General features: G+C 47.7%; 4 protein-coding genes, 2 long non-coding RNA genes and 1 pseudogene across 6 annotated transcripts; 2 read left to right on the forward strand and 5 right to left on the reverse strand.

Moving 5' to 3' along the window:
- Positions 1-12,015: 12,015 nt before the first annotated feature.
- ATP6V0E1 (ATPase H+ transporting V0 subunit e1) lies at positions 12,016-41,946 on the reverse strand. The gene is made up of 4 exons (XM_032334903.1): positions 41,758-41,946; positions 35,880-35,927; positions 19,632-19,761; positions 12,016-12,509 (listed from the first exon to the last, which is right to left on the reverse strand). The coding sequence occupies exons 1-3, from the start codon at positions 41,859-41,861 to the stop codon at positions 19,668-19,670; spliced, it is 246 nt and encodes an 81-aa protein (XP_032190794.1). The 5' UTR covers positions 41,862-41,946; the 3' UTR covers positions 12,016-12,509; positions 19,632-19,667.
- Positions 13,543-18,622, forward strand: LOC116585509. Its single transcript, XR_004283672.1, has 3 exons — positions 13,543-13,760; positions 14,002-14,247; positions 18,293-18,622. It is a non-coding gene; the product is annotated as an uncharacterized LOC116585509 (long non-coding RNA).
- Positions 41,947-50,139: 8,193 nt separating the features above from the next.
- RPL26L1 (ribosomal protein L26 like 1) lies at positions 50,140-58,153 on the reverse strand. The gene is given in 6 exon segments (XM_032334902.1): positions 50,140-50,452; positions 50,454-50,506; positions 51,184-51,324; positions 57,981-58,047; positions 58,049-58,075; positions 58,077-58,153. Coding segments are annotated over 6 exon segments (426 nt in total). The 5' UTR covers positions 58,145-58,153; the 3' UTR covers positions 50,140-50,382.
- A 6,652-nt stretch (positions 58,154-64,805) lies between these two features.
- Positions 64,806-170,144, reverse strand: ERGIC1 (endoplasmic reticulum-golgi intermediate compartment 1). Its single transcript, XM_032334901.1, has 10 exons — positions 169,751-170,144; positions 120,028-120,089; positions 113,265-113,337; positions 101,788-101,882; positions 97,881-98,005; positions 90,575-90,679; positions 86,020-86,080; positions 81,039-81,139; positions 78,348-78,470; positions 64,806-67,268 (listed from the first exon to the last, which is right to left on the reverse strand). Exons 1-10 carry the CDS (start codon positions 169,768-169,770, stop codon positions 67,161-67,163), a joined length of 873 nt encoding a protein of 290 aa, XP_032190792.1. The 5' UTR covers positions 169,771-170,144; the 3' UTR covers positions 64,806-67,160.
- On the reverse strand, positions 167,028-169,743 carry LOC116585508. Its single transcript, XR_004283671.1, has 2 exons — positions 169,364-169,743; positions 167,028-167,183 (listed from the first exon to the last, which is right to left on the reverse strand). It is a non-coding gene; the product is annotated as an uncharacterized LOC116585508 (long non-coding RNA).
- Positions 170,145-183,996: 13,852 nt separating the features above from the next.
- Positions 183,997-185,182, reverse strand: LOC116585630 (annotated as a pseudogene).
- Positions 185,183-221,469: 36,287 nt separating this feature from the next.
- DUSP1 (dual specificity phosphatase 1) lies at positions 221,470-224,575 on the forward strand. Its single transcript, XM_032336998.1, has 4 exons — positions 221,470-222,096; positions 222,386-222,531; positions 222,872-223,091; positions 223,531-224,575. The coding sequence occupies exons 1-4, from the start codon at positions 221,730-221,732 to the stop codon at positions 223,899-223,901; spliced, it is 1,104 nt and encodes a 367-aa protein (XP_032192889.1). The 5' UTR covers positions 221,470-221,729; the 3' UTR covers positions 223,902-224,575.
- The last annotated feature ends 51,879 nt before the right edge of the window (positions 224,576-276,454 follow it).

Raw genomic sequence — 276,454 nt, forward strand, 5'->3', positions numbered from 1 at the left:
TGACCTTGCCTTCAGTCATTCGTTCATTCAACTAGTATTTATTGCGTACGTAAGCCCGAGAAACGGGGATCGATCAGATTGCGTACACCTTTAAGAGAAAGAATACCTGTACACTACTGTACAAACAGAATGCTACCAGAAGCGCCTAGCAAACCTTCATAACACATGTGCCCGAGGTTTCCTTGTACTCCCTAATCCTGTTAATAATAGCGACCTTCTGCTACCGAACGTGTACTATGTAGTGGGCTCATCATCTCATTTAGTTAATCCTACAGGTACATTCAATGGTAATATGCCGATTTTTGCAGATGGGGAAATTAAGGCTCATAGGGATTACTCGCTCCGGGTCAGGAAGCTAGTAAATGAACCATCCGGGCCCAGAACCCAGGTCTGTTGCCACAGCCTGTGCTCCCAGCCTGCTCTTTATACTTCTTAAAGGCACAGAATTTATCTTTTGAGCACAGAACAGAAATAATGACTTTAGTAAGCATGAAGAAAGTTGGATTAGAGCACAGAAATGCTTGGCCAGATTCCCTAAGGATGCCAGTTTTCTCAAAGGAGTGACTGCCTTAGAAATTGTTGCTCTCCTTTGCACGATCTACTGAATTAGTATAGTGTTAATGTCAAAACCATGGACTTTGGAATTAGAACACTTCTAAAGATCATAGGTTTCAAGAGGGCAGAGATTAGCCCTGCTGTTTCTCTTCTGCCTTTTATGCCTGCCACATAGGCAATCATTAAATACTGGTCAAATAACAGCCTGGATATGAGTCTTTGCTCTACCGCGTGTTAACCAGCACAAATTATTTAACTTCCGTAAGGCTCCTCTGTAACTCACTCATGGGGTTGATTTGAGAATCGAGTGGAAATTTTCATATAAAGCACTTATCACAGTGTGTCGCATATAGTGGGCATTTAATGAATGGTAGTATTATTAGATTGTTTCAAAGACATCATTTAGAAGACATACTGTAAGCTAAATAGCAAGTAAGGATAATTCTAGACTTTACCAGTTTAACTGCCACTAAAATACTACTTAGGTAAACAGTATTAATAGGTGGTTATATGTAGATACCTAAGGGGAAAATAAAGTAATTCCCACCTCTGCATCCTTCAAAATTCCTTAGGGTCTCAGCACCCAGTGAAGGAGTATTTTCCCTACTGCACAGGAAGTAGCAAGATTATCATTATTTTCTTTGTTAAGTCTAACATACCACATTCTAATTTTCCATATCGACTGGAGTTTAAAATTGAAACACCAAAAGAAAAACTGGCTTGGGAAGTTTGAGCCAGTGTCCTCTTACTCGTTCATATTCGATTCTTGCATTAAATCCCCATGGGATACCATACCAACGATCCTCTCTCATAATACCTTGTTTGGAAAAACTCCAGCGGGCGGCTAGCTCTTCAACTGTTCCACTGCCCTTTCGACGGTCATTTTCATACTTCTGCTGGGCAACAGTCCGCTTGGGTCAAGGAGCAGCTGATATCTTCTAACACGTGGCTCTGCCATTGAAGGAGCTTACTAGTGAATTATGTTGGATTCCCGCCTTTGCATCTTCCCTTGTCTCAGAAAGGACAGTGTTATCTAATGGAGACCTTCCCATCATGGTTAATGACCATATTCTGCTCTGAAGTGAATAAATCACTGACTACTAACTCATTTGTGTTTCTCTGGGTTTTATTCTGCCAGATTGTGCCAAAGTCAAAACTGGCAGGAAACTGGGACTGTGGAATAGCACTGGCTTGAGGTACAGGAGCTCTTCTTGTTCTAGCCACAAAGTAGTAACCAACTGCCATCACCTCTTCCAAAGTGCTTAACCTTGCTTCTGCAGAATCAAAAGGCTGAACCAAAAAATGTGCTACACAAACATGACACAATGGGGGAAACAAAGCAATAGTTAGGATTCCACTGAACTCTTAAAAATAAATTATTTATTTTTTGATTGAGTAACATATACACAGCACAAAATTCAAAAGGTACAAAAAGATATTCAGCGAATATTAAATCTCTCTCCCACTCCTGTTCCCTGGCCATTCATTTCCCCCTCTTCGAAGCAACCAGAAACATCCATGCTCTATGTATCCTCCCAGTGGTCTTTTCTGATATGCTGACATTTCATACCCTTTAAACCCTGAGGTATTCAAAACGTAGTTCTTGGACCCAACACTTCAATTTGAGCTCTACTTACTATGAGATCCAGGATGAGGGGTCAAACCTTGCAGGGTTCCACTTTCTTCCCTTTCTTCACCATGAGAAATCTGGACTTGAAGTGGATGTTCTCCCCAACCTTCTAACTTTTAACATTGAGTTCTCCTGAAAATTAAGAGTTGCCACAAGTCCTAACTTTCCTTACAACCTAAAGTTTGCAGTTCTTCATTAGAGCACAGACTGAGCCCTGTCTGCTGATTATGTACACATCTAAATGAGTGTTAACCTTTTGAGTCTAAGTGTTTTCTTTCTGCACCCCTCTGGACCTGTGTGATACCTTAACATTTCACAGCTTCAGAAGTGAGATTAATTAACTCAAAGATGAAAGATCTCCAGGAAAAGCTGTGTCCTTCTCACACTTTTAAAAACTGATTTTCTTCCTGAGGAGACTGGGGCATTGCAGAGGGTGAATCTAAAAGATACTGATGGTTGGCAATTGGCACCCATCCCTCATTCACCTTTCCTAGAAAATATTCTTTGGGGGAAGAAGAATTCAGTTTTCCCCCTTGCCTTAACCTCTCAATGGGATGGAGTATTCTTTATGTAACAGCTCTGAGCTTTGGTTTCTTACTTCTGGAAAGCACCAAGTTCAGCCCCAAGGTGGTTCTCTAGTCTATCCATTACTTATTTACCCCGATTCCTTACTCCCCACAGGCAGAACTAGATAACTGCTGTGGTCCCAATCCTCCTAGTCCTCCATGACTCAAGATCCCACATCTTTTATTTTTTTAAAAAAGATTTTTATTTATTCGACAGAGAAAAGAGAGAGAGAGAGAGAGAGAGAGAGAGATCGATCACAAGTAGGTAGAGAGAGAGGGGAAGCAGGCTCCCCGCTGAGTAGAGAGCCTGATGTGGGACTCAATCCCAGGACCCTGAGATCATGACCTGAGCCGAAGGCAGAGGGTTAACCCACTGAGCTGCCCAGGCACCCTGACCCCACATCTTTTATGAAGTCTATTTCTACCATGTCTATAACTACCCTCATTAATATCCTTTCCTCTACAACCCAACTGAGCACGTAAAGAACCTGTTGCTTTGTACTGTTCATATCATGTGTGTTATTATGTCCTCAGTTAAATCAAGTGGTATACCACTACTACATCCTTGAATTATGGAGAATGCAAACCATGTCACTAGATAGCATAATCAAGCTTGTGTTTCGTGATGGATTAGGGGAAGAGAAGAGAGAGAAATAAATTGACATCTGAGGAGTGTCTAACGTGTACATGAAGACACAGTCCTCACCCTGGAGGAACTCAGAACCTGAAGGAGAGTGACATGGAAAGCTTACAGTATAACAGAGTTTGTAAAGAGGGGAGGCCCTGTTGCAGGGGTTAACAACACGATATCTAAGTGTTTCCGGACCCTTTCTTGCTAACTTATTTGGGCAAGATACTAAGTTGACTGTTCTTGATTTCTGTCGTGCATCAGATTGATTCTGAATATCAAATGCAGAACCTGATGAATGATAGTGCTCAAGTGTTGCCCCCCTCACCGCCCCTCACTGACCTTCCAGGGAGGAATGTGACCAGAAGCTTCTTAGAAGAGAAGCAGCAGCAAAGGGAAAGTAACATGGCAAGAGAAGGCAGCCAACAACTCAGACTGCTTTGTGACTCCATTATCTTCCAAGGCAGCATTCCTATCAAAATTGTTTTGTCTGTTTCGCTATGAGTGAAAACTTCTAGGACAACTAGTAGCTTCTGTGAGGTTTTGTTTTCTGGCTTGGTTTTGTTTTTTGTCAGCACTGAGCTGAACATACACTGTTAGTATCAGCAACTCTTAACTGATAGCAAGCCAGGAAGCCAGGGAGTGAGAACAATCTAGCACTTGTTGTAGGAAATATTCCCAAAGGACAGGTACAATAAGACATTCTTGTTGGTGAGGCCCAAAGTAGGCCGATAACAGCAAGTGGAGGAAAAGATCGATAAGCAGCAGGAACCAAGACCTGTAGTTATGATAACAGTTTGTTGAACTATACAGATGGAGACATACTCCGAGAGCACAAATCCAGTGTAAAACTACAAAGCTGGATATCCACATCTAGGAAGTGAATAGTCCAGAGGGGTTGCTAAGAGAGAGAAGTAATAATAAAAAGTTCAGAGAACAAAGAGTGAAGTTGGCGGGTGTGGAGGGGGTCCTTGTATCCACGGTTTTTGTTTTTCCCACAAATTCACGATGTCATCAATTTCCCTCGCGCGACAGCGAAACCAGGAATAGTGGCCGCCAGTGTTGAATTTTCCTCCTGTCTTCACAGGGCTCAGCCCCAGAGTGAGAGGTGTAAAAGAAATAGTTGTCATACTCTGCACCTGTTTTCACACACCAGTCGGCAGTGAGACATAAAGCATGGTAACAAACCCGAATGCCAAGGGCAGATAATATCTTGTTAGGAAGAGCAGTCCCAGGAGGAAGTCATACACCTCAGCCCCCATGCCTCAGTGCCCACCTTGCCTCCTGTGGGGCTACCTGCCTTTTTATTCAGAGGCTCAGGGCACCTTGTCAACCCAGGAGGCACACCTATCACTCAGGTGAAAGTTAGAAGGATTATGGCTGCAGGAGTCCTGGTAAGCCAGCCACAAAGCTTCACTGGTGCCCCTACAACCAGTCGGCTCAGCAAGAGGGGGCTTCCTGCCCACTTATCCAAGCATCTCTTCCCAGCTTGGCAGAAGAGGAAGTCGCCTTTGGGAAAATTGGGAGTAAGGGTGGAACCTGAAGTGAGATTAGGACAAAGGGGCAGTTCTCCTGTTCTAAGGAAGGAAGTGTTAACAGGTTTAGGCTCCTATAAACACCATGGGAGAAAACACTAGGTGGTGGTCTTTTCTCCTCCCTGGGGGTGGGGACACAGAGAAGTAGGGACTAGTAGAAAGGAGAGAGATGCACAATACTGCTCTTTGGCCTGTCCTGCCCCAATTATAGTCTGGTGAAGGGTAAAGTCCTTTGGGTCTGGCACACGGCTAGTAGTGGGTACGGGTCACTCACTGCTGATACTGTTGGTTTAGGTAAACTCTACATCCAGTGCAGGGCTCAAACCCACGACCCCGAGATCGAGAGCCAGCCAGACACCCCTATTGTTAGTATGATTATTAACAATGGTTCTGAGCTTTTCTAGGGGTCTGATGAAAGCCATATACTTGCTCCCCAGGAGAACACCCACAAGTATACACGTACCTAATTTCCCAGATGCTTTCAGGGGATAACCTCTGGGTGAAATTGGATTAAGTCACATAACCTCAGCATCTCCAACTGTAAAATAGGACTGTGTCCCCCTTATTCATAAGATGATGTATGTTAGAAAACTGGAACAGGGTGGTGCTGGCTGCTGTTCAAGCCATGGCGTTTATCTTAGATCTCTAGACTCTTCTTTCTTTGCCCACCACTGAAGAGTGGGTGCTCCTAAGGTCTCCAGCCTAGATTAGATCTCTTCTCACTCTACACACTCTTCTTGGCCCCCTTATCTGCTAATCTCCATGCTAGTGCTCCATACCCCCATGCCCAGCCTGGTTTTCCTGCCCAACTTCCAGACCCACATAACAATGGCCCATTGGGTATCTGCTCGTGCCTACCTTGGGTACCTGCAAATTCTCCTTGTTCACAGCTGAACTCATCACTGCCCCCATCTCAGTGAAAGGCTCCAAGGTCCACCTGGCTGGGAACCTACTTGTAGTCCTTGACTCCTTCCTGTCCCTTACAACCTCCTTCCCTCCCAACATCCATCCAATCCCCTTTATGTACTGACATGTGCTAGCCCCCGATACACTTCTTCTCTAACTCCACTTCATTCCTATCACCATAATCAAGGCTACTTCTCCCTCTGAGACTCTCATGACAGCTTCATCAGTTGTTGACTTAGCTCTTAATCATCCTCTGGGTTTACCCTTAAGGGTTATTTCCTTCAAGAAGCCTTTCCCCACCATCAGTGTTTCTAGTGCTCTTACCCAGCACCGTACGTTCAAGGCACGGCACCTTGCTCAAGGTTGCTCCCCAGCTATCATGACTATCATGGGCTCCTCCCACCAGGAGCTCCTGGGAGTCAGTTGTCTGTCCCCACTAAACTCTAAACTCCAGGAGCTCAGGGCTGAGTCTCTTCTGCTTCCCATGATCTCAAGCAGCTAACATCAAGACAAAGAACAAGAGCTGAAAATACCTGTTGAATGTTGTTGAAAAGCGTTTGTGGCTTGGTAAAGTCACACTTAGCTTCTCAACTCACGCTTCCTCAAATACATCGCCTACTTTTACAAAACATCTGCTCTGCTTGTTCTGTTTTGGAGTGGCAACCCACAGTGTAGTACCATACTTTGGACAGTGTAAAGAAACTATAGAAACCATGTCAAAATCCTGAGAACAACTCAGGTCAAAGCCTCCCTTGATTCATGTGGGTAACAGTGTGTTACTGAGCACCCTTAGCTACTAGAATATTCCTGTTTTGGAGCTGGCCGGGGGGGGGGGGGGGGGGGGCAGGTGAGAGTTGGTGAAAACAGAGCCAATGCATTTCACAAGGAGGGGGTTTTAACTGAAGCAGTGACACAGCCTGAATGAAAAGACTTGCTTGGAGCAGTTGGGAGGGAAAGAACAGTGGGGCTTATTCTAACCCATGTGAGACCCCAGAACATTAATAACCCAGGCTTCCACTTTTCTATGTGGGCAGAATTAAAATCAATTCTCCCTTTTCATTCACCATGCTGACACTGTGAGCACCTATACAAAAGTGGGCCAGAGTTTTATAAGCCGAATGCTCTGTACTCTGTCCTGCACAACTGCTATGTGAACTTGCTGATTTTCACTGATTCAGAATAGCTTCAGTGTTTTAATAAATCTAGCTGACTTCATTTCCCCTCACCCTGAATTACTTTTTTTTTTTTTAAGATTTTGTTTATTTATTTGACAGAGAGTAACAGAACACAAGCAGGGGGAGCAGCAGTGGGAGGGAGAAGCAGAGGTAAAGGGAGGAGGAGGCTCCCCGCTGAGCAGGGAGCCCAATGGGGGACTCGATCCCAGGGTCCCGGGATCATGACCAGACCTGAAGGCAGATGTCCAATGACCAAGCCACCCAGGCATACCTGAATTACTCTTAAAAAAACAAAACAAAACAACAGGGGCGCCTGCGTGGCTCAGTGGGTTAAAGCCTCTGCCTTTGGCTCAGGTCATGGTCTCAGGGTCCTGGCATCGAGCCCCGCATCAGGCTCGCTGCTCAGCGGGGAGCCTGCTTCCCCCTCTCTCTCTGCCTGCCTCTCTGCCTACTTGTGATCTCTGTCTGTCAAATGAATAAAATCTTAAAAACAAAAAACAAAAAAAACCCAAATCCGTGTGTGTGTATGTAGTGTGTGTTATAGTGTTTAAATGAAGTATTAACACTATTCTGACAATGGTCCCCCTTCAAAACACTTTTTCCCCCTGATTATAAAAGTAATACACACTCTCTGTGGAAAATATATGAAGTTGTGAAAGAAATAAACATTATCAACATTTTGGTCTATTTCTCACTAGGCTTTTTGTTATATATGTAAGTTTAAAATCCTGTCTTTTTTCCCTGAATATTATTTTTTTATTAAAGTAATTTTTATCATTGCTCTTTTTATTCAAGTATTACCTTTTCTTTGGAGAAAATCCTAAAAAGGAAAAAGAAAATTTGAATCATTTGCAGTTCCCATCCAGAGGCAATGTTTATCTTTTCAATCTCATTTCTCAACATACATTGCAGAAAGAAATAAATAATTAAATGCACCATGACATTCCTTCAGTTGGATGCAGTGTGACTTCTTTACGCATCTCCTTACGTTTGTTGGGCATTAAGTTTGCTTTCCATTAATTGTGCTACAATAAATATCCTTTATGGTGGTTATTTTATACTGTGCTTTTTTTCTTTGAAAATTAACGATTTCCTACAATTAATTCCATCCCCTCAACTTTTGAGAGAAAGTTGAAATAAAGGAGCAGGGAAAAAAGTAATACCTAACTTTTGCCTCAAGTCCCATCTTCATTTCAAATATATTTGTTCTTCAAACAGAAGAGAGTACTTGCATAGAAGGATGGGCCAGTGAAACCATTGTAAAATGCCTAGATATATATTTTAAGATAAAATTTAAATATAGTTAGCAAAGGAGCAATTAACTCTTCAAATTTTTGGAAGATGAAGCCCAGGGACAGATTTTCCAGGAGTCCAAACAACAATTAAAATCATTTCTTGCAGTGCTTGGGTGGCTCAGTGGGTTGAGCACTGGCTCTTGGTTTCGGCTCAGGTCATGATCTCAGGGTCATGATCTCTGTGCAGCTGTCCTGGGGCTCTGCACACACTCAGCGGGGAGTCTGCTTGAGTTTCTCTCTCTGACCCTCTCTCTCTGCCCTTCCCTCCAGTCACGCCCACACTCTCTAAAACAAACTAATCTTTTTAAAAAAACCCATTTCTTAATTTTAACACTTACACATTGTTAAAAAAAAAAAAAACTGGCCAGAAGAAATGAGCAAAACAAAACAAAAAACCAAAAAACCACCAAAAACCACTACTTCCGAAGCAATGCCAGATAAGATAAACTATTGCTGGGTCAGTGATGAGGGTAGAGACATCATACTATGTTTAAAGAAAGCAACAAAAACATCGTTCAAAAGAACAATGACCCTCAGACTACATCTTAAATCATGCCAGAAATACTCACGTTCTGGTAGAAGAGCTTGTAGGACTCACATAGAACCTGGAAGGGCAGGAAGGATGTGGTCTAGACACTTACACTAGGATTGTTTCTGAGAGATCCATCTCCCTGCTCAGAGCTCAGGCCTGGAGCCCGGTGTGTGTCCTTGATTATTATGTAACCCAAGTACCAATGACTAATCAAAAGGGAAACCGTATGTAAATAAATAAATAAATAAATAAAATCAGTTGGCTGCCCCTCTTAGGGGGCCTGTCTTTATAAAAAATGTCATCAGGGGATCCTAGCGGTTTTGTCATTTCTTTGGAAAATACTTTGTGTTTTATTAAAAGTTACAAATCATCTTCACCAACAACATGTCACTTGGTAACAAGCTTGTATAGCAGAAAAGGCAGGTGTTATCTCTACTTTGTAGATTAAAAAAAAACTGAAGCTCAGAAATTAAATGATTTGCTCAAAGTTAATATGCCCAAGAGACAGAGCGAGACTGCAAACCTGCAGCCTCTCCTAGCCTAATGATCATGCCAGAGTCCACATTGCACTCATCCGGATAGGCTCTGGAGGAGTAGGACATTTCCAATATCCTTTTAAAGGGCTGGACGGGGCTCCTTCCAAGCTGGGGTCCCAGCGATCACTGGAGCAAGAGAACTGTCAAACAAAATGTGCTCTGCAGCGGTGGGCTGTGATGTAACAACACAGGTCAATTACTAGGAACAAGGTGGGGAGAAAACATGTAACGGAGTTTACTTATTACTTGTATTTAATATTCTTTTTTTTTTTTTAAAGATTTTATTTATTTATTTGACAGAGATCACAAGCAGGCAGAGAGGCAGGCAGAGAGAGAGAGGAGGAAACAGGCTCCCCGCTGAGCAGAGAGCCTAATGCGGGGCTTGATCCCAGAACCCTGGGATCATGACCTGAGCCGAAGGCAGAGGCTTTAACCCACTGAGCCACCCAGGTGCCCCTAATATTCTTAAGAATGTCATAAATGAGCAAACAAGCCCAAGGGTTAAATGAGTTCCTGGACAAAGGGAACTTAGCAAATTTCCCCTCACAAAAAATGAGTTGATCTCCTCATTCCCTCATTTCAATAGCCATAAAGCTAGGTGGTGACAGTCACAGTACCTGGCTGTTAGGGGCTTGTGATCAATCTTTCTGCGAAGTCTTTGATCTCCAACTTGGCTAGGAAACGAGGTTTTTTCTTCATAGGCTTTATGCTGAGGCCATTAGGGTCCTCACTAGCTGTAGGTCCCACTAGGGTTTGGAGAGAAACCTCCAGGTTCAGGCCTGAGCTGCAATTAGGGCCTTTTACTTCCCTAGAAGGCTTACTGAGCAGGTCCCCCTCTGGGGGACGATCAAAACCTCCCTGGCACAGAATCAGCCCCTTCAGTGCTCACATCCTTGTGTTTCTCACTGTTACTAATGCAGCCAACACACTGATCTTCCTGACTTGTGTCTGTAGGAACTGGATCCCACCAAGTGGCAAGTCCAAATGCAAAAAACCAATGTAATCCAGTTGACTTCCCAAAATGTCTAATTGAGAGCAAATGGGAAGTACAAAAATGGATCAATACAAAGTGACAGAGTAAGGCAGGACTCAGGGACTCAGATCAGCTAGGGTCATGACCACAGCTTTCAACTATGCCATTAAATTGGAACTGTGCCAAACCATGATCAGGAACACCGGCTTCCATCACTGCCACGGGCACGCCACAGCTAAGCCCCACAGTGCTGAAACAATGCAGATTCTCTATCAGCTAATGCCATATGCTGAACTCAAGACAGGCGAAAGCAACACTCAAAGGAAGCGCTGTTACATTAGAGACATCACAAGGCTCAGCTTCAAAACCATGGTGCAACGCCAGAAAGCAGTGTAGTGGCATTGGAAGGCTTTAGGCTGACCGCTAGTGCTAATGGAAGGCAGGACCAGACTTGAAGAATCTGGGTAGATAGTTGCAATGGAGTCACACTTCCCCCATGGTTAGGGTTCAGAAACTGCAGCATCCTTTTCTGTACCCATAGTAACCACCAGCATTGCTTTCTTCAATGACAAATAATAATGTCAAGTGAACTGCTTTGAAGGGCGACAGCCTGGCAGAAGTCTTCCCTAAAACCCGAAAGCCAAAGTTGGCTGCAAGTTTGGGAAAGGCAGGGTAGCAAGTAAGAAGGGCTCTAGCGGGGAAATTAAGAAACATGGATCCCACTCCCTGGTCTGCATCTGACCAGCTGCACTGAACTAGGAACGCAATCTCTCTCTCTGGGCTCAGATTCCTTATCTAGAAACTACGGGGTTAGCTCGTGTTTGCCACTAATGTCCCTCCAGTGCCAGATCTTCAGTGTTTGATGTATTCCATGAAATTAGCTAAAGAAACCCTTTTGCTGGAAATGTAAAGTATAGAGTTGCCTCTCAAAATTTGAAGTTCAAAATCAAAGTAAAGAATGAAAAGAAAGAAATGAAAGCAGGACAGCCATCTCAACTTGAAACTCTTCTGTTACAAGAACAGCAAAGCAACGCGTTCAGACCGTTTGGGAGGAATAGAAAAGCACAAACTGCAAAACAGGAAATCCATTCTTGGCTTGGCCGGCAGTCAAAAAGCCATGGGCTGGTGAAAATTTAGACCCATTTAAATTTTTAATTTCTTAAAGCTAATAAAGTCCCCAAATTAGTGAATTATTCAGATGGCTGCTACGAAAACACAGAATTACTGCCCCATCCCAGGCTTTTTAATCCGTCCTGATTTCTCCAGTCCTATCTGTGAGGGTGTGATGGTACGAGGAAGGCCACTTCCACCTGTGCCTCTGCTGGATACGGACCCTTTCACTGTTCACCATCATAACCACTGTTTTATGGACAACAGGCTAGCACGGCCTCAGATTACAGGTCAATGTAGACCAACCTTACCTCTCCAGATTGTGTATCAGCTCTTGAACTTGCAGGGACCACAATTCCCACACCTTTGATTCCTCCAGTGCCTTGGCTACAGCAAGCACTCAAATGATTACTAATGACTAAGAAAAGCACTCACCAGTCTCTTCAGGTATATCAGACTACATGACCAGGTTTATATTTCCAACCTCAGTTTGAACAACAAAATCATTTTTTAAAAAAAAGGCATCAAGAGATAAAAGCTTACAAAAATGAACTTAATAAACACCGAAACCAGATTTCCACAGAAAGCAGAAAAATAATTTATTCCAGTAGATGGCAGAAATAAGAAAGTCATCCTGAAAATATACTTTGGTATAATTCTGTTAGAACAAATATTGCCTCTGAACATGCTCTCTGCTTTCCTACTGACTGCCCCACTGGATCCTGTCTTGTGACAGTTAAACACTTCGCTGAGTCCCTTGCTGTGACCATGCAGGAGTCATCTTCAAATTCACAGGTTCCCAGGAGAAAGCAATGTATTTCCCAGAAGAACAGCACCTTCTAGCTCAGAAGAGTGCATGAACGCTGTAGAGAGTCAGCACAGTTTAGGTTTAAGTAGGCACATAATTTGTCGAAATGTAAAAAAGGTAACAGGAAAAAATACTGCATTGTAGAGTAAGATATTCAAATGTGGTGTGAGTATTTAAGGCAGCTGATGGCCGAAAGAGGCGAGTCAAAGGTGGTCTGGGTTTGGAGTTGACTTTGCATCTAGAGGAATTCTCTTCGTGACCTGCAAAACAAAGCCGTTCTAGTAACTGATCCTGATGCCATCCTTTAAGAGGGCAAAAGGTTAGTAACATCAAGGAAAGTCAATCAGGCCAATAATTTAAATATATATATAGGTGGTCAATAAATACTTGACTGAAAAGTGAGCTCAAGTATGTCTCAGTTTGGGCAGGTGTTGCAGGGCTGTGACAACAGGTCTGATTACCAAAGACATTACTGAACGGAGAATCGTGAGTCACAGTTTGTGTTATGGAAAGGAGGGAGTGGACTCAGACTGATCCTACTGGAACCTACTGAGTTCACTTCAAGAATCTGTATTTGCCCCTATCCTCTTACAGCTAGCAAACATTGAAAATAGGAATCTTCACACATCAAACTGACAGCACTGGTCGCATAGACTTCTTTATATAAAACTCATTTTAAAGAACTGGATGGGGTGCCTGGGTGGCTCACAGTCAGTTAAGCGTCAGCCTTTGGCTCAGGTCATAATCCCAGGGTCCTGGGATCCAGCCCTACATCAGGCTCCAAGCTCAGCAGGGAGTTTGCTTCTCCTTCCCCCTTTTCCTGCCACGCCCCCCGCTTGTGCTCTCTCTAGCTGTTAAATAATAAATAAATAAATAAATAAATAAATCTTTTAAGAAGAAAAAATAAAGGACTATAAACGAAGCCACATATGCTACTTTCAAAATTAAAAGCCAATAAAGAGAATATAAAAATCCAGTAAACAGTGGCTTTCAAAAAAATTTCTACACAAAACCTGAGTTGGCAGAAAAGAAAACAAGCCGGTTACACAGCTCCTGGGTGGCTCAGTAGGTTAAGTGTCTGCCTTTAGCTTGGGTCATGATCCCGGGGCACACAGATGGAGCCTTGCATCAGGTTCCCTGCTCAGCGGGGAGTCTGCTTCTCCCTCTGCCCCTTCCCTATTGCTCATGCTCTCTCTCTCAAATAAATAAAATCTAAAAAAAAAAAAAAAAAAAGACAACGATGACAAGGTGTTTATGACACACAATTTGCCAGAATGTTGAGGGTTAGGTGCAGGTGGGCAAGGAGCTACTTAAATTGGGAAGAGATATGGTTTATAGGCAGGCATGTCTGACAAGACTGAAGGTCAAATAGTATGTAGGAGATCCGATGGGCCTTTGAGTTTTTCCCAATCAGTTAGCACAACCGGGAAATCCACAGGGCAGTGTCGTAAAATGATGGGTTTGCCAAGGCCTGGGGTCCATAATGCCCCAAAACAAACACAAGACGGGTGGTAAGTCTTACTGGAACCAGCTGGGGCGGTCCAATCATCCTCAATATGGAAAGCACCAGACTGCTGGACCCACTAAAATACATTCGACTCGAGATACAATCAGAAAACTGTTTTTACAATGTACTAAGAAAATAACCACATTGGGCCAGGGAGGGGCAATTACCAGAGCTACTGGTTTCTTGTGGCCTCATGGGCTCATAAAACCTTTAATCTAATGATCATTTCCTTTTCTCCTCCTTAGGCCAGCAGAACCATCCATCTGCACAGACCTGAGTTCCAGGCAGATGATAAATCTAACTTGAGAATACTGAAGCTGTGAATACAGATGTTTTTTGTGTTAATTTTTTTATGATACACACAGATCAGACCTCCTCATAGTTTAGACCTCTTTGGACACAGAAAGGAAAACTAAGTCTTCACCTTTGGAAAACCACAAAGAATCAGAAAAATTTTCACTTAAGCTCAGTGATACCAGTTTGAGATAAATGTGAGTCAGTGTTATGTTAAATGGCATGGACCTGTAGTTTGATGTGGGAGTGAATTAAAGAAGCTCATATTCTAATTGTCTCTCTCGACATGAAATAGCCGTTTGGGGGTGGGTGAAGAGGAACTCAACCAAAGGGTCCATGTTCTCATTTTATAAAATAAGGAAATCGTTAAGGCTACTTTCAGATACAATGGGAGAATGAAGACAACATAAAAATATTAAGGGCAGAACGAGCAAATCTGTTCAGGGGAGGATGAGTGAATATATTTTTTTAATCAAAGAAAAGGTTTCATTTTTATCTGTATTTTTACATTTTAGATAAATTCACAAAACAATTCCTTCTTTATAATTCTGTGTAAGATACATGTTTATTATACATTAACTACAAGAAACATTTAAGCAAATGAAAGGTCTGTGTATTTAACAAGTCAAGGCAATGCACAAATGAAAGCCAAAACTGGAGAGCTAAATACATCTACAGAGAAAGGAAATCACTTTGAAACAAGAGGCCAGTAAAGAAAGTACAAGGATTTGCAAGCTGTACACTCAGAAAAAACGTCAGAAAGAATTGACAGAATGGATGAATGAAGGCGAGAGAGCAAAGAGAAGGTCTGCAGAGCAAAGAGAATGTCTGCAGAAGAGTGTGTTTACTTATCTGCCTTCTAAATTAATAGGGCAGCGAGAGACAGGAAAGGCTAAGCAAAATTCATTAGGTCAAGAACATGGAAATGGCAGGGCTGGAACTAATAGGTCTCTGAGCAAAGTAGTCAAAGAAAGGCTGCAAAAGTGGTTTGAAGACAACTAGGAAGGACTTGACCGCCAACTTAGGAAGCTGGACATAACCTGCAGGTTAGTAGTTCTTACCTTCTGTGGCTCACGGGGACTTGGGCGAACCCAACAAAAGCTGTGCTTCCTACATGTTACAGAACATCCCAAGGGTCAGGACCCACAAACTCAGGGACTTCAAGTTTGAAAACAAAAACAACAACCCCGTAGCAGCCTATAGAGAACTACCGAAAGCTTCTGGGGCAAGCAATGGTCTCTTTTAGGAAGTGCTGCATCAAGAAGACAAATAAGGTGGTGTTTTGTAGACATGGTGACTGCAGAAAGGGGGGCCTGATGAAGAGCCACTGTAATAACCCGGAGCCACAATGATCTGGCTTAGAACTTTGGGTGCCCAAAGGAGGAACAGGGAGGAGGAGCAGACTTAACAGCCATTAACAGGATCCACTGGATTCAAGGAAGAGGAGAAAGAGGTGATTGAACAGGTTCTGACTCTAAGTGACAGCAAAATCTGTAACCTCAGGAATTGAAACAGATATGACAGTTTGAAGTGGCAGCAGCATATCCGGTCAGAGAGAGCAGAGTAAAAGATACACTTTTTAACCACAAAACACCTTACACCGTTTACTTTTCACAAATACGGTTTCATTTCAGCCTCTCAACAGATCCCAAACCTCTTCAGAGCCCACGCCTTCCCCCAAATCCCCACTCGGTACCATGGACCTCATGAACACTCAACTATTTTTGGAATGCATAGAAAAACAGTTCCCTCTGGCCAGAGGCCTAATTACCAATACACTTTATTCCTCTCCTGTTCAGACTCTGTAATAAAATAGAATGTCTGCCCTTTCGGACAAGAGTAAGCCATATAAACTTATCTACAATACATCATGTATTACAATGATGTGGTAAACCACCTAACTTAAAGGCTGCTGGGGCAGAAGCCAAATCCACTCCAAGGAGTTTTTACACTAGCATCGCACATCCCCAAGGCTGCAGGAAAATGGGCCGTGACAAAAACAGCAATCTTAATGTGACAGTTCCGGAAGCATCTTAGGAATCTAGGAGAGGCAGACAAGGCTAGCAGGGGCAGAGAGGGAATGAGCGCTGTTCTTAGAAGTACCCGCAAGATTTCCAGCCAATAAACCTAATGTGCTATAACTCTGCCTATCATCACCAACACATGAAAGAAAATTGTGGCGATTAAAGTAGCAAAAGATGAGCTAGGTGCTTACCTGGGCTATTGACATCAATTCAATTCCATCCATACAAAATTATTCTAAAGCTTTCATGACTGTTCCTCATTTTCCTCTGCTGAATAACACGTCTGGCCTATGCCGCCTCCTTTCCAATATCTGGCCTCTATCATGCACAAAATCAAGAGCTTTTCCTTACCAGGGGAAGACAGGCCTAGATCTGGTTTCTGGACTCCTTTATCATCCCACTGTTGTATCAAAGCACGAAGTTCAAAAGGGAATTGAGCTCAGCCTTTTGATTTACCACAAAGAAAAGTCAAGTCTTGTCACAGGAGTTGTCTGCTTCTATGTTAGGCAGAGATTAGATCTCTTCATTCGATAACTCCAAGGCCTACAGTTATGGTACTACCATAATCATGACCTCAAATGCAGAATAAATGTGACAGGACGTTCCTAGTCAGGGTCCTCCTGGTTATGCTCTCCTGCCTCCTGGCATCTGCTTGTAAAGGAACCATTTAATACAAGGGTTTCGAGCAGCCCTGGTTTGTACTGGGAGCCAGAATGCAAACAAGGAATTTGTCACGTTAACTTGAGATTGAAAATGGACAAATGGAACCTTCAGATCCACACAAGCACTGTTCCTCGGACCCAAAGGGCCCAATTCTCTTTTATTACAAGGGAAGGAAATGAGGCTCCGAGAAATTAAGTGAAAGGCAATGCTGAAAGCAGATCCAACTGAGGCCTGAAGTTCTCTGCCTGAAACCCCAATCAACATCCTGACCTAATATCCACTGTAATTAAAAGGAAGGATAACAAACAGGAGAACTTGATGAAAAAAAGACAGGTTAAAAAAAAAATCTTATAAATCAGAAAATACTATATATATATATATATATTACCCTTTGGGCAATGACAGAACTCAAAGAGGAAAAAACAAAAACAAAAACAAACTTGATTACTTACCTATCAGACTGGCAAAAATCCAGGCTGTGAGGAAACAGGCACTCTCATATATTGTTGGTAGAAATGTAAAAATGGTATAATCTCTATAGAAGGGATGTGGTAATAGCTAGAAAAAGCATTTATACCTTTAAACCTGATTCAATTTTCACGGAATCTAATCCAAATGTCATACGTTTTGGATGATACTGTACCTTTATCAATAACAACAAAAGACTAGAAACAATCCCAAAGTACATCAATGGCTATAAAAAAAGAATTGAGGAATATCTCTATACAGTGATAAAAGCAATCTCTAAGATGTATTTTTCAGTGAAAAAAACCCAAGGTACAGAATAGCATATATAATATGATATCTCTTCTGTAATAGCTGTGTGTAGGAGATATAAATATTCATGTCTATATATATACACATATAGATTTTTATGTATGTTTGTATGTATGTATGTATGTATATATTTGCTTATCTTGGCAAAATGAAACACAGGAAGGGCAGACCTCTCTGTTTAAAATTTTGACTTTAGAATAGGTTTTACATATTCAAAAGCAGTAGCAAATAAAAAAATTACTATGAATTGAACACAAAATAAAACAATTTGATTATATATCAAATTGATAATTATGAGAGGAAATAATTATTTCAAGTGCCCTCAGAAAACAACATCTTTTTCTTTATTTGTTTTAAGGACAAATAAAGCAACAAAGAAATCCTAAACTGCACTCGATAAACTTAGAGTTAGTAGCTATTCTGGTGTTATTTTGAAACTGTATGTATTGCAGGATAATGAAAATAAGTAAATTACTTATAAGCCAAAATTTTCAGCATATGTGAATGATATTCAAGTATAAAACCAAAGAAGTAAAAACCATGAAATGTTAAATTGGAATTGGAAGTACTAACATGAGGGGCACCTGGGTGGCTCAGTCAGTTAAGCATCTGCCTTCAGCTCCCTCATCAGGCTCTCTGCTCAGCTGGGAGCCTGCTTTTCCCTCTCCCTCTGCCTGCCACTCCCCCTGCTTGTGCTCTTGCCCTGTCAAATAAATACATAAAACCTTAAAAAAAAAAAAAAGGTACTAACATGAACTCATGATTTTTTTCTTCTTAGACAAACATACTTCCTGGCTCTGTCCACTGTAAAGGCTTAAGCAACAACACCCCAGAGAAATGGATGCACCTGACAATCAGATCTTGGTTTTTAAATCCATTTCCCACTGAAAGGAACCAACTAGGCTTGAGGGCCGATTAGTAAACCAGGGATCTTTTCAGTGGGAAATTTAGAAAGCAATCTGAGGAACAGCTGACTCCAAATCCAGGACAGGAAACACGCATCTGGGACCTCTTTACGTTGCCAGTGAGTAAGGAAACTACCAAAAACTAACACCAAAGGACACAGAAGCCAGTCTAGACAGGCTTCCACAGGCCAAAGAAAGAACAACCTATATTAAAAGGGTAATAAATGTAACTGATTAAAATTCAAAAGGGAAGAAAAGAAAACCTCTCTGGATACCCTGGAAGTAACTTGGGCACTAACATCTTACCCTGAAATTTCTGAAAAGAACTAAATATGTTTATTACTTTTCATGTATGATCTATATTTCAAGGTTACTGAATAGCCCTAGAATGAGGGTAAATTCATCTTTATAGAAACATCTCATCCAATCAAATGTAGATGTAACAGTGGCACTACAAAATCACCATTTAGTACTTTCTACACAAATGTTTACTTCAGGCTAAGATCATCAGTGGATAAAATCCCCAGATAAAAGGTTGGCAGAGTACTTTGCCATCAGAGGGACGAGGCTGTTGTTACCTGAAGCCACTGATCATCGTAGCATCATGGAAGACAGGAGAGTCAGACACCATGTGTCTCTTGATACAAGTTCATGGTACCACCTAAGAAACACTCCTGCCAAAAAAGCGGAACCAGGATCTAGGCAAGCAGTGAGGGCTGACTTCCATTTATCAAAATAATGAAGAGGAACAAACTAAACGGCAGGTTTTCTGACTCTTGGCCAGTGAATAAATCTTTCTACTATACCACTCCTCACTTCTCTGATCTGAACCAAATAAAACTTACAATTTAAACTCCAGCTTTCAAAGAGCACCCGTCTCTCTATTCAAAGCATTCAGAAATGCCCTTAATTTAAAACTGTCAGCAACTTTAAGAATCCTACAATATAACATATAAGTAAGATGCTCCTGCATTTTAAAGACTACACGCAAACTTTACTTAAATGGCTGGGTAACAGCAGAATTGAAAAGACTCTTATGAATAAGTCTTTTGGTAAGGGGAATGGCCTAAGTCCCAAATTTATTTCTGTTCTTCACCGGCTGCCCTTGCCAAGTGTTAAAATGGCTGTAGTTTTCTGAGGAAAAGTCAAGGCAACCTCTAGCTGCCAGAGTGACAGACAACACTGATGTGAAAGGTCAAGGGTATTAGTCACCTCAATGATGGAGCACTGGCGAGCAGGTCTTCCTCCTTAAGGCCAATGATACTTGAGGTACCAGATGGTTTCATTTTTCAACTGTGGTCCAAAGAGAGGGTTGAGTTGGGCCAGAATTGCAATCAGCCAACTAAAAGAACGATGGAGGGGAGGAAAAGCAACAACAGAAAGTGGTGAACTCATGTTGGAACAGGACCATTTTCAATTAGGATGAAAATGAATGCTTTAGTAAAATTTAAATCTCTTCTGCTCAGACCAAACCTTCCAAACACTAAGTTCATAAAACATGTGGTACTAGTGGGAGCACATCTTACACCCCACGTCTCAAAGAGCACACCCCGCCTTCATTTCAAGACACAGTGACAAAGCAGCGAGACTTCACCATAGTTGTCTTTTCTCTCATTATCTTAATTCCACGTAGCCAAGGTTTCCCGCATTCCAGTAACATCTCTACCTCAGAATATCTTTACCTAATTTCAATTTAGCATCATCACAACTTCCAAGCTTAGGAAGAATGGGTGTTACTTTATCCATTCTCCAAATGCTAAGACCCACAATCCATAGGACACACCCATTTTTACTGAGAGAGCCAAGGTTAAATTTCAGCCCACCATCTTTCAATGAGGCTGTAACACTTGAGCTCCCCTTCTCTAATCACCATCACCACTAAAATATGTAACACATCTTTTGGCCCCAGTGGAGCTGAACCAAATGGGTATTTAATTCCCCCAGCTTACTTGAGAAACCAAGCAACAACGCATTCCTCTGTACTATATAGATTCATTATGGAGGAAGTACAGTGGTGTTACATACTACCTCAAGGTTAAAAGTGAAGAAGGTACACAAATTGCCTTTAAAATTTTCTTCTACAACTTGCAAAGTTCTGAATAAATGTTTTTTTTTTAATTTTTTTAAACGATTTTATTTATTGATTAGAGAGAAGGAGAGAGAGAGAGCACAGGCAGACAGAATGGCAGGCAGAGGCAGAGGGAGAAGCAGGCTCCCCACCGAGCAAGGAGCCCGATGTGGGACTCGATCCCAGGATGCTGGGATCATGACCTGAGCCGAAGGCAGCTGCTCAACCAACTGAGCCACCCAGGCATCCCCTGAATAAATGGTTTTATGTCTGATCCAGGGATACTTATATCCAGTGAAGCTTGAGAATCACTGAGCTAAGACAAAAGGAGGATAATACAAAAATATCTCACTATTCAAACCACCCCATGTCTTACTTATTAAACAAATATTTAATGAGCACCTACTAGGTTCCAGGCCCCAGTGATACAGAGGAGAAAATGAAGTGTCACTACCTTCACAAAGCTAACATAACGTAATGTCAGGAAGGAAATGAAGTAGGATGAAGGACTAGAGAGTGATGACGGTAGTCAGGGAAGGCCTCTCCAAGGAGGTAACATTTGAGCAGGGACCAGAATAAAGCAGAATACACGCTGACTTTCATTCCTCTGTAATATATATGAAGTGATTGGAGAATGTATCTCATTTTGCAGGGGGAGGGTATGGTAAACAAGCCCAGCCTCCATCGACTGATCAGGGAGAGGAGACTGTAGTAATATAATCTGATGCAGCTATCCTCTCTGCACCACTGCTTTCCAAGGAAAAGGGAGAGAGAATTGGTACAGGAGTCTCCTGAAATTTTAGCACTTTAAATTCCCTTATATGAGGGGAACCAGCCAAACCTAGCCAGGCTGTTGCCCGGTTACATCTCTTTTCTTCCAGTTGCTGTCATCTTTAGAACTCTTCCAGTCTAAGGATCAAAAAGCCGATTCTGATCACCAATGACCAGACTGCTGGAGAACCTGCCAGTACCCTGCCCGAGGCTTGCACTGACAGAAACAAACCTATCCGCCTTCCCGCCCCACCCCAGAGAAGGGGGTTTTGTGACAGGAAACATGACACCTGAGGAAATCAGGCCAAAACAGATACCCTGGGCTGATTCACTTTATAAACCAAAAGCTAATTCAGATGAGATGCTCTGATCTGACCTCAGAACGAGAATATTAAACACAAACAGAATACCGAGACTTGTAGTTGAGGTCACATCTATCTGACACTGTGAAACAAAGAAAGAGGATAGCACAGGCAGACACACTGAAAAGCTCTGTGACTGCAGTGAACACTAATGGTGCGGAGCTAAGAGTCATGGAAAATTCCACACAGACCCAGGACTTCCCCAATCCCAGCAGGCAATAGAGGCTGACTGTAAAAACAGTCGTTCATCCTTTCATAAGAGACTGAAATAACTGGCCAACGCTTACAAGTACTAGATAAAAATTATGCTAGAAGCTAAACTGATCTTTTTTTTTCATTGAAAAATGTACAGAATGGGATAAAAGCACCATCTCCAGCACTTTGTATCATGTTGTATAGCAGGGCTTCTCAATCCTGGTTGTTCACTATAAACACCCAGGGAGCTTTAAAAAATACAGATGCTATCCTTCACATATAATCCTTCTTTTAATTCTCCCACAATACAATTAAGGAAACCGAGGCAGGGACAGGTTGAATGGCTGGCCTGTGGTCATAATACTAAGTAAGAGGTAGGAGCTCCTGAACCAGCAATCAGTTGAGACTAACGTTCCCCCTACAAAAGTTATCTTCTGAAATATTTTTTCACGGACAACAGTTCAGAAGGCATCCATTTAGCTAAACCTAATCTGTCGGGAGTTAAGAAAACAAAGAATACATCTGCTGATTGTTGATGAAGTCCATCATAAACCTCTGTTACCTGAGGTAAATAAAAAAATATCCTAAATCAAGAACAAAGACCACTTTGCTTGTTCCGATCAGGATTCAGAAACTTTCTAAAATTGAATTTTACATACTACTCTTTAATGTTTCAAATCAAGCAAAACATCTCACTTCAAAACCAAACCAAACCAACAGACGACAGTTCACGAAAATTCCTTGGGAAAAAGCCCAGGTCAGTTCACTTGTAATTTCATGGAGGAATTTTCCCCCTCTCACCAGCTGAACTCTCTGCCTGCCCTTCTGACTACCGCCTGACTTAAAATTTCCCTTTAAAGCTGATAAACACGGTGGAAAACTGGAAGGAGAAAAAAAATCCACTCTGAATTGATGGAAGTGGGTGGAGGAAGCGATCCTATTCCAGTGAATCTATTACTTCATGTGTCCAAGGAAAGAGAACTAAGTGTACCCTTCACACTTGCCCAAACTGTTCCACATGTCTCCATAACCTGAAGGCCAGCCGAATAACCAACCATCTGAAGTTATTCAAACTACTGAGGCAGCTATGGTGTGGTAACATATTTCAGAGAACTGCAGGGCTAGAAGGGACCAGAGGTCAAGTCCATGTTCCTCATTTTAATGAGGAAGAAACTAAGAGCTAGGGAGCTTAATACCTCACAGTGAATCAGAGATAAAGCTGGAAGAGGAACCCAGAACTCCTGAGTCCCACTACATCAGGCAGCTCCCACAGCATATAAAGGGCAAAACAAATCCAGCAGCCCCGGAGCTCCTAATTAATTCCACAACCACTTACCAGTGCAAAGATTAACTGGTTAAGGGGCCAACCCTCGAGGGGCTCATGAGCTTGTGAGAGACAAGGCAAGGTTAGCAGCAGATTGTGCTTTAAATACCATATGCACGGGAGCATTCATGCTACAAATACTCCCTGCTCACTTACCATGAGCTCAGCTCTTGCTTATTAGAATTCTCCAAACACAAAATATGCCCTCCCCACTGAAAAGGCTATATCCAGACCTCTCAAATCTTGCCTTTTTTTTTTTTTTTTTTGGTTCCACACTTGGATATGAGAGCAGGGAACAAAGGAATGGTTACTTCTTCCTGATGCACAGATCAAGTGCGTAACTGCTAGGCTTCCCTGTTGGAATGGGTTAAGTCCAGCTAGGACTTCTCTTCTGATCCACTGCCCCTGCAGCGAGGACCAGGATAGGAATAACCTCTATCAGTGGGCTCCTGAAGAAAGAGCAGAGATGCAGGAGAGCAACTTGCCTTATCTCCACTGAGATGACCTCAGTCATATCCCTTCACCCTAATCAAACAACACCAATTCTTGCAAGGGCAGCAATGTTACTAGACATGATTAAAAAATACAGGCTTTATCAATGGATGAATGGATGGATTAATAAAGAGATTATAGTAAATATCTACAATGGAATATTATTCAGCTAGAAAAAAGAATGTGGATCTTGCTAGTTGGGACATGAATGGGCATTATGCTAAGTGAAGTAAGTCAGAGAAAGATAAATACTGTATGATCTCTCTTATATGTTTTTTATCTAAAAAAACAAGCTCATAGGTAACAGAAAACAGATTGGTGGTTGCCAGAGGTGGGATGTAATGGATGGGCGAGATGAATAAATTATGTATTTTTGTTTTAGTTTAAATGAATTAAATTTTAAAAATGAAAGCTTTTGTTATTATTGTAAGAGAGGCAGGAAAAAAAATATGAGATGCAATATTAGACAAGAATGCATTTTAATTCCAGCTACCCGAATATTAGTGGAGTGACTCCAGGCAAGTGACCTTATAAACTGAGCCTCAGCTTTCCCTCTTGTAAAAGGAAGACAATAACCTCTGTTTCAAGATGTTAAGAATTAAACAGGTAATACATGAAACTAGCTGACAACTGATGTTCAATAAATACTAGTTATTCCTTCTTCTCTGACGCACCCAGAGACTGAAATACAACCTATTTACTTTACAAAGGAGTTTCTCATGTAACAATGAGTCATCTCATCTCCACCCTCTCTCCACCCCCAGCCCTCTGTGATTGGCAGAATTCTAAGATATTCCCCCAAGATTCCCATCCCCTCGTATACACACCCTGTCTAACCCCAGGACAGTGAGTATGATGGGACAATCTCCCAAGATTAGACTGTGTTAGACTGTACTGCTGGCTTTAAGGAAAATTACCCTGAGTGGACCTGACCTAATCGGGTGAACTCTTAAAAGAGATGGGGGGCTCTCCCTGATGAAAGACCTTAGGAGTGTATGTATCACTTAAGCATTTAACGCCAATCAGCTCTGAACACAGCCTTTAATATATGTTCTGGAATAAGCAACTGAATTCCTTTCTCTCCTTTACAGTGAACACAACATTCAACTTTCTCAGTAGAGGGAGCTGGAGGGACACGGCGGGCGTGGGCTGGAAGACGATGGAATTGATGTGTGCCTATTCCGTGGAGCCTGCAGAGACTCGGGCCTGGAATACAGTCATGCTTTGAGCTGGCAGTCTCAGTCTGGAAAGAACCTTTCTGCAGTCCTCCTGACAGGGAAACCAGAGCCCTTGTATGGCCTGGATGCTCTGCAGGCCTCCCACTTGCACTGACACAGGGAATCGCACCCACGCCACAGCCTGCCCGCTCTCTTGCCCGTACTTCCGAGGGTGGCCTACTGTTTGCCCACCAACTCCAGACCCACTCCAGCCTGGCCGAACCAATGAAATTCTCTGCTATCTAGTGGGCGGAACCACAGTTTCTCCAACAAGGCCTGATTCCCTTCCAAGTTTGTCTTTCCTTGGATACTCTCCCTCAGCCCTAGATAACCACACAGAATTTCCTCCTATCTTACAGTATCTCCTATCTTTCTTCGTAGTGAACAGGAATCATGTTAAACTTCTCCTGTTTAACATACTGTGTGGTTTCTGTCTTGTAATTGGACCCAGATTACTACGGGATGAGAAAGATTTGACACAAAGGAGATGCTCTATTGTTGGCTTTGAAGATGCAAGGGCCACATGGGAAAGAATGTGACCTCTAGGAGCTGAGAGCAGTCACCAACTAATAGTCAGCAAGGAAAACAGACCTTAGTCCAACAACCAATTCAAAGGAACTGAATTCTGCCATAGCCACAGGAGCTTAGAAAAGGGCCCCAACCTTCAGGTGAGAAGGCACCAACTATATTAACCTTATCCCAACACTATCTCTATGAGGGCCCTTTCACAACCACAGGAATATGCCCCATTTTTGCCAGCTCTACACTTGGAATATCATTTCTTTTCTCCATACTTTTTATACCAGGCCTTCCAGTTCGAAGTCTGTAATAATGCCCTTATCTCCCAAATTATAAAGGAAAAGAGCAAAAAGTCAAAGTAAGAAAAGTACACTTTTCCATATAGCAGATGATGATATATGCTGGGCCAGGTACCTGGATTTCTCTCCCACTATCAACAGTCAAGATACCCAGCTATTTTTAACATATCCATGACAGACATGTAAGCAGTCCTCAGACCAAAAAACTGAGTGAAGGCAAGTACCCAGAAAGAAAAACAAAGTGATTATAGGCTGCTTTCCACACCTTCACAGCACAGACTAAACCACATGAACTTGAGCTTTTACTTTCAGATTTCCCAGGGACACAGCAGACAAAGCCGAGGGCCCACTTAAGGTAGGGAATCTAATACAAGTTTCACATCCCATCCCCACAATGCTCAGTGCCAAGGGGCTGTATCTCAAGGTATGGATAAATGAGATAGAATCCCTGAAAAAGAATGACAGGAAAACCAACCGTCTCAAATATAAGCAACAAGAAGGAAGGAGAAGAACACTGCCACTGACAATTAACCTTAATGAAAGTCTGTAACTCAAATTCATTCTATGTGGTTTAAAAAAAAAAAAAATCATGTAACAAAGAATTTTACTTAATTTGATTCCACACTGGTGATGGCCTTTGGCACTTGGCAGAAGCAATGTTAATCTTTTTTCTGGAGAAGCCCACTTTCATAGCAGGCCTCAAAAAAGTCATACACATGGAATTATAGGGAAAATGAAAAGACAGCAATGAAATATTGTTAAATGCATGTGGTACCATGAATGAGAGGGACCAAAGAGAGCAAAGAGCTGATACAGAACTGCACGTACTTCAGATACTAGAATGATCTGACACGGATGACAGATAAGCTGTCTACTATGTTTCATGAACTAAAATTGTAAAATGTACAGGGAGAATGAGGAAGGAGAGAGGGAAATCAAAACTGTAAAAGCACAAAAAGAACACCCACAGAAATGAAAAATATAAACCTGAAAACAAAAAAAGGCAAGTGGTGAAGTTCTGCTCTGGTAAAGCAAAGTAGCTTATATAATACTCATCCGGAAGACAGTGATTATAAACTCTGAACAAGATATGAAAAATAACTATTTGATGGTACAAGAGAATACCCAAAAGCAGGACGAAACTGCACAGGATTCAATCCTTCAGGAAATCACACCAGGGCACCTGAGTGGCTCAATTTGTTAAGCGTCTGACTCTTGATTTCAACTCAGGTCATGATCTCAGGGTCATGAGACTGAGCCCGGCGTGGGGCTCCACTGCTGAAAATTCTCTCCCCCATCTCCCCTGTCCCACTGCTTGTGCAAGATTGCACGCGTGCACTCTCAGAAAGAAGGAAAGAAAAAGAAAAAGAGAGAGAAAAGGAGAAAGAAAGAAAGCTACACCAATACCTTTATACAGCATTTCTCCTGAAAACACTGTCCAGTCCCATGTGTGGGGCAAGATAATTGAAACTCAAGCAAAAAGCTGCAGTCTTCCTGGCTTAGGTATCGAAAGATGAAGTTCAGAGGTACCAGAAATGCTAAAAAACATTTCTATTTCTTAGAAATAAAAAAGGGAAATCTCAAAAAAGGAAGGTACCACAAAGGGGACCCCCAAAGTCTGTATAAATTTCTCTTAACCCTTGGCTGATCCCTCAACTGTATATGCTCTAGGAAAATGCCAAGGACTGTGAAAAGCACCCAGAAGTCTGAAAGAATGGAGGGGAAATTTCAGCTGCTGCTTACCACCAGAAGAAAGAGTATTTAGAGTCTGAAGTTATAAGGACTTGGTAAACACCTCAGATTTCCCAAAAAATCCCAGAACCAGAAGGGGCACACTTTAATGGAGAATTCATTCTAATCTAGGGGTAAAAGTGATACAGATCTGTCCCAACAAAGTATAAAACCAACTCTCCATAAGTTTAAGGTGATCAATGAATAATTTAACTGTTACAAGAAAATTTAACCATTCGCAGAGGAGTAAGTAGAATCCAGGGTCCCTGTCATTTACCACATCCAATATTTAGTAAACTACAGTCATGCTCCCCCAAAACAAGAAACATAAGTAATAATCAAGAACAAAAGAATCAAGAGAATTCCACACCATTCCAAAATAATACAGATATTGTCATTAAAAGACAATGAAGGCACCTGGGTGGCTCAGTTGGTTAAGCTACTGCCTTTGGCTCAGGTCACGATCTCGGAGTCCGAGGATCAAGGCCCGCATCAGCCTCCCAGCTCGGCGCTTCTCCCTCTGACCTCCCCTCTCATGCTCTCTCTCACTCCCTCTCTCTCTCTCTCAAATAAATAAAAATAAAATCTTAAAAAAAAAAAAAGATAATGATTTTATAGCAGCTATTATAAATATGCTTAAAGCCTAAAAGAAAACTAGCTGTAAGAATGACCGAATCAGGAATGTCAGAACATAAATTAAAACTACAAAAAAGAACCAAATGGAGAGTCTAGAACTAAAAAGTAAAATATATAAACTAAAACTCTGGATAGGGCTTACCAGCAGACTGGAAATAGCAGAAGAAATAGTCAGTGGACCTAAAGACAGATCAATAACTATCTAATCTGAAGAAATAAGAGGAAAAAAAATTGGAAAAAAAAATCAAACATAGGTGCAACTGGAGTCTCAGGAGAAAAAGAATACAGCAGAAAGAAACAGAAGACGCAGATGCTGAAACTGATGGAAAAATAACTTACAGATTCATATAGCTCAGCAAACTCCAATCAGAATAATCTTAAAACTACACCTACAGGGCGCCTGGGTGGCTCAGCTGGTTAAGCAACTGCCTTCCACTTAGGTCATGATCCTGGAGTCCCAGGATTGAGCCAGCAGGAAGCCTGCTTCTCCCTCTCCCACTCCCCTCTCATGCACGCTCTCTTTCTCTCTCTCTCTCTCTCTCACAAGTAAATAAGTAAAATCTTTAAAAAAAAAAAAAAGACACCTACACACATCATAGTCAAATTGCTAAAACCAAAGATAAAGAGAAAAAAATCTTGATAACATCCAGAGGAAAAAGAATGCATAAGAAGGAACGATTATTCATATTACAGCTGAGTTCTCAGCAGACACAATGGAGGCCATAAAATGAAAGAGCTTCTTTAAAGTCATCTAAAAGGGGAAAAAAACATCCTGTCAATCCTGTCAAAATTCTATATCCAGAACAACTATCCTTCAAAAAATGAGCATGAAAAAAAGACATTTTCAGGTACATAAAAGATGAGTGAATTTGTTATCAGCATACCTGTCCTACAGCATATACTACAGGAAGTTCTTTAGACGAAAGGGATATCGGATAAAAACTCAGACTAAGGGGATGTCAGAATCTCAAATCTACAAAAATAAGGAACTCTACAAAGGATAAACATGTGGGTAAACAGAGAAGACTTCTTTTAATTTCTTTATAAAAACATGATTCTTTCAAGTAAAAACTGTAACACTACAATGTTTTGGAACATACATCGATGCAAAATATATCATGACCATAGTACAAATGATGTGGAGTAAATAGAATCATATTGTTGCCAACTTGTATTTTATCTGAAGTGGTTCCGTGTCAACTCTAAGTACTCTATGAAAAGTTAACAATGAATATTGTAATCTCTAGAGCAACACTAAAAAGTATAGCAAAAAAGCCCTTAGCAAAATTAAAACAGAATACTGAAAATATTCCATTAATGTAAAATAAAGCATAAAAGCAGGGCAAATGATGTAATAAGCACTAGGTGTTATGTAAGTCTGACGAATCACTGAACTCTACCTCTGAAATGAATAGTACACCATAGGTTATTTAATTGAATTTAAAGAAAAAAATAAGGTATAAAGAACAGAGGAGCAAAAAACTAGATGAAACAAACAGAAAACAATTAACAAAACAATGAACCCAAACCTTGCTATGTCAATAAATACTGGAATTGTATATGAAGTATCCAATTAAAAGGCAAAGGCTGTCAGAATGGACGAAAAAGACTGAGCTATACGCTGTCTGCAAATAGGCATAAAGATAGATATAATGAGGATAAGAAAGGTGGTATGATTATCAATATCAGACAAAGTAAAAAATCAAGTCAAGTAATATTACTAAGGATAAACAGGGATACTTTATAATGATAAAAATGTCAATTCATTGGGAAGAGAAAACAGAAATGTTCATGCTCCTAATAATATAGCTTCAAAACATATAAAACAAACATGGAAAGAATTTTTTAAAAATCCACAATAGCTGATGATTTTAACACCTTCTTTTAGTAATCACTAAAAGTGACCCAAAAACTCAATAAAGATATAGAACATCTGAACTATCATGACCTCACAGTTACACTCAACAACTGCAAAATATACAATCTTCTGAAGTGCCCTTGAAATGATCATCATGATAAACCATTATGCTGGGCTATAAGACAAGTCCCAGTTGCAAAAAAGACTGGAATCTTAAGGAGTCTATCTTCTGTGGAAAAGCCCCAAATATTTAAAAATTAATGAAGAATACAGTGTCATCAAAATTTGTAGGCTGTGGCTAAAGCAATGCTTAGAAGGAATTTTACTGCATTAACATTTTAAAAAGAACAAAGGTTTAGGGGCACCTGGGTGGCTCAGTGGGTTAAGCCTCTGCCTTTCGGCTCAGGTCATGACTTCAGGGTCCTGGGATCGTGCCCCATATCGGGCTCTCCGCTCAGCAGGGAGCCTGCTTCCTCCTCTCTCTCTGCCTGTCTCTTTGCCTACTTGTGACCTCTGTCAAATAAATAAATAAAATCTTTAAAAAAAAAAAAGAACAAAGGTTTAAAATCATTTATCTAAGTCTCCACTGTAAGAAGTCAGAAAAAGGAGGGGGGCCTGGGTGGCTCAGTGGGTTAAAGCCTCTGCCTTTGGCTCAGGTCATGGTCTCAGTGTCCTGGGATCGAGCCCCGCATTGGGCTCTCTGCTCAGTGGGGAGCCTGCTTCCCCCTCTCTCTCTGACTGCCTCTGCCTATTTGTGATCTCTGCCTGTCAAATAAATAAATAAAATCTTAAAAAAAAAAGTTAGAAAAAGAGCATTCAGGAGGAGGAAGGAAATAAAAATAAAATCTAAATGAATGGAAATATATACCATGTTCAGCATCAGAGGACTCAGTATTGTTAAAATGTCAGTTCTCTCCAAACTGATCTATAGATTCCACACAATGCCAACTACAATCAACAGGCTTTTTTTTAGTATAGAAACTGACAGGATGATCCTAAAAATGTATATGGCTATTTGGGAATAGCCAAATTATCTTAAAAGAGAAACATGAAGGACTTCAACTTTTTGACATCAATACGAAACTAAGTATTTATGGACGTATTCTAAAATGAATAAGCAAATTACAGATATATAATATCATCAATGACGCCAACAATACAAATGAGACATTATGTACTCCCTGATTAAAGTATCTATACCATTTATGAAGCAGACTTAACCAAAAAATTGAACCTGAATGTGATCTATCTCCTAGATGACTACCAACTTACAGGAAATACAGAACAAAGAATATGTTAAATAATACCATGGTGTGTGCAACTAACAAGGATCACTCTCTGAAGAAACCAGTTTTTTCCTACTAAATGTGCAAAAAAAAGAGAGAGAGAAAGAGAGAAATGGAGAAGAAACTGATAAAGAGAGACTTGGGAGGCACATCTACTAGCTGCAATGTGTGGTCTTTATAAGCATCTTCATTCAAATATACTGTAAAATAAGTAACGGGACAATGAGGGCAATTTAAATATATTTGATGATGTAAAGGAATTAAACTTTTCCTGTCTGTGATAATGTATTGTAGTTACACATCGGAAAAGAATGATCATCTTTTAGACATATATATTGAAATAATTAGAGATAAGCTCAAAATAATCTAGGGTAGAGTAGGAAAGTGTGCAGAGATAAACAGGGCTGGCCATGAGTTGATAATTTTTGAAGGTGAGTGACAAGGGGACAAATTTTTGTAAAGAGCATATAGCAGGTTTTAAAAGTTCAAAAGCAAAGTTAAAAAAAAAAAAAAAGCTATAATAAAGAGCATCCCTGAAACTGACCAGCTTGTGGCTACTTGGTTAGAAAGCAAAGTGGAACATCTTGGGAAGTGATCATGTCTTGTGCCCAAACTGGCTCTAGACCCAGGACCAAAGCAAGGCTGGGCTTAGCTATAGATCTGCACATTCTTGGACAAGTGGGGCCAAGTTCCTATAGGCTGTGTAGTTCTTTGTTCAATGGGCAGCTAGGGGGCTGGAGAGATGAATGAGGAAGACGTCTGGGATCACAGAACAGGGGCCTGTGGTAATAAGTAGATGAGGGAACCACTTCGGGAAGTGACTGAGGCTTGTCTGGCTTTGTTTACAGTCTGTCTCTCCTCACTAAAGAGGGCAGGGGACTACGTCTGTCTTATTTATTCACTGCTATATATCCAGTGCTTGGCACAAAGTAGGCTCTAAATAAATATGTTGAGTGAATGAACTCTAGTAAGGCTCAATAAAATACACGCTACAAAAGCCTCGTAAGCAAACTGCTCCTAAGTTACTCATACTTCTCTGAATTAAAATAATTTATTTTAACCAACGAATGATAGTATTACTTTGTATTTTCCTTGTTTTCTGTTCCAAGTTTTCATACACAGCATCTAAATTTAAAATTCACAAAACCATACTACAATGTAATCAGGCCACATACATTTAGCCTAAAAGAGCCAAGGATTCCTGCCTTTTGGTCATTATTTCCTCTTCTGTATCACAACTAGTCAAGTGCTAAAGATAAAATATGTTTTCCAAGAAGCAACTGTACCTCACAACACTGCACTAAATTTCTAATTTACCCTGAAGATGTAAGTTTTCCAACTCTGGGTAAATTGCATCATAATTCAACATTAAAAACTAACCTAAGACCAAAACAAAGTATGGAACAGTAACTAACAGGATTGTATGGTTAAGGAACAAAAGTGACCTTGTGCTTCAAAGAAGGAACCAGATGTATAACATTCAGACATTCCTCTGCTGAACTGTTAGCACAAACTGGTTGGACTGGCATAAATCCTGATTTTTTCCAGAGCTCAAACAAGTTACGCCCCATGAATCTAATCTTAAACCAGAACAAACTGGACAAAGAAAAAAACTGCCATAAACTGAAGGCAATCTAAAAGGCCATGAATATATTTCAAAATGTAATTTTGCTCAGGAAATACAGTTTGGGTGTGATTTCTTTCTTTCTTCTTTTTTTTTTTAATATTTTTTTTCTTCTTTTTTTTTAATTTTTAATTTTTTATAAACATATATTTTTATCCCCAGGGTACAGGTCTGTAAATTGCCAGGTTTACACACTTCACAGCACGCACCAAAGCACATACCCTCCCCAATGTCCATAACCCCACCCCCCTCCCCCCAGCAACCCTCAGTTTGTTTTGTGAGATTAAGAGTCACTTATGGTTTGTCTCCCTCCCAATGCCATCTTGTTTCATTTATTCTTCTCCTACCCACTTAAGCCCCCATGTTGCATCACCACTTCCTCATAGGGTGTGATTTATTTCAAGAGGTATTTTCAAAAAAATAATACTTACTAACGCCAAACAGTGAAGTTTTGTTTGAATTTCAAATCTATGACAAAGGGACAGAATTTCATCCCTTTGTGGAAAGAAGTCTTTGGGATCTGAATTCAATTTAATCCACCCATGTTCCAGGCGGACTTTTTGCTAAATAGGATATATGATCAGGTTTCATGAAAAAGAAACAAAAGAAAAAAAACCAACTTCATAAAGTCTATACTACACAGCACATTTCCCCATATGACGGCCTCCAGAAACATTTAATGTTGGTACACTGTGTGCTATCCTTATTAATACACTGATGACAGTACTAATCCACTGACAACAGAGAAGTCACCAGCATGTCTGGGACAAAGAAAAAAAATCTAGACAGTGAGAGGTAAAGGCTCACAGATACGTCTCAACTGAGTCACTAAGACTCAGAGGTATAATTTCTAGCCATGTCCAGTTATTCATTTTACACCTGAAAATGAAAATAAGCAGCATGGGACTAACTGGAAAGGTTTCTTGTTTGTCTTAAAGAAAGTATTACAAAAATTAAGCAAATTTCAAAGATAGTGGAGGACCAGAAAGTCACAAAATGTTTCTGCCCCATCTTCTTAATCTCCAGTCATTCTTCTATGTGGTAATTTTCCATTTTTAAGACCCTACCACCAACCTTGCTTATCAGGCAGAAGAGAGCTTCAAAGAAATCAAAACAAAGGCCTTTTCGATAACAGGATCACTCCTTGGCTCCTGGACTGAAAAAGAGCTCCCTTCTTGGGATTTCTACAGGAGATTCAGTGGAACAGACTGAAGCTCAATCACCCTTATTAAAATGCAAAATTCTTGGGGTGCCTGGGTAGCTAGCTCAGTGGGTTAAAGCCTCTGCTTTCAGCTCAGGTCATGGTCTCAGCGTCCTGGGATCACGCCCCGTGTGCTTCCCCCTCTCTGCCTGCCTCTCTGCCTACTTGTGATCTCTCTCTCTCTCTGTTAAATAAGTAAATAAAATATTTTTTAAAAATGTGAAATTCTTGATGATGTATGTACTTCTCCTTTACTCTGTAAAGCTAAACACAGCTAGCAGAATTCTCTCCATATGCTACCTCTCTGATTTCCACTCTGGAAGCTGAGCTGTATCACCTGAAAAAGTTACCCTTCTAACTAGAAAAAACAGAGTAAACAAGCCAACTACAGAAAGTCTTATTATTATTATCATCTAAGCCCTAGTGTTGAGGCAGTCAAACACCACCATCATCATTTAGCAAAATTTCTACAATGCCTTATGATTCAGCTTTAAACACTTCAAGCTACCTAAAATTCACGGTGATAACTTTTTGACAGAGGCAGATTTTGATCTATGCCAACAACTAGAATTTTGTCCCCACAAACCTCTTTGAAAAATCTTAGTGCAAAAGCTCTAGGATATAAGAAATTCAGATTCACAGTCACAAAGCGCCATGGCCTTTCATCACATGATTAAAACTGCTGTTTCCTAGGTCATGTGGGCACTAAACAAAAGCTTGGCCAACACCAACCCTTTCCATATAAAGAGGTCTTGGGAAGCTACACAGCTCTCTTTAAGAAAAAAGAACCACTGGTTCTAAACTCTAAAAGGAAATTCATAAAAAGATGAAATTTTATGGTATGCAAAATAGATCTCAACTAAAAAAAAAAAAAAAAGAAAAGAAACCTTAAGACCTTTGAGTACTTTTTTTTTTTTTTTAAGATTTTATTTATTTATTTGACAGAGATCACAAGTAGGCCGAGAGACAGGCAGAGAGAGAGGGAGGAAGCAGGCTCCCTGCCAAGCAGAGAGCCCGATGCAGGGCTCTATCCCAGGACCCTGGGATCATGACCTGAGCCAAAGGCAGAGGCTTTAACCCACTGAGCCACCCAGGCCCCCAAAGCCTTTGAGTACTTTGAAGTGGCCATCCTATCCACAAACTGATTAATACTCAGTTTATTTCTGGGGCTTGACTTGCTCCATTCTTCAGGAAAGGGGAGAATGTAGATAAGAACTGGAAACCTTTACAATAGTTCAAGTCCACTTCTGCCATTTTTAACAATCAAAAGGATTAAGAATGGTTTTCCAAAAACATATGTTGATGAATTAACTTATATATCTTAAAATCGTTTTCAACCAACAGTCTGAACGAACTGTATCATCTATTTAAATGTGTGAATTATCATACACTGATATAGCATATGATTGTTAAAAAATTGTCTTTGCTTACTGCAATTCTAGCTCAACTTCTATTCATCCAAAAACCGAAAGTCATAATAAAGAATGGCTTTACTGGCTTCATAGTGCTATTTAAATGAAATGAGTATGCCTAAATTCTTCACAATAGTAAAATATAAAAGTAGTACAAGGGGAATTTCCAGCTAATTATAAGGTTTAAATTTGTGCCAAATAATTTACACATGTATTGCCAGAATAACAGAGCATCTGTACAGTTTTTATGTAAATGTACTGAACAGAGAGAAAGTGTGCTCTTTTCCATCTTAGGATACTATTTCTAGATGTTACATAAAGGACAAGCTCCCATGATACAAAACTGTAAAGTTTCACAACAGTCATGTTCCATGAATTTATTTTTCAATCACACACATTATAAATACCAAGAGTAATTTCCTATCATCTTGGGGAAAAAACGACTTACAAGAGAAACATACTTACAAGAGATAGCAGCAAACTGAACAGGTTACCAGCATGGTGATGATAACTCTAAAACAAAACAAAACAAAACCATCATTAGATAACCAGAAAACCAGAAAGACACTGTCGATGGTTTAAGCCTCCTTCCCAAATTACAAACTGGCAAGGTCTATGCACCAAGAAAAGGGAACTGTTCAAACACCAAATAACGACTGCACTCAGTAAAAGTTTAAGCAAGTAATTAAGGTTTGTATTTGAAGGGATCTGTACTGAGGCCTCAGCTTAGATGGCCAATCCAAACCCATCTACAAATGAACAGAGAAGGCTGCAGTGACAGTTTTGACATCCAAGAAACTACCTATCTGGGTAGTTTTCTCTGCAGTGAAATGACACAATACTTGTAAAAACTTAACTTTCTAGGAGCACCTGGCTCAGTTGGGAAAACATGTGATCTTGATCTTAGGGTCATGATTCAAGCTCCACGTTGGGAAAAGAGATTACTAAAAATAAACAAACTTTAAAAAAAAAAATGCCAGAACTGCATAGGCTTAAAATGAAAACAAGATGATTCTTAAAATATATATATATATATTTTATAAATAAATAACATATATTGTAAGTAATATATATTATATATTTATATATTATGTATTCATGTTTTTATATTTATATGTAAATTTATATTTATATATCTTTATAATATATAAATATATGTATCTATATATCTTTTCTTTTTTTTTTTAAGATTTATTTATTTATTTATTTGATAGACAGAGAGCACAAGTAGGCAGAGAGGCAGGCAGAGAGAGAGGGGGAAGCAGGCCCCCCGCTGAGCAGAGAGCCCGATGCGGGGCTCGATCCCAGGACCCCGAGATCATGACCTGAGCTGAAGGCAGAGGCTTAAACCGCTGAGCCACCCAGGCGCCCCTATATATCTTTTCAATGTTGACCTCTTCCCATCTCTATTCCTGTCTGAAAAATAGTTAAACCTGGATCTCTGATCAGCTGAATTTCCACATTTAAAAAACTGAATTCATGGTATCCTGTTCCCATTTCTCTTTCTGAAGGCTCCTCTTCCCAATATCCTACACCCCAGAAGAAGCTGTCATTTCCACCCACCCAACCCACTCCTCAAATCTGTCATCATTTTGTTCATGCCTCCTCTGCATCCTGAATCACAAAATGCTAGCAGATTCACAACTTTCTTCCTTCCCTTTCATTCTACCACACTCATCACAGAGTCATCTTTCTAAAATATTCTTTCATCACATCACTCTTCAGGTGAACAACTTTCAATGCTCTCCATCCTTCACAGGAGTAATTTCCAAAGAAGGGGTCTCCACACCCCACAGAGTAAGCAAGACTATCTCCTCAAATACAAGTAGCAAATATCAGAATTCCTATTTATATTTATTTTCAATTCATGCTTTAGGAGTTCTGTGTGTGCACATGTACTTTCTGTGGTCAATACTGGCACATCCACTCATTCATTCAGCAGATTTTCAATGGAGTGTCCAGTATGTACCAGGCTCTGGGGAAAAAGGAGTCAACAAAATGGATGAAAACCCCTGCCCTGGCGAAGTTTACATGATCGTGGGGGAAGACAGACAACAAACAAGATGAACATTAAACAACTGTTTACATAGGTACCATTAGTATGCCAGGTGGTCAGTAAGTGCTAATGGAGAAAAACAGAGCAGGAAAGAAGGGTAAGGGTATACAGGGTTTGGAGGCTGTGCTTGCAATTTTATTTTTTTAAAGATTTTATTTATTCATTTATTTGACAGAGAGAGAGAGAGAGGGAGAGAGATCATATGTAGACAGAGCAGCAGGCAGAGAGGGGGGGGGGGGAGCAGGCTCCCTGCCGAGCAGAGAGCCCTCCCTATGTGGGGCTCGACCCCAGGACCCGGAGATCATGACCCGAGCCGAAGGTGCCCCAGTGTGCTTGCAATTTTGAAGAGGGCAGTCAGGAAAAGGCCTGCTGAGGACGTGGCAAGAGAGTCCAGACCTGAAGGTGAGGGAGTGTTCCAGACGAGGGAAGAGCAAATGCAAAGGTGCTATGGTACCAGGAGTTAAAAGAGGTCAGAAAGAGGACAGAGGCCCATGTTGCTGAGAAGAGTGAGGGGAGAGAGGTCAGCAAAAGGGAGAATATAGACAAGAACTAGAAACACCATTAAAATGGTTTAACTGTAGTTTGGCCATTTCTGACACTCATGAGGATTAAGGGCAGTGTCTTGGTAGCCTCTAAAGGAAAAGGGAAGCTATTTGGAGGGATCTGAGCACAGGACTGACAAAATCTGATTCAGATTTTATGAGAACCTACCTCTCTGCAGAGCAGAAACAAACTGGGGGAAGAGAGGCAAAGGGAAAAGTTGAGAAACCAGTTTGCGGTGGGGGGAACTGCAATAATCCACCAACCAGGCTGGTAGCAGCAGAAGTAGTGAGAACTGGTCAGATTCTGGATATGCTGTGAAGGCACACGCTTTGAAATACCTAACTTATACATTATGCTTTTAATACATGAATGAGTATGCCCCGGAATTTGTGCTACAAAATGTTGACAGCCACGTAACAAAAATGTTTGATTTCTGAAGAGCTACACAGTCAGGACCAGCTTCTCACTCATCCTCACCACTGTCCACTTTCGGACAGAAACCTTCCACTCCCAAAAGCAGGAGGCCTCAATGTCCCCCCAAACACATCAAGTTTACTCCTCTCCATTCCAAGCTTTTGCTCATTTTCCTTCATTCCTCTGCCTCAACCTGGAATCCCTGTGTCTTCTGTCTTCCGCAAAGACCATCTCAGAGACCTCAAACTGCTGAGGCTCTACTGTGTTACCGGCTTACTACTTTTCTATCAAAAGCTCCTCATTAAAACATCACCTCCAGCCTGGCTGGCCAAGTCGAAAGAGCGCAGGACTCTTGATCTCCAGGGTCCTGAGTTCAAGACCCATACTAGAGACAGAGATTACTTAAATTAAACCTAAACAAAAATAAATAAAATATCCTCTCCAAATATGCCGTTTAGTGGTTGCATGCTGAAGTGTCTGAGATGAAGAAGTGTCATCATAATAAATGCAATTCACTTTCAATTTAGGAAAATTTTATGTGTGTGTTTACACACATACACACACATTCAGAGATACAAAGCAAATATGAGTATGTTAACAATTATTGTATCTCAGCGGTGGAATACAACATTACTACTCTTTCTGCCTTTCCGTAGGCTTGAAAAAAATCGGAGCTCACTGAACTCCCTGTGAGCTAGCTCCACCCCTTCTCCACATCTACCCGCTAAAGGAGCCACCGTGAAAAAAGGGAGGGTTTTAGAGCACCTGTTTAGGAAATCATGAAAAACACGAACGGTCTGATTCCAAACACCAACTTCTTTTTATTTGACCCATTTTATGTTGCAGAAAAAAATGAGAGCAAGGAGTTTCCTTTAAGTTACAGAGATTTTTCTGCATTCTGCTGTGAGTGTGACGTGGGAGTAGAAGGCTAGCTGAGGACAAAGCTTGGGCTGACACCCAGCAGCCTTCCCGCTCCGCCCCCCCAGTGGGTGGGATTTGTGTGACGTTCTTCCAGGAAGCTCCCCAAGATCTTCAAAGTAATGCCTTGCTGGGGTGGGGGTTGGGGGGGGGGGAAGAACCACCTTAACTAGACAATGGCAAGGCACCAGGTACCTGGCGGTCATCTTTAGCATATGAAAGTTCTTTTGAAATCACCCTTATCCTTATCTCCCCTGATTTTCTAGTATATAATCTGCCACCCCTCATAACCTTCAGGCAGCAGTTTTTCCAGCCCACCAGTCTGGTCCCCGCGCTCTCCTTTTTACACAGATGATGTCTCAACTATTCTTTCTTGGCCATCCGTTCCAGACCCCACCGAATCTCACCTATATTCCAAAACCACATCACGTGGGTCTTTCAGGGAAAAGGATTTAATATCAAAGTCTCTCTTCTTCCCTTGCCACATAGTACTTTTACCTCCTTAGTGAAGATGTTTTTAATCTTTCAAATCACAAATGCTCTGATTAAAAATTCACCTACCCTTGAAGCTCCTTCGTGTATTAAAAAATCGTCACGTAGGCTTTCAGGAGTTAAAGGGGAACTACTACGAATTCAAGACTACTATTTCCTTCCATCTTACAATGAGGAAATGGGAACACTGAAAAGTTAACTGTCCAAGGTCATAAGGATCATCCAGCTAGGAGCAGTGTTTCTCAAAGTGTAATACAGTAACTCCTAGTGGACACTTTGTGTTTTAAGAACTGCTCAATCCTGCCAAGAGCAGGAAATAGAAGGATTGGGGTGGAGGCTGTGAATTAGACTCAGATAAGGTATCAGTAGCAGGTCAAACCTGAACCATGACACTAGAGCTGGAAACTGAGTAGTCCATGTACTATTGGATACATTTCATTACCCTGGATAACAGCAGTGGCACCAAGCCCCAACAGGGCTGGGCATGATGGGTCCCAAATGGGGGTCTTTTAAGAAAGGAGTGGTCAATGTTACAAGCATATTAATAAACGCTTTTCTGAGTATTTGGACTGGAAAGACACACAGTAGGGTAATGAAATAGTTGAAGACAAAAACACAACAAACTCTTTTGTTGTTCTCTAACTCCAGTAAGAGAAACAAGACTAAGAAATTAAATTTGGTTAACACAAATTGTTTTAATAACCCTAAAATTCCAACACTCTGCATCATCTATTATAGTCTGGAGAGATGATCCTCCATAACTGATGTTTTGGGGGGAAGTGAAGGAGGGAGAGGAAACCCAATACAACCAAATGATAGAAATTTGTCTACCATTTTTCTTTTTTAAACACACTGTGATTTACTTTCAAGTTAGAGAGGAGTACCAAGTCTACCACAAGTTTATTGCAGACAGCAAAAGGAGTTTGGGTCACAAAATATTAAGGAAGTAACAGCATTTTCTTTCCCTTAATAAAGGCTGTAGAATTATCAATTATCCACTCAACAGGTATTTACTGACTGCCTGCTATGCATGCAAAGCACTGGAAAGCCATCAATTTGTTTCAAAGAATAAAGCAAAAGATGGTGCTTTAGCCAAGCTCTGACTTCAGGCCAAGTTTCATTCCAAATATCTTGGGCTAAATGACTAAAAGGTAAAAGAGGAACCAGAAAGAGGGTGTTCCAAAGCTCCTTTGAAGACAAGGCTCTATCTCATGCTACCAAAAAAAAAAAAAATAAATAAATTTACTTACAAAATAGAAAAAGCTCTATTTAACAAAAAAGTCCAAGGGAAAAGTCTTAGTCAATCATTCTGAGAAGTTGGTACACTCGCGCAGGAGCGCCCTCCAAAAGGTATGACGCAGGGATTTCTAAACAATACCTCCTGCTCTTTGGTCACTAATCTCGCTTTAGATCAGGCCCTCATCACCTGGGGCCCACTAGAGGCAAGGCCTAGGCTCCACGCTGCTACACAAGCTTGTGTCCTGTGCAAGACGGCGACAACATGTGAGGCAAAGAGAGCAATCTGTTTTATTTGATCCTTTAAAATACAGGCCTCATCTGAGTGGAGGGCAGGGCTAAAGGGGCGAAAGTCGTCCAGGGGCAAACCACAACTTCTCCCGGAGTCGGTATAAACCCATTTCTGATGCACCCTCCCCAGACAGGCCCCGTGACGAGAAAAAAAAAATCTCCCGTAACCCCGTCCCAAGGAGGGTTCGTCGGGAGTCACCCTCCTCACCCTCGGATCAGGGAACCCTGAAGCTGCCGCGGTAAGAAGTCGGGGAACTGCAGGAGTTCAGGCCTGACTCTGGAGTCTGGGGCGGCCCCGCAAGGTCTGCGACCGGTGCAGGTCGCCCCCCTCCCCCGCTCGGCCCGGCCGGTCCCCACTGCGCGTTCCTCCCAAGGCGGACCTGGCGTACTTACCCCCGGTTGGGACCCTTAGGGATAAACCAGGGCACGCAGAAGCCGACGAAGCCCCAGAACACGCTCATCACGATGAGAGGCACAGTGAGGCCGTTATACGCCATGGTTGCCGCCGGAGCTACCAGCCCCTGCCCAGCCGCCTCACTTTGGTCCCACCCGGAAGTGTCAACACCAGGCCGCGTGACCAGCGCGCGCAAAGACCCGCCTCCCGCGCCCCACGTGACCCGCGCGCAAGACCCAGCCCCTTCGCCCCTCCAGAAATCCCGTGTACTTTACGTATGGACCATAGTTTCTGAGCAATATGCATGTGTCCTTCGAGTTACCTCCTGATTTTTTTCTTCCTTAAGCAGAATGAATTCCTGGATTAAATGGGAAGTTGGACCAATAACCTTAAACACCTGTACCAATTCTTCAAACAGAATTCCAAACTGTCACCTGGCCAGTAATATAGGAAACTAGATGGTTATCTTTGTGTTCATACTGCTCCCCCAAAGCAGCCTAAGCAGAAAGTCTACTGTCTTTAAGTTCCAGTGCGAGCGCTGCCTTCTCCAAGACCTAGTTCATTATGTTAGTGTGTCTCTTGTGGCCGTTCACCTTAACCAACCCTCCGCTGGAGGCAAACTCCTTGACGACGGGCACTGTTTAACTGGTCCATGCTCCTCAGAAGTCCTTATATATAGAATGTGCTCAATAAACACCTGTAACCGAAATGCGTAATTAAGAAAGGGCAAGGTCAGCCCCGAACTAAGAGGAAAAAGTCTACTCCTTTCTCTTAGTTTTTTCTTTTTTCTTTTTTTTTTTAAAGATTTTGTTTTTTTATTTATTTGACAGACAGAGATCACAAGTAGGCAGAGAGGCAGGCAGAGAGAGAGGAGGAAGCAGGCTCCCTGCCAAGTAGAGAGCCCGATGTGGGGCTTGATCCCAGGACTCTGGGATCATGACCTGAGCCGAAGGCAGAGGCTTTAACCCACTGAGCCACTCAGGCGCCCCTCTCTTAGTTTTTTCTTAATTTGTTTTCAATTGTGGTAAAAAATTATCATGGCCATCTTAGCCATGAAGTGTAAAGGCCTGTAGCTTTAAGTACATTCACATTGTTGTGTACCCAATCTCCAGAACGTTTTCATACCCATGAAACAACTCCCTATTCTCCCTTCCCCTAGCCCTTGGCAATCCTAACCCTACCTTCTGTCAAGTTTGACTACTCTAGACACCGGATATAAGTGGAATCATACAATATTTTTCTTTTTGTGACTGCCTTGATTCACTTAGCATAATATCCTCAGGCTTGATCCATGTTGTAGCATGTGTCAGCATTTCTTTCCTTCTTAAGGTTGAATAACATTCTACTGTATGTGTATGCCATATTTTGTTTCTACATTCCCATCTGAAGATGGATATTTGAGTTGCTTCCATTTATAGCTTTAGCTATTATAGATTTTTTCCTATCTCTTAAATATAGGCAAATATTTACTTTTAAGTAACCCCAATAAGTCTAGTCTTTGCATCACCTTCTTCGCATCTTCTTTAAAAACCAGGTGTTGGGGAGCACAGGGATGTGGTCATTCATACATCAGTTTTGTGTAAATCTGTTTCATCCTCTCTGAAATGAGAAAGTTCCCTATCTTGGTATTATAGTTGTGGGCTAGTACTGGCCAACAGCTCCCTCTATCAGTCAATCTATTTTATCACACATTCCAAATAAAAACTGGTGTCCAAGGCCAGGACCTAAGATTCAGTAACCCACCAAATGAAGAAATATTCTCTGCTTTCAAGGCACTTAAAGTCCACTTCAGGAGGGGCGCCTGGGTGGCTCAGTGGGTTAAAACCTTTGCCTTCGACTCAGGTCATGATCCCAGGGTCCTGGGATCGAGCCCCGAGTTGGGCTCTCTGCTCAGCAGGGAGCCTGCTTGAGGCCTCCTCTCTCTCTGCTTGCCTCTCTGCCTACCTGTGATCTCTGTCAAATAAATAAAATCTTAAAAAAAAAAAAAAAAGTCCACTTCAGGAAATGTCAGTATGCTCAAGGACTCCAGAGGAGTCCCTGGGACTCTCCCAGCAGGTCTGTAAGGGCCTCTCTGTTCTAACTACCAATCTGTGTAAAGCTGTATTTTCTTCCTATGCTTTCCCTGATCTGTGGCAACAGATTGAATGCAGAAGCATTATTATGAATTCATTTGTCTTAACCATAAGAGACTCTTAATCTCACAAAACAAACTGAGGGTTGCCGGGAAGAGGGGGGTGGGGTTATGGACACTGGGGAAGGTATGTGCTATGAAGTGTATAAACCTGGCGATTCACAGACCTGTACCCTTGGGGCTAATAATATATTATATGTTAAAAAAAACATAAAAAATTAAGAAAAAAGAATCAATTTATCTTCTATTAAGCCAGACATTAAGGAATTTTGCAAAAATGTAGCAGAATGTCATTCTTCCCACTACATTTTTAAATTTGGACATGGAAAAGAGTTATTTTCCATAAAAAAATGTTATTTCTGTTAACGTATATAGGTGCATTTTTAAAAAATGAATCTAAAATAAATGTTAAATTGTTCTAATTTATAATATGGTAAATTATATGATCAATATAACCCATATAAAAGTAAGATTTTGGGTCTACAATAATTTTTAAATGTGTGAACAGGTGTTGAGACCAAAAATACTGATATCAACTCCTAGAGGAAAAACCTCCAGGGCAACCCCAAAAGGATAAAGTAATTAAGAACTGACTGAAATGATACAGCACAACCCCACCAATCCACTCTTTCCTAAGTCCAGCCCTATAAATAAAAACAGGCATGCAGAGTCACAAAAGCCATGGAGTCCTAAAGCTCCTTTCCAAGCTGACCTGGAAGCCTGGAAGTTACTAGAGAAGCTGAAAGCTCCAGCATGCTTTACAGCTCATTTGTTCAGCACGTATGTATAGAACATGCCCTATAGCTGACCACCATTCATTTCTTGAGTGGCTGCTATATGCCACAGAACCATGTGCTTTGATTTACCTCTCATTCAATATTCATACCACCTATTACGATCTTAGTAAATCCATTTTACATATTAGGAAAGAGAGGCTCAGGTTTGTAACTTGCCCAAAGTCTGTTTTAAGTAATAGAACTGGGATCTAAATATAGGTCTTCGGGCACCTGGGTGGCTCAGTTGGTTAAGCATCTGCCTTTCAACTCAGGTCATGATCTCAGGGTCCTGGGATTGAGTCCCACATCAGGCTCCCTGCTCAGCAGGGAGTCTGCTTCTCCCTCTCCTCCTACCCCCTGCTCTTGCGCTTGCACGCATATGGTCTCTCAAATAAAATCTCTTGAAAAAGTAATAAATGTAGGTCTTCATGGCTCCTGTTCTTCCCACTAAGCCATACTGCCAATTTCAGACAGCAAGCCAACCAAAAAACCCTAAATTATACACAACTTAACAAGACAGAGACATCTAATTCAGAAGATGAGACCTCTGAAAGCCTATTCTAGAACTAGCTGCTCTCCTGCTTGGGGTAGGCTACGATGGTTGACTTAGCTATTTCTCGAGGCCAAAGAATATTTTACTTAATATATCTGCATATTTATATTGTAATTATGGTGTTCAAGCCATAACTCAACTTTGTATTACAAAGCTGTTTACATTTGGATGACCTGCCTTTCTCACGAAGACTTCTTCATGGATCAGACTTTTAGTAAGCACCCAATCATACATGAATAGAATATTTCTGGAAGGATACAAAAGGAACTGGAAACAGTGACTGCTTCTGGGCAGAGCTCAGTAACCAAGAATCACAGTAACAAGGAAACCTACTTTTCACTGTGTAACTTTTTACCTTACCATATGTAAGTATTACTTCTTTAAAAAAAAAAAAAACCTAAACTAATTTAACAGAACAATGAACAAAAACACAACTCACCAGATGGGAAGTACTCAAAGTCCATAGTATCAGCAGAGTATGGTAGACTCTTGGTTAGCAGGGTTCTGCCCAATTCCAATATATTCAATTACTTGCCTGCCCAACTACACTGAGAGCTCTGTCCCTGCATATCTCATGCCTGAGTGCAGTACGAAAGCAGACATTCAGAAGCAGTTATCTGAAGTGTAAAAGTCTGGAGCTTTCCAAAATAGCACAGAGAACTCACTCAAGTGAGTGGACATCTGCAAACTCAATGAAAAGGTTAGTAGGAAACTGCTTAATTCAAAGTCATTCTGGGAAACATGCTAAAATCCTTGGGCCTGAACCCTGATAGACCAACCCACCCATCTGGCATTCTCCAGTCCCTATTTCTTGCTGCAGCCTAAACACAATACTACTGCCCTTAAATCGTCCCCGTCATTCAACAACTAGTATTTGAAGAGCCTGGCTGGCTCAGTTGGTAGAGCATGTGACTCTTGATCTCAGGGTCATGAGTTTGAGCCCCACGTTGGGTGTAGCGATTACTTAAAAGTAAAATCTTAAAAACATACACACATAAAACCCCCAAAAGGCCGAGAATCAGGGTTTATCTTAACTCCTGAGAAAAACTTTCCCCTCTGCTCTTGCAGACAAACTCCCTGCCAATCTCCTTTAAAAGACAGTAGTTAAAATTTGCCAAGCTCTGTGCTTCACATGCAGTATCTAAAGTATTAAATCAAGTCTGACAACTCTATGAAGTAGGCACTCTTTTTATTTCCATCTTCTAAATGACATAACTGAGGGCCAGAGGTTAAGCGATTTGTCCGAGGCCATGCAGCCAGGAACTGACAGAGCTGGGATTAGAACTATTGTATGATGTTGTGCTCCTGCCCTTGACCACACATTGTGACTAACCCGGCTCAGTTTGTGTAGTCGGGTAGGTTCTATGAGGGCTGTGAGGGCTGGTGGTGGGGATTACAGCTCTCAAATCTCTTATCTATCATTTGTACTGAACAAGCCCAGTCTGACTCCCAGGAAACATAATAATTTAAGTTTATTGATGAGAATAATGGGGCCCAGACCAGGCTCTCAGAATGTCATCCTTACTATAAATTTAATGTAGTATGAAACTCAACTTTCATGCAACTTCTGGGATACTAAATTATGTGTTGCGAATCAAGAGAAAACTCAAAATTAGAAAAAACAAACTACAGACCTGTTTACCTACTCACTAGACTGCTAAAGATAACACGCACCTACCCTACATGCTGCGTGTACATATAAATATATATATAAATATATATATAATTATATATATATATTAAATATATATATATATATATATATTTTTTTTTTTTGAGACAGAGACAGAAACAGAGCGAGGGGCGAGAGGGACAGAGAGAAAGGGAGAGAGAGAATTCCAAACAGGCTCTGCACCCAGAGTGAGCCCAACGCGTGTTCCATCTCAAGACTCTGAGGTCATAACTGGAGGCAAAATTAAGAATAAGATGCTTGGGGAACCTGGGTGGCTCAATAGGTTAAAGCTTCTGCCTTCAGCTCAGGTCATGATCCCAGGGTCCTAGGATCAAGCCCCGCATAGGGCTCTCTGCTCATCAGGGAGCCTGCTTCCCTCTCTCTCTCTGCCTACCTCTCTGCCTGCTTGTGATCTCTGTCAAATAAATAAAATAAAATAAATAAAAATAAATAAATTAATTAAAAAATAAATAAAATCTTAAAAAAAAGAATAAGATGCTTAACCAACTGAGTCACTCACCTACTTTACTCCCCTACTTTACATATATCTTAATCCACAATTTCCCAAAGTTAACTGGTTGTAAGCCTCACATAAGAGACACGTCAGAAATATACACGCACTCGAGATTCAAAGAGGTATCTCTCCAGAATTACTGCGTCAAGCAATCACCACCAATCCACGGGGCGGAGACTAATGTTAGCAAGCATCAGAGTGACTCCCAAAGTCAGGAGAGTCTGATGGACCATTACATTAGTTTTTATATTTGGTAGGCATTTTCACCAAGAGAGGCATTTTTAACCTTCTTACCTAGATAGGAAAACAAGCTCATTAAAAATGCCCCCAAACCAAAGCAGAATTTGAATCCAGATCCCTCTGGCTTCAGAGCCAAGAGAGTATCTTTCTGCCTACTCTTAGTATATGTGCTCCCAAAGCGAGCACTCATTCTGCCTACTCTTACATCAATGCCCCCAAATCAGAGAAAGCATATTGAACTTTGTGGTTTATGATTCCATTGATTTTTTGTGTGTGTGAAAAAATTATTACTTCTTTCAGTGCAAAATGCATGTCAGAATTGATAATTCCAGTAAACAATAGCAATATTAGCATTTGTAGTCCTCAGAAAGAGCTGATTTGATCCTGCCATTTTCCATGAGACAGCAAGGCAGCACAGGTATTAACTGTTTGATTTACTTGTGGGAGAATGGAAGCTCAGAGGAAGTTAACTTGTGCAAAGACTATGACTATCCTGTGGCAGAGATGGTGACAATGCTTTTCTAAGCAGCCCTACTGCTGCAAATATATAGGTTCTTCTTGCTGCCCACAGATGTCCAGCCTCTTGCCAGACTCCAGAACAGGGCTGAAAGGGTAAAAGAAGAACACCAGAGATAGATGGCTAAAGTGGGATTTGGGTGGTCTTTGATGCAGTCAGGCTGGGGTTCAAATCTTGACTCTATCTCTTGTGTTCTCTGGGATCTGGACAATTAATCTAAACTCCTTTTTCTTCATCGGGCAAAATGGGAAATAACAGATTCAATCAACATTTACTAAGAAACTCCAATGTGTCAGGCCACTAGAGAGCCATAAAAGCCATTTTATAATTTTATGCATTTTTATCATTTATGAATTTTGATCAATAATTTATCACTGAAGCAAGGGAGGATTTTATTTACTTTTTTTTTTTTTTTTTGCTTTGAGTAGCTTCCAAGCCCAGTGTGGAGCCCACTGTGGGGCTTGAACTCACAACCTTGAGTCTGAGACCTGAGCTGAGATCAAGAATCAGGCACTTACCCGAATGAGCCACCCAGGTGCCCCAGGGGAGGATTTTGGATGTGGGTCTGGAGCTAAATCCTGAACGGTAACTAGAAGTTACGTAAGCAGAAAGAGTTAGCAGTCCCCAGAAAAACAAAAAGTCATTTAAGGCCCAGCTATTTTCCATGACCTATGCCTAACTGGCTCTAGCTCTAGCATGCTTCTTGCAGAACTTCCTAGGAGGTGTCAGAATTACAGAGAAAAACAAAACCTCAACAGTTAAGGATTTTAAGGGAACAAAGAGAATGCAAAAATAGATTCTAGTTAAGCCAGGAAATGGCCTAACCATATCAGAAATAATAAATCAGGGGCAAAACTCCCAGGGCTGTTTCAAAGGTAAGCAAGGCCCTTCATTCCTTCCCTCAGATAAGGAGCCCAAGACCCAAACCAGTTTATACTGGCTCTCAGAGCTTGCCCCATAGCCCTTCCCCTTGCCCAACAGTTACCTCTGCTTCATTATAATGTTAAAATCCCCACCCAAGGAGAACGTCATTAATATAACATACAATGTTTACATAGGCATGTTTCCTTAAGACATGTGCACAACCTTATGCCCACGTCTACGTATAACGAAGAAACTCCCCTTTCTGAATATTCATTGTAACCCTAAGAAAAAACAAACAAACAAAACTATTCATCCCTACTTGGGGAGTCATGGACTTGGAAACTACTCCCTGTGATCTTATTTGCTGCACATAAACTTTCCTTTGTATAACAACACCTGGTGTAGTCTCTCTAACTCCCTAAGGAGCGAACTCACGTTAGGGTGGTTGCAGTTCGATCTGGAGTCTAAAACTCAATATGCCAAGTGGGGGCCTGGCAAGTTGGGGACACGAATGGTGCAGACTGGATGGGGAGCAGCCAGCCTCTGAGCTCCACGCAATGGATACTGTATCAGATCAGGGCCCCATGTAACTGGATGAAACATCTGGATTTCTCTGTGAAATCCCTGAAATTTTAAATGTTGGCAACAGACCTAGTAAAATTATGAAAACAGAAGGACAAACATAATCTGCCTGTGAACCAAATCTTGCTGGACTCCAGGCTGTCGTCAGTTTCCTTAGCCAGCTCCAGGTGAGAGGAAGGATGTTTCAGTCATTTGGAAATGCACTTGCAAAGTCAAGACCTTTGGAAGGGTAACCTGGTCAGGGAGCTGCATGCCACTTGGTTGGGCTGGAGCACAAGGGAGAGGCAAGGGCCCAGGGAGTAATCCATCAGACTTGAGACAGGTGTGCAGAGCAGCACCAGCCACTCAGTGAGGTCTTGTACGTGCCAGTTGACATCATGACTACCTCCGAGTGGGACAAACTACTGAATTAGGGACCAGAGCTCTGGTCCACCCCATCAGCATGAGGGTCCCAGCATGAGGAGAGAGCCATCCTACCACTGCTATTCTGCTGCTCAGTACATTAAACATAGGAAAGAATGGCAACAAGGGATTTATAGTTAGATGAATTTTATCTATAAAACAATGCAAATTCCCCTTGGAATCGGGAAACCTTTTCAACTGTTATTCATAAAAATTATTAATCAAAACAGCAAAAGCGGATTTACAAAGCTACATTATCAACAGCAAAACATGAAGAAGAGGAAATGTTTGGCAGACATCTTGAAAAGTTTCAAAGGAACACACACCAGGCTAAAGGTCTACAGGTAAACCATGCTTGCACAACAGGTTATGTTCACTCCTGCATTTTCTCAATAAGTTCTTCCTTATATTTGCCTTTCTCTTTTCCGACCTGTCGAGATTGTGCGTTCGAGAATTTTTTTCCAATCTTTGTCCAGCTTTAGCCTGGTGATAACCACCTGTTTTAGAGTAAGAAAACAGATCTTTTATTTTTTTTTTTTAAGGAAAGAATTTATAATTATTTTCTACCAAACAGCTTTTCCAAACAATAGCAGTTTGGGTTCCTTCTGCTACCCACCCTCCTACCACTAACTCCTAAGAGAGCCAGTTAGATAGTTTAGTGATATCAAATATTGTTTAGGCTGGGAAAATTATACTACCAACATGTTTCTCATTCGTCTATCACCCTTTGGTCAGCAAAATATGTTGTTTTTTAAACTTCTGCATTCTGACCAGCTACTGTATCATAGATCATAAGAATAAGAAAGACCCTCACCACTCGGCCCCTACCTCAAAGTGTGGAGGAGAAAGACCGTATAATACAGTGCATGAAATAGGAGTAAATAGGAGTACAAATGAAGAACAGCGATTCCACCAGGTGGGCGTGAGGGCCACAGGAACAGATGGTCGCTCTTCTCCCCCTGGACATCACCTGGTAGCAAAGTGATGCCCACAATACCTGGAACCCTCTTGCAACCTGCTCGAACACAGAGCCTTCACCAAGGATGACAAAACAGACAAGAAAAGAATCTGGGTCCTTGAAGGTATCACTAGGCCAAAGAACAGATCAAGCCTGCCTGACTTCCCTCTAGAAGCAGCTACAGAGCCGCTACCACTGCCCGGTCCCAGGCCATACCTTGCTCGGGTGAATGCCCACATGGACAGTTGTACCATTAGCTTTCTCATGCTGCACCTGCTCGATGTAGATGACATACTTCTTTCTGTACACCTGGACTACCTTGCCAATTTGCTGACCTTTGTAGTGTCCTCGAACCACCTAAAAGAAAACACAAAAGAGAATTCCTCCCCATTCTAACATGTGAATATCACCATGAAGAAACTAATTATCAGGAATACACAGACTAACATGTAACTTCTTGCACAAAAGCAGATTAACCCTAGCAGTCAAAAGTCAGCTATTTTTTGGCTATAAATCTGGTCTGTATTGTTCTAAGTCAGGTGAAAATTCTTCACCTGAATTTCTTTCTTATCTGAAACAAAAAATTCCTTGAACTAGAATAGCCACCACAGAACTAGTCCTGAGAGTAAAAAAGTATAACCACTGCACACCCAAAACTAACAGTCTTATATAACAATTCTACCTCAGTTAAATAAAAGGAAGTAAAATTTAAGAAAAAATATAATCATTCTCAAGGGATTAAATGGAGGATGGTTAAAGATACTCTACTGAGACTCTCCTGCAACCATTTAAAATCTGTGCTTTCGAAAAATAACTTATGACCTAGGAAAATGCTCATGATAGGACCTTTAGGGAAAAAAAAAAAAAAGAAAACAAAGCTTTATATGAAATACAGTGTGAATGTTGTATGCATATGTTTCAGGTATATGGCATATAACACAATGGAATGGAAATGTATCTTAAGTGTCAATAATGGTTGCCAGGAAGTAGGATTATGAATGACTTTTAAAGAAATGTATCATTCTTCCAAATCTCAAGATTTTCTTTTCAGTGTGGGGCTTGAGCTCACAACCTTGCAATCAAGACCTCAGCTGAGATCAAGAGTCAGATACTCAACTGACTGAGCTACCCAGGTGTCCCCAAATTTCAAGATTTCTATAATTAACACAAATATTTTACAGTCAGAAAAAAATTAAAATGTTAAATTTAAATCTCTTGGGCTCTTCTCACACACTAAAAATCTTACTCTCACTCCAACACTATTCAAGACCAACTAGAATATGGTTTCTCTGAAGGCACAAGCCTATTCAACAGGAGCCATAATAGAGTTGATGCTGATTTTAAGAAACATAAAGGAAATACCACATATAAAACGCTAGACTATCTCAACACTCCTAAAATGTCTATTTAGATTATTCAGCTTACTTACTAAGGTGATTTTCAGGTTAAAGAGAGAATAGCCATGCGTCACTGAAAATCCACCACTCTATATGACCAGAGACTCTCACATGGAAAAGTGTGTGAAAAAGTCCCTCTTGACCAACATCATCAAGACTGAAGAAAGAGATTAATAAATTAAGCCCAAAGGAACACCCTGATTAAAGAGAACTGGACAAACACTAGACCCAGCGAGGAGAGGGCTAGGACAAAACTAACCCCGCTGGCCTGGAAAGGGGAAGGAGAAGAGGCAAAGACGGTATCCAGAGTCTGGCTGAGCAACTGGATGGATGAATATGCCTTTCCCAGAGGCATGGAACATGGAGGAAGAAACATTTTATTTTTAATTTTTTTAAGATTTTATTTACTTATTTGACAGAGATCACAGGTAGGCAGAGGCAGGCGGGGGGGGGGAAGCAGGTTCGCTTTTGAACAGACAGCCCGATGTGGGGCTCGATCCCATGACCCTGAGATTGTGACCTGGGCTGAAGGCAGAGGCTTAACCCACTGAGCCACCCAGGCGCCCCAGGAAGAAACATTTTAGGAGAAAACAGTATAGTTGGGACCATGCAAAAAGTGAAGGAGCTTCATAGGCCAGAGTTTGAAGTGTATCGTGATATTCTAATGCAGAATTCCAATCACAGCTGGAAGACCAAATGGGTCCGCAATGAAGACCTGGGAGTCCTCCGAAGATGGCAACTCAGAGCCTAATTTTGTTCAGGGAGCTTGTGGTATGAGGGCAGACTGTAGAAATCTGAGGAAAGCCAACATTTTGGAAAGGCTTATGAGGAAGACTGAAGTGGCCACAGAAAATGGGTAACTGGGGGAATGTAGGGTACTACAGCCAAGGAAAGAATGTCAAGGAATGGTCATCTAGAGGAAGGATAAAGGAACAAATGTGACAGGCTGGTCACTGGTGATCATGGCTAGTGTGCTTCCAGTGGAACAGAGGGATGGAAGCTATTTACGTAAAGATAATGAATTCACCAGAGATAGGTCACTGAGGTCAGGCAACAAAAAAGAGAAATTCTCTGGCTTCATCTTAATGTAATGGGTAACAAGCAGTTAACCAATAAACAGGCAAATATGTAATCACTAACTGGAGTAGGGCACACAGAAACTTATTGGATCCTAACTATGGTGATGGCAACATGGCTTTTCATCTGCCAAAACTCACCTGTGCACTTTACTATATGTAAATCATGACTCAGTTTTATTTATTTTTCACTTGTGGAATCATTTAATAATTCACTGACGTTGTACAGAAGTACAATAATAAGAGCTAAGGGGAATGTTGGAGTGACTGAAGTTAACAGGTACAAAATCATGATTACATAAAGTTTCAGACTACAGAAGGGGGTGGGGGTGGAGATCACAAGTGTTGTAAAGAGAAAGGTATTCATTTGGTTCCGAAATGGAAAGGAGTGGCTCTGGGACAGACATACATTGTGCACGGGTGACCATAAGATCTGCAAAACTGCCCTGCTAGCTAGAGAGATCATTTAGTCGTCTGGGACAGGAACGAAAAGGCTTCCATCATTTGATAGCAAATGGAGGCTACTACAGATTTCTAAAGACAGTAATCTGTAAGAAATTGAGAAGCTAGAGACAAGGACTCTTGAAATAATCCGGATACAGAATAACCGGAGCTACAAATGAATGTAAAGATGACAGGCTGCATTAAAAAGCAGTCACTCCTGGGCACAGGATGATGAAGAAGGAGATGGGTTAGAGAAGGTTAAGCATACCATCTTGGAGGAAGCATGGGAAGGAGGGAGCTGCCAAGCACAAGGCAAAGCAGGGCCAAGCTGAAGTGTCCTTGCAAAGAAGATAATGAGTTCTAAAAAAACCAACCCCAAAAATAAGAGAACTGGCAAGAAGGAGCAGGAATTCAAACCAAATTGAATGTCCTGATCTAAAGGTGCACAGGTCAAAATAAATGCCACAATTACAAGGGGTGGGGGAGTAGTGTGCTGCAGAGAAAGAAGAACTAAGTGAGAGTAAAGGTTCACCAGCAAAAAGTGAAGGAGCTTCATAGGCCAGAGAACCGGCAAGCCCTCATCAAGGAGGACCTTGATATGGCCTTAATATAGAAGCCAGAAAGGACAGACATCTGGTGTGTGTCTCCTTGGCTGTCAGTCTTGGCTCCTCTGAGCTTATCCTGAACTCGCCTAGAATCCTCAAGAGTTCCCAAAGGCAGAAAAGTCATGTTCCTCTCATGAGCCCAGCTTTCAATCAGTGTCTACAGAGAATAGGTTTTAAAATTCTAACCTTGAGAGCTAGGGCAGAGATGCTATCCAACCTTGTTGAGATGCGGTGGGCAGTTTACATTATCTCAAAAGGCAGCTGGGACTTCAATCATTTTGCTTCAGTTTCACGAACAGAGTGGTGGAGTCAAAGCGCTGAGCTGGCTGAAGGTTGAAAGTATTTCCAGCTGTGATGCCCTGACTTGGCACGCCTGTTCTGGTACCACACCTGGATCCTGGACTCAGGGAGCAGGGTGAGTGCAGACAGGTGCTGGCACAGGCGGATGTCGGGGTACATGGGTGGGAGGAAGACGAGCTCCAGCAGCTAAAGGTGGACCCAGTATGCCTCAGTTTAAAAAGAAATAAAATCAAATTGTATTCACTGCCAGGAAGCAAATATATGTAGAAGGTATAATGATACCATGTTGATTAATGTATCTGGGAAGGCTTTTCTGGGCAACTGACATATAACATTTGAAAATGAGAAGTCAGGTAAAGGGGAGAAGGAAGAGCACTCCAGGCAAAGGGAGCCTTCTGGGCAAAGACCCTGAGGGAGGAAAGATCAAAGCATATTTAAGGACCTGAAAAGGCCAGTGTGTCTGAAGAACAGAGCATATGGAGGCATAACAGGCTGAAACGAGGCTGGGCAAGCAGACCAGGACTGGGACACACGAGGCCTTGCTGTCAATGATTTTAGATTTATAATAAGCAGTCAAGCACCAATGATAGGTTCTAAGCAGAATCTAATTTGCAAAAAATGCCCCTCTGTGAAGAATACCTGACCAGGGTAAGAGTGAAAGCTGGAGTGTCTTGAACTAAAACTGGAAATGTAAAGAAATGGTCAGAATTAAGACTTATTTTAGAGACAGAATCAACAAAATTAAGTAAGAGATTAGACGTGGGTTAGGAAGAGAGAGACATTAGGGAGAACTGAAAGGTTTATGACACAGGCAAGTGAAAAAGTGTTGCCTATTGAAATGTGAAAGATGGGAGAAAAAGCAGATTAGAGACAGTGTTCCAGTCAAGAGTACTTCCAGACTGAAAGCTTGAGACGACTATGAGGTTTGCATACGTAGTTAGATCTGCAGGCCTGTGCTCTGGACAGTAGTTTGGGCTGGGATATAAAAAAGGGACTTGTTAGCACAGGGCAGACGTTTAGATCTTGGAATAGATATTATCACCCAGGGAGGCAATGTATGCAAGATGAGATGTTAGACCACGTGCACACCCTGACAAACTCCAGCATTCAGAGATCAGAGGAGACGAGCAAGGGAATCTGAGAAGTCAAAAGTAAACTGAGCCTGAACGGTCACGGAAACCAAAAAGTCAGACTATTTCAAGAAGGCAGTGCTACCTATGCCAAATGCTGCTGAAAAAGTCAAGCATGAGACCAAGATGTGTCCACTGTATTTATTTATTTTTTTTTTTAAAGATTTTATCTATGTATCCGACAGAAAGAGATCACAAGCAGGCAGAGAGAAGAGGAAGCAGGCTCCCCGCCGAGCAGAGAGCCCGACGTGGGGCTGATCCCAGGACCCTGGGACCACTACCCGAGCTGAAGTCAGAGGCCCCAACCCACTGAGCCACCCAGGCGTCCGGGTCCACTGGATTTAGTCACAAATAGGTTACTGGTGATCTCAGCCGAAAGCAGCCTTCTATTAGGTAGTGAGATACAGATCAGGCTGGAGAGGGTCTAGGCATAAATGGGGAGGTGAGGAAGTGTAGGCAAGTGTTTTGAGTAAACTTTTGAGTAGGGCAGCTACTACTCTGTAGTAGTAGCTGGAAGGAAATGGGAGGCCTGGAAGAGAATCTAAACTTTCCAGTTTTCTTGCAAAATCAAGAATCTGACAATAGGGAGCCTGCATTTCCCATGGTAGCGGTGGGCTGAAGGTACACGACAATTTTCTTTAAATGAGGCATGAGCTTTCCAGTTGCTCTTTTCTTGCCATCAGCCAACATCTCTTTTTTAATGTGCCTACCTAGCCCTTCTAGGCATTTGCAATTCCCCCATTCTAGAACACGTCTGATGGGAAGGACCCAGAAGAGAAGTTACTGTTGAACATACCTCTCAACTATTCTTCCCACTCTATTCCTGTCATTCCCTCAGGCCAAATTATCCCCTGGTTTCAAGCTTCTCCTCAAAATGTTCCTCGAAGCTTTAAAGCGTCCCAGTGCCCTGGAAGATACCCCAAATCCCGTAGCCTTACCCCCATTTCATTCTCTAAAACAATGGTTCTCAATTAGGGGAAAGGGACGGGTGAATTTGGTCCCCAGGGACATTTGGCAACACCTGGAAATGTTTTTGTTTGTCACAAATGTGAGGAGGTACTACCGGCATCTAGTGGGGAGAGGTCAGGGATGCAGCTAAACATCCTACCATGCACAGGAAAGCTCCCCACAACAGAGAACTATCCTATCCAAGATGTCAACAGTGCTGAAGCTGGGAATCCCTGCTCTAAAATGTTGAGCTCCATGCGACAGGTGCCTAGTCAGTCCTGCTTACTGCTAGTGTCTAGAACAGTGCCTGGTCCCTTCAATACTACTTCAAGGAGTTAATCTACCCCCTCAATCAGTCATCCCTCGCTCTCTCTTTCTTACCACACATCCGAAGCTCTAGGAAGAACAAGACAGCTTCACTTTCTCACAAGGATTGTTCTCTTTCATAAGTTCATGCCTCCGACTTGCTGCTTCCCTAGTCTCTCTGCCAAATCCAGTACCACCCAACGCCCAGCCCCTGCTAAACCCAATACTACAGAAACATTCCTCGTTATCATGGCACTTTCTCCCGGAGAATCTGGTTCCCAAGAGCCACCCTGAGCAATGCCTGGGAAACTTGCAGCCAGGGGACTAAATCTAAAAGCAAAGTTTTGCTTGACTAGTATACAACTTTTCTTAAACAGTCATTATTATGGGGGCACCTGGGTGGCTCAGTGGGTTAAAGCCTCTGCCTTTGGCTCAGGTCATGATCCCAGGGTCCTGGGATCAAGCCCCGAGATTGGGCTCTCTGCTCAGCAGGGAGCCTGCTTCCTTTCCTCTCTCTGCCTGCTTGTGATCTGTCAAATAAATAAAGAAAATCTTAAAAAAAAAAAAAAAACCAAACCAGTCATTATTATTAAGGGATTGCATCTGAAAGCTCTACGTTAAGCCGGGTAGGCACATTGGTGGCTGTAGGCTCCATCTCCAGTCCGATACATCTGCCGGGTAACATTAATTGCCACGGTCCTGAGGGCATGAAAGTCTACAACTTCCCTACGTCCTAGGGCACATGACATTCTTAGGCGGCACCAGAGCGACACGCAGCTGGGTAACGAGAGCCTGAGGGAGACCAACCTGGACGTCGTCGTCCTTGCGGATGGGCATGGAGCGAACGTTGTACTTCTGCCTCAGCTCCTTGGAGTGGGGAAGACATGATCTTCCTGCGCACGCGAGGGCGCATTGAAGTGGCGTTTGCGGTTTTTGCTGCGGTCCAAGGTAACCAAGGGGTTGAACTTCATGCTGACCGTCTGCAAAGAGAGGCGTGGGAAGGAGGAGGAGGGTGCTCAGTTGGGTACCAGGGCCTGCTCTCCATCCAAGACACTCCTCCCCATCGCTGCACAGGGACTCTGCGGGAGGTGGCCTCGGGTGGAGGTGACTGAAGGAGGAGAATCGGGGAAGCGAAGGGTCTGGGTGTTACAGAGTAAGGCAAGCTTGGGGAGTGCCCGCCTGACCAGAGGGGCCATAGGAAGAGGGCGGCACTGGGACCTCGAGGCTGACTGTGGGAGGAAGATTCGAGCAGGACAAGAATGCCGGGTCAGAAGTCACGCAAAGAGATCCTTCCAGAACGTGGGGGAAGGATCCACAGGGCGGAGAGCTTCTCTCTCGGACAAAACACCACCCTCTACTCACCTTTAGCGCCCGTTAGGTTCGGGCCCTGAACGCGCAAGGCCGGAAGTGAGGGCTTCCTTGCCGCGCAAGAGAAGAAAGGAAGCGGAGCCCCCTTCCCGTCGGAGCGAGACTGGGTGGCGCCCCCTGCGACTTGGGGTGGGATCGCAGCGCCCCATTCCAAGGGGGCCAGTTCGGGGCTGTGGGGCTTCCGGGGTCCCGCTAGGACCCACGAAGAGTTGGCTCCGCTGGGGAGAAGAGGCATACTTCTCTAGGGCCTGCATTAGAGACCTAGTAGTGTCTCAAAAATAGACTCACTAGAGTCTCTTTCTTATTCCAAACTCTTTCTTTGCCTCTTCTTACCCTCCCTTGAGGTGATTTAGCTGTGAAATGTTAGTTGTTGGATGCTTTGGGCATTCATGATGATCCAAACGCAGTCCGCTGACTTGCTCCTTCAAAATCAGAGAAGCTTGTTCAAAATGCAAATTTTTGTGATCCATCACAGTCCTTTGAAACCAGGCAGTGATAGGTCCAGGTTTTAAAGCAAGCAGTCCCCTCCTCCCGCCCACCCAAAGATTTTGAGGTGCAACAATGTTTGGAGATTGTGAGAACCAACAGCCTGGTCTTGCAAAACTTTCCCCCAGTTTTTTAGTCCTTCTGGGTGATGGAGGGAAAAGGTTGGGGTTCCAAGCCAAGAAAGAATTCTTGAGATGTCTTTAGTGCAAAAAGGTGATTTTATTAAAGCACAAGGACAGAACCCATGGACAGAAAGAGCTGCACTGGAGTCCTGAGGAATGGCCGATTATAAACTTTCAAGCTTGGAGGGGGTCAGGGGTAGCATAAGTCTCTAAAGAATTTTGGAAGCGGGACACCTGTGTGGCTCAGTGGGTTAAAGCCTCTGCCTTTGGCTCAGGTCATTATCCCAGGGTCCTGGGATGGAGCACCGCATCAGGCTCTCTGCTCAGCAGGGATCCTGCTTCTCCTCCCTCTCTGCCGGCTTCTCTGCCTACTTGTGATCTCTGTCTGTCAAATAAATAAATAAAATCTTTAAAAAATTTTTTTTTTGGAAGCAAGGTTACCAGGACCTTGAGGGGCCTAGATATTATGGGGGAAAGGTCATTTTTTGACTAATAAAACCTTAGTCATGAGACCCTTCAGCTGTATATAATGGGCCTTATGCTTGGGGAATGATAACCAACACGCGTCTTGTGGGGGAGAGGGGTAGAGATAAAGGAAGTTTCCAAAGCAATTTTTATATGTTGAAGTAGACTTACAGGATCCTGGGGGTAGGGCTAAGGTTGCCTTTTGCCCTCAGCAAAGTATTAACATCGAGGCAATTGAGTCCCTAGAGAAATGTCACTCTGCCTGTTTAAAGACTTGCCGGTGGGCTGTGAGTAGTAAGGAAATCTAATAATTTTTCTTCTGCCTTTGTTTCCCACATTACTGGGGAGGGGTTGTAGAATCAGACCTGGACCCAAGTGCCTCTTCATGTGGCTGGATGTTGGGGAGATGCCTCCATGTTTCTGAGCCTCAGTTTTCTCATCTGTAAAATGGGGATGATCTTAGCAGGTGACTCATACAGTTGTTATGAGGGTTAAATGAGTTAGTCCATTGGGAGTGTTTAGAATTCACTTACAGTAAGCCGTTATTCCTAATGAAAGAAGAGGGGCTTGCTCCAGGACAGCCCTACATTGGGGCCTCACATCCATGAGTCCTCACTTTCAGACCTTGGCTATTAAGTCCCAGTGACACAAACTGTAAGCTTTCTGTTTGATGTAAACACATTCCGCGTACCTTGCGGGGGGAACCCTCCCCCCAGACTCTGAAGCAGGATCTCACCTGCAGGCTAGTGCGGCCCTGCCCTGACCTCCCAAGTCTGCCCTGCACTCCTGAGTCTGCCCTACCCTCCCGAGTCTGCCCTGCCCTACCCTGCCCTCCCGAGTCTGCCCTGCCCTGCCCTACCCTGCCCTCCCGAGTCTGCCGTGCCCTACCCTGCCCTCCGGAGTCTGCCCTGCCTTGCCCTGCTCTGCCCTCCCCTCCAGAATCTGCCCTCCGGAGTCTGCGCTCTCTGGCGGGTGCCCTTCGCTTGCCCGTCGCGCCCCGCCCAGTGGTATCCGGACTCCGCCTTCCCCCACGGGAAGACCGCCCCCAGGGGCGGCCCCCGCCCCACGTACTAAAAAGGCTAATTAGGCTACTGGAAATGAAAGGTCTTGCTGTGGGGGTGACTCCCAGTGTGGGATCGACTCATTTATCGATAGAATTGATTCATTCATTCAGTTCACATGTATCGAGCTCCTACTTTGTGGCACATAGCAGACAGAACGTTTTGTGGTGCTCAGTTAACGGAGGGACACCCTGAAATTCAGAGAAGAGCTTGTCTTGCCAGACTCGGGCAGGTCCCCTGCTCTCCGTTTATTAGTGTCTTCAGGAATATGGTGATACACTTGTTAAACACCAGCATTTACTCATACTCATGATGAACCCGGGCATCTGCCATGGTCCCTGAACCTGCTGGGTCCTATTTTAGGTCTCATTCCAGACCGCCCCCCACCCCAACCCTCCACCCCGCTCGCGCACGCGCGCAGTGTTGGAAACTTCTGGCTCTCAGACTTAGGGACAATGGCCAACACTTCGGCTGTTTGGAGAAGCTATGGCAGCAGGGTAAGCGGTGTGAAACTTATTGAGGCAATAGCAATTGAAAGGCCGTCAGGCTCCCAGAGTGAGGAGGTTGGGGGGTAGGCGAGAAGCCTAAGAAAAGAGGATCTTAAATGCCTTCACCACAAAAAAAGAAATGGCAATTGTGGAGGTGATGGAACTAAGCCACTACGGTAGTCATTTTGGAATACCTGAGTCTATCAGCTCAACTTTGTACACATTAAACTCCCAGTATTATAGGTCACCATGAGGACAGACCGTTACAACCCAGGATAATCAAGTTATGTTTATGATCTCCCAGGGCAGGAGTTGTTTGTTTGTTTGTTTGTTTTTTAAGATTTTATTTATTTGACAGAGAGAGAGAGAGAGATCACAAGTAGGCAGAGAAACAGGCAGAGACAGAGAGGAAAGCAGGCTTCCGGCTGAGCAGAAAGCTCGATGCGGAGCTCGATCATGACACCAGCAGAAGGAAGAGACTTAACCCCCTGAGCCACCTAGGCACCCCACAGGGAGGTGTTTCTTTACACCCCTCACCCCACACTCAGTAAAATGAAGACAGGTGCAATGACATAACCAGTTAAGATCTTGAGAGCCACTCTAATGAGGCTTGGTGGGATAGGCTACTATCTTGCCTCATGTCCACCCTTAGAAGCATGCACAGCAACTGGTACAGAACTCAGAGGCCGAGGACAGTGCTAGCACAGAGGAAATGCCTGGGGAATATTTTTGTGTCTGAGGCAGAATGTGGTATAGTGGGGAAATATGTGAGCCCTGATTCTCGTTGCCTGGGTTTGGATCTCCATCACTTCCTGGCTGGGTAGCTTTGGGTAAGATATTTAGCCTCTTGGTTACTCACTTACCTCATCAGAAAAATGGTACTAATAGTATTTACCTCATTGGTTTGGTGCCAGGATTAAATGAATCCCTAGCATGATATCTGGCACAAAGTAAGCACTTAATAAATGGTAGAAATTACTGAATAGTAATGGCTAATCTTACTTGGCTGAGCACTTAATGTCAGGCCTTGTGCTAAGTTTTACAAATGTCACATTATTTAGTCTGGTAAACAATCCTCTGAATTGTTCATTTTACTGGTTCAAAAAAAAAAAAAAAACAGATTCTGTGGGGCGCCTGGGTGGCTCAGTCAGTTAAATGTCCCACTCTTAATTTTGGCTCAGGTCATGATTTCAGGGTCATGAGACTGAGCCCCAACTCAAGCTCCCTGCTCAGCAGGGAGTCTGCTCCATGATTCTCTCTCTCTCTCCCTTTGTCCCTACCTACACCCATGTCCACACTCTTGCATGCTCTCAAGTAAATAAATCTTTAAGGAAAAAGAAAAAAAAAAAAACAGGTTCTGAATGATTTTGTTTTTAATTTTTTTTTTTTTTTTTTTTTTTTTTTTTAAGTAGGCTCCACATCCAGTATGGGGCTTGAACTCATCACCCTGAGATCAAGAGTCGCATGCTCTACTGACTGAGCCAGCCAAGCGCCACAAATAGGTTCTGAATGAGACGGGAGCAGAGGATGAACACAATCCACCATTAGATACTCAATATGCTTATTGTTATCTTGCAGCCAATAAAGATAACGATGAGACCCATAGTCAATTGATATAGGATGAGGTCTATTGTGCTGAAGAGTAAACTAATAATAACATAATAATAATAATTATAATAGCACGATCCCGTTTTGTTTATGGAAGGATATTGCTACAATGTTAATGATCACCTCTGATTAGTGGAATCAGGGCCCACTTTAATTTTTCCTTTTTTCCCTTTTTTGCTCTTTTCCGATTTTCCTCCAATGGGGCCATAAGCATGTATTATTTGTGTAATTAAAATGTTTTAGGGCCTTACATTTTTAAGAGGATCCCCAAATGTTCGATTTAACTTCCCTTGCAGGCTTATTAAAAAGGAAGAAAACAAAAACAAAAGTACCCTCACCACTTTCAATTTCCCCTTTTTTGTGGGGTGGGGGTCAGTTCCCCTCTTTGGAGGTGGATAAGATGCTCTTGGGGACTGAGGCAGAACCATACAGTTCTTCATAACCCTGGGGTGAGGTGGACATGAATTTGAATTCCAACTTTACCACCTGCTGGCTGTGTGATGGAGAAAAGTTACTCAATCTGTTTTGTCCTTTGTACAAAGGAGGGAATACCCACCGGGAGGGTAGGATGGCTGTGAGGGCTGGGAAAGACGAGGCCTGAACATTCACTCCTTGCCTGGCGTGTGGAGAATGCCCAGCCTTTGGTAGCTACTTCTACAAGAGTGAAGATAATAATAACTTATTTTGGTCAGAATCAAGTGCATGACCTCATCACTACATGACTGGCCCAAGACAACTGCTGGGGAGGGAAAAAGCTCTTGGGGGAATGTTCTCCTTCGCGCAGTCCCCTCTCACATTCCTGGACCACGGCAGCTACCTCCTGGAGCCGCTAATGAGCCAATTTCTTAAGAAGGGATTAGGACCAGCGGTGGCCTGTCTCACTGAGAAAATGTGTCTCTTTGTTTCTGGCAAGAATCAAAAACGAGTCTGTGACATATAGTAATAAAAACGAATGACAGCTGTCCCTTATAAGCGCCATTGCTACATCCCACTTCTTCCCAAGCTTCACACCTGCTCTGTGGTGCCTCCTCCCTATCCCCCCACCAAGCAGCATGGGCTGCAGGACTTGAGGTGCTCTCTTCCCTGATACATCTCTGTAACTTCCCCTCCTGTGTGACTGCAACCCCTCCCCACTGCCTGACCTAGCACAGTCCCTGACCTCTGACCACAGCCTCTATGAGTCTGTGCTATAATCCCTGATTGAGAAATCCTCTTACACAAAAACATCATAATCTGCTCCTGCTTAGACAACTGAAAGAATTGGTTTAGCAGAGAAATCATAAAAATGACACATATCTTAAACGTTTTATGTCCACTTAAAAACATTCACCCATCTTTTGACCCTTTGAGGCAAGGGTTTATCATTGAGAAACTGTCGGAGTTCATCTTCACTTTCCTTGCATAAACCCTCGTCCTTACATAAATCAACCCAAGAGTTCCAGTTTTTGGTGACTTTAACGTGGAGTGAGAACTGAGACCTTTTCCACGTGAATGTGGAATCCTCAAGGACATCCCCCCCTGCACCACCCCCTGCCCCTGCTCCAAGTCTTTTCAGCTCATATCTAATTCGGGAGCATTGTGGGGAAGGGGTGGCAACTCACCATTATCAGGTCTCTGCAAAGTATGCAATTGTTGGACCAAAATCCTTCATTTTTCAATCCCATCTCACTGGTTAGCTAAGTCACAGCGCTACAGCATAAAGCACAGCTGGCATAAGCAGGTTTGGGAACACAGGCTTGACTACCAGTAGGCATATTATTCTTGACCTCTAGCTCTGAAGGTCACAGTAACTCTAGTATTGGGATGCTAAGGAGAGAATGGGGAGAATCAGTGAAGAGTTTCTTGCAGACCGGTTCACTCTCACATTCGCCCCTGATGAATGACCCGCATTTGTGCTGTTCCAGGCAAGGGCCTTGAAGGACTGGACTGCAAGATGGTAAATAGCTCTGTACATTCTCCCTCTCATAGCTGATGGTGGTCTCCCTTTGCTGAGCTGAAGGCTGAACAAGGAATGCCAGATCCTTGGAAATCGAGAAGAGTTTATGAAATACTTTTTATTTACCCAGCCCTTGGTTCAAATCTGTGGGAAAACATGTCAGCCCTGTTCTCAAAGAGAGTAGATCCTATTTCAGAATACCTATATGAAACAATTACCATTTTTGAAGATTTGCTACGTAACCCTTTTCTGCATATATGAACTCGTTCTGAGCCAGTAGGAGTTACTTGCACATATTATAGATTTGATTTTGACAACAGCCCTGTGAGACTGTTTTATTATGCTCCCCATTTTCACCTGAGAAAGAAAGGGGCACTGAGTGGCAAGGACCTGGCCTGGGCCCACACAGCTAGAAGCTGGCAGATCCAGGCATATTCTGTAGGGATTCAATAAAGGAAGGGCTGGCTCTAAGATGTCTTGACTTTCTGATCATCCTCACAGATCATTTCCACATTTCTCAAATTTTCTCCTCTAAAATTAAATTCCCTTCTGACTATGATCCCAGCCTCGAGGCCAGCTAGCCTCAATCAAGTAGAAAGAAATACGCAGCAATACTTCTGAAAATCAGCCTTTTAATCTATTTGAGCCCAAGGAAGGGGGGGGAAAGAACTAAACCATTTTTCCCCCTTGAGATTGTTTATAAGAATAACGGGTCAGAGGTGTCTCTTCCATAGGAAACTGACATCCCCCATGTCCTCAAGAGTTTGTTTTTGTTTTTCGTTTTTTTTTTTTTTGAAAAAGCATAAAAGTAGAATTTCAACTCATGTGCATGCCATACATTTCCCTGCCCCACCCTGCCCACCCCTGTACAGGTGCAGGCATCCACACACCGAAGAGACTCCTTTCAGTAACTGGGGAACAGAATATGGAAAAGAAAAAAATAAAATAAAATCCATCCAAGTGGCCACAGATACCAGAGACAACCAAATGCAGTTTACACTCACATCAGTCAACTTGTATGCAGACTGGGACACTTTTCTAATTGCAATCCAGAGCCAAAAATCACAAATGGCAGAGACTTGAGCTATCCATATAGATAATTTAAAAACTTCTACCAGACACTCCCCTTAATTACAAAAGTATGCAAACAATCTTGATATAAATGGAAAAGAGGCAGGCGGCTCTCTCCCTGGGACACAAGGGCATACCTAAAATTCCCTGGGTGGAATTCACGCCTGGACCATGGCCGCTCCCTTTCAGGACTAAAGAGGGGAAGGATGGGGGTGAGCAGCAGGGGAGGAACCCAGCTCAGGAGCAAGTGAGGGAGACCATGGAGCTGCCCTAGGGACCAGAAACATGTTGTGTTGGTGGGTGGCCCCTGATGGGGGAACTCAATGGCGAGCAGGCCACAAGGGAGCTACAGAGAAGTCCAAACACTGTGCACCCCTCGGGAATCTGGAAGATAGCCATCCAAAGACAGGAGAAGGACTGGTCTGCTTTGCTCCCCCCAACCAAAAGCCTTGCCAGTTGATGGCAACCGTGTGGCAGATGGTGAGACGTGATTATCTTAGGGCTACAGAGAAGGATGCCTTCTGTCTGGATATAAGTGCACGAACCATGTCTGGTGTTCAAAGGATACTCCCCAGTTAAAACCAGCCCCTCCACCAAGAGATGCTCTTCACACAGCACAGGGGCTGAGGCACATTGGTGGGGTGGTGGTGCAGAGAAACAAGGGGAAGAGGAAGGGGGACTCGCCACCGCCCAGTTTCCAATGGGCAGATCCGAGTCTCTACCGCTGCTACCCAACAACTGGGCATCTGCTTCTCAGAAGAAAAAGAAATGGGTGGGGGTGAGGGACTTGAGCCTGGGCTCTGGGATGGGCAAGAAGGGATAGAGCCAAAGCGAGGGTTCTATCTCTGGTGCCACATCTCAGGGGCTCATCTGGGAAGTACCATCCTTTTTTGAAGGTGCCGAGTGCAGGCACCTTTGGGCAGCGTGACCCAAAGCAGAGAGCCCTGATCTCTGGGCTAGTTGCCCAGGGGAGAAACCAAGGGATTGGTGCATCCAAATGGTGGGAGCTTCAAGATTGTCAAAGCCTGGCCGAGAGCTGGTCAACATGGATTCTGGGCTGTTCCCCTAAGAAGGAAGGGACTGCAGACCTCCTGGGAGTGGTCCCCAATATCCCCGAACCCACCCTGCCTGACTCTGGTCTTGGGGCTTCCCAGGAAGGGTACCTCCCTGGGGCACCACAACTTCAGGCAGTGTAATTCACCTAAAATTAAAGATGGGGAAAAGAGGTAGCTGCAAAACCGTGAGCCACCCCCTACCTCCTCCAACCCCCACTTTGGGATGCAGCCAGATCCTGGGCCAGATAAGAGGGCAGGAGGAGACAGGGCGCCGGAAGCAGGGCTGGCGGTCTCCCTGGGTCCTTGGCCATGGGGCCGGGTGGGTCGTCAATGCATCTTGCCCAGCTGGATCTTCTTCCAGGCCTCCGAGGCTGTGAAGATACAGGAGTCCAGAATGCCAGCCACAGTGAAGGTCCCACCGATGATGGCACAGATCTGAAAGAGGGGGGAGGAGTTCAGAGGTCAGAGCTGGATGGAGTGCCAGGCCAGCCCTCTCCCAGATCACGAGATGATGAGCTTGACAAGTACAGACACTCTGCCCCATAACTAATGGGGTCAAGAATATACTCAGGCCTCAAAAACAAACAAACAAAAAAACCAAAACCCCACTTACTGGTGGGTGAATTCACTAATAATAAAAATAATTATTATCAGCTCCTTTAAATCCCTTATTAACCCAAATGAGGAAGGGATTATTAGACCCATTTCATAGATGAGGAAACAGGGGTTTCATTAGGTAAGTTCACACAGGAAGCAGCAGAGCTGTGACTTGAACTCATTATGTCTTCACCCTGGAGTCTGTGGTCTTAATGTCCACTCTAAACTTAGCAGATTTTTACAATCCCACTTGCAGACGAAGGAGTGGAGGTTCAGAAAGGCAGTGGCACTGGCCCAAGGTCACATAGCCAGGAAGTGGCAATCCTGGGACTTGAACCCAGATCTGACAGGGCCAGGCCTGTGACAGAGATCTGGGAGGGGCTGAAGAGGCAGCACCGGCCTGGAGGGACTGGAGCGAGAAATAAACCTCTCACTCCCAAGCATGCACTGTAGCAGGGGGCTGGGTAGTAACCAAATGACCATACCGACAAATGCAAACTTACAACCAAGGCAAGCGCTACAGAGCATGGGGGGCCTCATGCTACCAGAGAGCTCATGTTAGGGCAGACCTTCTTATGGCTCTATTTGCTTTGGGGACCAGAAAATTCATGGCCACAGGAGGGCTGTCCTGTGCCCGAGGTACTTAGATGAGCATACTTCATGCCTCCGCCCAGGAGATGCCAGGAAGAGCCTTTCCCTCTTGTCGTGACAACCCCAATGTCTCCAGACGCTGTCACATGTCCCCTGGAGGTGAAAACCGCCCCCCAGTGAAGAACTGCTGGAGAAGGGGGGATGACGAGGAATGTCACCTATGGCATGTCTGTAGCTTATGACTTCCTGCATGACAAAACAGCCCACACAGCACTTTCTCTGTGCCAGGCAGGGCTGGAGGGCTTCATCCCTCCTACCTCCCTCCTGAATCCCCAGGCCAACCCTCGCAAGCCCTACTCTTCTATGTATGTGACAGCCAAGGCTACTGAGGCCCAGGGACATTGGATTGTTTGGTCCAATGCCACAGTAATTAGTGGTCGAACTGAAAGTTCAAAACTCCGGAGTCTGCACTCTTAGCACGACACACTGCCGCTTCTCAGGCACGAAGCTCCTTCACCAAACCAAATGACTAACTTTGCTGTGAAGCTGTCAGGACTCCACTTGTGACACATCGAAGTAAGGCTACATTTCACTCAAAATATTCTGGCCTATCTATCAGTTGCTTTCTGGTTCCATAAAAGAATCGAAGTAGAGACGATGGCAGATCAAAGAAGCTGACAAGGCAACTTTAAATTTATTCTCCCTCTTGAGCGCATATGTGATGCAATCCACAAGAACCACATGACCCACGCCCCATGTGCCATGCCTCAAGCATGCATCTGGGGGGCCCAGACACGGAAATCACTTTTCCAAGGTCACACAGCAAGTGCATGGCAGAGTGACATCTGTCCGCCTCCAGGGCTCTCACCCTTTCCCCCCTACCCTATTTGAGGAGCACTTCAAGGACCACAGGCCTCAGAGGAAGCCCAGCGGATCAGTCCCGGAGGGCTCCCGAGACCGCCGTGGGGGCGCCATGGGGTGGCCGGCCAGCCATGGACACTCGACCCCTGGATGACTCTGAGAGATGGCCATGCCTTCTCTCCGGTGCCAAGCAGAGGAGGCCAGGAGACACCGCGGAGTGAGAGGGAAGTGCCAATCGATCCCGTGCTTATTTTTAAAATGATATTTCTACGAGATGAGTTAAGCAGAGGACTGTGAGGGCCATGACAGACGGAGTGGGTCTGCATGGACGGGCTACAGTGGAGCAGCTGGCACTCCAGTAATAACAGCCCAAGAAACCGGAGCAGCCCCCCAGGGAGCAGAGAGGATGGGGGGCGCTGGGGGGATTATTATGAAGTGTTTTCAGCAGGCACGGCCTCTCCCTGCCAGCCTCAGAGCATGACGCAGGGGCACTTTTCAAGGAAGATGACGGCAGGGCAGCTGGTTTATTTCCGTAGAGTGGGTCAGGTGATAGGAGATTTTACACCGCAGAATGCTTTTAGAGCTTGGATCAGAGAAGAGGAAATGGTGACTTAAGTGCAATGAAGCAAATAATAAAAACAACAACAAAAAACCCCACACACGTAGACATGCACACTCCACCCCCTATAACCGCACACACACACTTGGGAACCCGAGGGTGCCAATGATTCACAAACACCTGGCGCCTGGTCTGAAGCCTCCTTCCCCTTGGGCCAGCCAGGGGCCAGAGGAGAAGACACACGCATTGAGGTACCCAAGAAACGCACCACTGCAGGGAGGCTGGGGCTCTGGTGCACACAAGCCACCAACCAACAGACCCCACCCGAGTGAGTGTTAGCCTGAGCCTGGCGAGGCCCCGCAGAAGCTTCATATGCATCTCCCAGTACAGCCCAGCTCAGCAGCACAACTCCCATTATCTGACATCTGTTGAAGGTGCTGCTCCCCAGTCAGATGAGGAGGGGGATTTCTGGTACATCCCCTTGTGGAGCGAGGCACCTCAAAGGCTGAAAGAAACCTAGCTACCTGCTTGATGCTGCTATGGCCCCTTGCTTTCCTTATTCTGCCGTTAGCCAGCTCAGGCCTTCCTGACATGCTCCTATTCGCAGGTGGTGACGGGTGTGAGGTGAGGCAGCGGTCATGAGGAGAGGGGTCCAGGGGTACTCTCAAGCTGTAGTGTTGACATGGAATCCTGGATTCTGACATGGCGGGGGAGGACCACACAAACCCAGACCCCAAGAGGTGACTACATCCAGACTGTCCAAGGCACTGCCCGTCATGGCCGCCTTGGGTCCCGAGAAGGCCACAGTTCCTACGTCTAGAACACAGAGAAATACCTGAAGCCACGAGGCTGCACCAGCTAGGGTGTCTGTCTTTGGACATAGGCCATACGGTGGTGAGGGCAAGATAACAGGCTTCACCACATCTGTAGAGCAGATCTCAACAACATCTAAGGAAAGGGCTGCTGAGAGGCATGATGGCGGCCCTGCGCCTTGCTGACCTGCAGGGATGTGCCAACATGAATAGAAATGAGTAAAAGTGAAGACAAAGCCAATTGTATACCTTCTCACTGGAGCAGGGGGCCCTGAGCACGGGGAGGATGAGGTGAGTGCTGGAGGGTCTGCCGTGGTGGCAGAAAATTCTCAGCCTTGGGAAGGCGAGTCGTGGCTATTCCTCACCTACTCTAGCTGGGGAGAGCCTTCCCGGGCCTCAGCTTTTCCCATCTACGACACAGGGAAAACACCCCTAGCCCTGCCATCTGTCCTACTGCAGGAAATACCTCTGGAGCTCCCAGCATTTAGTAGGTGCTCAGTAAAGAATACCTAGTCTAATCTTGCCGTTGACCAGAAGGCTCTGACCTTGTCGCTAAGATCTGAGATATTCTGAAGATCTGAGATCCATTCTAAGAAGAACAATGGGTCAAATACCACCTAGTTCCCAGAGCCAGCCTCTGGGTCTCAATTTTCCTTTTTCTACTTGGCTCTTTGAGTTGAGAACAAGCCGATTTCTAGAAAGACAGGACAGCAAAGGTGTACCAGGCACCACACACAGATTCTTTGCAGTGGCCCAGGTCTCAAGCACCTGCAAAGGCCCATTCTACAGATGGGGTAGCTGAGACTTCCAACAAGATATTTCCTCAGCTAAGTACCAAGAAGTGTTTGTGATGAAGCATATCTCTTGGGGGCAGAGTACCTAGGCCAGAGGTTGTTTCCATTCTTTCGCCAGTCAGGGAGCTCTCCAATCTCCCAAAGACTCTACCTCAACCCCAAACACCAAGAAGATATCAGAAGTTCCAAAGGCGGATACAAAGGGTCTTCTGACTGGGATCCCTCCCTTCATGGGCCCTTATGTCAGCCTTACTTCCCCATACCTCCGTTTCCTTACTTTTAAAAATGGGAAGGCTAATTCTCAGCCCTCACTGCTGTCAGATTGAACGAGCGAGTCACACACACAATGGTGAATGCCTCTTCCCTCGCTCCCTCACCCTTGCCATGGTTTTGTACGCCGACCAGGCCCTGAAGCAGGGGGACAACCTCAGGGGAGGGCAGTGAAGGAGCAGGGCCACCGAGTCAGGAAGGGCTGCCACAGCCAGCACACGTAACCCTACTCTAGCCAGTAGACCTAGCTCCGGAAATGGAAGCAAGGACAATTCGATATCCAGGCCCCGGTGAGTCTGGGAGGAGCGCGTTACTTTGCTTTCATCAGAAGTCATCAATAATGCCCCTTTGTTCTCTGGCAGAGACTTCCTGTGGTTCTACCAGCTTCCCAACCTCCTACTCTGGCTAGAATGAAGTCAGCTTGTCTACCTTGCAAAGAAGGTGCGTGCATGTGTGTGTGTGTGTGTGCGTGTGTGTGTGTGTGTGTATGTCTATGTGTGTGTTTCCCTTACATTTTAATTATGGTTCTTAATTCCTTATAATACGGAAAGGACGTGTTCCACCCGCAGTGGCTGGAGAGCTGAATCCCTCTGTTGTTCCACCAACATGAATGCTTTCCCAGTCCATCACCCCTCCCCCCATTTACTTTTCCACACCGGGCAGTGGAGAAGCATGACACACAACCCCACGCCCCCAACATGGGGGTGGGGGTGGAGACTGTGGGCTCCAGAGGAAACATTCCTGTGGTCAGATCCCAGCCCTGCCACCACGACCAGGAAAGCCAGGTCACCCCTCCGAGCCTCAGTTTCTCTCATCTGTAAAATGGGGCTCCCCCTGTGAGGGCCAAGATGACCTCTTATATGGCTACCTGCTGTACCACAAGTGCCTGGGAACTATTCATTTACCGTCCTTAATCCAGGCAGCAATGCTTGAAAAGCTTATGGAAAAGGCACAGGCTGAGGAAATAAATAATGAATCCGGAGTCCCATCAGATGCCGGTGGCGGCAGACAGACTGGAGCCGCGGATGAGAACACCGAGGCTGTGGCTTCACAGGGGTGGGGGCTGTTGTGGAAGGGAAGCTGATGATGACTGGGCCCTGGAAAGGTGGGGGAGGAGAGGGCGTGGTGCCAGTCCCCCCCACTCCCACCGTCTGGGACAGGAGCCTGGTGGGAGAACTGAGTCCCCTCCCCACCACTCCTTCAAGGGCTGCCGCTTCAAGACACCCACTCCCCTCCCCCAAGCCCACCCCAGTTGAGCCCCTTCTATGTGTCAGGCCTGAGCTGGCACTTTCTTCTGCCTTCTCATTCCATCTGTGCAAGTACTAAGGAAATGGAGCAACCCCCATTTCTCAGATGGGGAAGCAGAGGCTCAGAGGGGGGCAGGCTTGTTCAAGGTCACACAGCTACCAAATAGGAGAGGGTGAGGAGAATCCAGGTCTGGAAAGCTGCAAAGGGCCTGCTTTTTTCTGTTAGCCCCCCACCAGCTTCTCCCCCAACCCGAAGGCTCCCTTTAGTTCCTATCTCCATGTACAGATGGCTTCTTTGTATTTACTTTCTCAATTCTGTTAGGTTTTACAAAGCAAACGTCCTGAAGTAAGAGGACCCCATGGACAAAGTTTAAGAAGTAAGAAGCCGTGTGGCTGTAAAAGTACGTATAGTTTGTAAAAAGGACCTCGCTCCATTCCCATACTCCTTCCATGTCTCAGAATCTGTCTTTGAAAAGCAAGCACCGGGAACGTCAATTACAACAGAGAGATCTGTGTGCTGACCCAGCAGGAGCGATCTGTCCCTGGCACATGACCTTCTAGAAGATCTAGCTCTGTTCAAACGTCTGGAAAGACTGGAACCGAAGTTTTTTACACATTCCAACCCTGAGCAACTGAGCTGCTAATGTGGGCTCCATGTTGCCACTCATGTAACATAAACTATTGTGGAATGGGGATGGGCCAAGGTACACACCCCTCTATCCTTCTGCTCAGTATCTGATGCCCACTTATCATCTACCTGCTCTGCCCCTGGTCTGGAGACCAGAGACGACCAAGGCCCTCCCCATCTTCCTGGAGCTCATGGTCCAGGTAAGAGAGACACACCAAGGGAAGTCTGAGTGGGCGAGATTAGGGTCCGGCTACAAAGCTGGTCTCTTCTCTACTCACACAGTCTTACTGGGCAAAACCTCCCCCATTTTTACGTTTGTCTCTTCTCAATTGTTTTTACTGTCCCCCCCATACCCCTCTTCCCACCCGAGTACCTGATGCCTTTTGTCTATGGCCAATCCTTGCAGGTACCTAAATAGATGAGTGAACGGTAATCAGATCTGGGCAGGAAAATTTGCAAATGACCTGGTCTTAGATGGACAGATGATGTGGGCTAGTTTGTTGTTGCGGTGTTTTGTTTTCTTACGGTATGTGTGTGATGGTGACTTGATAAAATGCTCACAATGCTCACAGTTTATGCTCACAATGTTGCCTTGTTTCCTGCTGTTACATGTCCTCCTGATTCCCAGCAGGGGGTCACTGTATCAAATCATCCTGGTGTCCTACCAAGGACTCCATGGTTTCTTGGGACTCTGTTGCTGGGACATCTTCAACGGCCTTTGTTTTGGAGGATGGAGGCTCCCAAGCTATGTGGTGGTGGTGGGTTGGGGGATGTGACAGAAGCAGGTTCTGGGGTTAAGTCCCAGCCTCACCATTTACCAGCTGTGTGACCTTGGATGAGTTTCTTTACCTCTCTGGGCCTCAGTAAATTCATACATAAAACAGGACTGATACCATCTACCTTGGAGGATTCCTGGGAAAGTTAAAGGAGATAATTTTAAGATTACTCAGTACATAGTAGATGCTTAGTAAGTGTAGCTATACGATCACTTCTTCAAGTAGCTGTCTCTTCTATATTTCTACCTCCAGGCTAGAAATGCTGGATGCTGAGGACACACAGGGGCATCAGACTTGGAGCTCTTCATAATCAGGCCTAGCAGTTATAAAGTGCAATTTAAAGTTCGGGGCATTATTTCACTGTCAAGGAACACCTGGTGGGCAGGGAATATTTCAAATTCAGCTATCCCTGCTGCTCAATGGGAGCATGCCATTCCCAGCTGATACTTTTGGGGGTGGGGGGGCAGCAAAAACATGGCCAAACTGGCCCAGTGTGGTACTTTTTGACTTCTGGCTGTTCCTCCCTCATAGAATAAAACACACGAGGAGAGTGATGTGACACTTCTGAAGTCATCCAATCTGTCACCACAAGCCACTTGAAGGCAATCCCAAAAGGGGGGCTTGGGCAAGTGGCAGGGGCAGGGGACAAATGTGTGTGTGTGTGTGGGAGGGCACTTTGAAGGGGATCACTTGCATGTTGTTAAACACCATCTGTTTATTCCTTTAGTGATGGAATTTTCTGGAATAGCACAGAACGGAAGTCTGAGCAACACGCCCCGGGTGCCCAGAGAGAGAAGCCCTGTACAGCCTGGTGGGAGACTTCCAGGAGAAGGGAACCTCCTCTGTTCAGACCTAGAATGTCCTGGTCCTGTGCAGATCAGGAGACCCTAGGGGGGCAACCTCGAATGATCCAGGGACTTGATAGGTACAGATGCGTCAGGGAGGCCCCACTCGCCTCTCCCCTCCACACGCACACCCTGTTGAAAGGCACCCCACCTCATTCCAGCCCACCCACAGCTGCCCCTGCCGCCCTGCAGCCGCCACATGACGACATCCTGGCCTCTGGCCTAAGCCCTCTCTTAAGCAGCCCCCGTGAGGAGCTATTTGCAGAGGCCCCCATTTGGGGCTTGGGGGCTTTGCACACAAGTGTTTGATTTTAAAAAGAGAGAAAGAGAAGTCACAGCAGGTGCCTCCACTTCCACCCCGGCCCTGCCCCGCCCTGCCAGGGTTCCCGGGGCTCTTTGTGCGTGTGTGTGTGTGTGTGTGCATGTGAGCATCACCCCCACATCTGCCGCCTCATGACAAGAGTCTTTGAAGCTCCACAATGACGCCATCTGCCAGGGACAGCCGGCTGGCTCACTTGGGGCTGACCCCCACAGTTGCCACGGCAACCGTGATGGTGGTGCAGGGCCTCCGGAAAAACCACCAGGCTCATGACATCGGGAGGTGCCCTCAGCATGGCCCCTGCTTGAATGAAGGTGGATGGGGCAGAGATGGAGGCACGGCCGATGGCCAGTGGCAAGAGGAGAAGGAAATGGAGTCATGGAGGCATCTGGCCTCTGGGTTACAAAGGACAGGCTCTTCCCCTGTGACCTCTTGGGACCTCTGGCTCTCAGAAGTCCACCGCCATCAAAAGAGGCCCCGTGGCCTTCACAAAATATGTTATTGGGCACCTCTGCGCATAGTGTTCCCTGTGCTAAGACCCTCTCTGCTTCACTCATCAGTCTAGAAAAACGTCTCTACATCCTTCAAGCCCCATCTCTGGGTTTCCTTTCTCCAATTCTGCCAAACCAAAGGGAGTTGTCGCTACCACAGTGCCCAGTGCGCAGCCCCAAGAGAGCCCCTGCTGGATGGGACTTCAGTTCTCTGTGTGCTCAATCCTCTTCCCCAGCAGCCGGGAGCAGTTGAAGGACGGAGAGAAAGTCAAGTTCGGCTATCTCTGGTGCCCAGCATAGGGCCTGGCCTGTGGTAAATTCTCGCAGAAGTTCAGTAAATAAATGAAGTTGCTTCATTTCTCAGCCACTTGCTGGGGGTTTTCACACTCAGAGCCTCAGCTATGTGGCAAATAGGTGCAAATAAGAAAGGGACATGAAGATCCTTCTCAACCCCACGGTGAGACACAGGCAAAGGGGTTCCTCTGCCAGTGCCAATGCCACAGACCGCAGGGCCTCTGAGAAGCAGACCACACATGGACAAACACACCTACTTGTGTCTTAGCTTCTTACTCTGGGTGTGCAGTAGGAGCATGGGGTAAACAAACAAACAAGCAGAAAACCCCAAAACATTTCAGGTGGTACCCTGTAGGGCCTTGGGTAAAATTACTTGCTCATAAGTTCCCCGGCTTTTGGGTCAAGGGGCTTGTACATCTCCTGCCCCAGAGGCTGACCCAGTCTACCTGCATCCCAGACAGTGGGTGCAGTCCCCTTGCTGTGTCCTCCCGATCTCCACTGTGGTGGCCCTGTCATTTCTGCCAGTCTGGTAGGGCCAAATTGGGTCTTGCATTTTGAAGATTTTATTTATTTATTTGAGAGAGAGAGAGTGAGAAAGAGCATGAGAAGGGAGAAGGTCAGAGGGAGAAGCAGACTCTCCATGAAGCTGGGAGTCCAACGCAGGACTCAATCCCAGGACTCTGGGATTATTACTCGAGCTGAAGGCAGTCGCTTAACCAACTGAGCCACACAGGTGCCCCGGGTCTTGCATTTTGAATCAAATTCCTCTAAGATCTAGGGAACTCTGGCATCTTTTCATGGCCAGGATGGTCTGTTCTGTGAATGAATGATCAAGTTCTCAACCATCTTTCTTTTTGGTCGCTTAACTTTTTCTTACGGGCTTGTCGGAATTGTCCCCATATAAATTCTAAAGATTATTCCTTTCTTGTATGTGGGACAAGTACATTTTCCCAATCTGTGTCACGTGTCTTAGCTTTATGGTAGGTGTCCTCTGTTGACTGGAAGTTTCCAATTTGGAGTCAGAGAGCAGCCTAAGTCTGTTGTGAGGCTCAAATCAGTACTAGGGTTCTGACACCCTTTGCACCCACATGGCGTTCTTTTGGCAAAGAGTTTCCCTTTGATAATGTCCTTTGAGTCCCATGAGGCCTAGGAGACGGGGAGTTGAGGGCCAGTTACTGGTACATAGTGGATCATAAGATGGAGACATTGCAGACATCTGAACTTTTTGCCTCTTAATATCCAGCCCTCTCTTTCTTAGAAACTGACCCCTGATTTTTCCCTTAGGGAGGCCCATCCCCTCACAATCTTTGTCCTCATGATCGAACTAGGGCTGGCCAGCTGGGGGTACTCCTTTCATTCTCTGGGCCACAAGGTTGTAAGGGGAGCTGCGTGAAGCCAATGACAGTACTATCTCATCCAGGACTCAGGTCAAATTACTGAGGAAGAGACACTTTCTATTAGGAAATTCTATTTGAAAATGAAGCCAGTTTAGAGGAAAACAAGACTATAAAAAAAAAAAAAGGTCTATTCTGGACAACATTTATGCCTGGATCTAGCCATGCCTGAAGCTTAAATACATCAAGCCAACTGGATGTGGGGTTCTGTCTTTACTGTAACAGAGCTGTGACTAATACAATTCTAGTGAGAGCCAGGAATGAAAGATCCAGGAGTAGACCCCTGATCTTGAATCATTATTAAGACTATGAAGAGGTAAAAAGCATAAGGGCCTTTAGGCCTCAGTTTCCAAATCTGTGAGGTAGAGATAATCTCCCCATCTCTTCCACCTCGGCTGACTCTGGCTTACAAAACATCTCTGGGCCTCTTGGCTGAAGCAGGGTGCCATGAGCCTGCTGTTCTGCCTCCAAGGACATTTTTAATGGAACGCCAGGAAATAGCATCCTTGATAGAAACACTCAGCATCAAAGAAAAATGACATCAGCTTGAAGCTGCCCCATAGAAAAATCAGACTTGATGGAGACAATGCCAAAAAGAAAAAAAAAAAAAAAAAAAGGAAAAAGAAAAATAAAAAAATCAAAGAATAAAAGAAAAGAGAACAAGCAGGCAGGAGAGAAAGGAGAAACCTGACAGTACCAGCAGCTACAGTCGGAAAATAGACATGGGGGAAAAATGAGTTAAATCTTCACTGTAAAATTTCCACAGAAAAGGATAAACCCTGCTAAACCTAATAAGCTATATAAACATCTACTTAACAAATCAAATGAATCTAGTGACATTCCCCTTTGGAAACTATTTTCTTGATGACACACCATTGTTATTGACATGATTCTGATAACATTTCTCCACATCCTAGGGATCATAACCTTCTGTGAACAGCCTGTGCTCCTAACCCTGTGGACTGCCTCCCCTTCCTCCAAGAACCAGGAGGGGTGCAAGGAGAAGGGGTGCAGGGCAGGGGCCCCACCGACTTACCGTGGTGATGAACCTGTACAGAGGTTGCCTTCTCTCCGTGTACTTGACCGTGATGGGGCTAAGGTCATAGCGGAACCAGATGGCAGGGATGATCCGTCCTGTGTGGCTGTAGGCTACGTACTCCTGGGATGGAGGAGGGGAAAAGGGGGACATGAGAACCAGACATACAAACCATGGTTCCTGGTGGGTGGGAGATGGACTGCAGAGGGTCCTTTGGAGACCCCAGGAGGGAGCCTTCTCTCTCTTGCCTGGAGCTGGACCCGCCCCCCAACACCATGCCTTTCACTCCTTCCCCTGGAGGCTCTGCTATAGGCATCTGGATGGGCAGCCTTGCCAGGGACATTTCCAATCCTTTGGGTGGTTGAACACTGACCACATGACTTGGAGGCAGCACCAGAATCGGAGAGCAGAGAGGTGAAAAGGACAGGTGTGATCTGAGATCCTCTGGAGTAAAAACGCATTTGCCCCTCTAACTCCTGGCCATGCAAAATCCATTCACTTACTCATTGACTGTTGGCTAAGCACCTCTCGTGGGTGCTGGCTACTGGGGACCCCAAGGGGAGGAAGCTCTGCCCTATCCCCAGAGTGGGGGGGCGGGTCACAGTCCGGGGAAGGAAGCAGATGTAGAAGACCATCCACAATACTGCCACACTGTCCATGCCCCAGAAGCCTGGGGTGCTGGGGGGGATGGCGACGAATGACCAACTCTCCCCAGGCCAGCTGGAAGGCTTATGAGGAGGGGGCATTCGACACCACACACCTGAAGGGTGGACATCCCCCTGAAGCGTGTGTGTGTGTGGGGGGGGGGGGAGTGTGTGTGTAAGAGAGATGAGTATGAGGCCATGTGGGGAGAGGGCCTCTTCAAAGAAGGAACACCCAGAACTGGAAAGAGAGAAGGACCCTACCACCAGGCTTCCTGAGATGGCCCTTGGCTGGGTGAGATGAAAGGATGCTTAACGAGCTGAATTAACATGTGTCCTCTCTGGTCTGGGCATTTGCTGGAAACCTCTGGGCTATTCTCATTCACCCACAATAACTGTAGATCAGACTAAACCATAGGCGTGCCTCCGCCATCCCAAATGTTAGGGCCCGTGCTCTGAGGCTTCCCCAGGGATGACCCAAGACCTTCCCGCCCTGATGGACCACCGCTGGCTCTGACAGGCCCGGCCCACTCTTCTCCAGGGCAGGCTGGGGCCAAGGCCACAGAGAGAGCTGAGCAAGCCGTTCTGGCTGCTGGGTCTTTGCCAAAGCCTCAGGGGAAGGAGCCTTGGGCAAAACAGGATCAGCTTTCTCCGGGGGGAGCTGATGAGGCAGGGTGACTGTCTGGGTCAAAGCCCAGAGCGGAGGGATAGAAGATAATGAGAAATAGCAGTAGTAAGTCCCATTTACCCAAAGCCTCCTTTGTGGACAAAGCAGTTTTCCAAAACATTGCCCGCCTGAATAGCGATCTTACGAGGTGGGTACCATCCCTTTTACAAATGAGTAAACAGAGGCACAGAGTGGTTATGAGACTTGTCCCGAGCCACACAGCTAGCAAGTGACTGAGCCGGGTCCGCACCAGCAGTCTGCTCCGGCCCCACCCTTTCTGCTCAGACCGCATCCATATCCCAGCTCTTAGATGCCGTCAGCACCTGACAGTTACAATGAGATGCCCTTCAGGAGACAGTGAGTGAAAGAAACAGAACTCCCTTTGGAAAGTTACACTAGAGCATCAGTCAGCAGAGGCTGAGCCAGGCAGAAGGACCTCAAGCTACCCAAGAGAGAGCAGCTCTCAGCCCAACAGATTTGACTGACTCTGTTCAGGCTGAATGGGTGATGGGAGCAAGAGGCCAGGCTCTGGAGGCAGAGGAGAACCCAGTTCTAACCCTCACTAGGTCACTTTGTAGCTCTATGACCACCTCTCAGGGTCAAGACAGTGTCATTGTCCCCAAATCTGTAAAATGGGGACTAGGACGGTCCCAGTCAGAGCTGTCATGACTGAAAAAGACGGTAGAGTTAGAGAGCTTAGCGGAGTAGCCAGCCCATAGTAACTGCTCAATAAATGGTAGCTATCACTCCATTACTATTTTTAATTGTGCTAAACAACATACTGGCTATAAGGGGTTTGGGCAGCCCTAGAAGAGGAGGAAAAGGACAGTCCTGATGATCAAGGGATCCACTGGGGGTGCCTCAACTAACGTGTTGCAAGCATGCCTGTCCATTGGCAGGGTCATGTCCCAGGAAGCTAGAGGTTGTCTCAGCTTGAAATAACTCTTAGTCATCCCATTCAGCGGGCACTCATCGTCCTCTGCTTCCCATCAACGCCTACCCGCTTCTCCATTACTTTGAGTTTTGGGGTCCTAGGATGTTTCTGTTAGGCAATGGCCATCTGGTGATTCTGGATAACGGGCTTATGCCCGGGGAGCCAGAAGGTCTGTAGTGTTGACCAATCAGGGTCCTGAGTCTGAAGGACTGGGGCCAGTTGCAAGACTCTTTCTCAACAGATCACACCCCATCTCCTGGTTAGATTTCCTCCCCTTAACTCTGACACTGGCCTCTCATCTCTAGCCAGGACAGAGCCTGGCCTGAGCAGTACGCTGGGAAAGGCTCCTGGAAAGGGAACTGGTGGGAATTTCGCTCAGATACAGGTCACTTCTGCTTACGGCCAGCAGAGGGCGCAATTGCACACAGCTGGACCCAAGGACGACCTACCTTGTTGGCCACTGTGTACTGGTAAGAGTACCGTTGCTTGCCACTCTTGTCCTCGTAAACTGTGGGCACGATCTTCAAGATGTAGTCATGGGATGCGAGAGCTGCAGGAAGGACACAGCGGGATGAAGCAGGGGGACAGGCACTGCCCGGCTGGCAATTCTATTGTCATTTCAACCCTAAATCTGTTCAGCATTGTTGGGGGTGCCGTTTCCAAATTTTCATCACCAAACAACCCCTCTTCATTTCTCTCTTTGGATACCAGGAATTGAGAGACTCCGTCTATCAGGATCTTTATTCCTCCACTGTACAGGATATTAAAATTCTGGAAATGACCCCAATGTCCAGCAATAGAGCAAACGTTAAAGAATTGGTACTGCGACAAGCCGCTGTCCAAGAGGTATTGTTAAGGGAAAAGAACCAAGTTACAAACGGAATGAATAACATGTTTACATGTCCTGGGAGCAGGGAAGACTCACTCTCTCTAGACGCATGAATATACAGAATTTCCTGGAAAGATACCCAAGAAACTATTAGCAGTTGTATCCTCTGGGGAAGAAGGCAGGATTTTGGTAAATATCACATTTCATGGTGCACCCTTGGTCCTGTATGAACATTGTTGCTTTTGAAACAAGCTGGGTTTGAGTTTTAAAAAGAGAGATGGGGTGCATGATTGCCTCAGTCAGAACGTGCAACTCCTGATCTCAAGGTTGTAAAGTTCAAGCCCCACGTTGAGTGCCTAGCTTACTTAAAAAAAATATATATATATATATATAAATATATATATATATATATATTTTTTTTTTTAAGAAAAAAGAGCCCATGAAGCAGAGGAACTACATTTATGAAGAACTGTTCATAATTTCTTTTCAAATTTCTGTTAAAAAAAACTATTCAAATTTCTTTCCTCATCTTCAATTAAATGGGAGATCAGTTTTCCCTCCACCTGGCCCTGTCATATCGCACTGTAATTCTTGCCCACACTGCTGTAGGGCGGATGGGGTGGGAGGGGTGACACTGCAGCGGGCAGGGACCGAGCCCTACTCATCTCTTCTCCCAGAAGCCTGCAGAGGGCCTGGCGTAGAGGAGAAAGTAGCAAGTGCTTATGGAATGAACGAACGGAAGGAAGGACGGCTGGTCCGGGGCATGAATGGAAGAACAGATGAATCAGCTTCTGATAAGCACGAGGTAACCAGAACCAAACAGGAGGCTGACAGAACGCTGGCCCGAAGCTGCCCAACAGCATCCAGGAGAGGTACAAATTCCCTTGGCTCATGCTTCTGGGATGCTAAGAGAAGCTCAAGGATCCCCTCAGTTACTGCCTTCTAGAATGTCAGCTCAGGGATCATGGAGCTAAAACCACACGGAAATTTAGTCTTTTGTGTTCTAGTCCCGATCTATGGGCTATATTAGTTCTGCGTCCTTGGACTTGCTCACTGTAAGAGATTAGGGGAAGTGGATGACACTCACAGCCTCTTCCTGCTAATACTGCCTCTAGGTAAGGAAAAGGCTGCTTCCTGAACTGTCTTGAGACCGGACTCCTCTGAAAAACCTCAGTAAAGCCCTGTGGCCTCAGGGAGAAGTCCACGAAGAACCTGCAGTGGGCCCCAGGGGTCAGGAGCAGGGGAGTCACCCAGGATTTAAAAGGCAGACACCTGGGTCTCACCCCTGCTGAATGGTTCCAGAATGGGACTCAGAATCTGCATTTTAAAGCCGGAGTCCAAAGATCATACTTGAGATACTGTGCTCCAAATGCCCATTGCTCTAGGTTAAATACTTGAGAGAACGAAAGAGTGAAAGCCTTATGAAAATCACACCTGTAATAGTTCTGTCAAAATTTGTACAAATACAGATGATCCTAAAGAGAAAAAAAATAGAAACCACCCACAAATCCACCATCCACAGAAAACCATGGATTCACATTTTTGTGTATAAACTGCTAAGCTTATATTTATACATATATTTATATTTTCCTAAAATGGCATCATACTGTACCCTTTTCTAAGAGCTAAACACCACAGATATCATTAAGACACAGAAAGCAGTAAGCTCCACTCCGTTTTAGTTGCTCCAATATCCCCTAGTATGGTGCCTGGCACACAGTAGGTGCTCAATAAACGTCAGTTGCCTGAATGCCTGCGAAGTTCTGACCCATCTGCACATATCCCACAGCGCCGCCACGTAAATGGACTCAACTCACCCCCCGTGGCTAGACACTGACGCTGTTCGTCATTTTCACTGCTATAAACAATGACCTAATGAACATGATTTTCCTAAATCTTTGCACACTCTCTTAATTATTTCCTTAGGTTACTCTCCTATGAGTAGAAAGGATGACTCAAAGGCAATGACCATTTTTAAGGCCTTTGACACAATTTGCCAAATGCCCACTAGGGACACCACACCTAATTCCACCCATGTGGATTGCTTTGTCTATGGGCCCCTCCAGGGGGCTGCTGACTCCGACCTGATCCAGGGAGGCCCACGTACATTTTGCGCAGGCAGCCTCCCACCCTCCCTCCTAACATCTTATTACGGAAAAATTCAAACACAAACAAACTGGGGAATCCTATAACACACCCCATTCCCCAGTTTCAACAATTAACAATACAGGGGCACCTGGGTGGCTCAGTGGGTTAAAGCCTCTGCCTTCAGGTCATGATCCCAGGGTCCTGGGATCGAGCCCCACATGGGGCTCTCTGCTCCGCAGGGAGCCTGCCTCCCCCTGTGATTTCTGTCTGTCAAATAAATAAATAAAATCTTTTAAGAATATGTTTACAAAAACAAAAAACAAAAATCAATTAACAATACAGGGTTGATTTTGCTTCATCCCTACCCCATCTTTCACCCTACCCTGTTTTATCTGGAAGCAAATCCCAGACATCACATCAATTTATCCACAAATATTTTACTTATGTCTCTATAAAAGATAAAGGCTCTTAAAAAACAAAAACACAACAACCTCAATGTCCTCATCGCCAAGGCTAAAACATCCACAATCCCTCCTCAGTATCTCCAGAGAGAGTGGTCTGTTGGAAGAAAAATCGGTTACTAGAAGTGGGAGTTCCTTTACATAAGGTGGCCAAGAAGGGCCTCTCAGAGGTGGTAGCATTTGAGCTGAGACCTACATGACAAGAAGCAGCCCTCAAGGGGAAGGTCTGGGAGCAGAGGAGGCAGCAAAGGCAAAAAGGCCCAGCAGGGAGGCCAAGCTGGAGGGTTGAGGGAATGAAAGCCAGCCCTACCCCTGGCTGCCTATTGTTTGATCTAATGCATTTTCTTTCCATGGAAGCCAGCCTGAGATTGCTCTCGTCACTAGCCCTGGAGCAGGCAGGGTTTTCTGCCCAAACCCTCTACTGGCTGACACAGTCTGGGTCCTTCCGAGCTCAGTTCTATGTCAATATCCACACCAACTGCGAGCAGATGTGGACACTGCCATGGGACAACATTCTGCCCTTCCATAGACTATACCGACAGGTACACCAACATCAACATGGGAAGGATCATCTCCCTTGGTCAGAATCAGACATTTGCATGAAGACAAGGAGGCCTCGTTGTATGCTCCTATGCTGCCTGCTGGAGCTGACACGAAGGGGCCTGCACCCAGTGGGGAAGCAACGGAACAATATAAAGCAGATACCGTAAGTATCACAGGCATTGCCGTGATGGTAAAAAACAAGGAACAGACATTTTCCCCGAGGAAACAATGCCTTAATAAAGCACGGCAGAACTGCTGGGTGGGCAGCCGTGCCTCCGTCACCACAGGAGACACTCTGAAAAAACACGGTCACGCACAAATGCCAAGGACAAAAATCAGAAGGGAAACGGCCGTCTACTGGCTTTGAGACGGATGACTTTTGCTGATGGGCGAGGGTTCACAGGGACATAGAGAAATGAAGTGTGATTTGTTAAGGGTGAGGGATTGGTCATGGGAGATGTTTTCTTTTGCTTGAATTTCTGACCATCAGAGAGCAGAATGCATTTTAAGAAACTATGAGAAACGCCTTCTGGATAAAAAAGGTGAGTTCAGGTGAGGAAGTAAGGAAAGTCAAGGTCACCTGTCCTGCAGGATCCAGGGGGTGAATCCATTTAAGCAGACAGGTCTCTTGGGCCCATTCTGTGCATGCTTCCAAGGTCCCGTGTGTATGCACACATGTGTGCATAGGTGTGCGAAAGTTCATTGGATCAGGCGACAGGTGTGTGCATAGGTGTGGCAGTGTGTAAAGACACCAAGCCCTCTTTCGTAGGGGCCGAGGTGCCAGAGAACTAAGTGGGTGGAGGGCTCAGGGAGGGGGCATTTATGAGGGGGAGGGGCTCGAGCAGGAGGAAAGTGTGGGGTTGGGTGGGTAGCCAGGTGGTCAGACCCGACTGGGTCACTCTCAGTCAGCCCTGTTCTCCTGGTGCCACTGGAGCCAGGATGAATCCCAGCAATGCCACGACTCCCTGTGGGATCTTAGGTGATCATCTCAACTAAAATCAATTACGCAGCAGTAATAATAACAATAACAGTGATGGGGTGCCTGGGTGGCTCAGTGGGTTAAAGCCTCTGCCTTTGGCTCAGGTCATGATCCCGGGGTCCTGGGATCGAGCCCCACCATCAGGGGCTCTCCCTGCTGAGCAGAGAGCCTGCTTTCCTTCCTCTCTCTGCCTGCCTCTCTGCCTACTTGTGATCTCTCTCTGTCAAATAAAAATAAATAAATAAATAAAAACACATTTCTCTAAAAAAATAAAAAATAAAAAAATAATGATGATAATAGCTGGTACTCACTGAGCTCTTACGAGGTGCCTAGGATTGTCACATTCCTTTCCCCAGGGAGGGTGGGAACAAGTCACTTTTCTGCCCTTGTCTGTCAGACAGGGCTCACTCTACCTCCCTCACAGACCAGCTGTGGGAATGGAGCATTCACAGCCCGGCTTACACTGAGTACTTGCTGCACGTTCCCTTCTCCCCTTTTCCCTGTTCCCACTTGGGATACGGGATACATACGGTTGGAGGTGAGTCTGTCTGCTCCCCCGAGGGCATTGAAAGCTCCATGCACATTCTGGACCTGTGGAGAAGCACAGTGAGGGGAATGATTCCAGGAAATCACCTCTTCTGGGCCTGATTCTGGCTGCTCGGGACGGCCAGGTGCAACCTGGTGTAGGGACTTTACTCAGCGTGGTCTGTCTCACAGAGAAGTTGTAGAAGGCAAGATACAGACAAACATGGGCCTGGCACATAGCAGGCACTAGCTTGCTTCCCATCGTGGGCCCCTGTAATATACCACTTTAGCCTGCACATTTCTAGTCATCTCACTTAGTGCCCCTAATGAGGTACTGCTGAGCCCATTTTACAGAAGAGCAGACCAAGGCTTGGAGAAATGCTGAAGCATGTCCAGTGTCACACAGCTGATAAATGGCAGAGCCAAAATCCAAATTCGGGTATCCGACCTCAAGCCTGAGTTCTTTCCATTAAGCCACTTTGGAAAGCCTAGGTCCTAGCACACACCTCCTGAGATCCCCTAGAGCCTTCTGAGGACCCAGGGCTACTGGCCTCCTACTGAATTTGCCACAGAGAACATTCAGCAGCTTTCCTCATGGCAGCTGGCCCTACTGTGTCTTCCTGGCAGGGTCTGATGTAAAGTGGGGCTGAAGGCCATATTCTGCCTCTTCTCTGAGGATGAGCAGAAACCATGTCAGCTGCAGGGACATCTACATCTAAAGCAGGGCAAGGCACGCCAGGTACATGAGGCATGCCACCGTGGGCATGGTTAATAGGAGCTGCCAAGCTAGTCATCCTGGAGGGCTTCCTGGAAGAAGTGACACACTAAGATCTGCAGGAAAGTAGGAAGTTAATCAGGCAAGCAGCATCTGTGAAGCATGAGCCGGAGACTGAGGAATAAACAGAGGCCTGCGTGGCCCCAGGGGAAGGGGGTGAGGTAGGTGGGGAACAGGCCTCTTCAGGAAGGGTGAGAAGCAGTTGGGTGACCTGATCCTTGATCCTGATCCCAGGTGGCTGATGTTTACTGAGCACTTAACAAGCCCAAAGAAAGGTGAAGTTTGTCCACTGCTGCCTTAGGGAAGGAAAATTGGAACCAAGAGGAAGGTGGCTATGGGAGATGAGAGCTAGAATGTTCCCTCCCATAGTCAGGTGTCATGGTTTTATCTCACATTCATTTGTTTGATCATTTGATTAACTTCTGTTTTCCCCTCTAGACTGAGGTTGGACACCGACACTCATAACCTGCAGGACAGGTGTTCAAGAGATATTTGCTGAATGGATGAGTAGCTGGAACATTAACTCGGTTTTTTGCATTTAAAGAATCCTATTTTGCCCATAATCATGACCAAGCAGAAGGCTGTCAGTGTCTTGTTCTGCCAGTGGCACATAGCAACATAAGACTGTCCCCTCTCCTACGCACATCTGTCCCCGTCCCTTCTCCCTGCTGCCCTGCCTCTGTCTGGGCCCCATCTCCCCCAGCCTTGGCTGCAGCCCTTCCCTCAGCCCCAGTCTGGCCTCACAGCCCGTCTTCACCACGGCAGGTGGGCGCTTTAAAACACCAACCTGCCCCCATCAGCCCCACCTGCCTGAATCTAACACAGGTCTCTTGCCCCCCATAAAACACTGCTCCCTGCTCCCCTTCTGGGACATTTCTGCATTCTCTCCAACTCTGAGGAGCACTCACTTGCCAGGCCTTGTTACAGAACATCATTCTGATGCTATAGACATCTGCTGACCCATTTTTTTCTTAAAGTAACCTTGAGCATCTTTTTTATGAAAATGACCAGCTGGGTGTGTCAGAGAATGGAAGGTGTGTGAGGTGCCCTGTGCCTGTGAGACTTCCCTGTGAGCCTAGCCAAATCCTTCTCACCCTTCAGGGGTTGGCTTACATGTCACCTGCAAGGTCACCCTCCTTTGGGAAGCTCTCCCTGACTTCCCAGGCTAGGAGGAAACTTGTCCCTGCTCCCATATTACTGCCCAGAATCCTGCGCCTCTCTTGTCCTTAACCCTCCTCGTCCTATATTATCCTGCTATTTATTTGATCTCTTCCCTTGAAAGCCAGAACCATGTATTGTTACATGATGGGTATCATGTAACTCCAGGGCCTGGAGCAGAGCAGATATTTCAAGAGCGTCTGATGAATCCATGACTGCAGGAGGCACAGTAATAGAAGACCTGGGGTCAGACGTACCCAGTTTCTTATAAGCTGTGTGACCTTGGACAAGTTGCTGAATCCCTCTGAAACCCAGTTTCCTCATCAGGAACAAATGCCATCCAGCACCCTTAAGGATTAAACATGGGGCATCTGTAATGTTGCCCTCTAGGTAAGAAAGAGCAGGCTTCTGGCGTCCAGAGTCCTCAGAACAAGGAAGGACTATGGTGTGGTACAAAGACTTGGTTTGAATTCTGGCCGTGCAGAGCTGAGGGACGCTGGACAATCTTCCCCTGTGCACACCGGAATTCATGGTGACTTTTTCCCAGGGCTGCGTAAGGATTTGCTGAGCCTGTGGGCCTAAAGGCAGCTAGGGGACTGCCCAGTGCTCAGTCTATGGAGGGTCCGCTGTCTACCACCTGCCCGTGATTTGTCAGCTCCTGTCCCACTGGGGGTGGTGACCACCCACTTTCTGTGTTCTCCAAGGCTGCACGAGCCCCTCAAAGGCTGGCGGCATGCTCTGTCTCACAGGGCCTGGTGCAGAGTTAGGGTACAGAGAGCAACAACAGTGGGTTATAGCTCATTTCCTTCACTGCTTTCTCTGTGCCTGGTCCTGATCTAAGGGCTGTATGCGCAGGAATTCATTTTATCTTCACTACAATCCTCGGTGGCAGGTATTTGTTATTGTCCCCATTTTACAGATACGGTAACTGAGGCTCAGCAGGACTAAATCATTTGTTCAAGGTCACACAACTAGTATGCAGTGGAGCCAGGACTTGGATCAGGAAAGGCGGGCTGGGGAGCCAACACACGCCGACCCCCCCAGGTGGAGCCCTGGGGCCACGTGAGTGCTGAACCCTGTGTGTAGGGAGTGCACAGTCGGGGGGCAGGCCGTGGTTCACCGAGTGTGTGGGCAGGGAGACTGGCTCATGGCACCCAGGGTGGGCAGGTTCTCTGTCCCTAAGCCCTGTCTCCAAGAGGAAGAGCTCTGTGGCCTCCAAAGGGACTGGAGAGGTGATGACTGGCCCCTCAGGCCGGGCACAAGGTGCCTGCAGGGAAAGCCGCAGAGGCAATGTGCAGTGGAGAGAGAAGGTATGAGAGGCAGTGTGGCCTCCGGAGGGCACCCCGGGGGAGGAGGCACCAGCAGTGTGGCCTGAAGCCAGACTCGTAATTCAAACTCAGACACTGCAACAGACTGTACCCTCCCCATGCCCCAACTTCCTCACCTGTAAAATGGAGACAATAAAGGACCCACCTCTAGGGTCGCTGAGAGAGTGAAGGGGGTTCTTGTGTATGAAGAACAGTGCTTGGCAGGTCCACTGAGTGGGGCAGTGCGGGCACGAGTGTGTATGTGAGATGTTCCAACACGGGTGAGCCTGTGCACGTCTCTGGGTGCTATATGTGTGCTGAATCTGTGCAAGAGTCTGAGTGTGTGTACATTTGGTGTATGTGTTTGGGATGGATCTTAGGGTATACATGTGAGCACGTGTGTGTCAGGGAGTACCTCTGAGCGTGAAAAGTGTGTGCATGAATCTCAGCAGATGTGCGTGCACAGAAATGGCATAATGCTGTGAGTGCTGGGCTTGTGGGCCAGTGTGAGCCCCAGGTGCACACCACCATCCCTGGGGGACCCCACCCTCCAACATCCTTAACCAGGAACCAGTATTCTCATCGAGCAAGGCTTGGTGGCAGGCCCTGGGGTCCTGATCCCAGCACTGTGGCTGGAGCAGTTCCCTCTCTGCTCTGAGCCTCCATTCCAGAATCTATCTTCAGGACCATGGGAGTAGTAGAAAGGAGAGAACAGTCGAACTCCCCTGCCTGCAGCTGGAGGAGAGCGGGTGGCTTGTGCTGGGCTCCCGTACACGGCTGCCACAGGTAGGAAGCTGCTGGGCTGGGCCTGCTGGAGGCGGCCCTCTCAATCCCCACCGAGGACTGTCAGAGGCTTCCTTCACCATGGTGCCTCTACTTGGTAGGCTTGGGCACTGGGCTAGAGGGTGGATGGGGCTGTAGAGGGACACAGGCTGGACTCTGGCATTAGACAGATCTACTGGTGGACCCCACACAAGTGGCTTCTTTGGGCCCAGCTCCACAGCTGTAAGACATGGTGCCCCCTCATACCTTGTATGGCCACACTGGCACAGAGAAAGTGCTACCACATGAGTACCGGCTCATGAAAAGTATGTCCCTTTCCCCAGGCTCCAGGTCTCAACCCAAGGGTCCAAGCACATGGTACTGTCAAAATAGTAGGCCCATGCTCCGAAGGAACAATATACAAGAGCTGTTTGACAGAGACTCCGAGGGGGTGACCCATCTAGATGTTACCTTTGCACCCAGAGAGAAGAGAAGGTTCCAGGTGACAGTCCCTGGACACCCGCCCACAGCCACACCACCAGTGTGTGCCCTGCTCACCTGTAGTGTATCCCCAAACGAGAGCTTGTGGATGACATGGGTCATGTCCGGGTTCTGTGGCTGAGCCGTGGCACTGTGTGTAGACACGTGGAAGTTGCCTGGGACCTGGGGGAGAGATGTGAATTTCAGGAGTCTCGATGGCTGCCCCAGAGATAGGGGGCGGGTCTCCCCCGCTGGAGTCAGACAGATCTGGTTTGGGATGGGATCCCAGCATGGTCTGAACCATGGCACTTTATAAGAGTTACTGCTCTTCTCTGAGCCTCAGGTGGCTCGTCTGTAGAATGGGGGCAGGAACAGAAACTACCCAAGGGGGCTGCCGGGATTAGGGGGTAAGAGAACACAGCTGGGCACCTGGTGCAGGCCAGGGCTCAAAATGGCAGCTGCCCACTGGCCACTCCATGGCTGTTGGCTTCATGGTGGGTTGAACCCGCAGCCCCATGGACCAAATAAAGCTTCTCAAAATGCAAGTCAACACTACTACTCCCCCATATTTGCCCCACCGCCCCAGACTAGGGGATCCTTGAAGGCAGGACGGTAGTGGCCTCCTTTCTTCCCTGGGCCTTGATGTCCTGGCACAGCCCAGGAGAGGGACTGATGTCCTGTGACAATCCTGTGGATTCTCTTTCAAAGGATTTCTTTCAAAGGGCCCCTCCTCTACCAAGCTGCTCAGGCCAAACCCTTGGTGTCATTTTGGCCCCCTTTCTCTCACACCTGACCTGCCCACCAAGAAAGGCTGTCCGCTCCACACTCACGATGTCTAGTTCCTGCCCTTCTCAGGTCCCCACTGCTTCCCTAGACCAGACAGTGGGTGCAGCCTCCCCAGTGGGCTCCCAGCGTGAGCCCTTGGCACCCCCAGACCTTTTGCTAACAGCAGCCAGGGGGTCCTTTTGAACCCTACATCTGATTGTGTCACTCCTCTGCTCACATCTTTCTCTGCGTACTCCCCCTGGCTGTGCTAGCCTCCCTATGGCACTAGGAACTGTGCCAGTGTGGTCCCACCTTGGTTCCTTGTGCCTGCGACCCCTTCCTGGAACCCTCTTTGACACGGCTCTCCCTGGCCTCCCTCAGGCCTCTGCTCAGGGAGCCTCCCCAACACCCGTCCTCAAAACCCTTGGTCTGCAAAAGCACTCAGCAGCTCCTGCCACCCGATCTCTATCTTGTTCTCTTCTGTTTCCTCACAGGAGAACGCTGGCTCCATGCCGGTGGGGAGCTGTATCTGATTTGATGTGCACTCCCTGACCCTGGCAGATGCTCACAGAATAGGTACTGGATGAATGAACAAACTATGAATGGCACGAATTCTTAAACTAGCATTTTTTATTTTGACATTTGACTTCTGGTAATTCCCATTTTACAGAAAAAAAAACTGAGGCTCAGAGCAGTGAAGAGGGCGTGTCAAGAGCTGTGGTTTGAACTCACAGCTGTTGGACTCCAGACTCGGCACACTGAAGCAGGACAGGACTCTCCCTCCCACCATGTACCTTGGCAGCCCTGGGGTGATGGCCACATGCAGCCATTCCTTGGGACATGCTAGGTTTGGGAAAATGGCCCAGACAAAAGCCTGGAACAGAAAATGAGACTGCACAACCCACCCTGGACCAGAGGGATGTACAGACTGTGGGGACCATGGGGAGGGCTCCCAATTCAGTTGGGAGTGTTCAGAGCGCGCATCTCAGCAGAAAGGACACTCCTGTGCTAATGAGTCCGCATTACTGGGGAACAGCTGGAAAAGTATGTAGGCAGATGGAACAGCATGAACAAGTATAGAGGTCAGAAACTGCCCAACCCAGTCGGTGCGCATCTGTAAGGAACTAGAAGAGTTTGGTACTACTGAACCCGGCACAAGAGAACAGCCCGCAGCGGGTGGTAGCATCAGGATACAAAGAGGGAGAAGGTGGTAGCATCAGGAAACGTTAGAGGGAGAAGGGGCTGCTCAGCAAAGGCCCCAGCGCCATGCTGAATATTATTTTATCCCAGTTCAACAAAGGTTTGGTAAGCTATATTAGAGGAAGGAATATGCATTCTAGCTTCTGGCTTAGCAGCAGTGCATCAAAACCTGCTTATTTTGTAAGCATGCCTGTTTTAAACACAAAGCTGTAGGCTTCTAGAGATCCTCCTGTCTTCACGAGGGCCTGAGCTTTGTGACTGACCTGGAAGGTACCAGGCTGGCAGGGCATGGCTGGCCTCAGCTCACAGGTGAGGCTGCAGTAGGGTTTGGGATGTGGGCTTCAGGAGCAGTGACCCATGGTAGAGTAGCAGCTGGGTTCTATACTCCAGTCCAGCCCACCCCCGAGCTGGGGTGCCTTGGGCAAGGACAGTAACCTCCCCATGCCTCAGTTTCCCCACTGGCCAAATGGAGATGATGACCACAAAGGGTTACAGAGAGAACTAAAGGAGGGGAGGAGCGCAAAGCCAATGGTAACTGCTATTGGTTCGGATTCTTAGAATGAACATGTTCATCATCAGAACAAGGACCCAAGAACAGAAGGAGAGCGTGGGGAGACCAGGGAGAGCATGGGGAAAAGCCCACTGTATCTCAGAACTATTTCTTAACTTCATTTTTACTTATATAAGTAATTAACTATACACATTTGTATTATAAAAAATTCACAGGGGCGCCTGGGTGGCTCAGCCAGTTAAGCATCTGCCTTCAGCTCAGTTCATGATCTCAGGGTCCTGGGATCGAGTCCCACGTTGGGCTCCCTGCTCAGTGGGGAGTCTGCTCTCCCTGTGCCGGCACCTCCCCCTGCTTGTGCTCGATCTCTCTCTCTCCCTCTGACAAATAAACAAAATCTTAAAAATTCGCATGATCAAGTGAGGATTATAGTCTCCCTTGCCTATCACCTCCTGAAGTAAGAAACCTACAGCGTCAGGCATGGGTCCTTTGGCATTTTCCCATGCAGTGACATGGGGCTGCCGGCAGGCAGAGTTCAGAATGGGGTTTGGAGCTTGGGCCTGAGGCTCCCAGAGTTAAGTGAGGCCGGGAGGCTGGCTCCGGCGCATCTGCCACCCGCTGCCTCGCTGCGAGGCTGTGACTCAGTGACCCGCTCCCCCTCTGCAAGGAACCCATCACAGGTGGCTGACTCATGCCCACACACGCTGGGCTGAAGAAAGAAAAGACGACGCTTTTAGAGCCTGTGACTTAGGAACCTACGTCAGTGTCTCTGATAGATTTTAGAAACCTATAGATGGAGCCAGGCCCCAAACCCAGGCCCCTCCTGCCCTCCTCCTGGGGGCTGGTTGATTCAGCAAGGAGTCTGGGCTGCTGGGGGCTGCCAGTGCAGCTTGGAACATGTGACCTTGGACGTCTGACTGCTGGCCGACTTCCTGATGGACAGATAAGAAGGCCATGGGGCAAGTGCAAGCTGGATGCTGGAAGATAAAGGGGTGAGCGCCAGCTGTGAACCTCGCCCGTCATCAGGGCACACTGGCGGCTGGCTTTCTTGTCGAGCACCCTTTGTCTGAGCACTCCTAGGAGGCATGCACCCGGAACAAGGGAGAGTGGGGGGTTTCCACTCCTTGTAAGGGGACAAGGACAGAGGGTAACCTCAGCTGTGACCTGGAGTGAATGGACATAGTCGTCATAGCTCAAAATGCTGGCACAGCCCAAGATGCTGGCATGACCAAGATGCTGCAAAGGAGAAGCAACAAAGGGACAGGGGACACAGGGGGAGAGCAGGGGCCTGGTACCAGGCTGCCTGGGTTCAAATTCTACTTAATTCTTTGTCCTCAGAGCTGTTACAAGGACTAAATAGGCTAATCTGGGAAAGTGCCAGGTAGGAACCCAATAGGGAACAGCCATAAGGCAAGGGCTGGGGTGGCACTTTCCTAGAATCCCCGGCCCACCCTGACCAGAGAAGAGCCATTTCTTGAAGAACATCCATGCACATTTTTATGAGCACACTTGTTCCCAGGTGACAGTGGGCACCAGCTGGTGAAATCACGGATGCTCCCGCTGACGGAAGACAAGGCAGGCCAGGGAAGGGGCACCGACGGGTGTCTCTGTTTCTAAGGTGTTAAGTGCTTTGTATTTTAATTTGCTCGTGTCTTACAACCTGTGAGGGCAGTACTAGTATCCCCATTTTACAGAGGAGGACACTGAGGCTCAAAGAGGCTCAACTGCCCAGCGTCATTCAATCTGTGAGCCCTGTAGCCAGGGCTCTCGACCCCGGGTCTGTCTGACCACAAAAAGCAAGCCCCACTTCACCCAGAGCCAGCCGGGGGCCCCACCACAGCCTGTCTGAGGTTGACTGCAGCCATGGGCACGACTGCCAAGCGGAGGAGGGTATGGTGCTGGGCTAGCTCCTGGGTGGTTGTCCTGCTTCTCTTGTGTCCACCCCAGGCTGGGGGCCAAAAGGGTCCCTTCTTTGCTCATTGCTGGGGGCACAAATATTTGTTTTAGCCGGGTGATCATACCCCCGAGAGGAGGCCCCCACAATTGGGAGCTGTGTGTACATCTGCTCATCTTCAACCATCACCTTTCAGACAGGCCTTCCCTTTGCCCCTATCTCAGTGGGGTTCCTCTCTCTCTCCCCACCAGAGCATCCCTTCATCTCCCTGCTCCTCAACACTGGAGTGGACCAGACATCAGTCCTCAAACCACACTGGCCTCAAGACGTTGGGTTTCTGGGGCGCCTGGGTGGCTTGGTTGTTAAACGGCGGCCTTCAGCTCAGGTCATGATCCCAGGGTCCTGGGATCGAGCTCCGCATGAGGGTGCTCTGCTCAGGGGGGAGCCTTCTCCCTCTCCCTCTCTTACTCCCCCTGTGTGGGCTTTCTTGCTCTGCCTCTCTTTCTCAAAATAAATAAAATCTTAAAAAAAAAAAAAAAAAAAAAGACCTCGGGTGCTTATTCTTCAGGGCCACGGACCCTTTGCCAACATCTTCTCTTCACTGATGACTCCCACATTCACATTCCAGCTCAGAGCAATCTCCTGAACCACACCTCCCATCCCAAATAAAATATATCCGAAACTCAACAACCGCTTCCCAGCCCTACCACCCATAGAATCCATGCGTGCCCAAGCCTCTGTATCTAGAAAATGGGACCTCCTGGCTGTCCAGACAAAAACTAAGAAGTGGTTCTGATTCCACTCTTGCCCTCACCACCCACATCCAACTGATCAGTAAGTCTTGTTAACTCCACGTCCCTAATCAGACCACTTCTCTCCAACTCCGCTGCACAACCATGGACCGTGACCTCTGCTCTTGGCCCCCTTCACTGTGCTCCCCCCACAGCTGTCAGGGTGAGCTTTCGGAAGTTTCGCTGTCCAACAGAGCTTTCTCTGATGATAAAGATGGTATATAGCACTAATACGGTAACCACTAGTCTCTCTATTAATAAAGTCCTTGAAATGGGACTAGTGAGACCGATAGACAGAATTTTTCACTTTATTTAATTTTAATGAATTTAAATTTAAATACCCCACCCAGCTAATGGCTACCATATTGGATAGCATAGTTCTAAGCCATAAATCTGATCACATTGCTTTCCTGCTTACAACTCTCCCATGGCTTCCCCTCACCATCACCATAAAATCCAAGTCAGGGAGCACAGCGTGGACCCTGTGACTTCATTTAACCCCTAAAATGTGGTATAAGTAACCTTCTCTGCTTTCACACTACAGGGAGCCCTGCGTTCTCGTGGAAAAAGGCCACTCTGCCAGAAAGAACACACACACGGAGGCCATGCGGACAGGAGAGGCCCTGAGACTACGTGGGGAGAGACAGTGCCAGTAACACCAGTGTTCCAGCCCAGCCCAGCTTTGTAGCCACTGGGCAGGAACTTTGGAAAGGGAGGGCACCTGCCCTGTCTAAAGGGGAAGCTGCCCCTTGGATCCAGATGGAAGTTGCCAATGGGATGTAGGCCCAGTGTGGCTAGAGCCTCCAACTTTGAAAAGGCAGAAGTCTGGACTCCCAATCTTTAGATACTGGCTCTGACGTGTCTGAACGCTGGAGAGGACAAACATAGCTTGTCTTTGGGCTGGGTGTGGCCAGGGAGTTCGCAACGTCTGATTCAAATGTCAGGAACCAGAGACAGGCTCTTCCGACAGAGGCTATAAGAGGGCAAGCAGAAGCCAGGAGCTGCCAGTGGCTCAGTCTGGCTGGGACTGGGAAGGGGAACTATGGAACATGGGACAGAGCTGTGTGATCTTGGGCAAGACACTCAGCCTCTCTGGGTCCTGTCTCAGTTTCCTCATCTGTAACATGAAGCTACCTCACAGGGTTATCGAGAGGCCCCCCTATGATGATACGTAAGAGGAGCTGGAAAGGGAGCAGCGCGTGTGGGACAACCTCTGCCAGTTCCCGCTGGGCTTCCCCGGCACGCCCACAGGCACTTGCTCACATCCTTGACTCAGGATCTCAAGTTCCTGGTTCTAGCAATAAAACAACAGTAATGCCTGAGTGGTCCTTCGGGGCCTACCAGGTACTTTCAAACCACGCCACTTTCCCCGCTCCCCTGCTTCCTTCCTGATCACAGCACCTACCACCCACCCACTGAAATGCTTCTACGTTTGTATATTGCCTGTCTCGCTCCACCAGCGCGGGAATTCCAGTCCGTTCTACCTATTCTGGGCAGCCCCAGAGCCGAAAGCCTACCCTAGAACACAGAAGATGTCCCATAAATGTTTTTTGAATCAATGTGTAATAGCTCATTTCATCCTCATACAAACTTTGTGAACCAGGTGGTAGGATTCTATTATTACCATCATCACATCCTCTCTCTAAAGATGGCTAAGATGGGCGCAGTGAGGGGCGCCTGGGTGGTTCAGCTGGTTAAGCGTCTGGCTTCGGCTCAGGTTGTAATCCCATGGTCCTGGGATCGAGTCCCACATCAGGCTCCTTGCTCAGCGGGGAGCCTGCTTCTCCCCTGCCTGCTGTTTCCCCCTGCTTGTGCTTGCTCTCTATCTCTCTCTTGCCTGCTCTCTCTGTGTCAAATAAATAAATAAAATCTTTAAAAGAAAAAGGTGGGTGCGGTGACTTGGAGGGTACTGGTTGGCCAAGAGGGGAAGTGCTGGGACACACACTCACCATGTCCTTCTCACCATGTACTGCCTTCCCTGTTGGGAAGAAGAGTAGCCTCTTCCTGAACCAGCGGCCAGGGGCTCCATGCCTCGGGGAAAGCTGGAACCCCCACCCAGATTCTCAGCAGGAAACGCCTGGGACCCTGATGCTTGTTAGGCTCTGCCTGGGGGACGGGACGGTGGGGAGGGCAAGGGAGTGCACATCTCTACCATCTGGTTGCTGGGAGGAAGGGGACCGAAGGGACAGGGAGCGGGTCAAAGGGGCCCATGCAGGATCTCCATACCTTGTTGATGCTGAACTGCCCCTCAAAGCGGCAGCCGGCCCCGTTGTTCAGCGGGATCTTCATGGAGTTGTCAATGTGCCCCACCTCATGCCTGCCCATCTCATCTTGTATGTCCAGCCCGACCACTGCAGGGGGTAAGGGGAGGAGAGAGTCACAAATGCCCATAGCAGTGGGGGTGGGGCCAGCCCTCTCCTCCCTGGATGCCCATCCCCCATCTACTCCTTGGACATGGAGGGGGGTGGGGCAAGCCATCTAGGCGTTCACAGTCTGGGGCCCAGAGCTGCAGAGAGGAAGGCTGCTGACAGAGGAGGAGGAGAAGGGTGATAGCTGGACTAAAAGGGAACAAGCACGCAAGGATCCATCCCTGACAGTGCCTGAGGCTGCGGAGGAAGAGGGGAAGAGCTGGGGGAGGGAGCACATAATAGGGCAGGGGATGGAGGACCACAGGCTGCAGGGGTGACTACTCTGCTAAATGCAAGGCTACAGAGAGAAGCAGAGGGTAGAGGTTCAAAGGCTGTCTGAATCCTGGCCTGCCTTTTACCCGCTATGCAACCCTGGCCAAGGCACATAACCCTGATGCCTGTTTCTCTGGAAAATGGGGGTGATAATGACCCTCCTTGGAGAATCACACAAATCGAATGATGAATGGCGGCACCTAATGGGTTTCAGTCTCTGGATTCGTTGGGCAAACAGGTCCCGGCAGTCATTCATTGGCTTCACTCATCATCCATTCACTCACACCTCCTTTTACCCAGTGTCTATTCTCGAAGGCCCTGCCCTCCTGGAGCTCGGGCGCTTTTCCGCGTTCTTCAGTACACCGAATGGGAAACCTGGGGCCCAGCAGTTCTGGTCCTTGCCTCCAGTGTGACTCAGCTTCCCAATCTGTAAAACGGGCAGGCCCACGCCAACTGCATTCCCTGAGATGGTCTACGTGGCATGGGTTTGTAAACCACGAAAACGCAGAAAATTCCCTGGAAGAAGCACTTGAAAGGAGGCTGCAACCTAGAGGAAGAGCGGCTGGAAGCAATTTTATGTGAGCCAAGCCTAAAAGGGAAAAATGGGAACGACTGTATTCCTCAGTGGAGATGGGGAAGAGAGTGAGGGCCCATCCGTAGAAGGAAATGTGATGTAGTCACTAAAAATGACGCTCCTGGGCCTGTAGTACGTGGGAAATGCTGACTCCATAATGTTTGATTTAAAAGAAATGGAAACAGGTCCCTGTTTGACTCAGCAGCTCCACCTTTAGGAGCCCGTACTCCAGACGCACACATGTCCAGGACGTGTGTGCAAAGGCTGCTCTGGGCAACTTTATTTGAAATTTTGACCACTGGAGGCAGCCCAGCTGCTGTCAACAAGTGGTCGACGGAAGAACCCCTTCTGGAATGCTGGGCAGCAGGTACACGGACCGGGTATCTACACATGGGGCGAGGCAGCTCAGAGCAGGCCAGTGACTAAGAACTTCGGCTCTGGGGCTGCCATTTTCTGTGATTCCTGGCTCTGCCCCTCCCCAGCTCTGGGACCTTAAGCAAGTCACCTAACCTTCCTGTGTCTCAGCTTCCTCCTCTACCCTAGGATTAAAAAAATTAAAAACGCACTTACTATGTGCTAGACACCCTTGTAAATGCTTTTTTTATAAGAATGTACCATCTAAGCATACCTGTCGGGGAGATATTATCAGACCCATTCTCTACAAGGGACACTAAAGCACAGCCAGGCTAAGTAATTTGCCTGAGATCCCACAGCTAAGAAACAGAGTTTCAATCCAGAGGCCACACCCTTTGGCCACTCTGCTAAAGCACCTCTCATACTGATGCACTAGCACAGCCAAAGAATTCAGGACAGAGCCTGGACTGGAGTAGGAGCAAAATAAATGGCAGCTGTGGTTATCATCTTACTAATATTATGAGTAATATAAGAACAGCTCCAAGATATTAGCAGAAAAAAACAAGAAACCCCAGAAAGGTCCCGTGCAGTTGAGTCCCAGTTAAGTAAAAAGAAAAAAGAACCCAAAAAACCCCCCAAAAACCAAAAACCAAAAAACATCCCCACCTAAACATGATACAGGTTTGCACGCACGCACACACACACACACACACACACACACACACACACAGGGGTGGGAAAGGAGTCCCAACTATTAGCAGAAGCTTCCTCTGGGGTAGATGGCACCCCAGGGAATACGTATTTCTTTTACCTTTTTCTTTATACATTTTTGTATTTTGAACATGATTTTTTTAAAGTCGAAAATATACTCCTGTAGTAGTTCCTAATAAAATATTACTTCTTAAAGCAGGATATGAAATTGCACAGGCAGCGTGATCTCAGCCGTGTTTAGAAATGCACAGAAAGGAAGGCCAGGATGGAATGGCGTCAAATGTCAAGTGACGTGCTGTTGGGGGAGGAATTACGGATTTCTTCTCTCTGCTGCTCCAGATTTTCCAAAGGTACCATGATGAGTGTGCATTTTTTTTCTCTAATGAAAATGTTAGGTTCTACTCTTTAGAAGCCAGGGTACGGGGCTCGAGCAGGAGCCTCCTGGGTTCAGCTTATGGCCCTGAAGAGCGGTGGGCATGGTGGGCGAACGCAGCCTGAAGCTTGAGGTTGCCTGGCCCCTCCTGGGCCACGGCCTGTCACTGGGCTGGAGCCTGGAACCACATCCCTTCCCTCCCCTGCCCTGCTCATCCCAGTCCTCTGGCCTGACTAAGAATTTCCTTGTTCCAGAGACCGGACCAACTCCTGAATGAGAAGCTGCCAGAGGAATTATTTTTCTAAGAGAAAGAGAAAAAAATAAAAATAAAACTGACCAATTTCAACAGGTTCCCTGGCTCGGGGCCCACCGTGGCTTCAAAACTATGACGTAATTCTCACCAGAAGCAATAACAGAACTGAATCTCTCCCTATCTCTGCCCGCAGACACACCCGATGTTCTGTCCTTCAGGAGGAAGGGAGTGGGCGGGAAGAGAAGGGCCCGCATCGGGTTACGGGCCAGGCTGGGGCAAAGGGACAGTAGAACCCCAGTCCACTTGGTAAGTTTAGAAACCAGCTCATCAGACGCTCCCAGAAACCCCAGGCAAGAGACAGCACTACACCCATTTTTACAGAAGAGGAAACAGGCTCAGAGAAGTCACACCGTCACCAGGGTCACACAGTCTTAGTGGGCAAAAGAGCCAGATTCTGACTCCAAACCGATCTCCAATGAGTTTTGTTCTGTACCTAGTAATTCATGGTCTTGGTTAAAACAAATCAAACAGAGCATGAAGTGAAAAACCAAGCTTCCCAACAGCTGCTAACAACTCAGACCTGCATCCTTCTCCAGGTGACTGATCTTGGTTGGTGGTAGGTCTCCTTGCCCCAAGATGCTCAAGAGGTTATGTGACACCCCCCACACCTCCCCCACACATCACCCTGCAGACTCTAGCCAGGGATACAGGTAATAACAGCCCGCCTCCCCCCCACCAACCGCTACTGGGTAGGACAAACTGCGGCATATGCCATGGCTCCCCATGAAATCAGGTTGTGATTAGCCCTCCCGTGAACACACACCTCTGCTTGTCCTCTCACATCCCCCACACCCTTCCCATTCCTCCGTTCCTCCGAGAAAATCTCAGGTTCTGACTCTTGGGACCCTGAGGCGAGAGACAGCCCCCACCAGCACATCAACAGGGCTACTCTCCAGGGGTAATCCCCATTAGCAATTTCATGGACTTCGTATTCCAGGAAAACCTCCAAATGCACGCAGAGTTGATTATTCTCCTCTCTAGAAAAGAGTGAGGAGAATCTTATGCTACCTGCTATTTGTAGCTCGCCCTGTTTGCTGACCCGTCCTGGTCATCTTGTCATTTCTGCATACCTGGCTCTGCCTGACGGAGGGATCTTGCAGGAGCAGAGGGCTGTCGGGAATACTCACATTCGCAGTGCAAATTGGGTAGGCTGATGTTCAGGCTGACGTCAATTTTGCCCCCACTGTCCTTGTCCGGGTCATCAACGTAGAGCTCATTCACGCTAAATAAAGGAGACAAGTACAGAAGCCTTTGTTGAGGTGGGGCACCGTCCCAGTTGCAGGGGCAAGCCAGGGGCCACTTCCCTTGGTGACCACTGCGCAATTAACTAGAACCCCCATCTCGGGGAAGCGTGTGCCTGATCAGGCACAGGGGATCGGGGCTCCCATCTGGAGGGCCCTCTCCAGATGCTGGCCTTACCACTTAAAGGGGGGGGATGGGGGAATGGTAAAGGCACAGCTTTCAGAGTCAGACACGTTCAAGTTCTAATCCTGGCTCTGCCACTTTCTATAGGAACTTGGCAGGTAACGTGACCTCTGTGAACCCATCTGTTCAATGGGACACCACCACTCACAATTAATGGGGTGTCTGAACGCTTGAGAAATGGAAGTCTTACTAGGCATCAGGGCCCAGCACCACCGGGCACATGGTACCTTATTCCCTAATCTCTTGAGCCCCCACCCACTCAGCTGGGGAAGGGGAATTCCCTGGGTGGTCATGCTCAGCGTCCAGTGCTCATAAAGCCCTAGGGTGAGCATGGGGTCTGAGACATGACTAACTAATGTTCTGTGGCTGCTGTATCAAATTTTCACATTGGTGGCTTTAAAACAACACACACTTTAAAACAACACACACTTATTCTCTTGCCCTCCTATAGGTCAGAAGTATAACATGGGTATGGTGCTGCACTCTTTCTGGAGGTTCCAGAATCCTTCACCTTGCCTTTCTCAGCTTCTAGAGGCTGCCAAGGCTCCCAGCCCTTCTCCACAGCAGAGCGGTGTAGCAGAACCACACGGCATCTTCACTCCTGTCTGACCTCCTAACTCTCTCCTACAGCAACTCTGTCATTTCACCTGGCCCACCAGAAAACCTAGGGTTGCCTCCCTAGCCCAAGATGCTCAACAGAATGCCATGTATAAAATTCCTTTGGCCACGTAAGGTGACACATTCACAAGTCTCAGGGATAGGGACATGGTGTCTTTGTGATGAGAGGCCCAGTTTAGGGGCACGGGGCTGCAGGGACAGCCATGTCACGTGGCTACCCAGGACAAGGGAACCACACTGGGATCCGTCAGCAACACAAATTTATTCAACAAGTACTTTTGGGGTGCCTACCAGCTGTCAGGCATTAGAGACAGTGGGTAACCAGTCCGATGCGACCTCTGCCTTCCTCAGCTTACAGACCCTGCTGGGACCCTAAATAAATACCTTCCACCAACTTCCTAAGGATTATTGCTCTTCTGAAAGCTGTGGGGAGCCACCGGAGGGACGAACAGGGCCACTGACCTCTGGGGAGTATGGCCCGTCTCTCTGGCTGCTGCAAGGAAGACTGACCAGAGGGGCCACTGGGCAGACCACACGCGAGGCTGATGCCACGGTGCAGGAGAGAAGGGGAGAGATGGCAGCCTGGACTGGGTCGGGGGTGGGGGGTTAGGCAGAAGGGAGGGATGGAAAATGCAGCATGCTGGAGCAGACAGGACTCGCTGCCGCGTGGGGCTTGGGAGTGGCTTGAGGGTGGCTCAACAGAGGCACAGGCAGACAGGCAGACTGCCGTGTTCTTTCTGGAACCATCTGTCGCACTGGGAGCCCCTGGAAGAGCAGCGGGGTTGAAAGGTACCGAGTTCCACGTGGCTGTGCTAAACTTGAAGTGTCTTGGAGACATCCCTGAGGAGCTGCTGAGTGGATGCTGGATGGCTCTGTCTGAAGCCCACTTCTGATTCCCAGACCACTCCCCGTGGGGAGAGGGAACTGAAACTGAAGGCTTGGCCTCGTGAACAGCTGCACAGGCAGCTGGAAGTGGGACTGTGGCTATCGTGAACATGAACCAGGTGCCCGTCCACAGGTAGTAGAACATAAACACTTGCAGCTCTAAGCAATTCGACTCCCAGAAAGCCTTGTAAATAGCTGCATCTCTGGGAAAGAATGAGTTGACTATGGCAAGGGTGTTTTGTTTTTACTCAGACCCTGTCTTTATGCTGCTAGCACCTAATTGATGTAGCTGATGCTCAATTAAGAAAGAGTAGGCTCAGGACGCCTGCAGGGCTCAGTCGTAAAGCATCGGCTTTTGGCACAGGTCTTGATCCCAGAGCCCTGGGACTGAGGCCCCGCATTGGGCTGCCTGCTCAGCAGAAAGCCTACTTCTCCCTCTCCCACTCCCCCTGCTTATAGTCCCTCTCTCACTGCCTTTCTTCAAATAAATAAATAAAAATCTTGGGGCGCCTGGGTGGCTCAGTGGGTTAAAGCCTCTGCCTTCAGCTCAGGTCATGATCTTGGGATCGAGCCCTGCATTGGGTTCTCTGCTCAGCGGGGAGCCTGCTTCCTCCTCTCTCTCTGCCTGCCTCTCTGCCCACCTGTGATCTGTCAAATAAATAAATAAAACCTTTAAAAAAATTTTTTAAAAAAATAATAAATAAATAAATACCTTAAAAAAAAAAAAAAAAGAAAGAAAGAAACAGTAGGCTCAAAGAGTCATCCTGGGCTTGTTTCCTTGTGGGAGTCACAAGGATGTTCCTGAAGACAAAAGAGTGACAGATCGCTGGGGATCCAGCCCATTCAACCAGGAAAGTCCCAGCTGGGCCTATGTGTATTCATGTTATCCCACCTGTTCCTGTGAAATGTCCTGATCCACACTTTAGAACCAGGAAACAAGCTCAGAGAGGGTGAGTCCCATCTCCAAGGTCACACAGCAGGAAATGGCAGAGCTAAAATCCCAACCCGGGTCTGCTTTCTGCCTGAGCCCCAGGCTTTCCAGGGGCCTATGCTATCTCCCCTGCTTTGGCTCTCAACTGCTAAGGTCAAGGGCGAAAAAGGCTGGGGGCGGGTGGCTGGCCCTCTTGCTTGGCAGGCTGATAGAGTTGGCCCCTATCAGGGAACAAAAAGTACAAATGAGCTAGTGGGAGAGAAGCAAGCAGGAGCACCTGAGGTATGGCAGGAGGAGGAATGGCTATCTCCACAGCCCAATTCTCCTCAGCCTTCAGGGCCCTATTTCTACCACAGCCTTGATTTGCAACTCCAAAGGGCTACTGAGTGATGAGACTGCTGGGTGATTAACAGACCCTCACCACCAAAAGGAGACCCTGGCTTCCCTTCCCAAACAAGCAAAAGTCTTCCTTGAAGCCACTCACCTTTCCCACCTGTGAGGCGGGGCCTCAGCACATCACTGAGGGATTGTGGAATGATGTCACCCCTGGCAATCCTCTGGAGGTGACCTCAGTGCCGAGAGGTGAATCCCAGGTGTGGCACCAAGGTGAGCTCACCCTCGAAGCCCCAGGGGGGCCCAGGCTTCCCAGTGCCATCTAGAATAAAGGGGCTGAGGTGCTTGGGGAGAGACGGAGAGCCTGCCTGCTGGCTCCCAGATGCCTTCCTCAAAGGCCCTCAGGGGCTGCAACATAAATGCACTTCCATCATCTGTGCTGCCTACCCAATGACGCCCAGACTGCCACCTTCTGAATGAGAGGCAGATGTTCTAGGGTTGTTGGCTTCCTGCTACACCCAGGCAGCACTACAAGCTTGCCCAGAGCCTGTCACCTGCTGATGCTTGCCAAGGCTAGCTAACTTTAATGGCTGGGGCTGGGACTGAATGGATTAATATTAATTTTTTATCTATCTATCTATCTATCTATCTATCTATCTATCTATCTATTTAAGTGGGGGGAGGGACGGGGCAGAGAGAGACAGAATCTCAAGCAGACTCCACTGAGTGTGGAGCCTGACACGGGGCTTGATCCCACGACCCAGAGATCATGACCTGAGCCAAAATCAACAGCCGGATGCTTAACCAATGGAACCACCCAGACACCCCTCAGGCTGAACTGATTTAAAAAAAAGGTGAATGGACAGCCAGAAGTCAGGTTACCTGGAGGGGTATCAACTTATGTAGATTTACTGCTGTCTTGGGAACCCATGGGCCTGATTTTTCCTGTCGCTAGCAAGGGTGATGAGAAGACAGAGCCAGTAGGCAGACAGATCTAGGCTCACCTCCTGGCTCCGCCTCTAAGAAGCTGGGGAACCTGGGACAAGATGCTGCACCCCTCTGAGCGTCGTTTCCTTAACTGTAAAACTGGGAAAGCTTTCTATGAAGTCTGAAGACAGGCAAAATTAATCTCCGGTAATAAAAGTCACCATAGTGTGGTGGTGCTGGTGGGAGATGCTGACTGGGAAGGAGCACTGTGGAGGCCAAGAAGAACAAGGCTGTGGGTACAGCTAGACCTCAAGTCTAGCCCTGACATAAGTACAGCCATCTTGGCAAAAATCTTTGCCAAGATGGCTGTACTTATGTCAGGGCTAGACTTGCACCCCCTCTCCACCCGCTCGCCTCCCCTCAGTAGTATGTGTGACATTCCTCAGCCACCCCAGGCTGCCCTGGGGGGAAAGCAAATAGTTAACTTGCAGAGATCACAATCCTGCAAGACAGGAGTCTCCCTCAGTTTACCAATGTCCTAGAGGTTTACAACAAAGCAGCTATCTTAACAATAGCACAATTTCCAGAGGCAAATAACTCAGTTCCTCAAGCCCTAAGTAAAGTTAAATTTCTCTAACCTAAAATCTCACTAACAAGGACACTTGATAGGAGAAATGTGAAACTTGATCTCTAAACCTCCAAGATAGTGTCAGCGATCATTCCCAAGCATATGACCCACTGATATACATCTAAGGGGTCTCACAAGATTTTTATTATTGGTAATGAATAACCTTTTCCCCAGACAACAGCTAGCCCCTCAAGGTCCTGGAGACCTCGCTTCCAAAATTCCTTAGAGACTTACATCATCCATAACCCCCTTTGTCCTCACCCACCACCGAGTCCACCCCTACTCTGCCTTTAAAAACTCTGACTGTAATCTGGCTCGGGGTCCAAGTCCCTACTCCGCTGTGTCAGGTATACTTGGGCCCAAGCTTAAGCTTTCTGAATAAACCCTTGTGTGATTGCATCGGTGCTTGGTTCCTTGGTGGTCTCTCGGACGCGAAAACTCGGGCACAACAGGCACAAGGGAAGCTTCCAGCTGGTGGATAGGTGTTGTCTTGATGGGATGTTGGTGACATTAGTGTGAGCCCAGACACACAGTCATCAAGATCTCAGCTTTAAGATCTGTACGCTTTGCTGTTCCTAAGTTACCTACAACTCTCAAAAGAAGGAAAGAAAACCAGGAGGGAAGGGAGGGAAAAGAGGAAGAAAGAAGGGCAAAAGAACAAACAAGGGGTCAGGTTTCGGGCTACTTCCCAGGGCTGTGAGCATTAAAGCTACAGGCTGCCCCAGGACGGGGGTGTATATGGTACTCACTTCTCTGAGGGCCTTGCACGGGACTTTCTTGGTAAAGAGCATAAAGCATCATGGTGAGTCCAGACTCCCAGGGTTCAAATCCTGGCTCTGCCGCCTACTAGCCGACTGACCTTAGGCAAGGCCCTTTGCCTTTACCAGCCTCAGTTTTCCCAGTTGTAAAATGGAGACAATCACGAACAGGCAAAATCTTACTCAACTGTGAGTGCTCGATAAGAAAGCGTCCCCTACTGTTATTGTTCTCACAAATATCAATGTTTACCGAGTTGGTAATAACAGGCATCCACCTCGCAGCACTGTGGTAAGGACTGTGCGGAGGGGCCCACGGCTGGCGTATTACATCGAGAACACGACGGTTATGACCTGCTGAACCAGGGGCCACAAGCCACCCACATGGTGCTGCTAGGTAGCTCCCTTGGCACCAGAGCTCCCACTTTGGGGAAGTGAAACCCACAGGGTCATTTTGATTGAAGAAACAGTTTCAGTCCACCCACACAAAGGAAGAAAGAGTCCCAAGATTTCTGACCTACAGCAACCAGGAGTGGGGGTGTGTATGCCGTGGGCCAGGGGGCGGACAGGGGTAAGCAGGAGACAGAGTGGGGGTAGCGAGCACTTACTACTTCTAAGATGATTGGGGCAAAGTCTGAGGTCACCAACTCTCCTCCCGCCTTAACACTAAGCAGTTATTGGAATAGGTGCCCAGGAAAATAAAAGCGGGAACTCATGGCGGGCATCCTCAACTCAAAAGCCCTTATCTCAGTGTCCAGACTCTGAGTGTGAGTAAGGTTATCATACTATAAAAGGCCTAAGCAGCAACCCAGGAAAACAAAGTTTGTGCTCTTCCGAAGCTGCTTTGCTCATCACAAGGATTAGTGTGTTAATGGACTGAAGGTGCTTCACAGCCCCGATATATTCTACGGCCCGTATAAGAAGTGGCTTTGCTTATAACTAATCAAAGGTACTTCAGTTTTGAGCAGCCCGCTGGGGCCAAGCACTATGCCGGGGCTTTCACATGTGGTATCTCAGTTAATAGCCATAGCAAGACAATGTTGAGTGGGGTTACCATTCTCTCCTCACAAGGATGAAACTGGGCTTAGAGGAAGATAGACAAAACCCACAGGAGACCACAGCTAGGGTCTTTCCATTTTATTAAACTGGATGGGGCATGGAATCAATGAAAAACCGAGACAAGTGTCCCCAGCAGACCTGTGATGCAGGTGTCATCATCTTTCTGATAACCTTCAGAAGCCCACCCCATCTCCACCCATGGCCCAAGTACCCACAGGGCATGGAGGTGTGATGGGACCATTCCCTCCCACAAGCCTCCCTCGGTCACCTCCGTCTGCCACACCCTGGTGGGCTCTGCCGCATATGACTTTCCAGCCAACCTGGACAAGGAGCAGAGAGCACGAGATCGCTACGTCTGCAGAATGAACGGGAGAGGTAAGTAACGTGTGCGGGCGGAGGAAAGGGGCACGCATCCCCGTTGGGGGACACCGCACAGCATCAGGGAGCTGGCTGGCTTGTGTGGGGGTCAGTGAGCGGCGGCCATGTAGGGAGAGAAAGGGAGGGACTCGGGAGGTGTACGGGTGGGGGAGTACAGTGGAATGTAACCAAGGGCCCTGAAATTCTAGGCTGAGGCGAGAGTCTGATGACATCTATGGAAAACAATTTTATTTGCTTTTAGAAGAGCACTTGAATAGTTCAGATTCCTGCCCAAAGTCGCTGACCTCTGTGCTTCATAATTTGATTTAATGGAAACTTACACAGCAGTGAGGCCCACAGAAGGGCCTGGGCTGGAGGGGGAGGGATGTACGTTATGTAAGCAAGCTCTCCAGGACCTTCTTTTAAATCCTGACCATTCCAGGTATAAATAAGTATGCCTACCTATGCCCTACCAGGTGGGGGGCCAAAAAATTCCCTTCTCGGTCACCAAGTCCGGCCCCCACCCCCTTCTCCACCGCCACTGCCCAGTTCTCTCTCCGGGGCCTTGGCCATCAGGGTCACCCTGTCCCCTGTTCACCTTCACAAGAGGTGACTGTGCTACAGCATGAACCTGGCCCAGTCACTCCATGCTCGGAAGCCTTCAGGCCCGCCAGTGCTCCCTTACACGTCAGCCCTGGGTCTCTCTACCTAGCTCTAGAGCCCAATGCAGGCCTCAGAATGGGTAACCCAGGCTCTGTGGGAGACGGCCAGGTTCTCCTCCTGGTTAAGTTCCTGGCCTCCCCACTCGGGGCCTGCAACGGAGCACATAAGGAAACAGTTCAGGGTCACTCCAAGTTCCCACTAGGTGGGCAATTGCTTCCTGGAGTCCTAGCTGCCTGCTTGGCCATCTCACCATGGAAGGGTGTATTCAAGTCTTCCAGTCAAACACTCTGACCAAAAGGCAGCAGCCCCCATGCACCTGGTGGAAGTGAGGGGACGCAAAATGCTCTGGGGAGGGAAGGGTGGTATGACAGCGCAGGGGTGCCAAGGCTGGGTTTGACTCTGGCTGCACCAACCCCACTGTGGCCTAAGCTGGGCCCTCAGTTTCTCCAGCTGTACAGTGGGGCTAAGGCTAACAGGAGAACATCCCTCAAGTGATTCTGTGTTGATTAGATGAGAGGATCACTGTGAAGTGCTAACCCAGGTGGTTGGTGGGCATGTTGTAATTAGAAAGTACAACACACTGTATTATACTATAAATTGTCAGCGGAGCATTCCAGCTGCCACATCTTATTATAATTCCTCATGGGGTTAATAATTAAGAGCAGCCAAGCCTGGGCAGTCAAAGCCAAGCCTGGGCAGTCAAAGCCTAGAATATTTTGCAGCCATGTTGTCTGGGCGGGGTGGGGGACGTTGCTCCCCCTGGAAACCTGAAGCTGCAGAGCACCCTATGGGGCCACTTTCCCCATAATTAATGGTAATTAATGGCTTGTCTAAACCCAAGTTAGGGCCCAACCACACAAACAGGCCTCCTTCCCTACCGGGCTAGGCTAGAATAGTGTCTTATGTCACTGATAACCACAGGTCGGGGTTGGAGCAATGTTGATCCTACCAGCAGTGACCTCATTTCCTCAGAATACGATCTCATGGTGGCAGGGGGAGCTGACACACTGTGGTCACAAAACTGCCAGGGAGGGCCAGCCATCCATTAAAGAACTGTGACCTTCATTTCTTCCCAAACTGGCAGGCCTTCCCAGGGGTCAGAGAATCTTCTGACACCAGGAAGACCAGAACAATCCTCCCTCTGGACTTTTCGTGGAGTCCTCAGTCCTCACTCCTACAGACTCCTTTTGGGCACTTCTGCACCGTGGTCATGTGGCAGCGGGGGGAGAAGGGGCACTGGGGTCCCTGCAGCATCAGAGTTGGGCCTTTGCCTGGGATCAGGACTCTCATTCCGGCCTGCCTCCCTCTCTCCCTCCAGCCACTCACAATGCAGATGAAGAGCCTAGCAGACAACAAAAGGTAAACACGCAATGAGCAGCCCTCCAGGCTGATTACTCCACCACTCACCCCTCATCTTTCTTCTTCTCCTGGGAGGTGCTGGGACCAGAGTGTCCAGGATGCTCCCGGGGGGTCAGGAAGGGGAAATCCTGGAGCAGGGCAGCAGGCAGAGCAGTGGGAACACAGTGTGCTCTTGGGAAAGGAGTGAGCCCTGTCCTGGTTCAACAGAACAAGCTGTCCAGGCTTGCCCGAAAGGCCCTTAACACAGTTGGTGGCGCCCCACCTGCTCCGGTCACAAGCTCCGACGTCACAACTTACCTGTCCGGGGCCCGCTGGCTCAGCAGCCTACCTCATCCTGAGCTGACCTGAGGGCCAGCTGGATAAGCTGCAGCTCACAATGGTCAGCAGGAGGTGAGGGAAACTGCTCTCAGTTCAGGGCAGGGGACGAGAAAATTGATATTCATGGAATGTTCATTACATGGCAGGTGCTGAGTGGCCTTACCACCTTTTTCGCATTAGATGGGAAATAAATAGAAAATGAATGAATGCATGAAGAGCTAGGATTCATGGGTATTAAAGTATATCAGGTGCTCCACTAAGTACCTTTCCGGGATAAATCTTATTTAAACCTCACCAAATATCACATACCTTCTCTGTGCCTTGCCCTGCTTTATCTTCAAAGCCTTTTTTCACTAATTAATATATTCTAGTCCTGTTCGCTTATTCCTGGTGTGTGCCCACTGTTGGCATTTTCCGCTCCTCTGAGCATGGAATCACCCAGCAATGAAGGAGGCAGACCTGGTTTCTGATTTCTGGGTGCTTAGGACCAAGAATGAGTCCTATTAATACACAACAGTGGGCAACACCTTGTCCACTCTAGTCCTATCTCCTCCATATTCTACCTTCTCCACTTGTTCACTTTGCTCCAAAGCTATACCAGCTCTTTATCCACACTGCATGTACACCAGGTAATGCCTGCCCCAGGGCCTTTGCACTTCCCTAGTGGCCCTGTCTGGGATATACAGTTGGGGCTCCCTCCTTGCTATCACACATGCACCCTATATGTACCCCACTCACCTTGCTCAGAACATTAGGGGGGTGTGCAGCAGCCACCACCACCCCCACGCCCACCCCCGCCCAGGGAATGGGTTGCAGCCTGCAAAGACCAACAGGTGTATGGCAGAGAGTAGGTCTTAATATCCTGCTGCTGTCCCTGTTTCCAACTCCGACTCATGATGGGGTGACCCTGAAAATTCAGGGGTCCAAATGTGTACCCCACCCCATTAGGAGTGGGACAAAGAACCTTCTCTGACCCTTGCATGGTTGGGTGCTCATGTCTTGGGAAGCAGACAAGCCTCCCCAGACCTGGAGGCTTTGACTCTGGTGTACCCTCCCTTGTTTGGCCAGCAATACTGGGAGCCAGAGAGGTTTGGCAACCTGCCCAGGGCCACACAGGAAAGTGGTAATCAAGCAGACTCCTGGCCCTGGGCCTAATGACGCCTCTTTCCACCACTCCATGAGACCCCCTGGGCTTTGGTGCCATTAGGGTTAAGAACGGGATCAAAGGGACAGAGAAGGCAAACTGTCCCACACAAGTGGAGGGCAGGAATGACAAGATTTGGCTGGCAGGTGATAGTGGGGAATGGATAGGACCGACATGCCTGTGGGCCCGGGAGACTGGTGGACCTGAGGAGCCCCCTCCTCAATGTAAGACCATGGGCAAGGCCCTCACATCTCTGAGCCTCGGTTCTCCTCATCTGTAAACAGAGGATAAATACATCCCAGGCCTGTTTGAGGATTAAAGGTGGGAACACTCCCTCAGCTACAAGGCCTGTCTTGGGCTAGGCAACGATGTTTTTAGTTTCTTATTGTCCTGTGGCTGAGAGGGAGGCAAAGGAAACCAAGAAATTCCATGAGCGAGAAAGAAAATTCCAGCATTGGACAGGGGAGTGGGTGGCCAGGGCCCTGCCCCGTGATGACTTTCTGGGTTGTAAACACAGGAATGAAGAGGCTTGGAAGTCTTGAGCCAGTGGCTAAGGCAGGAAGCTCTGGGGTCTAATTCCACCTCAGGGCAGCCGATGAGGCCGTGACTGAATAATCCCAATGGCATTCTGTGTTACACATACCCCAGAGCATTTACTAGGTTATCTGGGCAACGGATAATTCTAGAAATCAGGGATCGATTCACAATGCGTCAGGCGCTGCCAGGAAGCCCACGCTGATTCCTCACTGAGGGTGGGCCTCGGAGCAGGGAAGGGGGCTTAGATGAGGGGGCCGGGCTCTGATGTCAGCAGCTCCGCCCCCCTTGGCTAGGAAGCAGCACCCCTTTCTCTGAACTCCTCCAGCTTTCACATCAAATGACCCTGTGATGAATCAGAGGGAAAAAAGCTCACTGGCTAAACAAAGGAACAGCAGAGATGGGTCCATGATTTCTGTTCATCTGAGGACCCAGGAGGCCCCCCCACAGAACGGAACCCAAATGTTCTCTTCAGCTTCAACAAAACAGTGTGTGCTTTTGCTCTAACTTCAAAACCCTTTTAAGAAATAGAGGAGTGATGGATGTGGGCTTGGAAATGAGAGAGTTGGAAGGTTCAGAGGCCTCTCTCCTTTTTAAAGTACCTCCCTCCTCTGATCTGGGGTCCCAGGAAGCTCTAGAATGGCCCCTCGGCGGGGAATGGAACTTACACTTCCGTTGTTATGAATCCGGTGAGCTCCGAGAGGAAGAGGAAGAGGATGAAGAGGCAGCAGCAGATAGAGACTGGAAGGAACAACACAGAGACACACTGTTAAGGGTGGAGAGCACTGGCTGAGGGGGGCTTGCCCTACCCTCCCCCACCTCTCCCTCTCCTCCCCCCCTCCCCGCCCCAACCCCGGCCCTCTGAGGAAAGTTGCTTAGAGGGAACAAGAGAGAGGCCCCACTGACCCTCCAAAGCCCCTTCTTAGTCGAAGCAGCCCTTGTTCCCAGGAAGGCAGACTGCTTTTGATACCGAGCTGACCCTCCTGTGGGGACTGACCCCCCCCCCCCAGGTAGGCAGGTCCTCAGGGGGGCCAGCCTGGCTTCCTTCCACAAGCGCGTATTAACAGAGTTCAGTCAACAACAGAGCTTGCAAACTGCTTGCCCACGAATGTGTTCTGTTCAGCAAAAGTGGTATGGCTTTTCAAATCTGGAGTTGACACTGAACAATTTGATTTCACGTAGAAGTCCAGATTTCTGGATGCTCCACCACACTCAAGCCCTTGCTCCCACAGGGGGTTCTGAGCTGGCCACTTCAGCAGTCCCTCTCGCCTCCCTGATGCGCAGGCTGAGGCCAACTGTTTGTCCCCATTCATGGCTGCTCCCAGCCGTACCATGAACACTGCGCCCATGTCCTCATCAGAGGTCAGAAAAATGAGGATAACTGAGCACTTGTGCGTCAAGAGAAGGGAGAGTTCCTTATGGAAGGAATTCTTTATATGGGTCTGAAATGCAGAGAGTGGAACACAGCTCGAGCTGACCCACATCACTCATATTTATCTCGTTCACTGGGTCCCTGATGTGGTTGAAATCTGTGACCCCTGGAGCCACTCCTGGAGGCAAGACATAACCAGTGCCCCAGGATCTTCCCTCAACTCCAGCCCCATCTCCTTATACTCTCCTAACATCTAACCGCCTAGCCACACTGAGCAGGTGACATTCTATAAATATGGGTCTTATTGCTGTTCCTTTGTACCTGTGGTTTCTGCCCCTCCCCATTGTCCCTCCTCTTCCCCTTCCCCCTCCTCCTCAACCTCCTCTTTGAGAGGTGAACTCCTCCCTGACCTCGTGGGCCAAGACCAAGCTCAAATGTCTCTTCTGGTGGGAAGTTCCCCTCACTGCTAGAGGTGGAGCTGGTCGCTCTTTCCTCTGTGTTCCCAGTATCTATTCTCACACTTTCCACACTTTATTGGCTATTTGTGGCTGGTTCTCTCACTAAAATGATATCCCCGAAGGCAGTAACTCCACGGCTCCAATGCCTGGCCCAGAGCTGGGCACACAGCGGAGGGTCATCCCCAAGAGTACAGAGTGAGGGTTGAGCATGTCTCCTCTAGGCTTATCACAGGTGTGCAGTGGGCAAGAGCCTACAGAGTATGGCCCACAGCTCATCTGCTGTGGGTTTCTAAGTTACTTACCTCTCCCTGCCTCCCTTCCCTCATCTGTTAAATGGCAACATGCCTTATGGAGCTGCTCTGAGAATCTCTACCACATAGAGGCTGGGCTTGAAATAGTGCCTGGCAGGTAATAAAAGCTTGAGCATTCCCTCATTACTAGGACTTTCATCAGGGAGACCTTGGAGGGTGAGCAGAAGGTGATCGACAAATGGGGTGGCCCCTAGTTTCCTGCAAAGAAAAAAAAGTTTCTGGTCCCACTTGCTGATTCTGCTACCTTCTTGGTAGCCTGCTCCTGGACTGGCTGAGCGCTGTGATAAATGCGAAACAGTCATCATCCAACCATCCATCCGTCCATCCATCATCCACCCATCCATCCATCCACCTACCTACCTTAAAACGAACAAAGATGAATTCTGAGTGAAGAAAGAAGAGAACAAATGTTCGCTGGGCTCCTACTTCATGCCCTGCCGTGGGAGCCTGAACAGCCACCCTGTCATCTCACCCTCCCACCTGACGGGGGTTGGGGGAACAAGCCCTTGTGAAGTGTGTAGAAATGGTGGCTCTGAGAGGAAAAGACCAGATCCTGGAATACACCAGAAGGCAGGTGGGGGGAAAGGCCTAGAACCTGGGAATTCTGCCCTAAGAAACGCCAAAATCTAGGATTCCAAGCAAAGACCAAGACAGGAATATCCCGAGTCCCACCACACCTCTAAAACCAGACCAACCTATAGGATCCTAGAATAACTCCTCAATTCTTCAAACACTGAGAAAGCTGTATGGGGCAGTATTTAAAGGTTTTTTTTTTTTTTAAAGATTTTATTTATTTATATATTATATAATATATATGCTATATATTATATATATTATTTACAGACAGAGACACAGCAAGAGAGGGAACACAAGCAGGCAGAGGGAGAGGGAGAAGCAGACTCCCCACCAAGCAGGGAGCCGGATGTGGGGCTCGATCCCAGGACCCTGGGATCATGACCAGAACTGAAGGCAGAGGCTTAATGACTGAGCCACACAGGCACCCAGTATTAAAGGGTTTTCTTTTTTCTTTTTCTTTTCTTTTCAGAAGAGGTAATACAGGCACATGAGAAGAAAAGTAATCAAGCTGCATAAAAAGGAAGAGTGTATTGAGTCTCTTTCCCCCTCCCGATCTGCAGCCCCTTGCCCAGAGGTATCGGAACCATGGTCTTGCCTCCTTCCACGGGCATTAAGCACAGATGTACAAATCCTTTTTTTCTCTAAGAAAATAAGAACATAACGTATACATCCTTTTCAACCATGCTTTGTTCACTCAGCAACCTCGGTCTAAAGACATGCCTCACCGGTTTATACAGAGGGGTCATGTTTGCTTGCTTGCTTTTGTGGCAAAGAAACGAATTTCAGATGTCTTCTCCAGCTGCTGGACCCAGGCACCGCACTCCTGCAGCCGCCCGTCCTAACTTCCCGGCTCACGTCCTTCTCTTTCTCACCTGCAAACTACAGCTATGATGTCTGGGAACGAATCCCACCACCATGCAAAACACCTTTCACCTGGAATCCTCCAGTTTCATATAGGACCCGTGTTTCAGAATCATTTTCACCCCTCCCAAACCGCTCTCAAGCCCCAGCAACCCACTGGCTGGTGTAATGAACAGACACAAAATAGGGAGGTATTTCTGAAGGTCAGTGCTGACCTAGATCAAGTCAGGTCTTCCAAATGCCTTCCTTGCCCCAAGCCTGCAAAAGGGCTCCAAAGCTCGAACTCAATGTAGATCAGAGGGTGACGGGACAGGAACAGAAGGCTGCTTTCTGAAATCTGCGTGCTCTGTTCAAGGCCTGGATCAAGCCTGGTCAGCCCAGCAGGTGAACACGGTAAGTGCTGAGTCTGCTCAGCTGAAACCCAAGTGTCCGATGACATGCTCTGTGACTGCTCACCGTACCAGTGCTCCATTCTAGGAGGACAGGGACAAGGTCTCGGTGCCACCAGTGGCCTCAGGGTCTAGCACAGTGCCTGGCTCAGAGAAGGTATGAAATAAATATTTGTTGAATGAATGATCAATGAATGAATGAACGAATGAAAGAAAAACATGTAGGCAGGTAGGAGGTATTTCAACCAGAAAGGCCTTTCTGGTCCTGAAGGCTGGATGAGGATTTTTCACCCATGTTTGGGCAAGAAGCTAAGGCTCTCTGATACCAGACTTCTTCTGAAATGGACTCAGGCAGTGGTAGGACTGTGACCCCTTGAGAACATGTACAAGTGGGAAACCCAGATGCAGTCCACAAAGGGGGACACTGGACCCAGGACCCAATATCCAAGACTCTGGGAAGTCAAGGAATTTGTCCAAGGCCACACAGCCGCTTACGTGAAGAAGGCAGAATTCAAACCCTGATCTGCAAGTGTCCAACGCCCTCACTGTTTCCCTCAGTTATTAATAGCACAATCACAACGTAATGAGATGGGACCATTTTGGGTCTGCTGCCCTGCTGGGCTGTGTGCTCCTTAAGGACAAAGACCAAAGCCCATTCATCAACACGATCCTGGGACTTGGCACGGGACCTGGACCCCAGACCTGGTTAATAAATATTTGTTCACTAAATGGTAGCTAAGGGCTGGCTTCCCATGCCTCACGCCCTTTTCCTCTTCTGTAAAGGAATTTGCTGTCTTGCATGCTGTGACTGGGGCTGCAAATCAGACCACATCCCTGGAGGGCCATCTGGCAGTACCTTCTCAATTTTACAATGCACATGCCCTTTGACCCAGTAATTCCTCTTCTAGGAAAGCTACCTTACAGAAATAACCATACAAGGATATAAAAATATATGGACAAGGATGTCAGCAATAGCAATAAATCGGAATCAAGAATGTCCACCCCAGGAGACTGGTTACATAAACCGTGGGTCACCTAGATGACGGAACTGTGGGCTGCCAGACACGGCAGGAGGGAGGAATGTAGCGGGCCGTTTGTGTGCCAGTATGAAAGGTATCCAGGATATATCAGTTGGGAAACAGAGTAGGACGATTGGTGTGCACGGTATGCTCCCTTCTCTGCTTGCGACAACGATATTGGTATAATCAAACCTGTATCTATTTTTTTTTTTTTAAATTCCAGGAGGATACAGACCTGACAGTCACACATACATGACAAGGGTGAGACCGCAGAGGCCGTGATGGAGAGGTCTGAACTGCTGGCTGGTGGGAGGGAGGGGACAGGACACCTCACTCAAATTTTTATGACCAGGCTTATAAACTAGTAGAACAGCTAGATGAACGAGCCCCTTGCCTCTGACGTGCCTTGACTGTCCTCTCTGTGGGGACACAGGCACCAAGCATCACAGCATCTGCTGTCACAGACCTTCACAGGCCCCTGGAGGGGGCTCCTGGAGATCCACAACAAGAGAAGGGGAGTCCAAGTATTGAGGACTTGGCGCATATCCTGCACTTGACAGGTGGGAACTCGTTTATTCCCCCAATCAGAAAACTGAGGATCAGAGAGAGGTGAAGGGACTTGCCCAAGGTCACCTAGCTACCAGAAAGGAGAATGAACCCAGCTCAGCGAGACCTGAAGCCCGTAGGACAGGCATCCCGTTACCTGGCTGCTCTGTTCCCTTCCCTAGAGATGTGGAGACCCAGGGCTGGAGAAGGCATCCATAATATCAATGAGGGAGGGCTGGGACCTCATTGGAACCCCCTGGAACTCCAGGACCAGTTGAGGTCATCTCCAAGGACATGCCCCTACCTGACAATGGCCCACCCTGGGAGGCAGCCATGGATTCCAACCTGATTGCCCAACCCCAGGGCCCCGCTCCGGGGATAGTCCACAGGGAGGGTCCCTCTCCCACACCAAACACTGGAAAGGCTGGCAAGGGGCCAGGTAGGGGCTGCAGGGAGGTGTACCTTTCGAGAGCTATGAAACCTCAGACAAATCTCTGCACCTCTCTGGCTGCATCTTCTCATCCAGAATATGGGACTATAAAGTGTTCTTGCTTACATGGCACTTTTAGTGAGTTTTTAGTAAACTGCTCATTGTTGAGTAGTAATAGACACACAGAGAGTTCCTGTATGCCCTTTATCCAGCTTCTCCTTACGTCAACATCTTCCATAACCACAGTACACGGCTGTTGAAGTGAAGAAATTAACATTCACGTAACCACTAACGAAGCTACAGACTGCACTCCACTTTCACAGTTTCCCCCACTAACTCCCTTTCACTGTTCCTGGACCTGACCTGGGATCTCGCTGTGCATTTAGTCACCCTGTGTCCTGAGTCTTGAATCCATTGACAGTTCATTCTTTCCTTGGTTTTTAAGACACTGTCACTTTTGAAGAGTACTGGCAGGTGTCTCATAGAATGTCCCCTGGGACTGGCCGACATCTTCCCATGATGAGACAGGCTTTTGGGGACGATCCCTCCGAGGGGAGGAGTCCTTCCCATCATATCCCATCGGGGTGCGTGACGTGCCCAAGACTTCTCACTGGTTGACGTCAACCTTCATTGCTTGGTTAAGGTGTTGTCTCTGGGTAGTTCTCTCCTCCCTGTTCCCTGCTCTTGGCAAGTATGTTGCTGAGTCCAGCCCATACTCGGGAGAGGAGAATAAAACTTGACCTCCTGGAGGGGGACTTATTCATCTACATTATTTGGAATTCTTCTGTAAGGAAGAGTCATCCCTTCTCTCCCATTTATTTACATCCGTACAGACTCATGTTCCTTTCTCATAATTCTTCAGCATATGAGGCAATCACACTGTGATCTGTGACTCAGATGGCCCCAGTGTTGGTCTTTGCCTCTTTCGTGTTTCTCCCTTGTCCTGCTGAGGTACCTCTAGCCTCTTCTCTCCTCTGGTGCTCCTTTGCTTTCTGGCCTAAGGTTGATCCGTGCTTATTCTGTGCTCTTTCTGCCCCAGTCTTGGAAACAGCTATTTCTTCAAGGAGCCTTAGGTCCTTTTACTGAAGACTGGCATTTGGAAACCAAAATCTGGTGCAATTATTATTATGTTTTTAATGATTAAAAACAGGCTTGTGTCAAAAACTCCAGTAGTCTAAAAGGTTAGAAGGGAAAAGCAAGTCTCCACCAAGCCCTGAGCCCTCATCTCCCCTCCCAGGGACAGTGACTGCCGATGATTCCAGGTGTATCCTTCCAGAAACAGACAATGCCTATACCTTGCATATGGTGTGGACAGATGAGATGAGGAGCTATATGCAGGACCGGCAAGATGCCCATCCCTTCTCATCTCCTTCTTTCCTCCCTGGTTCAGCAGCTCTGTGCAGGGAGAACAGGCCCAGGTATGGGATGGGGGGAGCGGTGGGGGGCAACAGCAGAAGGACGCTACTCACTAATGGCTCCGGTGTATGTCGGCTGCGTGAGGTCCTTGGGCACCTTCCTGTAGATGTCAAACCTGCAGAGAGCAAAGGGGACAGAGGTGAGGTGGGCACAAGGGGGCGGGTCTCATGAAGCAGGGGTGATCGCGTCACCTGGTTGGAGAGCCACAGTTCTTCCCAGAACTAGCTACTCCCACTCTTTCAGGCCATCTCCCCCAGGAGGCCTGCTGAACACCCCCTCTAAGGGGGCCCTGCCCCACTCCCTGGGAGTACTTAGAACTACCCCAAGAGGACCCTTGTTTGGTTACCTTTCTGGGTTGGTCTCCCCCCCCAACCCCCATCATAATGGCACCTCCACAAGGGCAGGGACCTTGTCAAGTTCTGTCCTCTGCCAAATCCCCAGACTCTAGCATGGGCTTGGTGGGTAGCAGACACTCAGTAAGCACTTGTGGGACAAACGGAACCCACGTCTTGGGCTTCTCTAATGATGAAGGAAATAGGGAAATGCAGTCTTTCCTGACTTCCATGACGGCACTGCATTCTTGCCAGGAGTCACCTCCCCTCCCCCTCTTCTCCTTCCTGCCCCCCCCTTCCCCTCCCCTTTCCACTGGCCCCTGCCCCAGCTCCTGAAGCCTGCCTGCGGAGAGTCTCCTTAACTCCAAGGCGTGAAGTTAACCTAAAATCCTACCGGAGGCCCCCTGTCTCGGGGGCACCTTGCCATGGCTCTGGCTCCTGTCTACTGCGGGTTTCCTCCCAACACGTGGAGCAGATTCCTTTCCTTCCTATGGGTCCCACCACAGCAAATGAGGGTCATGGGGACAGCAGAAGGTGTGGGGGCTTGGGAGTCAGAGAGACACGGTGTCTTTCTGGCCAGCTCTTTAATTAAGACTTCAGGCCTCGGAATCAGACCACTCTGGGTTTGACTTTCAGGCCGGGCTTCCTTGCTAGGCGACTTCAGGCAAACGGCTTCACCACCCTGAGCCTCAGTTTCCTTGCTCGTGGCTATTATTATCAGGCCCTGCCAGGCCACTGAGAGGTGTAATGGAAAGAAATGTCTGGGGCGGATTTTCACCATGTTCACAGCGAAGGCTCCTCACACACTTGGCTTCCTTCCTGTCACTGGAACCTGAGCAGACAGTTCTCACCAAGAGGAGCTCCATCAACAGAGCTCTGAGTCCACACAGTGTTCCCCGGCTCTCTGGCAGGACTTGGCAGGGTGAAGCCGCCGGCCGCTCCAGATCTCAGGGGTGACCAGTGGACATGTGGTTCCCCTTCAGTGATTGGGAAAAGCTGTCAGCACCCCGCTAATCTCACAGCAATGACTTGGAATCTTGCGTAAGATCTGCTGTTTGACTCCCCTGTGTTCACTCTAATTGCACGTGAACTGTGCTGGGTTTCCTAACACCTCAGGGGAGAAGATATTCCTGGGGTTGCCAAGTTAAAAGGCAACACTTTCCCTCCCGCCTGCTCAGCTACCAGTCATCGGTTCATGGGGCCCTGAGGGGCACCAGAAACGGGCTGGGAATGTGGTCAAGAGGGAGGGGTCCACATGACTCAATTATCCAGGCCTACTCATCTCCCCTATTCTGAAAATGCAGGCCCCTTTAGCTGTCAGAGGCTATGAGAGGTAAGATGTACGAACTGTGGAATGAGCCCACCCAGGCTCAAACGTGACCCGTGAGACCTTGGGCACATCACTGACGTAACTTCTCTGTGCCTCAGTTCCTCTAGCTGTGAAATGGGAGCAAAATATTATCTCATAGCACAGCGGTCAGAACCAAGTGGTTTTGTGCATATAAAGCATGTGGGACCATGCCTGGCTCCCAGGAGGTACTATAAGAATACTGGCAGTTACTATTAGTAATAGTCCTCTAACATTTATGAGTACCCACTATGTGCTAAGTCCTCTTTTAGGCACTAGGACAACAGCTATAAAAATTGGCCCTTGGCCCCCCAAGGGCCAAGGTGCCTATAGTTTAGCAACAGAGACAAACAAGGAGATGGAAGGAGTGGTGCTCTCTCACGGGGTTTGCTGAAGGTGCTGGAAGAACCCAGGAAGGGCACCTGGAGTAATCCACAAAGCTTCCAGCACCAGGCAGAGCAAGAGGATGGGAGGAAGGGTGGGTGGAGGCATAAAGTAGTCCAGGTAGGGAGAACAGCAAGACTCGAGGCCAAGAAAGAGGACGGAGCTTGGCGTGCGGGAGCACGGAGTTGACAGGCACACAGCGGCGCTGGAATGGGCAGGAGGACCGGGCACCGGAGAGGTGGGAGGGGCTTACAATCAAAGCTTCCCCAGCCAGTAGCTATCAGGTCACCAGCCAGGGCCCACAGGCAGAAACTGGGCTTCACGGTTTAAATGCTTTATAAACCATCATTCCCCAAATGGGAGTTTCACAGGAAGGCAGAGGTCACTCAGGGTGGGAAGATGGGAGTAGCTGGGGGCAGAGTGTCAGAACCTGGTTAAGGGGGAAGAGGGGAGAGAAGGGAGAGTGATACACAGGTGGGAGGGGGGCACAGTAAATGAATACGGAAATACAGTGAGGATAATGGGGGCCAGGTGCCTCTGCTGGGGAAGGGAGGCATCCATGGAGAGAAACAGAGTAAACCCGGTGGTGCCAGAGTGGCCATGGGGGTTTCAACTGTGAATTCATGATTTTTGACAGACACAAACACACAAATACACATCATATTAACATATATCCACTAGCTCATTCCATAGAGAGGGTCCAGGAACAGTGACAGGCAGATAGCAAAGAGGGTATCTGATACTCAATTGTTGGCTTCTAAATATCCCTCTTTACTTGGAGAAATGGCCGATTCCAGGGGTAGGCAGGGAAAAAACAAGAACTTGGAGCACCTTCTTATGTCAGAAAGTAAGAAAGTGTTCTAAGAATGATGGGGACACTGGCCCAAGAAAGGACAATGTGAGCCTTAAAATCAATAATCATAGGAATAGATTATAACCCATCAGATAAAACAGGAAGCCACAAATCTATATAAAGAAATGAATAAATCTAAAGTGTGACAAGGGACAGGATATTTCTTCAAAGTATGTCCCCACAAAATCCTTCTTAATTACAAAGGGAAAAAGTAACTGTACAGTCGAGAAACTTGACATCATCCTAACCGAGTGACCAAAGTGAGTGTCACCAGGAAGAGGAACTATCATGTGCCTCTTGATCTAACATACTGGGGAGGGCACACCATAAACTCCTGCGGGGACCTTGTTCAGAATGTACAGGATCAAATGAATCATGAGAAAGCAAGCCATAAATCCAAACTGAGGGTTCCCAAGTGGCCAGTATTTGTCAAAGTATCAAGGTCATGGGCGTAAGGAAAGGCTGAAAAACTTTCCGAGATTGAAGGAGACTACAGAGACATGACAACTAAATCATGGAAGATGTCCTGGACGAGAAAAAGGACATCAGTGGGACCATGGCTGGGATTCGAATAGGATCCATTAACCAGTTAATACCTCCATATAGGGTTGCTTTCCTGGTTGTATAGTGGTTTTTTGGTTATGTAAGATGGTGACATTTGGGGAAGCATGGGTAAAGGGCATATGGGAAGTCTCTGTATTAGCTTTGCAAATTTTGTAAGCCAGAAATTATGGCAAAATAAAAAGTTAAAAAATTGTTTAATTTAATAGAATTTCAGAAAAACAATTTTGGGGGGGGATTTCACATAAAAATCCCACTTTTTTCACACATACCCAACCCCTGTAGGCATCTGATTTTGAGGCGCTGGCTTAGAAAATGTTTGTTGAGTGTGCTGGGTGTCAAGAGTATGTCTTTGTTGGGGATAGGGAAAAGTGGTGGGGTGGGGGGGAAGGCTGAGTGAACAAAGGTCTCAGAGAGGAGGAGGAGAGACAGACCAAACTACGGAGGCAATGGTGATCCAAGGAAAGAGGTGCTTTGGAGACAGTCATCAATGTGAAACCAAGATCACTGTCAGCCTGTGTTGGGCACTTTTACACATACATATTCACACTTAATTCTTAAAATAACCCTGGCAAGCACTGATACCCCATTTTTCCAAGGAGAAAACTAAGGCTAAGCTATAAGCAACTTGCTCAAGGTCACCAAGCCCGTGACCAGTAGGGCTGGGAATCACACCCAAATCTGAGTCATAGGCCATGTCCTTCCATTGCCCTATATACTTGTGGGAATCGTATAGAGCTCACTCCTCGGTAGGTTAAAATCTCAAGGTTTTGCTTACTTTTCCACAGATGCTGCCATAGAGCAGGTGGGAATCTCCTGGAAAATAGGGACCAGCTCAAAATACACTAATTTATTCAACAGATATTTACTAAGTACTTGCTGGTCATATTCTAGCGATGTGGGAAGATGGAAGCAGTCAAGGTAGACATGGGTCCTGCCTTCATGAAGTTGCCAGTCTAATAATGCTTTTGACTCCTTGAGAAGGGCCACCTAAACAGAATGTTCTCTAATAATTACCCCATTCCCACGCCATAAATCAAACTGGGGAGTGGTGGGGCAGGGGGGATGGTAAACAGAGAGCTGAAAAAGACCCTGGGTTCAGAGCTGACCACAAGCCAAGTGAGTCAGCAGTGAATGTCACTAAGAAAATGGGCTGGTGAGAACCCAGGCATGTGACAGACTGGGAAGTGAGCCGTCCTCTCTGACTTACTTTAGTCAGTCCCTCATTGCAGGGATGTGGTGATGCGATTTACTGTGGCCACCCACTGTCAAGAGAATATGGAGGAAAGGGTAGAGAGTGGAGGAGGGGGAAGGGATGCTTGCTTTATATCTTGTGTGTACTCAGCTCACACTACGCTTTTGACTGGCATGTTCTCACTCAATTCTCTTGGCCAACCTTCCAGTTAGGGATTTTTAGTCCATTTTATCAATGAGGCTCAGAGAGACTGGTGGTTTGGCTGAGCTCACCCAGCTGTGAAGTTCCACAGCCAGGAATCTGAATCCAGGCCTAACTGATGTTCTTGCTGCTTTTCCCAACAATGTGGGGACAAACCACGACCATTTCGGTGGAAAATATATCGTAGGAAAAAAAGTTAAAGAAATGGAATTGTGGGGCGCCTGGGTGGCTCAGTGGGTTAAAGCCTCTGCCTTCGGCTCAGGTCATGATCCCAGGGTCCTGGGATCGAGCCCCGCATCAGGCTGTCCGCTCCGCGGAGAGCCTGCTTCCTCCTCTCTCTCTCTCTGACTGCCTTTCTGCCTACTTGTGATCTCTGTCAAATAAATAAATAAAATCTTAAAAAAAAAAAAAGAACTGGAATTGTGTAGCCTCCACCAGAAAAAGCGAAAAGATGGATTCTTTATTGTCAAACAAAACCCGCTCTTCCCCTGCCCTCCCACTAGACTGTGATTTTCTCAAAAGCAGGACCTGAGCCTTCTTCCTGCCCAGTCCTGCCCACCCCAGGCCCTTGGGGAACTGACCTTAATGAATGAATCTGCACAAAGATAAGACCCACTGGCAGGTTAAGATGAAATGGATAGTGGGGAAGCTGAGGCTTCCAGGGTTCCTTGTAATGAATATTGAGAAATCTTCACTTTGAAAAGGGAGGGGGGTGCAAAGTGGGCTTAAATCAAAGTAAGAGAACTGTCAGCTGGACTTAAGGAAGACTGACTGATCTGGATACCAAGTGCTAGGAGAACGGAGCCAGTGACTGGAGCTAGGTGGGCAAGAGGTTTATCACCTGCTAGGGCAGGATGCAAACACAGAGACCCCACAGGGGCCTCCTGCCTTCAACACTGTCCACTGTCAGGTCTAGAAGGTACTCTGAAATCACTATATCCAACTGATTCAATTTACAGATGAGAAAATGAAAGCCCCAAGAAGAGGAGTGATTTGTCCACTTCAAGGTATCATTAAATTCAAAAATATTTAAAACAAAAACAAGCCAATAAAAATCTTGTGAAATCCTTGCTATCCCTTATGCTCTTAAAAAGCCATATACTACTTTTTCTCAACCAGGGATAATTTTGCACCCCACCCCACTCACCGAGACATTTGGTTGTCACACTGGGGAGTAGGGGTGTTCCTGGTACCTAGTGGGTTGTGGCCAGAGCTGCTAATACATCCGACAATCCTACAGTGCACAGGACAGTCCCCCACAACAAAGGGTCACTGGCCCCAAATGTCCTGAGAACTTAAGTTGAGAAACCGTGTTGTGTGCAGAGCAAAACTTCACATGTGGGAAGCTCATTTTCCCTCTGAGTCTGTGTTCTGTCTGAAAGGTGGCCAGTTGCCTCTGCTCCCGCTAGGTAAAGTCATGGCCACAGCCTCAACTGCCCCCATGGAGACCTGGAATCTGGACTGAGCAGTCTCTCCCTCTCCCTTTTGCTCTGTGCCTGAGATGGAAGAGCTCACTTGGACAGTCCTGGGCCAAGGAATCCACAGACAAGAGAAGTCTACCTAGACTTGTGGCTCACTATGATGGGCTAGTACCAGTGTCAACATTGTAATTGAACGTGCTGAATCCGTGCCTCTAATGCATTTTACCTTAAGATCAAACATACGTTGACATTAGTACAGAAGTCGATGGGAGCAGAGGATTTACTTAACAGAAATTCACTTTCCATGCCACATCCAGCCTACTGAGTGAGGAAGGCTACATAATAACCTCACCCAAAATAAACACGCATAAGTCTTCTGCTCCCAAGCAAGGAAACTGCTGCTGGAAATGTCTGACTAATGGATTTCTTCTGTAATTTCTTTTCATAGCAGAATGCCTCAGCTTTGCTATTTTAACTTTTGCTGCTCGGGACCTCACTTCTCCCCAGCTCCTGAAGACGAATCTCAGATCACTCTGTGGTTCGCCCTATGTGGGCAGTGACCAGCAGGCGCTCGTGATGTCACTGTTTCCAAGGCTTAATGAAATTAGACGCCATTGAGGAGGAGCAAGTCATTGGAAGCGGTGGGTCATGCATCCCAAAAATAGCCAGCAAGGCTTTTTGTTGGTGCTTTGGCCTGGTCACCCCTGCCCACCAGCCTGTCAGAGCCTTCAGCGCCAAGTTCCAGGGAGTTAGGTGAAAAGTGTGCCTGTTTGTTCACTTACTCATTTCTTCCATCTTACTGAGAACTACTGGTGTGTGTGTGTGTGTATGCTTGCGCATGCACACGCATGTGCATGCCAGAGGGCACACAGAGGTAAATGAACACATCTGAGCCGAGCGCAGGCAGAGGAAGAATAAATTCTTTTCTGGTTCTGGAAAGAACCAAGCCCTGGTTCTCTTAAGCTCTGGAATCACCCTCACAGCCCCCCGAATCCCGTCCTTGATGCTCAAACGTCAATATGAGCCCACACCAATATTCCCTCTGTCAAAAGAAAGGGGAAAAGGTCTGCCTCCGTCTCCAGCCCAGACAGAGGAGCTTGGGGGGTGAATAGCGACGATCACAGCTACACGGCGGCTGCCCCACCTTGTGAGGGACGGCCATGCACCCAGCTGTGGACTCCAACTTGATATTCATTAGCACACATCCTTTTTACAAGCTGTGCAGTAGGTATCATCCTTCCTCCTATCTCACTCGCCCAGGATGCAGAGGCAGGACTCAAACCCCCGCAGTCTAGCTTCAGGACACGTGCTCTACCCACCGTCCCACAGGCCTCCGTGAAACAGGGACAAGCAGGGAGCTGGCGGATGGAGGTCTGGGTGGTGACCCTCTGTGCACACAGCACTATCACAGGCATAGGTCTCTCTCTCCAGCCCACCCCTGTGGTTCTCTCCCTAAATCTCAGTGTCTGTGTGGAGGTCTTGATCTAGAAGATGGCTGTGGAGGGTCCTCCCCTGGACTGAGACACTCAGGCCTGTCCCTCGTCTCCTGTGGATCATGCAGAGCTTGGCCATTAATGGCATCCAGCAAATTCCAGATGAAAATACAAAATGATGCACATGCAGGCTATTCATCGCAGCACCGGTCGTAACAGTGAACAACTGGGTACCATCTAAATGTCCGTCGTAGGAGACCAGGAATACACTACAGACCATCCATAAAGTAGAGGATGTTAACAGCTAGAAAGGGGAACAAGGAAGGTCTCTATACAGTAACAGAAGACAGCAAACTGCGGAACGTTGACTTTTGTTAAATTCTATGCATATGGGGGTGCCTGGGTGGCATATTGGGTTAAAGCCTCTTCCTTTGGCTCAGGTCATGGTCTCGGGGTCCTGGCATCGAGCCCTGTGTCGGGCTCTCTGCTCAGTGGGGAGCCTGCTTCCCCCCCTCTCTCTGCCTGCCTTTCTGCCTACTTGTGATCTCTGTCAAGTAAATAAATGGAATCTTTGAAAAAAATTTTATGCATATGTCTTGTGGGGAGGGTAGTGATAAAAATTAGAAAATAAAAATAAATAAATAAATAAATAAATAAATAAAAGAAGTCCCTCACTTACATCTTCGAATTTATGAGGTAACAGCCACAGATTTAATTTGTAATAGGCACAGGTGCCCATCAATGGGCAAATGGGTAAACAAATTTGGCATATCCATACCAATGGACTATTACTCAGCAATAAAAAGCAATGAAGTATTGACATGAGCAACATGAATGATTCTCAAAATAATTATGCTGAATGAAAGACAAACTAGGGTACATACAGTATGATTCTGTCTATATAAAATTCTCAGAAGTGTTCTATGGTTTTCAGCATACAGGTGTTCTCTTGTCAAATTTATCCCTAAATATTTAATATTTTGTATACACCTCCTAAGAATAAAAGTAACAATTTGTGTTAGCTTTTGGCTACAGTTTCTACTGCTTCTGTTTGAAGATATAAAATTTTAGACAAATACAACCTAGTCTAGACCACAGGTTGTCAGTTGCCCGGGGAGAAAGGAAGAGAGGGATGTGCAGAAACTTTAAGGGGTGATGGAATAAATTTGAAGTTGGAATTCACAATCACTATGTTGGTTGTGACGATGGTTTCATGGATGTATACATGTTAAATTCTTTAAACCATACACTTTAGCTATGTGAAATTTACTGTATGTCAGTTATACCTAAGTAAAGCTGTTAAAAAAATTTTAATGATGGCCATAGCTAAAATACATCAAACACATTAAGCAATCTACAAATTCATAACGACACTTCAGAAAACAAAAAAAGCCTCTTTGGACACCTTTGGAGATACTAGGCCACCAATTCATTATTCTAAAAACTAGCAAATAAAAGGAAAGTACTGATTCTGACATTTTTTTGTATACAAATGCTTTTCTACCTAACCAAATAGATGGAAGGCAAAGTTCTGTTTTATAGAATAATTCCACAGAATAATGTGGAAGGACCAACAGAATTAGAAAAACCATCCCTGTGTATCCTTTGATAAAACACTGGATCTTAGCAATGATCAGAAATTTAATAATAGATGGACCAGACTATAGCCACCTGAACACAATAATCAACATTAGTATCTTAAAGAGAAGACAACTAGTTTGTCAGTACCTTTTAATGCAATGCAATTGGAAGAACACAGCATACTTCTTAACTGCTGGTCTAGAACAACTTCACATTTCACCTTCCATTTAATCCTTATCCCACAGCAGTCTGGCCTCTGACTTCAACCTCCCATCCAGTCTAAAATCACCCAAGAGTCACTAAGGGCCAGATGCCATTGGCTCTCCTCAGTATGCCTCTACGCTGAACCTGCTAACTGTCCCTTCCTTCCTGGATTTCTCTTGGCTGCCTAATATTCCATGGCATTCTCACTCTCTGGTACCCTCTCTGTCTGCTCCTTTCCTCCTGCTATCCCTGACATCCGGGTATGCCCCCAGGAGTCTGTGCTGAGGCGGCTTCTCTTTTAGCTCCCACAGCCAACTCATCATGCCTTAATTTACTGTACCAAGTTCCAGGGAGACAGGGAGAAAGTCAACAAGACAGATGTGGTCTCTGTCCTCACAGAGCTCACACGGTAATGCCCGAGGAGTTTCCTCATGCCCAGGGGTATCCCGCCTGCCCCCACACTTGATATGTCCAAAACAACACTCAACAGCTTCTCACACAAAACCTGTTCTTAGGATCCCAGAAGGAAACTCAGCAACATGGAATCCAAACTCATGCAGCTTCAGACAGTTACAGTAAAAGAGAAAGGGCAGCAGCATTTTGTGCTAAGAGGCAAGCCTCCCTGACTCCTTTCAAGTCACTGTCTCTGTTCACTTGGGGGTCTGCAAATGTCTGAGAAGTGGTGAGATGTGCTGTGCTGGCCAGGGAGCCTACACTGCTGAGCAACACAGTAAAACCGGCTAATCAGGAAGATGACTAAAGTAGTCTCAAAGAGTGTTTTAGATGGTCTATCAGAAAAACGGGAGCAGGGCCAGACAATGCCCTTTACCTGTTACCTGGACCTGGGCTAGTCGGGGGAGAACAAAGCTCATGACCAGCAGGGAGGGGGAACTGGCCAGATAGCACTGAATCCTAAAGAAATCTGTTCCCTGAGAAGACAAGCAAGAGGCCCTTTGCCTCTATGTCTGGAATGTTCTTCCCTCAGATATCTGCATACTTGCTGCCTCCCTTCATTTACGTCTATATTCAGATGTCACCTCCTTGGAGAGGCCTGTCGTGGCCACTAACACACCTCTCTCCATCTCCTTACTCTACACTCTTTTTCTTCATAGCACTTGAGATCACTGCTTATGTTGTGTTATGTGCATTTGTTCATTGCCTGATTCTGCCATTAGCATGTAAGTTACAGAAGAGCAGGAACCGTGTCTGCCTTTGAGTTCCACTACATCCCTAGAGCCTAGAAAAGTACCAGGCACACAGTAGACCCACAGAAATGGCTGTGAAATAGATGAAGGAGGCAGCTTTTCTCCAAGTGTGGTCCTTGCACCACAGCCTCAGAATCCGCCAGGTAGCTGATTAAATCCGCCAAGAGCTGCCAGGGCCCCACTGTGGAATGTACTAAACCAGCACAGGGGTGGGGAGGGCAGGCATTTGTGAAAAATGTGCACTTCACAGATTCTGGTGCATGCTAGAATTTCTAAGGTATCAGCGTTGTGTTGGTTTCCAACTTCAAATTTATTCCCTAAGACTTTCGGCATGTACCCGCCTGTGTTACCACAGGTCAACAGAGGGATGGGAAAGGGGACTGGTATTTCCTGGGCTCCTACTCTATGGGCCGAGCCCTACTTACTACACTTGACCTACTCTATCCCACTGAATCCTCCGTACCACCTGTGAGATGCCATCAACATGTGTGTAAACTGAAGCTCAGAGAGGCCAAGCCACTTGCATAAATTCATACAACCAGTGAGAGGCAGAGTTAGGCTGAAACTCTGGCTGGCCTGACCCAGAGGCTGACCCTCACCCTGACCCTCTTTGTCCTCCCCAAAGCTCTGCACTAGGCCCTGGGGCCCTTGGCTGTCCACAATCAGCATTGCCCTCCAGTGCCAGCACAGAGCCTGGCACCCGCAGTAGGCTGTGGGCACTCAGTGAGCGAGTAAAGGGAGAAGGGTTCTGTGGAGCTTTGGAACTGTGGTGTGGTGCCACTCTGAGGCCATGACAGAGCACAGCCGGATGAGGACCCCTTTACCCTCATGTACCTCCCCCCATGCCACAAGAGCTCGATGAGCTCACAGAAAGAGGAAAGGCCTGGTGTCAGAGCCTCGAGTCGTCAGGCAGCCGGGGCGTGGCTGGGAGTCAGACTTCCCACTGTCAAGGCCACAGGGAGCGCAGGCCAGGGGACAGAAAGGGCCCGCAAAGTGTTTCCAAATCACTGGAAACAGGACACAGTCGCCAGCCCCACACCAGGACACAACATCATCCTGAGAGTGGAAGCTATAAATGGAAATGTATTCTTAGAGGGGCAGAACATGAGTGGGGGTTTTTCAGAAATGACCCATCGTCAGATAAAAATACAGACTGCATTTAAATGCTCAGCAGCAGGAGCTATTCCAGGACTGGGTTCTCTTCCCTGCAGCTCCCGGCCAGAGCACGGCCTTCAACAGAAATTTAAAAGGAAGAAACCACTGGGGCCAGTGTTTTTAAGTTTGGGAGCAAAGTATTTGAGAGAAAGACATCCGTGGAAGGTGCCCCCTTTGGGGCAAGCCCAAATGTCACATGACCTCCGTCTGCACCTGCCCATAATTCAGTTTTACTCTGTCCTATCAGACCACCTTTTGGACAACATTCTCAGCTACCTTAAGAAGTGTGGGCTGAGCTCTGGCGAGCGCTGGGGATAAAAGCCCTTGGACAGGATCAAGATTTTAAGAGGTTTGCAGGTCAAAGAAAGTAGAATAATGACAAACCTGGAGGTCAAGCTGATGTCATGGAAAGGGGAAAGAGAGTATTTATTAAGCCAGGCTCTGGACTCATGACAGCTCACTGAATCCCCAAAACCATCCAAGATACAAAAGCGAGATTCAGCCCTTTTTCTCAGAAAAGGAAACTAAGGCTCAGAAAAGACAGTGTAGAGTTGGTGACTCTTGGGCTGAGACCCTAAGCCTAGAAAGACAAGCAGAAATGAGGCTGAGAAAAAGGGCAGAAGGGTGTCTCAGGCAGAGCAATAGCTCCTGCTAAGGTTCGTGGCTCCAGAAACCCAAGGTCACTCGACTGGCATGTGGTAAAGCTGGGCCTTGCACCCACACAAAGTTACCGTGCCAGGCTGGGAAGCAGCGGCATGCTTTAGAAAGGGAGGCCTGGCTCTCAAATTAAAAGGGGGAATTTTTCAGACAATCCCATGGCAAAATGAATAAGGAAAGGGATCAAAGTGCCCTCCTTGGTGACCATTTTCTTTTGGGCACATCTCAGTACTTTTCAGTTGTTTCACAATAAACAAGTTATAAATGAAAAAAATAAAGACAGGTAGGACTGCCCTCTCTCCCTCGCACCTACCTCGTGGCCCCACCAACACTCTTTGTTCCAGAAAGGCCCATTCTGTCCCAGGTCCATTCATTTACATGCACTGTGCCCTCTGTTTGCATCACCTCTTCTCTCTCTTCCTCCACCCGCTCGTTCTTTCTGTCATGATTGAGTACCTGCTGGGTACCAAACACTTCTACGTGCTGGGAACACAACAGTGTTCAGACACAAAACTCCCTGCCTTTGCCTAGCTTACATTCTTGTAGGAGAGAGAAACAATGAGTGAACTAATATGTGAAGGCCGATAAATGTTATGAAGAAAAATAAACTGAGCTAGAAGACAGAGTATAACATAGGCGCTATTTTTGATAAGGGGAGAGTAGTAACAGCTATCAGAGAAGCCCCATCTAACAAAGTGACATGCAAGTGGAGATCTGAATGAAAGTGAGAGAACAGCCACCCGGATATCCAGGGAAGAACAATCCAGGCAGAAGGGATAGCGAGTGCAAAGGCCCTGAGGCAGGAAGCATATTTGGCAGGCTACTAGAACAGTAAAGAGGCTGACACAGCTGGGAGTGGGAGGAGAAGTCAGAGGATGCAGTAATTCTTTAAAACTCAGCTCACACTTCCCTTTCTTTAAGAATCTACCTCTAATTAGCCCCAGGCTGGCTGGGACACCACCTTCTGGGCTGCCTATGGCCCTTGAGCTTCGTTTAGTCATCATATCGCACATGGTGTGTTGTTACTAAATAGGTGTGAACTGTAATCATGAATGAACAGTACAATCCACTCTGTCTCATTAATACTATTTGTGTTTTCCCCTAGAAGTTGTGAACTCCCCCAGGGCAGGCTGGCCTGACGCATCTTAGGCTCCCTGGTGCCTGGAACTGCCCTCTTAAGCAGGGAACATGCATCCTCTTTAAGTAACAAGAGGCTCATGGAGCCACAGATGACTGGGTCTTTCACAGGTGAAGAGCTCACCTGAGATGTGCGGGTGAGATCCCTTAGAAAGCACAGGCTTCCTAACCACCCACCATCAATGAGACTTCACAGAGGAGGCTGACAGGAGACAGGGAGGGAGTGACAGAAGGAAGGAGGGCAAGAAGACCTCCTCCACACACCCCCTAATGGTGAACATCTGCCTCACCCCTGCTTCCCTCAACAGTCCCCAGCTTAGCTAAGCCTTTGCTTTAAGGGAAGCCCACGTGAGAAAATAAAAATACAAAACCACTAGGGAGTGACTATTCACAGACAGAAAATACTCTTTCCCTCTGAAAAAGAATCCAGGAAATATCAACCTCCCAAATGACTTAGTGGCCCCGGGCACAGATCACCTGCTGCTCAGATCACCAAATGACAGACAACCAGGCATTACATGTCTCTGTAGGAAGTAGGGTCCGAAGCAGAAAAATGCCTACAGAGGCTAGGTAGGTACTAAACATGAGAGAAGCCGGCTGGCTGGGGCCTGTGGCAAATGGAAGGGTCCAGAGCCCACCAAGACGGAGCAGACACCAAAAACTAATATTACACTGTATGTTAACTAACCACAATTTTTTAAAAACTTGAAACTATAAAAATAAAATCAAATTTAAAAAAATAAAGGGAGGGGACGCCTGGGTGGCTCAGTTGGTTAAGCAGCTGCCTTCGGCTCAGGTCATGATCCCAGCGTCCTGGGATCGAGTCCCACATCGGGCTCCTTGCTCCGCAGGGAGCCTGTTTCTCCCTCTGCCTCTGCCTTCCACTCTGTCTGCCTGTGCTTGCTCTCACTCTCTCTCTCTCTGACAAATAAATAAATAAAATCTTTTTAAAAAATAAATAAATAAATAAATAAATAAAGGGAGTAGAAAGCCCCCCAGCTCAGCCCTCAGCTGAAACAAGAAGCCCCAGTGTGGCCGAAAACCAGGAAAAAAACCCCAGAAATCTTAGGTCCTATGTGAAATCACAATTTAAAAATAACGGCAATGAGTTTTGTTGTTGTTGTTGTTGTTTAAGTAAAACAATATAAGAATCAAAGGGAATACTTCTGTGACTCAGATTTGGCCTGGGGACGATCAAATTTGTGAGCTTGGCCTTAAAGGTTGACTTTTTGTGTCAACAAGGCAGTACAACTATAAAGACAGGAGAGGGCAGAGATCTAAACATTCTAGTGCTAGAAGAGAACTCTGAGAGCACGGAGTCCCCGCGTGGCCAAGAAGGTTTGTCTCTGGGAGCAAGTCCAGGCTGCCCAGTTGTGAGGGGTGAGATGGATGAGCAGTGTCTGCCTACGCAATGGGGACACTAGCAACATGCTTCCCGGGTATCTGGCAGGGCTAATCTAGTCCAGATCCATTTTAAAGGCAGAAAAACTGAGGTCCAGGAAGCTACACTGAATCGCAGAATGTCACATGTGGGAACTACGCGTAAGTCCCAGCAGAGTTCTTCCCACGACACCCAGATGCTCCCAAAATCTTTAGACTTTTGGAACTGTTATCTGCCAGAGACTCATCTTAAGAGAGAAGTCATCTTTAAACCGACAATGCATGTCAGTAAGAAAATCAGATTTTTACAGTGGTTCCATTTATTCATGGTTTCCTAGGGATGGAACCTCTTCTAGATCACCAAGGGGGTCTGAGCTGACAGAGCCATTGGAGACGCTGCCCACGGCACGCATCGTGTCGTGGTCCAGGGCCTTGAGCCGGCCGAGGCGCCTGGCGCTGAGGGACCCTGGGCCACTGGAGAGCTGCAGGCTGCCTTCAGCTCTCCGCCCTCCCACTCAGTGTGAGTCAGGGCTCTCGACTGCAGCGTGCTGGCGGCGGAGTCTTAAGTTTAACTTGGCTCCTGAGCAAAATGTACTTTTCCAAAGGCCATTGATTCAACTAAGCCTGAATTTTGCAATGTCCTGGCGGCCGCGGGGCCAGCCACCTCTGAGCACACGCTGTCCCAGGGAATGGAACCAAAGAATGTGGTGATCACCTCCTACCTTCTCCTTCCTTCTCCCCAAATGGGAGCATCCGTCCATCCCCCTGGCAGAGCCCACTGGCAAGCCTGACATCCTTCTGGCCCCCCCGATCACCCAGCTGCGCCATTCCCTCCCTCTGGCTCCCCACGCCGTGCAGGCTCCAGGATTCCATGTCAAACCACACCTGACGGCAGGCCTGAACAAACATCTGGAAAAAACTAGACTGCAGGTAATCTAGTCAGGGAGGCCCCCACCTGCAGAGACACATGCCCCATCCCCCTCCCCCAAGAGATCACCACTGGGGGATATGAGAAGAACATAGGTCAGGGGCAGGCTGGTGGCAGCCCAGGCAGGAACAGGTGCCTTGTGTACCTGTCTGCTTTTTAAAAACAGACTGTTATTGAGAGGAGTTTTCAACTTCACAGCAAAGCTGAGCGGAAGGCAGAGACTTCCCAAACAACCCCTGTTCCCTATGCACGCAGGCTCCCCCAGAACCAGCATCCCCCCACCAGAGCGGGACGCTTATTAACGCTGGATGAACCTGCAGTGACACATCGTTATTGCCCAGAATTCACAGTCTACATCAGGGGTCACCCTTGGTGTTGTGCAGAACACACGTTTGGACACACATAGGACATTTCTATAGTTCACATGGATACTGACATCATTATAGTTTCACATCCAGCTGTTTCACTGCCCTGAAAAATCCCGTTTCTTCCCTATGCATTCCTCCCCCCTTGACAGTGATCTTTTCGCTCTCTCCAGAATGTTTTTACCTTTCCCAGAATGTCACATGGTTGGAATTATACAGTAGACAGCCTTTCCAGACTGGCTTCTTTCACCTAGTAATATGCATTTAAGGTTCCTCTGTGCCTTTTCATGGCCTGGTAGCTCATCTCTTTGCAGGACGGAGCAAATCTCAGCATCCGGATGTCACAGCATACCTGGTTTTTCAGATCCCCAAGGTGTGGATCGGCAGAGCCGGGGGCATGACTGTCCCATGCTACTGGCGTCATACCTTTGAGCAAACTCTGCTCTGAACTCCCAGGGTTTTTCATTTGTAAACTGGGGATAAAAATGTTGACAACCTCACAGGAGTGAAGATTTCATGTGGAAAGTGCATGCGGGGCATTGATTATAGTTCTCAACATGGAGCAAGCACGTGACAGACAACAGCTGCAACTGTCGTCATCATGGGCACTGTGGCTGTCGCTAGCATTCATGGGCTTACTGCTGCCTTCTCTACAGAGCTGAGTGGGAGGAAGCGGAGACAACCTGGGCTCTGGGCTCACACAGGTTGGCATTCAAATCTTGAGTGTGCTTAGGCAACTAGCTAGACCTCTCTGCGCCTCAGTTTACTCATCTGTAAAGTGAGGCTGGGATGGGGATTACACCCTCCTCCTAGCACGAGGAGATCAGTAAGTGGAATGCAGAAAGGGCCCTTGGCACCAAAGAGGCACCCATGAAAGCTTAGTTTTCAGCTGTGACAGACAGGTCCTCAGCATTTCCTAGGAACGGCCCTGCTGAGTGCACCATGCAGGGAAGGTCAACAGTGGGCATATTTGAGGATGGGGATGAAGACTCGCTGGTTAGTCCCAGGGCCAGGAAGGGGGTTTCCAAAGCCAAGTGAGTGTGAGGAGAAACGAGTGCTGTCCTGCCTAGCCGGCACCCAGGGGATGTCAGCCAGGAGTGGGCCAGGGACGTCCCCACAGCTGGCCAAGGCCTGGCTAGCCATCTCCTGACTGTCAGATGACAACAAAGGGCTGAAACACAGGGGCAGGGGCCAAGGCCAGCTGGCGGTTGTTTCTGCACCTCTAAGGGGTGGAACTAGGGACACGGGGAAAGGTAATGAGACACCACCAATCACGCAGCTCCAATGTGCCCACAGTAAGTTCCGTGGAACTGCTGGACCCGAACAGGAACTCTGGTGTTCTCCCACAAAACGATGTTGGCCTTTCACCCAAACGGGCCCTGCCCATCCGCGAGGCCCCCGGCCCCACCCGAACCCAGAACAGATGGTGATGTGTTACACCCTCCCACCCACGCACCCACCCAGGAGGGAGGCCCTGTCAGGATCCCCACTTTCCAGAAGAGGAAGGTGAAGGCCGCCCAACATGGCACTGCGGGGGAGCCTTGGAGCTGGTACTCAAACCTTTGACTTTCCATGATTCCCCACAGCTGGGAGTCAAGCCCGGAGTTGGCCTCCCCATGGACGGTTTTCCACCACTCTGCAACTGCTCTGCGACCCATTCATTCATTCAGCATCTGTCCCACAGGTATCACTAGCATCGATTCTGTTCTGGATGCTGGGCTAGGTCCCTGAGATACAACAGGCCACAAACAAATGTAGTTCCTGCCTGCCTGGAGCAAACAGCAAGGAAACCTCCATAACCGATGTGTTGTCAGGGGAGGTGAGTGGCCAGAAGGAACAGCTCTCACACTTTCCGCCCTCTACCGGAACTGAGGCTGGAGAGTACGTAGGTCGCAGTGGGTCTGGAGCTGGCCTTTCTGGCTGGGAGCCCCAGCTCTGCAACTTGCTAGCTGTAGCCTGGGGGGAAATTACTTCGGGGCCAGGTATGTCAGCTTCCCAGTCTGTCAAACAGTGCCCATCTCACGGGTTGCTCTGAGAGAGGCCATGTGTTAGAACGTGGGAAGTGCCTGCTTGGCATGGTGCCTGGCTCCATGAACGAGGGCTCACCACCTTACCCGTCCACCTTACCTGTCACTGGCTGGAGGGTGTGAGGTATAGAGGACCACAAGCATTTTCTTCTCAAAGGAGAACCTTGTTCTCCCCAACAAGTTCCTCTGAGAACTGCCTTGGCTGGGGTGGCACCGGTGGACCCAGAAAATCAGGTTAGAGAGAGGGGCATGCAAGCTCCCCATAGGTCCAAGATGAGACAGACACAGTGGCCTCAGGGACCCCCAGGGTGACAGCCGCTTCACACAGGTGGGAGTGTCTTCCCTGCACACCCACCTCCCAACCCCCAGACCTCCAACCCCTCTGTTAACTTCCTGCTTCCCCACAACTGGCCTCTCCTGGACTCTGCCCCAGCTCTCTGGATCTCAATAGCATAGAGCTGAGGCTCTCAATTCCAGAAAGACCTGGAACACTAAAAAATAAGTTTAGTCTAGGCTCAGCAATGAAAAAAGAAAGTGCACACAGACACACACAAATTAAGGACCCGTTAAGAATTCATACACAGGCAGTAAAAAAATCTCCTGATACACACAGGAAGGATCGATAGCATACTCAGGAAAGCAGGTTATAACAGGATGGCTGTTGGGGCATCAAAGTTGGAAATGTGAAGAGAAAAGGAACATGGGAGCCTAAGTTTGTTACAGTGTTAGGGGGGTTGGATTAATCTGTGCTAGATGTCTAAAATAGTCTATGAAAATTTTTAAAAAGCTTAAAAGTACCAAAAAGTAACCAGACACTACAAAACAGAAAAGAATGAACTGTGGACACATGTAATGTGGGTAAGTCCTAGAGACGTCACGCTGAATGAAAGTAGATCCCCACACAGCGTGCCACGAGGAGAAAGCAAAACTAACCAGTGATGAGGAAAATCAGAAGGGCCCCTCTTGGTGTGGGTACTGACTGGGAAGGAACACAAGGGAGCTTTCTGAGGTTCTGGGTCCTGATCTGGGGGTTGCTCTGTAGCTGTATGTACTCAAAGAGCCATCAAGCCGTGTGCTCGAGATGAGAGCACTTTATAAAGAGTTATTTTAACTCAACTTAAAAATTAATTAAATTTTTTTTTTAAATCTCATTATTGGCCAGGTTTGGAAACCCTTTGCACTGGCTCAGGATAATAGTCAAGAGACTGTTTTTGAATTTCTTTCTCTATCAGCTTGACATTTGGTTCCCTCATTCGTCTATCTATTGACTTCTCCTCTGGGAACCATCTCGAGCAAGGTGTCATGGCAGATACACAGGGGAAGGGTTCCAGCCCCAGGGACACGCACAAATGTCGGGCTGACTGAGACGCGCATCCTGGCTCTGCCCTTACTTGTGCTGTGACCCGGGCTAATGTGATGCCCTCTCCGAGATCTGGTGACCTAAGGTGCAAAACATGGTCAAGACGACAAATGTGGTCAAAGACAACAGTGTTCAACACTGTGCCTTGCACATATGAGGTGACCCCTCCCCCAAAATGGGACCTGTTAGTATGGTTCATGCTTTAACCCCTCTAGAGCAAAGTTTTACCGACTGCATGTTATGACTGATTAGTGGATTGAAAAATCAATTTAGTGGATTGCAGACAGTGTGAAAAAAAATTAGATTACAACAGAACAGAAAATACCTGTTTGCATTGCCTATAATAAAAGGTAGCATTGTTCTATTGAGTTCTTATACATTATACGCTGGACTGCAGTACACAATGTCTTTCTTACAGAGGGTAAATGTCAAAAGCATTTAAATGCCTTGTTCTGCTGAACCCTACGCAGCCCTCTGACATAGCAGGTACCAGCTCAAGGCGACAAGGCCCAGTTCTTAGAATTGTGCAGGAACAATAGTGCACTAGGAGAATAATTCCAATACCTCCAGGAAATCATGCTTCTTTTTTATTAAGGTTCCAAGTGCCCCGAAGTTGAGGGGTAGTCAGGGAGAGCTGCCTGGAGGAAGCAGCTTCAGGCCTACAATTTACACAGTCAGGCCTGAGCACCCGGGCTTGAAGAAAGAGGTGGGCCAGGCCCCAGAAGGCCAGACGATGTGGCCAGCTGTGCCCCTCGGGAAGGAGCTAGGTGGCTCTGGGGCAGCTTCAGAGTGGTCCTGAATAAGACAGTTCTAGGTGGAACCCAGGCTGGACAAACAGCAGGAATCTCCTGAAGGAGTTACTCCTGTTCCACTTCTCTTTTGTGTCTCTTAAATGAGTTTATTTTTATTTTTTAAAAGATTTTATTTACTTATTTGAGAGAAAAGGGGCAGAGGGAGAAGCAGGCTCTCTGCTGAGCAGAGAGCCGGATGTGGGACTGGATCCCAGGACCCTGGGACCACCATCTGAGCCAAAGGCAGATGCCCAACCCATTGAGCCACATAGGCGCCTCCCCTGGACAAGTTTAGAAGTCTCATTTAGGTAGGTCTTTTAACACCCAATAATCTCATTTTTTGATAAAGAGAAGACTTTGGAACCTTCTACCAGCAATGGCCATAATGTAGAACTTTCTTGACACTGCTTTGAATTTTATGGATACCTTGGATTCATGGTGGGTGACACTGGTTTTCCATTTCAGAGGGATGAGGTAACGTGTTTTTTTAAAAAACAAAACAAAACAAAACTCTCTATTCAAGCTTTTTACAGTGGGTCCATTTAAAAAATATATAAAGTTTATCTGTGTAAAGGCAAAAAGCATAAAAGTGGCCCAGGAGTCATTGCGATTTGGCAAAGGCTGCTTAGGACTCCGAGAACCCAAGGCCAGGCAGTCCACCTCGGCTCTGCACATCCTGACAGCAGTGAGTGTCCTCAAAGGACATGCTCCCTGCCAAGAGGTGACAGAGCTCAGGAGGGGAGAAACAGACCCATTTTAGAGAGAGCATTGTCAAGGCCACCAGCCAAACAGCCATGGAGAATTCTTTACGGAAACAAGGAACCGGGATTTTACAACTGCAAGGTATGCTTTCCAACTGCCGTCAGCATCAACAGGTCTTTCCACAGCGAAGCCTCCCTTTACATTTTCCTTTACTGTGCTTCACCTTTCCCAGTCAGGTCACGCCAGCCTTCTAATAAGCTTCTCATGTCGAGATCATTTGACTCTCACAGAGGAGTGGCACAAAAAGTACAGAAAGTTCACTCAGCTTCCCCCAATGGGAACACCTTCCAGAACCCTAGAACCCCACAGAAAAATTCTGAAAACAGGAAATGAACTTTGGAACAAGACTCTCAAGTACACTGACTTTCTGGTCTCAGATCCAACCCAGGGGCCCACGCTGCATTTAGCTGCTATGTCCCCTCGGCCTGCTCCAATGTGTGACAGCGGCAGGTCCTCCCTCATCTGTCACAACCATGACACTTCTGAAGCGTGTGTTAGGCATTCTGTAGAAACTCTCTCAAGCTAGGTTTGTCTGATGTTCTCTGGTGCTTTCAGCCAGGCTGCGCATTTCTGGGGAGAATCCCACCAGGACGTGGCCCTTGCCCGTGTCCCGCATCAGGATCTGTGATGTCCACATCTTATTACCAGCAATGCTGGGCTTGAGCAGTTGGCTAAGATGGGAACTGCCAGGACTCATTGCTGTAAGGAACTGTGCTCCGCTTCATGATTACTAAATATTTGGGGGAAACATGCTGAGCCCATTTAAATATCTGGTTTCTGTTTAAACTTTCACCCACTAATTTTAGCACTCAGATCTTAACTGTACCAGTTACTACCATAGTGTTCTTTTTCTTTTCTTTTTTTTTTAAGACTTAATGTATTTCAAGAGAAAGAGCACACAAGCAGGGTGAAGGGCTGAGGGAGAGGATCTTCAGTAGACTCTACAGTCAGTGCGGAGCCTGATGAGGGGCTTGGTCCCACCACTGTGAGATCATGACCAGAGCCGAAATCAAGAGTCAGATGCTCAACGAACTGAGCCACCCAGGGGCCCCAATTTACCATGATGTTCTTTTTTTTTTTTTTTTGAAGATTTTATTTACTTATTTGACAGAGATCACAAGTAGGCAGAGAGAGAGGGAGAAGCAGGCTACCTGCTGAGCAGAGAGCCTGATGTAGGGCTCCATCCCAGGACCCTGGGATCATGACCTGGGCCAAAGGCAAAGGCTCTAACCCATTGAGCCACCCAGGCACCCCCTACCATGGTGTTCTAATGGTGATTTTTAACTTCTGTAATCCTTTCTACATTCATTAATTGGAATACCTGTGCCTTTTCTTTTCTTTTTTTTTTTTTTTTGTTTTGTTTTAAAAAATAGAAGTTCTTGGCAGAAATTTATAAACTTTCTAGTGGCCAAGCTGGCCTTGAGATAAACCATCTCTTCCTACAGATCTGCTGATAATCAGTCCACCGCACCCTAAGGCCTTTCCTGTTCTTTTCTCTTTTCTTCTTTCCTTCTCTTGCCTCATCCTGCCTTACTTCCCACCCTAATTTTAAGAGCTGGTGAGCACCAGGCTAGCCGAGCAGCACCAAGACAGTTCTGCCATGTGCACAAAGTTTAAACTAGGCTGATAAATCACACCTGGGCATCACACTTGCCCTATTCAGGAATCCTAAGGAACTACTATGTCCCAGGTGTTATACTGGGCACAGTGACCTAAATGAGCTCTTGCCTTTATGCCAACTTGACTACGTCAGCAGGATGCTTCCCATTTTACTTCCCATTAGCTGAGGCTAATTCACATAGCCAACAGCCACTGGTGTTGGGGAAATGGGGGTGAACATGACAGGCAAGGCCTGTGAGTTGAGCAACTTACATTCCCACGGAGGGGACCGATATATTTTTTTGATCGGCAAAGAGGGGATGTGAGAGACTGTGATAGGGGCCACTTCCAGCCAGATGGCCAGGGGAGGCCCCACCAAACAGAGACCTGAAGGGGAGAGAAGGAGTACGCCATGCTGACAGCCTGGGAAGGGCACCCCAAGCAAAGGCTCAGAGGTGGCAGGTGAAGTCAGCCTGCTGAAGGAGCCACAGTGGCTACCAGGGCTGAGAGCGCGGGGAGGGGGAGGTGGCCTAGGATGAGGTCATCAGTGGGGATGGGGAGGCAGGGAGGATGGATCACACAGGGCCCTGCAGGCTGGGGAAAGGACTCTGGACTGTTCTCCACGGTGGATCTGAAGCACAGTGCTGAGTGCCCCGGAGGGCGGACCAGGTTTCACCCAGAGTGACCCCAGTGGTCAACAACAGAGCCAGGCTCCAACCGAGGCTGGCCTAGACGACGTCCACCCCAGCCAGGCCCTTCCTCCTCCACACAGCACCGGGCCGAGGCCCTTGGGCAGAGCTCCAAACAGCGTGGAACTCAGGGGCTGGCTGTGGAATATGTTTTTGTGCTCACAAAGAAACACGGGTGTGGCGAATGCCCTGGACTCCTTCCTCACACGAGATCGCACTGCATCTCCTGCTCCGGAAAGCCTGGAGCCTGGGACCCATGCCTGGCACCAGCCCAGGGCCTGCTCCCACGGAGGCGCTCAATTCTGCCACATACACCTCATGGCAACCCTTCACAGTATGGAGATCTGCACGTGCTCTTTCCATTTCTTTATCTAGCAAGCTCTCATGTTCACACAGTGCAGTGCTGTGGGGAAGGGCACAGGCTTAGGAGCCAGAAAAAGTCCAGGTTCAAATCCTGCCTCTACCACTAGCCGGGTGACCCTGGGCAAGTGAGCTCCTGATGACGTCATAGGGTCATAGGGGTAGCTGTAAGGATGAAATTAGTTCGGAGGTAGAAGAAGGAGGGTGGCGTGGGTCCCCCGAGACTGCTACTTCAGTGTTGCCTAGCGCCCTGATCGTGGCTCCCCCCCCAACCCCGCCCTCCTCTGCTCCCCACCACCGTGGGAGGACTGAGCCTTATATCCCCGGGAGCTGGCGGGCTCACCTGTCCCTCCCCTCCTGGGCCTGGGGCCTGGCACTGAATAAATGCTGTTTGTTGAAAGAATGAATAAACAATGAACAAACATGTATGAGTATGGGATGGGTAAATAGACGTCAAAGGTAAGCTCTAAAGCTCACAATTACTCAGGACAAATACTTTCAACAAAGTGCCTCTGGCAGAGTTGTGTGATTAAGACAAGGCCAGTAGACACAGGGTAGGGGGAGAAAAGCAACAGAGAGAACACGGCCAACGTATAATCAGGAGCCCCAAAGAACAGATTTGAGAATCTGGAGGTAGAGAAACCTCACTTCCAAACGCTGGAGCCATTACCTACTGGCTGTGCTATGGCCTTGGCAAGGCCACCGTGGACAGATGGGCAGGCTGTCCCCTGCACAGGGTCACCTGACTGGGGCAGACAGCAAGGGCTGGATACTAGCCCCCACTCAGCTGAAGGAGGTGCGGGGGCTGCATAGGGCTCCTGGAAGGGAAGAAGGGAAGTTTTTAAAGCGGTTCCCACAGAGGTGGCAGAGAAATGACCCCCAGCTCTGAGCAGCCTGTGTCAGCTCTGAGCCTCAGATCCAGCCTATAAAGTAGGGCCAATGACAGCAGCCACACCTCTCCTATCATGCAGGTGGATGGTGCTATTATCTCCACCATTTATGCCCAGTGCTTAAAGCAATGCCCGGCACATAGCAGGCACTCCAAGCATCTGCCCAGTGAATTAATGAGCTAACATCGTTCACAGGCACCACTCCTGGCCTTCCCCTCCAGGCAGCCTGTAAGTCACGTCCCGGACACACAGTGGGCTCAGAGGCAGGCAGGACTGTGAACTGTAGTAAACTCTCACACCCTTCGGGCTCGGAGAAAACAGAAAACAGAAAGGGCATGGGGTGGGGGGTGGTAATTCGGGACCAGAATGCAGCCTTTTTCAGTCAGCTGGAAAAAGCGATAAGGAGGTGTCTTTGGGAACCATGGGAATGGAGGAGGGGGGCGAGGAACGGGCCCCATTCACACAGGGCACAAAGGTTATGGCCCTGGCGGAATGCAGGCTGGGTGTGGGGCTGGGCCTGGGAGCAAAGTTCCTGAATGACTGGCTGGCGGGGCCGAAGCCTCAGTCCCCTCTTGGGAACCTGAACGGCCAAGAGCAGTGTTTCATCAAAACAGGAAAAATCATAGAGGAAAAATGCACATGTAAGGGGACTGGTATTTACAGGGAACAGCCTTGCCTCCACCCAAGGTCTGAAAGGATGGACTGGGGGAGGGGACACTGGGGGGCAGGCAGGAGGGCTGGGCCCTCCCTAGGAAGGCTGCCTGCTGCGCACCTGGGCCAGGAGCGATCCTGGGAGTCTGAAGGGGAGCCTGGACCATGGTGTATGAAGAAGGCAATGTGAACCTGAGAAGTCATGCCATCACAGTAGGTTCCCGCAGCCACAGGCCACTCGGGCTACCTACAGATCTTCTGACCCGGCGAGACCCATCTACACAGCTTCCGATCACAGCGGGCTCTCCCTGCTGGTACCTACAGCGCAGGGGGGCTCGGACTTGGGCTCAAAACACCTGGCAGGTAGGAGCCTCGGGATAAGGGGGCAGGTCCCTCACAAATGCCCAACCCTGTTTTCTTTCTCTGGACAACAGTGCACTCCCACCCCTGTCTGCAGAGCGCTGGGAAGGCTCGCTGAGATGATGAACTTGGCCTGCTGGGCGCACAGAAGGCTCTAAGTAAACAGCCCTTCCCCAGGTTCATCGGGAGCAGACTACACAAAAATCCTCTTGGACACGTGGTAGCCGGCAAGGGCTCCTCCATCCTACCCCCAAGCCTCTTGGACCCACAACCTCAGTGTCTGTGACTTTCCTGCACATCAACACAAAGCTTCTGGCCTTGAGAACCCCAGCTGAGTGGCTCCTCCAGGGCGTGATTCTAGAAGGACCTGGGGTACGTAATGGTACAGAGCAACAAGCCCCTCACCTGAATGCTGCGGAAGGACCTCACCTGCTCTGCTCCTCCCACTCTGTCCAGGGTGAGATTTTCATGATCTTAAAACCCCTCCCAGGTAGAAGGCTTCTGAGGATAGAGGACAGATTCCTAACCATGCCCTATGAGGCCCTCCTGGCCTGCGTCCTTGGACACCTCCAGCCCAGCACTCTTCGGCCCTACTTCCGCTTGCCACAGGGTCCTGCCTGCCTCCAGCCTCTGCCCATGCAGGGCCCTTCACCCAGGCCTCCCTCCCTTTCAGCCCTAAGCATCTTTCAGAGAGCTGCTCCATCACTGCAGTGAGGTTTCCTTGATTCCCAAGAAGACTCAGGTCCTAGAGCCCTCTATGTTCTCCTCTGCAGCCCTTGTATCCGCTGAGAACTACAAATTTAATTGGGTTTTTGATATAATTGTTGAAACCAAAGACTCCATGAAGGCAGGGATTATATCCCTCTTGCTCACCACTGGACTCCTACTGCCGAGTCAATGACCAGCAGAAATATGTGTAAATAAACAAGTGAATGAATGAATAAATGAATGGCCAATGAAACAGCCTTGGGAGATGAAAAATGAAAAGGGAAGTAAAGCCAGGAGCAGACGGGAAGACATAGATTTGATTATTCCCACTCTAGGAACTCTAATGGAAGGTGGAAGACAAGGACATAGGGAGGAAGCCAAGTCATGGGGAAGAGGGTTGGGTTGCCTTGAGTCCTGGGGGTACACAGGACCCCAGGAGGAGGGGCCAGCGACACGGTGGCTGAGGAGGAGCACTTGCTGACAATTCACGTATGTGATCTCATTCTGTCTCACACAATGCGGAGGTGGGGCACTATTATTAGCCCATTGTTACAAAGGAGGAAACTGAGTCCCAGGGGGATTAAGGACCTGCCAGAGGTCCCACAGCTGGGAGGGGGTGGGGCCAGGGAAGTGAATGTTCACACTAGGCAGTGAGTTCTAGACAAAGGGGAAAAAGTCTCTTATGCAGGGCATCCATGCAAGAAAGTGAAACAAATTTATTAGCATCTCCCTGAAACTGCTGGAACAGAAATGTTCATGCTTATAGTAAGTCAGCATGGTAAGTAAGAATGAATCGGATTGGGACGCCTGGGTGGCTCAGTTGGTTAAGCAGCTGCCTTCGGCTCAGGTCATGATCCCAGCGTCCTGGGATCGAGTCCCATATCGGGCTCCTTGCTTGGCAGGGAGCCTGCTTCTCCCTCTGCATCTGCCTGCCTCTCTGTCTGCCTGTGCTCGCTCTCTCTCCCTCTCTCTCTCTCTGATAAATAAATAAAAAAATCTTAAAAAAAAAAAAAAAAAGAATGAATCGGATTGTCCCAGGCATATCAATGGAGAACCTACTCTAGCCAAGTCCAATGCCAAGCGTCTCACCTGCATCAGCCCCTGTGATCCTCAGAATGGCCCCATGAAGCAGGCACTATGGTTGGACCCATTTGCAGATGAGGACGTGAAGCTGAAAGAAGTTCCTGTTACTCTTCATTTAAGATGCCTAAAACATCAAGTATATTCCTTCCTGTATTACTTTTTTTTTTAATTTTTAAAATTTATATATTTATCTGACAGACAGAGATCACAAGGAGGCAGAGAGGCAGGCAGAGAGAGAGGAGGAAGCAGGCTCCCTGCCGAGCAAAGAGCCCGATATGGGGCTCCATCCCAGGACCCTGGGATCATGACCCGAGCTGAAGGCAGAGGCTTCAACCCACTGAGCCACCCAGGCACCCCTCTTCCTGTATTATTTTAATGAACTTCAAATACGTCAACACATGCCTAATATCTACGAGTGGCCTTGGGGCTCCAGTGCTATTTTCCAAACAGCTTTTCAATTCCCCAACTGCGAATTTCCTGCAGTGGGGTTTTTGGGGGCCCCAGCCCTTGGCCACAATTCCAATGCTGCCTGTACACCTGGAGCATGCTTTCGGCATTTCATATGCTTGAATTCAGTCTCAGGCTGGCCTCCATGAGAGTGTGAATAACAAGCAGTCATCCCAACAGAGAGAACACTCACTCGACATCCCTGGGAAATACAGGAACCCATGCCAATAGGCTTTCAGTTCCCCTTCATCCATGCCCTAGGGAGTTCTCACATTCACTTGATCCCTTTCTTTGTCCTAGACACCACCTTTCCTCAAGAACCTGCTATGGCTCCCCAGTGCCTGATGCAAAAACGGGCAGACCCTGGGCCAGGTCCCCAAGCTATCGTGACCCCCACTCTTTCTGACACCACTATCCCTGCCTCCCAGTCTGCCATCAGGCTGCAGAGCCCCTCGGCCAGAATGCCATCCCTTCCCCTTCGCTGACTGACCCTGCCTCATCTCTCCAGTGTCTCTACCCCAGGAAGCCCCTTAATTCATTGTCGGCTTCTGCACATTCCACCATCTGCTTCTTTTCTGGCCAAGCATTATCACCCACGTGGCCTCCACTCTTCTCCAGCCTGTGTGAACAGACCCTACCTTCCCAACAAGACTCTGCTTCTTGCAAGCAGTGCTCAGTTCTGCCCGCCTGGGCTGGGCACTCCAGTCTTGTCTGAGCCTCTCCAGCCTGGCCACTCACCCAGCCTCACTGTCAGTCCAGCCAGCCTCGCACAGAAACGACACAGGGCCCACCACCAAGGATGTGGCGGGGGTGGGGGGGCACTGATAAGGCACCTGTTTTTTCTCTGGCCTCCAGTACTGTCAAGTTGCCTCCTGCCAACAGGCCATAAACTAAGTCACAGGCCCATTGTCCTTTTTTTTTTTTTAATTGAATAGGATGTGACTTAAAATTTAACAAGTGACATTTAATTAGTTGAAGGTCAACATTTTCCAAACATCAAGTCCATGTGGAAAATATGAATCAAAGCAGCCTCTTGGCAGAGAAACTAAACACCGCAAGAGCCAGCAGCTGCTCGCCTGGCCCTGCCGGGCAGCACCCTGGCCCGCTTCCCTAGCACAGACTTGCCAGCTGCCACACCACAGATCGAACTTGGCTCCCCTGCTCAAACCTGTGCTCCCTGCACTGAGGGTCAAGGGCACACTCTCATCGTGCCGCGAATGCATTCTCCAGTCTGCTGTGTGCTGACGCTTCACTCCTGCCCCTGCCTCTGGCCAGCACTGGACCCCTCGCCCTGGCATCTACCCAGCTCTGCTCAACACTAAGGTCTCCGGAGTGACACCGTGGGGAGGCCCTCCTCCAGCCCCGCAAGAAGTTCAATCTGAATCCCCAGGTTCCCTGGATGTTCTTGCTCAGAAAGCTCTTACTCATGTAACTGTCCATCTTCCCTGTTGGAATGGAAGTACCATGAGAGCAGGCACGGCATCTGTGGCCTTGAGCTTCATATCCCGGCTCCCATACCATGTGTGGCATACAGCAGGTGCTAATGGTAATAGTTCATGCATGAGTGCGCAAAGGAGCAAACAAGGTGTGAGGCGGGGTCGGAGACCATCTCCCCGGAAGTGCTGGGCGGAACTGTTGGCCCAGGCAAACGGCCAGCAGAGGGGCGTGGGGGCCTATCAGGGGACATGTTCCCTGGATCCAGACCAGGTCCAGGAGGCAGCTGAGTGTGCTTCCTCCTCTGTACCCACTGCCCTCCTGGAAACCAGCATCCCCTTCCCTGCCCAGTAGTGCTTCCTGGTGTTTGGAGAACACCACTCAGCGGACGGGGTAGGGGAGGAGTGTGACCTGTAACACTCCGTGTCTTATACACCCAGATAGCATTTTTGTTTCCTTTTTTAAAAAATAAATTTATTTATTTATTTGGGGGAGAGAGAGATCATCCTAGCAGACTCCTGAGTACGGAGCCTAACACAAGGCTCAATCTCAGGACCCCATGAGATCAGGACCGGAGCTGAAACCAAGAGTCGATGCTCAACGGGCTGAGCCATCCAGGCGTCCCTTTTGTTTCTTTAATTGCTTTTGTAACAAATCACATATGGAATAATAACAAAAATGTGTATTCACTGGGCCCTGAAGAGTGCTACACACCTGCTTCTAGAATTCTCACATCACCAGAAGTTCACTACTGCTCTCCCCACCTCACACCTGAGCAAACAACCAATCCCAGAAAGGTGCCATGATTGGCAAGACTGAGCAAACAGGGCCAGAGCACAAACCTGGAGTTCCTGCTTGGGGTTCCACTCTGGGGGCACTGTAATGATCAGGAGTGTGGAAATACAGAGGCCAAGGCCCTGATGCCCCACATCACAAACTCCGGGTACAGCCACGGGAATCTGCATTTGAAGCAGCAAATTGCCCTTAGCCAGTCAGGCAGACCATGACCCCCTGGGCCTCGATTTTCCCATTTGTGAAATGGGCAACTCCTTCCCCCACGGGGTTGTGATGGGGGACCAAGGGAGGGAAATGTTCGGAATGTGCTCTAAAACCAGTGGAGAGATACCTGGCAGGAGGTCCCCCTGAAGGAGCAGCTGACCCAAGAGCCACTCACAAGTCACTGACCTTGCGGGGTCCAGCTGACTTGCTAGACATTCCTCCCTATCACAGGTCCTGTGCAATATCTTCCCAGACAACAAGTGAGCATGGCAAACCAGTTAAGCCTGGTGAGACGGCGGACACCAAGTCCACATCCCATGTCCCCACACTGGGGAGCCCCACACTGTGACACCAGCTGGGGCACTAATGGCCACCCCTGGGCCTTTAGCAAAGATGTGAACAGATTTTCACACATGTACACACACACACACACAGTACACACAGGAGCTTTTCTGATAAACAGGGGTGGCTCTCCCCAGAGCTCCTCTTCCTCGGCCAAACCCACATACCCTCTCTCTTCCAGGCTGCCCATATGCTCAGGTAAAGTTTCCAAAATGACAGTTTCAACACTGCCACCCACAGAGCCAGAGGCCCGTGTGGTAGCCTGTGTCAAGGTTCAAATACCTATGCAAACTGAAAAATAATCCCAGCCTTAGGTACTGGGCCCTTCCAATGGCAGGGTGCCATGCTGGGCAACTTAACAGCATTATGTCATTGAAGGAGTCCTGTCTCCCAGGAGGAAGTTCCCACCACTATCCCCACTGAGGATGCAAGTAAGGCACTAGGAAATCAGAGAGCCTGCAAGTGGTAGAGCTGGCATTCAAACACAGCCAGGATTCGAGCTCTGCTCATTTACTATTTGACACATTTCTGTTAGTGTGCCCAGTACTGTCCTAGGCCTAGGGGACCCCAGCAATGACCAAGGCAGAGCAAGGCACTGGCAGCCTGGTGGGAGACTCAGAGACCAAACTCTTAATTAATCCTGGTTTCTGGTGTATCCCAATGGCCACTGGCTCCTTTCAAGAGAGACCTCCCTGCCTGGATCCTCAGTGTCCATTGTGACCACATGAGGCCCACAGGAAGATTCTGTGAGGTGGTAAATGACATCGGCCAGCAGAAACCAGGTCCTGCAAGCTAATCTGCCAAAACAGGTACCTGGGCAGAATGCACCAGCGTTTCGAAAAGTTAAAATCTACATCTGGGGGGCACCTGGGTGGCTCAGCGGGTTAAAGCCTCTGCCTTCAGCTCAGGTCATGGTCCCAGGGTCCTGGGATCAAGCCCCGAATCGGGCTCTCTGCTCAGCAGGGAGCCTGTTTCCTCCTCTCTCTCTGCATGTCTCTCTGCCTCCTTGTGATCTCTGTCTGTCAAATAAATAAATAAATATTAAAAAAAAAATCTGCATCTGGGCCTTGTTCTCCTTCACTCTACTCCCTCCCCGCGAAGTGTCTTAATAGAATCTCGAAGCACCAGGTTCAAAGTGGAGGCATGAGAAATGCAAAACTGCTCCCTCCAGCAATGACGACAATACACCTGATGCTTTGGCAATTTTCTCTTAGCAAGAATTATACTCAATTATACTAGTCTCTGTCTGGGGTTTCTAGACACAGGCTGATCTCTCTAGGAACCTTTCCTGACCATCTCTTAAGGAAGATCTTAGACAAATCTATTTGGGGTTGGAACTGTTAGCCACTGACATGTAGAATGCTTACCATGTCCGGGCACACGTATGAGCCACATATCGTTCTCATTTTGCAAATGAGGAAAGTGAGGCACAGAGAGGTTTAGTAACTTGCCCAAAGTCACAGAGCTGGCAAGTGGCACACTGGAGCCCAGGCAGTCTTTCACAGGCATCTGGACTTCTAACCTCCATTAGGTCAAATCCAATTTGGCTGCTTGCAAACGTGTCTTCACATGTCAGAGAGGTTCGCAGGAAGCCTGAAGCCCCCAACACAGCCCACCTCCCTGCCCAGCCCACATACCTCACCACACGCTTCTGGCCTCAGGGCTCTGCCCAGCCCGGCCCAGCTTCTGCCTGCAGCCTATTTCCTCTCAGACAGCCCTGTGCCCAAAAGCTGGTCTATTGAGAACTAGGATGCAGATCTCATAAATGAAAAGGAGACAGCTGGGGACCAGGCAACAGGGATTGGGGGCGCATTGCAGCCACACCTTAGGGATAGCTATGTCTGTCACCTGGCCGGAGAGTCCCATTTTTTAGAGGCAATGGTAATCAATTTTTGTGACATCTAACTTGAAAGTGCTGGCATTTAGTTCAATTTGTTTAAAAGACCATGAGGATGAAATAAAATCTGTGATGGGGCAGAATTCAAAGCCCTGCCCCAGGGCTATCAGTTTAGTCTCTGCATTAGCAGATCAAGCCTGTCAGGAAGTTTCATAAATAGGGGAAGGAAAGCAGAGAGGCCATGACATGGACTGGGACCTCCTCTGGGCCAGGAGCTGCAGGAGGTTCTCTCCTTAACTCTACCCAGCAACCCTGGAGTTGGTAGTTGTGGGGAGAGGGGGCTGTCAGGATTCATGTCCCCATTTGTATACCAGAAAGCAGGCTCAGAGAGGTGAAGTGAGCTGCCCAAGGACACACAGCATGGGTGGATGCTCCAGGATCCAGAGCCCAGGTGTCCCAGGGGCAGCATTCAAGACCAGCTCTAGAACACGCAGGGTCCTGGCTGGCTGACTTGTCATGCTCCAGTGAGTGCAGGGTAGGCGGCGGTCCAAGTGGGGTGACGTGCCAGTATGGCCCCCACTGCCAGGGGCCTGACCCAGGGCGGGGTGGATATGGGTGGGTGAAGCTTCTCATAGCTCCTTTGACTCAGGGTTAACTCAGCTGTGATAAACCACCTGGCTTTAAGCATGACCCAGTTTTATAACTAAAACAACCAAAGCTGAGTTGGGGAAAGTCAGGCAGGTCTGACAGCAAAACCTGGCTTGTGGGGTGAACTTGGGTGGAGCCCCTCAGTTCTCAGAACCTCAGGTTTCTCCAAAAACCGAAGGGCTGGCTCTATCCATCTCGAGCCCCACCCCACCCTCCCAGCTCCCGTATTTAAGGATTCCCATCAGCCCAGAACCTGAACACGCACCAACACTGGGGCAAATCGCTCTACCTCAGTTGCCTCCACTTGCAAAATGCGGAAGTAAAAGCCCCCACTGCCTGGGTTCGTTGTTAGAAGTGAGTAAGATGACATATTTGCAGTGCGTAGCCCTGGGCCCAATGCCCAGGAGACGCTCAATAAACATTTACTTCCACTATCATCCCCACCCCCAACTGTCTAGCACCTGCAACTTCTCACTTCCCTCCTTCCAGAAATATCTGTCGGCAGAGAACAGGTCAGGTCTAGTTCTCTGTACCAGGGACACAGAGGGGTCAAAGCCCATAGTTCTGTCACTGGCAAGGATCTGAGCACCTAACTAGCGCTCACCTAGCAAGATGTAAATGCTCCCTCCAGCAAACTAAACAAGGATGGGATGTGAGTTCAGGAAAGCCATGTTCCCGCAGTCCCTTTCCAGCTGCATGAACCCTTTGAATGTCAGAGTCCTCATCTACAGAGAAAACAATCATCCCCAGACCACATTTCATCTCTAAGGGCTTTCTAAACTGAAGTCCCAGAAGACACATTCACGATCACCGTCAGTCAAGTTAACTCAGATTTGTTCTCAGCTCGAGGATTACATTTGAAGCTTAATGGCGAAGACTTTTCGCAGGCTTTTCGCAGTCTGCCTGACCCTAAGAATCACTGAGGACATTCTGAAAATGTAGAATCCTAGGCCCATCCTGGACCAGAGAGAGAGCCGTGGGCGGGTGGGGTGGGGGTGTGAGCGTGGTGGCACAGACACAGGGCCCAGGTGATTAGAGAAACCCGTCCATTCTAGATTGAACAGAATTGCTCAACTGAAACTGAAAAATGATCAAGCTGAGCTTCCAAGGTCAGGTATTTAACAGAAGGCGTTACCGCCTGGAGCTCAGAGTCTTGAGTTTAGAGCCGGACTCTGTTACTTGGCTGGCAATGTGAGTTTGGGCCCAGGCCTCAACTGAGCTGAGCCTATTTGTTCAAAATGGGAATAATGTGGTCTAACTGCCAGGCTGGGGTGAGTGTGGAACATCAGGTGTCCTCTCCTTCCCAACTTCCCGACCTCGGATTCTGGGGGCGAACGTGCCATTTTAAGCAAGCGAAGCCTGAGAGGATGGGGGTTACGCGGTGGCAACTGTTAGAGGACAGGTGGTCAGTCGCCCATTCCCACTACAGGCAACGCCTGAGTAATATCTGATTTCCCAATTCCTCAGGACAAAGTCAGTAGGAAACATTTTCCATTCTCACCGCTGGAGAAATAAATCCTTTCAGATGCACATACACCCTTAGGAGAAAACGAAAACATTTCCAAACACAGAGATATGGCAACAAAGCATCCAGTCTCAGTGGAGTTGGAGCCTTCTGCCAGGTGCTGGGGGTCAGGGAGTCTCACCTTGTTTGGGGTTCTGAGCTCCTTCGTGGAAGGTGTGAGGTGAGGAGAGCATACGTCCCAGGCTTGGGATCTTACTCTAGCTAGACTGGCCCCTTCCTCCCTGCCTCGCTCCTTTCTTGATTTGATAAATATATTGCTGAGCACCTGCCGTGTGCCGACCCTGGCCTCAGCACCAGGACCTGGTGACAGGCACAGATTGGGTCCCTGCTCTCAAGAGCGTGACAGGCACAGATTGGGTCCCTGCTCTCAAGAGCTTACACTCCACTGACACAGAATGTTAAATGACAAAGGGCAGACACAGATCACCACAATTGTGCTGAGTGATCTGAAGGCCGTGCCCAGGTATGATAAAAAGGTTCAGCCAGGGAGAGGGTGAGGGGAGACCTAAATCAGACTGAAGAGGCAGTCTGGGAGGATCTCTTTGGAGGAGGAGTACCAGATGGCCATGCTAATCCGGTTAGCTCCTCCCTTACAAATTCTTTACTGCCCCATCTACTTTTCCTGCCTTCTCAGTACTCACCACAATGAAAAATAACCTTCTATGCCATTGTTTGTTCACCCTTGTTAGCCCATATTTATCCCCCACTAGCCTGGAAACACCATGAAGGTAAAGACAAAGTCGGTCTTGCCTTCCCCCCTGGAATTCTCCCCAGTAAATTTTTAAATGAATGGTGAATGAATGAATGAACAAATGAATGAATGAGCAAACCCCACTTCCCTGGGCCTTGTGGTCCTCACCTCCACTGTGGGAATACCACCACCCATGTGCCTGGGAGCCCCAAGGCACACTGCCTGTTTTCAGTGGGCGGGGCTATAAATGAGGGGTTGGAGCATTGCAGGAGGGGAATTAGAGGAAATTTCCTGAACTCACCTGGACTCTGAAGGGATCACTGGAGGATTCTGCCCCAGTCCAGACGACAAAACATTGTCAAAAAGGCATGACAGGGCACAGGAGGAGCCTTCAACAACGTGCAGTTAAGCAGTCCCCCAGGTGCCAGTACCAACTGATGCTGTCACCAGACACATTTATGTCACCCACTGGGCCAGTGAGTGGCTGAAAAGTTCCCAAACAGGCCCAGGGCCGCCTTCTGATTTCCTGGCTCCTCGAAGCAGGCCTGGGAGGCTGGCATTCCTCTGTCAACAGCCACATGCATCAGGCAGGTGACGGGTGCCAGGGACCCTGGCCCCTGGTAGTCACACCTACAGGAGGAGTCACACCTACTTCCCCAACCAAAGACAGCAGCCAGGGACAGTGGAAGGAAGGGGCACTCAAATCTGCTATATGGCCCTCTGAGGAAGCGTGATGGTGGAGAGAGTCATGTCCTGCCTTGGGCCTCAGTTTCCCCGTTGGCCAAGTGACACTCTTAATTCCTCCCCCACAGATGAAGGTGCAAACTGTAAAGTGCTAAGTGCTATGAGGCGAAGCAGTGGATCTCATCCACGCCTCCGGGCACCATGTTTTGGATTTGTACATATCATGTGATCATCGTCCCCGAAGCCAGCATTTCCGGAAGTGTGGCACCTGGGCCACTGGTATGACCCCGGCTGATTTCAGGTGATATTCGGACCTGGTGGTTAAATGGCATTCGGCTGCACAGTGTGCTGAATCCCCGCTGAGTTCTCACTTGTTTAACATTCTGAGAAGATCAAAGAAGTCTCAGGCAGTGCTACTCTGTGGCCGAGCTCTCATCTTTCTGCCACTGGCCGATACCCAGACTCAACAACTTTGGAAGGCACCGGCTAGCTAGAACAGAACAACCCTGCAATTATTGGTATCTATTTCTGGCAGGCGATACTGCTTCGCCATTTTCAAAGATGTTATACAGCTACCTTTCATAGATAAAAATAGGATTAAAAAACTGACTAATAATACATGTTGGTTACGAATATGCCCCCAGCTTATGGAGCTGGTGCCAGAATGGTGGAAGGCTGGAAAGTACTGAGCGCAGTTCCCACCTCTGCCATCGACAGGCACATCTAAACCCCTCCTGTTCGCATCCTCCTGGTACATGGCCTGCCTGGGTCTCCTTGTGGCTCCCGCAACTGGGTGGGAGCGCGTCCCCAGGTCAGGACAGAAATGATGGCATTGAATCCACACCTTCCACCTAGCCCTCCACATCCTCCCCTTCTCTCCACACTGCCAGGTCTGGGAGAGGGTCCAACACTTCCTTGGGGAGGACAGAGCCACAAGATGGAAGGAACCTACTCTCCGGGTACTTGTGAGGGGCAGAGCTCCCCCAGCCACCCTGGGACTTTACATGAGCACGAAATGAGCTTCTGTTGTATTACATCACGGTGATTTTCAGGTTGCTTATGGAAATTCGCTGACGTGGGCTATTATCAAGGAGGCATCTCTAGTCCAATTTCCTGCCAGCCCGGAAAGCTTCTGTGACAGCCTGGATTTCCTTTTTTTCTGTAACAAATAATTACTGAGTACCAAACAGATGCCAGGCAGTCTGAAGGGCTTTATGGAGACAAGCTCAATTAGCCCTCACCACAATCCTGGGAGCCAGGCGCTGCTGATGATTTGGCTTGGCTTGCAATGAGGCAAAGGATGCTCAGAGGTGTGAAGCATCTCAGCCAAGGTCAAACATTTGGGAAGCAGTCCAGCTGAAACTAAAGCCAGGACTACTGGAGATGGACAAAGCCCTTCCTCCACCTAGTGCCATGTGCCTCTGCTGAGCACATCACTCGGGGACAGCCATGCCCTATGTGCCAGTCCCCGTGCTGGGTCCTGCAGGAGGGAGCCACAGCCTGGAGTCCTTGTGGCCAAACAGGAAGAGAGCAAGGGAGGCACAGAGCACAGAGACAGATGGAGAGAGGAGGGGCTGGCACAGCCAGGAGGGCATCGCCACTCAGGAAGAACGGGAAAGGCTTCACGGAGGAGGTGGTGCTTAAGGCTGGCTGAGGACGGTGGGTGAGATTTCAGCAGGTGGAGACAAACAGGGAGTTGCTATCTCATCCTGGATCCACAGGAATGGGCTCTGGACAAACCCAGCACCCTGTCTACTGTAGGGGGCCTAAAAGACTCAGACAAATCTTCAAAATGCCTCTCTGTAGCAATAAAGAATGAGTATCTGGGGAAATATTTAGGCGCAATAGCAAATAAATAAATAAATAAATAAATCAAACACCTCTCTGCACTAGATGAAACGCTCCCAGTCCTTTCAAGAGGGGCCATACAGGGGCAGCCGGGCCATGTTGCTCGCACCAGATGAAGGTGAAGCGCCACCAGTGACATCACATGGTACCCTGACAGGATGCACTGAGAAAGGCACTCCGCTCACAACCCAGTCTAATCTTGAGAAAACAGCAGGCAAATCCCGACTGAAGGCCATTCTTGAGGACACCCGGACAGTGCTCCTCAAGGCTGCCAAGGTCATGAAAAACGAGAAGGACTAAGGAATTGTCCCCAAACATAGGGGACTGGGGGTACATGACCACTGGATGCAATGTAGGATCCTGGATTGAATCCTGGAGCAGTAGAAGGACACGAGTGGAAAACCGGTGAAATCCATATAAAGTCTGGATTTTAGTTAATAATAATGTACCAATTTCAGTTTGTTAGTTGTAACTGGTGTGGTCATGCTTGGTGTGAATCATGGGGAAAGCCAGATGGGGGTAACTGTACTATCTTCACAAGTTTTCTGTAAACCTAAATTATTCCAAAATAAAAAGTGCATTTAATTAAAAAGAGCAAGAGAGAAAGAGAAGCAAATGCCAGAACAAAAACAAGTCTCATGAGTTCGCGGTTTGAGGGAGATTCCTGTCTGGTCCAGTACATATACCCACAACTAGAACTGAGCCTGGCACACAGTAGGGCCCCAGTAAATATGTTCAATGAACTGGCTTCACCACTGCAGCCCACTCTGGCCTGCTCACGGGGGTTTCAGAGACCAGTCCCACCTGCTCCCCACTGGAAGGGTTGCACCCCTCTGTGTGGCTCCCCAGCAGGGGCTCACTGGTGGTAATCTGCCCATAGACGTGTACTGTGACAGGAAGTGATCACCCCGGCCTGGCCTCCTCTACAGTGACCCAGAATTCCTCCTAGGTTTCCAGAGAAACAAACTGTAAACAACTAACTAGCTGGCGGGTAACATTGCCCGCAGCAATTTTTTGCTAGAAATGTCTCCAAAAGCTAGGGAAACAAAGGCAAAAATGAACTCTTAGGACTTCATCAAGATAAAGTTTTTGAACAGCAAAGGGAAACAGCTGGTTGACAAAACCAAAAGACAACCAACAGAATGGGAGAAGATATTTGCAAATGACTTATCAGATCCAAAATCTGTAAAAAACTTATCAAACTCAACACCCAAAAAACAATCCAGTCAAGAAATGGGCAGAAAGGGGCACCTGGGTGGTTCAGTGGGTTAAAGCCTCTGCCTTCGGCTCAGGTCATGATCCCAGGGTCCTGGGATCAAGCCCCGCATTAGGCTCTCTGCTCAGCAGGGAGCCTGCTTCCTCCTCTCTCTCTGCCTGCCTCTCCCCCTACTTGTGATCTCTGCCTGTCAAATAAATAAATAAATAATAAATAAATAAAATAAAGAATAAATAAATAAAAGAATAAAAATAATAAATAATAAATTAAAAAATAATAAATAAATAAATAAATAAAAAGAAATGGGCAGAAAACATGAGCAGACATTTCTCCAAAAAAGACATCCAGATGGCCAAAAAATGCTCCACATCATTCGGCATCAGGGAAATACAAATCAAAACCACCGCCTCACCTGTCAGAATGGCTAATACAATGTAAGAAACGACAGATGCCGGCGAGGATGTGGATAAAGGGGAACCCTCCTACACTGCTGGTGGGAATGCAAGCTGGTGTAGCCACTCTGGAAAACAGCATGAAAGTTCCTCAAAAAGTTAAAAATAGAGCTACCCTATGACACAGCAATCGTACTACTGGGTATTTATCCTGAAGATACAAATGTAGCGATCCAAAGGGGCACCTGCACCCTGATGGTTTTTTTTTTTTTTAAAGATTTTATTTATTTATTCGACAGAGAGAGATCACAAGTAGGCAGAGAGGAAGGCAGAGAGAGAGGAGGAAGCAGGCTCCCCGCTGAGCAGAGAGCCCGATGCGGGACTCGATCCCAGGACCCTGAGATCATGACCTGAGCCGAAGGCAGCGGCTTAACCCACTGAGCCACCCAGGCGCCCACACCCTGATGTTTATAGCAGCAATGTCCACAATAGCCAAACTATGGAAAGAACCTAGATGTCCCTCAACAGATGAATGCATAAAGAAGTGGTATGTATACACAATGGAATACTACGCAGCCATCAAAAGAAATGAAATCTTGCCATTTGCAACGATGTGGGTGGAACTAGAGGGTACTATGCTGAGTGAAATAAGTCAATCAGGGAAAGACAATTATCAAGTGATTTTACAAATACGTGGAATTTAAGAAACAAAACAGAGGAGCATGAGGGACAGGAGGGAAAAATAAAACAATATGGAATCAGAGAGGGAGACAAACCGTAAGAGATTCTTAATCATAGGATACAAATGGAGGGTTGCTGGTGGGGAGGTGGCTGAGGGGATGGGGTAACTGGGTGATGGCCATTAAGGAGGGCACGTGATATGATGAGCACTGGTTGTCAGATAAGACTGATGACTCACTGAACTCGACCTCTGAAACTATTAATACACTCTGTTAATTAATTGAATTAAGAAAAAAGGATGGCAAGTAACATTAGGCATGTCCATGGAGTAGCCCCCCAAAATTGAAGGTGATAACACTTGCCTCCAGGGCACAAGAGTGTGGTTAAGAAAGTCAGCTCTGGCATCACAAATGAACCCTCAAGTCTCAGCTGTGTTACCTGCAGTTTGTGCGACCTTGGCCAACTCCTATCCCTCCTTTCTGCCCAGCATCCTCAACAGACAAACAGGAATAATATATAGCTCTTACCCAATAAGAGGATCAACTGACGGAATCCAAGCAAAGCTTTTAGCCAGGCACTTGCTAAATGGGGACTATTGTGGGCACCGTTGTTATCACAACAGTCCTGAGAAGTCGCCTGCAAGATACACACTAGAGGCTGAAGGTATTAAAAAGTCTGGAGCAAGGAGTGTCACTCAAGTTGAGCTTTGGCTGGAGAGGAAGGCTGGGTCCAGTGGCAGAGCTGGCCGTGCTGTCCCAGTACTGCCCCAAAGAGGAAAGTCCTATGGCCCAGGGTTGCCTCTGCCCAAGCCCACAGATCCCTCACTTCTCTGCCTCGGGCTCCAAGCCTGGCAGACCACCTTCAGCAGTCCTGGGGCTCTGCCCCAAGTCCTGTCCACCCAGCCAGCACATGGTCTCACACTGGTACGTGTGACACACAGGCTGCCCGCTGCCAGACATGGGCCACTGTCAGCCCCCGGAGGGCGTTGCTTTGGCCAAGGATCCTGTTCCACAAAAATAAAACCAGAAATGATTCCTAACCATTTTCACAGAATTTAAAAGATTTTCATCATTTTCTGAAAATGAGAGAAATCTGAGGAGGACGGAACCACAGAGCCGCATTGGTGCTGCCCCTTCCCGATAGAGTGTCGACTCCCATGAGCCAGAGCCCACACCAAATCACCTTATCTGCCTGGGGCTCAGTGGCTTCAGGGTATGTGACCAACCATTTACTCTCCAGAGCTATATAGAAACATTTCTCCCAAGAAGACATACAAATGGCCAACACGTACACGAAAAGCTGGTCAGCATCCCTGGTCATCAGCAAAATGCAAATCCAAACCACAATGAGCTAGCACCTCACACCTGTAGGGTCGCCACAGTCCAAAGTGTTGGAGAGGATGTGGAGAAAGGGGAACGCTTGTGCACTGTGGGTGGGAATGCACACCAGTGCAGCCACTCTGGGAAACAGTACGGAAGTTCCTCAAAAAGTCAAAAAATAGGAACACCCTATGATCCAGCAATCCTGTGACTGGGTATTTATCCAAAAGAACTGAACTCAGGATCTTGAGATGTCTGGACCCTCACGCTCAGAGCAGCATTAGTCACAACAGCCAAGATGTGGAGACAACCTAGAGGTCCAAGGACAGGTGAATGGGTCAAGAGAATGTGGCGCAGATGTACCATGGGGTATTATTCAGCCTGAAAAAAGAAAATCCTGCCATATGCAACAAGATGGATGAATCGTGAGGGCGTTACGCTAAGTGAAACAAGCCAGTCACAGAAGGACAGCTACTACGTGGTATCTGCTTATGTGATATCGGACCCAGTGAAATTTGAAGAAATAGAGAGTGGAATGGTGGGCGCCAGGGCTGGGGAGAGGGGGAAATGGAGAGCTACTCTTCAAGTGGTATAAAGATCCAGTCATACAAGATGAGTAAGTTCTAGAGGTCTGCTGGACAACTGATAGTTCATACTATCACATGCTTAAAAATTTGTTAGGAGGGTAGATCTCATCTGAAGCGTTCTTAGCACAATTTTTTAAAAAACTGCATTAGTAGCGGGACCCATACAGTGACAGCATGAGGGTTTCTTACGGTGATAGAACTGTTGTGTATATCGTGCACCCGAATGTTTATAGCAGCAATGTCCACAACAGCCAAAGTATGGAAAGAGCCTAGATATCCATCAATAGATGAATGGATAAAGAAGATGTGGTATATATATACAATGGAATACTATGCAGATATCAAAACCCCAAAATCTTGCCATTTGCAATGAGGTGGATGGAACTAGAGGGTATTATGCTATTTCTCTGTCAATCAGAGAAAGACAATTATATCTCTGATATGAGGAATTTGAGTGGCAGGGCAGGGGGTTGTGGGGGGGGGTAGGGAGGGAAAAAATGAAACAAGACAGGATCGGAAGGGAGACAAACCATGACAGACTCTTAATCTCAGGAAACAAACTGAGGGTTGCTGGGGGGAGGCGGGTGTGGAGAGGGTGGCTGGGTTATGGACATTGGGGAAGGGTACGTGTTATGGTGAGTGCTGTGAAGTGTGTAAACCTGGCGATACCCCTGGGGCAAATAATATTTATATGTCAATTAAAAAAAATAACTGTTTTGTATCTACACAGGCTTGGGGTGGTTCTACAAGAGAAGGTCTTGAATTTTGAGGAGGAGTACACCAAAAGTCAATTTTTTTGTAGGATTAATTTTAAAAAGAAACTAAAGAAAATAAATTACTAATAACTGTGTCTGTCTTGTGGGGTCAGGGTGACTTTCAAATCCAAGAACACACCTTGCCCAGCACAGCACTCAATCTGTTGCGCGAGCTGAGGAACCGTCAGGCATTCCTAGTAAGATAACTAGTGCCTCCTTTCCTCCTCCGAAGAGATGCCAGCCCCGGACTGGAATGCAAGAACAAAAAACAAACGCCATAGAAAGGTTCCTGCCACAACAGGGTTCAATGTTTCAGGCACCTGTGACTATACTTTGTTTTCGTAAGAGCCAGGCTTCTCATCTCCAATGGGTTTCCAAAACTGAACCTTTAATCCATTTCAAAGGGATCTTGCTTCCTGCCCAGCTGTGCTGCCCCATGGGTTACAGGAGAAAAGGGCTCCAAGGGGAGGATTACAGTGGCGGGTGTACACCAGTCCCCAGGGCCCTTGAGGTATCAGGTGAGTGATCCATCTTGTCTGAGGTCAATTTCCCTGGATGTAAAATAGGGACAATAATGCCCCCTCGGGGTTAGTAGATTTGTAAAGCACCTCGTATCCCCTAGCTCTCAGCAGGACGGGGAACCCTGAGTTTCTCCTGCCTCTCCCAAGGGCCAACAGTTATAACAACAAATACAGCTAGTGTTAGAGGGTTTTTTTTTTTCCCCTGTTCTACACTTTCCCTGCTTATATAACCAATGTAATTAAGTTAACAGACCTGAATGTTAAAGTTGACAACAGACAATTAGGCTAATTACTACTTCCTTAAAGGATCAATTAGGGCTGCTTCCTACTCTGTATTCTGAGAAATGGTACTGGGCGCCTTGTGAACAACAGGGTGGCTTCAACAATCAGTTTGACAAAAGCTGGCTGTACCAAGTGATCTGGCTTCCTCTCATGCAGGACTTCTCAGTGCCTTTAGAAAGGGACACACGTGTTGTGAGTCTCCAAGTCAGAGTTGCCGTATGCAGCACAGAATGAAAGACAGTGTATCAGATGAGTCATATAGAGCAGGGTTTCAGCAACCTTCCCACACATCCAAATCACCTGGGTAGCTTGTTAAAGCACAGATTCGGATTCCGGGTGGGCATGAAATTCTGCATTTCCCAGGGGCTCCCGGGTGATGCTGAAGCTGCTGGTCTGGGACCACACTCTGAAGAGCAAGGACATCAATGGAAAGGTAAGACCACTTATCAACCCCCTGACCACCGAGGAACAGTCCCAGAGTAGGGAAATGGCTTGCTGAAGGTCACACAGGAATGACAGGTAGGACCAGACTCCACTCCCAGCCTTCCCTACCCTAGAGCTCTCTGCTCTGCTTCCTATGGGTTCTCCCGATTTTCAGCAATCTTCTCAGTCTCTGTCCTGCACTAGAGTCATGTGAGGGCCTTTCAAAAAATACTGCTACCTGACCAGTAAAAAAACACTGGCCCCGACCCTCAGAGCCTGATTATTAGGTCTACAGTGTAGCCCGAGTTGGGGGACTTTTTTAAAGCGCCTCCAGTGATTCTAATGCACAGCCAGTGTTGAGGGCCACCGATATAGAGGCGGTGGGCAAGCTTCCCCCTGGACACCCTCTTCACATCCGCCTGCCCCTCTAATGCCTGAAGAAAACTGCCCAGCAGCAAGTCCAAAATAAACTAGGAAAAGATGACTAGATGGGAAATGGCACTTGACAAGGCCACAGCTGGCCAAAGCCCTGTCTCAAGATAATAGGTATCACAGTCGGGAATTCCAACTGCCTTGAGAGGAGAGATTTCCAGCTCATTCCATGTCCAGATGAGCAGGTAAACACGTGTTCTAGGCTTTAAAGCCCAAGTGGCCAATGTGGGAAAACCTGGACCCTCAAGAGTGAGATGCTCTAAGTTAGCGTGAGATGGTTAGTGGGCTTCTTTAAAGACAATTTCTGAATCGAGTGTCAGGCCAAATGAGGCTGGTTAAAAAAAAGAAAAAAGAAAGAAAGAAAAAAAAGCTGATGGCATTAAGCTTCTTAATGAGCACAGTAGGGGAAGAATTAGAGATGAGAAAGTCAGTGAATCCAATTAGAGGAGATTCCCATTCTCTCTGAACTTGCTGAATGGAAGGGGAAAAGGTTTAGAGATGAGCCTACAGCCGGAAAGCGGGGCTCTGGAACCAGAGGGCAACAGTTCAACCCTAGCACCTTCTGCCGATTCACACTGGTCCTGTACCTCAACTGGCTTATCTGTAAAGTGGGACAATAATTTGTGTGGTAGGGGTGCTGTGGGATTAAAGGAGTTGATATACGTAAGATCCTTGTAACACTGTCAGGTCACTAGTCAGTAGTAAGTGCTCAATAAACAAAATGCTGGCTTCAGTGTTCACATCACTTTTCCTCTAATCTTCATCTCCCTTTTGCCATCATTTTAAAGCCCATTTATGTTTTTTAAAAATTGTTGTAAAGTAGGGTGGCTCAGTCAGTTAAATGTCCGATTCTTGGTTTTAGCTCAGATTGTGATCTCAGGGTCATGGGATCGAGCCCCACATCCGGCTCCACACTCAGCGTGGAGTCTCACTAAGAATCTCTCTCCTTCTCTCTCTGTCCTTCCCCCCATACACTCTTGCTCTAAAATAAATAAATCCTTAAAAAAAATTGTTCAATAGTATGAGTTTCTGTCAGCTTCCCCAAGCTCTTCCTGGAATAAGGCAGGGTAGAAATACAGACACTCAAGTTAGCTAACAGCTGAGTGTTTAACTATGTGCTCAGAGCCCTTGTGGTGGCTGGGGCTTGCCTGGTGCAGACTGAGGAGGGGTCCAGGTCTGCAGGGCCCCCCTCAGACAAAGCCACATGAAGAACTGAGGAATTCATACTTGATCCTCAGAGCAATGGACCCTGTTTGAAGGTTGAAACCAGGACATGAGAAAATCAGGTTAACTGTGGAAAGCTTTACTATGGGAAAAAAACAAACAAAAAAACAGGTCAGCTTTGGAAAGCTCATTCAGGGTTCTCTCAAGAAGGTCTGGGGTCTCCTGGAGTAAGGCCAGTATGAGAAGCAATGTGACACAGTCTGGTGGCAGGATGGCGGGGCGGGGGGGCGTCCCCTGCTTATTTTAATGCTCTGCTGTCACTGTCCTGAAATTCACAATATTTTTCCAAAAAGGGATTTTGCATTTTCATTTGGCCCTGGGCCCTACAGATTACAGAGTGACCCTACCCTGCAGGGACACCTCTCTTGCCCCTACATCCACCCAACTAGGTGAGGCAGTGAAGGTTACCACTTGTCTTTAAAATGAAGAACCCGAGGCTCTGAGAAGATAAACTAACAGTCCCATGGCTTGGCTGGTCGGTGACAGGGCAGAAGCCCTGGTGACCCAGGGCTTAGGGGTTCAGCTCATGGGCCTGTGGGAAGGCCTGCCATCTCTGCCCTCTGAAAGCTGTACTCAGGCTCTTCTGGGCCTCCAGGCTGCAGGCACTGTCCCCCACCCCCACCCCAGGCTGAGCAGAAGGTAGGTGCTGCTAACCCCTGCCAGCCGGAACTGGGTACAGTCAGAGCCAACACCCACGGATCTGGGTCACAAGGCCAATTCCACAACAGCAACTGGCCAGCGATTAATGAAACAATTCAACAGGAGCAAAGCAAACACAAGTAATCTTTGCAGGCCCAGGATCCCGCCTCCCCCAACCCCCAAAAACAACTTAGAGCAAATTCAAGGAAGGAAAGGGGAAAATTCTCCACCAAGGGCTGAAAATCTGCCCAGTAAAGAAGAGCTGGCAGATCAAATCACACCATGCCTTTGACTTCCTTAACAGACCCTAAGAGGCATTTCCAAGAGCGAGTTTGGCTCAGGTACTGTTCTAGGCACTGAAGTTACAGCAGAGAATAAAACAGATAAAAATCTTTGCCCTAAGGGAGCTCATGTTTTAATGGGAGGGAGAAAGAGAATAAGCATCATAATTAAGTGAATTACATAGTGTTAGGAAATATAGGTGCTTACATGTAATAACACAAATAATGAAAATAGTGGCCAAAATTTATTGGGTGCTTACTGTGTCTAAATGCTTTACACACATTGACTTGTTTAATCCTCTCAACAATGGGTACTGTTCTCATGCCCATTTCACAGACAGGAGAACACATAGAAGGTAAGATGCACAAGGTCCCGTAGGCACTAAGGAAAAAAAGGAGTATTGATAAGAAAGGGCAAGAGGGCAAGAGATTGCTATTCATCCCGTCCCCCGCCACCGCCCCCCAACACCTCCTGATTCTGGTTAGTTGTTAAGGCCAGAAAAACAGGCAGGAAGCCTGGTTTTCTTCCAGGCCTCTAGCTGGGAGAGGGGGTCCAACCACAGTATGCCCCTCTCCCTTCCCCCACAGTTCTTAAGAGATCTGACAGGGTTGTGGGACCCTTCAAGTCTTCCCTTTGCTCCCAGAGCTATGGCTTTGGAGCTAACCGCCCTGAGTTCAAGTCCCAGCTCCACCAGCTCACTAGTATATGGCCCTGGGCAAACAGTTTCTACTCGGCACAGCCTCCCATTCCTTTGATTTAAAATGGAGATCCAAGTCCCTCTGGCAGGTGATAAGAGAACAGACTTCAAGTCTAAGCCTCGCAGTGCCTTGTCTGGGGGTAGATGCCCTCCTCCCTTCTCCCCAGGGCTGAGAGGGCAGGGCTGCACAGCTGGAGCTCTGTACTGTGGGCCACGTGGCAGAGGGCTGAGCATGGTAAACATCTGATGAATGAACACTGAAGAGGAAGAAGGTGTGTGGGATGGTAGAACCTTCCTTAGAAACTAAGCCCTGGAATTAACAGATCTTAAAGTGTGGGTTACTAGGCACAGATGACTCGTCCTCCAAAGCTCCAATGCATAGTGGTGAAATCTATCCTCACTGTTCTATGGTAAGCCCAAGCCCTCAAGAAAATTTATAAAACAAGACCTCACTGAGCTGGGGTCCTCATGGCACCAGGCATGCCAAACCTTCAACTCAAGGGGCAGCAGGTGAGAAGCTGGGCATGACCTAGATCCTGGCCCACCCCTCGGTCTAGCTCCCTTGAGGTGCACGGCAAGACCCTCAGCCTGGAGCCTCAACTTCCCCCTTGTAAGGGGTGAGATGCAGAGTCAAAGGATTCAATGACCCAAAGTGGCGGTGTCCCCAACAAAGTCAAAATCACTGCAACCTAAGAAATTGCAAGGGGTTGGGGGTGGGAGGTCAGGGATCTTTACTATCAGCCTGGGTAAGGGGAGGCTTTGTGGAGCCAGAATCCATGTGCCAACCACAGCTCTCACGGGCCAATGCTAAGGGTCAGTGTAAGGACTGTCCCCTGATTCCATCAGAGGAGCTTTCCTTCTTTGGAACTGCCCTGGATCTGCAAGCATTTGCCTGAGACACTGGTGCCGGCCTCTGGGCTTCATGGAAGGGGCAGGAAGCTGGCAGATGTTTACAGATTGCATGGGTGCCCAGGAAAGGCTGGAGTACCACATCAGCCAGTGCCTGGGGGTCACTGCCAGGCTTTTCTTCCTGGGAAGGTTGTCACTTTACCCCGACTTCACTCTCACCTATGTGGAGGGAAGGGGCAGGCGAGGAGGAAGAGTTCCCTCCTGTGAGACAGGCATCAGTATACCCATTTGTAGATGGAGAAAAGGCCTCACGGAGAAGCCCCCCATCTACTGATGTCCTGCTTCTGAGCTCTAAACCCTACAAGCCTCTGATTTCAATGCTTCTCATGCTCCTCACAGTTGAGGACCTAAATTCAGCTCCAACCTACAGGTAGTGAATTTTAGAGCTACTGAGAGGGTTCAGATTACTTGCCCAAGTCATCCCTTCACAGAGCTGAGGAGAGGTCTTAACCTAGGGCCTTCGCCCCTAACTTCTAGAATCTACGGAGCTGCTCAGTTGAGGAGGCAGAGCCAGGATGCTAATCCAGCTCTTCCCATACTGAAGCCCTGCTATTTTCCTGGCCAGACCCCCACAGTGTGGCCGTCTCAGGCCAGGGCATTCCCTGGGGCTCCATACCTCAAAGGAAAGTCTGGCGGAGACCCCTTCCCAGGCAGGCTTTCGGAAGGCCTAGCCCAGCACAACGTGGACCATGAGGCAGCTGGACCCCACAAAGGACCCATTGTAGTGACTGCAGAAAGCCAAGGCCAGACCAGGCTGGGCCCTCTGGGGAGCCCTGCCCATGATGCCCCCATACCGAGTACAGGACCAGGACTGACAGAGGACTCCTGTGCTGCCTAGGCTGGGGCAGCCTCAGCCTATGGAAACCTAAAACCCTCCAGCTGCTGCCCCGCGGTAACCCGGCTGCAGACCCCTGGGGCTCCCTGGGGGCTCACCGGAGGTGCCCCCCGGACGCACCTGTCAGCAGGGGCGGGGTCCACCAAACGAGGCTCCATAGATGGCAGGAGGGGGGATGGCTGGTGGCGTGAGTTAATCTGTTTCCCAGACTGGGGGGCGGGGGGCAGGAGATGCGGGATTGCGTGGGGTTTGCGTGGTGTCGGGGCAGGCTGGGGATGGGGCTCAGGGCAGGGAAGGGGTGGGGCGGCCGGGAGGTGGGTGGCTTGGCTGCACGAGGGGGCCCTCAGAGGTTCCGGCTGGCTTTGTGTGCAGCAAGGGGGCCGCCCCGGGTCCCCGCGGGCCTGCAGGAGGCATGCACAGGGCTGGGGGCTGGGGGCTTGCTCTTGCGTGCGGGGCAACAGGAGTCCCCGGCGTGCCCGACCCCGTGTCCGCAGTCGCCACACTCACCGCCTGAAGTCAAAGGGCATCGTGCCGCCGCCGCCGGGGGTGGGAGCGCTGCAGGCCAGGTGGGCTGCGGCGCCGCGTGGGTCCCAGCCCGCTGCCAACGCCTCCTCCGGCCGCCCCGCCCCCGCCGGCCGCCCACAGCCCCCGACACCCGCCGCTCGCCTCCCGCCGCCGGGAAGTGACGCTCCGCGCAGCCCATTGGGCGCTGTCCGCCCGCCCCCGGCCTCCCCTTCCGCCGCCCGGTTAAAGGGGCCCGCGGGCCGGGAGGGGGAAGGGCGGGCCTTTGGAGTCTCGGCTGGAGTGGGGAAGGCCAGGGAGCCCCCAAAGACGCATTCGTTCCTTCGAAGCGTTCCTTCACTTTCTCTCTGTGGTCTTGGGCAAACCTCAGCCTCGAAGAGCTCCTTTGCATTTGTAAATCAGTTTCCTTGTGTTGTGAGGATTAAATGAATGAATGATCCAGATTTGAGTCGCGCATAAGGTCCAGCTCTGAGAAGGGAGGAGGTCAGGCAGTCCCACACTCGTAGCGGACCCATCATTTCCTTGCTGTGCCTCTCTGGGAAAGACACTTGGCATCTCTGAGGCCCCACTGCTTTCCACGTCTGCACAAAGAGGGCGATGACATTTGAAGGGCTTTTTCCTGAGGGTCTGAGGAGAAAGTTGGGAGACTGGCTTAGTGCAGCGCCTGGCACCCGGTAAAGGGCTGGATCACTGGAAGTGATTGCGGTGGACCAGATAGCTGTCTCTGCTTCCATCTTCCACTTAAGGTTCATTCGAACCGTTTTCCCTGAGAGCTGGCTGCTAGCCAGGTCCCCCCAGGGCAGGTTGGCTGCCTCAGACACATTGCAACCTGCTCTGTGACATGGCCTTTCACAGACCTCTCTGAGCCTGTGCTTCATCCTGCAAAACTCACAGGGAATCAGCATCTCCCTCCAGGATGGGTGGATTAGAGGAGATGGTAGCTGAGGTAAGGCAAGACTGGTATAAGGGAAACTAATTCTGAACTTGCCCTGGGGTTCTGTCACTGGCCCCACCTCCAATCTTTCCATCACAGGGCTTGAAAAATCCCTGGGGAGACAGGTGGAGGCTCATGTTCTAAAAGCAAGGCCAGAAGGCAGTTTCCTCATCTATAAACAGTAGTAAACCATGGTACCTGTTCCTCTGGGAGGATTCAGAATGCACAGTGCCAGCACTGGGTCTGACAGGGTGGGGCCCGTGAACCAAAATCTTCCCCTGGAGATACACCATGGCCTGATCAGTTGTCTCTCCCTCTCTCTGATCTCCAGCATTACCTTTTCATTCATTCATTCATTCATTCATTCATTCATTCAACAAGTGGCCTGGTACTTTGGAGAGACAGAGGAAATCAGCCTGAACTGGAAATCTGGGATAGCAAGAAGGGTGTAAGTGCTCTCTGTGGCCCGCCACCAGGCCCAAAGCACTGTTTGTTGGCCCTGTGCCAGAAGGGAGTCATGCAGTGATGGGCTTCTGACCACATGTCCTCCCTCCTCAAAATGTGGTCCAGTCTATCTGGTGGTAGTACACAGGCCAGCTGCATCATGGGGCAAATTCTAGGCCCTGTCCTGTTTAATCAGGTGTGCACTTAGCATGATCTCCAAGAGATTTGTTGGGGCATTAAAGTTTGAGAGACACTGTCATAAAGGACCTTACTCTTGGAAGCAGACAAGGGTGGGGATTGCCTTGACTATTCCTTTTGCCTGGAGTACTTTCTTCTTTGTCTTCCACCCTGCTATATGGGCAGAGAATGTGCCTGTCCCCCAATATCTCTTCTCCCTCTCTTCGTAACTATGAACCATGTGAACAACATCCAGACCCTGGAACCCCAGTGCATGGGTTCATCCTCCAAGTTGTCCACTTACTGACTTGTTTTACATATGTATCTCAGCTTCCCCATTTGTAAAATGGGGGGCAAGAGTAGTACCTTCCTCGCAGATCTATTGTGAGGATGAAATGAGTTGATACGTGTCAAGGACTTAGAACAGTGCTTGGCACAGAGTCGTGCAAGATAAGGTTGACTATCATGGCTATTTTTGCATGGTGATGGAGCTCTAATGTTTGGCTCCTCGTATGGGAGCTCAGAAGGAAAGCTGTATTTTTCAGCTTCCCTTGCAGCTAGGTGTGGTCATGTGACTAAGTTCGGGCCACTGAGATGAAAGGGGAAGCATCTTGTGGCAGCTTCTGGGATAGATGGTATATATTACCCTCTGTCTCTCTGTCTCTTTCTCCATATGGCTGCCCAGAATATGGATGCCACCATCCTGGACCCCTGGTGAAGGTCATGCAGAGCAGAGCAACAGGGTAGAAGGAACCAGGATCCCTGTCACTGAGTGGCACAGTCCCTGTCCTCAAACACAGACATCCCAGACAGCTAAGCAAGAGAGATTCCCAGACAGCTAATTCCCAGACATCTAAGCAAGAGAGAAATAAACATATCTCTTGTTTAAGCCACCTTTAGTATGGATTTTCTGGCCCTTGCACCTGAACCTAACCCTAAACACCTGTTCAGACTAGTTAATGACTCAACAGCTCAAATCTGGCATGTGGAATTGGCCAGGACCCCCATTATAGGTTTGCATGGCACCTGTCATTTTCCTTGGGAGACCATGTCACAATTCGCAATTAGATTATTGTTAATTGGCTAATGTCTACCTCCCCATCTTGACCGGATGCTCTCCAGGGAGGATGGATGTCTGTTTGCTCACTCTAGTATTCCAGCATCCAACCAGAGCCCGCACATGGCAGAAGGTCAATGACTCTGTGTAGAAGGCTGGATTGGGTTTCCCAGGGAAGTAGGGCTTCCCCCCGAACAGAGAGGCTGGGGAGGAGAACACATCTACAAGGATCCCTGTGGGGACCATTGGGGTCATGAAGCAGACCAAGCTGCCAGTCCCAAATGAACCATCTGCCCAAAAGAGAGTGGGAGATGGGACTGAGGAAATCAGATTCTGTGCTGCAGGATGTAGGAAAGTTCTGGATCTCTTTGACCAATGGAGTGACTTAATTTAAGTTGGGTTTTGGGATTACTAATCTTGTAGGACCCTATGGTAGCCAACCTCCAGTGATCATCATCTGATGTTCCCATGCCCTTGTGTAATCCTCCCACAACAAACAAGACTTACTTGGGTAACCAACAGGACATTGCAGAAATGACAGCGTATGACTCCTGAGCTAAAGTCACAAAGGGCATTGAGGTTTCCGCTTAGGCTCTCTTGAATCACTTATTCTGGAGGAAACCAGATTCTATGTCACAAAGATACCCAAGCCCCTTTAGAGAGGGGCCAGGAAATAAGGCCTTCTACCAATAGCCATGGGGAGTGAGCCATTCTGGAAGGGGCTCCTGAGCCCCAGTCAAATCTTCAAAGCTGCGGTTCTGGCCCACAGCTTAAGGACAGCCTCACAAAAGACCCTGAGCCAGAACCACCCAGCTAAGCTGCCACTGAATTCCTGGCCCTTAGAAATTAGATGAGATAATCAATGTTTATTTTAATCCCCAATGTTGTAGGGTAATCATTTGCTCAGTGGAGCAATGAATATGTTTTAAACAGCACCTTCTCCCTGCCTTCCTCCACCTCACGCACAACTGGCCAGTAAGACAGTACCCAAGACGAGTGACCTGAACACACTGCTTCCCTAGCTGGGTGTCTGAGTATGAAATGAAGGATAATAATACCTTCTCTGTGACAGGACGCCTCTAAAATCGCCACCCTAATCAAGCCACCTCCTGGGATTCATACCCTTGTGTAGTCCTCTTCCTTAGAGTATAAGTTGGACTTAGGATTCACTGCTAAAGAACAGAATGTGGCAGAAGATGTGGCATGTTCCTCCTCAGACTAGGTTGTGAAGAGATTATGGCTTCTGCCTTGGGCCCTCTTGGGGTCACTCACAGGGGTTGCCCTGGGCGAGCCAGTTGCCATGTTGTGAGGCAGCCCTGTGGAGAGGCCCACGGAAGTTGGCTGGTGTGTGAGAGGCCCGTGAGACTCTCCTGAGGCCTGACTACAGCCTTGTGAATGAGCTTGGAATCAAACGGACCCTGCAGCCTCAGCTGAGGCTCGAGGCGACCGCGGCCCCGGTGGGCAGCTTGATTGTGACGTGCTGAGAAACTGTGACCCAGCAGCATGGCCGAGCTGTGTGTGGATCCTGGGAGGTAACAAGTGTTTGCTGCTTTAAGCCACTAAGTCTGGGGTGATCTGTAATACAGCCTGACAAGTGCGTGGTCCTGAAAGCATGCTGTGAAGACAGAGTAACACGGGCCTAGCTCATAGCAGGTGCTAAGTAAATGCTTGCTAAATGAATCAGTCAGTACACAAATGAATGTTCGGTAACACAGGACGTTACCTGGAGCCAAGTGCTCACTCATCTCCACTCCCTCCTGCCAAACAGGTCACCAAAAGGTGTTTTAAGCAGGGGGATGGCCAGGTCTGATTTCCTTCTCTGACATGGGAGACTGGTTTGTGTTCCACAGGTGTTGCTGGTTCACCTGTGGTTGGTCTGGATGGTGAGAGATTAAGAAATAATCATCTTTTGTCGGCTCAGAGAGGTCTTTTTTTTTTTTTTTAAGATAGATTTATTTATTTATTTATTTATTTGACAGACAGAGATCACAAGTAGGCAGAGGTGCAAGCAGAGAGAGAGAGTAGGAAGCAGGCTCCCCACAGAACAGAGAGTCCGATGTGGGGCTCGATCCCAGGACCCCGGGACCATGACCCAAGCTGAAGGCAGAGGCTTTAACCCACTGAGCCACCCACGCGCCCCTCAGAGAGGTCTTGAGGGTAACTTAGGCCTTTGAACAACAACTCTTTTTTCTCGCTCTATTCAAATCTACTCACCAACTAGCAGAGATCCATTCATGATGACTTAATCACCGAACATCTCTTGACGACAAGACCTCTGGATGAACAAGAGACAGCCCTCCTCTCAAGAAGTCAGGCAGGAGGTGAATAACAGCACAGTACCACTACAAAAAACCAGGGTCAGGGCACTAATTCTTTGTGCCAATGCAGGGTTGTGTGGCAAGTGCCATGATATGGGCAGCACCAGAGGTTCCTGGGAAGCCAAGGAGGGGTTCCTGATTGCTCCCATAGGGGTGAATTCATCTGAACTCTTTCAGTTGAAGGTGAAAGAAATCATCTCAAATCAATGCACAGTGCCTCAAGTGGGGAAAAAAAAAAAAAGGTCCAGAGGTAGATTTGGGTTTCAGACACGGTTGGATCTAGGCACATCACATCAGGAATCCCTCTCTCTCCATCCTAGCCTCATCTTTTAAGTTCTGACTTCATTTCAAGGCAAGCTTGCCCTTTGTGGTGGCAAAACGTCTGACTGCTGTCTCAGGCTGCTGTTTTCCCACTCAGCAACGTCAGCAGATGTGATGACCCACTTTGCTGAGACCTCCAGCCAAGTCTCCAGGGCTGATCCACGAGGGCCTTGCTTACGTCTCAGCCCTGACCAGTGGCTCCAGGAGAATGGAATGTGCTGAACACGAGCCCCTAGTGCCTGGAGTGGAATCAGACTCATCCTATACATGCACAGATTCAGATGGGAGATGGGTGGCTTCCATAGAAGGGAAGGATGCTGCCAGGCCTATATCTTCTATAGGCTCAGGGAGTGTTAGTTGACAAGTGCATTCATGTAGGGGGAGGCAGGATACATCTTTTGCCCCAGCACCAGCCTCTATATCCTACACAGGGCGCATTTTGTGGGAGGACACATGGGTGCGTCCACTCAGTGCTTCCATGTTAAGCCCAGGTGTTTCCCAGCTATGTAGGAAACTACTCGGTCATGAGCCCCTGGCAGATAGTGTTCTAGCATTTTCAGTGCATATGAGGAAATCTCAACTCTTTGGATTCTCTTTTTCTGAGCCCCACCTTCTTCCTTTTTCATGAGTCTTCACTCTGTCTTGGAATCCAGATACATCTAGGTGGGTCTAATTTATCATGCAAGGTGCAGTTCAGTCTTACCTCTTTCTTGAGATCCACCTGCCTGACCTTTTTCTCCTTGGCACATTAACTATTCACTGAAGTCCTGCTCTGTGAGGCACATGACCCACATGACCCACTGTGCTTTTTATTGTTTGAGCCTGTGTTTCAGTCCTGGTTCCTCCATTCTCTGGGCTGTGTGACCCTAGGCAAGTTACTAAACCACTGTGTGCTTCAGTTTGCTCATTGGTAAACTGGGTTAGTAATGTTCGTATCATATTAAAATGCCTTGATAGGGGCCCCTGGGTGGCTCAGTGGGTTAAAACCTCTGCCTTCGGCTCAGGTCATGATCTCAGGGTCCTGGAATCAAGCCCCAAATCAGGCTTTCTGCTCAGCGGGGAGCCTGCTTCCCCCTCTCTCTCTGCCTGCCTCTCTGCCTACTTGAGATCTCTGCCTGTCAAATAGATAAATAAAGTCATAAAAAAAATGCCTTGATATAAGGCCAGCACTTAACACAGGATCAAACACATCATACACATTAATAAAACTGCAGTGCCCGTACCCTTCCACTCTGAGAATTCTAGGAAGGGTGAATGAAAAGGTAGTGTTGTTTGGTCCATGCAGGAAGGGGGCCTTTGTCTCACACAGATAGGGGACCTATGGTCAGCCTAGAGCGTGGCATTTCATCCACACTTATCTTTTCCTTTTTTTTTTTTTTTTTTTAAGATTTCCTCTATTTATTTGAGAGAGAGAGAGAGAATGAGCAAGGAGGAGGGGCAGAGGTAGAAGGAGAAGCAGACTCCTCATGGAGCAGGGAGCCCTATGTGGGACTCGATCCCAGGATCCTGGGACCATGACGTGAGCTGAAGGCAGATGCTTAACCGACTGATCCACCCAGGTGCCCTCATCCACACTGTTCAAGAGTTGTGAAGGTCGCCTGTTCGAGGTCTCTCCCAGATGGTGCTAACTTCTGCCTCCAGCTGTCGTCTTTACGAGCTGCGTGACTCAGGGCCACCGGGTCACTTTCTTCAGCTCTGGCCCGGAGCTCACCTGGACCCTTTCCTGCATTGTCTGTGGAGTGGCTTGGGGCTGGGTGGGGTGTGTACAGCTGGAGACTCAGCCGTGCCCCCTTCCCCGTGGGCTTCTCCCTCCATTCCACTCCTTGGCTGGACCCGAGGACTGGGGAGGACTTTGTGTGGCCCAAGCACAAGTGTGTGTCACAGTGTGTGGGTGTCACCATGCGTTGGCAGTGCTGACGTCCAACCTGGGCAGGTAGGTCTGTTCTCCCAGCTGATGACTATGCCGTGCCTCCTCAGGGTGAGCTGGTGACTGGCAGACTGTCAAAGCAGCCTTAGCTCTGAAGAGGAAATAGAATTGGGAGGCCCGGGTGTGCCTTCACGTAACTGAATTAAGTCCCTTCAGCTCCGTGAACCTGAACCTCAACCTCTTTCTGTGTAAATTGGGAATCTTCAAGGAGTAGAGGGCATTCCCTGATTCATTCATGAGTCGATGATACAACAGCAAACGGGACAGAAAGTCCCTTCACACACAAGCGTTTAGAACGCTGTAAGTAGTGATAAATAGACAAAAGCCCAATAATAATATGTCCTAGGGGTCCCCATCCAGATCCACACATTTTCCAAGGTGCCTGCAAACAGAGAAAGTCCAAAAGAGTTGCCTGACAAGAGATGAGGTCAAAGGTGGAAGGGAAAGCTCTGGGGTCAGGGAGCAGGATCCTAGGCCCAGCTCTGTTGGTTCCTGTCTGCTTCACCATCCGTTGTCTCGTTCCCTACTATAGCCTTGATTTCCTCCTCTGCAAAATGGATGTGGCACCAGGTCATGGGATAGTTGGGAGGGTCAGGTGTTTATCCTTATGGTCGTATTGGAGCCCCCATTACTTTTAATATAGTTCTAGCTGGATCTCTCAAGTCCCATTCCCTCTCTGGTCTCATGGCCATGTCAGTGAAGTAAGATCTGTGGGAACAACCAAGACCCCTCCTTGCTCTATGAGTTTATTCTTTTTTTTTTCTTTTTCATTTTTTTTCTCCTTTCCAAAACAGGTGCATTCTTAGCAGACCCTAGATATGGCTTCCTACTGAGTTAAATTCAAGAAATCCTGACTGAGCCCCAGGAAGTGTTTGGATATTAGGAGTGTACATGTCAGCCCGACCCTCCTCTCTAGAAGAGTCATCCCATCAAATGACCTCTTTATGCCCTGCCCAACCCCCCCCTTCCCCATGCCAAGTCATATATTCATCAAGAACTCTAATCTGGCCTAAATCAGAGTTATTAAAATAGAATTAGCTTTTGTGATTTTTTTTTGTTTTCAGGAACTAATTAATTAAAGGAATAGTAATTACTTAATTTTAAAAATAACATATGAAAAAAGATATTCAAACAGGAAAAAGAGTCCACAGGGGAGAGTGTCTCTCTTGTCCCCCCAAACCCTAGCAGAAGTGACCACCGCTGAAAGTTTTCTTTACTGGACTGGGTTTTTTGGTATTCATTGGTGACCGCAGCCTTTCTTTGGGAAGAAAATGGACATAGACCTCTCTCTGCTGTCTCAGACAAAAGCTTTGAGGCCAGGAAGGCAAGAATGGGAGCAAGAATGGGAACTTCCCAAGGAGCTGAGGGCCCACCAGAAGGCCAGAGTGTTGGCAGTGTCCTCAGGGGCCCTGCTGAGGACCAAGTTCAGTCTTTCAGGCCACCTCCAGAGGAGGTCTTGGGGTCAGAGGTTGGCCAAAGACACCTTTAACCCACTTCCAAGAAACCTACTAACCCTTTCAGGAAAGGTCTTCTACAAATATTTGTTGAGTGACTATGGCAGGCCTCCAACTCAGGGTTGAAATTAGGGTGAATTAGGAAATCAAACTGGAAAGACCCCAAATCTCACTATGAAAGCAAACAAAAGGGAGAGAACATTGACTGAAAAGCTACTCTCTGTTAGGGCCATTTGTTAGGCATTTTATCTTATTTTATTATTTTATTTATTGTAAAGATTTTATTTATTTGACAGAAAGAGAGAAAGAGCACAAGCAGTGGGCGCAGCAGGCAGAGGGATAGGGAGAAGCAGGCTCACTGAGCAGGGAGCCCGATGCAGGGGCTCAATCCCAGGACCCTGAGCTCATGCCGGGAGTCAAAGGCAGATACTTAACTGACTGAGCCACCCAGGTGCCCCTGTCAGGCTATTTTTAAATTATTATTTTTTTTAAGATTTCATTTATTTATTTGACAGAGAGAGAGATCACAGGTAGGCAGAGAGGCAGTCAGAGAGAGGGGGAAGCAGTCTCCCCGCTGAGCAGAGAGCCCGATGCGGGGCTCGATCCCAGGACCCCGGGATCATGACCTGAGCCAAAGGTCGACAGATGCTTAACAGACTGAGCCACCCAGGGGCCCCTTTAAAATTAATTTTTAAAAATACAAATAGTATAAGAATACATTTTCCATGTAAAAACAAAAGTTTGCCAGATAAAGTCAAGTCCCCCTTCAATCTGCAGCTCCTGTCTTGCTTTCCTTCTGCCTCTCCAGAGGTAAACTCTCTTTGAATTTTGTGTGAATCCTTCCTTTTTTCTCTGCATTTTCCATACATCTATGTGTTCTTTCTCTTTTTCCTTTAAGATGAATGGTATCAAGGGCGCCTGGGTGGCTGAGTGGGTTAAGCCTCTGCCTTCAGCTCAGGTCATGGTCTCAGGGTCCTAGGATCGAGTCCCGCATTGGGCTGTCTGCTCAGCAGGGAGCCTGCTTCCCTCTCTCTCTCTGCCTGCCTCTCTGCCTACTTGTGATCTCTGCCTGTCAAATATAAATAAATAAATAAATAAATAAATAAATAAATAAATAAAATCTTTAAAAAAAAAGATGAATGGTATCAAACGTATTATTCTGCCATTTAATCTTCGGATCAATGGTATATCTGAGAGGTTTTTTTTGTTTTGTTTTTTCAGGTGAACACAGATCTGCACGAGAGCTCATGGTATTCCATTGGGTGCTCCCGTTAACCCCACTCCAGATGATCACATAGTGGCTCAGAGGACGTAAGTGACTCACCAGTGCTGGTGAGTAGTGCAGCAGGATTCAGATGTGGACTCGTTTTTCCAAATTTGGACTCTACCTGCCCTTTACCTAATCTGCCTGTGGTTTATATCTTACGTTTCCTTTGGTTTATGACATCATGAAATGGGTGGTTTAAAGGAAATTGATCCTAATGCCTGGGACAAATTGGATGCCTCTCTTTCCTGTTAAAATACCTCCACTGTTGCCCAATACCCAGTGGCTAGGTCTGAGTTCCCCAACCTGGTAAGAAAAGATAAAGATCTCTACACAGGGCTCGTTATAAACTCTCCAGCCTTCCCTGGTCAACGATCTATTCAGAATGTGCTCTCCAGCACCTCCAGGCAATGAACTCAGTTCTGGTACTACCTACCCAGAGATAGCATCAGATCTCACTGGTTAAGGACTCAGCCCTACAAGACTGGCCTACTGCAGGGGTCATTCTCAAGTCTGGGTGGTCATCTGTGCTTCTGAGTGACTGGTTATAAGTGAGAGGTTCCTGAGACCTCCTCCTCGGGTTGAATTAATTTTCTAGATGGGTTCTTAGAACTCAGACGTTTACTGACATTTAGCAGTTTATTATAAAGAAGACAAATGGGGGCACCTGGGTGGCTCAGTGGGTTAAGCCTCTGCGTTTGGCTCAGGGTTTGGGATCGAGTCCCGCATCAGGCTTTCTGCTCAGCAGGGAACCTGCTTCCCCTCACCGCCCCCCCCCCACCGCCTACTTGTGATCTCTCTCTATCAAATAAATAAATAAAATCTTAAAAAAAAAAGAATATTATAAATGTACCAGCGAGGTTCAGCTCCTCACAGGGTGACTGCTGCTGCTCTCCAAGCACCTCCACGTGTCTCCCAACATGGATGTTCTCCAATCCCTGTGCTTTGGGGTTTTATGGAGGCTTCATTACATAGGTATGACTGATGAAATCATTGCTATTGGTGACTGAACTCAATCTTCAGCTACTCTCCCCTTCCTGAAGGTGGTGGAGGGGGTAAATCACAACTCTCCAATCAGTCCTGTGTTTAGTTCCCCTGGGCACCAGCCCTGCCCATCCGTAGGGGCTTTCCAAAAGTCACCGCTTGACAGAAACTCAGGTATAGTGGAAAGGAGCTTACTGTGAATAACAAAAGACAACTTTATCATGCTTATCATTTAGGAAATCTTAAGGGTTTTTTTTTTTTTAAGATTTATTTATTTATTTTATGAGGCGGAGTGAGGGGGAGAAAGAGCATGCATGTGAGTGGGGAAAGGGACAGAGGCAGAGGGAGAGAATCTTAAGCAGTCTCCATGCTGAGCATGGAGCTGATCCTGTGACTCTGAGATCATGACCCAACCTGAAATCAAGAGTCAGACGCTTAACAGGCTGAGTCACCCAGGTGCCTCAGAATCCTAAGGGGCTCTATGTCAGAAACAGGATGAAGACCAAATATCTAGTCCTTATATCACAATATCACACTCCAGAAAAAAGCCAATAACTGACGGTTCCCCTCAGGCCACAGGGTTATTTCTCCCCAACATCTTTGCCCATGTAGTCCTACGTGGCAGACCAGTTCCTCATCCTAACCCTTCTTTGCCTAGTTTTCTCGTCCTTAATGCATCCCTGTGCATCCTTTGTGACTCCATAGGGACCATCGCCTCTTGGTCGCCCTCCCAGTCACCCCCAGGCTAGGTTAGATGTCCCACCTCTGTGTCGTGGCCCACAATGTCTTCTACTTATGGATGTCAAAGCATTTTCCATCCCATTCTAACTGCCATTATATCTGGTGGGAAGCGAGTGTCTCTGTTTCATTCATCCATGTCTCCAGGCTCCAGACAAGTCTGTACTTGTGGTGGGGGATGCCTACATGTTTATGAAGTGCACACGTGCCTCAAAACAGTGAACAATGGAGTCTGTGGTCTTGTGTTGAGCTTTTGGTGATGATAGGAGAGGAGGAACATAAGATGACAGTATAGAAAGAAAAACCCCAAATCTCTTCAATTAAATTTGCGCAGATGGCCATCATGTTCTCCAGATGTGTGGTGACTATGTTGAATCATATTTTCTCAAACCATCTTCTAGCTCAACTAGTTCTCTTAGCTCGGTGATGTTCCTCTTTTTCTTCTTTTTCATCTGGTCTTTAAGGCTACTGAAAGGGGATGCGTGCCAAAGTTTTCATCAGAAATCAAAAGTGACAAGGGCTGATTGAGCCTCGTGGCTTCATCTCCTCGGTTATGTCCCTTGTTTCAAAAGGGCATTAAAACCGTCCGCCCACTCTTGAGATCAGCAGGGATTTCCTGAGAAGAGGGACTGGGGAGTTCGCTTTGGGAGGACCATTCCCTTCCTCAAGATTGCAGTGAAAATTCATTACCTCTTAATGAGCATTTTGCCTCTTGCCTCAACATTTTAATGTCATCTTCTGTTCCTACCAGAATGAAGGGAAAACCAAACCTTTCACCCATTTCCCCTTACTTCCTTTTTCTCTGAACAAATCTGAGGGAAAAATGTCTCTTCACTTTTTTTTCTAAATATAATTTAATGCTTCTTTCACTACAGAAGTATGAAAGAATATTTTTAAAAATACAGGAAAACAAAGTAAAAGGGCCCCACTACTAGATAGCATCACATGTGGAGCTCTTCCATCCTTTTTTCTATGTGTAGGTTTTTTTTAAATGATGTAATACTGTATGTACACACCAAAAGACTATGTAACACAAATGTGTTACTTAAAGAATTATAGAGTAAATATCCATGTGTCCATCACCCAGCTTAGGAAATCATCAAATACCTTAGAAATCCCCATATACCCCTCCCTCACAAACCCCCCAGAGGGAGACACCATCTTGGTTTTTGTGGGAGTCATTTCTTTGCTTTTCTTTATAGTTTTGCTCTCTGTGTATTGTGTCCCCAAACAAAGCCATGTTATTGGTTATACGATTAGAGTGTATTATTTTGCAACTGTCCCCTTTCATTTATTATGTTTGTGAGATTCACCCATGTTGACATAAGCAGGTATAGACCATTCATTTTCATTGCTCTGCTGCAGAACATTGTATGTATATACTGCCCTCTAATTTATTTATCCATTCTTCTGCTGATGGACATATGGATGATTTCCAGGACTTTTTTTCATCTTTAAAAGATTTTTTTATTAAACAAAATGATTAAGGATCTGCCTTTATTGTGATAAATAAATATAAACGTGAAATTTACCATTTTAACCATTTTTAAGTGTCCAGTTCAGTGGTATTAAGTGCATTCACCTTGTGGTCCACCCATCACCGCCATTCATCTCCAGAACTTTTTTCATCTTTCCAGGCTGAAACACTGTGCCCATTAAACAGAACAACTTCCCATTCTCTCCCCACCCAACCCTTGACAACCACCGTTCTAATTTCTGCTGCTCTCACTTTGGTTACCTTGGGTACCTCATTGAAGTGGAAAGTCTTTGTCTTTTTATGACTGGCTTATTTTACTTAACGTTATATCCTCAAGTTTCATCCAGACTGAAGGATGTGTTGGAATTTCCTTCCTTTTTAAAGATCAATAATATTCCATTGTATGTATATACTACTTTTTGTTTATCCACTCATGTGTTGATGGGTTCTTGGGTTGTTTCAACCTTTTGGCTCAGGTGTGTATGGAAAAATGGAATTGTTGGATCATACAGTCATCCTATTTTTCATTTTTGAGGAACTGCTATATTGTTTTCCACAACAGCTGCACCATTTTTCATTCTTACCGGCAGTGCACAAGGGTTCCAATTTCTCCACGGGCCCATCAACACTTATTATTTTTTGTTTTGGGGGGGTTTCTTGGTGTTTTAATAATAGCCAGCCTAGGGCCCCTGGGTGGCTCAGTGTGTTAAGCCTCTGCCTTCAGCTCAGGTCATGATATCAGGGTCCTGGGATCGTGTCCCTCATCGGGCTCTCTGATCAGCAGGGAGCCTGCTTCCCTCTCTCTCTCTGCCTGCCTCTCTGTCTACTTGTGATCTCTCTCTGTCAAATAAATAAATAAAATCTTTAAAAAAATTTAAAAAATTACTTTAATAATAGTCAGCCTAATGTGTATGTGAGGGGGTTTCAGGATTTTTTTTAATGTTTTTAAATATTTTTAAGGTTTAAAAAGTGTTTAAAGTTTGTAGTTCCTAGTAGGAAAACATTATCTGAATGAATACCCTAAGGCAAACTATTATAGAATGTTTCAGTTGCATCGGGAGCAGGGGGTAGGGATTCTCTTCACAGTACCCCAGCTTTCTTCATGAGAAGATCGGAGGTACACTGGTTTGTATTACTGCGACATCCATTAGGTGATCGAAGTTGCTTTTCCTTCAGCAAGGGCTTTATTTGTCAGAAGGGCATTATGCTTGACCTCCAAATTTGGCTGACAATTTACTGATGAGATTCATAACCTTTGGGTTCTCTGATATTTTGACATATTCACTGGGTTCTGGGCCACATCCTGGAAGGCCACCATAACTTCTGGATCCTGCATGGCTGCAAGAACTTCCCGATCACTAAGAACTTCATTGAGCCCAGGCATTCCTGCCATTCCAGGCATCCCCCCTGCCATTCCAGGCATTCCTCCAGGAAAATTACCAGACATTCCCCCAGGAAAGCCACCTGGGAAAGAGCCATTCTGAGCTCCTGATTGTCATCTGGCTTCTTCCTCCCTCTGGGCTCTCTCATGTTCTCCCGAGGCTTCTTAACCCTTTCTATTCTTTCTTTGATCTCTCGCTCTTCACGTTTTCAATCATATTTTCTCCAATGTTCAGCAATTTTCTGGGCCCTCAGTTGAACTTCTTTCAGCATTGCACTAGCATCTTCATCATAATCCAGTTTATAAGCAAGGGCAAGATCATGTGCTGCTTCTTCCCAATGGCCCAGAAGTCTATGTGCTTTCCCGCGCCACTTATAAGGCTGAGCTGAATCAGGATTTAATTCAATAGCTCTCGAATGGCAGCATTTGGCTTCTGTAATTTGATGAAGACACTGGCTCTCTTGGCATTCAGAATGGCCAAGCGAGGATTTAGTTTGATGGCATCTGTGAATAAGTCAATGGCTTTCTGTAGTTCACCATCATTTAGGGCATCAATGGCAGCCACTTTCTTATCATTTGCCTGATCCATCATTTCCTCGGTTATCTCTACATCTTCATCTCCCATTTCTTGAGGGGCATCGGTATCTGGTTCAATCACACCTTCATTGTCAATTTCTAGATCACTCTCTTCACTTGATGGTTCATCTGTCTTTATGTTTTCCTCCGCCTTCTTACTATCTGGTTTTTCTTCCTTGATACTGTCTTCTGATTTAGTTTTATGAGTGGCAGGTGGTATTTTACCCCCCATGCTCCCACCCACTCCCGCAGGAAGTGCATTTCCTCGGTGTGCAGAATGCTCGGATCCTGCTTACACATTTTCACGAAAGTCCGAAGCTCGCTCACTTTGCGGGGGTCCATGGTCCAGAGGCAGTGGCAGGCGGCAGGCACGGCTGAGGTTGCAACCCAATTCCAGGTACGGGTACTAGCTCAGCGTGATCGTGTGGAAGGGGTGGTTTCAGGATTTTTAATAAACAAAACTGTTATGACTATTCTAATATATACACCCTGATGCCCATGTGTAAGAGTTTTTCTATTAACGTAATTAAGAATGGAATTTCTGGGTTATGAGATCTGTGTGTTATTTTTCAGTGTTTTTTTTTTCAGTCCCAACGCACACCGCTGTTCTGTGAAGGGGGCGTATATGTAAAATGACTTTGAAAGGAGCTGTAAGACCCAAGGAAAAAACCGACAAGTCCGGCTTGATGAGAGATGGTTTATTAAGGGTACTTACAGACAGAAGCATGCCTTGGGCATGCCTTGAGCAGCCACAGGATGAATAGATCTCCTTGACCCCACCTTGTGTAAGACGTGCTTTTACAGCTTAGGGGTTGGAGAGTACAGTGCTGGCCGTAGGATCTCCAGAGCTGATCAAAGATGCTATGCCCCAAGGGTGTGATTAGACAAAAAGAAAGAATGTGGGGGAGGGGGGCTGTGCTCAAGAAGACTTTGGGTCACAGAGCAGTCACCATGGCAGATTTGTCCAAGATGGCATCAGCATGATTTACACACCTGTCATCAAGAGTAAGTGATCCTTCTAGCTGCTCAGTATCCTAACACTATTGGCACAGCCATGATTCTTACTGATTTGGTGGGTGTGAAATGACAATGTGGTTTTATTTTGCATCTTTATGAGTAATAACGGGATTAAGCATCTTGTCATAGGTTTCTTGGTCATATTTATTTCCTCTTATGTAGACTATCTGTTTAAGTCTTTTGCTCATTTTCCTATTAGATTGTCTCAGTTTTATGAATGTGTACAACTTTATTTTGGATACTAATCATTTATTGATTATACATTCCAAATGTCTTGTCCAAATTTATCATTTGTCATTTCATCTCTTTTGGTGTCTTCTGATGAGCAGAAATAATTATAACCTAATTAGATGTATTGATCTTTTCCTTTGTGATTTCACTTTCTGTATTTTGCTTAAGAAGTCTGTCTCTCCCTGAGATCGTAAAGATACTCGTTATTTTAGTCTAAGAGCTTTTTTTCTCCCACCTTTACTGAGATATAATTGATAATGTTGGGTGAGTTTAAGGTATATGATATAGTGATTTGACACACATACATACTGTGAAATGATTATCACAAAAAGGTTACTCAGTGCATCCATCAGCTCACAGTTACCATTTGTGTGTGTGTGTGTGGCAAGGACATTCAAGATCTACTTGGTTAATCAATGTCAAGTACACAGTGCAATCCTGTAAACAGAGTCAACATGCAGCACATTAGATCTTCAGAACTAATTTATCTCATTAATGAAGTTCATACCTTTTAAAAAGATTTATTTATTTATTTTAGAGAGAGAGAGCATGACAGCATGTTGCATGGAGGAGGGGGCAGAGGGAGAAGGAAAAAGAGAGAGAATCTCTAGCAGACTTCCCACTGAGCACAGAGCCCAGTGTGGGGCTTAATTTCATGACCCTGAGATCACGACCTGAGCTGAAATCAAGTCGGACACTTTATCAACTGAGCCACCTAGGAGCCCCTGAAGTTTGTAACTTTTGATCAATATTTCCCCATTTCCTCCACTCCCAGCCATTGATAACCATAATCTACACTGTTTCTATGAGTTCAACTTTTTTAGATTCTACATACAAAAGAGATAACCCAGTATTCTTTCTCTGTCTGGCTTCCTTTACCTAGCATAATCCCTTCAAATCCATCCGTGTTGTCACAAATGGCAGGATTTTCTTCTTTTTTATGGCCTATAATTCTTATAAGAGTTTTAAGGTTTTTCTTTCACATTTAAGCCCTTGACCCACCTGGAACTGATATTTTGCATGCTAGGGGGTATTGTTTTCTCAACTTGGGGAGCCAGTTTTCCCAGTCTTGTTTATGGAATAACTGGTTCCTTACCGCATTGGTCTTTAAGGGATCCTCCATCAGAAATCAGGTTTTCTAATACACAAGGATCCTTCTATTAGGAATTTTTATTCTATTTCATTAATATATGTGTCAATCCCTGTCCCAGTTTCATACTGTTGAAAATGTGTTTGCTTTATCATATATTTTGATATATAGTAAGCTAATTCCCTGCCCAGAATTCTGCTTTGGGAGTGTCTTTAACTTCCTTGGCCCTTTGCTCTTCCATATAAACTGAAGATTCAGCTTGCCAGGTTATAAGAAAAACTGAGTTGGGCTTTTGATTAAAATAGTGTTAGGACACTTTAAGGAGAATTGCCTTCCTATCTGTGAACATGGTATACCTCTTCATGTATTTAGATTTTCTCCAGTGTTATTTAATAAAAGGTTGTCATTTCCCTGAAAGGGTCTTGACCACTTCTCTTAGGTACCTTAAATTTGGGGTTGCTTCTGTAAATTGCCTCTTGAGTCCATGTACTTCTAAGGCATACTTGTAGTCACACTATAGATAATGTGCTTTTTCTACTTATATCATATTAATTACCTTTTCAAAGGCGTACTGAATGCCAGTAGGGAGGAGTGACTATCTCGCATTACTGGACACCTCAGACTTCTGGTTTTCATGTTGCTCGAGTCTCATAAGGTGTTTAGTTTTCTCTAAGAACTTGGAGTTTGGGGTCTGCCTACCTTGAATCACAGTCCATGCCCTCCCTGACCCTTGCCCATATCCTTCACCTCACCGCACCTGTGTTCTTCGTCTCTAAGCTGGAAATGATGGTGATGCCTCCTTTATGGGCTGATTGTGATGATTTATTGTGATAATAGAGTACATCGCCTCACGTGGAGCCTGGCACATAGTAAGAGCTCCTTAACTTTTATTACTTACTTTTATCTCCATACAAACTTTTTGCTTCACTTCTGATTTGCTGGGTATTGATTTTTTTCCAGCTGAAATCAGGGTTTGAAAAATTGGACAACAAAAATCAAGATTTCTGTCTTTGTTTCACCTTCTTTATTCCTCCTCCTGCCACTCTGCTGCCCACCCCCCCCCCCCCCCACCCCATCCCCTGGTTAAATCCAGATGATCAGTTTGGACAGTTTGTCACCTAGAGGGGGACAGACAACAGAGTGCCGAATGAGGACACCTTCTCCTTTCAGGATGCCAACTCCAGGCCAGCTCTTGAATCTGTCCTCACTTCCCCAGCCACTGCCGGAGTACAGGTCTCACGGCCATTAACTGGTCTCCCTGCCTCTTGCCTCTTCCCATCTTGCCGTCTAAGCAAGATTTCCCACATGTCAACTCTACCATCTGGTAGTGCCACCCCTGTTTAGAACCTTCCATGGCTCCCCACCATCCTCAGCATGAAGCCCGCAGCACTCATTCTTCTGCTCCTCAAGGCCGTTCACAATCTGGCCTCCACCTAATTGCTATCACTGACCAAAGTCCTATTCAGTGTCGTACGCATGTTAGTGATCTGTGATACAAAACTGCTGGGTAAGAATCATTCTTCCATTTAAAAAAAAAAAAAAGATTTTATTTATTAATTTAGGAGAGAGAGATCATAAGAGTTCACAAGCCAGAGAAAAGAGGAAACGGAGAGGGAGAAAAGCAGACTCCCCACTGAGCAGGGAGCCCCATGTGGGGCTTGATTCAGGACCTGGGAATCATGACCTGAGCCGAAGGCAGACGCTTAACCTCCTGAGCCACCCAGGCACCCCTCCTTCTTCCATTTTATAAATGAAGACCCAAGTGCTCGTATTAGTGAAATGAACTCCTCAGAGCCTCACAATTAGGAAGCACAGACCCAGGATTTCAATCCCAGTCTCTGGCTTTCCCAGCCAGCTTTATGTCCACCTACCTTAGCTGTCTGATCAAAAAATGAAATCTCAGCTTAATCCAGTTTAACATGTAAATGACCTTGGGAGCACACCAGTTTGAGCTCATTCATTCGCATTGCTTCTGCAGAAGTGACTAAGAGGGTCTGAAATGGGCCAGGGAAAGGCTAAATGTCAAAATAGTAGCTTGAGGTACATAAAAGAGAAAGTGTGCCCTCTGACCCTTTTCATGAGAGGCTGAGCTCCCGGTGGGAGGGGTAAGCTAAGCCCGGGGAAGGGAGTAGTGATGTGGCTAGTGGGAGGGACAGGGCAGGGAGCGTAATGAGGTAAAGGCTGAGGATGACGTAAGAGGTGATAAAGGAAGTGATTATGACCAGGAAATAAGTGTGCTGAAACCACCCTAGAAGAATCACCAAAATATTCCTGGCATCGATTGACATTTAAAAAATAGTAACAATTATATTTAAAATTTTTGTGCCACTCATTTGCCTGGCCACTCAATCATTCCAATAATATTGAAAAATGGTAATGACTGTTCCCATTTGACAAAGAAAGAAATTGAAGCTGAGAAAGCTAAGTGGGTTTGCTCAAGGCCCTCAGCTAGGAAGTGACAAAACCCAAAATGCGCTGCAGATCTTCCCAGTGCCCCAGCCTTGTCCCCTCCCGGCGCCCCTCCACCCATGTGCCGTTCTGCAGTCATCTTGTTCCTCCAAATGGGGCTGAGTCATTTGGGGGCCACGTAAAGATCACAGATGTGCTGCTAGATGTCATATGTTCCAACAATAAGGAAGAATTGAAGAGAAAGACACTGGTAATCCTGCTGTCGGGTGGATGCAGTATCAACACATCCTCACATTTTGGGGGCACCCAGGACCTTTGTATTTCCTGTTTAATAGTCCCTAGTCCATTTCCAGAGCCTGCGTAGGCCTCTTTCCAGGTCCTCCATAACAAAGGTAGACCAGAGATCTGCTTTTGGCTGTGAGGGAGGGGCTGGCCCCTCCTGGATGCCCAGAGGCTGGATCCAGGACAGGAAGAGAAAGGGGGGGGGGTGTAGGCAGTAGTCATAGGCCTCCTTTTGCTCTCTTTCTCTGGGTCCCTGCAATGTTAGAGACAGGTCTGGTGGGGATATCATTATTTATTTATTTATTTATTTAATTTTTGTAAAGATTTATGTATTTATTTGAGAGAGAGAGAGAGAGAGTGGGAGGCGGGGTAGGGGGAGTGAGAGTATCAAGCAGACTCCCCCGCTGAGCACAGAGCCCAACGCGGGGCTTGATCCCCCAGCCCTGAGACCACAACCTGAGCTGAAACCAAGAGTTGGGTGCTCAACCGACCGAGCAACCCCGGCATCCCTCATTATTTTTTTAATATAAAATTAATGTATATGCAAACAAGAAGCTAATTGTTCCAAAGAATGTATGTGGGCATGCCAAAGCCTTGAGGTCCCTCCAGAAGAAACCACTGGAAGGAGTTTCTCATGAGTACAGGCAAGACCCAGGACACCGAAGGATAGCAGTGCCCCAGCTTGTGTTGCTCCATGTTCAGTGCCCTTCACTTTAGTCTTGCCAAATGGGAGATGGCGGGAAGAGCAAGGGAAAAGCAGAGGAAGCCTGGATGCTCGGAGAGCCGGGAGGAGCGTACACAGGTGGAGCCGGCAGTGGAGAGCTGGGAAAACGTGAAGAGGGGCTTTGGGAAGAGAACAGGGATATTTCAGTGGAGTTTTCAGAAGCCTTCAGAGCTTCTGGATGACTTCTGGCCGTCCAGACCAGGTCCTCTTTCATCCCACTGCTGGGCGATATGACCTCTGGGCTCCCCAGCCTCCTGGAGCTATCTTCTCTCTGGCCCCTGTCTGGCCCCTCTCACCACAGAGCCCTCTTCCTCTGTCTCCGTGGGGGCTCCTGACCCAAGCACCTGGCACTCAGCAGGGCTCACATGAGGGTACAGAGGGATAGAGTGAGGGGCAGAAGGACGATTACCCGGGGTGGGGCGGGGTGGGGAGGCCTCGCACCTATAACACGATTTGGTCCAAGGTGGCTGTTGTCCTGATGCAATCATGAAAGAAATTCTCTATTCATGAAGGAATGGAGAAACAGATGAGCAATTAAATGCCTGAGTCCAGAGTAATGATGATTAAGGAATGTTGGGAAAGGACGTTATTACAAGGCTCCGAAAGCATTTGAAAGCTCTCAGAGTTCAGGAGAGTGGCTGGGGCGGGTGGGCCCCGAATGTTATCAGAAGATGCCAGGCCCCTCATTCCTACCCCATTAGGTCACTGTGAGCCAAAACCAAGGCCAGGCATCATCATTTGCACCCCCACTGTAGCTCACACCCTTTTGAGAGTCAACGACAGACAGATCTGGGGAAGGGGGGGTCCCCACAGGTGGGTTCCTAAAGAATATGATTTATAAAATGGGATAACAATTATGAGACATAAAATTCATCTCATGAATCCAATAAGGAGAATAAATGAAACTCCATTGGCGTAGTGCATGGAACAGGGGCTCAGCGTCTATTAAATCCTCAATAAATATAGTAGAACATTGTTAGTGTGTATTTTTTTTTTTTCAGAATGTTTCTTCCAGAACTCCCTCAAGCAGGAAGGCTGGGTCTGTCCCCACGGTCCCCCCAGAGCTTGAAACAGTGCCTGGCATACAGTTGGCACTCAACACACACTTGTCGAGGGAACGAGCAAACTGCTTACGTAACTGTCTTCTGGTAACAGACTCAAGAAGACAGCTCCGGGGCCCAAGCACTCGGTTCCCAATGAGCGGTGCCGCAATCTGCCCATTTCCCCACCAGCTCTGCGCAGCCCTGACAGGCAGTGACCACACAGGGCAGATGACTTGCAGTGTACTTCTCTAAATGCTCCCCCGGGGCGGGAGGAATCCCCAGGGCCTGGCTCATCTGCACAGGCAGATGACTTGGGGCCCAGTGTGGCCCACCTTCCCGTTAGCTCAGTGCTGGTCATTAGGCCAGCCAGTTCTTGAAGTTCTGCTTGAGCAAGGGAACAGAATGAGCAGCCCCAAAGAGGAAGGACACTGTGCAGACCCCCTGAAGCAGAAATTGAACCTTGGCCTGTGCCACATGACAGCCTCTTCCTGAAGATCACTTCTCTTGTTCTTCTGTCCCTGAGACTGCCTTGGTCCTGGGAGGTGATGGGGTTCTTTGCAGTGAGTCTTAGCAGTACCAACTCACCACTAGGGAACAAGTTCATGAACTATCTCACAATAAGCATGACCAACTTTTATTGAGCACTTACTCTGTGCCAGGTCCTGTACTCAATGAAAAGACTTTCTTTCACTTCCCCTAAAGAGACACCCAACTGTTCCCCAAACACTCTGGGTTTTGTTTTGTTTTATTTTATTTTAAGATTTTGTTTATTTGACAGAGATCACAAGTAGGCAGAGAGGGGAAGGCAGGTGGGGGGGGTGGGTGTGGGGAGCAGGCTCCGGCTGAACAGAGAGCCGAATGTGGGGCTCAATCCCAGGACCCTGAGATCACGACCAGAGCCAAAAGCAGAGGCTTAACCCACTGAACCACCCGGGCACCCTCAAACACTGTTTTTGTAATGTGTCTGGGCCTTCACATATACTAGTCCTCAGTTTAAAATGCTCTTTCTGGTTTTATCCATCTGGTGACTACTCACCCTTAGCACCCAGCTCCTCAGTCACCTCGCCTTGGAAGTCTTCTTAAAATTTACCCAACACAATAACATCACAGATCCCCAGTAGAGCCCCACAACCATCATTTGGGTCTTTAAGTTGGTCTCCCTTTGAGCTATGGCTCCTCCAAAGCCCCAGGCTGTACCATTTTCACCTTCTTATCCTGCTGTCCACCTCTATGCCTGGCACAAGGTCAAGGTGTCCCTTCTCAATTCCTTGATACTTTGTTTCCATCTCTTGTATGCTCCTCCTCCTCCCTTTGCTGCCATGTAATATTTTTGTCTTTATTCCAAGAACAATGCTAGTTACATTATAGGTATTTATACATGTAAATTAAATGATACAAATGAATCAAAGATCTTACCTGCAGGCTACCATATAGGAGGCATTGAATTATTTGCCTATAGACTCCATGGATACCTCCAGCAAGACATAATGAGAACAGGTAGGGCAAGATGAAGTCAGAAGAAGGAAGAGAATGAGAGAAGGTGCTGGAACTAACATTATCTGAGCACTTATGTGTGCCTGGTGTGTGTTTCTCTAACTCCCCATAATAATCCAGTGAGGTAAATACTATGATTCTCTTTTAATAGACACAAAAATAAAGGCACAGAGAGGTAAATTGACTTGCCCAGGATCACACAGTAAGCAAGTGACAAAGCTGGGATTTGAGTCCCACCTGCCCAGTCCCAACAGTCAGACAGAAGGCTGGAGTGTTCCTGCAATATGGGAGTTTGGGGAAAGTGAGGAAGGGTACAGGACCATGGGGGAGAAGGAATGGGATGTTTGCCCCATGGATCAGATCCAGATGCCAGGGCATGCACTGCCCCTTCCTTTCAGATGTCACATGACCTATTTCCTCAGGACAAATGTTTGCTGACCTATAGACCACTCCTTCTGATCTCCTTCCAATACATTTAACCACTTTTAAGCTCCACTTTCAAGTACGTCCTTCTTTTTCCTAATACCAGTCCCATCCTGAACACTTCTTTCTCAGTCTTGGACCAGGGTGTGGGTAACCATGACCCCATAAAATTGTGCAACACCCGTCGAAGTTTCCAGAAACCCACAACTTCTCAATAATGCTGAACTGGGTGAAATTTCCCAGTAACTACCTCCTCTGCCTGACTAACGCTTTCTTAGCTTGGCAAAGCAATGTCCTATTTTTAAGGAGCCCAGTCATTTGGTTTAGATTCTTTTATTTGTTTTATTTTAATGACCTTCTGAATCATTCATTTTTCTACTTCTGAGCAGATTCACGTTTGGCCACTTCCTTGTATAGAAATCCAAACTTTCCTTTAAAACTCAGCACCAACAACTCCCTCCTCCTGAAAATTCTCATCCATACCATCTCCTCTTCAGGCAGAAGTAGTCCACCGCCTCCCCTTTCTGTACCATTCACCTGGTATTTATACTATTGTCACCATCATTATCCTAATGATAAAAATGATAAGCCAGTCCCTTGAGTTGCTTCTCATAATTCTCATGATGACCCTAGGAAGGAAGTCATTATGATTTCCATTTTACATATAGTGAGACTTACGCCTCAAGTAGCTTAAGCTTCTTGTTCAAGGTCACATGAAAGAAGTGAAGAAGCTGAGATCCTAAATGAGCCCAGCCAGACCCCAGAGTGAGTGTATTGAAAGGTAGCTCTTTTTGGCGGATTCCTGACTCTGGCTGTGACAATGGTTTTGATGCCTGTTATTCCCCACCCCCAAAACTCTAAGCTCCCTGAAGTGCTTGTACCCTGTTGCACTGTATGGAATAAATAGCTGATGACTTCCTGTCCCTTCTCTAGTGTTAGCTGCTTGAAGCTTTACACAATTCTGCATTCTTACAACACCAACCACTTGGTAACAAAACAACCAATGCGCATTGAATGAAGGAAGTAAGAGATGGGCATGGGCTTGGAGGATTCCAGGGGACCTATTTTCTACTTGAAAATCTTTGATAGCAAATTGAAAAAAAAAAATTCTCTCTGTAGCTCAGGACCAGTGCTGCCAGAGGAGACCACCCCGCCATCGACCCTTTTTTGGGGGGTTGAGTTAACAACATCTTATAGACGAAGTGTTCTTAAGTTCACTCAACTTGCCTGTAATGGGCACCTACTGTGGGCCCAGCCTATACTCACAGGCTAGTGCTAGAGCTTGCTGTGTGAGCAATTCACCAGGCAGAAGCCCTTTGGGTGCCGGCCCTCCCTCCACTCCTTCTGGGAGACAAACTCACTACTGCTCTGGGACCAGGCAAGGGTGGGGTCTTGGGAATAGGGGGAGGAAGGGGCGATCATCCTGTCTGATCAAAGAGGACCAGGCAGGAAAGGTCTCAACAGGCCGGCAGCCTCCAAGAAGTGAATGAGAGCATCAGAGTAGCAGAGTCGAGGCCAGGAGGAGGCTGGCGCATCCCTCAAGGAATGAACACGAAAATTAGCCTTTGGACCATGAAGTGACAATTCAAGAACTGGATGAGTGGAAAAGGTCTGGGAAGGATAATAAAAATGAGGAGACAGTTGAGGGGGGCACACAGAGACAAAGAGAGCTAAGAGTCCCCTTGTCATTTAGTGAAATGCTTTTTACCTCAAATCCGGTTTTGTCCATTATCAGTATTGTTAGTCTTGCTTTCTTTTTGTCTTATCCTGATAATCCTGTACCTAGCCTTTCACTTTTGACTTCTCAGGGACACCGTCCCAGGTGGATCTTCTGTCACCAGCATCTTACTGGCTTTTGGTTGTAGGGATTTGGGACCCAAATTGCAAACTTTGTCATTTTTTTTTTTTAAACTAGGTCCTATGCCCAGTGTGGAGTCCAATGTGGGACACGAACTCACAACCTTGAGCTCTAACCCGAGCTGAGAGCAAGAGTCAGATACTTAACTGACTGAACTACCCATGTGCCCCTGCAAGCTTTGTCTTTAGGTGAGCGCATCCTCCCTGGGAAACAGTAGTGCCCAGTGGCTAAAATGGGCCTCTGATGCCAGGCTGCCTGGGCTGGAGGGTCCGCTAATGGCCTGACAATATTTAACACGGCATTCAACCTGTTCATACCTAGCACTTCCTCTCCTGTTCCCAAACCAACAATAAGACAGAGCAGAGTGTCCTTCCTCCTGACAGATGGGGAAACTGAGGCCCGGAGACATGAAGTGAGTTGCTCAAGGCCACATGGCAGGAACATTTAATTAGCATGTCAAGGATCCCACACATCTGGGTGGGCCAACTGATTGCCTTTAATCCAAGAGCTTCTTGGCTCTTCCATTTGGCTGAAAGGAGCCTTGTCCTACTTCTAATGGTCAAAGATAAGACTCAGACATGTTGATGGCAAAACAACAATAATAGTAATAATAATGCTACCAGCAAACATTTATCCGGAATCCACTCTATGTCTAGTATCATGCCACATGCTTTATGTGCTTCCTTTTCTTTACTTTTCTCAACATAATGATTAAGTGCACGGACTCTGAAGTCAGACAGCCTGGTTATGAATCTCTGCTCAGCTCCCTACTGGCTGTGTGACATTGACAAGTTACTTTACCTCTCTGGGCCTCAGTTTCCTCATCTCTAAAACAGGTCTGGTGAGAGTACCTTATAACAGATTCCTGGCCCTTAATAAATAGGATGTAAATATTACTGTTTCATTTTTTAAACTGAAATATAGTTGATACACAATGTTACTTTAGTTTCAGGTATGTTGTATACAACATTACTGTTTCATTTTAAGAAATCTAGTATTAGCTTCCTCTTTTCTTGGCTTATGGATAATGTGTCTATAAAAAGGAAAACTGATAGGATGGAATAACTCATTTTTCAGAGCTGCAAGCAAATGGGAAGAGACTTTTCAATGAAAAAGACATCAGAGTTGATAGCCACGGTCTCCATTTACAAACAGGGAAGCAGAGGCTCAGAGAGGGTAAGCCAGCTGCTTGAAATCACACAGCTAACAAGTAGCAGATGAGGATTTGAACTCAGACCTGTCTGACGTCACAACTCATGTCCTTAACCCCGACGCCATATGGCTAGTTCTGCTGATCACGGAAAGATCTGGTGCCTGGCTGTGCACTGAAAATGGAAATATGAGTCACCAGCCATCCCCAGAGATGGCTGGGGAGTGAGAGGAGCTCAGTTATGGGGCAGAATGTTCCGCCAGATGCTGAGGAGCAGCTGCCAACAGTGCTCAGTCTCTTCCATGCTGAGGAAAGGGAGGAGGAGGGCATGGACGAACAGGGCTCACAAGCCAGCAGAGCGCAGCCTGGAACTTGGTGGGTGACGTCAGGCTCACACATCTGGCCTCTGGAATGCTGAGGCCCCAGAAGACCGCCAACCTTCTGCTTCTCCTTGCAGCAAGCTTTTCCTCTGAAATAACTCAGGCAGCTTTGCTGTGAAAAGTCTCAGGATTTCTAGACTCTCCTGAACCCATCCAGGTGGTGATGTGTGAAATGGGCATGTTCACCTGCTGATGAAGGTGAAGTTTCTGAAGACACAGAGTTAAAAGAAGCAAGCCTGCAGAGTGAGACAGCTCTGAGAAAGATTTCTGGCTGGGTGATCCTGCCCTTTGCCTCAGTTTCCTTGCATGAGGACCGTATCTCTTCTTTGCAGGGTCTGGAGAAGGAATAGCATGCCGAGTGCCCAGCACCTGGTAGACATCCAATCAATGCTCCTGACCACCTGCCGGAGTCAATGAACTAAGGAGTGAACTTGTTTAACTGTATCCCACACACAGCACCAATATGCAGCAGGTGGTCCCCACCTTGCTGACCCATGTGGTCAGAGACGTTGCGTCTTGCCTTCCTTTTCTAGTTCTAGCTTCCACTTTGCTCCAAGAAGAATGAAGTCCCCTCTGACCTCTTCCAAGCACCAGGCTGAAAGTGAAAAGTCAGGAGGAGCCCAGCCTTTTTATCCTTGATGGTGCCCATTGATGGGGACCCCACCTGACTCATTTTCAATACTTGTGCTGGTTCAACCTGGGAAAGTTTGGGACTGGCCAGTGTGACTTGCTGAGATGGGTGATTCATTTTAGTCTCAAAGGGAACAAAAGACCAGGTCTTCCCAAAGCCCCCCTTGGCTTGGGCTGGCCTTATCCCTCAGTCAGGGAATGAGTCAGCCCAACCTTACGGGTGCTTGTGTTTTTACTCTGCCTGAGCCTTCAGAAATCAAATAGCAGCTTCCTCTTTCCTCTGCTCCTGCGGGGGAAAAGGTGAGTATATAAAGGGAGGCTTGAAAAGAGGAACTAAGCCACTGTTCATTCCATGGTGGCCACTGAAAGGAAAGAGACTTCTTGGAGAAGGATCTTTTGAAGCCACAGCACACCCCTCATCACCACCTTTCTCTGCCTGGCTGGAGATCCGGCCTGCCACCTGTACCTCCAAATTCCCTCTCCACAGGCGGAGAAAACAACCAATCCTCTGCAATTTGTTGGCATTTAAAAAGATGTCCTTGATGATAGAATTCACCTGGAGCCCTGGTCGCTGATTCCCTGCTTAGATAAAGCATATGACCTCCATTTCCTGCAAAATGAGGACTGTCATACGGAGGGGGCAAAGCTGTCATGGCCGCCAAGATGACAACCGGTGTGTCGCACAAGCGAGTGCCTTTCGGGGAAAATCCCCCCTTGAGGGCCAGGCAGTGGATGGGGTGTGAGATTCTGTGATTCAGGGCTCTGCTTATCTGCAAGTCCGACCTCCTGCCAGAGGCCAGACCCTCAGCTATCTGAAGCTCAGCTGTAGGTCCTGAGTAACTGGACAGGAACTGAGTAGAGACTGAGCGTCACAGAGCCCAAGTGCAATTCTTTGATGTCTCTGAGATGATCAGGATTAAAGGTGGTTGAAGCAGGATATCCTCAGAGGCCATCATCTCAAACAGTGTGACGTGGGCTGAGTCACTTCCCCTTTCTGGGCCACAGGTTTGTGTGTGTGTGTGTGTGTGTGTGTTTAAATCAGTAAAATGGAGATAATAATTCTTGCTGCACAGAGCTGTATGGACTTGGGCATGACCTAGTGATTGCAAGCCTGGCTCTTGAGTTCACATCCCAGCAGAATGAGGCCATCTCATCTCAGAGGACCTGGCTCGGGCATCCTTATGGTGGTGAGGATGCTGATGATACCTTTGCGGAGGGTCGTCATGAGGATTGAATGAGATCATGGGTGAAGCGTTCATGGCTGGTGGATCATAGCTTTCAGTAACTGTCAGCTGCTATTAAATCAATCCCCAAGTTTAATTTCTGACATATAGCAGGTGTTCAATCAATGCTAGCTATTGTGGGGATGACGATGTTATTAACAGAGAACAGAGAAATAGAATCATAGAGCATTAGCCACCAAAGGGACAGTGGACCGAGGTGACGATCTTATTTTAGATCACTCCTTTATTTTACTGCAGAGGACACGGAGGCGCAAAGGGGAGAGATGCCCAGTCGGAGGTCACCTCAAATTCATTGGGCTCTTCTTAGCCTACCCTACTTCACCCAGACGCCGGGGCCATTTAGGGTAAGGACACTCGTGGGCCTCAGTTTCTCCTTAGGAACTGATGACTTCCTGGGGCAGGAGTGAAGGGGCTTCAGGCTGGTTGGCATCATCCAGAAAGAACTGGGGGCTGTTGCTGGTAGGGGCAGAGAAATGCTAATCCATTTCAGAAAGCCCTGCCCCAGTGACGGCCCTGCTATTGGAAGCAATCCAGCTATGGTGGAGGGGGACACCCAGCTCTTGGAGAAGGCAGGTGTGTGTGTGTGCGTGTGTGTGTGTGTGTGTGTGTGTGTCTCTTAGCCATTCTAGACAATCCCACTGGCCACCAGTAGGTGAGCACTGACTATGATCAGGTCCTGTGCCAAGTGTGTGTGTGTCCTAGATTTTCATGGTAACTCTGTGGGGTGAGCACTCTACTGCCCCAGCAAACTGAGGCACAAAGAGGCTAAGGAAGTGTATCAACCCCCCACCCCACCCCCCGGGCTAGTCCATGGTGGAGCTGGGGCTTGAACACAGGCTGGGTGGCCCAGAATTTGTGACCCTCCACACCACCCTGCGGCCCCCCTGGGCCATGCCTCACACCTGTGCCACCCTTCTTATTGTCCCATGTGATTTCTACCTCTGTGATCTCACACTCAACTTGTGTGAAGCCCTGTGAGGCTCAAAGGGTTGTAGGCTGGGCCTAGCATGGAGTAGGGTCTCATTCACTCAGCAAGCATTTCTGAGCCCTACCACATGCTGGGATCTGAACCAGGGACAGGAATGAGTGGGAGTAAGATGCTGGCCATTAGAGGGCTGGTGGTCTGGATGGGGTAGAAATCAACATGTTCATGGGTCTATGCCCTTCTGGGCAGTAGAGATGGGCATGGTGGCTTCCATGGGAATGTTCCGCCAGGCAAGGGACATGGGTGGCTGGGGTCAAGAGTTAGGGATTCTGGTTTCTGCTCTGTGCTTGATCATTAGCGGTCACCTTGGCCAGCCCTTACCTGTCACTGGGCCTCTCTGAAATACCCATTGAAATGATAAGGCAAGGGCCAATGGAGTGGTCTTTTTGGCGAGACAGTCGGGCTATGTCCTGCCTAAGACTTTCTATTTGGCTGGTGTCAGTTTTAGACGCTGGTCTGAGGCTCCGTCTGGCACTGCCTGACTCTCAGGCTGCATCTCCCATCCTTGGTCACCACCGTCACATGCTGGATCATGGGGTAATACTAAGTGTCCCCATAAATCCCTCTTTGGAGCTGGCCATCTTTTATGCCTCCAACCTGACCTGGGAGAGATCTCCTTTTATCTGTGTCCTCAGGCAGATCGGTAACATCAAAATACATAAGAAGGCAGTATGTTGTGATTTTCAAAGTCCCTTTGCAGACATTTTCTCATTTTGAATTAATAAAAGGCAAAATTTTAAATTAATAATTCAAAACAATGATAAAAGCACCATTTCCAGAGTTGTAGGCAAAGGGGCTTTCGTACACATCTCTCATCCTCCCAGAGACACTTTCATGGGCTTTCTATAATTAGGATCGCGTTTTGCGTGAGGAGGCTGAGGCTGTGACAGGCAGAGGGAATTCTGTAAGGCCACACAGCTCCACAGTGACAGGGCCGATGATGTGGCTCATTCCAGAGCACAGGCTATCTCCTCTCCCGTGTCTGCACCGGTTCTTCTCTCCAGCACCCACAAGGTGCTGGGGCACATAGCGAAGGGGTCAGGCTGGCTCCTGGCTAGGCCACAGTCCATGGAAGCCCATGAGGAAATATCATTACTCAGCAGAGGCAAAATGGAAAGTGTCTCTCTGCCTTGGCTCGACTCCCCCCACTTACCACCTTGTGATCTTGGGCGACTACCATCACTCTCTGAGCCTCTGTTCTACGGCTATCAAATTGGGAAAATAATGAATTTCTGCCTCATCAGGTTGCTGTGAAGACTTTGTGAGGAAACATGCATCCAGCTGCCATGATGGCACCTGGCCCGGAGAAGGTGTCTGTCAGTACTGACATCTGTCTGCAAGCATGCTCTGTGAAGCTGAAGAAATGGAGGCACTGAGGGGCCAAGTCTCTAAGACCACAGAGTAATAGGGAAGCTGAGGTGCCCATGAGGGTCCCAGATGCACGCTCTCTCCCCTTCCAGCCGCACAGCCCCTGTATGCCCCCTGGATTCTGAGGCAGCTCCCCAGAGACCAAAGCCCTGAGTCAGGGTAGATAAGGAGGCCAGGAGGTTTTAAGCGGGTTTCTTCACTGAGGCAGATGCTTCAGGAAATGAGGGCTGACAGGACTTCTAAGAAGGAGGGAGGCTTGAGGGCCAGAGGTCAGCCTGGCTCCTGGCCCAGAGACTGGGCTTCAAGAGGGCCCCAGCCTGGACACCAACTTGGCTCAGCCCACACAGGCGGTCTTCGAGGCCAGCTGTGACCCTCCTCCATCCAGATCCTTCTCCAGGCTTGCCTCTCACCCTTTCCAGATAGGAGCCCAAGGCCAAGACCTGGGGTGAGGTGACCAGGGCTAGGAAGAAAGCCCATTGCCCCATTCAGGTCCTCTGAGAGCACTGTGGGCCCTGTGCTTCAAGGTCAGAGGTCTTGAGTTCTGGCTCTGCCCCTTTCGTGGGGATGCTGGTCATATGCCCCAATGGCTCTGAGCCTCAGGTGTCTTGTCTGTAAATGGGGGAGGTCATAGTACTGTTCCCTTGGGGGCAGGTAAAGTGGATCTCTCTAAGATCCTGGCATGGACAAGGCGGCCCAGGAATGCCAGTTCCTGCTCTTTTTGGTGGGGAAACAGGTGCTGGGACCTTGGCATTCTAAGGGCTGGGTATGGGGATCTCTCAGTGTTCCTGTGCTTTAGGTTTCTTGGGGTCACAGACATTACCAGGGACCCTGCTGTGTGTCTAGTAGGGAGGCCACTAGGTAGAGTGCCTTGGACAGCATGGGTAGGGGGCTGGCCACAGTCCAGCCACAAGGTGCTATAGGGTCCTGAAATTCAGAGGCCTGGGCCGCTTGGGACCAGCACCCAGGCATCCCGATCCTGGCCTCAGTGCCCAGAGCAGCAGCAGGAGGATCCTGATAGGGCGCTCCCAGAACACTGTGTGATAACGTTCGATAACACGACACTTAGTGGCCTCTCCGCACCCTGCTGTATGGAGTTTTCTCTGAAACACCCAGGGCAGGGCTGGGTAATTGTGTCAGAGTGAAGTCACCAGGATGACACGACCCCAGGACCATGGCCCAGTGGAGCTTCAAGGCTGGACTTCTGAGGGCAGCTGGCTTGAGAACCCAGAACCACAGCTACCCCCGGCCCCAAGGCCAGCTCCAGTCGCTACTCTAGTAACGCTCTGCTTCTCAGCTTTCCCAGCATACCTCGGGGTCCCAGCTGCTAGTCTGGAAGGGGCCTCGGGACTTTTGAAGGGATTTTGGAGGGCTGAGGCAGGCAGTTCAGTCCCTGCCAGCTTTGGTTCACTGACTCAGTCCCCCCCTTGACCTTTCTTTCCCACTGGCTATTTATGGGCATTTCCTGTCCCTTGAATAGGTAAAGAAAAGGGAAGCGAGAGAAGCTCAATGTGGGGCTTCTTTAACCACCGTTAAATCATTTTCTTTACTATTAACTTAAAAAAACGATATGGGCTTGGAGTGAAAATGGCTATGCCAAGGAAGCACATACAGTGAAGAGTGAGTGCCTCCCCGACTCCATTTATCTTCCAGAAGGATCCCCGTGTGTGTGGCTGGGGGCCTCCCAGGTCTTCCTGTGTGATTGATTACAGCCCCTTTATTGTAACCCCCTATTACACATAGCCTTAAAAAAATAAAAGAAAAAAAAAGCAGGGAAGCTACTCTATATACTTCAATTATTCAGTGACCATATATTGAGCACCTACTACATGCCAAGCATTGTGCAGTTTCCTCAACTTGCTTTTTCTGTCAACAACATACTGAATAGTAAAGATAATCCTTGAGGTCCGTACTTTTGCTTTTGAAGCACAGGAATCCTTGGGATGATTTTAAACGTCCCCAGGCCCAGGCCCCGACCTGAGGCTGGTTACATCAGAGGTTCTGGGGATGGGACCCAGGTGTCAGAATTTTGAATTTTGAAGCTCTCTGGTGTTACCAGTGTGGACCAGGACTGAGAACCACTGTTCTGGGCTGGTTCTAGCCGCTGGAGTAGGAGCTGGGCCTGCCGTGTGGTAGCATCATGGGAACTAATGTTGCCAAGGGTCTCTGCTTATAAATCTGACCATGCTGCTTTCTGTCCGGAAAAATAAAAAAGAAAGAAGTACTTTTTTTTTTTTTTTTTCCAAACAGGTCAGAGAGGTATCCCTTTAATTTTATCATAATGTCCTACTGTCTTTCTTTCTCCCTGGGCAGCTGGCTTTGGCAGGCCAAGACTTGGGTGGGTTGGAGGTTTCCTGCCCGTCAGTCAAAGAAAGCTGTCCATGAAGGCCGGGCGATGCCACTTCTGTGGACCCGGAGATCTGTCCTGTGAAGAGCCTCCCCAGCTTCTCCTTGAGCAAGTGAGTCCCGTGTCACTGGCTGTGTTCATTTCTAAAGAAACAGTTCTAGAAGCACTCACGTTGTGGAGTTCGCTGTTTTGACATTTTGGTAGCTTACCAATGCGTATGGGTTTGGGGTCCAGAAAAGCATCTCTTGTTCACTTTGTGTCCTTAACGTCCCAGCCGGTGTGGCCTGTGGCTTGTGTCAATAAATAGTTGCTGAATAAAGGAACCCCAGTAGGCCTTACTGTCTGTGAGATGCTGCCTCCAGGCCCTGGGCTGAGGAATCCCAGGCTCTGCCTTATTCTGTCCCTTTAGTGAGCCCTGTAGGAGGTGTCACTGCTTCTCTCCCATCCCCAGGAGAGGAATGGAGGTTCCAGGGTCAGGGCAATGGAGGCGGTGGGTGGCTCCGTCCCCCTGTACTCAGCCTGTCCTTCACTGCCAGCCCTGCACTCTAGGAGATAACCACCGCCCCGGCTTCCCCCATAGGGCAGGAGCTGGCTTCTCCTGGCTCCCCGCGGGCCGCCGTGATGGACACCTGTAATGGGGAGAGCACGCTTCACGTCTCTGAGTCTGCAGTGTTGGGGGACAAAATAGTGATCCTCACATTAGCTGTTGGGTTTGGTGCTTGCTGTGTGACTGTGCAGAGATTTTGCACTGTGAACTCATCCTCTCACTCCCAAGTGAAGTGAGTCCTATTATTACCCTGTTGACACATGTCCTCCCTGTCGTCACTTTGCCCATGGCGTCCGTGCTGCCGCCCTTCTCAGAGGCGGAGCCCCAGGCCTCTTAGTGCTCACGGGCCCCACAGGGGCCAGCCCACTCCTGCTCTACCCAACGGGCTTCTTCCCTCCCCCCACCACCCTTTTCCTTCTTCCCTCCCCCCCTTCCATCCATATGCCAGATTTTTATTATCCAGCCACATCAGATTCCCAAACCAATGTTTCTATTTACCTACATTTCTCCTTTTATTTTCTATTCTCTGCCAACCTTTTAAAAGCAAGTACATTGTTTGCTCGCTTCATTCACCAGGAAGTGGGCTTTTCTTCCTGCTGTCCAGCATTTTCTTATGTCTAGGATAAAACTGTATTGTTTTAAATGCATTGTACTTTTGCCATGCTATCTCTTTTTTATTATTCTCACACTCATGTAGGTCTCAGAGATAGGCCTTACTCACAAGATCCAATTCTGTTCATTAATTTAGCAAGCCTTTGTTGAGTCCCATACGAGCTGGATTTTGTTCTAGGATTCTGAGAAGGAACACTAATTGTCCTCAAGAGCTTATACCAAAGTAGAGGGCCCAATATCGAAACCAATCCCAACACTACAGAGAGGCCATGTATGATTCTGTCACCCACAGCGCTCTGTGGCAAAAGGGTAGCACCTATCCCAGCCTGTCACAACCTAGGAAGGGCTCCTGGACCACTTGTAAATGGAATCTCAACTGAAACTGAATTTTTTTTGGAACAGCTTTATTGAGGTATGTTTTAAATACTGTAAGTTTAACCTACTCAAGTATACAATTCAATGCTTTTTTGGATAACATTACCAAGTGGTACAACCATCACCATAATGAAATTTAGAACCTTCTCATGGTCCCTCCCTCATGCCCATTCACAGGTAATCCCTGTTCCCACTCCAGCCCTAGACAAACACTAATCTACTTACTGTCTCTATTGATTTGCCTTTTCTGGCCGTTTCATATAAGTGGAATCATATACTATAGAGTCTCCTGTGTCTGGCTTCTTTCACTTATTATAACATCTTTGGGGCTTTGAGGAGAAAGTGGGTGGCTCTTTCCCCTGTACTCTGCCTGTCCTTCACTGCTGGGCAGCCCTGCACTCTAGGAGCTGAGCAGCGCTCAGGGTGAGTCCCCCACCCTGCTAGAGATGAATGGCATCTGTCACTCATTCACTTGTTCTTTTTATTGTTGAATAACATTCTGGTATATGGATTTACCACATTTTGCTTACCCACTAATCAATCAGTTGAGGGACATTTAGGTTGTTTCCAATTTGGGACCATTATGAATAATGTTGCTATGAACACTGACTCATAGATCTCTCTGTGCATATATGTTTTTGTTTCTCTTAGTAGACACCCAGAAGTGGACTTGCTGGGTCATGTGGTAAGTTTATGCTTAACTCTTTGAGGAACAGCCAACCTATTTTCCAAAGATGCTGCCATTTTACATTACTTCCTGCAACGTATGAGGGTTCTGTGTCTCTAAAATCCTAGCCATATTTGTTATTACAAATATATATATAATATATATAATATATTTTAAAATATATTAAAAATATATAAATATATATAAGTATATATAAAGTAGTCATTCTAGTGGGTGTGATACAGATCTCATTTCACATTTGCATTTCCCTAGTAATGTTGTTGGACACCTGTTCATGTGTGTCCCAGCTATTGGGATATCTTCTTTGAAGAAGTATCTGTTCATATCTTTTTTTATTTAAGACTTCATTTATTTTTCTGAGAGAAAGAGAGAGAGTGCACAAGCAGGCAGAGTGGCAGGCAGAGGCAGAGAGAGAAGCAGACTCCCTGCCAAGCAAGGAGCCTGACGCGGGACTCGATCCCAGGACTCTGGGATCATGATCTGAGCTGAAGGCAACGGCTTGACTGACTGAGCCACCCAGGCATCCCTGTTCATATCTTTTGCTCGTTTTTTGGATTGGGCTGTTTTCTTCTTACTGAGAACTTAACTTACAAAAGTTCTTCATAAATATTGGCTACAAGTCCTTTGTGGGATTTGATTTTGCAAATATTTTGTCCTAGCTTATTATCTTTTCACTTCCTTAATGGTTACTCCTACGTACAAAAGTTTTTAATCATACCAATTTTCAATGCTTTCATATTTTATTTTATAAACCATGCTAAGAAACGTTTGCCTAAACCAAGGCTTTGGAGATGTTTTTCCTATGTATTCTTCTGAAAGGTTTATGATTTTGGCTCTTACATATAAGTCAATGAAACATCTGGGGTTAATTTTTGTGCATGACGTGAGATGAGGGTCTCAGTTGTCTCTTCACCAAGTAGATGAGGAGCCAATAGTTCCCGTGCTGGTTGTTAAACAGACTAGCCTTTCCTCCAATGAATTACTTTGGCACTTTTGTCAAAAATGAATTGACTGTAATGTAAGGGTTTATTTCTGGATTCTCAATTCTGTTTCACTGATCAATTTTGTGGTCCTCATATGATTACCACACTGTCTTAGCAAAGTAGCTTAGCAAACCTGCACTTGTGGCTTTGAACTCAGAGAGGGGGAGGCCCTACAACTCTGTTCTTTTCAAGAATGTTTTGGGTCAGGACGCCTGGGTGTCTCAGTCAGTTGGGTGTCTGCCTTCAGCTCTGGTCATGATCCCAGGATCCCGGGATCAAGCCCCCTCGGCTCCTTGCACAGCAGGGAGCCTGCTTCTTCCTCAGCCTACCATTTCCCCTGCTTGTGCTCTCTCTCTCTCTGCAAATAAATAAGTCATATACTTAAAAAAAAAAAAAAAAGAATGTTCTGGCTGTTCTAGGCGATTTTCATTTCCACATACATTTTAGGATTAGCTTGTCAATTTCTGGGAAAATATCCTGCTGAAATTTGATCTGGATCGTGTTGAATCTGTAGATCAGTTTGCCATCTTAAGATTAAGTCTTAAAGGGGCACGTGCACCCGAATGTTTATAGCAGCAATGTCCACAATAGCCAAACTATGGAAAGAACCTAGATGTCCATCAACAGATGAATGGATCAAGAAGATGTGGTTTATATACACAATGGAATACTATGCAGCCATCAAAAGAAATGAAATCTTGCCATTTGCGACAACATGGATGGAACTAGAGCGTATCATGCTTAGCGAAATAAGTCAAGCAGAGAAAGACAACTATCATATGATCTCCCTGATATGAGGAAGTGGTGATGCAACATGGGGGCTTAAGTCGGTAGGAGAAGAATCAATGAAACAAGATGGGATTGGGAGGGAGACAAACCATAAGTGACTCTTAATCTCACAAAACAAACTGAGGGTTGCTGGGGGGAGGGGGTTTGGGAGAAGGGGGTGGGATTATGGACTTTGGGGAGGGTATGTGCTTTGGTGAGTGCTGTGAAGTGTGTAAACCTGGTGATTCACAGACCTGTACCCCTGGGGATAAAAATATATGTTTATAAAAAATAAAAAATTATTTAAAATAATAATAATAATAATAAATCTACAATTTATTAAAAAAAAAAAAGATTAAGTCTTAAAATCCAAAAACATGGCAATGTCTCTACACCTATTCAGATCTTCTTTGACTTGCCTCTGTAAAGTTTTGTACTATTTGGTGTTGGTGTCTTGCACATTCTTTGTTAAACTTATTCTGCAGTATTTTATTCTTTTTGATGTTATTAGGAATGGATCCATCTTCTTAATTTCATTGTCGGTTTGTTCGTTGTGACAAGAACTGATGTCCGTACACAGATCTTGTATCCTGGGACCTTGTTGTACTTACTCGTTCTCATAGTATATTCTTTTAATTTTATATTTTTTATATTTTATATTTATTTATTTCTATATTATTTCTATATTATTATACTATTATTAAATATTAAATATTAATAAATATTAAATATTTAATATCATTAAATAAATTATATAATTTATTTATATATTGTTTTATATTTTGTATTTATTATAATATATTTATATTTTATATATTTATATTTTATGTATATGAATATCATGCTCTTCTGAGAAAAAGACAGTTTTACTTCTCCCTTTTTTCAACGGGGATGCCTCTTTGTCGTTTCTTGCTCCCATGAAGCTTATTCCTGTTTTGGGATATCTGCCTGGATTGTTCTTTCCCGATACCCCATGGCTCACCTCCCCATCTCTTTAGGCCCTTACTTCTTGTTGAGTCCTTCCTGGAGCCTCCTACTTAAATCCACCCCCTTCCCCACCCTTTCCTTGTGTTCCATTTTTCCACAGCACTGGCCACTTCACACTTTATACCTCTTTCTGCTCAAGGTGGTCCCAAGAGTTCCAAGAATGAGTAATGTATCTGGAAGGAGGGCCCAAGCTGATACTTGGCTGGATGAAGGAGGGTCCCGAAGGAAACTCCGGGGCACTGTGTGCCCTGCCCCACTTCTGGCTGGGAGGGGAAAGTTCTCTCTAGGCAGATGGGAAGATACTCAGGAGGTACTAGGTGGGGACACTCAGAGGCTGAGCAGCTGCTGACCATACTCAGTTGAAATGCGTGTATACATGTGCCTGCCTTGGGCACCCCTGCTACACCAAGACGTGGAAGGAGTCCACCTGAAGCTTGTTTGCACCTAATTTCTCCTGGATAAGAAATGTAGGTGCTGGGAGGTGGGGAGGAGGGAGGACGGTTCCCAGGAGCTCCTCCAGTCCCCCACCCTGCTAGAGATGATTCTCCTTTTATTTTAAGACTTTATTTATTTGCCAGAAAGAGACATAGTGAGAGAGGGAACACAAGCAGGGGAGTGGGAGAGGGAGAGGCAAACTCCCTACCGAGCAGAGAGCCCGATGCGGGGCTCGATCCCAGGACCCTGGGCTCATGACCCGAGCCCAAGGCAGATACTTGACAAGTGAGCCTCCCAGGCGCCCTGAGTGATTCTGCTTTCAGACTCCACTTTATGCCTTGCAACCAGGGAAGTACCTTCTCTATTTGCATGGGATTGAGAAACCAGAACTCTTGGAACGTTCTTGCTTATCTGGAGTTTGCCATAGCACTAGGATTGGGGTTGAGCTGGGTCCTCCCAGACCAGGCATAGAGAAGTGGGGCTGTGGCGGAGGAAGCCCCCACCTGGGTGTCAGGCAATCCTGTGTTCTTGAAGCAGCATGAACCTGAGCACGGCAGGTCAAGGCCTCAAAAGCTAGGTTTCCACCTCTGTCAGATAGGTCTGAGGAAGCCGTCCTGGGGAGAGGGGGCTAAGCTCTCCCACTCTGGGTCTTCATTTCTTCCCTTATACACTCAGTGTAAGAATACTCTTCACAGGTTGGAGGTTCCAAGAAGACATTATCCACCAAAAAAATTATCTTTATTGGGGTAAAATACACATAATCTAAAATTTATCCTCTTGACCATTCAGTGGCATTAAGTACCCCCAAGAAGATGTAATTGTTGTTGAACCCTAAGAAGATTAATCCTTTAAAAAGTACCATTCCTTCCCACCCTCCCCTCTTGTGTTCCACACCTGTGCTGGCTGTCTCTCTCTGCCCTTGTTCTTGCCTCCCTGTGTGGTGAGATGATACAGGCGTCCCGCTCTCTCTGGGCTGGGACGATGCCTGGCACAGAGGGTGCGCCCTATAAAAAGGAGTGAGCTGCAGAGTCACATGGCAGGGCCAGCCACCGTGGGCCAGGCTGCTGGTGTGGGCCCTCAGGGCAGCTCTGGACTGAGCCCTCAGGGGCCTGCATGCTCTGAACCACACGCTGTCCTTCCAGCTCGTTCATTCAAACCATGTACCTTTCCTGAGAGCTTTGGAGAAGGGCACGACTGCCATCTGCATTTTGGAGATGAGAAACTGGGGCAAAGGGAGGCTCTGGGACTTGCCCCCAACATGGCCTTTCTGCGTTACTGGCAGAGGCAGGATTTGAACCCAGGCACTCGGGCAGGGCTGCGCTACTTCTCTCTAAATCGTAAACCACTGGAGTTTTAACTGATTGATGCAAGCACTCTGAACCATTAAATTCACTATGGAACATGACTGGGTTTCACTTCAATTGTAAGTTCTCTTGCATTTGCACAGCTTGATTTAGAGAATCCCATAACTTTCTCCATTGACAGTTTGCCATATGAATCATTAGACTGAATGCACAATTGCTTTATTACAACCTCCTTGTTCTCTGTCTTTAAGCAGAGTCTGACATTACTGAGCGTAAATTAGGGAACAGAGTATTAGCCCTTAAAAATAGCTAGGGCTGGGATGCCTGGGTGGCTCAGTCGGTTAAGCATCTGCCTTTGGCTCAGGTCATGATCTCAGGGTCCTAGGACCTAGTCCCACATCAGGCTCCCTGCTCAGCGGGGACCCTGCTTCTCCTCTGCCTGCTGCTCCCCCTGCTTGTGCTTGCTCTCTCTCTCCAACAAATAAATAAATAAAATGTTTTAAATAAATAAATAAAAACAAAAAGAACTAGGGCTTCTAAGATACACCAGAAACATCCCTGTTAATACTTTGGATGACTCATTAAGTAACTAACTCGGTCCAGTTTAATAACAGTCCAATTTAAGGCTGTTTCTCTACACCCTATTAGTGATTCTCAGGATCTGGTATATATATCCATTTAAAATCTACCAACAGAGGGACGCCTGGGTGGCTCAGTGGGTGGGGCCTCTGCCTTTGACTCAGGTCATGATCTCAGGGCCCTGGAATCAAGCCCCACATTGGGATCTCTGCTCGGCAGGGAACCAGCTTCCCCCTGTCTCTCTCTCTGCCTGCCTCTCTGCCTACTTGTGATCTCTGATTGTCAAATAAATAAGTAAACAAATAAATCTTTAAAGAAAAAAAAATCTCTCAGCAGAGCTGGGGGGAGTACAGTTCTCCAAGGATTTGACAGTTACCAGATCACTGAGGGCTTGGTTTCCTCATCTGTAAACTGGAAACTCTTCACAAGGACAATTCGAAGATTGATGAGCTGGCTGTTGAAATAGTGCCTGGCCCCCATGGTGAGCGCCAGATCATGTTAACAATTATTCCCACCTCAGCCGAGCCGGCTGCTTTCACCAACAGCTTCTCTTTCATCCGCAGGTCACCTTGAGGCCACGTGACTAGACCCCACCTTTCCCACCACAGAGACTCAACAGTTGTTCATGTTCTGCCATTACTTTGCTGGCTTGCATATATATATTTTTTCCAGACATTTAGAGCGAGTTGCTAACATCATGACCTTTCCCTGCTAAATTCTTCAGTATGCATCTTTTAAGAACAAGATACGCTCCTAAGCAACCACCAAAATTAATGAGTCCATAATATCATCTAAAAACCAGCCCCTGGTCAAATTTCCCTTGTCTCAGCAGAAGGTGCAGTCAAATTCTGAATTTTTTAAAAAAATATTTTATTTATTTATTTGTCAGAGAGAGAGAGAGAGCACAAGCAGGGGGAATGGCAGGTAGAAGGAAAAGGAGCCCGATGCAGGGCTCAGTCCCAGGACGCTGGGATCATGACCTGAGCCCAAGTCAGATGCTTAGCTGACTGAGCCACTCAGGCATCCCACAAATTTTGGATTTTTGCCAATCTGATGGGTTAGTGTCTCAGTGTAGTTATAATGTTCTTGCCTCTTTTTTATATTTTTTTAAGATTTTATTTATTTATTTATTTGACAGAGAGAGAGAGAGAGAGAGAGATCACAAGTAGGGAGCCTGATGTGGGGCTTGATCCCAGGACCCTGGAATCATGACCCGAGCCGAAGGCAGACACTTAATGACTGAGCCACCCAGGCGCCCCTTTCATCTCTACTTCTAATCACTCCTTATATATTGGTGAAATTACCCTTTGTCTTTAAGTTATAGATATTGTCTCCCCTTTGTATATCTTAAAGTTTTGCTTATGGTGGTTTGTTTTCTCCATGAAAATCTTTTTTAAAATTTTGCTTTAAATTTATATGGTTGAATTCATCAAATTTTCCCCTTATTGTTTCTGAATTTTGACTCCTAAATTGAAAGGCTTTCCTCACTCCTGGGTTATAAAGGGATCCCTTCACGTTTTCACCCAGAAGTTGTGAGGTTTCATTTTAAAAATCTGAATCTCAGGGCACTTGGGTGGCTCAGTCAGTTAAGTGTCTTTGGCTCAGGTTGTGATCCCATAGTCCTAGGATTGGGCCCTGCTTTGAGCTCCCTGCATAGTGGGGAGTCTGCTTCTCTCTCTCCTTCTGCCCCTCCCCCCCCCCTCATGCCCTCATGCTCTCTCTCATGAATAAATGAAAAATATTTTAAAAATAAAAATAAAAATTCTGGGGCGCCTGGGTGGCTCAGTGGGTTAAGCTGCTGCCTTCGGCTCAGGTCATGATCTCAGGGTCCTGGGATCGAGTCCCGCATCGGGCTCTCTGCTCAGCAGGGAGCCTGCTTCCTCCTCTCTCTCTCTCTCTGCCTGCCTCTCTGCCTACTTGTGATCTCTCTCTGTCAAATAAATAAATAAAATCTTTAAAAAAAAATAAAAATAAAAAAAATAAAAATTCTAAATCTTTGGTCTATTTGGTACTTAGGATTTGGTGAGGTATGGGCCCACTTTTACCTTTTTTTCAAAATGGCTATTCAGTTGTCCTGGGATCACTTATTTAAAAGTCCACAATTTGAGATGCCGTCTTGGTCATACATCAAACTTCCACACACAGTTAGGCAAATTTCTGGATTTTTCTATTCTGTTCCATTGCTCTGTCTGGCTATGCATGTTCCTAACTATACTATTTAAACTGCAGAGACTTTATGGCATTTAAAAATACCAAGTAGGGGGCACCTGGGTGGCTCAGTGGGTTAAAGCCTCTGCCTTAGGCTCAGGTCATGATCCCAAGGTCCTGGGATCGAGCCCCGCATCAGGCTCTTTGCTCAGCGGGGAGCCTGCTTCCTCCTCTCTCTCTGCCTGCCTCTCTGCCTACTTGTGATCTGTCTGTCAAATAAATAAATAAAAATCTTAAAAAAAAAATACCGAGTAGGGCTTACCCCCACCCCACTGCCCTTCTTTTTTAGTTTTTCTGGCTATTCTTGATGGTGTATTATTTCATATCAACTCCAGAATGAACTTGCTTAACTGCAGGAAAAAAAAAAAAAACTTCAGTATTTTCATGAAGGTCATGTGAAATGTATATATATACCTGGGCCAAATGGATATGGTTATGGTATTGATTGAGATATGATCTGATTCAAGAACATGTTATTATCAGCGGGCTCCTTTGGGGTAACAGGCTCTTAATAGGTTGAATTGTGTCTCTCCCAAAAGATATACCGGAGTCCTAACCCTTAGTACCTTAGAATGTCACCTTATTTGGAAATAGAGTCTTTACAGAGGTAATTAAGTTAAAATGAGGTCATTAGGTTAGGTCCTAATCCAATATGACTGGTGTCACTATATGAAGGGGAAATTTGGACACAGACATGAGCCCCGGGAGAACACTGCGTGAACATGAAGGTAGAGGTCAAGGCGAGGGGCCAGCAAGCCACTGGCAACCAGAACAGGGGCATGGGACAGATTCTCCCTCATGGCCCTCAAAAGACACCAACCACTCCTATACCTTGGTTTCACACCTCTGTCCTCCAACATTGTGAGACAAATTTGTTTTTTAAGTCCACCTGCCTAGTCGTGCTTTGTTAAGCACCCCTTGCTGTCTACTACAGACCCTTTGAAGGATCACTTAGGCCAGAAGTGAGTAGTCCAGCCACAACTTCAGGACATGGGGAAGCATTTGTGTGCTTTCCTATCCCTTACCCCAAGCAAGCCCAGCCTGCCTGAAGTTGGATGAGTGAACCAATGAACGCATTGGAAAGCTGGAGGTGTGACTTCACTCTCAATGGGTGGCCAAACCCATTGAGGTCAAAGCCAATGAATGAGTCATCTGTGAAATGTGGCTCAGTGAGTCAGGGAGGGCCAGGCAGAAAGCCCAAGTTTGGGGGATATTTTCTTTTCCCTTTCCTTTGGAACTTAGAATCGGCCCCCCTAAAAGCCATTAACCCTAGAAATAAACTGAAATAGTGTAACACACCACCCTCAAGACACACCCACTGTGCTAGGGAAAGATAAGGACAAAGTACTTAGAAAACAGAGAGAATGAATATGAGGCAGTCAGCTGTGCCACTGACTTCCTGTGTGCCTTTGGATGTCCAAGTTAACTTCTCTGGGCCGGGGTTCCTCTATTTCTTCCCATGGGGGTGATAGTGGTACCTGTCTGACAGGGTTAGTGTCACAGCCATACAAGGAAATGAATATAAAGCACCTGGTAAAGGGCCAGGCTCAGTGCAGGTGCTCAACAGAGATGGGCAATGATTAATAATAAGAACTGCCCCTAGGGGCGCCTGGACGCTCAGTGGGTTAAGCCTCTGCCTTCCGCTCAGGTCATGATCTCAGGGTCTTGGGATGGAGCCCTGGCATCAGGCTCTCTGCTCAGCGAGGAGTCTGCTTCTCCCTCTCTCTCTCCCTGCCTCTCTGCCTACTCGTGATCTCTCTCTGACAAATAAATTAAAAAAAAAAAAAAGAACTGCCCCTAAGTAATATACCCACAAAGGCAAAACCTTGATCCACAATTTTTGAGTCTTCACCTATGACTTTGAACACGCTGCAGATCACTCTTAACCCCTTCTTCCTTAGGGAAGTTTGGAATAGACCAGCCATGATCTCATTTGCTCCCTCTACCATTAATTAGTGTTATCTAATTATGGAAAGGAAATTGTTTCAATTCATGCTGGTCTAAAAGAAATTAACTAACAACAGAAAGGTGGCGTTTCTCACCATAGCGTCAGTTCCCCTGGTTGCTCGGGGCGTGGCTAGGGGCTATGTTGGCAAGCTGTGTCCTTGGTTCAGGGACAAGCCTGTCTGAGTCATGGAGGCCCTGCTACTTCCTGGTTCCTCTCCTGGGCTCATCTTCATGTGTTTGTTCAACAAACCTGCTTTGCCGGGGACCAAGAGAGGCAAGAAGCCACATTCCATCTCCCAAGCTATTGGGAGACACAGAAATGGTCAGCCATGGAGACGGTTCACACAAGATACTGGGGCTTCATCTGGTCCTACAGCAAATATGAGAGTCAGTCTCTTGAGGTTATTGCTGTCCCATTTTACAAGCGAGGAAACTGAGGCTCCTTGGGGGAAGCGGTCAACAATCAAAGCGCAACTCTCAGAGACATTTCATCCAGACATTTCTATTCTACGTCAGTCCTTCTGTCTCCGTGTAGACGTCCTCTCCTTTGGGCATCTTTCCCTCATAACCTTCTCCTAGCTGAGTAGGGGTCCTTTTTTTGGCCTCCCCAATCTGTACCCTGACACTTAGCACCTGAGTTGTACTCATTCATTAAGAAGCATGTCCCCCTGTCAAAGCTCATTAATCGAATGGCTGCAGTATTTTAATTCCTGCTCATCTCAAACCTTTTACTGTACTGCATTTTACTGGACATAAGAGGTCAGCAATTCTAAGACCCCCTCACTAATTTATGTGCCATTAAGAAGGAAAGCCTGGGTGGCTCAGTGGGTTAAAGTCTCTGTCTTCGGCTCAGGCAATGGTCTCAGGGTCCTGGGTTAGAGCCCTTGCATCGGGCTCTCTGCTCAGCAAGGAGCCTGCTTCCTCCTCTCTGCCTGCCTCTCTGACTACTGTAACCTCTATCAAATAAATAAATAAATAAATAAATCTTTAAAAAAAAAAAAGAAGGAAAAATGCTACCAATTAATTATGTCAATTAACTATAATATGCCTCTGACTGTAAGTCACATTCCACTTTGAAGAATGTTAAAATATAAAAAAATGGGCCTTAGTCTCAATGAAATTTATTATAAAAACAATTACTGCTTTTATTTTTATTTATTTTTTTAGAGAGGGGGAGAGAGAGCGAGAGGCAGAGGGCAGAGGGCAGAGGGCGAGGGAAAATCTTCAGCAGGCTCCACGCCCAGTGCAGAACCTGATCCCACGACCCTGAGATCATGACCTGAGTGGAAATACTGAGTCGGATGCTTAACTGACTGAGCCACCCATGCGCCCCAACAATTACGGCTTTTAAACACATCCTAGGGGAAGAAGAGTTTATAAATACCCACATATTAATAATAACAAAGTTTACTAAACACGCTGTGCCAGGCATTGTTCTAAAGTGCTCTTCATTCATGATCTCATATCAGAGGTTGGCAAACGTTTCCTGTGAAAGGCCAGAGGTAAATATTTTAGGCTTTGTGAGCCATAAAGTGTCTCAACTACTCACCTCGCATTGTAGTGTGAAAGCAGCCACAGGGGATATGTAAACCAACAGGTGTGGGTATGCTCCAATAAAACTTTGTTGACAGACACCAGAATTTGAATTTTATGCAACTTTCTTGTGTCACAGAATAGTATTCTTCTTTTGATTTTTTTTCCACAACGATTGGACATGTAAAAAACCATTCTTAGCTTGTGGGTGGTACCAAAAGAGGGAGTGGGCTCGATTGGGGTCAGGAGCTGTAGTTCACTGACCCGTGTCCCATATGTTCTTCATACCGGCCCTATAAGATGCTATTATTATCCTCCTTTTTCACATGAGGAAACTGAGTCTTTGAGAGGTAAAGTGACTTTCCCAAGGACACACAGCTGATGAGTGGTTAAGCTGAGAGTCTAAGTCAAACAGTCTAACTCTATAACTTGTCTTTTACAAGTTACCCTAAATAGAGTGAATATGATTTACCCTAAATATGCTCACCTTCTAGTATTTTTTTAACTTTTTTCCCCCTGATTACAACAGTTCCACTTTCATGTTGAAAAATTCAAACCATATGGAGTTTTAAGGAAGAAAATGAAAGTAACTCCACCCCCTGGAGATGAATGTTACAGTTTTTGAACACCAGCTCTTACAATGCTGACTAGACCCAGAATGTTGAATGTTCTGAACACTGTGTGACTTTGGATAGGTTGCCTAACCTTTCTGAGCTCCCGTCGCCCAGATGAGAGGGCTGACTCAGATGGTGCGGCTCCCTAGCCCCTCTCAGGCCTGCCTCTGGGTATGTGTTTGTAAGGATTGTGCAACAGCAGCTGTTCTGCTCTAACTGCTTGGGTGTGGAGAGTAGAGTCGCCCCTTGCCAGCCCCTCAAGTGGTCCCCGCCTCTGCCTCACCCAAATCCCAAACACAGAGTGAATTCAGACAGCAGGGACACCAGAGCAGGATTTGGGGGTCCTAAGAGGTTCAGGGTCCCTCCAGGGCCAGCGCCAGGGACCCTTCTGCCCAGTGAGCAGAGCTCCAGGCAAGCGGGAAGTCAGGGGCTTCTGCCAGCACTGCCTAGGACGGGACACACAGGCAGAGGCCTTAACAAACTGAGATTCCTACAGCAGGAGGCCTGGGCCCTGCTCCATCTCAGTTGGACAGGGCCAGGCATTGGATCTGTGTCTGAGGATTACCAGCTGTGTGACCTTGGGCACATTCCCTCTCTAAGCCTGTTTCCCTGCCTGAAAAACGGGCTAACAACCACTTCACAGTTCTTTTTTTTTTTTTTTTTTTAAGATTTTATTTATTTGACAGAGAGAGGGAGCAAGCAAGCGCATCCACAAGCACAGGGAGCAGCAGGGGGAGAGAGAGAGAAACAGGCTCTCCACTGAGCAGAGAATCCGATGCGGGGCTTGATCCCAGAACCCTGAGACCATGACCTGAGCAGCCGCTTCACGGAGTGAGCTCCCCAAGTGCCCAACACTGAGTTCTTTAGATGATACTATAAGGCAGATGGCACAGAGGAGAAGCTTAATAAATGACCATTTCTGACCCCCTCTCTTCATTGATTTTTCGACAGTATGCTTTTAAAATGTTCTTCCACCATGCCACAGATTACCAACCTACTATACGCCATGGCTGCATCCGAGGTCATAGGGTGTGGAGGTCTAAAGATGAGAAAAACAGTACTTGCCCTCAAGTAACTCAGGGAGGGTAAGCTAAAGATCAAAGAGACTTTTACACAATCAGAATGTTTGGACAAAGTCCTCTAGGACCCAAGGGCAGGAGAAGTTGGAGAAACCAGGGAAGGCTTCATGGAGATGCCACTTTGGCTGGATCTCGGGGGATGGAGAAAGATATTGCTGAGCCCCCAAGGGACAGCATCATGGCAGGGGGAGGCGGAGCAGTGTGAGCAAAGGTGTGGGGTTGGGAACACAGGCTCACAGAGTTCGCCTAGAGAACAACAAGAGAGCCAATGACAGTAACAGGGGGCTGGGCCGAATGGATGTCTGAGGCCAGGGATGGTGGGCTTTGGGTTTGGTAGGAAAGGTGGAGTCATGGAAGGTACAGAGCAAAGGCAGGAGCTGTCACACAGCACAGTCCAAGTCCTGTGGGTTCTGAAAGAGAACAGGGCAGGCAGGAGCCAGCTCCTCCTGAGAGCACCCGTTCTGGGTATGACCCACTCGGGCCCTTTCTCACATATGGTTCTACTTAGTTCTAGATGGATAGTATTCCTGGTTTACATATGGGGAAACCAAAGCTCACATGCTAAGAGGCTTGCCCACACTCACAGGGGACAGTGAGCTGAGTAACCTGTGAGAGGTTCTCCTGCTCTGGGAACCCAGCACAGACCCCCAAATCCATTCTGAGGGCAGGAGTTGGACAGAGCTTGTAGGATAATGCCATCCCTGGTTACCTTGAGTCCCCCCACAGTCCCGGGGCCCTTGTCATTACTGCCGTCACAGGAAGGAGGGAGTGGAGATGCAGCAAGGGGAAGTGAACTATTCAAGGCCATACATTGAGGGTGGGGAGTCCAGGCCTTCTGTGTTCAAACCCTTCCCACTACTCCCACCCCCAACTGCCTCTAGGTTAATTTCTAAGCCGTCTAAAACTGGAAAGAGCCCAGGTCAGAAAGACCCAATTCCCTCCCAAGTCAACATCCACTGATTTCACATTCCTTCATGGCCCTGTATCTGCCAGGCCCACAACTCCAGCCCCACTACCATCACCAGAGAACAGATTATGTTGACCGTCTCTCTGACTCAATCTTCAGCCAGCAGCAGTCTCCCCACTGTCTAGGCCGGCGTCTTTAGCCATACCATTACCACTGCCGACCCCCCACCCCTCACCAGAGCCATGGTGTTGGCTGGTCTCAAGGAGGGACCTTTTCCTGAACTGGGCCTCTGACCCAACCACACATACCAGTGTTCTGTGGGGAACTTCTCCCCAGGTTCTGATGCCAAACAGTAGCATGATGCTAGAAGAACAGCTTGCTGGGAAGGGGGAAACAGGAGATTTAGTGAGTCATAATGGGAAGGGGTAGGATAAGGCCTGGGTTCCTTACCCTTACCATCTCTCACTTGGGCCTCAAACCATCCACGGAGTAGGCAGTTGTAAACCCATTCTACAGTTGTGGGCTTAGAGGCTCGGTAGGGAAAGAGACGAGCCTAGGATTACCCAGAAATAAAATAACAGCATGGGGGGGTCAAACTATGCTCTTTCCAGAAAAGGATAAAGAGGAAAAACCCACAGAGCTCAGCAGATACCCGACTCTGAGGCCAGACTGTGCTACCACCACTATAATGGCTGTATAAAAAGGGTTTTCTTTCTTTTTTTTTTTAATGTGGGTGGGAGAAGATATAATGAAAGCTCTTGGTTGAAAAAAAAAGGGGCAGATAAAGCTGGTATGCTGTGAAAAGTCAGCAGCTGTAACATTTTATGATTCAATGCAAAAAATATGTTGAGTTCCTCAGCTCAATAAGTAGTATAAACAAAGAAATGTTTTCTCTTTTTGAAAAGATATAGGGGTTGCCATTATCTGAGGACCTCTTTTGCTGTCCTCAATGTTCATCTAAAGGTTGAAAATGTCCTTTAAGTAAACGCACTCAACCCGGAAATTTTCTAGAACGTAGGCAGAAAGTTTGAGCATGTGTGAACACAGAAGCTAAACAAGGCAAATGCAGAAGTTGTCCCAGTGATACAGTCCACAGATCAACGACACAGGGTCCTTGAAATCCCCATCCCATCCCCCGCCTCAGCGGGAGAGGGGAAGAAACCGCAGAATGTTCCTGACTCTGCACCCTGGCCAGGTGGCGCAATGTTTATGTTTGTGTACCTAGCACCTCGGCGCCGCCCTCCCTGCCCAGGGGGCCGTCACTCCGCTCGGGTGGCCGCGTGGGCTCTGCCCAAACGTTCGTCCTCAACTCCTGAAGCGCCGTAGTACTGGATTTCGAATTTAGCCCACATAGACGGTGAGAGTCGGCGTGGGGATCGAAACCCCGAGTTTAGGGCATAGTGGGCGCCCAGAGTACATACAGAGAGAGCGGTCTCAAGCGAGAACGTGGCCAGAAACGTGTCCGGTGACCCCTGGAGGGCAGTGTCGAGCCACGCTGGGGGCGGCGGCGGGGGGGGGGGGGATCACCTCCCCAAATGCAGAACTCCGCAATCCACCAGGGCACCTTATGACCCCATACTTGCCATTTCAGCCCCCTTACCCACCTTTCTTGGCTCAAAGCCCTCTAGGAACGACGTGATTAGAAATAACTCCCCAGAGTGGGGCTTCGATTGGAAGGCATTTTACTTGTTTAAACATATTATTTTCTTAAGTGACAGGAGGACAAGGCTGGGAAATGGGAAAACAATCCCCTAAACTTCACCCGACTCACCCCGGTTGTCCTTAGTAAGAACATATTCATGGACAAACATTACATTTTCCTCCAACCCCCATTTCAGATTCCTCTTTGTCCCCCACTCCCAGCATTGTGATACTGGGCGAGTAAATCGCTTCTCCTGGGGGAACCCGAGTTTTCCGCGCGTACTGGTGACGAGGAAATGAGCGAAACGGACACACTTGTATGCAAAGGCGCAGGAAGCCCCTTGCCGCCGGCCGCGGCAGCAGAGGGGCGCGGGGAGGGGCACTGGGGAGGGGGAGGAGCGGAGAGGCCACTGGCCGGCGGCCCGCTCTCCCAGCCGCTCGGATTCCAGAGGTCAGCGTTTGGCTGGCAGCGCGCCCGCCACCTCTCCTCCCCCCGGGTCCGAAGAGCCGCGCAGGCCGGATCCCCGGGGACGCGCCAGGCGCAGGCCGGACTGCCGGACTGGGGCCCGAGCCAGCAAGCAGCCAGCGGATCCCGCTCCGAGGCCGATGACGTCTTCCCCTCTGGCTCCGCCGGCGCCAAGCCGGGCAGGGCGGGTGACGTCACCATACGGTCACGTGATCACCATTCAAACAAACAACTCCCCTCCCCCGGCGCGCCCGCTTCTCCCCGCCCCTCCCCGCCCCGCCGAGAGGCGGCATATAAACCGGTTCCTCGCGAGCCGAGCTCGCTGTGAAGGACGCCGGGCTGTGATAGTTGTGGCTGGGGCTGGAGGGGCAGTCGGGGGAGCAGCAAAGAAGCCTAGGCGGCCGAGAGCCCCGCGCGACGCCTCCCGCACTCAGTCTAAGCGTAGTTTGGGGTTCGGCGCAGGGAGAACTAGGGTCGGGCTTTTCCTCCAAAGCCGCTGCCCTACCCTTGGCTTCCGAGGACAAAAGAGCACCGCGAACAGGCACGCTGGGGGCGCTAGGGCCGGCCATGGTCATGGAAGTGGGCTCCCTGGACGCCGGAGGCCTGCGGACGCTGCTTCGGGAGCGCGCCGCGCAGTGCCTGCTGCTGGACTGCCGCTCCTTCTTCGCTTTCAACGCCGGCCACATCGCCGGGTCGGTCAACGTGCGCTTCAGCACCATCGTGCGGCGCCGGGCCAAGGGCGCCATGGGTCTGGAGCACATCGTGCCCAACGCCGAATTGCGGGGCCGCCTCCTGGCGGGCGCCTACCACGCCGTGGTGCTGCTGGACGAGCGCAGCGCCGCCCTGGACGGCGCCAAGAGAGACGGCACCTTGGCCTTGGCCGCCGGCGCGCTCTGCCGAGAGGCGCGCGCCACACAAGTCTTCTTCCTCAAAGGTACGCCCTCGGGGAAGTTCTGGCGCCGCACGCCCCCACCCCAGCCACGCCGCCTTGCCGCGGGACCCCTGGCCCTCGGCCCCTTCGGGCTACCCCACCTGGAGCGCGTGGGCGCCCGAGCCCTATTCCGGGGACTTGTCTTTGGCTTTGTTTGGCTTTAAGAACAAAAGACTTTGCCTGGGCCTCTCCGGGGTAAACTTCAGCCCTGGTTGGCGCGGGGTTGGTTAGATGAAGGTGCCCTGTCCCCGACGATACTAATGGAAACAAGTATGTCTCTTTGTCTTCCCAGGAGGATATGAAGCTTTTTCAGCCTCCTACCCGGAGCTGTGCAGCAAACAGTCGACCCCCATGGGGCTCAGCCTTCCCCTGAGTACCAGCGTCCCTGACAGCGCTGAATCAGGGTGCAGTTCTTGCAGCACCCCGCTCTATGATCAGGTTAGTAGGGGGCCTGTGCTGAGGGTGGGGGCAAAGGCCTGGAAGAGCAGTACTAGTGAGAATATCCAAAGTAACCTTTAAGTTTTTAAGGAGGGGCACACAGGGCTACTAATTTATCCCACAGTTAAGGGGTCTGATGGAGGGGAGGCTAATTGCTGACACTACAGAAATGAAATTGAGGCAAATGGGTTTAGTCCCCTATTTATTTATACTCTAACAATAGTGCTAAACATACCCGTTATCTACAACTGACTTTTCTAGCAGGGAGTTTTTGTGGGTGTGGGCGCCAGCATTAACTTTGAGCAAAGCTTGACAAGTGTTGGATATTTCTGGATTTCAGGGTGGCCCAGTGGAGATCCTGCCCTTTCTGTACCTGGGCAGTGCCTATCATGCTTCCCGAAAAGACATGCTGGATGCCTTGGGCATCACTGCCTTGATCAATGTCTCAGCCAATTGTCCCAACCATTTTGAGGGTCACTACCAGTACAAGAGCATCCCTGTGGAAGACAACCACAAGGCGGACATCAGCTCCTGGTTCAACGAGGCTATTGACTTCATAGGTAAATGGACAGACAGATGCTTGGGACTTCTGCCTTGCTCCCCCCATTTTAGTCACCATGCCCAACTCTATGGCAAGGAATTGAATGACATTCGCCTGAGCCTTTCTCCATACATTAACTGTCAGTCTGGTGTGGGCAACATCCCTGCAAAATAGGGATTTGATGTCCTATTCAACAAATTAGCAAACGGAGGCTCAGAAAGTTGAATTGACTTAACTTATCCAAGATCAGTCGGCTTCGTGGAGATGCCTGGTCTTGGTTTAAATCCCTTGCTGTTCTCTGCACAATGCCCACGTTGCCTCCGCAGAGCACTGTTTGATGGCATGAGGTGATGTTGCCATTCTCTGGATAGGACACACCCGTTTCTTAGGCACCCGCTGCCTGGGGTTGGGGTTGTTCCCCCGAGCTCTGGAGTAACTGGCCACCCTTTGTTTTCCAGACTCCATCAAGAATGCTGGAGGAAGGGTGTTTGTCCACTGCCAGGCGGGCATTTCCCGGTCAGCTACCATCTGCCTTGCTTACCTCATGAGGACTAACCGAGTCAAGCTGGATGAGGCCTTTGAGTTTGTGAAGCAGAGGAGAAGCATCATTTCCCCCAACTTCAGCTTCATGGGCCAGCTGCTGCAGTTTGAGTCCCAGGTCCTGGCCCCACACTGCTCAGCAGAGGCCGGGAGCCCCGCCATGGCTGTGCTGGACCGCGGCACCTCCACCACCACTGTCTTCAACTTCCCTGTCTCCATCCCCGTCCACTCCACGAACAGTGCATTGAGCTACCTTCAGAGCCCCATTACGACCTCTCCCAGCTGCTGAAAGTCCACGGGAGGTAACCTCCACAACTCACTGGGACTCTTGGCTCCTTGAGGAGAAATGCAATAACTCTGGGGAGGGTGCTTGTGAGGGCTGGTCCTTATTTATTTAATTTCACCCCGAGTTCCACTGGGTTCCTAAGCAGTCATAGTGATGATGTTGCATCAAGATGTTTGCTGAACTCAGCACGTTCGGGACCAATATATATAGTGGGTACATCAAGTCCCTCTGACAAAATGGGGCAGAAGAGAAAGGACTCCATGTATGAGCCGGTTTCTTTTTGCTTGCTCCTGTTTTTTTGTAGGAACTCTTCATGCTTGACATACCTACCAGTATTATCATTCCTGACGACACATACCTATGAGAATATACCTTATTTATTTTTGTGGAGGTGGTCTGCCTTCACAAATGTCAGTGTCTACTCCTAGAAGAACCAAATACCTCAATTTTTGTGTTTGAGTACTGTAATATCCTGTAAATACACCCTAAGCAGGTCTGTGTTCAGCACTGATGGAAAGCACCAGTGTTGGTTTTTTTTTTTTTTTTCAGTTGCCAGCAGTTGTATGTTTGATTATTTATGAACTGAAATAATATATTTCTTCTTTTAAGAAGACATTTTGTTACATAAGGATGACTTTTTTTATACAACAGAATAAATTATGGCATTTCTATTGAAATCTCAATGGTTTTATTTCTTGGGCAGTCCCAACTAATCCCTCTCCCATGAGTGAACCAGAACCTGGACAAGAGCCTCACAGATGTGTGTCTTGGGATCTGGTGATGGCTGGGTTCAAGGGAGGTAGAAAAGTGTCATCTATCATGGAAAGCCAGGTGTCACAGCTGACCTCTTGAGTATCAGATCCAAGTGTCCCCGTATTTCTACCATGTTACACAGGGAACCCAAGTGTTCCCAGAGCCAAAAGGAATGACCATTTGCTTGGGTTGCCTTTTTAAAATACTCTACCCAGGGTAATATAAAAATCCACCCTCTTTCCTGAACTGTGCTAGAACACCAGACATAAACGTGTTCCTGCTATGTGTAAGGTAGTGTGTGCTACCTGCTCCCCAAATAACTCAGCAGGACCCTTTTGCAGACAGAGATGCTGAGACCCAGCATAGCTAAGTGGCAGTGGGGGGAATCAGGGCCTCCATCTGTTTTGTTCCCTAATTCTGTGTGGCTTACACTTTATCACTCCTCTCACGTGCCCTTTTTCTTTCTTTCTTTCTCTCTTTTTTTTTTTTTTTGCCTTTGAAAAGACCTTTATGAAAAGAATACGAAGCACTATGAGCGAATACAACACAATGAATCACCTGAAATTCCCACCCCTCACCTGACCATTAAAGCTTTGGAATACATCCATGCTAGCATCTTTATATACACACACACACACATACACATACTGAATTTTTGGTAGCTGCCTCCAGGTCACTTGCTGGTCTGATTTCATAATTTCGTTGAAGATAGACAATCAAATCTGATTTGCTCTAGGGCAAGATTCTAGATTTTTACTCTTGTGGAACAGGCCAAAACAGAGAAGGTGTAATTGACTACCACCCATAATCCAGTCTATAATGTTGAATTAAATAGTAGTGAAGCTCTTGGGTTCCTGGCCCCTTAGCTGGTCCCTACCCGTTCACCCCCCCCAACATGTTTCTGGACATAGTGATTTAGGAAGCCGAAAAGGAAACCTCTTCTCCAGTAATGACCCTGAACAGTGGTCCTGGTCCAGCCATAGTCATTTAAGGCCTTGACACACAATCAGTGACCTTGACCTTTCCCCACTGGTTCACCATCTGCCACTTGACTCTCATGGCCTGAAAGATCCCTGTGTTCTGAGTTCTAAGAACTTAGGCTGAGCTGGCAAGCTCATTTCCTTGGCTGGGCTTTCAACTGCAAGTGTGTTCACGCCTTTCAAAACAAACCGTACCCAGTGTTTTTATCAAACCCTAGAAATTTACTATGGCGAATATCTCCTTTCGTGGAAACATACCTGCAACTTCAGGTCCGGGGCAGATGCCGTGGCTGACTTCCCCGTGGGCTCAGGCCATCACTTTCTGCTTGGCAGGCACTGGCTGAACCAAAATTAATCTCCAGCGTGATCCACGCAGTGGAAAAATACAGCGGCTGCCTAAGGGAGCCGCCAGTGAAAACAATTCACTCACTTCTCCCAGTGCAAGTTGCTCTACTCCCACCACCTCAGGAGAGCAGGGGTGATAACCCTCTTCATGTATCTGATTCCTTGTCTTTGGGCCCTCTGGAGCATGTCACTTTGGGCCTGATACTGCTTTTCTTGGTGGGGGGGTGGGGGTGGGGGGGGCGGGGGTGGGGAGTACCTTATGATGAGGAAAAAGATGCTCAAACTATTTTTTTGGTAATTTTCATTAACATAAATGTATTAATTTGTTTCAGGGGTACAGGTCTGTGCACCATCAGTCTTACACAATTCACAGGACTCGGCATAGCATACACCCTCCCCAATGTCCATCACCCAGACTCCGAGATTGAGTCTCTTATGGTTTGTCTCCCTCCCTGGTCCCATCTTGTTTCATTTTTCCCTCCCTTTGCCCCACCAACCTCTGCCCTGCCTCTCAAAATCCTCATATCAGGCAGATGACTAATAATAATTGTCTTTCTCTGATTGACTTATTTTGCTTAAAATGCTCAAACTATTAAAATGTTTTTTTTCCCAAGGGGAGATTGAAATAAAGACAAGGCCATCATTTAATTCTTGTAATGTGGTTATAATAGCTCTGTTTCAGAGCTAGCCCCGTGTGCCAGGCTCTGTGCTAACTGCTTTACACACCTTCACATTAAACCTTTAGCAGCAGCAGCACCTATTTTACAGAAGAAGAAACTGAGACTCAGAGAGAGAAAATGACATATCCAAGTTCATACAGCAAGTAAACAGCATTGCAGAGATTGGAACCTGGGTCTGAAAGAAGCTGGGAACCAAAGTCCTAGTTCCCTCCAAAAGACAGCTTGAGAGAGTGGGGAAAGAGTGAATGTTGTAGCCAACCAGTCATCAGCATGGTTTTATCACAAGTCTGGGGTGGAAAAACTATTTATCATTTTCGGAAATGGGATAATATAACCTGCTTCACCTGTGAGGAGGAAATAGGCTCATGACCGTCAAGTGCGGGGCATGAAGGGGGTCCTGGGGGTGCATTAAGATCCCATTCCCCATTCCTAACAGCTTCTGCCAGTTTTCTGATGTCAGTGTGCCCACACCTAAAATGACCAGTTTGCCCTGAATCTAATATAATAGGTAAGATTCCTCCCAACCTTAGAAGATGCATCAATGTATTCTTTATGCTTTTCTGTGGCTTCCCTTAGGAGAATTCCAACCCCAAACGCCTCCACCGCATCCTTTCCTTTCCTTGGAATTTTGCAAATCGTAGCTCATTTACCTCGGACTTGCAGCCTCCGGAGTCCATTTCCCTCCCTCCCTCCCCTCCCCATCCAGGATGACATCATGGTGTGTACACCTTTAAGATTATATAAATCTGTGATCCTACAGTGGCCTCCGTCGCTATGGTAACGCGGAGGAGTTTCCCTTTTGTGAGGAAAGCTGTCATGTCACTTCCTGCTGCTGACAAATCAGTTTAGGAGATTAAAATAAAAGGGGGGCAGGGTGCGGGAGCGGGGCTCCGAGAACTGCTGGCTATGGTGGTTTCTGGTTACCATACACAGAGGCAAACAAAGCCGAGGCCACGCGGGGGTAGCCCCACCCAACGCCAGGCCCGGACTCGGGTTTCCCACACCTTGCTGGCCTGGCCGGGCCAGGGTGCAGTCAGCTCACCCCGGGATGTTTCCCTCCGTAGGTTGCCAACTGGGGAGCGGGTGGGAGGGCTGCCCACCTCTGGGGACTTTCTGGGGCTCTGTGGGGCCAGCCTGCTGGAGAACAGCCTCTGGGTCCAGAGGACCGTCTCCTCCCCTTAATTAGCTCGGAAGGTAGCTTCCTTCTCTGGGAAACAAAGGGGTGTGCAAGGTGATAGCACGGAGCAGGAAAAGCTGCTGGGCTAAGGGAAATACCTTAAACGCACCTTTTTCTTGGTTGTGGTTTTTCAGGCTGAGCAGCAGGGCCATTCATTCATTCATTCATTCATTCAACGGGCATTTATTGACACCCTAGGTGCAGGGACACTTTGGTGCAAGACAAGGTTCCTACTCTCCAGTAGCTAATAATGGGGGATGGGAGAGGGCAATATATAAAGAAAATAATTAAGAAATAAGATGAAGATGAAGACTATGAAGGTGGAATAATGATATTTTGGTGATCAGGGAAGGGTGGCTAAGACAGAGCTACTTCCTGCTTGTGCATTTGATAGGTGAGCTGGGAAGAGAGTTCCCTGCCAAGAGGGTAGCAAAGACTTGAGGTTTGTGGGGGGAACCTTGTGGACCACTGTATAGATCTCAAGCCTCGGAGTCTGCTAGACCTGAGTTCAAGTACTAATTCTGCCACGTATTAGCTGTGTGACTTACTGTGGGTTAAGTTACTAAACTCTTTAAACCAGAGTGTTTGCATCTGTAATATGGGCCACTAACCACCAGCCTTCAAAGGCTCTTTAAGGATTAAAATAAAAGGTGGATTAAATGAGAAGCGGTCACCTCTGGGCACAGCAGAGAGGCTTGAGAAAGGCTCATTCTCCTCTTGTGATTCAGCTGGTCCCCATTCTGTCACTCCCCAGAGCACCCTGGTGAAGGGAGACAGGAAGCAGTGGGCTGTCCTGCCCCATAGACCCCATCCTGAGTCTACGCCCGTATCATACTGCTGCCTGGATCATCAGAACTTCGTTTGGGGACAGGCTTTACTTGGAGATCACCTACCCTAACCCGCTGACTGGCAAGGGAGGAGCGTCCTGTGCCTAAGTTTCCTCATCTGTAAGAAGCTCATGAAGTGACTTTCACATATTCTCCTTTCCCATCCAACTGCCAGCTCTTGGCCCCCTCCTCATCCAAGCCTGGGAATGCTCTAGAACCACTGGGCTCGTTTGGGCTGGCTCAGGGAAGAGGAAACAGATACTTTCTGTGAAGGGGCAGCAAGGGGTCCTGGACCTCTAGAAGACAGCCGTGTGATGGAGATGTGACTCTTCCCTGTGGGAATGGGTTCTCATACAGTCTCCTGCAAGGTATCACATACTCCCAGACCCCTTTTCTCCAGCTCTGGATACTCCTCGGCCATGAACCACACTGCAAAATTCAGGTTAAGACCTTCATCAAGGTTGACACCAGTGGACCTTGGAGGTTGGCTGCCTCCTCCTTCATTCTCTGTGTATACATTCATAAATTCATCCATTCAATAGACATGTATTACCTTTGGTTTGCAAAAACACTCAGTATTTACCTCTCCACAGCCCTATTCACTCTCTGGGATTTGTAAACTTGTCTGCACTCTCTTGACCAGACTCACTTGGGCACATAATTCAAGATCCTCCAAGATGTGGCCACTGCCTGCCTTCCAGATCATTTTCCTATCCCTGCTCCTGTATGCCATGCATGTTGAGACGTGTAGTTCTCATAACACAGTATGCTCCTTCTTGCTACTATCACCTCTGCCCGAGTTATTCTTTTGCTTGAATGATGTGCCCTTGCTCAAAATAACACCAAACCCCTGAAGCCTTCTTTGACCTTTAAGATTTCCTCATCTGTCATCAAACAGTGTCCTGAGAACGTACGGCTTCGTCCTACTGCTGTCACTAAGGGTCATCATTGAATTCCCCGTTCCCCAGGCCAGGCAAGTCACATAATTGAGAATTGGGCTACTGGGAAATGAGGTGACCTAGGAAGTTCATATGCTCTGTCCTACACGGAAGCTGCCAATCAATGCGGGAATATAGGCCTGGGGTCGCTAGCTCTTACAATTTTTTTTTTTTTAAGATTGTTTATTTATTTATTTTCTTGCTTGCTTGCTTGCTTTTTTTCTTTCTTTTTTTTTTTTTTAAAGGTTTTATTTATTTATTGGACAGAGAGAGAGATCACAAGTAGGCAAAGAAACAGGCAGAGGGTGGAGTGGGGGAGCAGGCTCCCTGCTGAGCAAAGAGCCCCATGTGGGGCTCCATCCCAGGACCCTGAGATCATGACCTGAGCCGAAGGCAGAGGCTTAACCCACTGAGCCACCCAGACGCCCCTATTTATTTATTTTTGAAAGAGAGAGAGACACACACACAGAGAGAGAATGTGCACCCAACTTGGGGGATGGGAAGAGGGAGAAGCAGACTCCCTGATAAACAGGAAGCCTGACATGGGGCTCAATCCCAGGACCCCCAGATCATGACCAGAGCCCAAGGGCGATGCTTAACTTGACTCAGCCACCCAGGTGCCTATAGATCTTATTATTTTTAAAAGAAGACAGGAGTTTATATTTTATGTAAAATCTTTTTTTCAGAAACTTTGTACGGACCAAACAAAACATCAAGAGCCTGGCTCCAGCCCATTGGCTGTGGGTGTATGGGTGTTGCTAGCCTTGTCAGTAGTCCCAAGGTAAGTGTCCCCGCTCACGTGACCCTGGGATCCTGAGTCTTAGCCCAGGGCTTGTGAAGTACAGTTCTTATTGTATATGTCTTCAGAATACAAAGGTGAGTGACAGTTCTTTATGCCCTAGAAAGTGCTCAGTCTATGCTAAAAATCATATAAATTCTGGTGTTTTGTTCCAAATGTCTGGGACCGAACTGATAGACAACTATCTGTATGGCCTGAGGGGATCACTTCTCTCAAAGCCTTAGTTTGGCCATCTCTAAAAGGGAGCAACGGAAGTACTGCTGCACACGGGTTGTCAAGATTAAATGACATAATGTACAGAAAGTGTTTTACGTAGTACCTGACACACAGCAAACAATGAGTGGTAGCCATTTTAACGATCATTACCGTGATCATCATGGTTTATTTCCCTCAGATGCCTGAGAGAACCAAAGGAAACTTTGGGCACCATGTATGAAAAATTTAGGAGGTTTGAGGCTTGGGTGGTGTGATCCTCTTCTCAAGAGGGTTTACCTTTTTTTTTTTTTTTTTTTTTTTTTTTAGATTTTAAGTAATCTCTACACCCTTCACAGGGCTCGAATTTACAACCCCGAGAGTCAAGAGTTGAGAGTTGCATCTTCTACCCAGTGAGCCAGCCAGGTGGCAGAAGGGTTTCCTTTGCAGGTAGGTAGGACATCTGAGGAATTCCAGCTGTTGAGAGGACCCACAGCTGGGTTTTAGATCCAGTGATGACGGCTCCATTCTTATTCCAAAAGTGTGTCCTTTAGGGGGTTACAACTAAAACCCTGAGGGATTTCCCTGACCCCCCCCATCAGCCTTCATTATTTTTTCTGGATAATGCACACTCAAGCCTGGGGTGGTGCTGGATTCCCCCTAGGTGTGCCCTGAGCTCCGTTATCCATCCCATTAGACTCATGAGTCTTTTAGAAGCTCTGCTCAAGTTTTTTGCCTTTCAGCCTCTTCTGTCAGAATCGGCAGATACCCTTTGGGGAGAAGAGGCCCCAAATGCTGCACTCATGCCTCTGGGTTTTCCTTTTCCAGATCCTTTTAAAATTTTTTTTATTTAAAAAAAATTTTTTTTAAGATTTTATTTATTTATTTGACACAGAGAGAGACAGCACAAGTAGGCAGAGAGGCAGGTGGAGAGAGAGAGGGAAGCAGGCTCCCTGCTTCCATGCGGGGCTCCATCCCAGGACCCTGAGATCATGACCTGAGAAGAAGGCAGAGGGTTTAACCCACTGAGCCACCCAGGCACCCCTCCTTTTCCAGATCTTGATCCCACAATTCCTCTTTGCCCTTTTGTGCTTGAATATCTTCAAACTTCAGTATTCAGAGATATTTTGTCCCGCTTTCCTAGTCCTCAGCAGTAGGGCAGCTCTGAATGATGCAATCGGCCATGACCGGAAGGGAGAGAGATAGACTTTTAAATAACCCAGGGTGAAACTTGTAACACATCAGGTCATTTTCCTCCTCTACTCTGAGCTCTCTCATAGTTCTCCCATCTCACTCCTGCTCAAAGGCCACGTCCTTACAAAGGCTAAAAGAGCTGATGTGGCATGTCTTGCTGTTAGATCTCTGACCACATCTGTCTTCCCTCCACTCATCTCCTCCAGCCAAGCCAGCCTCATTGCTCTTTCTGGTGTGGGCAAAACTCACCCTGGCTTCAGAGACCCATGCTCCTGCCTCTGCCTTCCCTTTCTTTAGATCTCAGCGCAGTCGGCTCCCTTTCTTCCTTCTGCTCTCTGTTCAAAGGTCGTCTCCTCAGTGGGCCATTCCCTGACCATCCTGCCCCAGCCCTGGCCTTCCATATCCCTTTCTTTGCTTTATTTTTCAACATAGACTTATCACCCTTTAATATTTATTTGGGTATAGCCTAGCTCCTCATTAGAGTGTAAAGGCTTGAGGACAGGGACTTTTTTCCGTCTTGTTCACTGTGGGATCTCCTGCTCTTAGAACAGTTCCTGGCATGTGGTGGGTGTGCAATAAATTTGTTGAATACATGAAAGACCTCTGAAGGCTCTGGACAATTCCTCTCCTCTGTGGGTGGGTCCTGGGCCCACACTAGAGAGAAGTGATTCTTTTCTGTTCAACCAACCTCTTTCCCTTCCACATGAAGCAATTTCCCTTGGAGACTTTCCAGTAACACACAGTGGTGTGTAAATGAAATAAAGGGTATACAGCACTTTGAAAGCAGGAAGCAACATGAGGGGTCTGGCTCTCTAAGATCGGCCATCCTGGGGCTCCATTCTTGGGATCAGGGCTGTGATTCTGGAAGGGATGCTGGTGGGAAAACCTGTTCAGGGACTCTACTCTGAGCTCCATCCTCCCACCACTTCCCTGCACATTTCCTCCCTCCTGTCTGAAGGAGAATTCCCCATGGCGTGTGCCTCTAATGAGGAGAATGGGGCAGTGGGTGATTCATGGGGAAGTCTGTAGGGCTGCTTGGGGCTTGTGACTCACAGCTTCTCATCTAATAGAAGAATTAGATATCCATACCGAATCTCCTGGAAATGTCCTTTGGCAAGGTCTCTAGTGACCACTGGGGATTCTCCCCACAGAGCTCTCAATAACACCTTCCAGGCACTCACCACACTGTGTAGATGGATGTCTGTTGCTCTGTAAGTACAGATGGAAGGAAAAAAGGAAGGAGGCAAAGAGAGGGGGAAGAAGGAGAGAGAGGGAGGCAGGGGGAAGGGCATCTGCCTGAGCCACTGAGGATGGGATCATGCCCTTTTCATTTCTATGTCCCCAGCTTCCCATGGGAGGCTTGGCGTATAGTTGGGGCAGTGAATGGTTGTATAAATGAAGAAATATCATGGAGGGAGCCTTCTTGAGGGACTTCATTCTAGGATATTTCTAGCCCGATAGAGTCTGAAGACAGTGGCAGGTAAGGGGGTTGTCAGTGGCAGCCAGGTTGGGCTTTGATGTCTACTGTGGATCACCAGAGAGGCTAAGGTAGATGGTCCTGTTGCACAGGGATGCTCCAGCCCATAGTCCAGTCCTGTTCCTGACCCTGGATGTCCAAGGATGGAGAAGCCATGGTCCCTGAACTTGGGCTCTCCTGGTGGGTAGAAGAGATTGATGGACTGAGCAAGGGTTTTAGTACAGTGGTCTGGCAGAGAGGTGGTAAGGTGGGGGACAGGACAGGTGACAGGGAGATACGGGGACAAGGGGAGCAAGTAGAGGGCAGAACAAGGAGGAAAGGCTTTCTGCAGGGGGTGATCCTTGAGCCCTAGAAGCCAGACGACATGGCACAAGAAAGGATGCATGTCCTCAGGGTGACGAGGAGTGATCTGAAGCTAATTTAATATTCAGTAGACTGAATTTAATATTCAGTATGGAAGAAAGAAAGGCCCCAGATTTGTTCCAAGCCTGACCTACTTGTTCTAGAAGTAAATTCCCAAGAGCCCTCATGAGAGTCTCTGCACTTGTTCCCCTCTTATACAAAATAGACCAAAGTGTCTCCTTCCTCCTATGGTGGGCATGTTGGGAGATACACACACACACACACACACACACACTTTTGTGTGTGTGTGTCCCAACAACAACAAAAATATATATATATATACACACACACACACACAAAAGTGTGTGTGTGTGTATATATATATTTTTTTTTAAGTAGTCTCCACATGAACTTCACGCCACATACTGTGCTGTTATAAAATCCTTTGTCTCTGACCTGCGTCTTCTGCAAGCATCTGTGAAACTATGGTAGGCTTACGTGTTAGTTAGCAAGTAGGAAAGACATCTCAGACGCTTTGTGTTTTTAACAACAACTTCAGGGAGCAGGGCACTATCATTGGCTCTAGGTGGCTTCTCCCCCTTTTCCTAATATTTCCCCCCATATTCCTGAATAAATACATCAAGTTTAAAGTTTAATGAACTTTTACAAATTTATACAATTTTATGTATTTTTGAATTTTGACAGTGTATGTAGAAAGTATTAAGATCTGCCAACACATCCAAGATACAGAGTATGCCCATCAAAAAATTCCCTAATGCCTCTTCCCAATCAATCCCTACTCCCTACCTCAGTCAGCTAGGGATATGTTTTCTCGTCAGCATCAATTAAATTTGTGGTTTCTAAATGGAATCATATAATATTCCTTCTCTTGTGTCTGCTTCTTTTAATTAGCATAATTTTAAAGAATTCTAAAAAATTTATTTATTTGAGAGAGAGAGCACAAGTCAGAGGGGAGAGGCAGAAGGAGAAGCAGACTCCTGACTGAGAAGGGAGTCCAATGCGGGACTCAATCCCAGTGGGATTGGGATCTGAGCTGAAGGCAGATGCTCAACTGACTGAGCCACCTAGGTGCCCCAAGCATAATTTTAAAAGATTAATTTATCTTGTATACATCAGTAGTCCCCCCCACCTTTTCCTTGATACCTATAACTTTTCCCTACCCAAAGATGCCTGCATTTATTATTGTGAGGTTTTTTTTTGAAGGAATACTCAGTGCTGTGTTCGTTTCAGGTGTACAATATAACGGACCAGTAGTTCCATACGGTACTCAGTGCTTATCATGATAAGTTACTCTCTATCCCCTTTATCTATTTCAACCATCCACTCTCCCACCGTGTATCAATGGTTTTAGAAAAATTCTTTAAATAGATTTTGTTAGAGAAGTTTTAAGTTAACAGAAAAAATGAGCAGAAAGCACAGCGAGTTCCCATACACTCCCTGTACCCACACAGACACAAACTCTCCTACTAACAACATACCACACCAAAATGGGACATTTGTTACCATCGATGAACCTACACTGGAATGTCATTACCAGCCTAAATCCATGGTTTACCTTAGGGATTGTTCTTGCTGTGATACATTCTATGGGATTGAACAAATGTATGATGACATATGTCCATCATCATAGTGCTGTACAGAGTTATTTCCCTGCCCTGAAAGTCCTCTCTGCTCTGCCTATTCGCCCCTCCCTCCCCCAAACCCTTGGAAACCACTGATCTTTTTACTGGATCCATAGTTTCACCTTTTCCAGAATGTCACTTACGATTACACAGTATGTAGCCTTTTCACACTGGTTTCTTTCACTTAGTGATATGCATCTCAGTTTCCTCTATGACTTTTGGTGGCTCAACAGCCCATCTTTTTTAGTGCTGAATAATACATTCCCTTGTCTGGATGTACCATAGTTGATCATCCATTCATCTATACAAGAACATCTTGGTCGTTTCCAGATTTTGGCAATTATGAATACATAATTATATATATAATTCATAAATGCTAAAAATTATGAATAAAGCTGCTATAAACATCCATGTGGAGGTTTTTGTTGGCATATGTTTTCAGCTTTGTTGGGTAAACAACAACAAGCCCGAACACTGGATTGTATTTTAAGAGCATATTTATTTTTGTGAGAAATGACGAACTGTTCCCCAAAGTGGTTGTACCGTCCTGCATTCCCCCAGTAATGAGTGAGAGTTCCTGTCACTTTCATCCTCACCAGCATTTGGTGTTATGTTTTGGATTTTGGCCATTTTTTTTTTTAAGATTTTATTTATTTATATGGCAGAAAGAGAGAGCACAAGCAGGGGGAGCTGCAGGCAGAGGGAGAGAGAGAAGCAGGCTCCCCACCCAGCAGGGAGCCCGATGCAGGACTCAGTCTCAGGCTCCTGGCATCATGACCTGAGTTGAAGGCAGGTGCTTAACTGACTGAGCCACCCAGGAGCCCCAGATTTTGGCCATTCTAATAGGCATGCAGTGGTATCCGGTTTTAACTTGTGGTTCTCTAATGACGTATTTGTCGGCCTTATATCTTCCTTGGTAAAGTGTCTGTTCACATCTTTGGCAATTTAAAAAAAATCAAGTCGTTTGCTTTCTTATTGTTGAATATCAAGTTTTTTGTAAGTTTTGGGTAACAGTCCTTTATGAGATGTGTCTTTTGCAAATATTTGCTCCCACACTCTGGTTTGTCTCCTCTTTCTCTTGGATCTGGTGAGTTTTTACATGTGAGAAAATTATATTTCTACATTCCCATGTTGTTTCAATCACTGTTATGCTGGGCATTTCTTGTACCCGAAATGAATTCCAACTAATACATGAAGTCATACTTCTACTTAGATCCTTCCAGTGGCTTCCCTGCATGCACTCCTTTGTGAGCCTGGTTTCTTCCCCTCCTCCAGAGGTCCTGCATGAGCACCTTTTCTAAGGAAGCTCCTCCCTCTATTTCTCCACTTTTGCACCTTGCTTCTTGTCTTTGTTGCAGCTCTCCACCATGGCTGCTCCCATGGGGCCAACATTCATTAAGTAACAAGAGGCATCAGACACAGTCCTAGTTTCCGTTCTAGGGAAACAGCGGTTTACTGTTGCTTCCTGTCTGCACTGTAAGCACCTATTTTGGCAGGGGCCGTTACTGATCTTGTCCATAGTTGCAGCCCCAGCCCTAGCACAGGCCCGGAACATAGTAGGTGCTCAAGAAATATTTGGGGGAATGAATGAACGAGGGTGCCTGGCTGTGATTTGATGCCTTTCTGGGGTGTTCAGGTTGTGTCAGACCCTGGTGGGCAGTTTCCTCTCTCTGCTTTCCCACAGGGACGGGGATGTAGCCTCTGTTCCTTGGGAGACTGGTTGTGGAACACACTTCTGCTGCTGCTTCCGCTTCCCTTGCAGAAAGCAGGTGGACAGGCTAGGGTGGGATTCAGGCAGCAGCACAGGGAGCACAGATGATGTTTCAGCTCTAGAATGTGGCGGTGACCCCCGGCATACTGACCTCTCAGCCCTGGCCCCTCTCCCTGGGCTCAGCCCACTTCCGCCTTGTTCCCACCTTACATCAGAGCTGTGAGGCTCAGGCTGAGAGGCTGGGCAGCAATCTGGAAACCACTCTCCACCCTGGCCCATGCTCCCCAGGCAGACTCCTCCTCTGTTGGCTCACCTACTCAACAGGAAGCAGGTAGGGGGCAGATATCAAATCTTGGGAATAGAAGGTAGTTGAAAGACAGTTTGAAAATGCATATTTGAACTTTTTCTTCTTCTTTTTTTTCTTAACCTTGTGTATCACCAGCAAAAATCAAGTTTGACAAAAATCTTCTCGGGGGTAGGGTAGGGGTTGTGGAGAAATCGAAGCAAAGGTCTTAAAGATTTGGAGACACTGCCTTAAGAATGAAGAGACATTGGCGCCTGTGTGGCTCAGTGGGTTAAAGCCTCTGCCTTTGGCTCAGGTCATGATCTCAGGGTCCTGGGATCGAGCCCCACATCGGGCTCTCTGCTCCGCAGGGAGCCCTGCTTCCCCCTCTCTCTCTCTGCCTGCCTCTCTGCCTACTTGTGATCTTTCTCTCTGTGTCAAATAAATAAATCAATAAAATCTTTAAAAAAAAAAAAAAAGAATGGGGGAGCCTGGGTGGCTCGGTGGGTTAATCCTCTGCCTTCGGCTCGGGTCATGATCTCAGGGTCCTGAGATCGAGCCCCACATCAGGCTCTCTGCTCGGCAGGGGGCCTGCTTCCTCCTCTCTGCCTCCTCTCTGCCTGTGTCTCTGCCTACTTCTGATCTCTGTCTGTCAAATAAATAAATAAAATCTTAAAAAAAAAATGTAGAGACATTTGTATAGTGAAAGTGAGATGATTGGTGTGAGTGTGTGTGGTGGTTTAGTGTGTGCACAGGGGCAGGGCGGTGCAGAGGGAGCAGCTGTGTGTCCCTGTTGGCTTGAGGACTGCCGAGGTCCTTGTGTGATTGTTCAGGTGGGACAGATGTGATGTGCTGTCTTTTCTGGATGCAGGGGAAAGACATGCCAGGGGATGAAGGAGGGGACATCTCTGAGTGGGAAGCCAGGGTGGTCCTGCCCAACAGTTGGCCTTTTCTGTGTCTGTGTCTGCTGAACTTGGTCATCCACGCCAGCGGGGCTCATGGTCATTTAAGGTGCTGGCTGGTACAGGCAGCTTATTGGGTGGCAGGCCACCCCAGGGCCAAGATGGTGCAGGCCTTGGGGGAGGGGGTGCGGTTGGGAGCTATTTTTAGTGGCTTGGGCTAACTCCCAAATCCTCCTGACTATTTCTGGCAGCAGAAGATTGCCCTGAGGGATGTGGAAAATTTTCATGTTAAGAATGTCTGGTTTCCCTTTGGCTATGCAAGGGCAGAGTGGGGAGACCAGGACAAAGGGCTTGAGTCCCAAGGGCTTCTGGGAAAATTCACCAGCACTGAGAGCATGAAATGGCCTTATTCCCGCCCTTTGGACATTAAAAAATGCCAGAGTCGTCATGGGTAACCATCCTTCCTGGTTTGCCAGGACTGCCTGGTTTGCCAGTTTCAGCACCAAAAGGGCAGTCAGGACATCATTCAGAGCCAGGTAAATGGGGACAGTTGGTCAACCAAGCTCCATTTCAACCTCTTTTAGTTCCAGAAGTGAAATTAATAAGAATATGAATCAAACTATGCGCACCCTCTTCCAGACTGTTTATAAGCATCCTATGCCATTAGTGCTATCATTTCCATTTTACATACTGGGAAACTGAGGCACAGAGAGGGAAAGCAACCTGCCTATTGCAGAACAGCTGGCTGAGTGGCGGAGCCAGGATTTAATTCTGCTGTTCTGGGGCCAGAGTTCCTCATTATGCTACTCAGAAATTGGATGGTTTGGGACCCAGGAAAATCTGGGTTCATTCACTTTCTAGCCAGACACTTAACTTGGGATCAGTAGTACCTATTTGGCCAGGTTATTGTGAGGGTTACATGAGAAAGTGTCATTACACGAGGCCTAGCATTACCAGGTGCTCAGGAAGTACTGGCTTCATTCTCTAATGCTGTCCCTTTTGGGATGGCAAGTCCTGGCTGTGTAAATCTGCTGGTCTAAGTTGTCCTGAGGCGAGCCCCTTGCAGTCTGCAGAATATTGTCACCAGGGACCCCTAACTGCTGCCCTCTCGGGCTCCCGGACGAGGCAGTGAGGAAGGAAAGTATCACACAGTGTAGCTAAAGAGAACCAGGACATGCGAGCCCCCAGCCCCGCTTCTACCGTATTTGCCTTGGCCTCCCTTCTCTCCTCTGGCCTCTGCTTTCCTCAGTTGTAGAATGGGCTAGTGAGCCCACCCTCGCAGGGGGAGGGGGTGCTGGGGCAGCCAGGTTCAGGGAGATCGCGTGGGATCCCCCATCCTGCCCGCTCCATCATCCCTCTCCTGGCAGGTCCCGAGCATGAGCCGGCGTGAGGGCGGCCAGGGCTGGGGCTGTGGGAGGGGGCGGGAGGTGCGGACGTGCGTGCACAGCCTGGCACGAAAGGAATGCGCTGGCCCCGCCGAGACTGGCTGTTCCTTCCGCAGGCTGCACGTCAGCGCCTGGCAGGAAGGGCCAGGCGGCCTTGCGTTCCCAGCCGCCCTCCTGACTGGGGAAGTGGCTGAACAATAGGGCCACCCGAGGGACCTTCCCTGTGTGTGTGTGTGTGTGTGTGTGTGTGATGGGATGTGTGGGGGTGTGTGTGTGGTGTGCCTATGTGGTGGGATGTACGTGGGGAGAGGGTGTGTGTGTGTGTGTGGAGGTGTGGGTACATGGTGTGTGTGTGTATGTTGGGATGTGTGTGTAGTGTGTGTGAGGTGTGGAGGAGGGTGTGGGAGGATGGTTGCCATATGTGGTGGGATGTGTGTGTAGGATGCGTTTGTGTGTGGGGGGGGGAGGGTAGGTGGGTGGGTGTTGTGGCTGTGTGTGTGGGAGGGTGGGGTCCGTGTGGGGAGAGGTGTGTGTGGTGTGTGTGGGGGGTGGTATGTGGGGTGTGTGTGTTGCAGAATATGTGTGCATGGGATATGGTGTGTGTGTGTTGTGTATGTGGTGGGATGGGTGTATATGTGGTGTGATGTGTGTGGTGTATATGTGAGTGCATGTGTGTGTGGTACATGTATATCTGATGAGATGTGTGTGTGTGTGTGTGTGGTGTGTATGTGGGTGTGTGTATGTTGTGGGGTATGTGCGTGTGTGTTGTGTGTGTGTGTGGTATCTGGGCATGTGGGGGGTATTGTGTGGGGTGGGGGGTTACACTGGGGAGTGAGGGGTAAGTGTCGGGTTTGTGTGGTGGGGGGTATGGTGGGGATTTGCAGCATGTGTGGTATATGTGGTGGGAGGTATGTCTGGGTGGGTGTGGTATGTGTGGGGGTGTGGGGGGTGCATAAGGGGTAAGTGTGCTGTAGGGGAGGTGTGGTGTGTGTAGTAGGGAAATGTGTGGTTTGTGTGTATGATTCAGGGAAAACTGGGAAAGGCCCCCTTACTGGGTTTACTAGGGTGTCAGGCCTATGACCACATTTTCTCACTTAGGACCCAGACCCTCCCTGGGAAGGAGGCACTAGCATCCTCACTGCATAGGAAACTGGTGCAGACAGGGGAAGGGAGGTTGGGGCCAGAGGCCAAGCAGATGTGTACACCACTTGACCCTCCTGGCTTCTGCCATCTTCTAACAGTGCTTTTGGGCTGAGGCTAGGGCAGGGGAGAGCCTGAAAACCTTTGCTGCATGCCCTGGTTCTGCAGTTCATAGAAAGCATATGTGGACACAGCCTTTGATAAGAGAACTGAGCTCTTCACACATACCAGAATAAGGCTATGAGTTCACTAGTACCCCCATTTTATAGGTAACCAACAGAGGCTCTGAACAATTCAAACTGCAAATACATATTTATTGTACCAAAAAGGATTTAAGAAAATGAAAAATTATAATGAATCTTACCTTTCCTATATAAGTGGTATCTCAGGGTAATCAAATGGCCGATACAGGAAGTTCCTATTTATAGATTTATACCTGCTTAAAAGTGTAGAAGGAATGATAGAATTAGACACACAACAACGTGAACCTTTAATGGATGATTTGGGCAACACAAAAAGACAGGATGAGCCTCCTGAAGGAAGAACATGCACCAACCATGTCTTGCCCCAAACTCAAACCTAAATCTGATAAAGCCCCTAGATTTAAACAAATTACGGGTACTACAGTGGACAGAGGAACATGTTAAATGGTACCTTGAGGATGCAGTCAGCCAACTTCAGGTGCTGGAAAATATAGATAGCTGGTTTCTTCTACAAATAAAGTGCAAAAAGAAAGAGAAACAGTAAATAAGTAAACAAATGGAGGGGGTATCAAAGGAATAAGGGAGATTTGGAGACACATCAAACAATCACAAGGTCTAGACCTTATTTAGGATTCTGACCTAAACAAATTGTAAAACAACTCAAAAACCCCTAATAAATAAAAACCATTTATGAAATAAGACATTTGAATAAATCCCTACAAATTACGTGGCTGGGGGCTAGTGATCTACTTTGAACAATGCTTCTAGATAGGATTCTTCAACTTTAACTTTAACTTTACCTCTAGATTCAACTTAACTCTAGATAGGATTCAACTTTAAGGCGCCCCGCTTCTTTTGGTAAAGTGGAACTGCCCCAGGGCACTGACACCTGCCTACCTCCTCCCCCTGGGTACTCCGGTGGACAGGCACTCACTGCAGCTTGTGGAAGGAGGGAGAGATGGATTCCTCTATTCTGTCCTCTGCACTCAGGGTCATCTTTTTTTAGTGCACGCATCTTGTAGGTAGCCAGGATCTGCCCTTTTTGTCTGCCCAGAATTCAGTGTTTAAAATTAGAACCCTTGAGCCAGGGGCTACTGCTATCCTGCTCCCTGGGAAACAGTGTAAACAACAAGCTCCAGCTGCTGCGACATTGAACCTGTGTCCAAATCTGGGGCTGCGACATTGAACCTGTGTCCAAATCTGGGGCGGCCCTGGGTGGTGACTGATGTCCCACCCCCCTGAGGACAGCCCAGCTGAAAACCAGCAGGGGCCCTCAGGCAGGATCTTGGTGGTGGGCGCTGGGATGTGAGCTCTATGTTGTCTTCTCTGGATGGTCTTTCCATTTTAGAGATGGGGAAATGGAGTCTCCAGGAGCCTTACCCAAGGTCAAAAAGAAGGTTTTTAATTATTACTAATTCATACATGTCGGCTTTAAAAAAATTCTTATTTAAAATGGCTTGCTTTCCTTTTAGCAGGTTAGGCCATGACCATGGCAAAAGATTCAGAAGTACCCAAGAATCTGATCTGTGATGAAGGACTTATTTTAGTCCCTTAGTCTCCTGATTCTCCATTTGAGGAACTGATATCCATTTCTCATGTGTCCTCCTAGAGATGGTCTGGCCAGCCTCTCCCAGTGGGGTTCCATGAGAGAACTAGGTCTTACCGCCCCACAGGATCATTGTGTGTAAGGAATTAGCTTTCTCCTCTGCATCCTGTGTGGTACCAGTCATGAACCACCCTTGAGTGAACTGAGAACTTGTCTCATGTCATTTTCCATGTTCTGGGTCAGATCTTGACCCGCAGCTGGTCAGTTGAACAATCCGTCACATACTTTTCTTTTGCCCTGACTTTATCTTGGGGATGGCATACTGTTCCCGTGTGGAGAGCTGTGTCTTTGTTATGGCTGTGCAGTGGTCAACCATGGAGATGTAGGCAATTTGTTCATCTGCCTCCTGCAGTTGGCATGTAACTCATTGTCAGCCTTTGGCGTCTATCCAAGATGCTTTGCGTATACTCCCATGCACACAGGCGAGGGCTTCTGGGAGGTATATTCCTGGATGAACAGGACCTTGCTGATGTATGTCAGACCTGGTCCTAGGGCCCAGGCTTCCGGGACAAGGATATAAAGGTTTTGCAGCCCAGTCTGGGAACCTGGCCTGGTTATGCAGTCTAAGTTTAAGGAGGGGAACAAGAATTCCAGATACTCAAGGAAGAAAGTTAGCAGTTACTCTGGACCTACTGCATGCTAGGCATTTCCATGTTGACCTTTTTAATTCTCATGGCAGCCCTGTGAAGGGGGTTACCCCCTTACTGCAGAAACTTAAAGAGGTTGCATCACTTAAATGCCCAGGAGCACATAGTGGATAAGTGGCACACCTGGGATTTGAACCCCAGTGATTCTGAATCCAGAGCCTGGGCCCTTTCTGCTCTAGCATCTCAGGGGCTGCAGATGGTTTTAGAATGGCCACCGGTCAAGCTGGTCTGTTGCCCACCTCCAGAGGAAACCATTCACGTTGTAGTCTGTGTGCTTGGTACCCCCAGCATTGCGCAGTGTGTGTCCATGGCAACATGCTGAGATGTCCGCGCCCTGCTCTCAACAACAGCAAAATCACTAAACGCAATTGCTTCCTTTAAGAGCATGTGACAGGGAATCAGTTAATTCATGAATTTTTTTTTCTCATGTGTTCATGAAGAAATCATTAGTAGAGACTGGTAAGATCAAAGTTGAGAAAGAGGTTGCTTTCCACCTTCCAGGGGCTTTTAGTCATTGGGATTTAGAGGTACTTTGTGATTGAGGAGGAAGACTGGACTGAGCCTGCTGGGCTGAGGATCAGGGAAGGCTTCTTAGAGGAGGAGGCAGTTGTCTGGGTCCTGAAGGATAAGGAGGAGTTCTCCAGGTGAGAGGGATAAAAGGGCAGTGAGTGTGGAGGAAGGGCATTTCACACAGAGGGAATAGCCAGCAGAAGGCACCAGGTGTGAAATAAGTGGGCCCATCTGGAACTGTAAGGGATCCCTATGACTTGGGTACAAGAGGTGTGGGAGAAAGTGCGGGGCCCTTAGAGGGGATTAATGCACACACACGTGTTACAGCGGGCAAAGAAGGGACCCTGGAGTCCCTGACTTGTATTTAAATCCTGATTTTCAGTGGATGAGCTGGGGCAAGCCCTCCCCCGCTCTGGGACTCTTGTCTGCATGTTGGGGAAGGGAAAGTGTTGTGGTCATAGTCACCGCGGGGGTTCTTGGTTGGGATTGTGTGTGCTGAGCTCTGAGCACACAGGTCCTTTGGCTGTTGTTAGCGATGTGTACGCACTTCATTTGCCATGACCCTCCCTCCTGGGGTCACGCCCAGCCTGTCAAGCTGGGAACTCGCAGGGTGTGGATAGGAGTTTGGTGGGGCAGGGGAAGGATGGGCTGGTTCAGCTAGTCTGGGAACTAGATGGGCCGGGCACGCAGTTAGCTGGGAGACTCTTTCCCATCAGCCGTGGGGTGGCTCAGCCCACCACACGTTGCTGTGGGGGTGGGGCAGGGGGCAGTGGGAGCCAAAATAAGGAAGCCAGGTATCCAGTACCTACTGTGAGCCGGGCCTGTGCAACCATGTTCCCATGGTCTCATTTAACTCTCACCAAGATCCCTTGTGAAAATGAAGTCCCTTGTGAAATTGGACCTCTTTTCCCATTTCACAGATGAGGGAAACCGTGGCTCCAGTTTGCACAGATGAAAAGCTTCAGATCCGCAGCCAGAGACTGGGCTCTTTCTGTTCTTCATCTGTTCCACTGGTTACTTTAGCTCTACTTGAGGCTCGTGACAAAGGAGAGGCCCTCCGTTGGTTAAGGTGACCTCTAAGCTTGAGGTAAAGGGGTGCCTCTTGTACTTGACGCTCTAGCAGTTGCCTACTTGAGGCCTTCATACCTTTGCATGTGCTATTCCCACTGCTTGGAATGTTGTGATTTCTCTTTACCTACCTGGCAAACTCCTTTTTATCCAACACAACCCATATTAGCCAACACCTTCTCCCGGAAGCTGTCTGTGACTGCCCTAGACAGAACCTCCTCCCTTTGGACTGCCTAGTCCCCTTATAACGTTCTTCTCATGTGCCCCTGTGACAGACGGTTGTGCTTTCGTGAGGGCTTGTGTCCCCCTCAGCTAAGTGATTCATCAGCTAAGGGCAGAGACTGTTCTTTACCTCGGGACTCTCAGCCCTTACTCCAGGCCCCAGCACACAGCAAGTGCTCAGGAAAGCCTGAATTTAATTGAAGACTATTTGATTTGTTAAACTAGGTCATGTTTGTTGAGCCTGTACTGTGTGGAAGTGTTCTAAATACTTCACACCACAGCTTCATGATGATCGGTTTTACCCCCACTTCGCTGAAGAGGAAACTGAGGCTCAAAGAGGTTAAGTACCAGCTGAAGGCCACACAGACAGTAAGTAGCATAGTCAGGTTCTAGTTAAAGCCAAAGCACCTAGTCCTAACTCACATATTGTTGTTTTTCAAACCAGCATGAGATGGTTTGAAATGGTACTTAGAATCTGAGTGTGTATTAAAAAATAGTTTATCAGACTCATGTGTTCCTGGTAACCCCCCCCTTTTTTTTTAATAACTTCACTATTCACCTTTATTCTTAAGACTATATTCACTTGTTCATTTAAAAACCTTTCATAGTTGTGTGTCTATGTTAGTGTGTATTAGGGGGAACAGTAAGTCATATATCAAACTCATGACCTTTGGCTGTGATTGATTTAAATGAAAATTTCAAGTAAAAATAGTAAAGTAAAGGTACTAAAAAAAAGTAAAGGTATTGAAAATTTTACTCCAGTGATTTAGAATGGGAGGGGATCTCTTGACCATGACCCTGTGGCTCCTGGAGACAATGGAAGGGGTGGAAGACAAAGGCAGTCAGACCCTTAAAGACGTTGAAGCCTGTCCTGGTCCCAGCTTTCTCCACACCTACCACCTGTCCATTACCTTTATCATCTCCAACAGCCAGAGTGACCTCTGAAAAATGTAGGCCACATCTTCTTCCTGTCTTGTGAATGCCTCCAATGGCTTCCAGTTGCATTTAAGAGAAAGAAAACGCTTCTCCAAGCCTGAGAAGGCCCTCCGTAACCCAGCCTGCTCCAACCCATTTTCTCTCTTCACTCACTGGCTGTGCGGTGGAGATCACGTTGCTCTCATTGCTAGTCCTGCCTCAGGGCCTTTGCCAATGCTATTTCCTCTGCCTAGACCGTTCTCTTTCTAGATCTTCACACAGATGGCTCTTTCTCAGCTACCTTCCCAGAGAAACCACTCCCCCTACCCTCTACAACTAAAAGCAGTACTCACAATCCTTCACACTGGCTCGTTGATCTCAACAGCACCTTTATTGCCTTTTTTTACTTTCCTTAAAACAAAACAAAACAAAAAACCTGTGTAGTTTTTGTTCCATTAGAGCAAGAACTCTGTCTTGCTGCTACTGTGTCCTCAGAATAGTGTTTGGCACATAGTAGGTGCCCAATAAGTATTTGTTGGGTACACACAGGGAGAGTGGCAGCTGAAAAGGCAGGACAATGGGTTTAATTAAGCTCATGCATCCACAACTGGGAGGCAAGCTTCTTCAAAAACAGCTGAGAGGTCTGAGGTTCTCCAGCTGAACAGTCCAGGCAGCTGAAACCGAAAATGCAGATGGAATTAGTCACCCTGGAGCCTGGTAACGTTGGCATCAAATGTACTTCCTACCCAAACACATCACAACACTGTGGGCCCTCGCGTCGCCAGGGCCCCAGGTGGCAGCTCTGGCATTTAGGAGCTGACGGCAGCCGCGCAGTGTGGGCAGGAGGGCGGGTGCTGGGTGTGTGGAACGAGGCCAGCTGAGGGCCACACAGAGGGTCGCCTGGCCTGGGGACAGGCAGCGGCCAGAGAGGGCTTCTGAGCACAAACCTTGAGAAAAGTGGCCTTGAAGAACAAGCTCAAGGCCACTGAAAAAGAAAAATTCTGCTCATAAACTGAAACAGACCACTTGGTTATGAAATCTATTTCCATAACACTTCGCATGCTTGAAAGGGGGAAACTTTCCCCCTTCCTTTTTTGTTTTATAACAGTGCTATTGAAATATAACTCACATACCACTTACTTCACCCACTTAAAAGGTACCCCCACAGTCAGCTTGAGAACATTTCCATTGCTCAAAAATAACCCTCCTCCCCATGAGCAGTCACGCCTCATCCCCCCCTCCCCACCAACACTAGGCAACCACGAGTTTCCTTTCTGTTTCTGTAGGATTCTCTCTTCTGGACGTAGTATTAATGGAATCCGCTGTCTTCTTTCGAGTCGCGTAGTTTCCACATTCATCCATGCTGTGGGATGTATCAGTCCTCCGTTCCTTTTCATGGCCAAATAATAGTCCATTGTACAGATACCCCATGTTATATGCCTTACATGTGTTCATTCATGGCTTATGGACGTGTGTGTTGTTTCCATTTGGGAGTGTTACAAATAACGCTGTGATGAATATTCAACAAATTTCATGTGGACATATGTTTTCATTTCCTTTGGCATATATGCAGGAGTGGAATCTACTCTCTTCTAAAATGAAAAAAAAAAAACTCAAACACCCTCGAGTCAAAATAGGTATAGCATGGAGTAGATTTAAAATGCCATTTGCAGTTAGGATAGAACAAAGGAACCTCATGAGCATGGGGGCCACAGCTGTGCCTTGCACATGCTAGCAGATCAATGAATTTTTTTGAAAGAATGCCCAAAATATTACTCATTCTGATGTTCCCAGTGAAAAGGGCTGGGTGTGGAAATGGGACAAAAATGGGTCTTTATCCATTCATTTATTCAGGAACTAAGCACAGAGGAGCTCAATGCCACTTCGATCTCATCAGCTGTGTAGTTTCGTGGACAAAGATGGAGAAGCCCAGTCTCTGTGTGGAGGCACCCTGTCTAGAAGGAAAGACAGACAAGGAATCCCAGTGCCATGGAACAGGTCCCCTGTCTGTCCTGTCAAAGATACTTCTCCCCTGTCCCCCAGTTCCTTGTGTGAGGTGCTCCTTGTCCCCAGGACAGAAGCAGCAGTGGGATGAGAAGGCTCTGTCTTCAGGAGGACCTAGGTTTACCTTGAAGGACTCGTCCTTGGGGTGCTCCTAGTCCTGTCTTTTTGTCTGATATCAAGGACCTGTCTTACTCTTTTATGGAATAAAGAACATCTTACCTATTGCCTTGCTCTTACTGTTGACCTGTTTCTGCTGGACTCCCGAGAACAGTAAGCTATGCCTGGGAGCCTGCGTTCAGGAATGAACAAAGACGGTTTCTGTCTACTGGGACCTCCAGCCTAGTAAGCCCAGAGTCCATAAGCAACCGGGGCCATAAGAAGACTTGGAGGGGCATACCGGTATGGAAGTGCCCCTGGGGTTCCTCTCAGAAAATACACACCCTCTGTGTTTCATTAACTTACCAGACACATTCTTCTATCAGTTTTTGGTATGCTTCCTGTCCTTAAGAATTTTCATATATATTTCCTTTTTAGAGAAGATATTCACTTGTTCATTCATAAACATTTTTGAGTACCTACTATGTGCTAGGTCTTCAGAGGGACACAGATACAAGTAGGACTTTCCCTTAGCCTCGGAGTATCTCTTGGTCTAGCAAGAGAGAAAGACAAGTAAATTCCAGAGAACCCTGAGTATGTGCTTGGGGGGAACCTCCCAGAAGATATATTGTTGTTATTTACCTCACATATAATTTTCTCATTTAGAATATATAAACACACACATATATATCATATGTTAGTCACGTAGCTTATATATATTTTGTTCTCACTGAGTTATATATAATTTTGGATAATGTTTTTGTTTTTAAAGTTTATATTTTTACTTCTCTGGTCAAAAAATATTTTATATCTTTCTACCGTATTTTGAATTTTTAGCAATATATTTTACCTTTTAAAAAATGGATTTTTGGGGTGCCTGGGTGGTTCAGTGGGTTAAGCCTCTGCCTTCGGCTCCGGTTGTGATCTCGGGGTCCTGGGATCAAGTCCCACGTTGGGCTCTCTGCTCGGTGGGGAGCCTGCTTCCCTCTCTCTCTGCCTGCTTCTCTGCCTACTTGTGATCTCTCTCTGTGTGTCAAATGAATAAGATTTTTTTAAAAATCTTTAAAAAAACCGGATTTTTTCTCATGATTTTTATGATAGTGCATTTTCAATGGGAAAAAATTAGAAAATATAGAAAAAAGAAATTCATAAAAATTGCACATACTTTCACACCACCCAGAGACAGGACTTGTCTACCTATTGTAGTCTTCTTTTCTCCTAGTCTACTTCTAGGCCGTATGTACTGTTACCTTAATCTCATTAATACATAGTTTCACGTGGTGCTTAATTCTAGTGAAGCTGGTAGGGGCACAGGTGTCTCAGAGGATGAAGCACTTGTACCTCCCTTCCCAGAGGAGGGCCTCGGTTTTTATTTCCTCTCTGGGTCCCCCGCTCACCCCATCCTGGCTACTACACTTGAGAGCCCCGGGCATAACCGGCCAAACCCATGGCAGTGAGGGTTTCTAGGCAGGCCCAGGGCTAGGGCTCTGAGGCTCTGTCCAAGGTCAGGGAATCGGCCGGGGTCCAGAACCAGAGCCCTTGCTCACCCCCAGGTGGGGGTTAGGAGAGAGCAGGTGAATTACTGGGGCGGTAGGGGGTAGGGTGGGTCATACCTCCCCTCCCCCAGCAGAGGTTCTAAATAAGGCCCTAGAATCTGCTGTGTCAAGAGACAGCTGAGAATCCCTGTGGACCAGTGTCCTCTGCACCTGGCCCCAGACTTGATTTGTGAGGGGTGGAGGTGCTGGAAAGCCAAGACCCATCACGTGGCATTTTGCCACCCTCTAGCCTCTCTGTGACAGAACGGCGTGTGAAATACACAAAAGGGGAAACCCAGCCTGGGAAATGGAAGTCCAGCTTCTCCGTATTGTGTGGCGGTGGCCAGTTTTTTACTAAGCTGGAAATAAAGAACAATCACGAGAGCTTTGGTGCTGTGCGTGGTCTCAGAGAGCCTTCACAAGAGCCCTAGGATGAGCCTGCCCCTGCCACCTCCTTACAGTCAGGCGGAAACTGAGTCTGGGGAGGTGGGGTGCCTTCTCCATGGACACAGGTTGAGGTGCCTCTAAGATGGGCACTGTTTACCTCTGTGCTCTCCTGCCCCAGTCCTGGGGCCATCCAGGTCCTGTGTATGGCTTCCTTCTCTCCAGGCAGAGTATTTAATTCTGTTTAAATTCCTCCTCTGCCCTCCACCTCCCCTGCACCGCCTTCCTCCATCCCTGTGAGGGCAGGAAACACGTGCCCCTAGCCCTGGCCTTCACATATAAATATTTGTCTAACAAATTAATAAACACAGAGAGGAGGAGGCCTGCAGATAAAACCGGGCTGGAGCTGAGTACTCTACCACAGGTATCTCTGTTGTGCGTGTGCCCGCACGTGTGTGTGAGTGCATGCGGGGCAGGTGGGTGGCAGGGGGTGGGGCAGTTAGTGATGGGGCTGGTAGAAGAGCTGGTGGAGTGTGGTGGCTTGATACACAGACTCTGGAACCAGGCTGCCTGCATCTGAATCCCCACTTCTCAGCTGTCTGACCTCAAGCAAGTTACTGCCCCTCTCTGGGCCCATCTCCTCCTCTGTAAAATGGGAGTGTGGTATGTAGTCCCTACCTCCTGATTCATGCAACATGCTGGCACAGTGCCCATGTAGCAAAAGCTTTCAGAGTGATACAAAGTATTAGGGAAACTGAGTCAAGTTTCCAAGATGAAGTCACTTTGTGACAAGGAAGGGGCCGCCTGTACCAGGAGGATCCTCAGAGAGGGAAACATCTGAATGCTTCTGGAATTCTCCTTCCTAAAACCCACCAATGACTTTTCTGCTGTCCTCAGAACCACCCCAGGGCAGGTTTGTTTGTTGTTTCCGTGGCTCACAAGGCTCCAGGCAGTCTGGGACCCAAACTAGCCTCTCAGCTTCACCCCCACGGACTTGCTCTGTTCACATCTTCCCCACCCCGGCCTCACTACTCCTCCCACCTCCCAACAGCAGCTCAGCTCCAAACCCCAGAGCAGTTTGTGACTCTTCTCTCTCTCCTACCCTACAGCCTGTCCCACAAGGCTATCCCTCTAAGATGTGTCCTTACACCAACCACCTCTCACGGGAGCTACCGCCACTCGTCCCTGCAGCTAGGGTCTCTGCGGTGGGAGCCTCCTCCCTTGGGCTCACACCCTTGGCCCACAGGAAACCAGAAAGATCCAGTAGCTTCCCATCATACTTGCAGGAAAACCCCAAATCCTTATAGCTCACCAAGCTCCTGACCTTAAGGTCCAATGACCCTCAGTCTCCTCTATTCCTGCCTGGTCACTCACCTGCTTTAACCAAAAAGGCCTCTTCGCTGTCCCCCTCAGAGCCTGTGCACCTGCCATTTCCTCCCCAGAAATGTCTCCCTCCAGAGGCTCCCATAATGGGAGCTGTCCCTTCCAGGTCTTTGCCCAAATATCACCTCCTTAGAGCTTCCCAGGACCCCATGTGCAGTGCCCCTCAAGTCTCATATGGACACCCTAACTCCCTCTTCACCCCTCTCCTGACTTAGTTTTTCTTCAAAGTGCTTATTTCCACCTGAAATTATTTTATTTATGAAATGTATCAATAATTTTTAAAATTTATAATATTGTCTCTCTAAAGCATAATGTGTTGGAGAGCATGAACATTGCCTGAAGGAAAGAGGGAAAAGAGAAAGGAATCAGGGCCCAGATCTGGCTGGGTGGAGACAGGAAGGAGAGAGAAGTGAACCCCAGGCACTAGGATCCATGGGTAAAGTTCATTCCAGCTCAGGGAGCTGGCACCAGGCCATGTGGAGTGAGGCTGGGTTGGCTATTGGAATAAAATATATGGAGCTTTAAATACCAGAAAGGGGAACTGTGGAACCTAGAAGCAGAATTCAGTATTGGCCCTAAGGCTTCTTCTCTCTGGAAGGCAAGCTATAGCTTCTGGAAAAGACAGTGAGGGTCAAATCCTACAGATCATATTCTAGCCTTGGCCTGAACTGCTCTTCGGACCATCCTCTGAACCGGGAGGGTGTGGACTCAGGATCTGGGGCCAAGGAGGAACTTGCAGCGTCACACCCTCTGGAATGTTGTGGCTGCAATTAACTTGCTCCAGATTTGCACAGTTCCCGTCAGAACATGAAACCAGAGGAAAAAACCCATGAGGCCCAGATTGATCAGCACAGAACTTAGCAACAGCACAACAAGCTGCAGCCAGCCCACTTCTGCAGCAAGGGGCTTTCCACCAGGCCCAGTGGTTGGGAACTCCAAGGCAGCTCTGCTATCTCTGGCTGGCTTGCAGGGTCCCAAGGCCCATTCCACTGGTCATCAGGGTGGTGGAGCGGGGCCTTGTACTGGACCCACAAGGGCTCCTGGAAATGGCCTACAGTCCCTATAGGGATCCTGAGAAGGGAATGCTGGTGGTTATCCACAGACTTAGTCACCTTGGGCAATCTGGTTCACCCTGCTGGCTGATGGGCTCAGCAAGTCCATGCCTTTGCCAGGAGCTGACAAGAGCATGGGGGACTTCAGAGTTTCAGAAACATCCAGATCATTCCAGTGTTTCTCAGTGAGTCACAGCCTCCCGTCTTCACCATCACATCTGGACAGCGAGTAACTTGGCCGGTTCCTAACACAGTTCCTCAGGCCCTCCTCCCTCCACCAGGCCAGCTGCACACTCACTGGGCCAGCATGATTGTATCATAAAATATCTCAAGCATATGGAAAATCTCATAAAATCATATTGCAAACAAGTATCCCTCCTATTTAACTCAATGACTTGCCTTCTTTGCTTCCGTCTTTCTCCTTCTCTCTAAAAAGAGAAGGTATCAAGTGTACAAAACCTGTGTGAACACAGCCATGGTCAGTAGTGGTGGTGGGATATCCCCCGGCCTGGCTGGGGAGACAGCAGACCCACAGAGCTGGAGAGGGGGCTCAGAAAGGGGGACCATTATCATGTCAAAGCCCGTTGCCTCTGTCATGCTAATGAGAGGGTGCCTGGCAGATAGGGGATGGAGGATCTGGCACATAGTATGTGCTCAGAAAGTAGTGGTTTTCCCAATACTGTGGCACCCTGTGCACCCACAGCCTGGGAGGCAGGCCATATGCTAATGGGGAAAGAGATTCCAAGAGCAGGGCTCAGGGTCACTTGGCAAGGGACCAGAGGAAGGGGGCCCGGACTAGAAGCCTTGCTGGGACAGCCACTGGTCCACCCTCCCCCACAGGGCCCTCCCTTCCTGGGGTGCAGGGAAGAGGACCATGTCCAGGCTTGGGTCCCCCAAAGGGGTGCTGAAGGTGAGAACCTACAGGAGAACAGTGACTGAAAGAAAGTTGCCTTGATTTCCCTGATGCATCTGTTTGGGGAATTCGAGGCAGGGGCGGGGCTCCTCCGGGGACGGGGGTCTCCCGGCTTACCCTGGTGACCCCTTTCTCTCCTGCAGCTGCTGCAGCCTGTCCTGGTTGAATCCGCTCGTGGCCTTGTTGCAGTGGTGGGGGGTGGGGGGTTGTGTGGAGGGTGTTAGAGCAGACTCGTTGCAACTGGGGATCCCCAGGTGATGTGAGTGAAAGGATCCAGAACGTGGGAATGCAGCAACCCCCACACTTACTGGCCTGGCTCACAGGCTCTGACGTTAGTGGCTTGCAACTTACTGAGCATTAGGACCCAGTCTGGTCCTCCATGGGCCCTGCCTTAGGCTCCCATCTCAGAAGTGGGGCCATGGTGGTGGTGGTAGGGGCCCTCAGAAGCGTCCAGACACCAGGATGGATTCCCTGCCCCAGCAGTGACTAGCCGTGTGCCCCCACGAGGGTAGATCCCACACCCTCCACATGGGGGTGCTTCACGGTGCTTCATCATCTGTGGGCTGTGAGGATTAAGTGATCAATATGGCGTCTTCCCGGTACCACATACATGACAGTCTTTGTTCCAGTAAATTCTCAGGTGCTCCTGCCCCCTCCACACCATGTGTTGTTCTAAAGCATTTTTTCCAAAGTGGGGTTCCCCACACGGCCAGCAGCAGTGTCACCTGGGAACCTGTTAGAAATGAAAATTTCCCAGCCCCTCCCCAGGCCTATTGAATCAAGAACTTTGAGGTGGGGCCCAGCGTCTGTTTAACAAGGCCTCTGGGAGATTCTGACACCTGCCTGTGTCTGGGAACCACTTTTTTAGGGCATCGACCTGACTGTATCATGTACTTGCTCTAGACCCTTCCATGGCCCTCCTTGGACTTCTGGATAAAGTCCAAGGATCTAACCAGTGGTTAGAAGCCCTCCCCTGATGGCCCTGACTGACATGACGTGGCCCATTTGTCCCAATCCGATGGCAGACTGCCGGAGGGCACTGACAGTGACTCATCCCTCGGTCCTGCGTGGCTGGCCCCCAGCTGGGCTGGCAGACTTCACAGAAGACAGGAGAAAATGATGGTTGTGCCCAGGGGTTGAGTGGCGGGCTCCTTGTGGCACTCTAAGGTTCAGATCTGGCCTTCACCTTGTTGCTGTGTGGAGCCTCAGTGTCCTCATCCACCAAATGGGCACAATAATGGTGTCTGCTTAGGTTACTGTGAGGTTTAAGTACACTCACCTGTGCAAAGTGCTCAGCCTGGTTCCTGGCAGGGACCTTAGAGAAGCAAGGCTCCACGACCCTTTATCCCAAACTTGGGGCCAGAGGTTTTAAAATTCTGAGTTTTTCAGATTTTAGAAATATGCCATACACAACACAACACAGCCAAGTGTGTGTGTGTGGGGGGGGGTGTGGATTTCTCTTAAAACAACAACACTGATTATACCACAATGTACAGATATGCAAAGTAACTAGATAATAAAGACTTTTGGTAAATAGCTTCTCATTAGTTTAGGTCATGCTGAGGCTCTTGGACTTCTCCAGAAGGGAGCCATCAAAAGGTTTAGAGCACAGGAGCCACGCGGGCAGGTTGGTGCCCTAAAACAGCAGTGCCCAAGCATGGGTGTTCATCAGAATCTCCCTCAGGGCCTGGGAAACCTGGCCTTTTGAGCCACACATGCATCCGCAGTCCGTTGGGTCTTGTGGAAGCCAGTGAGGAAGGCATGGTCCCTCTCACGCTTTACAAAACCTCATACACAACACAACACCGAGGCTCAGGGAGATGAGTCTCCTCCTCACCCCTCCTCCCCCTCCTCCTCCTCCTCCTCTTCCTCCTTCTCTCCTGGGGCCCCACAGCTAAGTGGGGGAGGGGGAAGGGGATTGGGACTTGCCAAATGAGTTTTGGGGCCAAATTTACAAAAATCTTTGTTTTCAGGGAAGAACTGCCCTCAGGCTGGCTTCAGGGAGAAACCCAGGACAGAGAGGAAGAATGTGGGCTTCAGGATTCAGACCCGTTGCACTGTTTCCTAGTTGGTTTCATCTCAGCTTTGTGGCCTAGCCTCGCTGAGCCTCAGTTTCCCCATCAGCAAATCGAGGCCAGCAGTTGTTCTTTGGCAGGGTCGAGGGAGGAGGCCCTGGGATGAAGTGGGCTGGCACTGTAGGCACTCAGGAGGGGGAGCATTGGGGCTGGTTCTGCTCTCCTCTGGGGTGTCAGGCTGAGCCCCAGAATTCCGCAGGCCCCACCCCCAGCCCACACCCCAACGTGCCTGGGCCTGGGCCCTGGAACAAAGAAGAGCCCTTCCAGCCTGTGTTGCCCAAATATTGTGGAGGCCTGTTGGTGCCTCTCCATGGTGATAGCACCCCGAGTTGGATGTGCTCAGGCACCCACAGGTGCTGTTCCGTCCCTGCGACACTGCAAGAAACTGGCGTGGCCAGTGCCCTCTGAGTGACAGTACAGGAAGAACTCGCATCTTCCCAGAATCCAGCAAATGGGTGCTTGTTAAGCCCAAGTCTGGATGCACCAAAGATTTGCTTTCCAGCCAGCCTACCTCAGAAGTGGTCGCATTTCCAGTCCAGGTGCTGACTGTCTCTCTTCCTCTAGAAAATTCAAGATTTGGCATTTGCCGAGCACCACAGTGGGTTGGGGAGCTCAAAGTTCCAAAGCCAGGGTCCTGGGTTCAAATCCCAACTTGACCAGTGACCAGTGGTGTGATCTCAGCCATGTTACTTGACTTGGTGTCTTCGTGCCCTGTAAAGGAGCTGCTGACCTTCTAGAAGCCCGTCCTTCTAGGGGCTCAGATCAATACCTCAGAGACATTTTGGACACTATTCTGTCTCTCATGCCCACATCTGATCTGACTGTCGGGAAGTCCCGTCGACTCTACCTTCATGTATATCCAGATATCCAGAATCCAGTGACCTCTGTCCCTCTCCAGATTGACCCCACTGCTCAGAGCCATGATGTCTCTCAAACCCCTGTTCTTTCTGCTTCCACGCTGGCTCACCAATAGCTCATTCTCAGTGCCCTGCAACCAAAGGGAAAACTGAAGTCTTTCCAGTGGCCCGCGGGTCCACACCACATGGCCTTAGCCTCCCCTGCCTGCTTCGCCTCCTGCCTCTCCCCTCCCTCTCTCTGCCAGCCACCCTGGGTTCCCTGGAACAGTCAGTCTGGGTACACTCCTGCCCTGAGGAGTTGCCCTGGCCATCATTTTCTCTGTTCGGAATGCTCTTCTCCAGATACGGGCCTGGCTTGCTTTCTTACCTTCTTTGGGTCTTTGCCTAAACGTCATCTTATCTGACTCCAATATTTAAATGGCAGCCCACCCCTTCCCTAGATGCTCTGATTACCCCCTCCTCTGTTTTTCCTCATGGCCCTAATCACTATTTAATAATCCTCTATTTTACTTTACTTGTAGTTAACTCCTACTAGAACATAACTGCAGAGGGCAGGGAATTTTGCTTCTTTTGTCTCAGCTCTATGCCCTGAACCTAGACCAGCGTGTGTCCCACAGTAAATATGTAACTGATATTGTCAAATGAATGACCATACGAATGAGTAGTACGAACCATGGGTTTGCTGTGAGGCTTAAATGTGTCTAATGCGAAGTATTTGGAACACACAAGCTTCGCAGGAAGGGCTCAGTATGGTCTGCTGCTTTCGGGGTGCAGGTCTCTGCTCCAGAGAGCTCGGAGGGCAGTGGTGGGAGAGGTCATGCCCCTGCCAGGAGGATGTTCTGGAAGAAGGCTCAACAACACTGCTGCTGCTGGGGCTGTGGAAGGACCCGGGGTTCCCCTGGAAATGCCGAGCAGCAGGCTGAGCAGGCGTGGGGTGACAGAGCGGGCCCACATCAGGCCCGGCTGTCTGAAGCTGCATGTCATGAAAGGCCTGGAATGCCAGGCCAAGGAGTTGGAGCCATCTTTGGAGGCAATGGGGAGCCTCAGGAAGTCCTGGGGTGGGGCTGGGAGGGGAAAGAGTATGAAGGCTGAAAACCAAGACCCCAAGACCTTTGCCCTTCAAGGTCTCAGAAGGGAAGGTCATGATCTTGAATTAGAAGCTTTGTTGCAGCAGTGAAGGGTTGGGGAGGGTGCAAAGACCTGAGCTCTCCCTAAAAGGACAGTCTCTGGGCCTCTGGGTGGCCCAGTGGGTTAAGCCTCTGCCTTCAGCTCAGGTCATGATCTCAGGGTCCTGGGATTGAGCCCTACCTTCAGCTCTCTGCTCAGTGGGGAGCCTGCGCCCCCCCTCTCTCTTTCTGCCTGCCTCTGCCTAGTTGTGATCTCTCTCTCTGTCAAATAAAATCTTAAAAAAAAAAATAAAACATTAAAAATTTTAAAAAATAAAAGGACAGTCTCCACTCTGGCCCCTGTTGTGAGGGGGAATCTCTCTGGTGATCAAGAGAGTTTCTCTAGGGACCCCGCTCTATGCTAGCCCAGCATTAGTGAGGAAGCAGGTAGCCCATCTCTGGCAGTTTTCCAGCAGAATTTCCTGGATGCTAGGGAGGAAGGGAGAGCGGCTGGACTGTGTGGCTCCCTGAGCGGCAGGAGGGGCACGGACAGGTTCTCCGTGAGGGGCTGTGAGGTGGTCTTTGCAGGCTAGAGGCCTCTGGGGAAAGCTTCTTCACCAGTTCCTCCACTGTGATCTCAGTGAGCACCTACTATGGGCCAGGACCGGGCCAGGGACTGGGTGTGTTGGGGACACAGTGTAAGCAAGGCCCTTGCTGCTGTGAGGCCAACAGTCTAGCACCAGAGGCAGCAAATCCACAAGCAGCAGACGCACGACACTGAATTGCAAATGTGGGAGAGATCGATGTAAACTGGAGGCTCAGGGGAAGGCAAAGATGACACCCGAGTCAGTCTCTGCAGGGTTAGCAGTAGTCGTCAAGTCAAGAGTGAGAGGAAGAACATTCCAGGCAGAGGGAACGACTGGCCACTTCCAGTCTAATGATTTTCAAGATGATCCTGGGTTTTCCAGGACAAGTCCGAATCTACATTGGGGGAGTCCACTTTTAGCAGCAAAATTGTTTGAAGTGAGGCCCAGTGTCATGCTCACTGTGGTCTCCTCTGCCCTTCAAAAAAAACAGTTCACACCTTTTCCACCCTGACATAGGGGGAAAGAGTCTGGCCAAGCAAGGATTCAAGAGGCAAAGAGGCAAAATCAGCACTTTCTCCTTCAGAGGTGGGAATAATCTTACCAAAGAACAGAAGGAAAATTCATTAAAGTATTTTATTCATTCAAGTACTTGCTGAGCACCTACTATGTGCCAGACATTAGAGTGCAGGGCATGGAGCTGTGAGTAGGACGAAATCTGTACCTTCTGAAGTTTATGGTCTAGCAAGAACCCGACAATTACCAAGCACGTGAATAAAAGTATCATTTCAGGAGTGAGCTGATAATTGCTATGAAGGAAATAAGGCCAGGAGAGAACGGTCTAGAGTGTGTTTGGTGGTCAGGTAGGATATCTTTGAGCGAGTGATATTTGAGCTCAATAAAGTGAGGGGGGAATTGGGCGCCTGGGTGGCTCAGTTGGTTAAGCAACTGCCTATGGCTCAGGTCATGATCTTGGAGTCAAGTCCCGCATCAGGCTCCTTGTTCAGCGGGGAGTCTGCTTCTCCCTCTGACTTCTCCCCTCTCATGCTCTCTCTCATTCTCTCAAATAAATAAAATCTTAAAAAGGAGGGGCGCCTGGGTGGCTCAGTGGGTTAAGCCGCTGCCTTCGGCTCAGGTCATGATCTCAGGGTCCTGGGATCGAGTCCCGCATCGGGCTCTCTGCTCAGCAGGGAGCCTGCTTCCTTCTCTCTCTCTCTCTCTGCCTGCCTCTCAGTGTACTTGTAATTTCTCTCTGTCAAATAAATAAATAAAATCTTTAAAAAAAAAAATCTTAAAAAGGAAAAGTAAGGGAGGAAGGCTGAGAGGATGTGAGGTAAAAAATTCCATACAGAGGGAACGACAAGTGGAAAGGCCTTGGGGCTAGGCACCAGTTTAATTGGCTCAGGGAGAAGCAAGGAAGCTAGCATGGTAGCGGTAATATGAGGAGGCAGAGTGGTAGGAGAAGAGGTCAGACAAGTACTGAGAACAGCTCATAGGGGGCTTTCAGGCTCCTCAGGGGCCCTAGGACTGGCATAGCTGTCCTAGGATTCAAGCCAAGTGTCTGCCCTCAGACACAGACCAGTAAGATACCTGCTTTCTGCCATCTGTAGCCCCACATCCCACCATCGCTCCTCCTCCTCTTGTCAAAGTCTCTCCTGGAACATTCTTTAAATCCAGTTTGGGTGACAATTATGGCTGCAGAGGTGGAAGGCTGTAGCCAGGGATCTTTCTGACTTTGGAGAGAGGGCTACAGCTGGAGGCCCAAGGTCCTCCCATCTTAGGCGTGGCTCTTCTATCTCCAGTCCATATACTGGCTGCTTTCTCTACTGCTCCCTCAGGATTCCTCTCTCGGCCTGGTCTGATCACACTGGGCCCACTGGGAGATCCAGGCTTCTACCTCTCTCTGGCCATGCTTGTTCTAAGCCATCTTCTTACACCTCTGAGAGCACTCAACCCCTGCTCCTTATCCTTTGCCTTCAAGTCTGGGATTCCATTATGTGCCTCCTCTCAGCTCAACTGGCTCTTAGCTCTGGCCCCATCCACTGGTGACATGGCCACCTGATGGCCAACTAGTTGATCCCCTGTTATAGATGTCAGTGTTGGGAGTTTGCCCAGTGTTGACACACACCCTCTGTGGGGCAATGGGGATGAAAAGATGTCTGCCCTCAGGGAGCTTGCTGGTGGCAGGGGTGACAGCTATAAAGACTTGGTTGGAGGAGTAAGTGTCCCTCCGGCTACACCACCCCCACAGCCCCCTACCCTCAACAGCTATCTTCTTTTGACCTGTGGTCTATAATTTTTTAGATTGTATCTGGAAAAATTTGAAATTTACAGAAAAGTTTTAAGAATGGTTCAAGAAACACCTCTTTTGTTTCACCTGGAGTAGTGGTTCTGAGCTAAGGAATGGTTTTGCCTCCCACAGTAGGATAGGTCTGGAGGCAAAATCTAGAGATATTTTGGTGGTTAACAACCAAGAGGTGCCCCTGCCTTCTAGTGCTATAGAGGCCAGGGGTGCTGTTAAACTAGCTATAATATGTGCCATGTGGTGATGGTCCCTCACAACAGAGAATTTTCTAGTTCTCGTCACAAGCAAAAAAAAAAAAAAAAAAGAGTATAGTGATGGATGCTAACTAGACTTATTGTGATCATTTCTCAATATACACCTATATCCAATCATTCTTCTGTACCCCTAAAACTCATACAACGTAGTATGTCAATAACATTTCAACAAAGATAAAGAGATACATTGAAATAAAACCACACTGAGAGTTATGAATGAAAGCTGGGGAAAAATGTATAATGTGCAAATACTAACCAAAGAAAACTGGTGTAGCCATATTCATATCAGACAAATAGATTTTAAGCAGCTGTATTAATAGGACTACAAGGGAAAATACATAGAGTTAAAAAGAAAATTCTTTAAGAAGGCACAACAATCATAAATGTGTCTGTGTCTCAAAGCATAGCCTCTAAATATGTAAATGGAGAAATACACAAACCCATAATTACTTTGGGATATTTTTACTACATCTATCAAGCAGACAAATGGAGAGGATATAGACTTTCTCAGCAACGAAATACATGATCTTTGTTAGAGATAGACAGATAGATAGATGAACACCAGCCAAGGCTGGAGGACTTCTTCTTACACAGCGAGGTACTAAATCTCATGGTATTTGGGCAGTTGTCCCCTAACAGCCCTGGAGATGACATATTAGTGCCAGCTCAACTCTTACAATAAAATGACGAATTTGGAATTGCCATGTGAACGCTAAAGAAAAAAAGAAAAAAGCATTTTATGGCCCAAAATGTCAATAACGACAAGATTGAGAAATCCTGCTCTAAATTAACCAATAATAAATGTTTGACTCATCTACTTAAATCTTTCTCTTTCTATTTTTTTCTTTTTCTTCTTGTTCTTTTTCTCTCTCTTGCCCTCCTCCTTCTCCTTCTTTTGATGAGTTCTTTCAGAGTAAATTGTAGACATCATTACTTTTTGCCCCCAAATACTTCTGTGCCTCCCTGCATTACCACAATACTCATTTGATGCAAAACGATGATCTTGTATACAGTTTATACTCAGATGCTGCCAACTGTCCCAGTAATTTCCTTTTTTGCATTTCTTTTTGTCACCTGGAATCCAGCCCCTGGGTAGGGTCTCTATTCAGCTGCCCTGGCCCTTTTCCCTCCTTCCATCTGGAACAGTTAGTTCCTTAGCCCTCTGTATCTTTCATGACCTTGACATTTCCGCAGAATATACGCCCATTGTTTTGTAGCATGGCCTTGTCCTTCAGCATGGGTCTGTCGAGTTGTTTCCCCATAATCAGATCCAGGTCCTGCATTTTTGGCAAGAACTCCCCAACAGCGTAGCTGAGTCCTCAGTGAATCACATTAGGAGGCATGTGATGTCTGATGGTCCCAACTGATCTCTCGGCTAAGCACATGTCTGCCAGGTTTCTCTCCTGCAAAGGCTTGCTTTCACCTTTTGGAATTCGTAAGTAATATGCAGGCTGATGTTTGGAGACTGTGTCTATGTCCTTCCCACCCCCAGCAAACTACTCCCTGTGATGATTCTTACCTAAACCCATGTTCACTCTTATGGAGCCAAATGGTTTTCTCACTCCATTGTCCCTTGATGATTCTGACCCGATGACTTGCCAGCATCTACTGCTGATAAATGAACTCATTTTTACTACAGTGGTTGTCCCTTAATGCTTTTATGAATCCATCATTCCTCCTTTGCTTATTAGTTGGCATTCTTCTGTAAGGAAGAGCTTTCCCTCCTCCTCCTCCTCTCCTTCCTTCCTTCCTTTTTTCTTTATTTTATATTTATCAGGGTGAATTCATGGACTCTTCTATTCAATATGTTATAATCCATTGTCATCATAATTCAATGCTCAATTGTCTCCGATAAGTCAATACTCAAATTGTTCCATAGTTGGCAGCAGTGGCCTCTTCAGGCTGGCTCCTACACCTTTTTGGTGTATCTCCATCATTCTTTGGTCATTTCCGTACTTTCTGCCAAAACTTGATGTTCCGGGCTCATCTTGTGTTTTTCCTGTTTTGGCCTTGGAACCATCCATTTCCCTAAATTGCCCCAGTTCCTTTTACTGGGGAAAGACAATTATGAGCTGAGATCTGTGTGCTCATTGTTACGGGGGTGTCATTGATCCTGTACCTTTCCAGCAGAAAGAACCAGAAATCAACATTCATTTGTGTTTTAATATATTTATATTGTGAGCTCATACTTTCACCTCAAATTCCAGTCCAACGCCACAGGCTTCTTTGTCATCATCTCCCTCCCATATTTGGACCTTCCCTCCTGATAACCCTAACACTCCGACATTAATTAACGTATTTGCTCATTTGCTTGGTGCTACCATAACCGCAAAACAGCTTCAGACCTGGTAAGCAACAGGAAACCGGATTACGTAAAGTTCAGGCTGTCTTTCCAGCTTGGATTTGTTCTTTGTCCCCCTCTCTGTCATATCCTGCTATCATGGGGGTAGGATATCAGTTTGTTAGAGTTAGATGAATTTGTTTTGGTTTGGATTTAATTTTAGGTTTTGCTGAGTCTTACTGATTTGATTTAACACCTTGCTTCATTCCCCTCTGCCTCTACTTCCTGCTATGTTGGACAACGTCCTGGGCTAAAAATGCCGGGGTGCCGCAGGTGTTGCTGGGAGCTCCTTGTGCTTCAGGCTTTCCCCTGCTGCATCTCTGGCAGAGATTATTTTTGTTTTTATTTATTTTTTAAAATATTTCATTAATTTGAGAGAGAGAGCGCGTACATACACACACACACAGGTATGAGCAGGAGAAGGGGCAGAGGAGAAGGAAAAGAAGGCTCCACGCTGAGCAGGGATTCCTCATATGGGGCTCCATCCCAGGACCCTGGGATCATGACCTGAGCCAAAGGCAGACACTCAACCACCTGAGCCACCCAGGTGCCCCTGACAAAGAAGATTTTTATACTGACTTGGCACTACGTAGCAGTAAATCACCTGGTGAGAAGTGGATTCTTTTTCTGATTCCCCTTAATTGTCTGATGACTTCTGGAGGCAAGTCTCAGGTTGCAGCTACTATGGCTTTAATGGCTCCCTAGCACTCACTCATCTCTCTTTGTAACAAAAGTCAGAGCCCCGCCCCCCCCCCACCGCAACCCCCTGCCCTGACACAGAGCCTGTAGAAGGCAGTGTTATTTAGGTAGAAGACAACATTGGCTTATTCATCTCTGTGTTTTTTAGAGCCGGACTACCTGATTTCAGTGGTAACCTTGATGCTTTCCATATGTGACCCTGGGCAAGTTACTTAAGGTCATTGTGCCTCAGTTTGCCCAACTCCATGCTTGAGACATTGTGGCTCCCCAGTATAGGACTGTTACAGCGGTGATGGGGTCATGTTTGTAAGGTGTCTAGCAGAGAGCCTGGCAACATGGTACGCATCAGCTATATTCATTTGTATGACGAACTTCTGTTGATGGGAAGTGATTCTAGCTTTCCATTCAGGATAATGATGCAACATTTCCTTTTAAGATACATTTAGCTCAGCGAGCCAATAAAAAATAAAGATTGAATTTAGAAACAGGTGGTCTGCAGATTTAGCACAAAGAACAAAACACTACAGTGTGACTGTGACGAGGCAGATCTTCGGGTTTCCTGCTGTGTGAGGCAATCCCACTTATCAATAAGAAAGAGCACTGGAAACTGTAGAGTGCTCTCCCCCCCTCTCCCCTCCTCCCCTCACTCTTTCCTCCCTTCTAGCTTCCTTCTTCCCCTCCTCCCTCCAGCCCTCCTTTCTTTCCTCCTCTTCCCCATTCTCCTTTCACCACCCAACTCCTCCTCCAGCGCTCTTCCCCCCTCTTCCCTCCCTCCTCCCTCCCCCCTTCCCTGGCCCTCCTTCCACAAGTAAGAATAAAGACTACCCCTAGGTGCTGGGCTCCAGAGGTGAGTAAGTCATGAAGCGTCCTCCGGGAATTCACAGTCTGGTTGGGAAGGCAGACTAGTAACCAGATAATTATGAGCCTGTAGTAATTGCAGCGATGGCAGATCTCAGCAGAGCATGTAATTGGAGCAGAAGCGGGGTGGGATTGCCTCACACGGCAGGGGTGAAGGTGGATCACGGAGGGTTGCTGACGTCAGAACTCCATCTTGAAGACTGCATAGGAACTACTGGGGTGAAGTTCAGGAAGGTGTTTCCCACGGGGAACTCCACCCATGTGAAATTGCGTGGCCTTAGAGAGGGCGTGTTTGCTCAGGAGAACGTGAGCATGTCGGGGTGGTGGGGTACAGGGCGCAGGGCTTGGGGGTTGAGGCACACGGCTGGGAGAGGTCCACAGTCAGTGAGGAAGGAACCAGAAGGTCAAGTCAACATCCTGGGCTTGATCCTGGACTACCTTGAAGCCACGAGAAGAGTGAAGTATAGCCTAACTTGGCCACATTGCATTTGGGGAAAGTCATTCGGATGCAGGGCAGCGTGCCTGGAGGGGCCAGCCTGGAGTCGACATTTGGGGAGTCTCTCAAGCTTGACCCCACCATTTCCAGACTCGATGCCTCTCCCTGCTCCAGAGGCATTTGGACCCACTCCCTCCTGAGCCATTTTCGAGCTCAGGTCCTAAGACAGAGGCCCCATCCAGCATGGTAAAGCGAAGACTGAGTCACCCTGATCCAGTATCCTAACCCAGCTCTGTCATTCTCTGGCTGGGAGGTCTTGAACAAGTCACCTCCCGTCCAGAAGTCAGTTCTGGACATGCTTCATTGGCACCATGGATAGAATCCCACCTGCTTCAAGGATCACAGTGAAGATCAGTCATGGAACCATAAGGGAGAGTCCCTAATGCCTTGTACAGGGCATGGGGTGGGTGTTGGCACCCAGTTTCTCAAACTCCCATAGCGCCTGGCTGAGTCAGGGCTTCAATGTGCTTTGCTGCCCTGTTCCTAGCTCCAGGCCACCCACCCACTCCTGTCCTTTCTAGCAGATGTTCTAGGTCAGGTCTCAGGGTTCCCTCATTGGTGCTCTGTGCACATAAGAGGTTGCCAGCCCCTAATGATGCATATCCCCAGCTCTGACAGCTGCCCCACACTGGATGTCCCCACACTAGAGGACCCTCTTACCAGAGTCACTGCTGCCATGTCTGCCGATCTACTTCCTGTGAGTCAAGAGGACAACAGGAGCTCAGGTCAAATGGTCTTGTGTCCATCCATCCAACCATCCATCTATCCATCCAACCATCCATTCATCCACTTCCATTCGAACTCCAAGCCTTCATTCATCTTCCCTGAGCCCCTTTCTCAGTGCCAGGCACCGAGCCAAGCTGAGGAGATGAAGGAGGGATGAAGGAGATGGGCGCGTACCTGCCCTCATGCACAGTGGGTTTGTTCAGGAGAACAGGAGCATGTCCGGGTGGGGAATGCAGGACTCAGAACTTGCGGGCGGAAGCACGAAGCTGGACAGGTCCGAATGGGTCAGAGTAGAGGCTGGTGGGGAGATGACTGCACACAGGTAAATGAGACCGCTTTAGGCTGGCGTAGTATCAGGAAGGCAGGGAACAGAGCCCTCCAGGGAAGGATGGTTGGGTTTGCTGGAGGGCTGGCAGTGGAGGAGGATGAGACCCCGGGGGCTTATGGGCTGGGCTTGCTGATGGGTGGTCCCCAGGGATGGTGAGGAGCTGCCGCCAGAGAACTTGGCTTGCCCGCCAGGTGGCTCTGAGCCTTCTGGATGCAGGCAACCATCTGCCCGAGCATGGAGACCTGGGTTCCAGTCTGGGGTCCTCTGCTCCCTGGTTGCACGATCTTGGACCAATCACCTTCCCTCATGGACTCTCATTTCATTATCTCTAGAATGGGAATCACGATAGCACTGTCCTCGTGAGTGATAATGATAAATACACATCACATAACATCAGATAACTCAGCAGGGTGCCCGTACCCAGGAGGTGGTAATAGATGCTAAATTTTCGCAGTCTCTACTCCTTTCTTCTCACCAGGGGCCTCAGGAGTTCCAGAAACCCTGAAGACCCTGCTTGGTGTGGCTCCTGCTACAGCTTCACCATCTGTAAAATGGGGTAGTAACAGTGCCTGGTATATGGTGAGTGCTCGGTCAATGTCAGTGGCTGCCGTGATTGCCTCAGCAGCCAGAGGAGCTATTAGCCTGCACCTTGCAGACCCCTTTCTGAGAGTCTCGCCACTGCATCTGCCCCTGACCCCACTGCCACCTCTTGCCTCCTCCCCACCTGGACTTTCACGCATCAGGCCCTTTGTTCAAGAAGCTTCACTCTAGCCAGCTCCCGGCTGCTCTCCTTACTCCCAGTCCTTGGGCACAGGAACACATCACTCTTTTATTTTCTCCAGGGTCTTATTTTTTGCTGGGATCGGAAAGGATCTTTCTTACGTCTTCTATTTATCTGTTTATTATCCGTCCCCCTTAGTTTGAAAGTTCTAGAAGGCAGAGCCTACAACTTGTTGTTCCCTGCTCTGATCCCAGCTCATAGCACAAGGCCAGGCACACAGCGCATATTTGCTGAGAGAAGGAAGGCGGACAGGAAGGGGAGGAGGAAGGAAGTGGAAGAGATGAAGGAGAGGAGGAGGGAAGGAGGAGTGGCCAGGGGTGGGGGAGCCCCACACTCCCTCCCCGGCTTCTCCACACACTCCTTTTTCACATTTCTGTGGTGACTTTCACCTGAGCTTGCTTCCTTTTTTATTTTATGACAGTTAAGAACACTGAGATGAGTTCCATCCTCTTAATAGATTTTTAGGTGCATGATACAGGGTTAACCACGGGCAGTGCTGTACTGCAGACCTCTAGAACTTACTCCTCTTGTGTGACTGAAACTTTATACCTGTCGAAAAGTAACTCCCCTTCCCCCTCGCCCCTGCCCCTGGCACCCACCATTCTCTTCTGCTTCTATAAGTTCCATACCTCATATAACCTGTGACTGTTCTCCTGTGACTGACTGATTTTCCTCAGCACGGAGTCCTCGAGGATCCTCTGTGTTGTTGCATGTGGCTGGATTTCCTTTCTGAAAGGCTGAATAATATTCTGTTGTATGTCTATACCACATTTTCCTCACCCATTTATCTGTCCATGAACATTCAGTTTGTCTCCACATCTTGGCTGTCATAACTGATGCGGCCCCGAGCATCAAAGCAGATCTTCTGCACAGCGAAGGAGACAGGAAAGGGTGAAAAGTCACCCCACGAAACGGGAGAAAATACTTACATACCATATGTCAACTAAGGGATATAGATCCAAAATATATAAGGAACTTCTACAACTCAATAGCCCAAAAGTGAATAAGTCTTAAAAAATGGACCAAGGACTTGAATAGACATCTCTTCGTAAAAGATACCACAACGGCCAACAGATATATGAGAAGATGCTTGATGTCACTAATTAATCGCAGGGAAAATGCAAATCAAAACCTCACACCTGTTAGGATGGCTATTATTTTTAAAAAAGGCAGCAAGTGTTGGTGAGGATATCAAGACACTGGAACCCTCACGCACTGTTGGTGGGAATGCACACTGGTGCAGCCCCTATGGAAAACAGTGTGGGGGTTCCTCAAAGCAAGTTGTCAGGGCACCTGGGTGGCTCAGTGGGTTGAGCCTCTGCCTTCAGCTCAGGTCATGATCTCAGGGTCCTGGGATCGAGCCCCGCATTGGGCTCTCTGCTCAGCAGGGAGTCTGCTTCCCGCTCTCTCTCTCTGCCTGCGTCTCTGCCTACTGGTAATCTCTGTTTGTCAAATAAATAAATAAAATCTTAAAAAAAAAAAAAAGCAAACTGTCACATAATCCAGCAATCCCACTTCTGGGTATATATAACCAAATGAATTGAAACCCAACTTGCTTTTGAAGTGGCCAATACTCTCCTTCCCCAGGCTTCTACTGGGCAGAGGTCACTGCCCTCCACCACCCCATTCTCACTGCCCCTGGGCCTGGGTACTTTGTTGGGGCATTTGGTTCAGGAAGCATCTCTTGATGCGATGGAATAAGCTCTAGGTGTTACATGCAACTGATGAATCACTGAACTCTACCCTGACACTAATAATACACTATATGTTAGTTAATTGAATTAAAACAAAACAAACAAAACAAAACAAAACAAAACAAAACCTGAACCTTCGAAATCTGGTTTCTCGTGGGTGAATGAAGATTTTGTTGAACAAGGGGCCTCTGTCGCCACCTACTGGGCATCTGGGGGAAAGGGCTCCTACAGTCCCCCAAAGAGCCCCTCCTGACATCTGGGCACTTAACAAATAAATGTCAAGAACAACAGCGGGAGCACAGTCATGATTACTCTTCGTCAGATACTGTACCAGGTGCTTTAAAGACAAGATGTCTTAATCTCCAACAGCCTTGTAGTGTGGCTGGGGTTACCCTCCTGTTACAGAGAGATGAGGAAACAGACTCAAAGAGAAAGAATTGTCAAGGTCACACAGCTAATAAATAGCCAAGCCTGGGTTTTAACCCAGGTCTATCTGGCCCCAAAGGGGAAGCTGAGCAGTGTCCTGGAGAAGGACAGAGGGGGAATGAGGGAGCAGGCAGGAAAGATGGGAGAGGGGAGTGGGGTGGAGGACCATAGAAGGCTCTAGAAACTATTCCTGGTGTCCTTCCCAGGAAGGTTTACTCACAGTCACTCTCAGGGCACTGATGCTGTCCCAGCACCTTGTTCTGAGCACCCCCTCAGGACATCCTCCCAGCCACCCTGAGTGCTAATGCTGGGAAGCCTTCTTGTAGCCCCCTCTGTCTGCCTCAGGTCCTACCCTCCCTCCACGCCCCATCTGCCAGGGAATGGTAGCCAAAAGACCTGAGGCAGTCTTATCTCAAAATATGTATCTGATCAACGAATGAAGCTCTGAAATGCACATTTTTATCCCCACCTTGCAGATGCAGAAACTGAGGCTTGGAAGGGGGAAGGTGATTTGCCCAGGGCCACATAGCTCTGTTGGGTAGGACCCAGACAAAAGCACCCTGAATCACCTCCCATGAAGAGAGCTCAGGGTGGCTGGACTTCCTCAGGGCTAGCTGAAGCCCCCAGCTCAGGCTTGGGATCAAAGGCAGCACTGCAGGAAGCCCATCCCATCCCGACTTCCCCAGAACTAGGACAGGCTTTGACGTCAACACATTCACATTCCTGCCCTCCAGTCCCAGGGCGGGGGCACTGATTTCCTCCCTCCAGCCTGGGCATCACAAACAGGAAGCTGGGTCATGTGGGTAGGTTGGGGCGGGGCAGCAGCAGGGATAGGGGCGGGTGCCCAATCCAGGCAGCAGCTCCCAGCCAGTGCCTACCTGGCCAGGGTCCCTGAGGAGGGCCAGGGGCTGGCAATATAATGTGCCCCCAGGGCACCCACAAAGGGTCCTCAGGGACTTGGTCCCTGCCGGTCTCCTCTAGCTACTGCACTCGCATCATCGACTACCACTGGGTTGAGTGCCTCACGAGAGTCCTCATTTAACTCTCGTACACAATCTTCTTATCTTCCTTTGCCAGATGAGGGGACTGAGTTACTGGCAAGCTAAATCAGTCACGCAAAGTCCGGCAGCAGTTGGGGGTGGGCATGGCAGGGACTCTGACCGGAGTGTCTACACACAGCCTCCTTCCCTGCTCAGCCCCTGCCACTGCAGTATGGGAAAATGCAGATCAGATCGTGTCCCTCCTGGGCTAAGCCCTCTTCCATGGCTTCCCTTTGCCCCAGGGACAAAAAAACCCTGTGCTCTGCGGATGGCATTCTATGCCCTTTATCTCCTGTTGCCCTCACCTCCCTGGTCAGCTTTCCTGCATTAGTGTATCAAGCCCCTGCTGATTCTGGAACCAACATTTTTTTTTTTTTTCCATAATGGCCTCTTTTATAGAGGAGGAATCTGATGGTCAGGGGGATGGAATTTGTATCAGACCCCTAGAAACGCTGGGACACAGCTGTGGCTGGCCCTATGCCTTCCACGTGCAAGGTGCTCAAATGTTAGGAGGCCTGTTCAGAAGGCAGCTTCCTGGGCCCAACTTGGGAGATGCTGGGAGGGGCCTGATCGCCACACCACCGCCCTGCCCCCGCCCCCGCCCCCCAGCCATGAGTTTGAACTCCTCTGCTCCTCTGCTCTGCTCCCCAACACTCTGCGGCCACCAGGGCTGTCTGGTAGACTCCCAGGTGTCACAGAAATGGTAAGGCTTCATCTTGTGGGACTTTTCCAGCCATTGGGCCCTACCCACCCAGGGGTCTTACTGGCAGGAGCCCAGCTCAGGAGAGGCAGCCCGTCTTCTCACTCCCCTTCTCCCTCAGGGTCCTGCAGGGACTACTCCACGCTCTCCTCCCCTTTGTCTCACCTCCCCTAGGAGCAGGTACATTGTACAGTCCTGAGGAAGGGCTTGATGGACCCGAGGATGCCCTGGAGGGTTCTAGACTCAGAAGGCCAGCCCCAGCCTGAATCCCTGATTTGGAGGTCTCGGGGGATGCTCCCGCTGATTCAGAGCTCCACCGTGAGAACCACAGGTGTAGAAGACCCGGGAGATGCATGGAAGCCAGCCAGCAGGCAGGGTGTGTGTGTGGGGGGGGGGCGTCACCATTTTCTACCATGTATGGCTGTGCCTCAGTTTCCTCATTGACCCACATGGAGAACAAAAATACTACTTCTTAGAGTTGTGCTGAGGTTTGAAGGGTGCATGAGAGTAAGGGACTAGTATTTGCTTTTCTTTCCCACTCAGAAGTCCTTTTCTAGGCTGGTTCCTTCCACAGATGTTTCTGAACAAATGCCTGTTTCTCCGCTGAGGCTCTTGGGCTCGGGTTCCCACAAGGGCAGGGAGGATTTTTGCCATCACTCTGATTTCCGTGGGACTTAAAGCACGAGCTCTGTGGGGCAGGTGCTGGTGGTTCAACAACCCCATTTGACAGATGGGGATATTAGCGGTGGCTGAGGATCCTCTTTGCACACAGCTAGGAAATGGCAGGGGAGAGAATAAGACGGGGTCTCAGTGTCTAGTGCCCGCAGTGCTTCTCAGGGAGACCACTGCGCTCACGCCAAGGGAGGAGACCCCGGGTGCCGGGCTCCATCCCCTGCCTGGGGCTTAGGGTAGACCCCGTCTTCGGGGTGATTTTTCGGGTTATGGCGCCCTCTAGTGGTCCTCGTGCAAAGGCGAGGAAGGCCTAGAGACAAGAGGCTTGAAGAGGAGTTAACTAAGAGCAGAAGAGTGGAGATATCCCAGTCGTGGGGACCTCTTGGAGTTTTAGGCAGCAGGCTCCGCAAAGGCCCTGAGTGGGGAGGAAGCCTGGTGAGCGAGCTGGTAGGATCTGGGCTGAGTGGGGTGGATGGGAGGAGGACAATGATGGGAGAAAGGCTCTGGAGGGAGTCAGACCCAACCTCACAAGGTCTTCTGAGCCTCAGTGGGAAGTTTGCTTGTCTCTGTGGTGTACCAGCTTGGTGTCGGGGCTAAGGGGTGGGCTCTGGCCCTAGGCCATGTGGGTTGAATCCTGTCTCTGTCTTCTGCCAGCTGGGTGACCTCTGGCAAGTTGCTGAAGTTCTTTGTGTCTTTTCTTCCCTTGGGCAACAGGGATGTTAACAGAGCTCCCCTCTTAGGGCTCCTGTGAGGAATGAGTCTGCACAAGTGACACTCCTGGAACAGTGGGGGCCCCTTTAAGCCCCCCTCCTTCCCCATGAGTGTGGGCAGATATCACTGCTATTGTTCTAGTTATTTGAGAGTTGTGGGACGGGGTGACAGGATCTGAATCCCAGGGGCAGGAGGACTCTGGTCTCTGAGGAGGGTGGCTTGAAGAAGGGAGAGCAGGGAGGGGCTGCTGCAGCCCACTGGAGGGGAGAAGGTGATCGTGGGGACAAGGGTACTGGTGGGGAGGAGACACATTCCACGTGTATTGAGGAGGGAAGATCGATGGGGCTTGGTTGATGGGTTAGATATGGTGGGGTCAGGGGCACGAGGGAGAGAGCCAGTCCAACATGACTCCCAAGACCCAGGACTGCAGGGCTGGATAGAATACGAGATGAGGACCAGAGGGTTGTTATTGCACTGATTGGTTTTACGGAACTGATGCGGGGAGTGATGACATATGCCGGAAGCCCAGGGCTAGTGCACAGCTTCGGGGAGGCAGCCTGAAGGAGGTTTCTGGCAGAGGGTGGCTGTGAGGCCCAGCGCTCCAGGTGAGAGGGGCATTCTGGGTCACCTGCGTCGAAGCCATTATTAAAGCCAAGGTTGAGGATACCTCCAAGATGGAGAGGATGCAAATGTGAAGGAGGCAAGGCCTGTTCTGAGCACCTAGGAGAGCCCACCAGCAATGGCTGGTTAGGGAAGGGTGAGCTGGAAAAGACCCCTGGGGTTAGGGTTTCCAGACCTCACAGCATCTGGCCCAGGAAGGCGCATTTCTATCTGCCGGGCCTGAGCCCTCTTCCTCAAAGGGACTGTTCAGCTCAATTCACCAAGTGCCTTCTTCTTGTTTCTTTTTTGTTTGTTTGTTTTGTTTTAAGATTTTTTTTTTAATTTATTAGAGAGAGAGAGCACAAGCAGGGGGACCAGCAAAGGGAGAGGGAGAAGTAGATTCCTCACTGAGTGGGAAGTGCACGGTGAGGCTGGATCCCAGGACCCTGAGATTATGACCTGAGCTGAAATCAAGAGTTGGATGTTGAACTGACTGTGCCACTCAGGTCCCCACTCCCTGTTTCTTTCAAATGCCCTTCTCCTGCTGCCTAGCCTCTACCGCTAGGTCATTCCAGTAATACTTTCTACTCCTTTGCCTCTCACTCCTTCCATACCCCTCCTCTGTGCAGCCCAATCAGTCCGAAGAGTAAAGATTCCACCAAATGCCCCATACCCTCAGCTCCTCTCTATGCTTCCCATTCTCTGCTTATAAGATTTCCTTTTTGGTTTTCAGTCATTTTTTTATAATGTGCCCGGGTGAATTTTGATTTGAATTTGCTTTGCTTGGAGGAGCTTAGCATTTCTTATAATTGTGGCTTGAGGTCTTTCATAATCTTTGTAAAATTTTAGCCACTATATCTTTGACTATTCCTTCCACTTTTCTCATTATTCTCTCCTTTGAGAACAGATTTCATGGATGTGCCGTGGGCTGAATTGTGTCCCTGCCTCACCAACTCATATGTTGAAGTCCCAACCCCAAGGACCTCAGAATGGGACTGTATTTGGAGAAAGAGGCTTTTAGAGAAGAAACTAAGGTAGAATGAGGTCTGTGAATGGAGATTCTGTCCTCCTGGAGCCCCCAGGCAGGTTCCCAGGTGACTCGTGTGCCCAGGCAGGAATGAGGACGGCACACAGTAGGTGCTCAGTAAATGGTTACTGGGCAAGAGGTGGGAGGCCGCAGAGAGAACATGAGGGGGGAGTATCAACAAGAATCTTGAAACGTGTTAGATCTATGTTTTACGAGTTAAAGCAAAATAAATTCTAGATGACTCCATTACCTAAATGTTTGTTAAAACCGTATAAATGCCCTATAAGATAATATGGGTGAATATATCATCTTTGGGTTGAAACATTGTTTTAAAGATTCACCCCAAAGGCAAAAGACAAAGAAAAAGACTGATAGCCTTGGCTACCAGAATTATCATTTTTTCTCTTTACATATCTGTTCTTATCAGTTTAAACATCTAAGCAAAATTGAAAGTCAAATAAGAAACTAGGAGAAATACTTTCAACTTATCTGGCCAACAAAGGATTATTGTTTTTACTAGCATTCTTAACTCTTTGGCAATAACACTTTGCCAAAAAATCCACAAAGGACAAGGAAAAGGAATTCACAATAAGATAGCAGTACTCAAACAATAAAATGCAGTGATTGCCAATAATAAAAAACAGATATTGCAACATCAAGGAGAGGCCATATATTTAAAGTATCTAACAATCGAAGATGAAAAATAAATCCTACCCAGAGTTAGTGAAGTTATAGGGAAGTAGATAGTCCCATGTTGCTGGGGAAGTTGTAAATTGTTTCGGTGGTTTTGGAAGAGCTGTTTGGCAGTGGAGGTCTACTGTCTTAGATCTTTGCATATTTTTGGACTTAACACTTCCTCTGCAAGGAATTCATTCTATAGAAATTTCCTACAGAAATTGTAAGATGAGCAAAAGGAGCTTCAAGGACCTGCAAGACAGAAGGCCCAGAGGGCTGGGAGGCAGGGCGGGGTCACCTTGAGGATCTTCCAGGGACATGGGCTCTCACCCTGCTCTACTCCTGTGGCCTGGAGGCTTCCTCAGCTGAGTGGTGGCTTCTGGGACAGGGTTCCCAAAACCATTGGAAAATGTCACATACAATTTAAATGTTTATTACTAGGGGAACGATGAATACATTTTGGATCACTTAATCAATGGAATACTATGCATTTCTTAGAATTAATGATAAAAATACATGTAGCAATTTGGAAACTGCCCATACATGGTGTGAACCCTCTCTCACACACACCGGTACTCCCATGTACCTGCCCACATTCACACACACATTCACACTGGCTCAGTCCATTAAGCAGCTGCCTTCGGTTCAGGTTATGATCCCGGGGTCCTGAGATGGATTCCTACATGGGGATGGGGCGGGCCTTGCTCAGAGGGGAGTCTGCTCCTCCCTCTCCCTCCGCCAGCTGCTCTCCCTGCTTGTGCTCCCTCTCTCTCCAACACGTGGATAAATACAGTCTTTTAAAAAAAATACTGTGGGGGCACCTGGGTGGCTCAGTGGATTAAAGCCTCTGCCTTCTGCTCAGGTCATGATCCCAGGGTCCTGGGATCGAGCCCCACATCGGGCTCTCTGCTCAGCAGGGAGCCTGCTTCCTCCTCTCTATGACTGCCTCTCTGCCTACTTGTGATCTCTGTCTGTCAAATAAATAAATAAAACCTTTAAAAAAAAATACCGTGAAGAAAATGGGATGCAAGGAATCCACACCTGCGGAGTGTGGTCAGGATGGGTGTTTCTGAGTACGTGACCTTAAAGTTGAGACTTTGATGCCGCAAGGGCTTGCAGGCCCTGGTGAAGAGTTTTAGGCCGGATGGCAGAATCTTTGAAGGATTTTTAGCAGAGGAATTATGTCATTTGCTTTATGTTTTGAGAAACTCCCTGCAGCCGTGGTGTGGCCAAGGGGTGAGGTGAGGCGAGGTCAGGAGGAGGTGGGAAGTGTGGGCAGGCGGGGCCATGTGCGCAAGCGCAAGCTCGCAGCCAGGGGAATGATACCCGCTGGCAGGAGTCACTCGGATGAGAGTGGGGTGGGATTTGTCCCCTGAGGGAAATTGAGGTGGTGGTTCCCAAAGGAGGGGAATAAAGGCTGGGCGGGACAAGTTTAAAGAAAAAAAAAAAAGCTGTCCAGAGGGGAAGGTATTGAAGGGATTATCATGAAGAAGAAGTGCCTAAGGAAGGAAAGGGCCGTCTACAACTGGGACATTCGGAGGCTCAAAGAAAGTGTGTGGAAGGAAGAGCTCACATAGGTAGCAAATATGGAGGGCTCTGCGCTCCAGAAGGGGAGACCGCTCTTCCCTTCTGCTGATTCAGGAGGAGAGTTAGCGGCATTCTATGGTGGTTTCTCAAGGGTGTTCAAGGTTAAAAAGCTGTGGTCCACATGGTCCAGTCTGACAGAAGCCAATTTCGGCAGCTCTCAGAAATAACGCCCTCTTGGATACTTTAGCCCACTCTGTCTTCCTCACTTACCGGTGGTCATTTGTTCAAGTGGAGAGCCATCTGGGGGTGCGTTCTAAGAGGTGGGCACCAGAGATCCAAGAGTAAACTAGATCTTATCCCTCCCCTTGAGGAGCTAATGGTTTACTGAAGGAGACAGAGAAATAAGCAAGTTAGTACAGATTAACCCAGCCTGGTGGTGCAGGGGTGAAGGGTGGCATCTGCCAGGGAAGGCTTTCTGGAGGAGGTCATGCGGAAGCTGTGAGGTTTGAATGGAGGACGGGTGAGTAGGCGTGACCCAAACAAAATGTGTGTGTATGCACTGGGAGAGGGGGCATAGGTGAGTGGCGTGACCCAAACAATATGTGTGTGTATGCACTTGGAGAGGGGGCATAGAGGGAAGCATGTGTACCACGGGTCTGAATCTCAATCCACAAACCCAGGCTTGCCTGAAGTGAGCTTATTTTCCTCACAACTTCATTCCTACTTGGAGACCCCACTCCACTGGAGTTCCCTCCCTTTCCCCCAAGG

This window comes from Mustela erminea, chromosome 3 (assembly GCF_009829155.1).
Source record: "Mustela erminea isolate mMusErm1 chromosome 3, mMusErm1.Pri, whole genome shotgun sequence".
In the NCBI taxonomy this organism is placed as follows: domain Eukaryota; kingdom Metazoa; phylum Chordata; class Mammalia; order Carnivora; family Mustelidae; genus Mustela; species Mustela erminea.

Excerpts from the sequence above, each read along its gene's own strand:
- ATP6V0E1 (XM_032334903.1), bottom strand. The coding sequence starts at position 41,861 with ATGGCGTATAACGGCCTCACTGTGCCTCTCATCGTGATGAGCGTGTTC. Across the intron at positions 35,928-41,757 it reads CCTAAGGGTCCCAACCGGGG|AGTTATCATCACCATGCTGG; the intron begins GTAAGTACGCCA and ends GTTTTGTTTTAG. Across the intron at positions 19,762-35,879 it reads TCAGTTTGCTGCTATCTCTT|TTGGCTGATTGCAATTCTGG; the intron begins GTAAGTATGTTT and ends TCGTTCTTTTAG.
- ERGIC1 (XM_032334901.1), bottom strand. The coding sequence starts at position 169,770 with ATGCCCTTTGACTTCAGGCG. Across the intron at positions 120,090-169,750 it reads ATGCCCTTTGACTTCAGGCG|GTTTGACATCTACAGGAAGG; the intron begins GTGAGTGTGGCG and ends TGCTCTCTGCAG. Across the intron at positions 86,081-90,574 it reads CGTTTGGGGATACACTACAG|GTCCAGAATGTGCATGGAGC; the intron begins GTGAGCAGGGCA and ends GCTTCTCCACAG.
- DUSP1 (XM_032336998.1), top strand. The coding sequence starts at position 221,730 with ATGGTCATGGAAGTGGGCTCCCTGGACGCCGGAGGCCTGCGGACGCTG. Across the intron at positions 222,532-222,871 it reads GCACCCCGCTCTATGATCAG|GGTGGCCCAGTGGAGATCCT; the intron begins GTTAGTAGGGGG and ends TCTGGATTTCAG. Across the intron at positions 223,092-223,530 it reads CGAGGCTATTGACTTCATAG|ACTCCATCAAGAATGCTGGA; the intron begins GTAAATGGACAG and ends TTTGTTTTCCAG.